Source organism: Moschus berezovskii, chromosome 11 (genome assembly GCF_049115385.1).
Source record: "Moschus berezovskii isolate FMDL1 chromosome 11, NW_MosBer_1.0, whole genome shotgun sequence".
Classification (NCBI taxonomy): domain Eukaryota; kingdom Metazoa; phylum Chordata; class Mammalia; order Artiodactyla; family Moschidae; genus Moschus; species Moschus berezovskii.
The window spans coordinates 40,103,993-40,363,989 of record NC_142470.1 but is presented as its reverse complement, the minus strand read 5'-3'; the positions used below and the strand labels follow the sequence as shown (position 1 = coordinate 40,363,989).

General features: G+C 40.0%; 3 protein-coding genes across 8 annotated transcripts; 2 read left to right on the top strand and 1 right to left on the bottom strand.

The window, feature by feature from the left end:
• Window positions 1–55,517: 55,517 nt before the first annotated feature.
• Window positions 55,518–84,207, top strand: PLEK (pleckstrin). Its single transcript, XM_055400301.2, has 9 exons — window positions 55,518–55,673; window positions 68,622–68,777; window positions 69,019–69,200; window positions 70,936–71,027; window positions 73,084–73,268; window positions 74,923–75,027; window positions 80,200–80,283; window positions 81,093–81,162; window positions 82,504–84,207. The coding sequence occupies exons 1-9, from the start codon at window positions 55,632–55,634 to the stop codon at window positions 82,638–82,640; spliced, it is 1,053 nt and encodes a 350-aa protein (XP_055256276.1). The 5' UTR covers window positions 55,518–55,631; the 3' UTR covers window positions 82,641–84,207.
• Window positions 84,208–148,862: 64,655 nt separating this feature from the next.
• On the bottom strand, window positions 148,863–155,290 carry FBXO48 (F-box protein 48). 5 transcript variants are annotated; one of them, XM_055399186.2, is made up of 4 exons: window positions 155,185–155,290; window positions 154,364–154,505; window positions 151,704–152,045; window positions 148,863–151,132 (listed from the first exon to the last, which is right to left on the bottom strand). In XM_055399186.2, the coding sequence occupies exons 3-4, from the start codon at window positions 152,007–152,009 to the stop codon at window positions 150,971–150,973; spliced, it is 468 nt and encodes a 155-aa protein (XP_055255161.1). In that variant the 5' UTR covers window positions 152,010–152,045; window positions 154,364–154,505; window positions 155,185–155,290; the 3' UTR covers window positions 148,863–150,970. The 5 variants fall into 5 exon arrangements, with proteins under 5 accessions (XP_055255161.1, XP_055255163.1, XP_055255162.1 ...); XM_055399188.2 differs by having other exon boundaries at window positions 155,203–155,261; XM_055399187.2 differs by lacking the exon at window positions 155,185–155,290 and adding an exon at window positions 155,041–155,177.
• Window positions 155,291–155,512: 222 nt separating this feature from the next.
• Window positions 155,513–259,112, top strand: APLF (aprataxin and PNKP like factor). 2 transcript variants are annotated; one of them, XM_055399182.2, is made up of 10 exons: window positions 155,513–155,822; window positions 174,060–174,131; window positions 184,190–184,362; window positions 191,220–191,364; window positions 191,692–191,818; window positions 201,828–202,012; window positions 217,976–218,331; window positions 225,245–225,370; window positions 243,231–243,277; window positions 255,859–259,110. In XM_055399182.2, exons 1-10 carry the CDS (start codon window positions 155,727–155,729, stop codon window positions 256,059–256,061), a joined length of 1,530 nt encoding a protein of 509 aa, XP_055255157.2. In that variant the 5' UTR covers window positions 155,513–155,726; the 3' UTR covers window positions 256,062–259,110. The 2 variants fall into 2 exon arrangements, with proteins under 2 accessions (XP_055255157.2, XP_055255158.2); XM_055399183.2 differs by lacking the exons at window positions 155,513–155,822; window positions 174,060–174,131; window positions 184,190–184,362 and adding an exon at window positions 189,637–189,737 and having other exon boundaries at window positions 255,859–259,112.
• The last annotated feature ends 885 nt before the right edge of the window (window positions 259,113–259,997 follow it).

The window sequence follows — 259,997 nt, the reverse complement described above, 5'->3', positions numbered from 1 at the left end:
TGATATGGTTGTTGTGAGGATCAAATGAAATAATGCACATTCCAGTGCTGAATCTAATATTAACAACTGTTATTAGGTGGAAATGCAAATAGTCACTATTTGGAATTCCTGGGTAGTTCAAACAGTAAAGAATCTGTCTGCAATGCTGGAGACCCTGGTTCAATCCCTGGTTTGGGAAGATCCCCTGAAGAAGAGTATGGCAAACCACTCCAGTATTCTTGCTTGGAGAATTCCATGGACAGATGAGCCTGGTGGGCTACAGTCCTTGGGGTCCCAAAGAATCAGACACAACTGAGCGACTAACACACACACAAGGATTCTCACCATCTCTAGTAGAAGAGTCAGAAGAATGCAGATTGAATCAGTAATATTAAACTATTTGGCCTATCAGTAGGAAAAATTTTTAAAGGCTTTTAAATTCAGTGTTGGTAAAGATGTGGGGAAATCAGGCCTCCTAGCAGTAATCTGATGAATTTATTCCAACTTTATTAAACCATATATGTGTATATTTAGAGTTAGAAATCCTACTTTAAAAAACCTATCCTTCAGAAGAAATAAAGGCATCATTATATTGTATATAATTGGATATATGTAATTGTTGTTGTGTTATGGGTGCTTATTACAGCTCTGATTGTGAAAATCAAAACCAAGCATAAATTGAATGTTAACCAATGAATAAATGGCTGAAAAATCTTCTCATATATCCATACTATAGAATTTATGCCACTGTTAATAAATTGCTTGTTGTATTGGCAAACATATGTTTCTGTTCAGTTCAGTTCAGTTCAGTCACTCAGTCCTGTCTGACTCTTTGCGACCCCATGAATCACAGCATGCCAGGCCTCTCTGTCTGTCACCAACTCCTAGAGTTCACTCAAACCCACCTCCATTGAGTCGGTGATGCCATCCAGCCATCTCATTCTCTGTCGTCCCCTTCTCCTCCTGCCCCCAATCCCTCCCAGCATCATAGTCTTTTCCAGTGAGTCAACTCCTCCCATGAGGTGGCCAAAGTATTGGAGTTTCAGCTTTAGCATCAGTCCTTCCAATGAACACCCAGGACTGATCTCCTTTAGAATGGACTGGTTGGATCTCCTTGCAGTCCAAGGGACTCCCAAGAGTCTTCTCCAACACCACAGTTCAAAAGCGTCAATGCTTCGGCAATCAGCTTTCTTCACAGTCCAACTCTCACATCCATACATTTCCACGGGAAAAACCATAGCCTTGACTAGACGGACCTTTGTTGGCAAAGTAATGTCTCTGCTTTTTAATATGCTATCTAGGTTGGTCATAACTTTCCTTCCAAGGAGTAAGCATCTTTTAATTTCATGGCTGCAATCAGCACCCGCAGTGATTTTGGAGCCCCCCAAAAATAGTCTGACACTGTTTCCACTGTTTCCCCATCTATTTGCCATGAAGTGATGGGACAAGATGCCATGATCTTAGTTTTCTGAATGTGGAGCTTCAGTTTAAAACTATTAATGATAAAGATGGGGCAGCTACACAGTGGCACATTGTGGAAGACTGAGGGCATTCATTTTTATCTAGGGCTTCCCAGGTGGTGCTAGAGGTAAAGAATCCTCCTGCAATGCAGAAGACACAGGAGACACAGGAGATGTAGGTTTGATCCCTGGGTCAGGAAGATCCCCTGGAGAAGGAAATGGCAACCCATTCCAGTATTCTTGCCTGGAAAATCCCTGGTGGGCTACAGTCCATGGGTTTGCAAAGAGTTGGACACAACTGAGTGGCTAAGCTAAGTTCTTTGTTGTATCCCCAGAGTGCACAGAACAGTGCCTGGCACATTGTGGGTACTCTGTAAATATTTGTTGAATTGAATTTCTGTCTTATTTTAAACATGTCCTTATATGTTTTTTCTGTATCTTGAAAAGTAGTTATATCCATATTATTTATGTAGAATAGTAAAAAGAAAAAAATATAATTTCAAATAATATCTATAGTATGATAGTATTTAAAAACACTAAAAAAACCACAAATAAATTTATATGTGCTTTTATTAGCATATTAAAAAATTAGAGGGTATACAGCAAACTTAATGTTAGTTACTTTGGTGGATGGGGCTGGGAAGAAGATGATAACTTTTTGTAATTGTTTGAAAGTCTTTTTAAAATTTCACTTTTTTTCTCAACTTTTTATTCAACAGCCCCACAGTCTCTAGCCAATTTCCACCTAGGTATTGAAGAGGATGCCGAACATGGAGTAAGAGTACTTCAGTTTGAATCCTGGGTCAGTCACTAATTGGTTTCTTTTACTCAAGGCACTTCAGTCTTTGCATTTCATTCTTCATTTTTTGCAAGATGGGAATTAAAACACTTCCCAATGTCATGAAAATTAAATGAGAAAAGGGAAAGCATTTGAAAAAACAAATTACTTTCCAAATATGAGGTGTTACAAATGCTGGGCAACTTGCATTAGGAATAACATTTGTGGAACAATGTTATTCTTCTTAAGATAGAATTAATAAATGTCAAAGTAATAGGAAAATTTCTTGTCATTGATATAAATTTGCAAAGAAGGTGGGAATGTGTTTAATGAATGTGTTTGTATCTCAGTTCTGCTGATTACAAGCTGGCTGACCTTGAACAAATTAAAGTGTTTAGCCTATCAGAACCCCCTTATTTTTAAAAATCATTTGTTCAATGATAGACTCAAGTGAGAATATGTAAAACCCACAAGAGTATCAGTCACGTATAGAAACTCAATAAATTATAGCTATTATTTTTTTGCCTGAAACAAAACTATAGTTTTAAATTAGGTTTTAGAAAAGGCAGAGGAACCAGAGATCAAATTGCCAACATCCGCTGGATCATGGAGAAAGCAAGAGAGTTCCAGAAAAACATCTATTTCTGCTTCATTGACTATGCCAAAGCTTTTGACTGTGTGGATCAGAATAAACTGTGGAACATTCTGAAAGAGATGGGAATACCAGACCACCTGACCTGCCTCTTGAGAAACCTGTATGCAGGTCAGGAAGCAACAGTTAGAACTGGACATGGAACAACAGACTGGTTCCAAATAGGAAAAGGAGTACGTCAAGGTTGTATATTGTCACCTTGCTTATTTAACTTATATGCAGAGTACATCATGAGGAACGCTGGGCTGGAAGAAGCACAAGCTGGAATCAAGATTGCTGGGAGAAATATCAATAACCTCAGATATGCAGATGACACCACCCTTATGGCAGAAAGTGAAGAGGAACTCAAAGGCCTCTTGATGAAAGTGAAAGAGGAGAGTGAAAAGGTTGGCTTGAAGCTCAACATTCAGAAAACAAAGATCATGGCATCTTTTCCCATCAGTTCATGGGAAATAGATGGGGAAACAGTGGCAGCAGTGTCCGACTTTATTTTTTGGGGCTCCAAAATCACTGCAGATGCTGATTGCAGCCATGAAATTAAAAGATGCTTACTCCTTGGAAGGAAAGTTATGACCAACCTAGATAGCATATTAAAAAGCAGAGACATGACTTTGCCAACCAAGGTCTGTCTAGTCAAGGCTATGGTTTTTCCCATGGTCATGTATGAATGTGAGAGTTGGACTGTGAAGAAAGCTGATCACCAAAGAATTGATGCTTTTGAACTGTGGTGCTGGAGAAGACTCTTGAGAGTCCCTTGGACTGCAAGGAGATCCAACCAGTCCATTCTAGAGGAGATCAATCCTGGGTGTTCATTGGAAGGACTGATGCTAAAGCTGAAACTCCAATACTTTGGCCACCTCATGGGAGGAGTTGACTCACTGGAAAAGATTCTGATGCTGGGAGGGATTGGGGGCGGGAGGAGAAGGGGACAACAGAGAATGAGATGGATGGATGGCATCACCAACTCGATGGACATGAGTTTGAGTGAACCCCGGGAGTTGGTGATGGACAGGGAGGCCTGGTGTGCTGTGATTCATGGGGTCACAAAGAGTCGGACACGACTGAGCGACTGAACCGACTGACTGACTGAGTATTATTACCTCAAATTGGTGACCTTAAATGTTGTTTATCAACAAGGCAACCATTATACCATTTTTTTTGGAAACTTATAAACAAGAGCCTGTTGGGGTATATAGTCCATGGGGTCACAAAGAGTCGAACACTACTTAGCGACTAAGCAACAACAATAACTAAACAATAATGAATATAGTTCTGTGGCATTAAACACATTCATGGTTCATGCAACCGTCACCCACATTCACCTCCAGAATGTTTTCATCGTCCCCAGTTCAAACTTTCTTACTCTGTGAATGCACAGAACAATAGCAAAATGTCTAGCTGTAACACAGTATTATAGGTTGTATCTGATTGCTAAGAGGTTTAGTGCTGGGCATATTTTACTTACTAATAGATGTCTTTTAGCATGCAAGTATTATGGCAATTTTAATAATTTTTGTCACAAATATAATACTGTTTTTTCAAATTCACTTTAGCTGAAAACCACATGATGCACCAGCACATAATTATATTTATACACTCCCTTACACAATTCTCTACTTTTTTCTTTTTAATATACCTTGTGTTTCTTATTCTTTTATTTATATCACAACACAGCACCTGAATTAGTTGGGATTCACTTGCAAGTAAAGTAACTCTGTTCTAACCAGTTTAGGGAAAGCTGGGTATATTATGTAACAAAATGAAGAGTGAATGAAGCCATATGTAGCAGAGGGAGAGGCCCAGCTGAACCTCAGGAATCATTGGAACTAGAATTTTTAGAACTGAATGCTTGGAGAGAGAATCATTTCCCCCAATAAACGGTGCTGTTTCCCAAAGAAGGACCAGTGAAGGCTTCTCATTGTAGTGCCTTCTCCTGTTGCAGAGCACAGGCTCTAGGGTGTGACGGCTCAGTAGTTGCCATGCATGGGCTTAACTGCCTCCACCACCCCCCACTCCCTGTGATGTGAGATCTTCCCAGACCTGGGATTGAACCATGTCCCCTGCATTGGCAGATGAATTCTTAACCCTTGAGCCTCCAGGGAAGCCCTTTTAAAGACCTCTTGATGTTTGTTCTGAATTTAGAGTTCTCTGATTAATTAAGAAACATGTCAAACAAGGAAAGTTAGAACAACTGGGTATTTCCTACTTCCCATCCCTTATCTCTTGTTGCCTCCCGCACACACGTGCCCACATGCTCAGGACTAACAAACCCCTTTACAATGAAACAGAATGCACAATCCCAATCACTTTCTAAATGTATAGAAGGTGTTCATGAACATTCCACTGCGCTGAAACCACACAATAAGATGATTTCCTGCTAATGACGACGGGCCTGGCTCCAAGCTTCTGTCAGGATCATGTGATTGACTTGGCAGAGTGAGTATTATTTTCTTGCTTTTCCTGCCTTATGTTTTACAAAATGTCATCTTGAACAATCACAGGACCTTTAATACTGACAAGTAAGAAAGAAGCAATGAACAGTGGAATAGATTGTGCATTATAAAGGAAAATCAGGTGACTGATCGAAAAATAAAGCACAATTCTCAAAGACAAAATTTATTGTGTACAAAGATACTGAAAAGGGTGACTGAGGAGAGCTGGAGATTTATATAGCAGGTTAAAAAGCAGTGACTAAATTTCTTGTTTTTTCTTGAGAGGGAAGGATACTTTAAACCACAAGATTCAGAAAATCTGACCAGTGTTTTATGGAAAATAATGTGTAGGAACATTTCCCTCCTCTTTTACTAGTTCCACATGTAACACACAGACATTCCAAAGGCTGGAGTTAAGGCTTGGTTTCAGGGAGTGTCTTAGTACAGCAAGGTTCGTAGACTGGGCACCCACACGAGCTGTTGGGTTTGAGTCAGAGCAGAGTGTTCTTGAGATCAGCGACATGTGAAGGGTAAGTGTTAGGAACCCAACAGACCTTGGTCGAATATAGGTGCTATATTAATTTATGAATCATAAAAAATTACCCCCAACCTTAGCAGCTACAAAGAATACACAGTTTTTGTTTGTTTGTTTTTTTGGCTGTGCTGGATCTTCATTGCTGTGCGGGCTTTTCTCTAGTTGCGGCAAGTGGGGGCTACTCTCTAGTTGTGGCACAGGGCTTCTCGTTACAGTGGCTTCTCTTGTTGCAGAGCATAGGCTCTAGAGTGCATGGGCTTTAGTGGTTAGGGCTTCTGGGCTCTAGAGCACAGGCTTAGTAGTTGTGGTGCACTGGCTTAGTTGGTCTGCGGCAGGTGGGGTCTTCCCAGACCAGGGATCAAACCCGTATCTCCTGCTTTGGCAGGTGGATTCTTTACCACTGAGCCACCAGGGAAGCCTGATACACAGTTTTACAGTTTCTGTGATGTTAGAATTCTAGGAGAGTTAGTAGGGTGATTTTATTGCAGAATCTCCCATGAGGTTATATGCAAGCTGTTAGCCAAGGCTGCAGTCATCTGAAGGCTCGACTGAAAGAGGAAGATCTGCCTCCAAGCTCATTCTCATGGGTGTTGTCAGGAGGCCACGGTTTATCTCTGAACATTGGGTAGTGGCTTTGGCTCCTTGCCTTGTGGGCTTCACCACACAACATGGCAGAGACCTGAGAGAGAGCATGCACCCAAGACAGAAACGTATAGTCTTTTCTAGACATTATGTAGCATCACTTCTCCCATACACTACTGTGATATGGGAGGGACTACACATAGCCCATGAACTAAGAATGGTTTTACATTTTCAAATGATTGGAAAAAAGTAAAAATGTCATTATATTTAATGACATATGAAAAGAACATGATTCAAATTTTAGTGTCCATCAATACACTTTCCTGGAACACACCTGTACACACTTGTTTAGGTATTGTCTGTGACTGCACTTAACTGAGACAGCAGAGTTGAGTAATTGCAACTGAGATTGTGGTAGTGCATGCATGCTCAGTCATGTCCGACTCTTTGTGACCCCATGGACTGTAGCCCACCAGGCTCCTCTGTCCATGGAATTTCGCAGGCAAGAATGCTGGAGTGGGTTGCCATTTCCTGCTCCAGGGGATCTTCCTGACCCAGGAATGGGAACACACATCTCCTGTGTCTCCTACTTTGGCAGACAGATTCTTAACCACTGAACTACCTGCAACTGAAGCCCTGCAACTGAGACTATATAGCCTGCAAATTCTAAAAGATTTACCATCTGACTCTTTATGTAAAAAATTTGCCAACCCCTCATTTCAAAGGACATTTAAAATAATGTCCTTGTTACTCATAATGGTAAAAGAATATGAAGAACTTTTAAATTGATAATAGAGTATATCTTATGGGTGAGTATTTGTGTAACAACATAGGGATAGTACACTAATCTTATAGATATTCTGATATTGCTATGCTCATTCGGCACATAACCAATTCAGGTATTTAATGGACAGTGTGCTATATTTTAATAGATAATGGGAGACATTATCAAACACTTTTGGTGTTTGATGAGAATAAATTCTCCTTATTTGTTGTATTTAACAGCTATCTTTAGTTTTAAAATAATCTTTAAATTGTCGTATATTTTATATAAATTGTTAACTTTTAAAATATATGTGTTATGTAAAAATCAGAATGTAATATCAAAATTGGAATAAAAAGAAAAGCAAAACAAAGAAAAATGTCTACAGTTTCACTTACCCTGTGGAATGTGATCACTGTATAATTTTAGTGTATATATTTATATATTAGAGAGACAGCAAAGAAATTGTAGAATTTCCTAGAGCTTTTAGTTTGATACAGGGCACTTTGCATATCCAAAAATATAACATAGTATGCAGTGTTTCCCAAATGTAGTTGACTGCCAAAACTCTTTCTTCAAAATTAATATTAATATCACCAAGTGCACTAGCATTCTATAAATGAATGTGCCCATAAGTATTACAAACTACTGCTTTAGATGCACATCCGAGGATATTGCCTTTCATTTCTCATTTGTTGAAGGTGTAGAATAGACTCAGATCACCTAATAATTTTTAAAATAAATAGAATCAACTTTTATTTTGCTTTAATTATGTGTAATATGGGCTTCCCAGGTGGCGCTAGTGGCAAAGAACCTGCCTGCCGATGCAGGAGACATAACAGATGTGGGTTCGATCCCAGGGTCGGGAACATCCCCTGGAGGAGGGCATGGCAACCCACTCCAGACTTCTTGCTTGGAGAATCCCATAGACAGAGGACCAGGTAGGCTACAGTCCACGAGGTCATAAAGAGTTGGACACAACTGAAGTGACTTAGCATGCATATGTGTGATGTACTTACGGGGACTAGGTCCAGTGTGGACTTTCTCTTCTCACTCCTCTCCTCACCCAGTTGTCTTTGGCAGGATAAAGGGTAGGAGGGGCCTGGAGGCAGCAGAAAACCACAGTCCTCAGTCACTGATGTCCGCTCAGGAAACCCACCAGAATGAGAGTCAGCCCAGGGTTTCTTTCTCACAAGCAGTGGTGGTAGGCATGGGGCAACATAAATTCATGAACACTTGGCTGTGACCCCACAGAAAGGAGGAAAAACAGGTGGTTTGAAAACACTCCTTTTTATCCAGTTCACTTTGGTGGTAACAGAAGCACCCCACACTCATTTGCACTGGCTCTTAGTCCCTGCCCGATTCCCCGCAGTCTTAGTGGGATTAACAAACACAGTGCTCCGTGCTGGCTGACAGGCAGTTTGGAGATGAGTCCTAGGGAAACTGTCTGTGATTTCCATTTTCTGAAGACTACCATGGTTCCTGTGCATTCTGAGGCCTGAGTGTTCCACTTGAACTCTGGGCGCTTACCAGATCCTTCTAATAAATACCTTTTATTGTTTAAATAACTGAATGGTAGCAGGATTCAGTTCAGTTCAGTTCAGTTGCTCAGTCGTGTCTGACTCTTTGCGAACCCATGAATCACAGCATGCCAGGCCTCCCTGTCCATCACCAACTCCCGGAATTCACTCAAACCCACCTCCATCGAGTCAGTGATGCCATCCAGTCATCTCATTCTCTGTTGTCCCCTTCTCATGCTGCCCCCAATCCCTCCCAGCATCAGAGTCTTTTCCAGTGAGTCAACTCTTCGCATGAGGTGGCCAAAGTATTGGAGCTTCAGCTTTAGCATCAGTCCTTCCAATGAACACCCAGGACTGATCTCCTTTAGAATGGACTGGTTTGATCTCCCTGCAGTCCAAGGGACTCTCAAGAGTCTTCTCCAACACCACAGTTCAAAAACATCAATTATTTGGCGCTCAGCTTTCTTCACAGTCCAACTCACATCCATACATGACCACGGGAAAAACCATAGCCTTGACTAGACAGACCTTGGTTGGCAAAGTAATGTCTCTGCTTCTTAATATGCTATCTAGGTTGGTCATAACTTTCCTTCCAAGGAGTAAGCGTCTTTTAATTTCATGGCTGCAATCAGCATCCGCAGTGATTTTGGAGCCCAAAAAAACAAAGTCTGACACTGTTTCCACTGTTTCCTCATCTATTTCCCATGAAATGATGGGACCAGATGCCATGATCTTGGTTTTCTGAATGCTGAGCTTCAAGCCAACTTTTTTACTCTCCTCTTTCACTTTCATCAAGAGGCTCTTTAGTTCCTCTTCACTTTCTACCATAAGAGTAGTGTCATCTGCGTATCTGAGATTATTGCTATTTCTCCCAGCAATCTTGATTCCAGCTTGTGCGTCTTCCAGCCCAGTGTTCCTCATGATGTACCCTGCATATAAGTTAAATAAGCAGGGTGACAATATACAGCCTTGACGTACTCCTTTTCCTATTTGGAACCAGTCTGTTGTTCCATGTCCAGTTCTAACTCTTGCTTCCTGACCTGCATACAGGTTTCTCAAGAGGCAGGTTAGGTGGTCTGGTATTCCCATCTCTTTTAGAATTTTCCACAGTTTGTTGTAGCAGGATTAGCCACCCCCAAATATGCCACTTTGGCATAACGATTAACTTGAACTGAAGGCATCTGAGAAGAGCAGATACAAGAAAAGCTCTCTGTCCTCCCCTATTTGCCTAAATGCAGGATGTAAATTTGTAAATATATACCCGACTCCTCTCTATCAGAAGAAGGTCAGAAGTTAATCACCGAGGCCATTATAGAACCTTATCAGCCCAGAGGAGGCACCAAGAGGTACCTCCATAACGAACCTGGCTGAAATGAACTCTCATTTCCCCATCTGTTTGCCTTCCTGTAATCTGTTGCCCCTGGAAAGTAAAAGTCGTTTTATCTTGTCACTTCTCTACAAAATTTGTTCTTTGCTAGGATATTTCATAATCTCACCGGGTTCTCCCAAGTCTGTGATGTACTTGTTAATATGCTTTTGTTTGTTTTCCCTTGTTAACCTATCTTTTGTCAGTCTAATTTGCAGGGTCCCAGCCAGTGAACCTAAGCTGGGTAGAGGAAAAAGAAAAATTCCTTCCCCTGCAGGAGTCCAAGTCAGTTTTTCCTTCTGGCAATCAAATAATAATAATAAAGTTGGGGTGGGAGTAGGGATGGTATAACTGGAGAATCTACAGTAAGGTTTCAAAAGTAACAATTGGTTTTTGTTTTTCATTTTCTGTGTCTGTATTCTCTACAGTGAACAATGAATATGTGTTACTCCTATGATTTAATATGAATCAAGCTACTTTTTACACAAGCAGGATCAGAGACAGAGATGGACCAGGCACCTGGGATACACTGGTTACCACGAGTGAGCTTAGTTTAGATCTGACTGTTTTGGGACTTAAGGAAAATGAGTTGAGACAGGAAACATATGGGTTATTTAGTCTGATAAAAAAGAAGCAAACATATTTTTCTAACAAGGCAAAGTTTTTCCTGGCACTGAATTTGAAGCAAAATTTTGTATGTGTGGGTTCCTGTTTAAGGTACACTGAGTAATTTAATAGATATCTTAAAATGTGTTTTTATAAAAGACAGAATGTTCTTCAAATGAATTTTTATATTAGTATGCTGTAAAAACTGTGAGACTTATATTACATCTTAATATAGTGGAGACATTTCTGCAAGAGACCAAAATAAGAAGATCAAGGTAGGTTTCATTCTCCAGATATGATCAGACGTAGGTAACAGACCCTGACTCTCACTCTCACCTACCTCAGAGCCAAATTCAGAATTTCATTGCTTTTTCCAAAGTTGATACGAATTCACATTATTGTAAAACATAGACGTATTTGTAGTTGGTTTATGAGTCACATCTCGCACCAAACAGCAAAAGCTTAAATCAGACTCATCCCATAAAGTTTGTTTCTCTTTCCAGTTAACCCTTTTTTCTTCTTCTCTTCCCCAAATTACTACAAATCCTCTCTGTTTTCCAGGTTTAGCTTTTTTCCTCAGCTGAGGAAATCCAGCTCTTGTCTATTTTATTTAAAAAAAAAAATTAGCCTAGTTTGGTTAGTCTAATGATTTCCATTTATTGTTCTCAAGCACAACCCTAGTGCCTTATCAACCTATCAAGAAATGAGACCTGAAAGTCTTCTGCCTTTGAAGTGGCAGTGGACCAGATAATCTCTTACAAAACACCTAGAATTTACAGAAAACACAATTTTCTTATATTGCTTGTATCACAGCAAATAGAGAACTTTCCAAAGGAAAAAACAACAACTCAGTGAATCTCATGCCTCTGAGAAGGCAAATGAAATGACAGTATCTGTCCTACAATGCAGAAACTAAGCTGTTAGTTCAGCGACAGGATGGAGGAGGGATAGAAAGGGAGGGATGTCTACGACTCCTGATGCTCCAAATATGGGTTAGAAGTGCTTGCAGGTTTGCAGCAGTCCCCGGCTCCTGGAAGACATGAATGAAAATCATATCTGGTCCCGGCGGCGCAGATGCAGACGCGGGAGACGCCCGGCTTGCACAACCGACCACGTGCAGAATCGTGGCTGAGAGGAGCTGCCCCGCGCCCAGGGTTAGGGCGGTGGCCGAGAGGAGCTGTACCACATTCAGGAGGTGGTGGCTGCTTGGGCACTGGAGGGCCGAGAGGAGCTGATCCACATTCAAAGCAGGAGGGGCGGCCTTGAGGAGATACCCCTCGTCCAAGGTAAGGTACAGCGGCTGCGCCTTGCTGGAGCAGCTGGGAAGAGATACTCCACGACCAAGTGGAATATAAGAATCCAGTGTTCTGGGGAGGAAGGAACAAGATGGCGGAGGGAAAAGTCGGCAAGACCACTTTCTTTCCCACAAATTCATCAAAAGAACATTTGAACGTGGAGTAAAGGCCACAAAACAACTTCTGAATACTGGCAGAGGACATCAGGCTCCCAGAAAAGCAGCCCATTGTCTTCTAAAGGAGAGAGAAGAAATCCAGCTCCACCCACCAGAACACCGACACATGCCTCCCTAACCAGGGAACCCGGACAAGTCACCCGTCCAACCCCACACACAGCGAAGAAACTACTTAATAAAGAGAACTCCACAAACTGCAAGAAGAGGGAAAGGCCACCCCAAGCAAAGCAATATAAGCAAGATGAAGAGGCAGAGAAATACCCGGCAAGTGAAGGAACAAGATAATTGCCCACCAACACAAACAAAAGAAGAAGATATAGGGAATTTACCTGATAAAGAATTTCAATTTTTGATGGTGAAAATGATTCAAAATCTTGAAAGCAAAATGGAGTTACAGATAAATAACCTGGAGAAAAGGATTGAGAAGATGGAAGAAAGATTTAATAAGGACTTAGAAGAAATAAAAAAGAGTCAATATACAATGAATAATGCAATAGATGAGATCAGAAACACTCTGGAGGGAACAAACAGTAGAATAACAGAGGCAGAAGACAGGATAAGCAAACTAGAAGATAGAATTGTAGAAATAAATGAAACAGAGAGGAAAAAAGAAAAATGAATTAAAAGAAATGAGGACAATATTAGAGACCTCTGGGACAATGTTAAACGCTCCCACATTCGAATCATAGGAGTCCCAGAAGAAGAAGACAAAAAGAAAGACCATGAGAGAATACTTGAGGAGATAATAGTTGAAAACTTCCCTAAAATAGGGAAAGAAATAATCACCCAAGTCCAAGAAACCCAGAGAGTCCCCAACAGGATAAACCCAAGGCGAAATACTCCAAGACACATATTAATCAAATTAACAAAGATCAAACACAAAGAAGAAATATTAAAAGCAGCAAGGGAAAAGCAGAAAATAACACATAAGGGGATTCCCATAAGGATAACAGCTGATCTTTCAACAGAAACTCTTCAGGCCAGAAGGGAGTGGCAAGACATACTTAAAGTGATGAAAGAAAATACCCTACAGCCCAGATTACTATACCCAGCAAGGATCTCATTCAAATATGAAGGAGAAATCAAAAGCTTTACAGACAAGCAAAAGCTGAGGGAATTCAGCATCACCAAACCAGCTCTCCAACAAATGCTAAAGGATCTTCTATAGACAGGATACACAGAAAGAGTGTATAAACTTGAACCCAAAGCAATAAAGAAAATGGCTACGGGATCGTACTTATCATAATTACCTTAAACGTAATTGGGTTGAAATTTTCAAAAAGGCTAGGAAACAATTCTCATAGCCATCAATAGTTCAGTGTTGAGTTCATGAATAGTTTTTAAAGTTTGGGACAAACTGTAGTATTTGCTATTTGAAGTACTATTTGTAATTGGCATATTACGATGTAACATTGGTCTTCATTTCCAACTTAAAATGCCTAAAAATGCCTTACAGGTTTTTAGATTTGTGAATTTTAGTTGAAATGTATTTTATGATGTTACTAAACCTGCAAAAATATTGAAATATTTCAGAGAACTTATTCACTGTACATTTAATTTATTTTATTTATAAAAGTTATGAACTGTAGAAAAAAAAAAAAAGAAAATCATATCTGGAGGAAGCATCCTCAACTTGAGCCACAGATTTCAAGCAGATAAGTATCAACCAAATGTCAGCTTACAATCAAACATCATCAAAGCCACATAGATAAATGAAAAAAGAACGAGATTTCACACAAATAATAAACAAGTTTAGACCACCAAGAACTCCAGATTTTAGAATACCAGACAGGAACTATAAAAATAGCTATGGATGAAATGCTTAAAGAAGCAAAAAGATAAAATCACATTGATGTCGAAGGTCAAAAGAGACTGCTACAAAATAGACGGGTGGCTATGGAGAAGAATTTGAAACTCACTGAGACCAAGCAGCAGCAATCCATTGCCAAAAATAAATAAATAAATATTTGAGGAAAGAAATATTCACCAGCAATAGAATGGATGCATTTCAGAGAATAGAATACCATACTTCAATAAAAAATGGAACTGTATGCAGTGATACAAATCCATCTCTCAATGCCAAATCAAAGAAACAAGCTCCTCAAGAATACAAATAATAGGATTCCATACAATTCTAAAACAAGCAAAATTAAACTACAGTAATCAAAACCATGTGGTACTGGCATGAAGACAAACACATAGACAGATGGAAAAGAATAGTGAGCCCAGAAATAAACCTTTGCATATATGCTCAAATGATTTTCAGTGGGGCAAAGAATAGTCTTTTCAACAAATGGTGTTGGGAAAACTGGCTTTCTACATCCAAAAGAAAGAAGCTGGGCTCTTAAGCCATAAAAAATTAACTAAAAATGGATCAAAGATTTAAATGTAAGACTTAAAACTATAGAAATGTTAGAACAAAGCATAAAGGACAATTTCTATGACACTGGATTTGACAATGATTTCTTGACTATAATACCAAAAGCATGGACAATTGAAGTAAAAATAGATTAATTTGACTACATCAAAATTAAAAACTTCCCTGTGTCAAAGGACAATAAAGTGAAAAGGCAACCCATAGAATGGGAGAAAATATTTGTAAATCATATATCTGATATGGTGTTTCTCAAAAAATTAGAATTACCATGTAGCCCCACAATACGGGTATGTATCCAAAGGAACTAAAAGCAGGGTATTGAAGGGATAATTGTACAACCATGTTCATAGTAACATTATTCATGATAACCAGAAGGTGAAAGTGATTCAAATGCCCTGTTAACAGATAATCAGATAAACAAAATGTGGTATAGACGTACAATGGAATATTGTTTGGCCTTATAAAGGTAGAAAATTCTGACATATTGAACATGGATGAACCTTGAAGGTGTTATGGTACGTGAAATAAGCTAGCCACAAAAAGACAAATATTGTATCATTTCACTTATATAAAGTATTTAAAGTGGTCAAATCACAGAAACAACAGTGGTTTACCAAGACTAGGGGGAAGAGAGAATGGGAGTCTTGTTTAACAGATATAAAGTTTCCATTTAGCAAGATGAAACATTCAGGAGCTCTGTTGTACAGTGATGTACACTTAGAAATGGTTAAGATGGAAAATTTTATGTTACATGTGTTTTACCATGTAACAGTGTATTTTACCTGTTTTTTAAAAAATTTTAGGAGACAAGCAAAATTACTGTACTAGTTAGAGATGCACTACTATGTGAATTTATATGTGCATATAAGGAAATACAAAGGAAAACACAATTACTATCAAGCAGTCAAGATAATGATAATCTCTGGGAGGAGGAGATGTATACCATAGGGAGGAGTGTATGCAATTTCTAGGCTGCTGGTGATCTTCTATTTCTAGACTTGAGTGATGATTACATACATACTCACTTTGTAACTTTTCTCTAAACTGTTTATATATTTTACTCATACATATACAAACATTTTAATGTTTTTCTTTAAAATGTGTGTATATATATATATGTGTATATGTACCACAAAGAATGATGAATAATACATATAAACAGTTTAAAGAAAAATTATGAAATGAATGTGTGTGTACATGTATAGGCGTGTACGTATATACATGTATACATATGTGTTTATTGCCTTTTCCTGCTGTAGCCAGCAAAGTTAGTGGCTTTAAACAATATAAATTTATGGTCTTTCACTTTGGAGGTCAAAAGTCTGAAATAAGGTGTTGGCAGGATTGTGTTTCTTCTGATGGCTCTAAGTGATCCATTTCCCTGTCTTTTCCACCTTCTAGAGGCTGCCTGCACTCTTGGCTCATGGACCCAACATCCATCTTTCCAACCAGCAGCCTAGCATCTTCCAGTGTCTCTCTCTGCTTTTGTTGTCACATTGCTCTTTCCTGATTCTGACCCTCTAGCCTCCCTTTTACAAAGACTTCTGTGGTTACACTGGGCCCAACTGAATAATCCAGGATAATCTCCCATCTCAAGATCCTTAATTTAATTATACTTGCAGAGTGTCTCTTGCTGTGCAAGGTAATAGTATCATATTCACAAATTCTAGGGATTAGAATGTGGGCATCTTTGGGAAGCCATTGTTCAGACTACTGCAAAGTGATTAATTTTGGGGGGACAATTTTTGCATTTGTTATTAGGTTTTGAGAGTTCTTCATATGTTTTAGACTTAATACAGAAATGTGCTCTGCAAATATTTTCTCCTGTTATGAGCTTTGTCTTTTCATTTTCTTAACGGTGTTTTTTGAGGAGCAGAGTTGCTAAAAGAATTCCAATCTGTTTTTCTTACAGATCATGATTTGCTGCCATATTTAAGAAATCTTTGCCTAATCTAAGTTCTCAAAATTTTTTTCCCTATTTTTCTTCTGCAAGTTTTTAGTTTTCAGTTCAGTTCAGTTGCTCAGTCGTGTCTGACTGTTTGTGACCCCATGGACTGCAGCATGCCAGGCTTCCCTGTCCATAGGCTTCGCATTTAGAGCTGCTATCTACTTTTAGTTACTTTTTACAAAAGGTGTGAGGGATAGGTCTTAATTTTTTTCAAGATTTAACCATATGGTATCACTTATATGTGGAATCTAAAATATGACACAAATGAATTTATCTGGGAAACAATCAGAGTCACAGACCACAGACTTGTGGTTGCCAAGGGAGGGGGGATGGGGAAGGGACGGAGTGGGATGCGCACTATTACATATAGGATGGAAGGACAAGGCCCTGCTGTATGGTACAGGGAACTATATTCAATATCCTGTGATAAGCCATAGTGGAAAAGAATATGAAAAAGAATATATATATATATATGTATAACTGAATCATTTTGCTGTACAAAAATTAACACAACAAACTCCACTTCAATAAAATAAACTTAAAAAAATAAAACTTTTCTAGATTTAAACCTAGAATGGATGATGCAAAGACTAAAACGTAATGAGAATTCATCCGCTGTACGAGTGGTTGGTGTTGGATGTTCTGTGTTAGCAGCCTCTTGGCCATGGAATTCTTTCTGGAACACCTAGATTTCTTTCTTCGTGTATGACAAGGCAACTATACTGAAGATAAACATTGTATTTGTGTTCAACAAAACATAAAAAATCCACAAGCAAATACTTCCCCAAAATAACATCAACAACAAATACAAATACCTTCTGTAGAAACCAGCTTATGATGATAAATATTCTTTTCTCCACCACTTTTTCAAATGTTTAAATAAAGGATTTATTATAGATACTGAACAACAATAAGACTGACTGACAGTATGCTCTTTGTTTGAGGAGTTATACGAGAAGACCTGAACTGAGCAGTATAATTTTTATTTATCCCAATGATATTTAAATACAGTTCGATGTCTTAGAATATCTTGTTTGGCCAATCCTTTAATGCAACTCTTTGTTTCTGTGTCTCTTCTCAGGTTTCTATGATGGAAAGAGATTTCTCTCTCATTATTATACTCTAATATTTCGTTCTTATATGGCTGAAATTTGGGAGAGCAGGGAAATGAAATATGAGTTCTGAAAACACTCTGGAACTTTAAATGCTTAAGAATTATTTTTATGTCTACTTTTGCCTCTTTTTGTTTTCCACTGTGTATTTTTTTTAATAAGTGGTGACTTATAGGTTTATATGGATAATTTCTAAATGGACAGTCTCAAATGCTAAAGGCTACAGGATCAAGATGGGAGAACGTAAGTCCTGGAACTAGATAGATCTGGGCTTCAGTCCTAGCTTTGGCACCTAATAGCCTTTAGAGAGTTTCTTGGTCTCACTGAGCCTCAGTTTTCCCTTCTGCAAAATGGAGATAATGATAGCTTCCCGGGTACACGGACTAGGCACTTTATAAACCTAGTTATATAAGGGAGGCCTTGGAGGGTTGAAAGGAGGGCAGAATTCTGGGCTGGATCCTCAGGCATGGATGGGATGCTTTCTCTGACTTTTGCTTTTCACCAGCCTTTCTGTCTCTGTAACAAAGTAGTATCCCTTCCCCACTCCCTCGCCTGCTTTTGCTGTTACCATGGTGATCCAGGTTCTATTTAGCCAGAGCTTGTAACAGGACAGATTGGTTTTGTGATTTGTGAAATCTCACTCTCTAAATTAAGGACCAGGCAGTGGCAGCAACAGTAACAACACGGTGTTGGGTAGAGCTTCTGTGAACTCCCAGTCACACATAAAGTGGGGAAGCTATTGTCAGCCTGGCTTAGTGCCAGGTCCTGAATGTCTGGGTTGATCAGGAGGGGCTGTCTTCTGTTTGTTTTTTAAGTTTTTATTGGAGTACAGTTGATTTACAATGTTGTGTTAGTTTCTGCTACAAAGCAAAGTGATTTAGTTATACAAATGTCTACGCTTTTTTAGATATTTTTTTCCCTTATAGGCCATTACAGAGTATTGAGTAGAGTTCCTTGTGCTGTACAGTAGGTTCTTACTATATATCTTTTATATATATATATATATATATAATTTATATATAGATATGTATAGATATATGGAGAAGGAAATGGCAACCCACTCCCTAGCCTAAAGAATCCCGTGGACAGAGGAGCCTGGTGGGCTGCCATCTATGGGGTCTCACAGAGTCGGACATGACTGAAGTGACTTAGCAGCAGCAGCAGCATGTATAGATATATACATATATAGATATGTGTAGATATATGTAGCCTGCCAAGCTCCTTTCCAGGCAAGAATACTGGAGTGGGTAGCTGTCCCCTCCTCCAGGGGATCTTCCCAACCCAGGGATCGAGCCCCGGTCTTCTGCGTTACCGTCAGATTCTTTGCCAGTTAAGTCACCAGGGAAGCCCAAGAGAACTGGAATGGGCAGCCTATCTCTTCTCCAGGAGATCTTCCCGACCCAGGAATTGAACCAAGATCTCCTACATTGCAGGCCGATTCTTTACCAGCTGAGCTCCCAGGGAAGCCCATTTTATATATAGCAGTGTGTATATGCCAGTTCTCAATTTATCCCTCCCTACTCCCTTATCCCCTGGTTACCATAAATTTCTTCTCTACATCTGCAACTCTACTTCTTTTCTGTAGATAAGTTCATTTACACCATTTCAGGAGGGGTTTCTTCTGAACTGGTAAGATATAGCAGTTGAAGACTGCCATTAGCTTGTTTCTTTTTCCTGCAGTTTCTTTTTTCTTACCCCACATTCCTTTGTGTTCTGCCCCTTTCTACCATAAAGGCCTGCCCTCAGCTCATTTGTTCTTACTGAGCTCACATAGTAGAAGTCATGTAGTGGGCCTTAAACACAGAGGTTCTTATAATTGATCTCAGAAAACTTTCTATTATGGAAAATTTCAAACATTAAAAAGTAGACACTACATACTTATCACCCAACTTCAGTAATTATCCATTCATAGTCAGTGTTTACCCCATTGCAATTTCACTTTCACCCATATTTTTGAAACGAATCCCAGAAATTATATATCACTTAGTCAGAAGCCCTAAAAGATAAGAATTGGTGTGTATATGTGTATAAAACATGACCACAATATCATTATATCATTTAAATTGATCTAGTAGATACTCTTGGAAAAGGCAATGGCACCCCACTCCAGTGTTCTTGCCTGGAGAATCCCAGGGATGGGGGGGCCTGGTGGGCTGCCGTCTATGGGGTCGCACAGAGTCGGACACGACTGAAGCAACTTAGCAGCAGCAGCAGTAGATACTCTTGGAGAAATTATGAAGAATAAAATTGACTTGTACTTCCTCTCAAGGAGATTTAGCTGCAACAAGAATTTTCCTCCTATAATGAAAAAAAAGTAGAAAATTAAACAAAATATATGACACTATTTCTAGACAGTGGATTGCAGGTAGCATAGGACTGTGAAATATACACAAGGTAAGCTCAATGGCTGTCCCAGCTTGCTGTCTCTAGCCACTTCCAGGCCATAGAGCTGGAAGGAGAATGGAAAGAGTGCTTAAGTGGCCTCCAGTGGGACTGAGGAGCAGAGATCAGAATCAGTGGAAACTGGCTAGAATTTACAGTACAGAATATCAGTGAGGAGGGGTTTGGGGAGAGAGTGAGAGAGAATACTCTGGATATCTGCAGGGCAGTCCTTGAGAATCTTTGGCTGATGACTGATCTGTGTGGAATGAAATCCCATGAGACCAGGACAGAACCACCAGAAAGCTTAGAAGGCTCAATAATTCCTGGAGCTCAAGGGTGGTGGTGGTGGGGGTGGGGTGTGAGGGTACGGGGGTGCGGGAGTGGTTTGCACTGCTACCAGTCAGATTGGTAGAACCTTGTAATATTTGCTGCTTTTTTTTGTTGGACTTTACCTTTGATTTTGTGGAAGCAAGTAGTTAATGGGCCAAAGTCTATAGAAAACTTGTATAGACAAGCATTGTCTGAATTAGAGCCTGATTAAAGAACTCATCCTATGATAGCCATTTAATAGGAACCTATCAAATAAAATGATCTTTCTGAGTGATATAAAGATAGGCAATGCTCTAAGCCTGTCTTTTAAGTTTATTTCTCAATGATTTTCTCACAACTCTTGGATCTTCTGTTAGTTCTCCTCATCTGTTCCATTTGTTGTGTAGGAAATAGAAAAAAAATCTCTGCTTCAATAGATATACTTTTAGTTGTTAAGAAATAGGAGTGATTTTTGTTCCTTATGATCAGAAAGCTTAATACAAGCTCCTTAAAAGCAATTACTTTTTGTCAGCATCCCTTCCCTCAAAGCTTATTGATTGACATTCAACGATTTCTTAGAGAAGACCGATATGATTAGTTACTTTTGGTATATTACTTTCCATGCTGCTGTCTTGGTGGGGTCACTGTGACTCTATGTTGTTACATATCTACCTGTCTACTGCATCCCACTCCCAGCTTTGTTCAGAGCCTTTTAAAATTTTTCTTACTGTGGCATGTTCATGCCCTCAGAGAACTAGAACACTGTACTTCTGAAAGCAAATCACAGAGCTACCCTAGTAATATCCGCTTTGAGACTTTTCTAGTTCAAAATCATTATTGCTTCTGATACACAACCTTGATTAGTCATTTACATATTTGTATATTTGGAAGCGGAGAAGGCAATGGCAAGCCACTCCAGTACTCTTGCCTAGAAAATCCCATGGACAGAGGAGCCTGGTGGGCTACAGTCCATGGGGTCGCTACTAGTCGGACAAGACTGAGCAACTTCACTTTCACACGTTGTAGAAGAAAATGGCAACCCACTCCAGTGTTCTTGCCTGGAGAATCCCAGGGATGGCGGAGCCTAGTGGGCTGCCGTCCATGGGGTCGCACAGAGTCGGACACGACTGAAGTGACTTAGCAGTAGCATATTTGGAAGAATAGACCAACAACTGTTTTCCAAGAAGAATCTCTGTCCTGACATAAAAAAATTCTGCAACCACCAAATGCAGAAGTTAGCCTGTGTAGATGGGAGCAATATAATTTTTTTGCACAAAGGACAGCATGCAGTGTCACCATTGTGTACCCTGAACTTTTTCACTTGGCGATATATTCATTCATCTATCATTTATTCTTTAAATACTATTTATAGAACTTTAATATGTGCCAGGTGCTGTTCTAGATGCTGGGCACACAGCCTGCTTTTTGGTGCTTTGTCCTTCTACCAGGAGAAGCTCCAGGTTCAGACTGGCAATCCAACTGGCTGGACTCAATGGGACTGAGTCTAGTGTTAAGCTTACTCTGTCCATAAACAGGTCATGGAAAGCATCTTTGGGTTCATCAGTGATCCAACAGGGAGTGCAAATATAGTTTCCATGAACAAGGTCAGGAGATCTGTGATTCATCCTGAAACAGAAACTTTTCTGCTCTAGTTCCCTTCCTGCCTCTCTATATGATTCTGGATATGTCAGTCCAAGGCTTGAGTGCCTGTTTCTCTCTCAATAAACAAGACAGAAAACAAAAACGTAGTATGTAATAGTCCACATTTATGAAAGGAATTAGCACTGTGAGGAAGCAAACCCAGGATCAGTTCCGCAAGCAAGCCTGCTGGTCACCCTTTCTTCACGTGCACACACTTGAGGGGGAGACAGCCAAAACAGATTAGAGTATTGTGAGAACAGTGTTACTAAGTGTTATGATGACCAAGAAAGAGAAAGAAATAGAGAATGATGCAAGGTGCTAGTTTATACTTCAATGAGCAGAGTCCTTGCATACTTCTTATTTGCATACAGGTAAGTATCTCCACCTTATGCGAAGAGTTGACTCACTGGAGAAGACTCTGATGCTGGGAGGGATTGGGGGCAGGAGGAGAAGGGGATGACAGAGGATGAGATGGCTGGATGGCATCACCGACTCGATGGACATGAGTCTGAGTGAACTCCGGGAGTTGGTGATGGACAGGGAGGCCTGGTGTGCTGTGATTCATGGGGTCGCAAAGAGTCGGACACGACTGAGCGACTGAACTGAACTGAACTGAAGTATATCCATAGGATTTTTGCTCAGAAACAGATTTGCTGGGTCAAAGAGTATACGCTTTGGGGAATTTTCATAAATATAGCTGAATTTCCTTCTGTAGAGTTTGCTCTCCACTTCTACCAGCCACGTGCCTATTTCCCTGCACCTTCATCAACACCAGGTGCCGTCTAAGTTTTGACTCTGAGCCATCTGATAGGTAAAGAATAGCATCTCATCTCTTTTTGGTGATTCCTTTTATGGGTTCACACATTTTTCACAAGTTTGGGAAATCATTTGAACTCCCTTTCCTGTTTATGTTCTTGGCCCATTTTCTGTGTTCTCTATATTTTATTTCTTTGTGTGAAGGATATAAGTCTTTTGTCTGCGATGTGTAGTACAATGTTTTTTGACTTGACACATCTTTTTGCTTTGTATGTGATGCTTTTCTCACACATAGTTTTTAAAAACTTTTATGTAATTAAATCCATCAATCTCTATGGCATCACCACTCTAAGATGATAAAAATAATTTTATCTTGTGTTTTCTGATGAGACTTTCTTGATATTTTTAATATTTATATTTTTGATCCATCTGGAATTCATTGGGATGTTAGGTGTGAAATGTAGAATCTAAATGTATCTGTTTTTTTCTGTATGGCTATAGATTTATTATTATTATCTATTATGGCTTTGATTTATTGAATAATACTTATTTCAGAGGATATACATCTGCTCCTAATCGACCAACTAGAATATATACACTAAGTCCTTTGCCAAAGACTAAAATCTCAAATTTTTATCTTAAGCACTTTGATGAAAGATGATTTACATGCACAATTGTTTAAATGATATTCCTCTGAGATTTTATATATGTGTGTGTGCATGTGTGTGTTTTTAAGTGTTATTTCTGGATTATGGCAGAGTTTTATATATAACTCCTACTGTTTTAACACCTTTTTTGAAGGTGAGCATTTCTGTACCTCAGATTTTTTCAGAAATTTTAAGAAATTGCTATCCAGAACATAAGATTGCATTTATTGTAGGGATATTTTATTCAGGGACTTTTATATAAAGAAAGGTGAGTGCCGAAGAATTGATGCTTTTGAACTGTAGTACTGGTTCTCCAATACTCTTGAGAGTCCCTTGGACAGCAAGGAGATCCAACCAGTCCTAAAGGGAATCAGTTCTGAATATTCATTGGAAGGACTGGTGTTGAAACTGAAACTCCAATACTTTGGCCACCTGATGTGAAGAACTGACTCATTGGAAAAGACTCTGATGCTGGGAAAGATTGAAGGTAGAAGGAGAAGGGGACGACAGAGGATGAGATGGTTGGATGGCATCATTGACTCTATGGACATGTGTTTGAGTAGACTCCGGGAGTTGGTGATAGACAGGGAGGCCTAGAGTGCTGCAGTCCATGGGGTCACGAAGAGTTGGATTCGACTGAGTGACTGAACTGAACTGATAGAAAAATACACGGTAAGCATTTTTTAAAAATAAAGAATCAATGAAGTTTTTTTTCTTCTGTTGAAATGGAGGCTCTTTTTAGAGGCTGATGTTAATTTAATGATTGATTTCTCTTGGCTGCCAAGCACCAGAGCTTAAGGTGACTGTATGCCACGTGTTATATGGAGCTTTAGACTCTAGAAAGAGGTAGACCTGGGTCAAATCTTAGCCCATCATTCTTTTTTTTTTTTCCAGCTATTTTTTTTAATTTTCCAATTTAGAAGCAGACTGTTGCCATGGTTTAAGGACATTAGGATGGCACAAGTCTAACAGAGTTTTTGTATAAGCAGAATGAGCTTTTACATGTCTACAAACCCGACAATTGGATTAGTTTCTAAAACTAGCATAGGATCAGGCCTATGGTAGAGAGCATTTGATTTATATGCAGAGGTCTAAGAAGTCAAGAAAACATTATAAATAATCATACGAATCAGGTCCAGCATCTTGGGCAAGCTGTCTACCTCTGATGTCGTTGTCTTCTCATCCTTGTGTAGTGTAGTTTCTTCTGAAAAAAGTCCTTCCATCCAGGTTGGAGACAGTCCCTTAAATTATGTCTTTTTCTAGTCCTGGTTGCAGGTCATGAGGCATCTGATCTTCATCCAAAGATAGATCACTGAGACAAGCTTCAGAAACAAACCTAGGGTGCTCTTCAAGAACTCAACCAAATCCCAGTTCAGAAACTTGTATTTATCCAAAAGTCCTTTTTATAAATCTTCTTCTGTGAGCTCAAAGTCCCACTGGGGCCGGGTCAATGGAAATCCCTCATCAATTAGGTTCGGCTGCAGGGTGGGCCTCCCGTCCACACCCCGGACATGTTTCCGAGCTTCTGATAGAATCTGCTCCCATTCTTCCATGGTGAAGAGCACCTGTAACAGCTACGAAGGGCGTCCACTGCCCACCAGATTCCGGATCGGGAGAGACCTCCTCTCTCCCGCAGAGCCAGCTGCCTTCCAGCGCGAATGCTGGGCCTCGGCCTTATGCCAGCTACGGCGACCAATTCGCCCCTGAACAGACCTTGCAGATCCAGCTGCCTTCCAGCGCGAATGCTGGGCCTCGGCCTTACACCGGCTACGGTGACCAATTCGCCCCTGAACAGACCTTGCAGATCCAGCTGCCTTCCAGCTTGAATGCTGGGCCTCGGCCTTACGCTGGCTACGGCGATCGCCCCTGAACAGACCTTGCACCGGTGCTATAATCAGCCCTCCTCCGGGCTGATGAACCCCTTCTGCCGGGAGAGCGTTATTCTCCCCAGTCAGAGGGATCCCGGACGAGCCCCCAAATGTTATGCCCTGAGTCCGGTCCCCCCATACTGGTAGAATAAGACACTCGCAGCAACGCAAAAGCAAGAATGGGGTTTATTTCTAGCTCGAGCTAGGGCTCATGCCTCCTCCAGCGCAGTGGAGTGGGACAAGAGCCTAGCCCATCATTCTTATGAGCTGAGCTGCCTTGGGCAAACCATGTATTTGTGTATGTATGTATGTATGTATTTTCTGAGTGTTCTCATTTATTTTATGAATAATGTTTGTCCTTCAAGTATTTTTATTGAAGTATATTTGACTTCTAATGCTTCAGGTATACAGCAAAGTGATTCAGTTATATATGTATTTTTTCATTATAGGCTAATACTAGATATTGAATATAGTTCCCTGTGGTCTACACAGGGACCTTGCTGCTTATGTATTTTATATATAATTTTATGTATCTTTTAATCCTGAATTTCTAATTTATCCCTCTCCCTTATTTCCCCTTTGGTAACTGTAAGTTGTTTTCTGTGTCTGTATGTCTATTTCTGTTTTGTAAATAGTCATTTGTATCATTTTTTATATTCTATATATGTGCTTGTGTGTGTGTTAGTCACTCAGTCATGTCCGACTCTTTGCGACCCCATGAACAGCAGCACGACAGGCCTCCCTGTCCATCACCAACTCCCAGAGTGCACCCAAACCCATGTCCATTGAGTTGGTGATGCCATCCAACCTCTGCCACCCTCTGGCATCCCCTTCTCCTCCTGCCCTCAATTTTTCCCAGCATCAGGCTCTTTTCCAATGAGTTAGCTCTTCACATCAGGTGGCCAAAGTATTGGAGTTTCAGCTTCAACATCAGTCCTTCCAATGAAAACCCAGGACTGATATCCTTTAGGATGGACTGGTTGGACCTCCTTGCAGGCCAAGGGACTCTCAAGAGTCTTCTCCAACACCACAGTTCAAAAGGATCAATTCTTCAGTGATCAGCTTTCTTTGCAGTCCAACTCTCACATCCATACATGACCACTGGAAAAACCATAGTCTTGACTGGACGGACCTTTGTTGGTAAAGTAATATCTCTGCTTTTTAATATGCTGTCTAGGTTGGTCATAACTTTCCTTCCAAGGAGTAAGCATCTTCTAATTTCATGGCTGCAGTCACCATCTGCGGTGATTTTGGAGCCCTCCAAAATAAACTCAGCCACTGTTTCCCCATCTATTTGCCATGAAGTGATAGGGCTCCTCTGTCCATGGGATTCTCAAGGCAAGAATACTGAAGTAGATGGCCATTTCCTACTCCAGATAAGATTCTACATATAAGTAATGTCATATTATATTTGTTTTTGTCTGATTTACTTCACTTAATATGATGATCTGTAGGTTCTTGGGCAAGTCATTGTGCTGGCTGACTCATCTGTAAGCCAGGAATAATAATCACATTTGCCTTGTTACATTGGGAGGATTAGACAAGATTAAAATAAATAAAGGTTTTAGTACAAAGCCAAAACATAGTAAGCGTTCACTAAAATTTGGCTTATTATTATTGTTATTGATTCAAGTTGATCAAATGTTTAGAAGTTTGCCATTTAAAAAATGGTTTATAGTGTTTGGAAGATTAATACAAGTCTTAGATGAATTGACTTCTATCCTTCCCAGGAAGAGGTGAATTATTTCTCTTTTGCTATCATCTTTAATAGCAGAAACTGGGGACTTGAAAAAGTTAAACAAAGCAAATGTGAGTGAATCCTATCTATTTCATAGAATTACAGAATCTAGGTGTCAAAAAACAATTTGGATATTATCTGGTCTAGTTTTCCTTCCCAGAGTTATTCACTAAATATTTAAATAAACCTCAATTTTAACTTTTTTCCCTGTGAGACTAAGGCATCTTTTAAAGAAATGAGAAGTCAGTTTGAATCAGAATGAAATATATACTTACTATTTCTAAAGTGTCAAATATTTTCAGGACCCAGTCATGATCTGATATAACATTTGGCTTAAATTCTGTTGGGAAATAGTTTCCTCTATCTTTTATGGAAGATTAGCTGCTAGATGGCCCGTGATCTCACTGTGTTCTTGGCACCCACTGAGCTCTGGTACCCACTGTGGTCCTGTGCAGTCAGGCAGTGATCAGCACTGCCGCAGAGATGTTGTGCTGACCTGGGAATAACAGCTCTGAGCCGATGATGTCAGTAACTTTTAAAATAGCTTATTTAAAAATCTTTTCAGTGACCTCAGCTACACTTAATACCTCTTAGCTCATCTGGACATGGGCAAGAAATGTAAGAAGGATGGGTGACAACTGCAACTCCAAGCAGCTGTGTCTTCAGAAGCCCGTTTTAGGAAAGAACTTGTCTGAACAAGTTGAAGATGGAAGATACCCTTGGTATCCAATGACTGTGATGCAGATATGGAACTTGTATAGTTCCAGCCCCACAAGCCTGGGAGAAATGAAGCTACCCAACAACAGTTGTACGTAGTATTTCTTGAGCTCTGCACATACTTTCAGTGATGTGAGCCCTGGCTCCCTTCCCTGGTCCCCTGCGTATTTTGGAAATTATGCAGTTGATTCACATGGACTTATGGTTACCATGGGTTTCCCCTGTTGGCCCTTCTTGCCATTGTCTCCTGCAGTTCATGCTGCCACTGCGGTGGGTGATGCCTACCTAGGTCTGCTGCATCCATCCAGGCCAGGGATGTGTAATGCCAAGGATGCTGACATCTGCACTGAGAGCACGTTCCCCACTTGCAGAGGGTGCTTAAAATCTGTGCTTGGTCTTCTGGAGCCTTTGGTGTAGCTGAAGCAACCCCAAAGCAGAGGGCATTTTGACATTTGTTAATGCTAATTAAAAGACGCTTACTCCTTGGAAGGAAAGTTATGACCAACCTAGATAGCATATTAAAAAGCAGAGACATTCCTTTGCCAACAAAGGTCCGTCTAGTCAAGGCTACGGTTTTTCCCGTGGTCATGTATGGATGTGAGAGTTGGACTATGAAGAAAGCTGATTGCCGAAGAATTGATGCTTTTGAACTGTGGTGTTGGAGAAGACTCTTGAGAGTCCCTTGGCCTGCAAGGAGATCCAACCAGTCCATTCTAAAGAAGATCAATCCTGGGTGTTCATTGGAAGGACTGATGCTAAAGATGAAACTGCAGTACTTTGGCCACCTCATGCGACGAGTTGACTCACTGGAAAAGACTCTGATGCTGGGAAAGGTTGGGGGCGGGAGGAGAAGGGGACGACAGAGAATGAGATGGCTGGATGGCATCACCGACTCGATGGACATGAGTTTGAGTGTACTCCGGGAGTTGGTGATGGACAGGGAGGCCTGGCGTGCTGTGATTCATGGGGTCGCAAAGAGTCGGACACAACTGAGCGACTGAACTGAACTGAACTGAATGCTATTCATCTATTAATTGGACACCAAAGCTATACCCCCAAATTTCTAGCACTCTATACCTGTTACTAATGAAATTTTTATGGACCATTATTAAATGTGCTCTTATTAAAAATTAAACAGTTGATTCCACAGCACCTAGATCATCACAGAACTCAGCACTTTTCAGCCTAATTAAAGTTCCAATTTTGTTGTGCAAAATTATCACATAAAGTTTTGAACTGGTTTATATCCTGTTTTTTCCACTTATTTATGTTGAATACCTTTATTCAGTCTGTCCAGGTTTCATAATTCATTCGACCAACCTTTTATTCTTGCAAATTTAGATTTTGCCCTAATTTTTCATTCCAGTCGTCCCCTGGTATCCATGGGGATTGGTTCCAGGACCACACCTCAGATACCAAAATTGGCAGAAGCTCAAGTTCATTATATAAAATGGCATAGTATTTGCATACAGCCTATGCATATCTTCCTGAAAACTTTAATCATCTCTAGATTACTTATAATTACTTATTATATTACTTATAATACTTATAAGGGACTGCTGCTGCTAAATCCCTTCAGTTGTGTCCGACTCTGTGCGACCCCATAGACGGCAGCCCACCAGGCTCGACCGTCCCTGGGATTCTCCAGTCAAGAACACAGGAGTGGGTTGCCATTTCCTTCTCCAATGCATGAAAGTGAAAAGTGCAAGTGAATTTGCTCAGTCGTGTCCGACTCTCCGTGACCCCATGAATCACAGCACGCCAGGCCTCCCTGTCCATCACCAACTCCCAGAGTTCACTCAAACTCATGTCCACAGAGTTGGTGATGCCATCCAGCCATCTCATTCTCTATCGTCCCATTCTCCTCCCACCCCCAACCTTTCCCAGCATCAGAGTCTTTTCCAGTGAGTCAACTCGTCGCATGAGGTGCGACCTTCCTCCATCCTAAATTTGCTGGTGCATTAATATGTTATTAATGTGCTGGTCGGTCTCTAATGGGATCCTTGAGTCTGTAGGACACTTGTATCTCCCAATATCCCTTTCTCCTTGTTCTAGACCACATCCTGCCTCCTACTCACTCTTGTCCTTGAAAACAAAAATTGACATGAGTGGGGGTGGTGGCGCTTAAAGATACCATCTGTGTGAAAGGAGATTTCACAGTCTGTATTTTCAGCAGCCTTCAAGAACATTCACCTTGTGGTGGAAGCCAGAGTAGACATGTTAGGATGTGGGATGGAAATCATATGTCAAGGAGATAGAACAACCAGATCAGAGGGGTTCAGATCCTGACACTTCAGAGCTGTATTGTGGCACTGGGTTGTTTAGGTTCATTTCGCTGTATGAGAGAGGAATAAATGTATCTTGTTGAAGCCTCTGTTTTATTTTTTAAGTAGCTACCTTTATGCTAAGAGAGCTAATAAGCATATAAAAATACACTCAATTATATTGATAGAATACAAATAAAACAACAAGATACTGTTTTACATCCACCAGATTGGCAAAAATTTAAAAGTCTGATACTACTGATTGTTGGCAAAAATATGGAAAAACCAAAATTCTACTCATGAGAGAATGAATTGGTCAATTTTGCTAACTTGGTCTTTGTTAAACAATTTGGTGTTATTGTTGAGGATATGTTCTAGCAGCTATAGTCCTTGATATATTCCCAATATAAACAAGTGCACATAGATACCCAGAAGACAAATATCTAGCATTCATAAAATCATTGTTTGTAAAAACCGCAAATTGGAAATAACTCAAATGTCTACTAACAGACGAAATACATACAGATATATGACCTGCCTCTTGAGAAATCTGTATGCAGATTAAGAAACGGACATAGACCAACAGACTGGTTCCAAATAGGAAAAGGAGTACATTAAGCCTGTATATTGTCACCCTGCTTATTTAACTTATATGCAGGGTACATCATGAGAAATACTGGGCTGGAGGAAGCACAAGCTGTAATCAAGATTGCTGGGAGAAATATCAATAACCTCAGATATGCAGATGACACCACCCTTATGGCAGAAAGTGAAGAAGAACTAAAGAGCCTCTTGATGAAAGTGAAAGAGCAGAGTGAAAAAGTTGGCTTAAAGTTCAACATTCAGAAAACTAAGATCATAGCATCCAGTCCCATCACTTCATGGCAACTAGATGGGGAAACATTAGAAATAGTAGCAGACTTTATTTTCTTGGGCTCAAAAATCACTGCAGATGGTGACTGCAGCCGTGAAATTAAAAGATGCTTGCTCCTTGGAAGAAAAGCTGTGACCAACTTAGACAGCATATTAAAAAGCAGAGACATTACGTTGCCAACAAAAGTCCGTCTAGTCAAGCCTATGGTTTTTCCAGTAGTCATATATGGATGTGAGAGTTGGACTGTAAAGAAAGCTGAGCACAGAAGAATTGATGCTTTTGAACTGTGGTGTTGGAGAAGACTCTTGAGAGTCCCTTGGACTGCAAGGAGATCCAACCAGTCCATTCTAAAGGAGATCAGTCCTGAGTGTTCACTGGAAGGACTGATGTTGAAGCTGAAACTCCAATACTTTGGCCACCTCATGGGAAGAGCTGACTCGTTGGAAAAGACCCCGATGCTGGGAAAGATTGAGGGCAGGAGGAGAAGGGGATGACAGAGGATGAGATCATTGGATGGCATCACCAACTCAATGGAGATGAGTTTGGGTAAGCTCCGGAAATTGGTGATGGACAGGGAGGTCTGGTGTGCTGCAGTCCAGTTCAGTTCAGTCCAGTCGCTCAGTTGTGTCCGATTCTGCGTCCCCATGAACCACAGCATGCCAGGCCTCCCTGTCCATCACCAAGTCCCAGAGTCTACCCAAACCCATGTCCATTGTGTCAGTGATGCCATCCAACCATCTCATCCTCTGGCGTCCCCTTCTCCTCCTGCCCTCAATCCCTCCCAGCATCAGAGTCTTTTCCAGTGAGTCAACTTGTCGCATGAGGTGGCCAAAGTATTGGAGTTTCAGCTTTAGCATCAGTCCTTCCAATGAACACCCAGGATTGATCTCCTCTAGAATGGACTGGTTCGATCTCCTTGCAGTCCAAGGGACTCTCAAGAGTCTTCTCCAATACCACAGTTCAAAAGCATCAATTCTTCGGCGATCAGCTTTCTTCACAGTCCAACTCTCACATCCATACATGACCACAGGAAAAACCATAGCCTTGACTAGATGGACCTTTGTTGGCAAAGTAATGTCTCTGCTTCTTAATATGCTATCTAGGTTGGTCATAACTTTCCTTCCAAGGAGTGTCTTTTAATTTCATGGCTGCAATCAGCATCTGCAGTGATTTTGGAGCCCAAAAAATAAAGTCTGACACTGTTTCCACTGTTTCCCCATCTATTTCCCATGAAGTGATAGGACCAGATACCATGATCTTTGTTTTCTGAATGTTGAGCTTCAAGCCAAACTTTTCACTCTCCTCTTTCACTTTCATCAAGAGGCCTTTGAGTTCCTCTCCACTTTCTGCCATAAGGGTGGTGTCACCTGTATATCTGAGGTTATTGATATTTCTCCCGGCAATCTTGATTACAGCTTATGCTTCTTCCAGCCCAGCATTCCTCACGATGTACTCGGCATATAAGTTAAATAAGCAGGGTGACAATATACAACCTTGACGTACTCCTTTTCCTATTTGGAAACAGTCTGTTGTTCCATGTCCAGTTCTAACTCTTGCTTCCTGACCTGCATACAGGTTTCTCAAGAGGCAGGTCAGGTGGTCTGGTATTCCCATCTCTTTCAGAATGTTCCACAGTTTATTGTGATCCACACAGTCAAAGGCTTTGGCATAGTCAATGAAGCAGAAATAGATGTTTTTCTGAAACTCTCTTGCTTTTTCCATGATCCAGCGGATGTTGGCAATTTGATCTCTGGTGCCTCTGCCTTTTGGGGTCACAAAGCGTCAGACACGACTTAGCGACTAAACACATCTTTAGGCAACTGGAGACTTACCACTGCATTAAAATATTGAACTTTACAAAGGTGCATTCTTTTAAAAAGCAGTGTTCTCTACCTTCAAAATGTTTAGAGGGAGAGGAAGAACTGATGAAACAAATTTTCCATTGCAAAAGAATCCTGATTGAATTTAAAGCCTTTCTGAACAGATAGGATGTGAATATAACAATATGAAAATGGTTACATCAGAATCTCTGTCTGCACAGGACAGAAGTTAAGAAGATGAAGATGAATTGGAAATGCTTTCTTTTTTTACTAAATATTGACTATATTTCAGAATAGTTTTAGATTTACAAAAAAATTTATATAGTAGGGAGAGGTACTATATGCCCTCCACTCAGTTTCCTCTATTTTTACATCCAGTCCAATTCAGTTGCTCAGTCATGTCTAACTCTTTGCGACCCCATGGACTGCAGCACACCAGGCTTCCTGTCCATCACGAACTCCTGGAGCTCGCTCAAACTCATGTCCATCTAGTTAGTGATGCCATCTAACCACCTCATCTCCTGTTGTTCCCTTCTTCTCCTGCCTTCAATCTTTCACAGCATCAGAATCTTTTCCAATGAGTCAGTTCTTCCCATCTGGTGGGAAAATACTCCAAAGTATTGGAGTTTCAGCTTCAGCATCAGTCCTTCTCATGAATATTCAGGACTGATCTCCGTTAGGATGGACTGTTTGGATCTCCTTGCAGTCCAAGGGACTTTCAAGAGTCTTCTCCAACATCACAGTTCAAAAGCATCAATTTTTCAGTCTCAACTTTCTTTGTAGTCCAATTCTCATATCCATACATGACTACTGGAAAAACCATAGCTCTGACTAAACGGACATTTGTTGGCAATGTAATGTCTCTGCTTTTTAATATGCTCTCTAGGCTGGTCATAGCTTTTTTCCAAGGAGCAAGCATCTTTTAATTTCAAGGCTGCAGTCACCATCTGCAGTTATTTTGGAGCCCAAGAAAATAAAGTTTGTCACTGTTTCCATTGTTTCCCCATCTATTTGCCATGAAGTGATGGGACCACATGCCATGATCTTAGTTTTTTGAATGCTGAGTTTTAAGCCAGCTTTTTCACTATCCTCTTTCAGTTTCGTCAAGAGGCTCCTCAATTCTTGGTTCCAGTTTGTGTTTCATCCAGCCTGGCATTTCACATGATGTACTCTGCATATAAGTTAAATAAGCAGGGTGACAACATGCAGCCTTGACATACTCCTTTCCCAATGTGCAACCAGTCTGTTGTTCCATGTCCAGTTCTAACTGTTGCTTCTTGACCTGTGTACCGATTTTTACATTAGCATGACCTATTTGCCATTATTAGTTCACTGATATCGATACATTATTATTAACTAAAGTGGATACCTTCTTTAGATATACTTAGATTTCCCTTAATGTCCTTTTTCCTGGATCCCATCCCATGTTACAGTCATCACATCTCCTTAGGCCCCTCTTAGCTGTGGTAGTTTCTCAGAACTTCTTTGTTTTTGATGATTTTGAGTGCCAGTCAAGTATTTGGTAGAATGTTCTTCAGTTGAGACTTGTCTTTTTCTCATGATTAGGCATCAAGAGTACATACTTTCAACCCGAGCTCTCACTGTTGGTATTGACCTTGATCACCAGGCTAAGGTTTGTCAGTATTCTCCACCATAAGCACACTCTTTTTTCCTTCCTATACTGTACTCTTTGAAAGGAAGTTACTACAAACAACCCAAGACTGAGGAGTGGGATTTCTGCTCCATGTTCTTGAGGGTGGAGTATTTACCCAAATTACTTGGAATTCTTGGAATAGATTTGCCTGTTCTCTCATTTATTTAATTATTTAATTCAGTCATTTGTTTATCTATCTTATTCTTTGGACGATAGTCGAGTACTGCTTTATGTACTTTGTAGTTCAAATTGTTCCAGCTCTGGCCATTGGGGTTTCTTTCAGTTGGCTCCTGTGTCTCTTTGACATAACCCATCATTGTGGTTTTACTTATTTTAACAATCTTTAGCCCAGGGACTGGGGAGCCTGGTGGGCTTCCGTCTATGGGGTCACACAGAGTCGGACACGACTGAAGTGACTTAACAGTAGCAGCAGTAGCAGTAGCAGCAGCAGCACTTCCTTACTTTCTGACACTACAACATGCTCCAGGCTCATCTTGTATATTTAGTGTCCTAGTCCTAGAATCATCTCTTTCCCCGTGGATCCCTAATTTCTTTTATTGGAGATAGTACATCAAGATCTGGGCGGTAGGTGTGTGTGTCTTAGTCAGTTTAGGCTGCTATGACAAACTACCAGTGTGTGTGTGTTAGTCACTCAGTTGTGTCCAACTCTTTGCAACCCCATAGACTGTAGCCCGACAAGCTCCTCTGTCCATGGAATTCTCCAGGCAAGAATACTGAAGTGGGTAACCATTCCCTTCTCCAGGGGATCTTCCTGAAACCAGGGTTCAAGCCTGGGTCTCCTGCATTACAGGCTGATTCTTTATTGTCGGAGCTACCAGGGAAGCCCCTGGGAAGGCTGTTGTGACAAACTACCATAGAATGTCTGATAAACAACAGAAATTTATTTCTTACAGTTCTGGAAACTAGACATCCAAGATCAGGGTGCCGGTATAGTTGGGTTCTGTTAAGGGCTTTCTTCTCCACTGCAGACTACTGTCTTCTTGTGGTATCCACATGGAGCAGAAAAGCAGAGAGAGAGAAATCAAGCTCTCTTGTGTCTTTCTATTAGGGCACTAATCCCATTCATGTGGGCTCCACACTCATGGCCACCCTCCACCTTCCAAAGGCTCCATCTTCTAATACCATCACATTGGGGGTTAGAACTTTGACATATGAATTTTGGAGGGACATAAACATAAAGTCCATAGTATTGTGGCTGTTGCTACCAGGGTGTTGTTGCCTTTTGGCCCTCAGCTAACATTGAAGCAAATGGGTATATGCATAGATAAACTTTTATATTTCTTTGATCATTTCCACATGAACTTTATGTCTCTGTGTCTGTTGGGAGGTTCAGTTCAGTTCAGTTGCTCAGTCATGTCCGACTCTTTGCGACCCCACAGACTGCAGTATGCCATGCTTCCCTGTCCATCACCAACTCCTATTGGGAGGAATTGCTGTTTAATATATGTACTTGGTTCATTGGAACCAACTCATTGAAAAGACCCTGATTCTGGGAAAGATTGAAGGCAGGAGGAGAAGGGGACGACAGAGGATAAGATGGTTGAATGGCGTCACCGACTCAATGGACATGAGTTTGAGCAAGCTCCAGGAGTTGGTGATGGTCAGGGAAGCCTGGCGTGCTGCAATCCATGGGGTCACAAAGAGTCAGACACGACTGAGCGACTGAACTGAACTGATGGGTGCTTGGTTACATATTTTGCACTGGAGGCCCACTGGGCAGAGACTCAGTTCAGTTCAGTTGCTCAGTCGTGTCCGACTCTTTGCGACCCTATGAATCACAGCACGCCAGGCCTCCCTGTCCATCACCAACTCCCAGAGTTCACTCAAACTCACCTCCATCGAGTCGGTGATGCCATCCAGCCATCTCATTCTCTGTCGTTCCCTTCTCCTCCTGCCCCCAATCCCCCCCCAGTGAGAAGAGCTGACTCACTGGAAAAGACTCTGATGCTGGGCAGAGACTAGATAGTCTCTAATGGGTTTAAATAAATTGATAATTCAAAGCTTTCCTTTTATTGGGAGATGTTTCTCCATGGATCTCTTGTGTTTCTCTAAAATTTGCAACCAAAGGCACTGTCTTTTCATGGATGTTTGTATAGTGAAAAACAACCTTGGAAGGTAGAAAGAGGATGTCTCTCCAGAGCAAGGGCAGATTTGTTTACTGTCCAATATCATTTCACATGTTATCAAGGTAATGGTCTTATCCTTCAAGCTAGGCTTCAACAGTATGTGAACCAAGAACTTCCAGATGTACAAGCTGGATTTAGAAAACACAGAGGAACCAGAGATCAAATTACCAACATCTACTGGATCATAGAAAAAGTGAAGGAATTCCAGAAAAACATCTGCTTCATTGACAACACTAAAACCTTTGACTGTGTGGATCACAAAAGCTGTGGAAACTTCTTAAAGAGATGGGAACACCAGACCACTTTGCCTGCCTCCTGAGAAAACTGTCTGCAGGTCAAGAAGCAACAGTTAGAACCAAACTTGGAACAACGGACTGGTTCAAAATTGGGAAAGGATTACATCAAGGCTGTATATTGTCATTCTGCTTATTTAGCTTATATAAAGAGTACCTCATGTGAATGCCAGGTTGGATGAAGCACAAGCTGGAATTAAGATTGGTGGGAGAAGTAGCAACAACCCCAGATATGCAGATGATACCATTCTAATGGCAGAAGGCAAAGAGGAACTAAAGAACCTCTTGATAAGGGTGAAAGAAGAGTGTGAGAAAGATGGCTTAAAACTCAACATTCAAAAAATAAAGATCATGGCGTCTGGTCCCATCACTTCATAGCAAGTAGATGGGGGGAAAATGGAAACAGCGACAGGTTTTATTTTCTTGGGCTCCAAAATCACTGTGGATGGTGACTACAGAAATGAAATTAAAAGATGCTGCTCCTTGGAAGAAAAGCTATGACAAATCTAGACAGTGTATTTAAAAAGCAGAGACATCACTTTTCCAACAAAGGTCTGTCTAGTCAAAATTCTTGATTTTCTAGTAGTCATGTATGGATGTGAGAGTTGGCCCATATAGAAGACTGAGCACTGAAGAATTGATGCTTTCAAACTGTGGTGCTGGACAAGACTCTTGAGGGTCCCTTGGACACCAAGGAGATTAAACCAATCAATCCTAAAGGAAATAGACCCTGAATATTCATTGGAAGGACTGATGCTAAAGTGCCAATACTCTGACCACCTGATGTAAAGAACCGACTCATGGAAAAGACCCTGAAGCTGGGAAAGACTGAAGGCAGAGGGAGAAGGGGGCGAGAGAGGTTGAGATCATTGGATGGCATCACCGACTCAATGGACATGAATTTGAGCAAACTCCAGTTGATAGTGAAGGACAGGGAAGCTGTCCATGCTGAAGTTCATGGAGTTGCAAAGAGTCAGACCCCACTTGGAACTGAACAACAACAATAGCAATACTAAAGATAATGTCTCCCTCTGAGGCAATGTTTGGGCATGTCTGCTTGCAGCCTGTGATCAAAGATTTGGGTTCCCTAAGCTTGAGATTTCTCAGCGGTGACACAAACCTCCTGCGTGTGCAGCATCCATTTGGACCACTCCATCTTGCCTCACAGTCCTCGCAGGGGTAAGAAGAACAACACAGACACGAAGCTTATCCTGCCTGCTGTGCTGTGAGTAACAACGTCCTTTGTCCCATCCTAAGGTCTGAAAGTCTGGTATCTGATGTCAGCTTCCATGAAACTATGGAGACAAACTTGTAAACTCGCACGTAGGTGAACCTCAGACTCTTCCCTGGTTTTGACACCTCCATTTAGGTTGAGTACTAGCAGTATTCTGATACTTCTCAGCCACATGTAAGGCTTTTTTTGGAGTTACCCATGCTGAAGAATATGTTTTTAGAAGTTTAAATTAAAAAAATTAAAACATCAAGGTGAAATCATGACTCACATGTAAAAAAGTGAAAACTTTATATTTAGCTCATGAATTAAAGTTGGAACCAGCCAGATATCACAACTAGTTCAAAGAAGAAGTCAGAGACAAATTCATATGGAGGAAAGGAGTGGGAAAGTCAATTTACAAATGAACAGAAAGTTGCTTTTATCCCTGGGGACTGGAGCGGGGTTGCAACTCCATCACCATTCATTTGTATGTTCATAGACAAGAATTGTTTGCATTGCTATCAGTTATCCATAATTTATAGGGTTGGGAAATAATTCAAATACAAGGAAAAGCACAAACGTCATAGAATTAGGGAATCTGCAGTTTTGCCGTGAATGATGCCTAGTTTTCCACTGGAGACACAATAATCTTTTTTGTTTATTCCAAAGTCTTAAAATTTCCTTACACCAATAAAATATACTAGAAGAATTGTTTCCAAGGTACTGATCCAGTGTGGGAGAATTAAAAGGAATATGGTTCACTCATGTCTGACTCTGTGTGACCCTATGGACTGTAGCCTGCCAGGCTCCTCTGTCCTTAGGATTCTCCAGACAAGAATACTGGGGTGGGTTGCTATACCCTCCTCCAGGGGAACTTCCCAACCCAGGGAATGAACCCATATCTCCTGCCCTGCAGGTAGATTTTTTTTTTTTTTACCGCTTTGCGACAGGGGAAGTCCAAGAAGAATACAGAAACAGACTTAAAAGTAAGTCTAGACACGTACACATAAAAAAGACATTAATAGAAAAGGTTCTAATTGTGTGATCTGGGAATGGCATCTACAGAGTAGTGGGCATATGCGTGCTAAGTCACTTCAGTTGTGTCCGACTCTTTGTGACCCCATGGACTGTAGCCTGCCAGGCTCCCCTGTCCATGGAATTCTCTAGGCAAGAGCTACCAGAGTAGAAAGTGAAAGTGAAAGTCGCTCAGTCATGTCCAACTCTTCGTGACCCCATGGACTATACAGTTCATAGAATTCTCCAGGTCAGAAGACCAGAGTAGAAGGTTTGCTAAACATTTGGTAAGAGAAGTCCTAGGATGTCATTGATCCAGACAGTTCACCCTATTGACCACTAGGGGTAGCTAAGCAAGCATAAGGACCCCTGGCAGGAGGAGGAGAAGCCAGGATGGTGGCATCTAAAACACCCCTGGGAAACAATCTGCCTGTAGTGCAGGAGTCCTGGGTTCGATCCCTGGGCTGGGAAGATCCTCTGGAGAAGGAAATGGCAACCCACTCCAGTATTCTTGCCTGGGAAATCTCATGGACAGAAGAGCCAGGTGGGCTGCAGTCCATGGGGTCTCAAAGAGTCGGGCACGACTGGGCAACTGACACTTAATTTTAAGCTAATGAACAAGCTTGGGATGCTCCTTGGTGGCAAGACATTTTTACCTAGTCCAGGACCTGGCACACATGGTAAGCATTCAATACATAGTCCTTTAAAGGAATTACTTGGAGCTCAGGGGATGTTTTTACACTATAGATATTCAAGAGATAGATTTTGGAGAAAGGATTTATTAAGACCTCTGGTGATATTAGGACAAACAGAGAAAACACTATAAATTAGAAATCATGTGGGTTAATTAAGCAAAAATAGATACATTTAGCCATGAAATTCGACTTGGTAAATCTATGATGTGCTGCCTGTACAAACACCTAAGCAGCAAAATACTTGCTTCAATGCAGATGTGGCAAGTCATCCTTTTATTTATTTCTGTTTTGCTTGCTGCTGCTGCTGCTGCTAAGTCGCTTCAGTCGTGTCCGACTCTGTGCGACCCCATAGATGGCAGCCCACCAGACTCCTCCATTCATGGGATTTTCCAGGCAAGAGTACTGGAGTGGGGTGCCATTGCCTTCTCCATCTGTTTTGCTTAGGTGTCATCAAATGCCAGTTCTTTCTCTCCTATCCCCCCAAAAAACCTTTCTACTAAATTTTTTACTAATTTTGGTGCAGTGAGAAACTGATGACAAGTCACCTATAATTTTAGGGAACAGATTAGGGTAAAATAAAAGTGAAAAACTAGAGGAACAATGACTGCTGGTGAGGAGAAGAGGGAATCAGGAAGCCCTTCGGAAACCCCAAGAACAGATGTTCTTCCTGCCCTTGACTTTCCAGGCTCCTCGCATGCCTTCTGTGGACATTTGTCAGATTTGCCTGCCTAAAGGCCCTTCAATCTTCTACTATTAATAGTAGATTAATATTGATTTTACCCTGGGGATGAGTCCCTCTCCCAAGGTAATCTCCTGATGGGGCTGCTCAGATGACTGAAGGGTCAACATCAAGTCAAGCTAGGTCAACCAAGGTCAAGGAGCCCTGGAAACTCTTGCAGAGCCTGAAAACCACAAGTTCTTTCAGTTTAGTGGTTCAAAGAGACTGTCCCATTACCCCGTGCTTCTTAGAATCTCACAGCTGTCCAGTTTTCTATCCTTTCAAAGACTGGAGTCTTTATTTCTTCAAGTCCATGAGCCACCCCACACTCTTCTGCTGCTGCTGAGTCACTTCAGTCATGTCCGACTCTGTGAGACCCCATAGATGGCAGCCCACCAGGCTCTGCCGTCCCTGGGATTCTCCAGGCAAGAACCCTGGAGTGGGTTGCCATTTCCTTCTCCAATGCATGAAAGTGAAAAGTGAAAGTGAAGTTGCTCAGTCGTGTCCGACTCTTAGCGACTCCATGGACTGCAGTCTACCAGGCTCCTCCATCCATGGGATTTTCTAGGCAAGAGTACTGGAATGGGTTGCCATTGCCTTCTCCCACATTCTTCTAGTAAGTTCCTATTTGCCTGTATAAGCCAGAGTTGGTTTCTGTGTGACTGCAGCCAAAGAATGCTAATTGATATAATAGGGAAAGTGAACTAGTAAAAAATTTAGTTCTGTGTTACTTCTATAATCTCAGCTGAATTTATCATTGAAAAGGACTAGACATAAAGAAATGGAGACTCCTTGAAAATGAGGCATTGCTAACATTTATGGGTACCTATTATGTTCCAGACACTTTTCTAATCATTTACAAGTATTCTTATTTAAGAATACTTAGATTAAAAAAAATGCTTACATAAGAATGATCCCATTGAATAAATGTTATTATTCCCATCTTACAAATGAGAAATAGGTGAGGCATAGGTGATTAATCCAATGTGGTCATTTTCACATAGCCATATTAACATTCTCAAAGTTTGTTTTATAGAGTACTAGTTTTCCAAAGTGTATTAGTTTCCTCGGGCTGCTGAAACAAAACACCAGGAACAAGGAGACATATACAAGGGTTAACAGTCAGCTGCCTGTTGCTCTGGCTAAGCCATGAGAAAATCACAGTGGGAAAAGAATAAAAGCAAAATGTAGCAATACAGCACAACCCAAATAAAAGTACACTGGGTTGATCAGTTGAGTCATGCCCTGCTAAGCTAAGGAAAAACATAGTGTAGACCTTGGAATGCCCGGTCAGCGCAAGTTCAGAACACTGCTTGTGCACACACTAAGATGTTTTCCCAAGGCATATGCGGGTCTATGACCTCCAGCTAGGTGATAGCCCTTGTGTAAGAAAATAACAAAGATTAGTTTAAAGTAATCAATAAAATGGGAGACGTGACTGGGGACACAGGAGACTGACTTCATCATAACACAACAGATACTTTCTGCTTGCCAAGACACTAAATAAAAGTGATGTGGTTCCGAGGAACCGGGCTCTTGACCCAAAGGGTCTTGAGTCCCCTGGTCCCATCTTTAAAACTTTAGTTCTGTCTCTAGTTTCTTTTTCCCAAACTGTGCGTTGACCATATTCTGTCTCTACTTGTTATGCTGGCCGCAGCACGTGGCGCCCAAAGTGGGGCTCGAAAGTGAAGGATCTCGGAGAGCGAAACTGAAGTTGAAATATCGGCGCACGACCCTGGGGAAGAGTGGGGTGAGGCCTCTGAAAATCCCCCTTTGCGGTAAATAACACTCTCTCAGGCACTGAAACCGGGGTTGCTGCTGCTGCTAAGTCACTTCAGTCGTGTCCGACTCTGTGTGACCCCATAGACGGCAGCCCACCAGGCTCCCCCGTCCCTGGGATTCTCCAGGCAAGAACACTGGAGTGGGTTGCCATTTCCTTCTCCAATGTGTGAAAGTGAAAAGGGAAAGTGAAGTCGCTCAGTCATGTCTGACTCGTAGCGACCCCATGGACTGCAGCCTACTAGGCTCCTCTGTCCATGGGATTTTCTAGGCAAGAGTACTGGAGTGGCTTGCCATTGCCTTCTCCGGAAACCGGGGTTAAATATGGGAAATTCAGAGAGCTCGAACAATACTGGCCGTATATGCCTCTTAAGGCAGTGAAAGCAGGGGGAACAAAAATAAGCGAGCGCCGGCTATTGGAGCTTTACAAACCGTTGAGAAACATTGCTCATGGTTCCCTTCTCTCGGTACTTTAGATTTAGGAACGTGGGAGAAAGTAGATAACGAATTAGAGAAACTTCTTTACAAGGGAGTGCCCTTGCCTGTATCTAGCTGGTCAATTTGGACATTGATAAAATCTATTTTAGAACCTCTTTAAACCCCAGAAAGCTCAGAAGGAAGGGAGGATGAAGGTGAAACCCCATCAAAGGGAGAACCTGAAAATGCAAAGCTCCAGGGGATAGAACAAAAAACGCAGGAGGCTCTTAAGGCTACAGTTCCTTCTGTACATTTGTTTGGGGAGGACGAATTTCCTTTACCTCCTCTTCCTCCCGCTCCTGTCTTAACCGCTGGAGTGACTCAAGCTTTTCCTTCCTTGCCCCCTTTCTGTCACCCCGCCACAAAGGTATTTGGTGGGCTCGACGTGAGGGTGACTTGGACGCTATGTCTATGGCATCTGTAGTGACAATACATGAACAGGTAGCTCCTGGGAAAGACCCTAATAATCCTAATGGGGTGTATGAGGCTGTACACAAACAGATTCCCTTCAAAATAGTAAAGGAACTTAAGCAAGCTGGTCAAAATTATGGAGTAAATTCTCCTTTCACCTCGGAAATACTGCAGGGGCTAGCTGAGGGTTCCCATTTGATTATGGTGGCTCATGACCAAGCCAGACAGATTCCCATATCTTTTAATCTTCTTTCTTTTTGGTTTTTAAAAATTAATTTATTTTAATTGGAGGCTAACTATTTTACAATATTGTAGTGGCTTTTGCCATACATCGACATGAATCAGCCACGGGTGTACACGTGTCCCCCATCCTGAACCCCCCTCCCACCTCCTTCCCGATCCCATCCTTCAGTGTCGACCCAGTGCACTGTCCCTGAGCTCCCTGTCTCATGACTGAACATGTACTGGTGATCTATTTCACATATGGTAATATACATGTTTCAATGCTATTCTCTCATATCATCCCACCCTCGCCTTCTCCCACAGAGTCCAAAAATCTATTCTTTATCTCTGTGTCTCTTTTGCTGTCTAGCATATAGGGTCATTGTTACCATCTTTCTAAATTCCATGTATATGCTTTAATATACTTTATTGGTGTTTTTCTTTCTGACTTACTTCACTCTATAATAGGTTCCAGTTTTATCCACCTCTTTAGCACTGATTCAAATTCATTCTTTTTAATAGCTGAGTAAAAGACCCTGATGCTGGGAAAGATTGAGGGCAGGAGGAGAAGGGGACAACAGAGGATGAGGATGATTGGATGGCATCACCGACTCAATGGGCATGGGTTTGGGTGGACTTCGGCAGTTGGTGATGGACAGGGAGGCCTGGCGTGCTGCGGTTCATGGGGTTGCAAAGAGTCGGACACGACTGAGCGACTGAACTGAACTGAACTGAATTCCATTGTGTGTATGTACCACAGCTTTCTTATCCATTCGTCTGCTGATGGACACCTAGGTTGCTTCCCTGTCCTGGCTATTGTAAACAGTGATGTCATGAACACTGGGGTACACATGTCTCTTTCAGTTCTGGTTTCCTCGGTGTGTATGCCCAGCAGTGGGATTGCTGGGACGTATAGCAACTCTGTTTCCAGCTTTTAAAGGAATCACCACACTGTTCCCTATAGTGGCTGTACTAGTTTGCATTCCCACCAACAGTGTAAGAGGGTTCCCTTTTCTCCACACCCTCGCCGGCATTTATTGTTTGTAGACTTTTTGATAGCAGTCATTTTGACCAGCGTGAGATGGTACCTCATTGTGGTTTTCATTTGCATTTCTTTGATAATGAGTGATGTTGAACATCTTTTCATGTGTGTGTTAGCCATCTGTATGTCTTCTTTGGAGAAATGTCTGGTTAGTTCTTTGGCCCAATTTTTGACTGGGTCATTTATTTTTCTGGTATTGAGCTGCATGATCTGCTTGTATATTTTTGAGGTTAATTCTTTGTCAGTTGCTTCATTTGCTATTATTTTCTCCCATTCTGAAGGCTGTCTTTTCACCTTGCTTGTAGTTTCCTTTGCTGTGCAAAAGCTTTTAAGTTTAATTAGGTCCCATTTGTTTATTTTTGCTTTTATTTTCATTACTCTGGGAGGTGGTCATAGGGGATCCTGCTGTGATTTATGTCAGAGAGTGCTTTGCCTGTGTTTTCCTCTAGGAATTTTATAGTTTCTGGACTTACATTTAGATCTTTAATCCATTTCAAGTTTATTTTTGTGTATGGTATTAGAAAGTGTTCTAGTTTTATTCTTTCACAAGTGGTTGACCAGTTTTCCCAGAACCACTTGTTAAAGAGATTGTCTTTTCTCCATTGTATATTCTTGCCTCCTTTGTCAAAGATAAGGTGTCCATAGGTGCATGGATTTATCTCTGGGCTTCTGTTTTTTTCCATTGATCTATATTTCTGTTTTTGTGCCAGTACCATACTGTCTTGATGACTGTAGCTTTGTAATATAGTCTGAAGTCAGGCAGATTGATTCCTCCAGTTCTATTCTTTCTCAAGATTGCTTTGGCTATTTGAGGTTTTTTGTATTTCCATACAAATTGTGAAATTATTTGTTCTAGTTCTGTGAAAAAGAACGTTCGTAGCTTGATAGGGATTGCATTGAATCTATAGACTGCATTGGGTAGTATACTCATTTTCACTATAATGATTCTTCTGATCCATGAACATGATATATTTCTCTATTTGTGTCATCTTTGATTTCTTTCACCAATGTTTTATAGTTTTCAGTGAACTAAAATGGACTGGAATGGGTGAATTTAACTCAGATGACCATTATATCTACTACTGTGGGCAGGAATCCCTTAGAAGAAATGGAGTAGCCATCATGGTGAACAAAAGAGTCCGAAATGCAGTACTTGGATGCAATCTTAAAAATGACAGGATGATTTCTGTTCGTTTCCAAGGCAAACCATTCAATATTACAGTAATCCAGGCCTATGCCCCAACCAGTAATGCTGAAGAAGCTGAAGTTAATCGGTTCTATGAAGACCTACAAGACCTTTTAGAACTAACACCCAAAAAAGATGTCCTTTTCATTCTAGGGGACTGGAATGCAAAAGTAGGAAGTCAAGAAACACCTGGAGTAAGCAAATTTGGCCTTGGAGCACGGAATGAAGCAGGGCAAAGGCTAATAGAGTTTTGTCAAGAGAATTCACTGGTCATAGCAAACACCCTCTTCCAACAACACAAGAGAAGACTCTACACATGGACATCACCAGATGGTCAACACCGAAATCAGATTGATTATATTCTTTGCAACCAAAGATGGAGAAGCTGTATACAGTTAGCAAAAACAAGACCAGGAGCTGACTGTGGCTCAGATCATGAACTCCTTATTGCGAAGTTCAGACTTAAATTGAAGAAAGTAGGGAAAACCACGAGACCATTCAGATATGACCTCAATCAAATCCCTTATGATTATACAGTGGAAGTGAGAAATAGATTTAAGGGACTAGATCTGATAGATAGAGTGCCTGATGAACTCTGGATGGAGGTTCGTGACATTGTACAGGAGACAGGGAACAAGACCATCCCCATGGAAAAGAAATGCAAAAGAGCGAAATGGCTGTCTGAGGAGGCCTTAGAAATAGCTGTGAAAAGAAGAGAAGCGAAAAGCAAAGGAGAAAAGGAAAGATATAAGCATCTGAATGCAGAGTTCCAAAGAATAGCAAGGAGAGATAAGAAAGACTTCCTCAGTGATCAATGCAAAGAAATAGAGGAAAACAACAGAATAGGAAAAACAAGAGACCTCTTCAAGAAAATTAGAGATTCCAAGGGAACATTTCATGCAAAGATGGTCTCGATAAAGGACAGAAATGGTATGGACCTAACAGAAGCAGAAGATATTAAGAAGAGGTGGCAAGAATACACAGAAGAACTGTACAAAAAAGATCTTCCCGACCAAGATAGTCACGATAACGTGATCACTGACCTCGAGCCAGACATCTTGGAATGTGAAGTCAAGTGGGCCTTAGAAAGCATCACTACTAACAAAGCTAGTGGAGGTGATGGAATTCCAGTTGAGCTATTACAAGTCTTGAAAGATGATGCTGTGAAAGTGCTGCACTCAATATGCCAGCAGATTTGGAAAACTCAGCAGTGGCCACAGGACTGGAAGAGGTCAGTCTTCATTCCAATCCCAAAGAAAGGCAATGCCAAAGAATGCTCAAACTACCGGACAATTGCCCTCATCTCACACGCTAGCAAAGTCATGCTCAAAATTCTCCAAGCCAGGCTTCAGCAATATGTAAACCGTGAACTCCCAGATGTTCAAGCAGGTTTTAGAAAAGGCAGAGGCACCAGAGATCAAATTGCCAACATCCGCTGGATCATGGAGAAAGCAAGAGAGTTTCAGAAAAACATCTATTTCTGCTTCATTGACTATGCCAAAGCCCTTGACTGTGTGGATCACAATAAACTGTGGAACATTCTGAAAGAGATGGGAATCCCAGACCACCTGACCTGCCTCTTGAGAAACCTGTATGCAGGTCAGGAAGCAACAGTTAGAACTGGACATGGAACAACAGACTGGTTCCAAATAGGAAAAGGTGTACGTCAAGGTTGTATATTGTCACCTTGCTTATTTAACTTATATGCAGAGTGCATCATGAGGAACGCTGGGCTGGAAGAAGCACAAGCTGGAGTCAAGATTGCTGGGAGAAATATCAATAACCTCAGATATGCAGATGACACTACCCTTATGGCAGAAAGTGAAGAGGAACTCAAAAGCCTCTTGATGAAAGTGAAAGAGGAGAGTGAAAAGGTTGGTTTGAAGCTCAACATTCAGAAAACAAAGATCATGGCATCTGGTCCCATCACTTCATGGGAAATAGATGGAAAAACAGTGGAAACAGTGTCAGACTTTGTTTTTTTGGGCTCCAAAATCACTGCAGATGCTGATTGCAGCCATGAAATTAAAAGACGCTTGCTCCTTGGAAGGAAAGTTATGACCAACCTTGATAGTATATTAAAAAGCAGAGACATTACTTTGCCAACCAAGGTCCGTCTAGTCAAGGCAATGGTTTTTCCCGTGGTCATGTATGGTTGTGAGAGTTGGACTGTGAAGAAGGCTGATCGCCGAAGAATCGATGCTTTTGAACTGTGGTGTTGGAGAAGACTCTTGAGAGTCCCTTATACTGCAAGGAGATCCAACCAGTCCATTCTAAAGGAGATCAATCCTGGATGTTCATTGGAGGGACTGATGCTAAAGCTGAAACTGCAATACTTTGGCCACCTCATGCGACGAGTTGACTCACTGGAAAAGACTCTGATGCTGGGAAAGGTTGGGGGCGGGAGGAGAAGGGGACGACGGAGAATGAGATGGCTGGATGGCATCACCGACTCTGTGGACATGAGTTTGAGTGTACTCCGGGAGTTGGTGATGGACAGGGAGGCCTGGCGTGCTGTGATTCATGGGGTCGCGGAGAGTCGGACACGACTGAGCGACTGAACTGAACTGATATATAGGTCTTTTGTTTCTTTAGGTAGATTTGTTCCTAAGTATTTCATTCTTTTCATTGCAATGGTCAATGGAATTATTTCCTTAATTTCTCAGTTTTCTCATTGTTAGTGTATAGGAATGCAAGGGATTTCTATGAGTTAATTTTATATCCTGCAACTTTACTATATTCATTGATTAGCTCCAATAATTTTCTGGTGGTGTCTTTAGGGTTTTCTATGTGGAGGATCATGTCATCTGCAAACAGTGAGAATTTTACTTCTTTTCCAATCTGGATTCCTTTTATTTCTTTTTCTTCTCTGATTGCTGTGGCTGAAACTTCCAAAACTATATTGAATAGTAGTGGTGAGAATGGGCACCTTTGTCTTGTTCCTGACTTTAGGGGAAATGCTTTCAGTTTTTCACCATTGAGGATAATGTTTATTGTGGGTTTATCATATGTGGCTTTTATTATGTTGAGGTATGTTCCTTCTATGCCTGCTTTCTAGAGGGTTTTTATCATAAATGGGTGTTGAATTTTGTCAAAAGCTTTCTCTGCATCTATTGAGATGATCATATGGTTTTTATCTTTCAATTTGTTAATGTGGTGTATCACATTGATTGATTTGCAAATATTGAAGAATCCTTGCATCCCTGGGCTAAAGCCCACTTGTTCATGATGTATAATCTTTTTAATATGTTGTTGAATTCTGTTTGCTCAAATTTTGTTGAGGATTTTTGCATCTATGTTCATCAGTGATATTGGTCTGTAGTTTTCTTATTTTGTGGCATCTTTGTCTGGTTTTGGTATTAGGGTGATGGTGGCCTCATAGAATGAGTTTGGCAGTTTACCTTCCTCTGCAATTTTCTGAAAGAGTTTGAGTAGGATAGGTGTTAGCTCTTCTTTAAAGTTTTGGTAGAATTCAGCTGTGAAGCCATATGGTCCTGGACTTTTATTTGTTGGAAGATTTTTTATTACAATTTCTATTTTTGTGCTTGTGATGGGTCTGTTAAGATTTTCTATTTCTTCCTGGCTCAGTTTTGGAAAATTATACATTTCTAAGAATTCATCCATTTCTTCCAAGTTGTCCATTTTATTGTCATATAGTTGCTGATAGTAGTCTCTTATGATTCTTTGCATTTCTGTGTTGTCTGTTGTGATTTTCCATTTTCATTTCTAATTTTGTTGATTTGATTCTTCTCCCTTTTTCCTTGATGAGTCTGGCTAATGGTTTGTCTGTTTTATTTATCTTCTCAAAGAACCAGCTTTTAGTTTTGTTGATTTTTGCTATCAGTTCGGTTCAGTTCAGTCGCTCAGTCGTGTCCGACTCTTTTCGACCCCATGAATCACAGCACGCCAGGCCTCCCTGTCCATCACCAACTCCCGGAGTTGACTCAAACTCATGTCCATCAAGTCGGTGATGCCATCCAGCCATCTCATTCTCTGTCGTCCCCATCTCCTCCCACCCCTAATCCCTCCCAGCATCAGACTCTTTTCCCGTGAGTCAACTCATCGCATGAGGTGGTCAAAGTATTGGAGTTTCAGCTTTAACATCAGTCCTTCCAATGAACACCCAGGATTGATCTCCTTTAGAATGGACTGGTTGGATCTCCTTGCAGTCCAAGGGACTCTCAAGAGTCTTCTCCAGCACCACAGTTCAAAAGCATCAATTTTTAGGCGATCAGCTACTCTCCTTTGTTTCTTTTTCATTTATTTCTGCCCTAATTTTTATGATTTCTTTCTTTCTACTAACCCTGGGGTTCTTCATTTCTTCTTTTTCTAGTTGCTTTAGGTGTAAAGTTACGTTATTTATTTAATTTTTCTTTTGTTTCTTGAGGTAAGCTTGTGTTGCTAGGAACCTTCCCCTTCAGTTTCAGTTCAGTTCAGTTGCTCAGTCGTGTCCGACTCTTTGCCTTACCACTGCTTTTACTGAATCCCATAGGTTTTGGGTTGTCATGTTTTCATTTTCATTTGTTTCTATGCATATTTTGATTTCTTAAAAATTTTTTTTTTGTGATTTGTTGGTTGTTCAGAAGCGTGTTGCTTAGCCTCCATATGTTTGCATTTTTAATATTTTTTTCCCTGTAGTTGACATCTAATCTTACCTTAGTGTGATCAGAAAAGATGCTTGAAATGATTTCAATTTTTTTGAATTTACCAAGGCTGGATTTATGACCCAGCATGTGATCTATTCTGGAGAATGTTCCACGTGCACTTGAGAAAAAGGTAAAATTCATTGTTTTGGGGTGAAATGTCCTTTAGATATCAATTAGGTCTAAATGGTCCATTGTATCATTTAAAATTTGTATTTCCTTGCTAATCCCCATCTCTTTAGATCAATTGATAGGCAGTGGAAATTGGGGGAAAACTCAAGATCAAGTGCTTATGGAAGATCAGGCTATAGAATAGGTGAGGTGATATTGCATAAGAGCCTAGGAGAAAATAGAGGTTAAAGGACAGGCTTTCTTTACTTTAAGAGAAGACCTAATCTGTCCAGAGAGACAATCTCTGCTGGGACAACTTCTTATCAGTCTGTCCACTCCTGTCATCAGAGCCAATTTGAACATTCTCTGGTGTAATTTTTAACTATGAAACTATGACTACAAAAAGAGAGATGACATTTTTGATACTGAGTGGCCATGATATTCTTTAGACTCCAGAGAAAACTGGTTAAAATGAAGTCTTTTTGAAATTGCAAAAACCAGTTCTTCTTGCACATGTGATTAAAAAAAAAATGTTGACTTGTTAAAATACTTTTTTGGAGCTCCAATTCTGCCTGAGAAACAAAAACAAGCCTAGGAAAAAACCTAAAGTTAAGTCTTATCATGTCCTTGGGATGCACAGCCCACTCTGTCTGGGACTCCAGCCATGAACAAATTGGTAGAACTCAAACCAAGAAAAAGAGAAGGGGCAAAGATACATTTTTAATATCAAGCAGAAAAAAGAGACATTTTAAATATCAAGCAGAAAACTATGAGATCTCTGTCTATATTGCTATCAAAATTTATATGTCTCAGTGTGTGTCTTCGTCCTTGGACAAAACTGCTAAAGGTTGATTGGTCAATGAGCTTTATTTAATTGGCCTAAAGAGAAATAAGTGCTTATGAATCAATTCTAAATTAAAAAAAATTAAACTAAAATGAATTTCAGACGTGTGTAAACTGGGAAATATTCACTATTGAATTGATACCTGGTATTAATGTTTATTTATTGACTTTGTGAAGATACTTTTGCAAATGACATAGCTTTGAGTGGTTTATATTTACCAATCTACAGAATGATGATATAAGGTACAGTTCATGGTTGCTAAAGGAAGGTAAGCTGTGTTTTTAATAAAAAGGTATAAGGAATGGAATTACATTCTATTAAGGAAAAAGGAAGTACATCTGAACTTACAGGTGTCTGTTTTCTGAATGGGCAAATAGAGTGATGAATGCAGAAGTATAAAAAAGATTTGTGGCAAGTGGAAGAGAGTTTTGTGCCTGATACAAGTTTCTTAAGACATTAAACTGCTTTTGAAATCTTTTATTTTTTTGGGTTCCAAAATCACTGCAGATGCTGATTGCAGCCATGAAATTAAAAGACGCTTACTCCTTGGAAGGAAAGTTATGACCAACCTTGATAGTATATTAAAAAGCAGAGACATTACTTTGCCAACCGAGGTCCGTCTAGTCAAGGCTATGGTTTTTCCAGTGGTCATGTATGGATGTGAGAGTTGGACTGTGAAGAAAGCTGATCGCCGAAGAATCGATGCTTTTGAGAAGACTCTTGAGAGTCCCTTGGACTGCAAGGAGATCCAACCAGTCCATTCTAAAGGAGATCAATCCTGGATGTTCATTGGAGGGACTGATGCTAAAGCCGAAACTGCAATACTCTGGCCACCTCATGTGACGAATTGACTCACTGGAAAAGACTCTGATGCTGGGAAAGGTTGGGGGTGGGAGGAGAAGGGGACGACGGAGAATGAGATGGCTGGATGGCATCACCGACTCGATGGACATGAATTTGAGTGAACTCCGGGAGTTGGTGATGGACAGGGAGGCCTGGCGTGCTGTGATTCATGGGGTCGCGGAGAGTCGGACACGACTGAGCGACTGAACTGAAATCTTTTATTGTTACTTTGACTAAATAAATAACTATTGTTTCACAATGAATTTAAACTGGTACCAATCTAGAATTTGATTTTCTTTTCCTATTAAAAAAAACAAAGTATTCTTTGAATATGGATTTTGATAACAGACTATGTAAACTTCTTTGTCTTTAAGTGATTCATATTTGCTTTTAAAATCTTGTGTTACTTTGATAAAATGAATGAGTGTTATTTCACAATGATCTATGGAGACTATGACACACATAGACAAAGCTCATTCTGCTTCTACGAAATTAACCCCTCATCAGGAAACTTAAAATGGATAAACAATGGCTATAAACCAAATAGTCAGAGCTATGGGAAATCCAAGATGACTGCTTGGCTTTTCCCGGCTCCCTGACAAACCTTACTTTTGTTTGATAGGATAAAAGCTTTACTGGCTGTGGGGTTAATAATCTCACAATGGAAAAAAAAAATGGTTAAAATACATTTTCTTCAGTCTCCAGTGATCAGGGCACCCACTTTGCTGGATAGGTCATACAGACACTGGCAAAAATTTCATGAGCTTCTTGGAGACCATCACTTTCACTGATGTCCTTTGTTGTCAGGCAAGGACCACAGAACAAAGGAACTGGTTACATGAAATTAAACAGACTGCTAAATATGAATACAATTTTCTTGACTTTTTGTCTGACACATTACTGGCTTTTAATCTTTGTTTTCAGTTATAAAAAAGCTTTTCTCCTCAGGTCACTGATGGTTTAAAACAATTTAGTGATTTACACTTGTGGGTAAAATTAAAACATTTTTATTTTCTCTCTTTTTCATCCCTCCAGAAATTGAATACACATGAGTTCTGAACAGCCTCATCAAGGTAAAAAAGACTGTCTCCAGACATATACAAAAATCTCAGAATATACTGAGGAGCCCAAACTCATATAGATGAGGAGATTAACAATAGGTTGGTGGATTTAAAAAATGCAATGCTACTCTTAGAAGATGAAGTCCAATGTCTTAAATTATAAATACATTTAAAGTGTGATTGGAACATTACTACTTTCCGTGTAACCCCACAGGAGTATAACCAATCTGAACACTCCTGGGAAAAAGTTAGGTGGCACTTGCAGGGCCATACAGCTGACAACCTTCATCTAGATATTAAAAAGCTACAAGCAAAAATCATTGGCATGCATCATGGTTCTCTTAGACTATCAATAGGTATAGATAAACTTCAAGGAATAGCAGAGAGCCTTAACTCATTGAGTCCTCTTGAGTGGATCAAAGGCATTGGAGGTGGTCTTATTGAGACACTAGCTATGTTTTGCTGTTTGTTGTTTTAGCTATAATCTTCTCTTCAGTCCTCAGATGCAAAAATCCCTCTGAGAACTAATGAAGAAAGAAATTGAGAGAGCAACATATCTTCTGCTACAAAAACAAAAAAGGGTATATGCAGGGGTTAATAGTCAAGCCACGTGTTGTTCTAGCTAAGCCATGAGAAAATCACCATGGGAAAATAATAAAAGCAAAATATAACAGTACAGCATAGCCCAAATAAAAGTACATTGGGTTGATCAGTTGGGGTTGTCATGCCCTTCTAAGCTAAGGAAAAACATAGTGAGGACCTTGAAACATTAGGTCAGCGTAAGTTCAGAACACTGCTTGTGCACACCCTAAGATGTTTTCCCAAGGCATATGCGGGTCTATGTACAAGAAAATAATAAAGATGGTTTAAAGTAATCAATAAAATGGGAGATGTGACCAGGGACACAGGAGACTGATGACTTTATTGTAGCACAACAGATACTTTCTGCTTGCCAAGACACTCAGTAAAAGTGATGTGGCTCTGAGAGGACTCTTGACTGAAGAGGTCTTGAGTCCCCTGGTCCCATCTTTAAAACTTTAATTCCGTCTCTAGTTTCTTTTTCCCAAACTATGCATCAACCACTTTTGATCCCTACCTGCTGTGCTGGCCGCAGCAGACATAAAACATCAGAAATTGATCGTTTCACGATCCTGGAGGTTAGAAGTCTGAAATCAACTGGCAGGGCTGTGTTCTCTATGACTGCTGTAGAAGAGAAATTTGCCTGCCTCTTCCAGCTTCTGGTATTTGCTGACAGTCCTTGACATTCTTTGGCATGTAGAAATATCACTCCAGCTATGCCTTTGCTCTCACATAACTGCTTTCTTTCTGTGTGTCTCACTCCTCTTACTTTCTTTTTTTTTTTTTTTGATGTGGCCATTTTAAGAGTCTTTATTGAGTTTGTAACAATATTCTGTTTTATGTTTTGGTTTTTTGGCCACAAGGCATGTGGGATCTTAGCTTCCTGACCAGAGATCAAACCTGCACCCACTGCATTGGAGTGTGAAGTCTTAATCATTGGGTGACCTGGGAAGTTCCCTTACTCTTCTTATTCAAGGAAACCAGTCATACTGGATTAAGGGCCAACCTACTCCAGTATGACCTCATCCTAACTAATTACATCTTCAATAACACTATTGCCAAATAAGGTCACATTCTAAAGTACTGGGGGTTAGGACTTTTTTTTTTTTTTTTTTTTTTGCGGTTGAGGGTCATTTTTAGATATTCATGTTAAATATGTTTTTGAAGTTTTTTTTTTCAATTCAACTTATAACAAGAATGTTGATAGAAATTGCTCAAAAAAGAATTATGTGGTCAAATGAATTTGAAAAACACATTTTAAACACCATGACAGTAGGATTCTTTGCTGTAGTACTTGCGGGTATGTGTGTGTGTGTGTGTGTGTATCTTTAATTTGTACAGCTTCCCAGACATGTTTGAATACTGGCTTCTTTTTACTGTGGGATTAACGTTCTGTGTGACACATGCATCTCGTGCCAGGTAGGAGACCCAGCACCCTGGTAAGGACCCTCCCTACTCTTCTGTCCCTTACCTGCTGTGTATCCTTAAGACAACTCTTCTTCTCTGAGCACAAGTGTCCTTATGTCGTGAGAGTTTTACAGAAGGAACAGTATACTGTCCCCTATGGATTTCTTGTTACAGCTACATTAAATGAGGTCGGTTGAAACACACCTAGGAGAATACCTGGGACAGACCTTCACTTAATAGTAGTTGCCTTTATGTTCACCAGACAGTTTTTAATTTCTTGGCATTTTTATTAAGCATTTTGAGGCTCTCAGGAATAATTCCTAAGCCAGGACAATTTCCATGAGTAGGGCTTTCTTTTTCACTTTCGCCTTCCTTTCACCATTTTTCTTCCTTTAGGAGAACACTTTCCTTTTTGGTAATAAAAATTGACCCTCAGGTAAATATTCAACCCAACTGTACTTATGGCAAGTCTCCAACATTAGCAAAGAATGGGTTGTTTCAAGCTGCAGTTCCTTATTCTGATCTTCCACCCCAGTGAGGAGAAGAGGATGTGATCACAAGATCGCCCACAGAGGGGAAATTGTGAAAGGGACCTCACTCTAGAAAAGCAGCCCACAACTGCCCCAGCTCTCAGAGGAGGGTGAGCTTCTGAGACGACTCATCTGTGAGGGCACCCAGCTGTCTGTCCATCCAACATGGAACCAAAGCGGATCAGGGAGGGCTATCTTGTGAAGAGGGTAAGTAAAGCGTCACCTGTGATGGTGACCCTGGGCATAGGGTGGGGGAGGATTGGGGTCCAGCTTTGCACTCTCTACCGCTGCAATAGGAGTGTACTGCAGGTTGTGGAAGGTTGTGGGGAGAAGCCAGTATGTATTCCACTGCCTTTGGGTTCTTAAAGGTGGAAGGTTCCACCTCAAGGGTCAGCATAGCTTGATTATGTGGGACTGAGAATTTCAGAATGCAGGGTCTGGAAATCCTTCATGATTTAGAGCATCCTTTTCAAGAGTCATAAATGTGTGTTATGCCAGAAGACTCAAACTCTTCTGCTATAGAGGTTACTAGGAGAAACTACTCATTTCTTAGTTAAATTCTTCCTCCTCCTTTTTATTTTTTTGGAAAAGAAGAAGAAGCGAATAATTAAAGATGAGCTGTTATAGTGATACAGTAATGGTAGCTTATTTATCTTTTTTTTATTGGACTGAAATCTCTTTATTTGCAGTTCTTAGTGAATTTGTATAACATGTTGTTAAGATGGTAGGTAGATACACCATTTTAAAGGTTAGAAAATAGAGACAGGAGTTATTCAAAAAAGCTTAGTTTCACTGGTTAGGCATCAGGAAACTGAATTTCATTAGCACTGCTGGTTTATCTTCTGAGGGTGGGTGTGTGCCGCGTCACTGTGAATCTTCCCAGGAGGGTGAGTTCTCACATAGGCTTTTTGGCATCCTGTGGACAACACCTTTATGAGCAAGTAACTCACACTGACCCAAGTGAGCTCAGGGTGTTAGAAGTGAACCGAATTCAGTACATTCCTTTAGAGGCCCAGTTTTTTAATTGATGAAGTGCGTAGTGGGACTTTGTTTAGGCCATTCATGCTTTAACCTGAATTTTAGCCTGAAGTGTTTTACTAAGAGGGGGTCAAACTGCTCACATTGCTGCCTGATTCTGTTTTGATTTAAATCTAGAAGGGACCTTAGACCATCTGACCTGATTCCCTCATTTCCATAAGTGTAAGCTGAGACCCTCATGCGAAGAGTTGACTCACTGGCAAAGACTCTGATGCTGGGAAAGGTTGGGGGCGGGAGGAGAAGGGGACGACAGAGAATGAGATGGCTGGATGGCATCACCGACTCTGTGGACATGAGTTTGAGTGTACTCCAGGAGTTGGTGATGGACAGGGAGGCCTGGCGTGCTGTGATTCATGGGGTCGCGGAGAGTCGGACACGACTGAGCAACTGAACTGAACTGAACTGAAGCTGAGACCCAGAAGCTGGTGACTGCTCAGAGTCACATGGCTGTGACAGTGTGGGGATCAGAAACTTACTCCCTGTCTCCTGGCACTGAGCCTGTCTCCAGTACACTGGGATTTTCAGAGCAAATTTCAAAGTAAACCCTAAATTAGGGTTTGTCATGTGTCTGTGGTTGTGAGAGTTACAAGTAGGTGCCAGAGAATAAATGAGCCTTCAGCTGGTATTCTGTCTCATTAGCCATATTTTGAAATATCCTTTGGAAAAGATTCACATATATACACAGAGGTGTATGTAGATACTTTGCAGTAGGCTCTAATAATCTCTTTGAGAACAAGTAATAATTAATGCTTCTATTTCTTTCCTGCTCGCTTAGGCTAGTATCCTGACAAGAGCAGGTGAATGGAAACATTTTCTGCAAAGGTTTTCTGTTTGTTTTAAAAGCAATTTAAGCATCTTGTAATTAAAATTGCTCTTATATTGTATACTTGTATTTTTAACTCTATAAATTAGTTTCCAGAGAGAATAAGTGACTTGCCCATATCCAACAACTGATAAGAAGACAACCTGGGATTCAAACCCAGGCTTGCCTAACTGCAAAGCCTACCACCATCTCATTGATCCCAGGCAGCCTTCTGAAAGGCAGGTTTCCCCAGCCAGCTAAAGGAAGGTGAGGTGAACTTTGCAGAGTCAGAGTGGGGCCTGGACAAATCGGACTGTGGGCAAGAGTGTGTGCAGTGACCTCAACCTCTCATTGTCTCTGATTAGGGGGTTACTTCAGACAATAAGCATGAACATATTTTGGAGGTCCTTGAAAGCATACCATTGATTTGGATATGTTTGTAATCATAGCTTAAAAGAAGAGAGAGGAGCAGGTTATGTGCAACCAATAACAGACTCCACCAAGTCACCTCCCAAACTAACCTCATTTCTACACAATTTATGGAACCAACTGTTATTTCTATGACAACCATTCCAGCCATCATGTTGAATGGCAAGACTGATCCAAAGAGTATATTAGAAATTTAGGTGGCCTGTGAGGCTGGGGAAAGCACAGGAATAGGAGTGGTGAGAGAGAGGACAAGGGACTTTTTTAGGAAAGAAAATGGCTGCAAAAGACAGAAGCAGAAGGAGAAAAGCCTGGGGCAAAACAGAGAGCAGGACTCAGTGGTCTCCACCCAGCAATTCTTCCAAACCTTGTCTTCCAGATGCCATGAAATAATCCCCTATGATCTGCACCCATTGAATTATCATTGTCAGAGTAGTCAGCATATGTGGCCCTTACCTTGTAGCAGGACTAGATCTAGCCATTTAATGCACTTTATGTACATATAATGGGTACAACTATTACCTTTACTTTATGGAAGAGGAAAGTAAGATCTGACTTTCATGGACTGTAGCCCGCCACGCTCCTCTGTTCATGAGATTTCCCAGGCAAGAATACTGGAGTGGGCAGCCATTTCCTTCTCCGGGGGAATCTTCCTGATCCAGGAATTGAACCCATGTCTTCTGCATAAATAGGCAGATTCATTACCACTGAACCACCAGAAAGTAAGGTACAGAGAGGTAAAGGGCCTTGCCTAAGGTCACACAGCTATTAAGTGGCAGAACTGGACTAGAACCCAGTAGTGTGATCCCAGTGTCACAGAAAGCCATGCCTAACCATGTTTTATGTGGCCCTCATGGGTTCAGACTACAGTGATTTTCTTTTCCAAGGTGCTGTTGTTGTGATGGGTGGTATCCAGGAGAACCTTAGGCCAGAATGACTTGACAGTATTGCCTACAAAATTGTGTTTTCTTATCTGCCTATATGGTTACCATTTTTTGAGCATCTATTACAAGCTATATGTAAGTTATCAGCGCTTTAAGTGTATTATCTCTTTTAATCTTTGTAGTAATGTGAAATTGGTACTATATTATTTTCATTTTACAAGTAAGGAGACTAAAGTTTGGAAAAAGTGAAGTAACTTGCCTAAGGTCATGTAACCTGGAAGAGATAAAGTTGAAATTTGAACCTAAATCCCTAAGACCCCAGAAACCATGCTGTGAAACATTTGTGTCATCTCTCTATTGCTAACTTAATATATTTTCATTGAGAAATTGTCCAACCTGGAAAAGTTTATTTATATAAAAAAATATATTGCTGAACAAATTGGTTTCCTTGCCTTCAAAGTATTCAAACAGGAACAAAATGACCACTGATCTGGGGATGTTATACCCGTGATGTCAGGGATCAGACTGGATGACTAAATGATGCAATCTATGATGTAGCAGAAATAAGGACTTCATTGACTGTAACACCAAACTTAAAATAACATTTCCCACGAGCATGGGAGAATAGATGATACTGACTCACAGTTCTGCTTTAGTTCAATGCGTAGTTTTGACCATCAAATAGTTTTCCTTTGAATTCTAGCTGTATGTCAGCATAGGAAAAGAGAAGTTTGAGGAAAAGGAGAAGTGAAGGGAGGTGTCTGGGAGGAGGTTCCACACAAAATCAAGCTTCTCCACCTTCAGCAATGAGTCATGACTTCTTTCTGTGAAATTGCCCATGTGTAGGAAGGCCTCTCTCAGTTTGTGCATTATCACACTGACCTGGAGTTGCAGGTCAAGGTCACTCTCTCCCTGGTTAGACTGTGAGCATTTTGAGAGTAAAGATAGCATTTTTTTTTTTTTTTACTGCAATACAAAGGCAAATGTCTGAAATGTGCAGGCTGCTTTATCTACTCAATATGTAGAAAAACTAATTAGCAGGGCAAAGGCTAATAGAGTTTTGCCAAGGGAATACACTGGTCATAGCAAACACCCTCTTCCAACAACACAAGAAAAGACTCTACACATGGACATCCCCAGATGGTCAATACCGAAATCAGATTGATTATATTCTTTGTAGCCAAAGATGGAGAAGTTCTATACAGTCAGCAAAAACAAGACCGGGAGCTGACTGTGGCTCAGATCATCAACTCCTTCTTGCCAAATTCAGACTTAAGGTGAAGAAAGTAGGGAAAACCTCTAGACCATGCAGGTATGACCTAAATCAAATCCCTTACAATTATATACTGGAAGTAACAAATAGATTTAAGGGACTAGATCTGATAGACAAAGTGACTAAAGAACTATGGACGGAGGTTCGTGACATTGTATAGGAGGCAGGGATCAAGACCACGCCCAAGAAAAAGAAATGCAAAAGGCAAAATGGTTGTCTGAGGAGGCCTTACAAATAGCGGTGAATAGAAGAGAAAGTGAAAGTGAAGTCACTCAGTCGTGTCCGACTTTTTGTGACCCCGTGGCAACCCACTCCAGTGTTCTTGCCTGGAGAATCCCAGGGACGGGGGAGCTTGGTGGGCTTCCGTCTATGGGGTCACACAGAGTCGGACACGACTGAAGTGACTTAGCAGCAGCAGCAGCAGCAGCAGACTGTACTAGGCTCCTCCGTCCATGGGATTCTACAGGCAAGAATACTGGAGTGGGTTGCCATTTCCTTCCCTATCCAGGGATCGAACCCAGGTCTCCCGTATTGCATGCAGATGCTTTAACCTCTGAGCCACCAGCTCAAATTGAATAGAAGAGAAGGGAAAGGCAAAGGAGAAAAGGAATGATAAACCCATTTAAATACAGAGTTCCAAAGAATAGCAAGGAGAGATAAGAAAACCTTCCTCAATGATCAATGCAAAAAATAGAGGAAAACAATAGACTGGGAAAGACTAGAGATCTCTTCAAGAAAATTAGAGATACCAAGGGAACATTTCATGCAAAGATGGGCACAATTAAGGACAGAAATTGTATGAACCTAACAGAAGCAGAAGTTATTAAGAGGTGGCAAGAATACACAGAAGAACTATATAAAAAAGATCTTCATGACCCAGATAATTATGTTGGTGTGATCACTCACCTAGAGCCAGACACCCTGGAATGCGAAGTCAAGTGGGCCCTAGGAAGCATCACTATGAACAAAGCAAGTGGAGGTGATGGAATTTCAGTTGAGCTATTTCAAATCCTAAAAGATGATGCTGTGAAAGTATTGCACTCAATATGTCAGCAAATTTGGAAAACTCAGCAGTGGCCACAGGACTGGAAAAGGTCAGTTTTCATTCCAATCCTTAAGAAAGGCAATGCCAAAGAATGCTCAAACTACCGCACAATTGCACTCATCTCACACGCTAGCAAAGTAATGCTCAAAATTCTCCAAGTTAGGCTTCAACAGTACGTGAACCATGAACTTCCAGAAGTTCAAGCTGGATGTAGAAAAGGCAGAGGAACCAGAGATCAGATTGCCAACATCCACCAACATCCAGAGAAAAATATTTGGGACTAAGAACTGGGGCAGAAAGCAAAGAAGAACTAAAGAGCCTCTTGATGAAAGTGAAAGAGGAGAGTGAAAAAACTGGCTTAACATTAAATATTCAGAAAACTAAGATCATGGCATCCTGGCCCATGACTTCATGGCAAATTGATGGGGAAACAATGGAAACAATGAGAGACTTTATTTTTTTGAGCTCCAAAATCACTGCAGATGGTGCCTGCAGCCATGAAATTAAAAGACACTTGCTTCTTGGAAGAAAAACTATGACCAACCTAGACAGCATGTTAAAAAGCAGAGACATTGCTTTGCCAACAAAGGTCAGTCTAGTCAAAGCTATGGTTTTTGCAGTAGTTATGTACGGATGTGAGAGTTGGACTATAAAGAAAACTGAGTGCCGAAGAATTGATGCTTTCGAACTGTGGTGTTGGAGAAGACTCTTGGGAATTCCTTGGACATCAAGGAAATCCAACCAGTCCATCCTAAAGGAAATCAATCCTGAGTATTCACTGGAAGGACTGATGGCTGAAGCTCCAATACTTTGGTCAGCTGATGTGAAGAACTGACTCATTTGAAAAGAGCCTGATGCTGGGAAAGATTGAAGGCAGAAGGGGACAACAGAGGATGAGATGGTTGGATGGCATCACCAACTCAATGGACATGAGTTTGAGTAGGTTCCAGGAGTTGGTGATGGACAGGGAAGGCTGGTATGCTGCAGTCCATGGGGTCACAAAGAATAGGACATGACTAAGTGACTGAACTGAACTAAACTGTAGAGAAACCAAAATGTCAGGGGTTCATATTATAGTAACTTAAAAAATGGAGTCATTTTTAGACATTCATGCTAAGTATGTTTTTGAGGGTTTTGTGGTTTTTTTTTTCCTTGCAGATGAGGCCCAAGGGTTCAGATGAGGATAAGGAATTAGAAGATTAAAGGCACAATAGGGACAACAGGTTTTTGGAACAGATGTGTAGAATCTGAGGATTGAAAGGAATGTGAAGTATTTTGATAAGTATTTAATTGAACTTCTCATCTGTGGCCTGCATTTCTTTTACTAATCTGTTCATAAACATGCTAGAAGACCTCTTGTGCCAGGGAACTCACTAATTTGACTTTCTCCCGTAAGTTATGCAACAAATTGTTGTTTTCTTTTCCTGAAACTTTCACCTGCTGGGGCTTCAAAACAATTCAGTGTTTCACACCTCTGAAGACAACCCTCATCTACTCTGTCTGTCCCCTTTTGAGCCCAAACTTGTGAGTTCCAATAATTCCCCAAGAGAGATGCCATTTTCTCTCTCTTTAAAAAAATTCATTGAAGCATAGAACAGGCTTCACTTGATCTGCAACTTTGAGGTTTCCTGAGCTCAGTTTCATTCTCCAGTTATATCTATATGGTTAGTCAATCAGTCGTGTCCGACTCTTTTGTGACCCCATGGACTGTAGCTCTCCAGGCCCCTCTGTCCATAGGATTTCCTAAGCAAGAATACTATTTCCTTCTCTAGGGGATCTTCCCAACCTAGGGTTCGAACTAGTGTCTCTGGTGTCTACTGCACTGCAGGTGAATTCTTTACCCACTGAGCCATCAGGAAAGCCCTGAGGTATATCTATAAACAGAATTACAGAGAGTAGGTAGGTTGGCATCTGGTCCCATCACTTCATGGCAAATAGATGGGGAAACAGTGGAAACAGTATCAGACTTTATTTTTTTGGGCTCCAAAATCACTGCAGATGTTGATTGCAGCCAGGAAATTAAAAGACGCTTACTCCTTGGAAGGAAAGTTATGACCAACCTAGATAATATAGTAAAAAGCAGAGACATTACTTTGCCAATAAAAGTCCGTCTAGTCAAGGCTATGGTTTTTCCAGTGGTCATGTATGGATATGAGAGTTGGACTGTGAAGAAGGCTGATCACCAAAGAATTGATGCTTTTGAACTGTGGTGTTGGAGAAGACTCTTGAGAGTCCCTTGGACTGCAAGGAGATCCAACCAGTCCATTCTAAAGGAGATCAGTCCTGGGTGTTCGTTGGAAGGACTGATGCCAAAGCTGAAACTCCAATACTTTGGCCACCTCATGCGACGAGTTGACTTGCTGGAAAAGAGTCTGATGCTAGGAAGGATTGGGGGTGGGAGGAGACGGGGACGACAGAGAATGAGATGGCTGGATGGCATCACCAACTCAATGGACATGAGTTTGAGTGAACTCCGGGAGTTGGTGATGGACAGGGAGGCCTGGCGTGCAAAGGGGTTGCAAAGAGTCGGACACGACTGAGCGACTGAACTGAACTGAACTGAACTGAGGTAGGTTTTATTGGGGGCTTATTATGTTCTGGATATTGCCCTTAGCAATTTACATGGATTATTTTAATCTCCCAGTCATCCTAAGAAATATGTAGTAGCATTATTCCCATTTGCCAGATGTAGCAAATGAGGTTTAAACATTCCTCAAGGTCACATTCCTAGCATGAGGCAGAGCTGGGATTTGAGTTTGGGCCACCTATCCCCATGGTCACTACTGGTTAAGTTCCATTTAAAGTTCGAACCTTTCTTACTTTCCTATGCTTCTATTTATATAGCCCACAATTGACTTCAGTCATTTTGACATCCCACATCAAAGTGCTGACTCACAGAGCTTCTTTTTGTCCTCCACATACCAATTTCCCCAAATCTTCATATATAAGTTTTTTAAAAAACATATTAAAGAACAAGATTATATTTTATTTAATTTGCATTTGTTTGAATGCTGTTGAAGCAGTGCATTTTTTCATTTATTGGACCCAGATGTTTCTTCTCTTGAAAATTGCCTGCTTATATCATTTGACAATCTAAAAAAAATTGGTAGGGTCTGTGTATTTCTTATTGATTCTAAAAGGTTAAAAATATATCAAGGATATTAATCTTTAATTATATGATAATTTGTTATAAATATCCACACCTTTTAATTTGTTTTTCAGTTGTTCAGCGTTTTTTGTTGTTATTGTTGCTGTTTGTTCATTTATTACTGTACAAAAATTCAATTCTTTTATATGGTCAAGTATCTTGACCTTTAAGTTTTCTTCTTTTGGTGTCATGCAGTGTCAGACTTTTATGCACGAAATTAGCCACTTCCATGATGATGTACAGTGACTCACTTGGAAACTTTAAGTTTGATTCAGCACCTAAAACCTGCTGATTCTGACACCTAATTGTATAGATTTTGGCCTATAATGGAAGAAAGCAGACATGTGCCACATATATATTTATTTATATGTATGAACCTTATACATGTACAGTATCATAAAACGTATGTTTTATATATTATCATGCTATGATGTGATTTATGGTTTAGATATGTTTTATGATTAATGGAATCACAGTCAGACATGACTGAGTAACTAAGCATGCACACACACATGATTTTACACACACACACACACACACACACACACACACACATGAAGTTATATACGTAGCTGGCTAAGTGGCCTAAAAATTGATTTAGATTCCAATATGACTGAAGTTTATGTGAGAACCAGAATGAAGATGGCATCTAAGAGGAAGTGGAAAGAACATAAAGTTGGGTATCAGGAGACCTGGATTCTAATTTTGGTCTCACTTTAACTGGTTGAGGGTACTAGGCCCAGTTACTTAAACTAGCTTCAACTTTCTTCCTTGTGTGATGAGGGTGATGGTCAGTCAGTCAGTCAGTTCAGTCGCTCAGTCGTGTCCGACTCTTTGCGACCCCATGAATCACAGCACGCCAGGCCTCCCTGTCCATCACCAACTCCCGGAGTTCACTCAAACTCATGTCCATCGAGTTAGTGATGCCATCCAGCCATCTCATTCTCTATCGTCCCTGTCTCCTCCTGCCCCCAGTCCCTCCCAGCATCAGATTCTTTTCCAGTGAGTCAACTCGTTGCATGAGGTGGCCAAAGTATTGGAGTTTCAGCTTTAGCATCAGTCCTTCCAATGAACACCCAGGACTGATCTCCTTTAGAATGGACTGGTTGGATCTCCTTGCAGTCCAAGGGACTCTCAAGAGTCTTCTCCAGGACCACAGTTCAAAAGCATCAATTCTTCGGCAATCAGCTTTCTTCACAGTCCAACTCTCACATCCATACATGACCACTGGAAAAACCATAGCCTTGACTACATGGACCTTTGTTGGCAAAGTAATGTCTCTGATTTTTAATGTACTATTTAGGTTGGTCATAACTTTCCTTCCAAGGAATAAGCGTCTTTTAATTTCCTGGCTGCAATCAGCATCCGCAGTGATTTTGGAGCCCCAAAAAATGAAGTCTGACACTGTTTCCACTGTTTCCCCATCTATTTGCCATGAAGTGATGGGACCAGATGCCATGATCTTAGTTTTTTGAATGTTGAGCTTCAAGCCAACTTTTTCACTCTCCTCTTTCACTTTCATCAAGAGGCTTTTTAGTGCCTCTTCACTTTCTGCCATAAGGGTGGTGTCCTCTGAGGGTGATGGTCAGTTCAGTTCAGTTCAGTTGCTCAGTCGTGTCCGACTCTCTGCGACCCCATGAATCACAGCACGCCAGGCCTCCCTGTCCATCACCAACTCCCGGAGTACACTCAAACTCATGTCCACAGAGTCGGTGATGCCATCCAGCCATCTCATTTCCGTCGTCCCTTCTCCTCCCGCCCCCAAACTTTCCCAGCAACAGAGTCTTTTCCAGTGAGTCAGCTTGTCGCATGAAGTGGCCAAAGTATTGCAGTTTCAGCTTTAGCATCAGTTCCTCCAATGAACATCTAGGATTGATCTCCTTTAATAGATGATACTAAATGTCTTTCTAGCATGGACACTGTGATCACACTTCAGTGTTTGCTCCTGTGTGAGCCCCAAGAGAGTTAAGGACAGAGAAGGGTAAATGCAGGGATCATGGAGGGGAGGTGCTGTCAGGTTATTCCAGGGAGAAGTTGGCAAATGAAGAGGGTGATGACCCAGAATTCCATCATCCTAACCTAACTAACCACTATCAAGCCAGGAAGAAAGTCCCCACTTTATAAGCTTTCCAGATTTCTCTTGTTTTTACCAATATCAGCCTCCTCAATGAACACAATGGCCCTGAATCCCAAATGGCACCCTTCTCTGAGTGAGCAGACAGACCCTGAGGCTACATTTGAGTTAGGAGCATACAAGCTCATTTTGAACAGTTGGCTGCATAGTAGTTTTATTTAAACTGTCTACAGAAGGAATGCAGTGTTGGCTGACTTTTCATTTTATGCCAGTTCCAAAGTCAAAAGCCCTAAGTGACTCTGGCATTTATAAATCTTTGATAGGTATGAAGTAGAATCTAAAATTTGAGCCTTGAAAGACATTTCAGCAATCATCTGGTCCAACTTCTACTCCTAGCTCTGTGAGTAGATCTTTTACTAGTTTCAGATACTTGATTTTTTTAGACTTGTCTGTTTATGTCCCTAAAAGCACATCCCAAATTTTAACATGTGATAGTGTCGTATTGTTAATTTATTTATTACTTTTCCCCAATTATTTGAGAATGACATTGAAACATGTATGTTGTCATATGTGAAACGAATCAGCAGTTCAGGGTCAATGCATGTTACAGGATACTCGGGGCTGGTGTGCGGGGATGACCCAGAGGGAGGATAAAGGGAGGAGGGAGGTGAGAGGGGGGTTCAGGAGGGGGAACTCATGTACACCTGGGGCGAATTCATGTCAATGTATGGCAAAACCAACCAATATAATATTGTAAAATTAAAAAAAAATAAATTAAATAAATAGAAAAAAAAAAGAAAAATTTCAAACTCACAGAGAACTGGAAAAAATAGTGCAATTAGGTATATACTCTTTCCCTAGATTTATTAATTGTTAAATGCATGGCTACATTTGCCTTGTCACTCCATATTCCTATATAAATATATACACATATTTTTTTGCTGAGATATTTGACAATAAGTTTCAGACATCTTGCTCCCTCGTGCCTAAGTGTAACAACATATATATTCTAAGAATTAGAACATTCTCCACAGTTTTCCTAATTGAATGTACCATATTGCTCTCCTGCCAGCCATGTATGGGAGTTCCAGTTACCATCTTTGTGAAGTCTTGCTTTTCTCAATCTTTCAGAATTTTAGCTGCTCTAGTGTGTGTGCAGAGGTATTTCATTGTGGTTTTAATCTGAGTTTCCCTGATGGATTGTGATATTGAACATATTTTCAGAGTTTTTTTGGATATCATCTCTAATGAAATGCCTCTTCCAGTTTTTTGCCCATTAAAAAATAGATAATTTGTATTTTTTCTTATTGATTTGCAGGAGTGTTTTATATTCTGAGTTTCTCTCCAGTAGATGTGAAACAGAAAGACATTTGATTGAAATTATTTCATGTGTTGGCATAGTGTCTGACCTTGCCCACTTTTTTAAAAAAGGGAAATAATTCAGTGTTAGCATGAATAGTTATTCTGTCTGTACAGAAAAGAGATAGTGTGTTTTAATTAGAAACTCTTTTTTTCAGTAACTAAACAAAGGAAACACTTAAACCAGCAAAATGATAGTTCCACAAGTATTTATCTTCATTGCATAGTCTTCCTTTTGGGCAACTGGACTTTTATATAGAGGCTCTTGGTATTTTAAGATAAGCAGAAGGATCTTCTGGGAACTGGTTGATAATTACATTTTTGTGGTAGTCATGACAGGGTGACAATCAGGAGCTCAAAGATGAGAGGCGAAGAACCCTATTCTCTTCTTTTTCCAAAGTCCTTATAAAATACAGACAAGAAAGAGAGACTTGCTAGTCAGAGTGGTTATCCGTTACTAAAGGCACAGTTGGCATCAACCCAAACTGAAAACTTTTAAACTAAGAATTGACATGGTAGCATCATGCTGGCATCAGAGGCCATTCTGAAAGTGATTTTCATCCCTGCTAGCCATGCCTATACACAAGGCTGTGCTCTGAGTCTCTTCTTGACATTCATACCCAGATAAAATCTGATTAGACCAAAGGATGGAAGTGAGGGGAGCTTCCATGTTGCCATTAATGACACATGCTACTGATGGTGACACTTTTTCAGTGAGTCCAGCTTCAAAAACCAGCTACTATGCAGTCTGAGTTGGAACTTGAGGTAGATTCTTTTGCCATCCTTAAGTTGAACTGAAAACAATGGGCAGGGTTAGGAGCAGAAAATACACTGCAGAAAGTCAGTCTGAAATGCACAAGAAGGAGAGTTGAGATCCATACCGTATTCCCTTGGTAATGGCCCAGGGGAGGCTTATGGGCTAATGGTAGATGTGTATACATTTAAAGAAGTTCCAGAAGAATGGCATTCCCTTTCTCCTCTGGTCACACAAATGTGGGTCGCCTGCATCCACACTGGCCAAAGTTAGGCTATTTACTGAGCCCCGTGGCATCTACAGAAGAGCTTTAGAAAACATCCTTACCTGGGTCTTTCTGTTGGCATCACAGGGGAGCATGTTCAACTCTTGGAAACCCATGTGGGTTGTATTGTTAGAAGACGGAATTGAATTCTATAAGAAGAAGAGTGACAACAGCCCCAAAGGAATGATTCCCTTGAAAGGAAGTACTCTGACTAGCCCTTGTCAGGACTTTGGAAAAAGGATGGTGAGTTGATGTCATTAACTGTGATGAACACCTTGTCAGGCGCTGACCTTTGCACAGCCTACTAATGTGAATGGAGCTCCCTGGGCCAGTCCCTCTCCCCACCACTCATCCTGCACCCTGGGCATTTGGGTCTTTCTTGGCTAAGCATTTCCAGAACAGGGTTGGCTCAACTCCTGTGCTTCATAAAAGCCCTCACCCCCTTGAAAAGAGTCATTCCTAATGGAATATGTTTTGATTTCAGTTTGTGTTTAAGATCACTACGACCAAACAGCAGGACCACTTCTTCCAGGCAGCCTTCTTGGAGGAGAGAGATGCCTGGGTTCGGGACATCAAGAAGGCCACTAAATGCATTGAAGGAGGTCAGAAGTTTGCAAGAAAATCCACCAGGAGGTCCATTCGACTGCCGGAAACGATTGACTTAGGGTGACTTTCTATGTTTACTTTCCTTCACTCTTCCTTCCTTCCACCCTACTCCTTGAGGCAAACTCACAGCAGACCCTACTCCAAGGCCTGCAACTTTGAAGGCTGTACACACCCTTACCAGTCCTTAGTACTTGCACTTGATGTACTAAGATGTTTACCTGGCTCTGAAGGAGTGATCATGGCTTCTCCAAAGCCTAACAGCTGAGGAGAGGAGGTATGGGAATTCCCTCATGTCTGCATAATCTTTGCAGAGGGAGGGACATGGAGAAGGCGAGATAGAGAAAAAGAAGGGAGGAGATAAAGAGATAATACATCATTGCCTTTATAAAGTAGCTATAGTAAATTACTCTTAAAAGAAAGCTTCGGGATCTATACACAGGTAGGAAAAGATAGGAGCTATGTGTCCAAGCAGGTAAGGTTTTTCAAGTTCAAGTTCACATATTCAGCAGGAGTGACTATCTCTCCTAGGCAGAAACCATTTGTGCCCCGACCTAGCTTAGTGACCTCTGATGTTGACAGGTGATAGTTGTTGCCTAAAGATTGATATCACTTAAATCCCTTTCTTTAGGAATATCTTTATTTTTTACTGGTTTTTGCTTTTATGTGGCACATACCCTGTAACAGGAGCTCTGCCAGGAAGAATTTCATATTGACTATTTACGGCATCCATCCAGGATTCTGTTTACCAAATGCAGGGAGTCCCTAGGAGGAGAATGGAAAAAGCCCCATGCACACCTAATGCAGGATTTGGCAGGTCATAGGAGTTTGATGAAGTTTGCACATTGAGCTTAGAGAGAATGAGCACTTTCTCTCACCAAGAAAGCTTTCTGGTAAAGACCCAAGAGGAGTTGCCTAGTCCAGCTGTAGCTGCTGGGTGGGTGGTCCAGTGACTGCATTTCTGGCCACAACTGTCAGAGCTAAACGGGAATGATTGTGCTACTTGGAGCCACAAGACACACAGAATTGTTGCTTGCAATTTTTCTGATAAGCCTGTCTTTATTATTCAAGGACAAAAATGAGAACATCTCACTGTTTTGTTTTATCTCTTACAAATTTTACGATAAAGGATAAGTTTAGTCAAAACATTCACTTTCTTGGGACTTCCCTGATTGGTCCAGTGGTTAAGACTTCACCTTCCAATGCCAGGGGTGCGAGTTTGATCCCTGGTTGTGGAGCTAAGATACCACACGCCTTGCAGCCAAAAAAATGAAACATTAGAAAAAGAAGCAATATTGTAACAAATTCAATAAAAACTTTAAAAATGGTCCACATTAAAAAAAAAACAGTTTAACAACTTGTCGCTCCCCGCTACACCCCACCAAAACACATTCCCTTTCATGGAGTCAAATGTCTACACCAGATGGTCTCTTAAAGGGTACAAAGAACTGGGACATGAATATTGAGGCCTGAGAACCTTTAATCTTTGACATCTAACTGGGGACAACTCTCCATTTCAGATAGTAAAAATTAAATCAATAGAATTTAGTGAATGTAAGAGCTATTAAATACCTTCCCAGTACATTTTGCTGAATGCTGTGCAGGTCGCAGAGTTCTAGCAAGTATGAGCTCTGCCTTCTAATGACCTACTTATGATCCAGTGGAGAGATTAGGCTCAGGTTTCACCTGGGGAGGGGGAAGCTGGTGCTCAGGACCAGCCCCTCCAAGCTGGCGAGTCCCAGAGAGGACGGGCTAGACTGAACCACTCCTGCTCATCCGTGTGTTTTCATCTGTGCAGTGCCTTGTATTTGTCCATGAAAGACACTGAAAAAGGAATAAAAGAACTGAACCTAGAGAAGGACAAGAAGATTTTCAATCACTGCTTCACAGGTAAAAGGCCTTGTGGGTCTGATGTGGGGCTTCTGGGGCAGGCAACATGGAAGTCTCGCTTAGCCTTGAGTGTGTGTCGGGGGGATGTGGAGCGGGCTGGGGGGGTTTGGTGTCATGGAACACAGACTGATGGACATGATCATTGGACTTCCCCAGCATGGAAAGAGAAAGAAAGGTAGGCCCATACTTTGTGGTTCAAGGTAAAATCTTAGAAGTTCTAGCTATATCAATCAAAGGGTCATTTTTTGCCAGAAAATGGCAGGATGTTGAAATAGACACAGAGTTGAGCAAGATGATAAGTAAGAATCAAGACACCTAATGTTAGATTTAACTGACAAATTAGGGATGTCTGAGGTTGCCTGGACATGAATTTGGGTAAACTCCGGGAGCTGGTGATGGACAGGGAGGCCTGGCGTGCTGCGATTAATGGGTTCGCAAAGAGTTGGACACGACTGAGTGGCTGAACTGAACTGAACTGAACTGACGCTGCATAGTGTTTTGTTGTTGTTCAGTCACTAAGTTGTGTCTGATTCTCTGTGGCCCCATGGACTGTAACATGCCAGGCTCCCCTGTCCTTCACTATCTCCCAGAGTTTGCTCAAATTCATGTCCATTGAGTCATTCTTAAAAGAGGTCTGTACTTACCTCTCTACCTCTTTTACAGGGTCACTGCAAGGATTAAAAGCAGAAATTCTGTATTAATTAGTTTTTCCTTCCAGAGAAAGAAAACTGGGCAAAGCCTTTTGTATATGAAATTCATGAAAGGTGCTCCTATCAACTAACTGCTTTCACTCTTGTTTCAAAGAGGCTTTGATGACCTGGGGCCTGTTAAGTTGGCTGTTTAGTTGGCTATATTTGTACAGTATATATTGCAGAGCACAGGGAACTATACTCAGTATTTTGTAATAATGTATATTTAATAGCATACATTTATATATAAAATATATATAAATGTTTGAAAGAAATTTATTTATTTACTTTTATTGAAGTATGGTTGATTTACAATACTGTGTTAGTTTTAGGTGTATAGCGCAGTGATTCAGTTATACATACACACACACATATATATATTCTTTTTCAGATTCTTTTCCCTTATATGTTATTATGCTATACAATAGGTCCTTGTTGGTTGTACAAAATATTTTTAATACAGAGCTTCATTGTAGCCTAATAATCCAGTTGGTGGGTCAATTTCTTTTTATTCTCCTCACAGTCCTCTCTTAATTCAGAAGGCTGACTGAATGACTTCTCAAGGTCCCCGCTAGACCCTGCAAAGGTGTGACATTTGATGTAAGGGATGACATCAAATTCCAAATTAGGACATACACATACTAGCACATGTTGTTTTCTGCTTAAAAACTTGCAACAGCTCCTCATTGCCAAATTCTTAATGTCCCATCAAAGCTCTCCCCACCCACCCCGTGTCTTCCTCTCTCTCTTGTCTTCTTTTGTTCTCTTTCCACCAGCCCCTTTCCCACCACCCCCCAGCAGGGATCCCTCATGCCTGTTTGGGTCTGTTCACACTGCTGCTCCCTCAGCTCCTGCTGGATCCTCTGGCCCCTGCCTAAGCAAATGGTTGACAAACATTGTCACTTCCTCTGTGAAACAGTACCCATTGCCTCACCCACTCCTCCACACCTTCCTGCAGATTTGACCCAGCAGCTCCATTGTGCTGACCCCACAGCAAGGTACTTGTTACAACACTTACTCATTACCCAGATCTTCCTTTTAGACTCCCCGGGGGAGCCTCCCCAGTAGCCATTACTGAACTTAGCTCTCAGCAGAAGTTCTGGGTCATTAATGGAAGAAATGAGTGGGTTAGTAAAACGCACGCATGCATTACTCCTTAAGGAGCATGTAGATATTTTTTTAAACTGTTTACATGGTTCCTTTTGTTTCCAGATATCTATCTCACTAATTTCATTTTTCCTTCTTGGAGTAACAGGGGAAATGAAGCAAGTAAGACACCCGGGTGCTCTGCAGCTCTCTAGGGGCAACTGTCAGTGTCTTGTTCTTTGAAAAAGAGGGTTAACCTTCTTTCTCATGGTCCCATCCAGGTAACTGTGTCATTGACTGGCTGGTTTCCAATAAGTCTGTTCGGAACCGCCAGGAGGGCCTCATGATCGCCTCCTCCTTGCTCAATGAAGGCTACCTGCAGCCCGCTGGAGACCTCTCCAAGAACGCAGCGGATGGAACTGCTGAAAACCCTTTCCTGGACAACCCTGATGCCTTCTATTACTTTGTGAGTGAGGGAGCTACCCATCTACTCCGGGCATGGGGGTTGACCTGGGTGGGTTCTAGATTGATTTCAGTTCATATCTGCTGATGTGAAAGAAAGCACCTATCCCTACAGCTTTGGTCTATGTCCTTGACTTGACAGCTGTCCCTCTCCATAATGCCTGTCACATCCAGTGAGTTAGTCTAAAGGAGAATACTGTTTACTTGAATAATTTTCTTTATTTTTGTTTAAAAATTTGCTATATTTATTTCTATTTTAAGCAAGAATTTCTTTTGTAAAAGCTTATTAGGCCCTAGTACATGCCAGATGGGGCTTCCCTGGTGGCTCAGTGGTTAAGAATCTGCCTGCCAACGCAGGAGATGAGTTTTCAATCCGTGGGTCAAGAAGATCCCCTGGAGAAGGAAATGGCAACCCACTCCAGTATTCTTGCCTGGGAAATCCCAAGGACAGAGGAGCCTGGCGAACTACGGTCCATGGGGTCACGAAGAGTTGGATGTGACTTAGGGACTGAGCACATGCCAGGCACCCATTTAGTCAAAGCAGATCCAGTAGTGGAAGGAAAAATAACCAGCAAAATTATGGCCCCCAGGAGTCCAAATATACATTGAAATATGTGACTCAATACAAAGTATATTCATCCTTATTCCTTCCCCCTGTCATCATGGTACCTCCAGTGGCATGCTTCCCACAGACTGGGAAGCACTGATGGTACAACATGGAATTAATCTTGGGTCACACGAGACATCTGGCACAGTGGATTTCTAGGGGAATTCTGGCAATTTTGTTTCTATTTGGGGTCAGAGCACAAAAGTAAGGAAGCTGCTTATAAAAATGAAGTGAATGTACCAAAGAGTTTCATTTCACTTTGGGGAAGTTCCTCTGTCAGAATTGTTTTTTCTTTTCAGAATTTCAACCTGGTTGTTTATAGCTATTTAAATGTAGGACTCTAAAAAAAAAATGTAGGTCTAAAAATACCGAGCACAGTGGCTTGTGTGATTCGTTGGTCTCGTTTAGCTGAGCAAGGCCCAGTTCCTGCCTGAACTCAGAGGATGTGGCTGGACCTGGGCTCTTGGTTTCTTAAAGTGGGGGAGCCGAGTGGCAGGGGGCATATGGAGGTTATGTTGTATGCACAATGTCTTATAAACCAGCCAGCTCGCTTTCAGTGATGTGGCCATGAGGTCCCCAGAAAAGGAAGGCTTTGAAAGGAGAGATGTGCTGAGCTCGACTTTCAATACAGCTTGGGGAACCCAGGAAAATGAAAGTATATTGACAGGATCATACTTGCATGGAGACAAAGGGAGCATCTAGCAACAAGAAATTAACATCTAGATGGGACTTCCCTGGTGGTCCAGTGGTCAAGACGCTGTGCTTCCACTGCAGGGGGTTCTGGTTTGATCCCTTGTTGGGAAACTAAGATCCCACATGCTGCATGGTGCAGCCCAAACAAAACAAAACTAAAAGAAAAAAAAGAAGAAATTAGCATCTAGAAACAAGAAAAGTGGGGAGGGGAAACAAGCTAACCAAGGATAACCTTTAACGTTCAGGTTGGGATGTGAATCACAGGGAGAAGAAGTGACTAGAGGGAAGGGGGAGATGAAGGTGGTATAATTAGCACCTAAGACTGGAAAAATAAACTGATTCTTTGGTTCCCCAACAGCCAGACAGTGGGTTCTTCTGTGAAGAGAATTCCAGTGATGATGATGTGATTTTGAAAGAAGAATTCAGAGGAGTCATTATCAAGCAGGGATGTTTACTGAAGCAGGTGAGTGGTCACTATATTCTACACTAGGCTTTCTCCCTAACCAGGCCCTTTGTATTCGATAGGATCAAATGGTGTTTTGTATTCTATAGGAGCAAATGGTATTTTGTTTGTTTGGTGAATAGTCAACTAGAGAATGAAACTGACCTAGTGAAAGACAGATAAATAGTTAAGTAGATGATCCAAGTGGCATTAGGTCAGGAGGACAGAGGCAGGCAAGGCAGAGCACCTAAAAATAGGGAAATTTCTATCAATGTTTCAGGAAGATGCTGACCTTTTCATTAGTTGGAGGATATCAGTTGGCAAAGAGATGCCATCCAAAAGATAGAGATGTTTCACAATGAAAGTTCTTTCACTGGCCTATCCTTCCTCCCTACAAAGTAACCAGGAAATAGAAACAAGGCTTACCCAGAAGAGGAACGTTATAAACCACTGAGATCAAGGAAGTACCATTCCGGACTGTGGGTAGGTCACAGTAAGACCATACCCAGGCCAGCTCTGCAGGAGCAGCAACAGATGAAGGTCAAATCCGGTCAGGGGGCGTAGACTCAGGCATTATCAGGTATCATCAGGTTCCGGCCACTGTCAGTCCGGGAGAGCTCTGGTCAGTTACCAAGTGCAAAGCCATGGGACACCAAGAGGTAAGAGAACCCAATGGCTGGAGCTGGGTGAGGAAGCCACGGTCAGCACCTGGTAGAGAAGAAGCAATTGGAAAACAGGAATATTCAGAGTGAAACAACTGATGCTGGTATATGTTGTCATAGAAGCCTAAGCTGCTTTATGAGGCCAAGGTATTGCCCCTTGTGGTTGTGCCATGAGCTGTCTCAAAGGCACTGCTCTGTGTATGTTAATAAAAGAGAGAATCTGGCTTCTGCAAGATTTCTGTGCATTGTCTATAGATCTCATGGGACTGAGAGATTTGACTTATGATAGAAGCCTGAACTTCTGGGTGAAGAGGGAAGAACCAAAGTTGAGCACATATTTACATTTAAAAAGGAGAACTTTGGGTTGACTAAGTATAGATAGAGATTTTTGAGTTTCACTAGAAGTAGAGCATTAATGCGGAAAACTTATCTTCACATTATATTTTGAGAGAACAGGGTCCTAAGAAATAAAAAAGCCATAGTTTAGAAAGAATTCCAGACTATTCTAATAACTTGTATGCCCACTGACTATTAAAGAATGAGCAAAGGAGCAGGGTCAACCTTACAGAGGGTAGGTTCTGGAAGTTGCCCATAGGCAGAGTTTGCATATCACCTGCTTCCTCATTGGTTCTGACAAACATTTGTATGTATATGGCTCTGATCATAGGCTGTTAATGCAGGAGTCACTTGGAAAGGAGTTTCATTATTTCTTTATGATATCTTCTATAATTCTATATCAGCCATGAATGACTTTTCTTGAGTTAGTTGATCTGACAAGACTTAGAGTGGAGCCCTGAAGAAACTGAATGTGAAGGTTGAATAGGGATAGGTGAAGTCCAGGTTGGACTGGAGTGAGGTCTGAGCAAAGGATCCAATGGAGATGCTGGATGATCAAAAGTCGGCTGAGGGTTGTGGTGTGAGTGTGTGTTGAAAGTAGTGGGACTTCCATATTTCTTCATATTCTTTACGTGGCCTATGATAGGTACAGGTCAGCCTTCAATAGCTTCAGGTGGTGTACATTTGAATCCTCCAGGGATCTGTTAAAATTGCACCCCAGGCCAGTTAAGTCAGAGTCTCTGTATGTTATAGGTCCCCAAGAGATTCTGGTGTGTGGCCAATGTAAAGAAAGAATTACACAGCTAACCATTTTCTTAAAAGTTAGTTTATCCTATTATCAAAATATCACTGTTTATATAGTCATAAACCTCCTTTTAACATGAAGAAAACAATTTTTTTTTCATTCAGGAATTTTGTTCTTTTTCAATATTCCCCCACCTCTAATTTTTAGGGGAGGGAGAGGGAAGAAAAACCTCTTCTACTTGAATTGATAGTCCCCCTTTAATGTTTCCCATCCCTTATCTCAGTGGTTTATAATCCTTGCTCATAGCAGGATCATCTGAGAGATTTTTGAAAAGCTTTTTAAGTACCAAAAAAACTAATCAACCCTATGTCTTCTGTTGTGAGTTAGCCCGGGTTACCTGGTAGAAGCCTTATCTCAAAAAAGGGCACCTGTGCTCCACACTTCATAGGAGGGAAGTAGATGCATCCACTTGGGGGTCAGTCCCTACCCTCATTCTACCCCCTTCACTGGTTCCAGAGGCATTAATTCTGTTTGGGGTACATAGCCAGTTTGAGGATGAATGATACTGGATTATATTCAGCATAATCCTTTTTATACAATTCATTCTGTGACTATGATGAATAAAATACCTGATTTCTCAACCACATGTAGATTCTTTGATGAGAAAGGACAATGTGTTATACATATTTTTCTTGTATCTGCTGCAGAGTTCAGCATCCTTCTTAGTCTGTAATAGACAACAAACATTTTTAGAGTGAATTAAGTTGAATGTCAGTACACCCGTTCCTCAGTACCCACAGAGGATTGGTTCTCGGACCCGCCATGGATACCGAAATCTATGGATGCTCAAGTCCCTTATATAAAATGGTGTTGCACACAGAAGATGTTGACAGAGCAGGAACAATTCTTGGAAACCCCAGCTGTGCATGCATTCCTTAAAGTGCCTCAGGAAACACTCATTCAGTGAAAGACAACTCTTCAGTGCCTCACATCGTGTGCCAGGGAGGACCTAAGACAATGTAGTAGTCGGCCAGGGCTGGCTGATTTCACATCCTCCTGTACCTTCCTCTTCCACTGACTCCTGAGTACTTGATACTCGCCCAGTGATTCTGTAAGAGAACATGATTTGTGTGCCTATAGACCTGGAGAAAATGGTGTTGGGCAGCACCCTTAGTGTTCTTTGCCTATGGGTAACATCAATTAAGGCAAAGAGCAGGGACTTATAACAAGAATTTTAGAAGTAGATGCTTTACAAAAGCCATATAATATTGCAGATAGAAATATTCTGTTTTCTCCCATATGACTCTGCAGTGTTCTTGGCTCCATCCTTCAGGCAAGTAAAGTGTTCTTTGGCGATGAGCTCCTTGACCAAATGCTCTGCCAAATAACTTAAACACATTCTTGAAAGTGCTCTGACCTGGGATTATGAAGGAGACATCATTTGCTAAAATCACAGACATTCCATTGCTTTCTATACAAACACAGAGAAAAACTTTGGAAGTTTTCTGTATGTGCCTCTTAATACACAGTGCTTCAGAGATAACACATAATATTCTTCATGTTGGCAACATGGAAACTATATATTTTCTAATTTTTTTAACTTCTGGAGTTAAAAGTCACTTGAATTTACTGTAGGAAATCATAGAATCAGGTTTAGCACAACATTTTAAACAACTGCTATCAGCTAATTGAAATAACTGGGTAATTCAAGGCAATTACAAATAGATACGAAGTGGCTCCCACATGCCAGGCGCAGTGCTGGGCATAGGAGGAACAAAGAGAAACAGACACAAATTCTGCCTGAAAACCCACAGTCTAGACAATGTCAGTGTTTGACATTGGAAGAGTCAATGGTTCTCTAGGGAAGGACCAAGTCCTGTTCTTCCTCATCGTGTCTGTCACAACCACTACTGCTTCCAATTTCCGTTGCTGCTCCCTGTTGTTAGTCCCTACTAACTTTATGCTGGGATTGTTGTAATCATTTCTTGACGGTCTTCTTTCTACCTTATTATATTCCCCCTGGCTTTATCTTTAACCCCTAGCTTATCCATCCTGTATGTTGTCACCATATTAATCTTCCTAAAATGTTACAGTAATATTTTTGCTTCCAACTCAAAACCTGTCAGTGACAACAACCCCTGTGTCTTATTTTTACTGTCTCCTTCCACTTTTCCAAACTTGCCTCTGCTGTACCTGCCTTCTAGCCTGATGGTCTTGCTCGTCAGGGTCTGAATATGCCTTAGACATTCCCACCACTGCTTTTTTGTTGTCAACGGTCTTCCCACCCACCTCTTTCTCAACTGTCTAACTCCTGTGTGTCCCACATGGATAAGTGAAGGTTTTTATGAGGCTCTCTTTGATATGCCAAGCCACAATTGTATATCTTTCATTTAAATCCTTTGAAACTAGGACCAGTATACTGAATAGCACAGGGAACTATACTCAATATCTTGTAATAACCTATCATGGAAAAGTATCTAAAAAAGAATAATATACATGTGTGTGTGTATAACTGAATCACTTTTCTGTATACTGGAAACTAACACAACATTGTCAATCAACTATATTTCAATGAAAATTTAAAAAAAAACCCAAATGAAGTTTCCAAATAATAAATAGTAAATTTAAAAAAAGTCCTTTGAATCCATATATGTGGAATCTAGAAAAATGGTACTGAAGAATTTATTTGCAGTCACGTGAAGAGTTGACTCACTGGAAAAGACTCTGATGCTGGGAAAGATTGAGGGTGGGAGGAGAAGGGGATGACAGAGAATGAGATGGCTGGATGGCATCACTGACTCTATGGACATGAGTTTGAGTGAACTCCGGGAGTTGGTGGTGGACAGGGAGGCCTGGCATGCTGTGATTCATGGGGTTGCAAAGAGTTGGACACGACTGAGCGACTGAAATGAACTGAAGTGAATGGAGAAACAGACATAGAGAACAGACTTATGGACGCGGGGAGAGGGGAGGAGAGGGTGAGATGTGTGGAGAGGGTACCATGGAAATTTACATTACCATATGTAAAATAAAATGAAAAATCCTTTGAAAAACTCTTATCTATAGAGATTATTTGACTTGGACATTGGCTATTTTATATTTCCACATAGATTATAAACTCTTTGAAGAGCAGGGCCATGTCTTGAATCTCTTGATAGCCCCGCATTACCTAACACAGTATGTTACACATAGTGCTGTCTTATATGATGCTAAAGCTGTGGGATGATCTTAGAAATAATTTAACCCACAATTAAATAGCATCTAAATTGTTCGTTGGTTCTAGTGCTATCTCTGACAAGGCCTGGGTTGTGGCCTGGATTCTCCTGGAGATAGAATGCCATCTTTACTTTTTCTTCTTTCAATTCGACAAGACTTATCCTGTAGGGACTCTGTGTACTAAGTGAGACCAAACACTCATCCTTGCTTTTTCTATGTTGACCCTGGATATAGGGCCATAGGCGGAAGAACTGGAAAGTGAGGAAGTTCATTCTGAGAGAAGACCCTGCCTATTTGCACTACTACGACCCTGCTGGGGTGAGAACCTGTGCTCCATAAAGCCTCCCCCTAGAAGCGCACGCTGCTCCTAATCCCGGGGCTGCCCAGGCCCTTCCTGCTCTGCTTCCTTCATCTTCACCCTCCCTCTTCTTTTTCCTCACCCTCCTCTACCTTTTCCAACCCCTTCTTATTGCAAAGATCAGAGACTTTAGGCTTTGAGGCCAGTAGAATCTCAGGGGCTGGAAAAAAATATCATTATATGGTCATTTATTTGACCAACACAACATAACTTTTTATTATTTATCCCAAGCTGATATTTTCAGAGGAACTCAACCAACCCAACACTGTGCTCTTTGTTTAATGTGCAAAAAAGTGATAATTCCTCTTCTAGGCCTATTTCGATGAGAGCATCTTTTGAGCCCAACCGTTTAGGCTGTTGACTATTCAGAACAGGACTTTTTCCTTAATAAGTTGAGTCGTGTCTATCTGGGTTGGGTCCTCAGCTTCTGCAGGGCTCTCTCGATTCCCTCCTATGAGGGTTCTACTACTATGTCTGTTGCTTGGGGCCAAAGGACTCTGGAAACACCTGGCCAGTTGATTTGGCCTCCCAACCTCCCCCAGCTGTCACTTTCCTCCAGATGTGAAGCTCAGGTTGACTTCATCCAGCTCCCCACCTCCCTGCTGCGTGAAGTGGGAAGAGGGGTGGAGGATCCAGAATGGGTTCCCTTTAATCTCCTTCCGCTCTTCTCTAAACCACAGTGAGTCTGTGTGGCTTTTGTACCAAGAGGATCAAGTATACGCCTGTATTTTACTTTGGAAACATAATGAAGGACTCCTTCCTCCTTTAGGGGGAAGATCCCTTGGGAGCGATTCACTTGAGAGGCTGTGTGGTGACCTCAGTGGAGAGCAACCCAGATGGTAAGAATGAATTTTGGGGGGAGAGAGGTGTGTCCCTCCGGGCTCCCTTCCGACACCTGTGTACCCTGAACCAACAGCAACCACTCCCTCACTCACTCCCTTGCTCAAGCATGAATGAGTTCACTGTCTGAAAACTTCAGAGAGACCCAAACCTGTTCTCTCTCAACTGCTGCCCTGGCTCTCTGGGTCTTGGGGAGCTGTAGTGGTTTTGTGGATGCCTTGAATAAATCCTAGCACAATGCTGAGAAAAACCCGTCACCTCAGAACCGGCTTGGGTGGGGAGACTTTTTATCTCCTGATGCCTGTGATGGAGCCCAACATTCCTCAAAGTGCATCTTTACAGACCAGGAAATGTCCCACAAGAAGAGGAACATTTGTGCCGGGAGGCAGTGTGGGGAACAGGCAGTGCTCGGGGGTTATGTTAAGTCTAGGTTACTTAGTTAGGGGCACAACTTTGAGTGAGTTGCCTAACTAATGTGGATTTTGGTTCCTTCTCTGAGAAAGAATGATAGAGTCCTACCCAGCTGACCCTTGGGTCCTGATCACAAGTCTATGATTTGGTGATGAAATGACCATCTTCTCAGGTGTAGGAATGGGTGAGTAGTGTCAGCAGGAAGATGCGGTTCAGACCCCCAGACCCTGGTTTCTCTTTGTCATTTTGGGCTAGTGATGCTATAAGGTGGACTGGAAATGCTGCAGCTGCAAATGCCTAGATTTTAACTATTCCTGGATCTGCTCCCTCCCCTCTCCCCTCAAAGTCATCCTTCACTGTCAGGGTAGGGAGTGTGCTCCTTTTTGATCTGAGATGGATGTGTTTTGAGTCTTCTCACAGTATTGGCTAGTTTTCTGTCTTCTGATCTTTCAGTAGAGATGCTCACTGAACAGTTGATAAAAACTAGTTTAGACTACGCTGATGGTCCTGGTGGCACATTTTTTTTTTCTTTTTTAAGAAAACTAATATTGAGGTCCAGTTCTTGGTTTATATTGTTAGTGGAGGAAAGGTACTCACTGGACACTATTACAGGTTACTCATTATACACTGTGTGCAAAAGTGAGAAATTTAGTTTGCTTATAAAAGAAAATGTTTCTCCTTGAGTGTTTTACTTACTTCTTAAACACACAAACACAATCATACTACATACCTATCTGTATAAGTACTATATATATATATTAATCATACATATATAAATCAATAAGCATACAATAATGGTAAGTTTGAAAATCACATTTAATTTCCTCAGAACGCTTGGAAAATGGGGATTTCATTGCTTTCAGAAGGAGGGCGAGCTAGGTGGCCTTTCTGGTGCCCATGCTCACTGTCATCGCTTTCTCTCTCACCAGGCAAGAAGAGTGAAGAAGAGAACCTCTTTGAGATCATCACGGCTGATGAAGTTCACTATTTCCTGCAAGCAGCCACCCCCAAGGAACGCATCGAGTGGATCAAAGCCATCCAGGTGGCCTCCCGGACGGGGAAGTGAAGACACTCCCTCCCAAGGGAACCACATGGATAAGCTCAGTCCAGGGCTTGGCCACTTCTGCAACAGAAGGCCCAGGGGTGGGATATTGTCATCCTCGGGGTCCTGAATGTAACTCACCACATGCCGCGTGATGTTCACCCACACTGACCACATCACTCGCTGAAGCCTCTCTGCCACTCTCTCTGTCCCCCGGGCAGACATGCCAAGCTGTGTAGCCTGGGGACGCTACTTACCCTCTCAGGCCTCAGGTTCCTCTTCTGAAAAATGAAGGAGTTGAACTAGAGGAGTCCTGTCCTCCCTAGCTTCAAAAGCCTGCCAGTCTAATACCCGTGGCAGGGCAGCTGGAGTCCTTCCATGACCAGTTCTTGGCCTTCAGAACCTGAAACAACTGTTCCCTTTAAAGCCATTGCCCATCTGTACTAAGAGCAATAACACAAACCTCTTTTCTTCCCTTTTGCTGCCTTCCCCTGCTCTTGGCACAAATTCATGTAACAACACCAAAGAGAACCCTCTTCTTCCTTCTTTGCCCTCCCCAGAAACTTCCTGACAGCCAGTACTGCAGTGGTGGTTTTTAGCTTGAAGCCTTGTGACTTCAGTCTGGAAAGTTTTGTCTTCTGAGAAAAAGACCCGAGGAAGCCAGGGGTAGCTGAGGGTCCTCACCTCTTCCCGAGGCCTCCCAGAGCAGGCGTGTTGCACTCTACTGGGGGCTGGTCAAACAAGAAGCTATCTTTGCCTCTTTCCAGAGAGCATTTCTAATTAGGAGCAGAAACTCCAAATCTGTGAGATTCTGTTTCATTCAAGTGTTTACACAAAAAAGTGGCCAGAGGGGTTTTCTCTATGGGGTCTCTGCTTGGGTGAGGGGGCTGGACAGCTGCCTGATTGAAACGTCCCCTCTCCCTGCCCGCCCCACCCCAGCTCCAGAGGGTGGAGGGCCTAGATCACAGGCCAACTGATGGGATGATGAGTTTATACAAAGACAGCTCTGAAAGGACTTATGTTTAGCTTGCAAACGGAGGTGGCCGTTACATCACACTGTGCCTTTCAGTTCTCGAGTTGCTGAGATTGTGGTCGCGCCTTAAAGCATGTGCTTTAAGCACAAGCTGTCCCATCTCCTGCTTGGCCAACAAGGGGCCTCATGGCCCCATCATCATTCAGAGGGGTCTGATCTAGATTCAGATGATGTACCTGTTTCCAGTCTTTTTAACCCTGTCTGCCAACTAATGATTCTAAACCAAAATTGAGAAAAAAATTAAATATGTTTGTGAAGGTGTATTTTCCAACTTTAGATTTTTAATTTTAAGGCCCTAGTGAGGAAATAAGAGTAGAAAGTTTTTGATTTTATCAGCTCCTTTTTCCCTCCCCCAATTCCACACAATATCCTTGAAGCTATTCTTACCCCCAGATTGTTTTCTCATTGGCCAAGAGGTAAAAGACTACCTTTTCTGTGATTCTTTAGTAAACTGTATTAGAACATGCACAGTAGTTTTTCTACATTTGGTGTTAGAAGTATTTATTAATGTGGAGTCAATTTTAAGTTTTGAAATAAATGTTACCGTGTTGAGTGTCATCTTGGTGTGATGACTCTGACGTTTTGCCTGTCGCTAGGGACTCTTTTTCTACCTACTTTCCCTTACTGATTTCCACACCATCTGTCACCTATCAAGTCATCCCAATGACTTTAAAATTGTTTTAAAAACAAAGTCAGTGTATTCTCGGGAGCAAGATTATAGGGAAAATAAAGATAAGGCTTAGGAAATAGAAAGATATAAGGACAGCATATCTTTCTGTTCTCTAAACCTTTATCAGTGATTAAAAAAATGAATTCCTTGCATTATACACTTTTTTCTTTTTTTATTTATTTGGCTGCATCAGGTCCTAGTTGTGGCATGTGGGATCTTCATTGCATTAGACAGGCTCTTCCACTGTAGCACTCAGACTCTAGTTGTGGCCTTAACTGCGGCTCAGCATGTAGGATTTTCGTTCCCCAACCAGGGATCGAAAAAATGTCCCCTGCATTGCAAGGCAGATTCTTAACCACAGGACCACTAGCGAAGTTTCAGTAATTTTTAACTTATGAGAACTTGATTATAATGTTTAGGCAAGCAAAAGAGTCCGTACATGGCCATTACCTATTAAGAATGCTGAAAACTATTTACATTAGGGGGAAAGAAGTTTCTCACTGAAAGGCTGCTCAGTATGGTTGAGCAGGGTGTGCACTGCTCAACTTCAGGGGGCCTTATTCATTCTGTAGTCTAGGCGATTGTCATCCCTTGGAATTTGCATTATACAATTTGCATTACATATTTGAATATTGTGGTCTGCAAAGAATTCAAAGCATCATTATGGCTTCCTAATGGGGGCAACTGGAATGAAGGTATCACTTGCCAAAGTAGATATTTAGAGTATAGGTATAGATATTATCCCAGAGTAGGAAATGGCAATCCACTCTAGTATCCTTGACTGGGAAATCCCATGGACAGAGGAGCCTGGTGGGCCTCAGCCCATGGGGTTACAAAGAGTCAGACACAACTGAGTGACTGAGCATGCATAGATATTACGTCTGAATTGCTTTGACTTAGAAATCATCTGTGCGAGCATGCTTAGTGGCTCAGTTGTGTCTGACTCTTTGCAATCCCATGAACTGTAGCCTGCCAGGCTCCTCTGTCTGTGGAACTTTCCAGACAAGAATACTGGAGAGAGTTGCTATTTCCTACTCCAGGGAATCTTCCCGATCCTTGGAGTAGAGACCCAGGGATCCAACCTGAGTCTCTTGCATTGGCAGGCATATTCTTTACTACTAGTAAACAATTGGCCTTTCAGTGCAGAAATAAGCAAACCACACAGGGCAGAGCCCCAGAGTGATGAATATTGCCCTCAGTGATGTGGGTGAAGGAGTGTACTATCTGTCATTCCATTTGAAGAACATAAGAAGCTGGGAAAAGGGCTGCTCAGCATTTATCCAGGATTCCAATTTAGAGTGGGGAGAAAAAAAATTGGAAAAGAATAATTTATAAAAGAAATAGAATATATATAAAGGGGGAAAATGGATTCTTACATATGTAACTGACAGCAAGTCAGAAAAATAAAGCATTAAGTCTGCTAAATCTAACACCCTTCTGGGAAACAAAAAATAGAAGGAGAACTTGTAAGGTGAGGGCTTCCCTGGTGGCTCAGCTGGTAAAGAATTTGCCTGCAATGCAGGAGACCCCAGTTCGATTGCTGGGTCAGGAAGATCCCCTGGAGAAGGGATAGGCTACCCACTCCAGTATTCTTGGGCTTCCTTGGTGGCTCAGATGGTAAAGAATCTGCCAGCAATGCAGGAGACCTGGGTTCAATCCCTGGGCTGGGAAGGTCCCCTGGAGAAGGGAACAGCTTACAGTATTCTTGCCTGGAGAATTCCACGGACAGAGGAGCCTGCCAGGTTACAGTCCATGGGGTCACAAAGAGTCTGACACAACTGAGAGACTTTTAGTTTGTGAGGTGAGAATCTTACATGCAGGTAGAGAACCCAAGACTAATTTAAGGAAAGATGTTAAGTGTCTCTTGCAGACACATAGGCACACATAGAGTGGCTAGAATCCTACCAATGGGAGATGTCTTTCAAAACCAGAATGAGGAACAAGCTTAGATTAAAATAACAACCAGTTTCCCAGTGCTTGCTGGTACACATGTGAGAGAGCTAAACAGCACATCCATATCATTTCCTGTGGATTTCAGGTTAAGTCCCCTATGGACAAACCCCATCCCATCCCCAGCTACCACCCATGTTACCCTTAGGGTAAAAAGAAAACCACAAAAAGAATTATTTAAGGTTTCATGTTCCATTTGTGTCCTGCTCTGAATAAGAAGTTTCATGACTGCATAGGGTGCTTCCCCATGTACACAACAGTATTATTTACAAAAACCAAGATTTGGAAGCAACCTCAGTGCCCACTGATTGATGAATAGATAAGAGGATATGATGTATATGTACAATGAAATGCTGCTGCTGCTGCTGCTAAGTCATTTCAGTCGTGTCCGACTCTGTGTGACCCCATAGACGGAACCCCACCAGGCTCCCCTGTCCCTGGGATTCTCCAGGCAAGAACACTGGAGTGGGTTGCCATTTCCTTCTCCAATGTGTGAAAGTGAAAAGTGAAAGTGAAGTCGCTCAGTCGTGTCCAACCCTTAGCGACCCCACAGACTGCAGCCTACCAGGCTCCTCCATCCATGGGATTTTCTAGGCAAGAGTACTGGAGTGGCTTGCCATTGCCTTCTCCGCAATGAAATGCTCCTCTGTCATAAAAAGGAGTGAAATCTTGTCATTTGCAATAACATGGATAGACATTAAGGGTATTACACTAATTGAAATAAGTCAGAGAAAGACAAATACAGTCTGATTTTTCTCATATGCAGAATCTAAAATAAAAAAAAAAGCAAAATGCAACAAAATCTCTTACATACAGAGATCAGATTAGTGGTCACCACCGGGGAAGTGGGTTATGGGTTGGATAAAATGGGTGAAGAGGTTCCACTGGGTGGTAATGGATGGTAACTAGATTTATGGTGATTATTCTGTAGTGTATATAGATGTTGAACTATAACGGTGTACACCAGAAACTTTACAAAACAAAACTGCATAGAATAGATTAGGAGATGTCACGGAGAAAAGGGTGGAAGAAAAAGAAAGTTGGAGTAAGCTTGATTATAAGAATAAACTCCACTTGAACTGATGGCCCTCAGTGATTTTGGCTCAGCTTCAGGGCAAAGGGAAGGTAAACTCAGATTTCACTGGAGGAGAGAAATGGGGATGTGGGAGAGTGATTATGAAGCCACTTTTGCTACTGGCCTTTGAACTGCACTAAGATACAGGGGAAAGATGTACTGGTGTTTCTGGGGCAATCAGTTGATATAGTACAAAGTACAGTCATTCTGACTCCTGGGACTTGGCTTTGAAAACCCCCACTGTGACTTACAGTCTTCCCTTGTGGCTCAGCTGCTAAAGAATCTGCCTGCCATGGGGGAGACCTGGGTTCCACCCCTGGGTTGGGAAGATCCCCTGGAGAAAGGAATGGCTACCCACTCCAGTATTCTGGCCTGGAGAACTCCATGGACTGTATAGTTCATGGGTTCACAAAGAGTCAGACACGACTGAGCGACTTTCACTTCACTTCTGTGACTTACGCATCTGAGTATTGACTTCTTTCACCCTGAAATGAGAATCAGAAGGTACCCCCTCACTGGACTGTTGTTAGGACTCAAGGGAAAATTATCTATCAGTCCCCTGGCACATGTGGGCGCTCAGCAAATCCTAGTTTTCTTCCTCCTGACCCCTCTGCCAGAGAAGTTGTGACGGTGATCCAAGTTTTTAATGCTTTGTAGCAATGGATTTCAACTTCCAGTTTATATAAGAACAGCCTATGGAATTCTTTCCCTGAGCCTCTATGTCAGGAATTCCGATTTCCTAAGTGTGCAGTGGGATCTATAGGTTTGCATTTCTACTTTTTAACAAAAACAAGACTGGTAATTTTAATCAACATTAAAATTAAAAACTAGCAATAAAGTGCTTGAATCCCCACTGCTTCTAATGTAGCTAGCTTTAAAGACTTTTTAGACTAAAGATTTTTAAAGACTTTTCAAGAGGTGCCCCCCAGTACCTTTCCTAAGTAATTGCTCTTTTGCCCCCAAATCCGGACACCTGCCCTCTCTCTGATCCTGAGAGACCAGCACCACCGTGGGACCCTTGAGGCCCAGAACACTCTCTGCTCCCTGTCTCTTTGGCCCTCTCATTCTTCTTCATCCTTCAGGGTCAGCTGGATGCCTTAGCGCCTCACCCTTCTCTCATATTCCTCTCTCCACAGCTGTGGTCGACCTTACACCTCTGAACTTCTCCATTATCTGCTTGCATCAGGCATTTATGAACCATTGCATACTGTGTTGGCTGAAGTTACCAACTCTGCTTCCTGTTTTATGGTCTGTGTTCTTTGGGATCAGAGAAGTACCTGTGTCTTACAACTCTCTCAATCCTTCCTAACATTTGTGTAGAAGGCGCACTATAAATAGCTGATAGTTAAGTAATGTGAATGAATTAATTACTAGTTACAATCAGGGGGCTCCAGATATACTGTCTTGAACTTAGAGAGATCACTGCAGCTGTAACAGCAAACATTTCCTGTTTGCTACCACCATTCTAAAGACTGCAGACATGAACTCAGCTAATGTTCATAATAAATCTAGGAGGTTTATCTCATATTATTCCCATTTTTATGGATGAGAAAATTGTGCCTGGAATGGTGATGAGATTGTCCAAGGACACATAGCTAGGAATTGTCCAAATTGAAATTCTAGCCAGGTTGGGCTGACCCCAGAGTTCATGCTTTTAACCCCTACTTTAAATTTCCCCTTCGTAAGAGCTGGAGTTTAATTAGTGCTGACTATGAATGCAAGGAACTTGGCTACATACCACCTGAGTTTTCCGGTTAATTTGTACAATTCGTTTTTTCTAAAATTTGGAGATATATTTGAGTCCAGGTTTTTATTTTAATTTGCATCATTTCACTATAGTTAATAGTTTATGGTAGAATGACCACACTTTGAATGAACCCAAGCATGTTGTGACTCCATGTCTGCCTTTTTCTAAGTGAGTGCTATTTTGCATCATCTTTTTCAAATTGATCTGATAAGCTCCCCCCCAAAAATTAGCTTCCTTATACTCAATCTACAAGTAATGGAAGACATTACTTTGATTGGAAAAGAAGAGAGAAGTTGCATGGTCTGGAAGTGTTTCCTGTGGCACAGAGTGGAGGAATGGTTGGAAATGGGTTAGCTATTTATTGGGTTGCATCCCCAGTTTGCAAATGAAGGAAATGAGTTTTGTCATACTGGGGAAGGGCCCCAAGCTGGTCGCCCAAGGAGACTGAAACACAGATCAGCCTGGCTTCTGAATCCCCGTACTTAAGTGCTCTGTTCTGTAGTGTATAGATCTCCCTCTCTCTGCCTTTCCGCTCTTTATCTTGTTGCCAGGGGAACACCTGGCTTACTCCACCCACTCGCCTGCCCTATCAGCTGCAGCCATTTCCTGTCAGGCCTCCGCTACCTTCTAGGCTTTTCTTAAGGAAAACCTCTACAGTTAGATACAGCTATGCAAATAGCTCTCCCTCCTGATACTGATTTTGAGGCTTTTGAGGATTCCATTCTTAATGTTACATGTGGCAAAACATTTCCCGAGTTGATTAGTGTGTATGTGTCTATATATTGACACATATGCGGTATGTATATTTATTTGTATGCTTATGTACTTATTTAAAGTTTTTAAACCTAACTACTGGTATCACTAGGTGAATGCACATGAAAAATTGCTATGTGGTCAAAAGCCATGTTTTGTCAATAATAAGAAACTAAAACATAACTCAGTTGGTAAAAAATCCTCCTACAGTGCAGGAGACGCCAGTTTGATTCCTGGGTCCAGAAGATTCACTGAAGAAGAGATAGGCCGCTCACTTCAGTGTTCTTGGGCTTCCCCCATGGCTCAACTAGTAAAGAATCTGCCTGCAATGTGGGAGACCTGTGTTCGATCCCTGGGTTGGTAAGATCCCCTGGAGAGGGAAAAGGCTACCCACTCCAGTATTCTGGCCTAGAGAATTCCATGGACTGTATAGTCCATGGGGTTGGAAAGAGTTGGACGTGACTTAGTGACTTTCACTTTCAAAACATAATAAAAGGGGGGACATTGTCCTGAAGATGTATGGTTGGCAAATAAGCACATGAAAAGATGCTCAGCATCATTAGGGAAATGCAAATTAAAACTGCAATGAGATGCCAAGGCATTTCTAGTAGAAAGTCCAGAATTACAAAGACTGACCACTCCAAGTGTATGAAAGTGCAGAGGAACCGAAACTCTCGTATGCTGCTGGTGGGATAGTAAAATTATTACAACCACTTTGGAGAACAGTTTGAGAGCTTCTAAAAAAAGTTGAACATACACCAGTCATTCCACTCCTGTATATATTTCAAGAGAAATGAACGCATATGACTATACAAAATTTATATATGAAAGTACAGCTTTACTTGTAATAATTGAAAACTGGAAACAACCCAAATACACAATAAAAGATTAATAGAGAGACAAATTATGTATACTTATACCAGGGAATATTACTCAGCAATAAAAAGAAATGAATATTCAACATGGTGGTGTTGGTTTAGTTGCTAAGTTGTATCTGACTCTTGTCCTCTGTCCATGGGATTATCCAGGCAAGAATATTGGAGTGGGTTGCCATTTCCTTCTCCAAGGGCTCTTCCTGACCCAGGAATTGAACCTGGGTCTCCTGTATTGCAGGCAGATTTTTTACTGACTAAGCTATGAGGGAAGCCATGACATGCAACATGGGGTGAATGTCAAAATAAATTGTGGTGAGTGAAAAAAGCCAGACAAAAAACCTACTGGACTCCTCTGGTGGTCCAGTGGTTAGGAACCCACCTACCAATGCAGGGGACACAGGCTCAACCCCTGTTTTGGGAAGATTCCACATGCTGTGGAGCAACTAAGCCCAGGAGCCATAACTACTGAGCCCTTGTGATGCAACTACTGAAGCCTGCACACTTTAGGGCCCATGAGCTACTACTTCTGAGCTCGCGTGCTACACCTATTGAAGCCTGTGCACTTACAGCCTGTACTCTGTAACAGTGGGAGCCATGCAATGAAAAGCCCGCACACTGCAACTACTAGGAAACTTTCTCTTAAATAGCCTATGCCCCTGCTCCGCACCCAATCTCTCACATTGACCTGCTGTCTTGTGACTTGCTGCTTTATTTTAGACTGGAATATAGAAGAGAGTTCCTGTTATTTTGAAGTTCTGGTCAGTTGGGTTTTTTTCAGTCAAATGTTTCCTGTAATTTCAATAATCAAGTTCCCTTTGAGTGGCAGTTCAGAGGAAATAGATTGTCTGATGTGCACAAATCTTGAAGCTGAACACACTTCCAAGAAAGGCCAGAATGACAGAGAAATGTTGAGTTAGCTGGTTCACATTAAAATTGAAGTGTGTTTGGCTTCATGAGCAGACAAGGAAGCCTGGAGTTCCTCCCAACAACACACGTCTAATAGATCAACCCACTGAATTTGAATAATTTTAAATAAATGTGAATTTTTCTATCCCTACTACGAAAAGGGATTTTACCCATAGTCAGTAGGCAGATCAAATGCCAGACTTCCTTCACCAAATCCTAACCTCTCTGAGCCTTGCATATACATCTGTAATGTGGAGAGGTTGACACGCTGACATTGTACCATTCACATGACAATTAAATAAGATCATGGAAGTGAAATGACTGATGTGGGCGTGAATGGTCAATATACAGTAGTTTAGCAACATGTTAAAATGGGATCCTTTTTTTTCTATTTGGGTGATGCCCTTAAAATGTCCTGGACTGTACTCCCACGTCAGAACAACTCTAGACTTGCAAAAGGTAGACAAAAGCCAGATGTAGGACTCTGTTCTTCTCCCGTCTAAGAGATCTAAATAGGAAGAATTTAGAAATATCATTTGGAAATCAGGAGACTGTTTCTTTGGGGAAAGCACTTGCAGTGCAATGGAATTTTTCCTTTTCACTCCATGAGGGTACTTCCCTTCACCCCAAGTAGACTGTGAAGGGCTTTAAGAAGACTCTCACCTTGACCTGAATCTGCTGGAATCTGTGTAGCCCAGAAGTTGATGGCAGATCACACCTGGAAATAGCCTAAGGCCAGAGGCTGTGACTGGTGTATCCTGGTGGCAGGAGCAAGGAGCAAAGGTTATGCTGGAATTGGGCTCTGCTCCTGGATTGCTGGAGCAATGGCTATTTGAATGAGTGTGTCCCAGTGTGGGCCACAGGCAGGAGAAGGCCATGTGGAGCTTTAAAATATTCTGCCAGAGAGGACTGCCTGAACGGAAAGAACAAGACCTCAACAAATGGAATAGACCATCGGATTCTCATGCGCAAAAGAAGAAATATAGGCAGACAGCCATGGGAACACATATGGCAGGCCTCATGAAAAGTTCATCTTTTTTTTTTTTTAAGGAAATAAGATGTTTATTTATTGTATTTATTTGGAAAACAATACACTAAAGATAAACTTATCAAAAACAAGTCTTATGAACAGGCATTTTAAATGTTTAACATTGGACTAATACAATAACAAAACTGACCTGTGAAATTTTGAACATTGTTGTTGTTCTGGATACAAAAGGTCTAATTTAGTTTAAATAAGATCTGAAACACCTTTATGAAACTTATTTTGCTCAATGGGTATGATATTAAATTTATGTATATATGGAAATGAAGTAAAAGCTACTCAGCTGCTCTTTTTGACCCCATGAACTGTAGCCCACCCGGCTCCTCTATCCATGGGGATTTCCCAAGCAAGAATAGAATACTGGAGTGGGTTGCTGTTTCCTTCTCTGAAAAGTTCATCTTAATGTTGCTGGGGGTGTCTGTGAGAGCAGTGTCTTTGGGAACCCACCAAAACCTCCCTGAAGAGGCAGCTTTGAACTTGTACAAGTTGATAGGAGAGTAACACAAGATAAGATTGGTAACCAAAATACAAAACCTTTCCTTCCCTTGCTTCCCACCTCCCCCAACCCTTTTTACTTCTGGAGGAGCTAGAGGAAGCAGGGGCAGGGGTACAAGTCAAGGAAAGGGAGAGGACTTTACCCACCGTCACCCTTTCTCCTGCAGAGTTCTCAAGCCCCCCAGGACTGATCTGTGAAGGCAGCCTCCTTACCTCTAGATGAGTTTTGGAGTACTGTACGGAACACTGAATTTTAATTACCCAGTTGAGATGGTTTTGTGACTTGAAGTAACTGGAGGATTTTTCATTACCCCAGAGACTGAAATTGAATCTGCCTGATAGTCCATCAAGAGTGGAGAAAGATGTCCCAGAGAACTGATTTAAATGGGTTATGGGAGTAGGGCTTATCATGATCGCCTCCTAGGAGACCAGCTTTCCAACATAATGTTTACGGTAGCTATGGTTATGACAGGAAGACGTCATTCCTGGAAGGCATATGTGGCAGTCCTGAAGGCTATATCGGCTCAACTCTCTCTCTTCCAGAAACCTGGGAGGACTGCACTTCTCAGCCCCTCAGGGTTGGGTGTTGTCATGTGGCAGGTTCTGGGTTAAGCATTTCAGTGTGGTGTAAGCCCTTTGGGGTTCTCTTTTCTCTTATCAGTGTCCAGATCCACCCTGTAGCCACGGTGTAGTCACATGGAGCCCCTGAGCACTCAAAAGTGGCTAGGCCAAACTGAGATGTAAGTGTAAAAGACATATCAGATTTCAAGGACTTAGTACTCCCTAATGCTTGTAAATATTTCACTAATAATTCTTACATTTACTACTTGTTGAGAGGATACTATTTTGAATACAGTGGGTTGAATGAAAACATTCTTAATTTTATCTGTTTCTTTTTACTATTTAAAATATAACTATGAGAAAAATTTAAATGTACATATGACTTGCTTTATGTTTTTTAAAATTTATTTTATTGAAGAATAGTTGATTTACAGTGTTGTGTTAATTTCTGCTGTACAGCAAACTGCATTATTTTTTATTGGATAGTATGTTTCCTACATCAGTCTCGAGGGTTTCTAAAGAGAGGATATCAGAAATGAGAAGATCCTACAGTCAACCTATAATGAAAGTGTCATGTGAGCAAGAAATAAATGTTTGCTGTTTTAAACCATTGGGGTTTGGGGTTGTTTGTTCAGTTCAGTTCAGTCGCTCAGTCATGTCCGACTCTTTGACCCCATGAATCACAGCACGCCAGGCCTCCCTGTCCATCACCAACTCCCAGAGTTCACTCAAACTCATGTCCATCGAGTCGGTGATGCCATCCAGCCATCTTATCCTCTGTTGTCCCCTTCTCCTCCCACCCCCAATCCTTCCTAGCATCAGACTCTTTTCCAGTGAGTCAACTCATCGCATGAGGTGGTCAAAGTATTGGAGTTTCAGCTTTAGCATCAGTCCTTCCAATGAACACCCAGGACTGATCTCCTTTAGAATGGACTGGTTGGATCTCCTTGCAGTCCAAGGGACTCTCAAGAGTCTTCTCCAGCACCACAATTATGGCAGCATTAATAACCTAACTATTCTGATTGGTTCAACATGGAAGAGAAAAAGCAGCAGAAGTGAATTTCCTGTCCTCCCAAATCTCCATGAACGTCTATTTTTCTTCTTTGGACTCCATTTCTCCACGGCCAACAAGCAAAGATGTCAAAATCTTTAAGGATTTTCCTTGTCTTCTGAAAAGAATTTTGTTCTAGTAGCCATTCAGAAGGAGAATAGCAGATCCAGCATCACTGTGGCGGCATTCTTTTTTGGCGGCATCTTGACACACGGGAAGACAACTTTCCAGTTGTCTTTGGGTTAGTAAATGAGTCAACATAAAAATGGAAGACTCAGTGACCCAGTTTGGTTACTTGTTTCCTGCCACAGTGAGTGATCCAGTTGGATACAGTTGCTCTTTCTGTTATGCCTTCCTTCCTGTTCCTCTGGCTCTCTAGGCCTCTCTGTGAATGGTTTGCATTAGCATTTTACAAGCTCATTCTGACCACAGTGTGGGTATTTGGAGCTGACTGAGCATCTTTGGGAGAATAGTGGCAGTAAAGCTCATTATTGTAATCTGGGTGAGAGGTAACAGAATCACAGCCGTCAAGGTGAGGCAGGTGAGAGTCCGTTTCAGTCAACAGTTGAAGAAATATCTACAGAAGATACATCATATGTCTGGATCTGTGCTAGAATGAGAAGTACCTACACCTTACTCTCTGCCCTCAAAGAGCTCGTAAGCTGATGATTTCAATACCCTGTGACTGCTGAGTGTTCTGATGATTAAGAAGGGACAATGGGCTGTTTAGGGTAGACTTCCTGTAGGTGGTGATAACCGAGTGAAACCTTGAAAGGCGGGTAGGATTTACCAAGGCAAAGAGTGTAGGAGACAGATTTGACAGATAATTTTAGGAGAAAGGATCAATCTTTTCATTAAGAAATCTAAGATGATTTCCAGTTTCTGACATAGCAACCTGGAATTCCGATGACCATTTTGTCGATGGGCATAAGAAATACAAAAATCTGCAGTCTAGTTAGTAGAAAGGATAATGCATTTAGATGGAAAAATATTGAATTTAAAGTCCTAGTTAGGAATCTAGGAGTGACTGCTCAGTAGGAATTAGGAATCTACAGGAATGGAGCAAAGAAAAAGAGTCAAAGTGGAGTTTGAGGTTTTGGAGTCGTGAACTTGCCTGTGGGCATTTGAAGCTGTAGTAATGAGAGAGAGCATGAGTCCACGTATTCATTCACTCACATATTCAACATTTACTGCGTGCCCACTGTGTGGTGACCGAAGAACCGTGAGACCAATCTGGGTCAGTGTTTTAATGACAAACAAGAGCGTGGACTCTTCTTTCAAGACTCCTGATAGTGCAGAGAAATAGATGAATAGCTGATAATTAGAGATGGGATAGAAAACCAAGAGAACACTCTTTAAGGGTGAGATAGACTTTATGGAGTTGAAAAGTTGAATATAGCCTACACTTGAATATAGCCTATACCCTCTGGGGCATAGCGTCTGTTTATAAACCCTAACATGAGTGAACTGTATAGATGATCCCTGTGATGAGAACACAGTTGTACTTAATACCATAAAAAGTAAGAAAGACATATCAAGAAAAATCTAGAAAATTGGCTTGTGGCTCTGTTTATACTGAATTAGTAACTAAGTAATTTGAGCTTTCCCTTTTTCTTTGGAGGCAATGGGGAGCCATTTGTTCAAGGGGTCCTGGATGGAGGTAACTTGGGAGAAGGCGACTCATGGACTAGGAAATTAGGTAGTGAACTTTTGTTTATTTTAACTGCTGGTATTAAGAGTGTAGGCAGTAGAAATAAGGATGAAGATAACCATTTCAGAGGGAGAATCCACAGATAGTACAGAGTGAATAAGGTGGTGAGATTTGAGAGGTACTTAGAGAGAACTGTAGTATTTTGATCCTCTGAGAAGAGCAGTTCTTTAGCAGAAAAAGGAAAATCATAGCATGAGGGTGGGTTTGGGACACGAATTTGCTGTAAGGAGAGTGGAGATGTGGGGGTCTACTTAGATGTATAGGCAAAGAAGGGTTGTAGTCCTAGAAGATGTGTTCCCCAGAGGAGAACGTGTAGAATTAAGATATGAACACAGCTTTACGTTGAAGAACTGGGACTACCTATGGATGGAGTTCAGGAGCAGGAAGAGGATCCAGCAAAGGGGTTGGTCAAGATGTGGTCAACAGAAGCAGGCTTTCAGAAGCCTTGGGAGAAGCATGATTCTGCAAGAAAACGGAAGTGGTCAACAGTGTCAAAGGCATGGTGGATGCCTGGTGGGTGAGAAGGCTGAGGCCTCTAGAAGCCAATTGGGTGTGGTCATGAAAGCACACAGTGGTGAAGTTTCAAAAGGATGGTGAGGGGAAAAGTCACAACACAGTGAAAATGGGGTGGGTAGTATTAAAAAAGGGAAGCAGTGGTTGCAGATGATTCATTCTAGAACTTTGTTACATTGCATTATAGAGTAGAGAGTTGGGCTGTAGTTTCCAGAAGTATACTAACTCACAGTAACTCATTCATTATTTGTTCAATGAGCCCAATTAATCAGAGTCTATGAGTGCTCGTTCACTGCTAGGTGAGTAAGGCAGGTAAGATCCCCAGGATTAAGGAGGTTTCATTCTAGTGTAGAGGAATGGTACGTAAACAGTCAAGACAATTTCAGATACTGAAAGTGCTTTTGATGAAAATAAAACAAGGCAAGAAATAAGTACATACTAGTCTGTGGAAAGAGAAAGTCCTTAGATCCAGAGGCAGGATTGAGTGTTGAATGATCAAGGAACAAAAAAGGGCCATTGTATCTGATGCTTGATAAACTAGGGGGAAAGTGATAGGAGAGATCAGAGAGACAAGGAAGGAACTTGGGTTATATTCTCAGTGCAAGAGGACATCATTGATGGGTATTAAGGAAGTGACATGTTGAGATTGACAGCTTTCAAATTCTCATTGGCTTCCTCAAAAATGGACTATGGAAGGAAAGAATTAAATCTTGGGAGCATGGGAAGTTGCTGACTCATTCAGGCAAGGGGTAAGGTTGGTTTATCCAGACTGGTAGCACTGAAAACGGAGAGAAAGATTCAGAATGAGGATATGTTTTGGTGGTAGAATGATCTGCTTAGGATCTGCCAAACAAGTTGGGATAAAGGGAAAAGACAAATGAAGGATGACTCCTAGGTTTTTGACCTGAAGGAGACAAATCGTAGAGCATTTGCTGATATGAGGTGCCTGGAGGAAGTACAGATGTGGGGTGTGGTAGGATGTTAGCATCAGGGGTTTTGTTTTGCTCACAGTGGCCTGTTCTGAGTCACCCAAGTAGAGCTGGGGTCCAAAGGATTGGTCAAAACCAAATGAAAGATTTTTTTTTCTAAGTGGAACACTGAGTCTTTGTAAATTGTAGGCTGAGGGTAGGAATATGTTGGAAAAGATAAGAAAGGATGAAATGAAGAAGGAAGGTTTTGGAGCTGGTGATGAACGGTTGTATCATGAAACCAGACAGAACATTTTCATGGGAAGCAGGAGTGATACCACTAACATGAACAAGGAAATAGAGACAGAGGTAGAAATAGATTTCTTTAGAAGTTAAAAGGAAGAAAGAGGGAAGAGGTTATGCTGATTGCCCTTGACATCTCTCTAAAGCAAGAGAGGAAGTCACTGCAAAGGGGGGTTTGAGTGAGAGGAATTCTTGGGGAGCTTGAGGAGAATGGTTTGGAATAGATGTTTTGGAGACTTGGTTGAGAATAAAGAGCATCCACCTCTATGTAGTACAAGGACGGAGAAAATCATTTTGACCTCTTTCAGAAGTTCTATCACTAAGATCCTAAAGTAAGAATGAGGAATTCAATGGAAATGAACCTGGGCACACAGGTTGGGTGAGTTACTAGCAGGAGATCAAGCACATGTTGGTAGACTAGATGAAGGGCGTGTATGGGATCTAAGCAGGGGGTCTGGAGTAATCAGAAAAGCCATGTGTGCTGAGACGGGCTGAGGAACCGGTTAGGTTCCTGATGTAGGCCAACATGGAGTGAGTTCACTGTGGGACAGAGATGTGAAAGTATGGCTATAAGAGTGGTCCACGGACTGGCAGCCTTAGCACCCCCTGGAAGTCTGTTAGAAATACAGAAGCTGGAGTTCCAGTCCAAATCTCTGAGTCAGAGCATGAGTTTTAACTAGATTCATCGGATGATGTCCTATGCATATTACAATTACAATGAGCTGCTCTAGGGAATGAACTTGCAAAGGTTAAATATCTTTAAAAATAAGACCTGTGTGCTTCTGCTGAAGATCAGAAGATCTCTGTTAGGTTCAGTCATTCAGTCACGTCCAACTCTTTGCGAATCCATGGACTGCAGCACACCAGGATTCCCTGTCCATCACCAACTCTTGGAGCTTACTCAAACTCATGTCCATCGAGTTGGTGATGCCATCCAACCATCTCATCCTCTGTCATCCCCTTCTTCTATGCCTTCAGTCTTTCCCAGCATCAGGGTCTTTTCCAATGAGTCAGTTCTTCCCATCACGTAGCCAAAGTTTCAGCTTCAGCATCAGTTCTTCCAATGAATATTCAGGACTGATTTCCTTTAGGATTGACTGGTTTGAAATGCCTGTAGTCCAAGGGATTTTCAAGAGTCTTCTCCAAAACCACAGTTCAAAAGCATCAATTCTTTGGTGCTCAGCTTTCTTTATAGTCCAACTCTCACATCCATACATGACTACTGGAGAAACCATAACTTTGACTGGACGGATCTTTGTCAGCAAAGTAATGTCTCTGCTTTTTAATATGCTATCTAGGTTGGTCATAGCTTGTCTTCCAAGGAGAAAGCTTCAGTCACCATCTGGAGTGATTTTAGAGCCCAATAAAGTCTCTCACTGTTTCCATTGTTTCCCCATCTACTTGTCATGAAGTGATGGGGCTGGATGCCATGATCTTCGTTTTTTGAATGTTGAGTTTTAAGCCAGTCTTTTCACTCTCCTCTTTCATTTTCATCAAGAGGCTCTTTAGTTCTTTGCTTTCTGCCATAAGGGTGGTATCATTCGTGTATCTGAGGTTATTGATACTTCTCCCAGCAATCTTAATTTCAGCTTGTGTTTCATCCCCCCCAGCATTTCACATGATGTACTCTGCAGAGAAGTTAAATAAGCAGGGTGACAATATACAGCTTTGATGTACTCCTTTCCCGATTTGGAAACAATCTGCTGTTCCATGTCCAGTTCTAATTGTTGCTTCCTGACTTGCATACAGATTTCTCAGGAGGCAGGTAAGGTGGTCTGGTATTCCCATCTCTTGAAGAATTTTCCAGTTTGTTGTGATCCACACGTTAAAGGCTTTGACATAGTCAATAATCAGAAGTAGATGTTTTTCTGGAATTCTCTTGCTTTTTCTATGATCCAACAAATATTGGCAATTTGATCTCTGGTTCTTCTGCCCTTTTTAAAGCCAGGTTGAACATCTGGAAGTTCACGGTTCATGTCCTGCTGAAGCCTAACTCGGAGAATTTTGAGCATTATATTGCTAGAGTGTGAGATGAGTGCAATTGTGCAGTAGTTCGAACATTCTTTGGCATTGCCCTTCTTTGGGCTGGAATGCAAACTGACCTTTTCCAGTCTTGTGTCCACTGCTGAGTTTTCCAAATTTTCTGGCATACTGAGTGCAGCACTTTCACAACATGATCTTAGGATTTGAAATAGCTCAACTGAAATTCCATCACCTCCACTAGCTTTGTTCGTAGTGATGCTTCCTAAGGCCCGCTTGACTTCGCATTCCAAGATGTCTGGCTCTAGGTAAGTGATCACACCATCATGGTTATCTGGGTTGTGAAGATCTTTTTTGTATAGTTCTTTGTATTCTTGCCACCTCTTCTTAATATCTTCTGCTTCTGTTAGGTCCATATCATTTCTATCCTTTATTGTGCCCATCTTTGCATGAAATGTTCCCTTGGTATCTCTAATTTTCTCGAAGAGCTCTCTAGTCTTTCCCATTCTATTGTTTTCCTATATTTCTTTGCATTGATCACTGAGGAAGGCTTTCTTATCTCTCCTTGCTATTCTTTGGAACTCTGCATTCAAATGGGTATATCTTTCCTTTTCTCCTTTGCCTTTCACTTCTCTTCTTTTCACAGCTATTTGTAAGACCTCCTCAGACAGCCATTTTGCCTTTTTGCACTTTTTTTTCTTGGGGATGGTCTTGATCCCTGCCTCCTATGCCATGTCACAAACCTCCGTCCATATTCTTCAGGCACTCTGTATATCAGATCTAGTACCTTGAATCTATTTGTCACTTCCACTGTATAATCTTAAGGGATTTGATTTAGGTCATACCTGTATGATCTAGTGGTTTTCCCTACTTTCTTCAATTTCAGTCTGAATTTGGCAATAAGGAATTCATGATCTGAGCCAAAGTCAGTTTTTGGTCTTGTTTTGCTGACTCTACAGAGCTTCTCCATCTTTAGGTGCAAAGAATATAATCAATCTGATTTTGGTATTGACCATCTGGTGATATCCATGTGTAGAGTCTTTTCTTGTGTTGTTGGAAGAGGGTATTTGCTATGACCAGTGTGTTCTCTTGGAAAAATTGTTAGTCTTTGCCCTGTTTCATTTTGTACTTCAAGGCCAAATTTGCCTGTTACTACATGTATCTCTTGACTTCCTACTTTTGCATTCCAGTCCCCTATAATGAAAGGACATCCTTTTGGGTGTTAGTTCTAAAAGGTCTTGTAGGTCTTCATAGAACCGTTCAACTTTAGCTTCTTCAGGGTATAGACTTAGATTACTGTGATACTGAATGGTTTGTCTTGGAAATGAACAGAGATCATGCTGTCATTTTTGAGATTGCACACAAGTACTGTATTTCAGGCTCTTTTTTTGACTATGAGAGCTACTCCATTTCTTCTAAGGGATTATTTTCCACAGTAGTAGATACAGTAATGATTGTCTGTTAATCTCTTTGAGATTAACATATTTTACTTTTAAATATATCTATGTTTTTTTCTGATTTTAAAAAAGAATGTATACTTGTTTTAGAAGTGGGAAATACAGATGTGTGTGAAGAAAACCATAATTCAATAAGACACATGCACCCTAATGTTCCTTGCAGCGCTGTTTATAAGCCAACTACATGGAAACAGCCCAAATGTCCATCAGCAGATGAATGGATAAAGAAGACGTGGGTCTTCCCAAGTAGTCCTAGTGGTAAAGAACCCACCTGCCAATACAGGAGACAAAGGGACCTGGCTCAATTCCTGGGTTGGGAAGATCCTCTGGAGGAAGGCATGGCAACCCATTCCAGTATTCTTGCCTGGAAAATTTCATGGACAGATGAGCCTGTCCATGGTGTCACAAAGAGTCAAACACGACTGAAGTGACTTAGTCCACACACACACATGATGGAATACTCCTCAGCCATAGGAAAAGAATGCCTGGATTTTGTCAAGACCTCCTAACTGTGTCCCCCCCCCCCACCTCATTATTGGCTCCCTTCAACATATTTTCGGTACAGAGTCAAATATTTTCACTCTATACTCCTATACCTGGGATGTAGGACTCAAGGATTTAATCCCATGTATTTCACAAATCTCAGCCCTCCCCTCTAACCATCCCTTGCTTAAACTCTAATGAACACTTGTAAACTATAGGGAGTCCACCTTAGTCAAACACTGCTGTCGCTGCTGCTGCTAAGTCACTTCAGTCATGTCCGACTCTGTGTGACCCCATAGACGGAAGCCCACCAGGCTCTCCTGTCCCTGGGATTCTCCAGGCAAGAACACCGGAGCAGGCTGCCATTTTCTTCTCCAATATGTGAAAGTAAAAAGTGAAAGTGAAGTCACTCAGTGTATGATTTCAATCACCAAATCCAGAAGGTTCTATTGGATAGAAAACCAATCCAACACAGAAATTTTTACTGAAAAGCAGACTATTTAAAAAAACTATGCCCCTCTCAAACATCCCTCCCACTTAAACTAATACCCATGTCCTCCCATCACATGAGTGTAGTGTTGGTCAGCCACGATGTTGTCTGGGATAAACTTCTGGTAAAAGGGTGAAAAAAATTGCAAGAATTCCAAAGTATGTGGGATTCTAAGAGACTAATAAAAGTGTTTCAATAGCAGCTCCAAGAATATGAAAGCCAGTGATAAAGGTCATCTAGGAAGAAGCAGAAATCAGCAGGATGATATGAGATAGTCACTTCAAAGGAACATGATCTGAAGATCAAAATGTTAAAGGCACAAAGATTTCTACAAAATATCTTAAGTTCACACTGAAAAGAATGATCTTGTGTTATGGAATCATACTATTAAGTCACAAAAATTAGGCCCTTAGAAAAAGAATCTTCTCTGGATTCTTTTCTCATTTGCTCTAAATATTCAAAATGCCTGCCCCTTCCCTTAGGATACAGTCAGGCAAAATGAATGACTATAAAAGTCAGAATATTGATTACTTTAAGGAATGTGGTATATAATATGGGAAATTGCGAGAAGGAAATTTGTAGGAAGCTGGAATGTTCGATAACTAGGGGTTGTATATATTATTATGTGAAAGTGTTAGTCACTCAGTCGTGCCCGACTCTTTGTGATCCAATGGACTATAGCCTGTCAGGCTTCTCTGTCCATGGAATTCTCTAGGCAAAAAAACATTCCCTTCTCCAGGGAGATCTTCCTGGGTCTCCTGCATTTTAGGCAGATTCTTTACCATTCCCGGTGGTTCAGATGGTATTAATATGTGGAAGACAAAATTTTGATGCTTTTTAAATTTAATTGTATGCTGCCTTTCAATAAAAATTTATTATATTAATTTCCTGCTGTTGCTGTAATAAATTACCACAAGTTTAATGAGTTAAAATAGCACACAGTTATTATCCTTTAATTCTGAAAGTTAGAAGTCCAAATGGGCCTTACTGGGCTAAAATCACGGTGATGGCAGGGCAGTGCTCCCCTCTGAAGGCTCTAGCGGGAGAAGTTGTATTTTATTTTGCCTTTATGAGCTTCTAGAGGCTTCCTACATTCTCTAGCTCAGAATCTCTCTTCATTTTCAAAGCCAAAAATGGCCATATGATGCCATCTGCTTGTTTTTGACTCTTCTGCCTCCCACTTCCCCCATTTAATACCCTTGTGATTACACTGGGCCCACCTGAATAATCCAGTAGAGTTTCTCTTTTTAAAAGTTAGTTGGTTAATGGGACTTCCCTGGTAGTCCAGTGACTAAGACTCTGTGTTTCCACTGGGGGCATAGGTTCAGTCCCTCGTGGAGAAACTAAGATCCTGCATGCTCTGTGGTACGAACCCCCTGCCAAAACCCCAAAACAAACAAGCAAGAAAACCTGAAAAACAAAGGCAGTTGATTAACAACTTTCATTCTGTCTTACCAAGTATCCTGATATACTCACATGTTCCAGGGTATAGGATATGAATGTCATTGAGAGGCTTGTTATCCTACCATAATTATTATCCTATTAGGCTTCCTTGTGTTGTTGAAAGAGGGTGTTTGCTTTGACCAGTGTGTTTTCTTGGCAAAACTCTATTAGCCTTTGCCCTGCTTCATTCTGTGCTCCAAGGCCAAATTTGCCTGTTGCTCCAGATATTTCTTGACTTTGTACTTTTGCATTCTAGTCCCCTATTAAAAAATAGACATCTTTTTTTTGGGTGTTAGTTCTAGAAGATCTTGCAGGTCTTCATAGAACCATTCAACTTCAGCTTCTTCAGCATTACTGGTCAGGGCATAGACTTGAATCACCGTGATATTGAATGGTTTGCCTTGGAAATGAACAAAGATAATTCTGTCATTTTTGAGATTGCATCCAAGTATTGCATTTTGGACTCTTCTGTTGACTATGATGGCTACTCCATTTCTTCTAAGGGATTCTTGCCCACAGTAGTAGATATAATGGTCATCTGAGTTAAACTCACCCTTTCCAGTTGATTTTTGTTCACTGATTCCTAAAATGTCAACGTTCAGTCTTGCCATCTCCTATTTGACCACTTCCAATTTGCCTTGATTCATGGACCTAACATTCCAGGTTCCTATGCAATATTGCTCTTTACAGCATCAGACTGTACTTCCATCACCAGTCATATCCACAACTGCATGTTGTTTTTGCTTTGGCTCCATCTCTTCATTCTTTCTGGAGTTATTTCTCCACTGATCTCCAGTAGCATATTGGCCACCTACTGGCCTGGGGAGTTCATCTTTCAGTGTCCTATCTTTTTGCCTTTTCATACTGTTCATGGGGTTCTCAAGGCTTATACTGAAGTGGTTTGCCATTCCCTTCTCCAGTGGAGAAGGACAGTGTGAGAACTCTGACAAAACAAGACCGGGAGCTAACTGTGGCTCAGATCATGAACTCCTTATTGCCAAATTCAGACTAAAATTGAAGAATGTAGGGAACACCATTAGACCATTCAGGTATGACCTAAATCAAATCCCTTAAGATTATACAGTGGAAGTGACAAATAGACTCAGGGACTAGATCTGGTAGACAGAATGCCTGAAGAACTACGGACGAAGGTTCATGACATTGTTTAGGAGGCAGGGATCAAGACCACCCCCAAGAAAAAGAAATGCAAAAAGGGAAAATGGCTGTCTGAGGAGGTCTTACAAATAGCTGAGAAAAGAAAAGAATCTAAAGGCAAAGGAGAAAAGGAAAGATACACCCATTTGAATGCAGAGTTCCAAAGAATAGCAAGGAGAGATAAGAAAGCCTTCCTCAGGGATCAATGCAAAGAAATAGAGGAAAACAACAGAATGGGAAAGACTAGAGAGGTCTTCGAGAAAATTAGAGATACCAAGGGAACATTTCATGCAAAGATGGGCACAATAAAGGATAGAAATGATATGGACCTAACAGAAGCAGAAGATATTAAGAAGAGGTGGCAAGAATACACAGAAGAACTGTACAAAAAAGATCTTCACAACCCAGATAACCATGATGGTGTGTGTGATCACTCACCTAGAGCCAGACATCCTAGAATGTGAAGTCAAGTGGGCCTTAGGAAGCATCACTATGAAAAAAGCTAGTGATGGAATTTCAGTTGAGCTGTTTCAAATCCTAAAAGATGATGTCCTGAGAGTGCTGCATTCAATATGCCAGCAAATTTGGAAACTCAGCAGTGGACACAGAACTGGAAAAGGTCAGCTTTCATTCCACCCCAAAGAAGGGCAATGTCAAAGAATGTTCAAACTACCACACAATTGCGCTCATCTCACACGCTAGCAAAGTAATGCTCAAAATTCTCCAAGTTAGGCTTCAACAAGATGAGAACCGTGAACTTCCAGATGTTCAAGCTGGATTTAGGAAAGGCAGAAGAACCAGAAGTCAAATTGTCAATATCCGTTGGATCATAGAAAAAACAAGAGAATTCCAGAAAAATTCTACTTCTGCTTTATTAACTACGCCAAAGCCATTTACTGTGTGGATCACAACAAACTGTGGAAAATTCTGAAAGAGATGGGAATACCAGACCACCTTACCTGCCTCCTGAGAAATCTGTATGCAGGTCAGGAAGCAACAGTTAGAACTGGACATGGAATAACAGACTGGTTCCAAATCAGGAAAGGAGCACGTTAAGACTGTATTGTTATCCTGCTTACTAAACTTCTCTGCAGAGTACATCATGCGAAATGCTGGGGTGGATGAACCACAAGATGAAATTAAGATTGCCAGGAGAAATATCAATAACTTCAGATATGCAGATGACACCACCCTTATGGCAGAAAGCGAAGAACTAAAGAGCCTCTTGATGAAGGAGAGAGAGGAGAGTGAAAAGTTGACTTAAAACTCAACATTCAGAAAACTAAGATCATGGCATCCTGTCCCATCACTTCATGTCAAATAGATGGGGAAACAATGGGAACAGTGACAGACTTTATTTTGGGGGACTCCAAAATCACTGCAGATGGTGACTGCAGCCATGAAATTAAAAGACACTTACTGCTTGGAAGAAAAGTTATGATCAATGTAGACAGCATATTAAAAAGCAGAGACATTACTTTGCCAACAAAGGTCAGTCTAGTCAAAGCTATGGTTTTTCCAGTAGTTTTGTATGGATGTGAGAGTTGGACTATAAAGAAAGCTGAGTGCCAAAGAATCGATGCTTTTGAACTGTGGTGTTGGAGAAGACTCTTGAGAGTCCCTTGGACTGCAAGGAGATCCAGTCAGTCCATCCTAAAGGAAATCTTCCTGAATATTCATTGGAAGGACTGATGCTGAAGCTGAAACTCCAATACTTTGGCCACCTGATGTGAAGAACTGACTCGTTTGAAAAGACCCTGATGCTGGTAAAGATTGAAGGCAGGAGGTGAAGGGGATGACAGAGGATGAGATGGTGGGATGGCATCAGTGACTCAATGGACATGAGTGTGAGTAAACTCCGGGAGTTGGTGATGGACTGGGAGGCCTGGTGTGGTGCAGTCCATGCGGTCGCAAAGAGTTGAACACGACTGAGTGACTGTACTGATTGAGACTTCCTTACTTTACAATTAAATTTTTCAAGATGAAGTCCTGATCAAAAAAGTTTCCTAACTATTCACTATCATATTTGATCACATTTTCTTTTTTTTTTTTTTTGATCACATTTTCAAGTGGCATCTCCTTAAACAGACATTTCCTAGTACCTGTTACTCTTGGATAAAAGAGTCCTCTGACTCTAGTGCTCCCATGTTGGTAACATGGCTCAGTTCAGTTCAGTTCAGTCGCTCAGTCGTGTCCGACTCTCTGCGACCCCATGAATCACAGCACGCCAGTGTATTCAGGTCAGGAAGTAACAGTCAGAACTGGACATGGAACAACAGACTGGTTCCAAATAAGAAAAGGAGTACGTCAAGGCTGTATATTGTCACCCTGCTTATTTAACTTACATGCAGAGTACATCATGAGAAACACTGGGCTGGAAGAAGCACAGGCTGGAATCAGGATTGCTGGGAGAAATATCAATAACCTCAGATATGCAGATGACACCACCCTTATGGCAGAAAATGAAGAGGAACTCAAAAGCCTCTTGATCAAAGTGAAAGAGGAGAGTGAAAAGGTTGGCTTGAAGCTCAACATTCAGAAAACAAAGATTATGGCATCTGGTCCCATCACTTCATGGGAAATATATGGAAAAACAATGGAAACATGCCTCTTGATGATCCAATTTCTTGTCCTGGCCATTCTTTGAAATATAACAGAAAAATTTTAACTATAAAGAATGAGCTACACAGATTTCTGTGGGGAAATCATGGCAAAATGCGTATCAAGAAAGAAAAAAAAAAATCGGCTGTGACTTCACTCTCAAGGAGCTCGAAAGTCAATTTACCCATCAAGGAGTAGAGGCTGTTTGATCACCTTGACCACTTCCAGAAACCTGGCTCTGTCATTGGTGTTGATTGGGTCTTTGTTTTCTGAGAGTTCTGCACTTTACCTGTTACCCCTGTCTCCTGGAGAGACAGTCTAGCAAATATTCTTCAGTGGTAATGATCCAGGATACATGGAAAGTTTTCCAAAATTTTACATAGTACTTAGAAAAAATATATTTTCTGGGTAAAACAAAGGACAAAAGTAAAGTGATTTGTATGGCATTAATTTTAGACAAGATTGACTGGTGAGTCCTCATTCTCTTAATTACATAAGATCTCTAAATTCCATTGTTGAAGCACTGCAGTTATGATGCTGGAGTGGATGGTGCTAAATTATGTGGCAATTTTGTTTTAATTTTGTTTTTGGCCAGGCCATATAGTTTATGGGATCTTCGTTCTTAGATCAGGGTTTGAACTCTTGCCCCCTGCAGTGGATACATGGAGGTTTAACCACTGGATCGCCAGGGAAGTCCCCTACCTGGTAATTTTGTAATCCTCTGTAATTTCCGGTAATTTTTTAATCCTCTGTAATTTACAGGTAAAAAAACCAACATGAAGTTTCATCACAAATAAGGCAATGGGATGAATGCTGAAAAAATCCTAAGCTTGGATTTGACTTACACTTAAAAAAAAAAAAGAGCTTATGGTATGAAAATGGAAGCTTTTAAACAGAGAGTGTAGTATTGATTTTTCTAAGCCCATCATTGTGAAATTCAAGAACATCAGAGGAACAACAACAAAAAAACTGGGCACACAGATAGAACTGGAAATAAGAATGTTATTGGATTCCTCAACAGCAGCACTGAAACTGTAAGACAATGGATCAATGCCTTCAAAATTCTGAGTGGCGTTTATTTTTGACCTGGAATTCTATATTTGTCTCCCTTAAGGCATTGTACCTTCAATTTCTGAGCCATTCTGGATTTCCACTATGCTTCTCACTCAGATTCTTTCTGGTATTTCCCCCTGCAGGCACTTATGATTACTCCTCCTCTTCCTCTGTTAAACCATTTCACATTCCTCTAGCTACTTTCTGTTCCCATACCATGTCTTTCTTTTTTTTTCCCTTTGAGAAAAACCTTTATTACACATCGTTGAATTAATTTGTTTGAAAAAACAGCACACAAACAAAGATTTATGTTGTGACTGTAGACTTTGGTTAAGGCATACATTTCCCATTTATTTTAAAATTTTGAACATAATTGTTTTCCACAATATTTTTGATATCAGTTATAGAACTTCTCCCCATGAAACCACAGTTCCTGACCCTTGAAATACTACTCTTTTCTATGAGACTGAATGTGCCCCCAAGGAACCTGGTGCATCATGAACTTTTCACAAGGCTGTGGAAATACTAATAAATCAATCCTTGTGGGATCGAATATTCATTTGGTATGCACTTTAATTTTCACAGATATATAGAATACTCTTTCAGCTTTGTCCTTTAATATTAAAGGAAAGGAGAAAACCTATACACAAGTACTAAAAAATCTGATCCCTAAAAATCAAAACAGTATCAAATAACAGTTGTCCTTCAGAACCAAATATGTGACTGTTAGCTGATGATTGTTTTTCCTTTCTTATTCTTTCTTTTGAAAGTGAAATTCACTTACCTGTGTATGACTTGTGCGACCCCGTGGACTGTAGCCTGCCAGGCTCCTCTGTCCATGGAATTTTCCAGGCAAGAATACTGGAGTGGGTTGCCATTTCCTACTCCACCATACCATACCTTAATGCAGTCTTAATGTAGATGCAATTCGTATTGCTGTTTCTTTTACTTCTTCTTGTTTTGGGGTAATCTGCAAGAAAGCCCATAAGTCTTTCCCTTGGTCCCTTAAGATGGAAAGTTCATTTTTTTTTGTATTACATATTCATTCAGTCTTTCAGCAGATACTGATGCTGCTCTCAGCAAGCCTGAGAAAATAAAACAAAGGTAAGCTCCTAATGGCTTTATTACAACCTATTGGCAATTCTAATTCCATCCTGTTCTTCCTGTGCAGGTAGATGACTCAAGGTAGTGCTGAGTCAATCAGTCGTGTCTGACTCTGTGACCTCATGGACTGTAGCCTTCCAGGCTCCTCTGTCCATGGAGCTTTTCCAGGCAAGAATATTGGAGTGGGTTGCCGTTTCCTCCTCCAGGGGATCTTCACCGATCTGTAGACTGAACCTGAGTCTCCTGTGACTCCTGCATTGCTGCTGGATTCTTTATAGCTGAGCCATTGGGGAAGCCCACAGGTAGATGACTAGGTCAGGTTTTAGTTCTCAGGAAGGCAAAAGAATAAAACACATTCAAATAGCGAACACTATCCTGTTTCTTGTACATTTTCACACCCCATCCCACATCCTCTCAATCCTCACTCTTCATTTGCATGTATTTATGAATTTCTTGTCTTTTGTCAAATGAGTCAGCAAAGATGTAAATGTTCCTTTATTTGACTTGTTTCAGTGTGATCCTGAAGCAACAATGCCAGGGATGCTGTACTGAGGTCCACTGTGTCTGTACATATGGCATATGGTGTGCACATATGAAGCACCTATCTATCTTTTCTGCTCCATCTGGACATGCAGCTGTTGCCTTCAAATGTTAATTGGCTGAACGCTTTGTGTACTTTCTTCTACAAAGTTTGAAGGTTTTTCTTTTTTTTAAAAAAAAAGACCCTGAAATTTCTAACATCAATAAAGCTGAAGTTAAAAAGTAAAGCCTCAAAATAAAATATGGCATATGTAGTTTATTAAAAAGCTAACTTGAGAAAATTATTTATAAAGAAACAAACTTCAAAGTAATATATTTGCTGTGCTGTTCAGTTGCTAAGTCATATCCGACTCTTTGTGACCCCATGTACTGTGCCAGGCTCCATGGGGTTCTCCAGACAAGAATACTCCAGGCAAAAAATGGGTTGTCATTTCCTTCTCCAGGGGATTTTCTGACCCTGGGAATCAAACCCTGTCTCCTGCATTGACAGGTGGATTCTTTGCCACTGAGCCACCAGGGAACTGTATAATTCTATTAACTAGTGTGTAAACAAAAGCTTATACAGTATATATTTTTTATTCATTCCAAATTGAATAAAAAAACTTCAGAAACTGTTGTTACTGGAGGGTATTTAGAGAAGAGGAAAGAATCCACATTACAGCTTTGAAGAGAATGCTCCCTGGTAGCCATGTATATCTTATTAGATAAAAACGTGAGGGTGAGGATGTTTGCAAGACATTTGCCTTGTGGATTCTAAAAACATGTACCTTAACCAAAGTTGGGGTTTTCACTCTTCTTGGTGAGTGAATAATTATGCTGCATCTAGTTGCTCTGAAAATATCCTTGCTAGTTGTTTTCCATTCATTTTGTTTATTTAATTAATGTTCACTCAAAATATTTATTGAATAATCAGTGTCAGCCACTGTTTTGACTTCTAATCTCATTGAGTTTATATTCTTGATAAACAAATTATATGATAATTGTTACACAAAAAGATAATAGGAATAAAGCGTTGAAGGTCACTGCCTAGTGGTGCTCTGTTAGTGAAAGGAGTTGGGGAAATCCTCTTCAATAAGATGGCATTGGAGCAGAGACCCAAAGGAAGAGATTGAACCATGTTGCAATCTGGAAGGAGAAGCATTCGAGACAGAAGGAACAGAAAACACAAAGGCCCTGAGGTGGGAGTATGCTTGAGGAACATCAAGGATGTCAGTACAGGAAAGGCAAAGTTTGATTGAAAGGGGGACAAAAAGGTCCTGAAAGTAAGATCAAGCATCTTGGAGTCTAGGTCACATGGGACCACTTAGAAAAGTTCCTTGCGATGTGTCCTATAAATTCTCAGGCATCTTGTCAACTCTTGAGCAGCAATATTCCAATTGAATTTATACATGCAATAAATGGTACCTGCTAATGTTTTGTGCACGTACATGATCTCTACGTTGTTAACCAATGGTCTTATCATCCTATTATTTGACCTACCAGTGGCATCTGCAGTCATTGATTTCTCCTGCCTCCTGAGAGCATTTCTCTTCCTAGTTTTCCCTCTGCCTCATTTCTCAGTCTCCTTTGCTGACTCTTCTTAATCATTTTCATCTCTGAATCACGGGATGTCTCAAGGCTCAGTCCATGGACTTTATCTACTTAATCCTGTGTTATGAAAAGTCTTACACTTTTTAATTTAAGCTGATCAAAATTATTATGCTTCTGCAATGGTTGGTATTAGTACTGGACTTACTGCAAAACTTAAATTCAAAGACAAGTATTTCCCAAGGATTTCATACATACAAGTGTTCATTACAGGGTCACCAAAAATACTGTCTTTAAAATAAAATAGGAGAGACTTCCCTGGTGGTCCAGTGATAAAGAATCCCTCTTGCAATGCAGGGGACATGGTTTCGATCCCTGGTCAGGGAACTAGGATCCCACATGCCACGGAGCAACTAAGCCCAAGTGTTGCTACTACAGAGCCTGTGTGCCACAGTTAAGAACTGACACAGCCAAATAAATAAATATTAGGAAAAAAGTGGTTCCAAAAATTAGAAAAATACAGAAAACACTATGGATGCTTCACTATGAACTAATATGACACCATTGCTTCAGTTCAGTTCATTCACTCAGTCGTGTCCGACTCTTTGTGACCCCATGAACTGCAACATGCCAGGCCCCCCTGTCCATCACCAACTCCTGGAGTTCACCCAAACCGGTGTTCATCGAGTCGGTGATGCCAGTCAACCATCTCATCCTCTGGCATCCCCTTCTCCTCCTGCCCTCAATCTTTCCCAGCATCAGGGTCTTCAAATGAGTCAGCTCTTCACATCAGGTGGCCAAAGTACTGGAGTTTCAGCTTCAACATGAGTCCTTCCAACGAACACCCAGGATTGATCTCCTTTAGGATGGACTGGTTGGTTTTCCTTGCAGTCCAAAGGACTCTCAAGAGTCTTCTCCAACACCACAGTTCAAAAGCATCAATTCTTCAGCGCTCAGCTTTCTTCACAGTCCAACTCTCACATCCATACATGACCACTGGAAAAACCATAGCCTTGACTAGATGGACCTTTGTTGACAATGTAATGTGTCTGCTTTTGAATATGCTATCTAGGTTGGTCATAACTTTCCTTCTAAGGAGTAAGCGTCTTCTAATTTCATGGCTGCAATCACCATCTGCAGTGACTTTGGAGCCCAGAAAAATAAGGTCAGCCACTGTTTCCCCACCTATTTGCCATGAAGTGATGGGACCAGATGCCATGATCTTCGTTTTCTGAATGTTGAGCTTTAAGCCAACTTTTTCACTCTCCTCTTTCACTTTCATTAAGAGGCTCTTTATTTCTTCTTCACTTTCTGCCATAAGGGTGGTGTCATCTGCATATCTGAGGTTATTGATATTTCTTCCAGCAATCTTGATTCCAGCTTGTGCTTCCTCCAGCCCAGCGTTCCTCATGATGTACTCTGCATATAAGTTAAATAATCATGGTGACAATATACAGCATTGATGTACTGCTTTTCCTATTTGGAACCAGTCTGTTGTTCCATGTCCAGTTCTCACTGTTGCTTCCTGACCTGCATATAGGTTTCTCAAGAGGCAGGTCAGGTGATCTGGTATTCCCATCTCTTTCAGAATTTTCCACAGTTTATTATGATCCACACAGTCAAAGGCTTTGGCATAGTCTATAAAGCAGAAATAGATGTTTTTCTGGAATTCTCTTGCTTTTTCGATGATCCAGGGGATGTTGGCAATTTGATCTCTGGTGCCTCTGCCTTTTCTTAAACCTGCTTGAACATCTGGAAGTTCACGGTTCACGTGTTTCTGAAATACCCAAATGATTTTATACTCTTTAATGAATTGGCTGCACAATGTGGCAGCAGCAATTGAATGAATGAGTTCTGCAAAATGTTGAAGAGATTGCTTGAAATGTAAAACAAAACAACCAACTTGTTTCATGTTATTACCAAAGAATCCCTACCTTAGATAACCAGCAAGGCCAGATCAAAGGTTTGTCATTTAGTTCTCATTTCGGCTCATCACACTGAACATCATCTTGCCTGGGCATCCTTAAGTGGTGACATAAATATATTATGTAACCTATTCATTCCTGGAAAAATCTTTCTTGAGGAAACTCAACTGGTGCATAAAAATCTGACCCACTTTTGCTACACTGAAGTCAGTCTCCAAAAATAGAAATTGTCATATGAAGTATGATAGTGAAAACTAAGAACCAAACTTCAAAAAGTTCTCTGATTTAAAACTTTATGAAAATGAGCTAAGATTCTTTTTTACCATCTAACTGAATATTGATAGTATAGAAAATGGCTACAAAGAGAGGCTATGAAATTGCAGTTAAACAAACTCATAAAGAAGAAATAAGGGGATTTCAGAAGGGCAGAATTTTACAAATATCTTGAGAGGTAAGTCAAGATACAAAAACCATGGTGCAAAGATTGCATCCATATTTGGAAATAACTATATTTGCAATCAGTAGATTTTATTATAAATGAAAACAAGTATCACTTTGTTTTAAGGGTTTAAGGTTAAATCCTGCATTGCAAATTGGAGCAAAAGAACAAAAAACATGAAAACCCCACCAACCTGACAGTGGCATCTTACTGAGGAAGGAAATGTGTGAGATTTTAGTTCCAAATTGAAGGAGTAACCACTTTTTAGAAAATTTGATTTAATAGAAGTGATATTTAGAGAAAAGTATCATTGTGCCTTTTCTAGTATACGACTATCTCCCTGGTTGGTTTTGGAGGAGATTTCAATCTATTACAGAAGCTGTGTGAGAGTAAGAACAAGGTAATACTTCTTTTCTGACGTTCTTCGAAATTTCCAGCAAGACAGTAGGCTTAAAATCCAGTTAACAGTGAGAGAGGGGGTTTAAGTTTTTAAGGCCTGAACACTGAGACTATAGAGTTACTGTAAAGAGGGGAGCCAGTGGGGATGGTGAGGCGGTGAGGCTAAGGCACAGGGAGTGCTGGTGATTATGGACACCCCCCTGTCCGTTCTAGTTATGGGGTTATGGGCAAGGGCAGAGAGAAAGAATCAGAAAGGAGAGAAAGAGTGTGTTGTGATTGCCCTCTTGATTCTTGGTGTGGACAGTAGGAAGAGACAGGTAAGTTGAAGGGAGAGTGGCTTTTCCTGCTCTCAGTTTGAGATTCTGTAGGAGACTCCTGTGGAGAGGCTCCATGCCAACATGGGCCAACCAGCACAGCCAAGAGAGTTGTTGGACATGGTCAAGAAGAGAGTAACTCTAGTTTAGACACCGAGTCTCCCTTGGTTCCATGCAGAGGGCTTGTCATCATGTCTGCCATTGGTAGGAGCAGGTTGCCCCACAGCAGGTATTGGAGGAAGACCACGTGGTGGACCTGGAAGAGACTCAGGTCTGCAGCCAAGCGATAGCCAAGGGTAAACTGGAGTAGCACTAGACTGCACAGAAAAGACCACATATCCATCAGATGTAAGTCAGCAGTCGACGTCAGTAGAAAGCCCTTGGACCGTACCAGTCAACCATGCTTCCAGCAGCTGTAAGAGCAGATGATGATAGAGGAATGGATATCATATGACATATTCTGATGTGAAATCACATAAATCCCTCTGTCCCTGGGTGCTTTTTACAATTTTTTGGATGACAGTAGGGTATAAGGCAACAGAGTTCAAGGTAGTGAGCATTTTTCTCAAAAGTTGAATATTTAATAATGCTTTCTGTCATTGAGTTGGTCTAAGGTTTGAAATGAATTCAATAGCAAATCTTGCCCCTTCTGAAACTCAGAGGTCATGAGCTTGCAAGGAGCACAGTTATATCAGCTAAATAAAGGAAAAACACTTTTCTATGTGTATGTAAGTTGTGTATAAAACCTGTGACAGTATTCAGGATAATTATATTTCTATTATTTTTCATTGTTTGGGTGGGGTTTCCCTTTCATCTTCAAAATAAAACTTCTAATATTTTATATATGTATATGAGATTGTGTGCTTAAGCTGTTCAGTTCAGTTCAGTCGCTCAGTCGTGTCCGACTCTCCGCGACCCCATGAATCACAGCATGCCAGGCCTCCCTATCCATCACCAACTCCCGGAGTTCACTCAAACTCATGTCCACAGAGTCGGTGATGCCATCCAGCCATCTCATTCTCGGTCGTCCCCTTCTCCTCCCGCCCCCAACCTTTCCCAGCATCAGAGTCTTTTCCAGTGAGTCAACTCGTCGCATGAGATGGCCAAAGTATTGCAGTTTCAGCTTTAGCATCAGTCCTTCCAATGAACACCCAGGATTGATCTCCCTTAGAAACAAGATAAGTTTAATTATGTCTCTCTTCTGTTGACTTTTCCTACGTTCCGCCTGCTTCATTCCTATATATTGCCGATTTGACTTCTGAAGTTATTTGGGTTTATAATTTTGTATTTAAAGAAATCAAATAACTCTCCAGGAACAGCTTAACCCTGAAAAGAATACAAAGGGTAGAGAGTGAAGAAAACCCATACAGTAAGTAGACTCAGACATTAAAAGATTCTTTAAGAAATGCCCCAACAATGGACACAAATCCAATTAAAATTCACAGAAGTAGGCTTGTAAGGAAAAGGTTTGCCTCATTCCACAAAGGTTTGCGAGGTTATAGCTCCTTATGAAGGTAAGCCTGAGTGTTACATTAAGGGGCCCTTCCTCTTCCTTCTCTCATCCTTCCTTATTCTCTTCCTTCTTTCAACAAATATTGCCAGGCCCAGTGCTGGGCATTGGGGAAATAATGGGGAATAACATGGGTATGTTGGTACTCATGATGTTTAGACATTTAGAAAGAAGACAAAGAGAAAGCAAATAGAGAAATATATAGAGTAAGTGCAAAGTATATGTAGTAAGTCTTCCCCATGAAGGAAAAGAAATAGGATGCTGAAATGAGAACAATGAGTGGTGGTTGAACGGGGAACCCACTGTGGACATCATGGGCTAGGAAACTTTGCTGAGAAACCAAACTTGAAATGAGACTTGAAAGTTAGTGATCTATTTGACCAACTCAGTTTGTCACTTTATTGGTTTTAAAGCTAAAAGTTCTGCATCCCTGGAATCCCTTTAGACCTGTGCAAACCACCCTACCTGAAGGTCAGTTACCCTACCTGAAGGATGAGAAGGAGCCGACTTTACAAAGAGCAGGAAACAAGCCCTCCAGGAAGAAAGAATCGCCAGTATTGATACAAAGGCTCTGGGGTGGGAAAGAGCTTGCCATGTTAGGGAAGGGTCAGTGCAGGGAGGAATTTCAAAGAGCAAGTTGAGGAGGAAGAGACAGGCAGGGACCAGGTCACCACATGGAGATCTAATAAAGAGTTCTGACTTACTTGAAGTACAGTGGGCAGAGAGGCATTGATAGGTTTTACTCGGGGAGTGATATGGTTTGATACATCAAAAAATCACTTTGGCTGTTTTATGTACAGTGGGGTCAGCATTACAAGTCAAGCTGGGATGATAAGGCAGTAGACCAGGTGAGCAGTGAAAGTGAAAACTAGGGGACAAGTATGGGATATACAATGGTGTTGGTGAAGACTCTTGAGAGTCCGTTGGATTGCAAGGAGATCAAACCAGTCAATCCTAAAGGAAATCAGTCCTGAATATTCATTGGAAGGACTGATGCTGAAGCTGAAACTCCAATACTTTGGCCACCTGATGCCAAGAGTCAACTCACTAGAAAAGACCCTGATGCTGGAAAAGATTGAAGGTGGGAGGACCAGGGGACAACAGAGGATGAGATGGTTAGATGGCATCCCCGACTCAATTGACATGAGTTTGAGTAAGCTCTGGAAGTTGGTGATGGACAGGGAAGCCCGTGCTTCAGTCCCTGGGGTCTCAAAGAGTCGGGCACGACTGAGCAACTGAACTGATGGGATATTCAGGGGCAGAATGGATAGGATTTACTGCAGGGTGTCTCCTGGGATTCTAGGTTGAATAGCTGATACCTGATTAGCTGCAAAAGGGAAAATTGGAGGAATAAGTGGTACTATCTATCTAAATCTCTGCCCCTTATATTGACTAGCTATGTGTGTCATTGGAGAAGGCAACGGCAACCCACTCCAGTACTCTTGCCTGGAAAATCCCATGGATGGAGGAGCCTGGTAGGCTGCAATCCATGGGGTCGCTAAGACTCGGACACGACTGAGGGGCTTCACTTTCACTTTTCACTTTCATGCATTGGAGAAGGAAATGGCAACCCACTCCAGCGTTCTTGTCTGGAGAATCCCAGGGACGGGGGAGCCTGGTGGGCTGCCATCTATGGGGTCACACAGAGTTGGACATGACTGAAGTGACTTAGCAGCAGCAGCAGCAGCAACGTGTGTGTCATAGACCATAGATTTTTAGAACATGTAACTCCTTATAAACGGCACTCATTCCAGCACTTGAAATATGCTTTTTTACATAAGTAGGAAGTTTAGAGCCATGTGAAGTTGTTGTCATTCCTGAATTTCTGGTATAACCTAGTTACCATTTATTTTTGGAGGAAAACACTGATTAAGACAGATGATCTGCCAAGCAGAGCCAGAGAGGTAAGCGTGGAGATGGTGAGAAGGAAAAAGGTACTCAACCTTTCTGTTTATGGTGTAGACCTCACCATAGCTGTGCTACTTCTATACCCATAAATCCTGCCTACAATTATAGCTTAGGTTATAAAAAGGATAGAATATACACTGCAAAGTCAACAACAGATATGGTGAAAAGTAAAAATTCTGACCCCAAGATTTAGAAGAGTAAAATCATGACAAAGCTAAAATAAGCTAGAGGATAAATATAGAGTGCAAAAATAAGGAGGTGACAAAAGAAAGAAGTGTACAGAAGCAAAATGTTAAAACTTGCTAAAATTTAACTCCAATTCTCCAAGTCCCCAGACATTTGTGGAATGAAGGTCTGTAAAAATTAGTTCCTGTTACTTAAAAACAGAAAGAAGAAAGCTGACAAGTGACATGAGTTACTCAAAGTGATCTCTGGACTGAAGTAACTCCCACAGGTTGGGAGCTCCAGCAGAGCTTGAGGGCAGAGACAGCCTGAAATGCCAGGGTCTTTGATTCTTCAAGTGCCTTTTTAATGCCAATACAGGTCGACAGCAAGTAATCAGCCTGGAGAGTCACTACCAACTGGTGTTAGTAATATTTCTATTGCCCTAATTGCTTCTATTTTTACTACACAGAAGTGTGCAATACAGAAAAAACCAGAAAGGCAATATTCCTTGAGTATCAACGAATTGTTAACAACTTTGCAACTTCAGCTATAAAAGAGTTATAACAGGTAGAGATTGGTGGGAGAGATAGTCCAATCACTCAATTCTTTTTTTTTTTCCTGGGACACTTTTCTCTCTCCTCTTTATGAAACACTCAGCTAACTAAGGTAATGTTAAAAGCAAACAAATAAGAACAAAACCACACTATCCTCTAGGGACCCAGAATAGCCAAAACAATCCTTAAAAAAGAACAAAACTGGAGGACTCACACTTTCTGATTTCAACACTTAGTATAAAGTTAGAGTAATCAAGATAATGCAGTGTTGGCATAAGGATAGCTAGATCAGTGGAGTAGAATTAAGAGTCTGGAAATGAACCCATACATTTATGGTCATTTGATTTTCAAAAATGTGCTGAGACTATTCAAATAGGGAAGAAACAATTTTTTCAACAAACTGTGCTGGGATGACTGGAGAGCCACATGCAAAAGAATGAAGTTCCTTAATTCACACTATCTAATTGCCTTGATCATGAGAGAGTTAGGGGTGCCCACTCCACAGAGTCCAAAATCCACACCACTGCCTTCTGTATTCCACATCCTTGGGTTTGACCGACTGTGTATCATGCAATTCTGTAGTGAATATTTAGTGAAAAAATTCAAGTATAAGTGGAGTCTTGCAGTTCAAGCCCTTGTTGTTTATGGGTTAGCTGTATAAAGAAATGAACTAAAAATGAAATGTCCAGAATAGGCAAAGCTATAGAGACAGAAAGTAGATTACTGGTGGCTGAGGCAAGGCAGGAGGCGGTATGAGAGATGGGACATGACTGGCAATCCTCATAACAGCTCCGTGAGTTTGAATACTTTTGTAATGTTCATTCTACAGATGAAAAGCAGAGGCAGAGACAACTTACTCACACAGTTAATAAGGAATTGTAGCAGGAATGAAATATCTCCAAGGGTTGTTGGAAAGATGCCTTCTCCATAGCAAGCACTCAGCTTAGGGTAGCTACAAATATCTATATGTTCAACTTGAGTGGTGATTTTTGCCATGCCCTCCTCCAGGGGTCTTCCCAACCCAGGAATCCAACCCGCACCTCTGAGGTCTCCTGCATCTACAGATGGGTTTCTTACCACTAGCGCCACCCGGGAAGCCTAGAGTGGTGATTCTTGTATCACAAATATACTGTGCTTTAGACAAAGTCAGGAAAGTAGTCATATTGAGTCAAAGCTAAGTCATACTGAGACAAAATTCTACATGATACTTGGGCACACTTTGCTTTCCCTTTTGAGATGTGGATATTTCTTACATAACAAAGCGTGTAACTCAGGAGATGAATTTCAAAACTTACATGTGACAGGTGTGCTTTCAAATGAAATGGAATCTTGCATGTGAATCCTTATTACCTTGCTCAATTCCTCAAGTTTCCTGGATCAATCTTTCTGCCTAAATGAGTTTCAAAGGGAAAGAATATGATTCTAGAAGTGTCTGGACCTCTGGTTAAATTCCTTTTATAGTCTTTTCATATATAGGAGTGGAATTTATTCATAATGTTAGTGAAAGGGTAAGAAATTTCTTTACAACTTAAGACTGTTAAACCATAAATGTCTAATTCTAAGCTCTTGGAGCCAACAAACTCAGAACTTGCATTCATTACTTCAGTAGAATATACTCACAATTACAGCTTAATCTTAAAGAGCTACAGAATCAGTGGAGGCATTGAGCTGGCGATTTGGAGAACAAAGTCATGGAAAATGAAATAATACCCCTTTGGAAAAACATCTGAACAGAATAATGACTTGGACTTTTTTTTCCTTGACCAAAAAAAAAAAAAAAAAATCAGATGTTCTTAATCTCCATCCTTGGATCCAACACTTAAATCCAACCCTTGGATGGTCAGGCCAGGACTGGAGGGTGGTGTGGACAGAGGGTGGTGTGGATGAGAATTCTCTTCATTGGAGTATTTTATTTCCTGACATCTTAACTTTCTAGCTGTAGAGTCTGTCATTTTTGGATGGACAAACGTTCTCTTCCAGGAAAGTCTCACTCCACTCTCAGCCCATCCCTCTCACCTGAGATGGGCAACACTAGTTTCAGTTCTGTCATTTGCAACTAAACAGGTCTGGGCAAAGTTTGACATCTGAAAATTTCCAATGAGCAAACACAGTTGATATGAACTCTGCAGTCTCGCTCCTGCTCTGTTTCAATAGGAACATTGCTCCCCCTGCTGGCAGCAGTTAGCTATCACCAGGTCTCAAGGATGGTGTGGCAGAAACAGTTTTGAGTCAGACCTGGGGTCAGGATCTCTGTGTAAAAGCTGTTTGATATTATTCAAGTTACTTTGCTTCTATGAGTCTTAATTTCTGCATCTTTAAAATAGCAATGTCAAAGAAACTACTTTTCATGACTGCTTTATGAGTAGATTGCCACATAAAGGGTACTTAATAAATGAAAGATATTATCATAAGACCCTTTTGGAGAAGACCAGCTTGTTCATCAAGCTTTTCAAAATTGTAACATATGATCTTCAATATTGTTGATATACTGGATTTGAGAAAACATACATGTGTTATGGCAGCCTAGGAAGCTATTCTTACAGAATGTAGAATAGTAACATATTATTTGTAAAGTTCTTAAAAATTGTCAGTGAGAAATTCTTAACTTAAATTAAAGTTGCCAAACAGCCCTTTAATAAAATACAGATGCATTAGATAATAAAATATCCTTCAATAAAATACATATGCATTAGATAAAATATAAATTAATTGCTATTCCCCTAACATGATTATGCACATATATATTATATATAGGATATATTCATATATATATGATAGAGTGAGGGAATGCTATGATGGAGAAATGCTAGAAGCATTCCCACTAGGGTAAGGAACAAAGCAAAAATGTCCACTGTTTAACAACATACTGGATGCATTAGTCAGTATATTCATTCAAGGAAAAAAATATAAATATTGAAAAAAAGAAAAATTCCATTTGCAAGTGATATGATAATACATTTCAAAAACGCAATAGAGTCAGTGATAACACTAATATGAACAAAAAACTTCAGTAAGCTGCTGCTGCTGCTGCTAAGTCGCTTCAGTCGTGTCTGACTCTGTGCAACCCCATACACAACAGCCCACCAGGCTCCCCCATCCCTGGGATTCTCCAGGCAAGAACACTGGAGTGGGTTGCCATTTCCTTCTCCAATGCACGAAAGTGAAAAGTGAAAGTGAAGTCGCTCAGTTGTGTCCAACTCTTAGCAACCCCATGGACTGCAGCCCACCAAGCTCCTCCGTCCATGGGATTTTCCAGGCAAGAGTACTGGAGTGGGGTGCCATTGCCTTCTCTGTCAGTAAGCTAATGGGCTACAAAAGTAACGTAGACAAATTAATAGTGTGTGTGTTTAAAATTGTAACCAATTAGAAGATAAAGGAAGAGAAAATCACATTTACAATAATAGCATAAAAGATACAAATACTTGAAAAATAAAGCAAATGTTCAAAACCCATATGAGGAAAAACATAAAACATTCCTGAAAGATAAAAGTCCTTGATCTTGGATAAGATAACTTGATATCGTAAAGATGCAACTTGTCCCTAATTTAACACTACTTCCATAAAATTCCAATAAGTATTTTTCTTGAAATTAGACGAATTTATTATATTTTTAAAATTTATTTATTTTAGTTGGAGGCTAATTACTTTACAATATTGTAGTGGTTTTTGCCACACATTGACATGAAGTAGCCATGGGTGTAACATGTGTTCCCCATCCTGAACCCCCCTCCCACCTCCCTCTCCATCCCATCCCTCAGGGTCATCCCAGTGCACCAGCCCTGAGCACTCTGTCTCATGCATTGAACCTGGACTGGCGATCTGTTTCACATATGATAATATACATGTTTAAATGCTATTCTCTCAAATCATTCCACCCTCGTCCTCTACCACAGAGTCCAAAAGACTGTTCTATACATCTGTGTCTCTTGCTGTCTTGCATACAGGGTTATCATGGCCATCTTTCTAAATTCCATATATATGTGTTAGTATACTGTATTGGTGTTTTTCTTTCTGACTTACTTCACTCTGTATAATAGGCTCCAGTTTCATCCACCTCATTAGAACTAATTCAAATGCATTATTTTTAATAGCTGAGTAATATTCCATTGTGTATATGTACCACAGCTTTCGTATCCATTCGTCTGCTGATGGCCATCTAGGTTGCTTCCATGTCCTGGCTATTGTAAACAGTGATGCGATGAACATTGGGGTACACGTGTCTCTTTCAATTCTGATTTCCTCAGTGTGTATGCGGAGAAGGCAATGGCAAGCCACTCCAGTACTCTTGCCTAGAAAATCCCATGGATGGAGGAGCCTGGTAGGCTGCAGTCCATGGGGTCGCTAAGGGTCGGACACGACTGAGCGACTTCACTTTCACTTTTCACTTTCACACATTGGAGAAGGAAATGGCAACCCACTCCAGTGTTCTTGCCTGGAGAATCCCAGGGACGGGGGAGCCTGGTGGGCTTCCGTCTAAGGGGTCACACAGAGTCGGACACGACTGAAGTGACTCAGCAGCAGCAGCAGCAGCAGCAGTGTGTATGCCCAGCAGTGGGATTGCTGGGTCGTATGGCAGTTCGCATGGAAAAGTGAACACACATGCATATGTTGGAACCTGGGGGGCGGGGAAGAGTCATTGAGGAGAGATAACCTTATTAAGTGGGTTTCCCAGATGGTACAGTTGGTAAAGAATCCTCCTGCCAATTCAGGAGACACAGGAGCCTTGGGTTTGATCCCTGGGTCGGGAAGATCCCCTGGAGAAGGAAATGGCAACCCACTCTAGTATTCTTGTCTGGAAAATCCCATGGACAGTAGAGCCTAGGGGACTACAGTTCATGGGGTTGCAAAAAGTTGGACACAACTGAGCACACACACACACACACACAAACACAACCTTGTTAAGTACAAATATACTCTAAATCTTCTATAACTAAAACAGTGTGGCATGAATAGATGGGTAGATCTGGAACATAATTGAAAATTCAGAAACAGAACCAAGTTAACTTTACTAATGAGTAAAGTGGCATCTCAAACCACAAGGTTAAAGACAAACTTGTTAAAATATGGTATTAGGACTACTGCACAGCTATTTGAAAAAAAAATTTTCTTTGGATCCATAACATACTTCACATTTCAGGAAAATTTCCAGATGGAAAAATGAGCCAAAAATGTACTAGGGAAAAAAAAACCCAAGTTAATTTATTCATAGTCTTGCTGTGGAGAAAATCTTTTAAAATATGCTCATCATCCAGATGTAATAGTGGAAAACATCAACAAAGTTGACTATGTTAATAAAAAGAAATGTTATGAAAAGTGACTATAAGCAAAATCGGAAGACAAGTGACAAACTGGGAAAAAAGCAATTGTAACATATACTGTAGATAAGAACTAAGTTCCGTATTTACAAAGCACTCAAACACCGAGAAAAGCAAAGATTTATAAGCACCGAAAAATAGAAGCTCCTTTAAACATATGAACTTTATTTATGAGATGAGAAACGCAAATCAAATCTACAGTGAGAAAGTTCTTTCAACCTTGTTGTATCCTTGAAAAAGTTCATAATACATCATTTCAAAAAGCCACATGAAGATATCATTTCTTACTGACAGATTGGCAAGCATTCAAAAGCATGAAATCATACTTTTCAGTAATCAATTGAGTGAAACTTGGAACTGAGCTGGGTATTAGATGATATATTCATGTTTTTCCATAACGTCTTACAGAAAAAACTTATGTTATTGTATGAAAGCTAAATTTCTTGGATGTGATTATGGGGTTATGGTTATGAAGGAGTGTATGTTTACATGTCCTGAGGAAAAAATATTCTCCAGTATTTATGGGTAAGATATGAGGCCTGAAAACCTACTTTCAAATATTTCAGCTCAATGGAAGCGACGTATGCTTTTACTATAGACCAGTTCTGATCCAGGGACATCTGGCAATGATTGGAGACATTTTTTGTGTCACTACTTGGGAACGGGATGCTCTAGGAACCCAATGAGTAGAGAACAGGGATACTGTTAAACAGCATACAAAGTACAGGACAGCCCCGAACAGCCCATGATGCTGTTAAACAGCATACAAAGTACAGGACAGCCCCGAACAGCCCATGATGCTGTTAAACAGCATACAAAGTACAGGACAGCCCCGAACAGCCCATGATGCTGTTAAACAGCATACAAAGTACAGGACAGCCCCGAACAGCCCATGATGTCAATAGTGCCAAGGTTTAGAAACCTGATGCAGATAAAGCAAATGTGGCTAAAGTTAACAATTGGATATTCTAGGTGATTGTATCATTATGCTATTCTTTCAAATTTCTGTATCAGTTCAGTTCAGTTGAGTTCAGTTGCTCAGTTGTGTCCAACTCTTTGTGACCCCATAGATTGCAGCATACCAGGCCTCCCTGTCCATCACCAACTCCCAGAGTTTACTCAAACTCATGTCCGCTGGGTCAGTGATGCCATCCAACCATCTTGCCCTCTGTCGTCCCCTTCTCCTCCTGCCCTCAATCTTTCCCAGCTTCAGGGTCTTTTCAAATGAGTCAGCTCTTTGCATGAGGTAGCCGAAGTATTGGAGTTTCAGCTTCAACATCAGTCCTTCCAATGAACACTCAAGACTGATTTCCTTTAGGATGGACTGGTTGGATCTCCTTGCAGTCCGAGGGACTCCCAAGAGTCTTCTCCAACACCACAGTTCAAAAGCACCAATTCTTCAGTGCTCAGCTTTCTTTATAGTCCAACTCTCACATCCATGCATGACTACTGGAAAAACCATAGCTTTGACTAGATGGACCTTCTTGGCAAAGTAATGTCTCTGCTTTTTAATAAGCTATCTATGTTGCTCATAACTTTTCTTCCAAGGAGCAAGTGTCTTTTAATTTCATGGCTGTAGTCACCATCTACAGTGATTTTGGAGACCAAAAAAATAAAGTGTGACACTGTTTCCACTGTTTCCCCATCTATTTGCCATGAAGTGATGGGACCAGATGCCATGATCTTAGTTTTCTGAATGTTGAGTTTTAAGCCAACTTTTTCCACTCTCCTCTTTCACTTTCATCAAGAGGCTCTTTAGTTCTTCACTTTCTGCCATAAGGGTGGTGTCATCTGCATATCTGAAGTTATTGATATTTCTCCTGGCAAATAAGCAGGGTGACAATAAACAGCCTTGACATATTCCTTTTCCTATTTGGAACCAGTCTGTTGTTCCATGTCCAGTTCTAACTGTTGCTTCCTGGTCTGCATACAAATTTCTCAGGAGGCGGGTCAGGTGGTCTGGTATTCCCATCTCTTTAAGAATTTTCCAGTTGTGATCCACACAAAGGCTTTGGCATAGTCAATAAAGCAGAACTAGATATTTTTCTGGAACTCACTTGCTTTTTTTGATGATCCAACGGATGTTGGCAATTTGATCTCTGATTCCTCTGTCTTTCCTAAATCCAGCTTGAACATCTGGAAGTTCACGGTTCACATACTGTTGACACCTGGCTTAGAGAATTTTGAATATTACTTTACTAGTGTGTGAGATGAGTGCAATTGTGCAGTAGTCTGAGCATTCTTTGGCATTTCCTTCTTCGGGATTGGGATGAAAATTTCTGTATGTTTGAAAATTTTTAAGCAAAACATTTAGGGCAAAGGTAAATTGTGTAATAAAAGAAGTCTAGTAAAGAAAAAAGAAGCTGAATTGCTAAACTGACATTGCTGCCAAAATCTTGGCTTTCTCTGTCCACTGAGGCCGAATAAAAAATATGAGACAGAGTTTGCAGGAAATAGAAAGATGGCTTTAGTCCTCATCCAGGTGAGGGGAGAACACAACAGTCTAGTGCCTTAAAGAACTGTGTCCCCACTGTGGAGAGTCTGAGGGGATCATATAAATGGGGCTCTAAGTCTGGGGCATCCTTGGTCACCCCCTTCTCCTGACTTCAGTCTTTCCCAGCATCAGGGTCTTTTTTAACGAATCGGTTCTTTGCATCAGGTAGCCAAAGTACTGGAGCTTCAGTTTCAGCATCAGGCCTTCCAACGGATATTCAGGATTGATTTCCTTTAGGACTGACAGGTTTGATCACCTTGCAGTCCAAGGGACTCTCAAGGGTCTTCTCCAACACCACAGTTCAAAAGTACCAGTTCTTTGGTGCTCAGCCTTTTTTATGGTCCAACTCTCACATCCATACATGACTACTGGGAAAACCATAGCTTTGACTATACAGACCTTTGTTGGCAAAGTAATGTCTCTGCTTTTTAATATGTTGTCTATATTTGTCATAGCTTTTCTTCCAAGGAGCAAGTGTCTTTTAAGTTGAGAAAAGTATCAAGCATGACTTTCATAAAGTTTCTTTTATAATGTATGTATTTTCTCCCAGGTTTTCACTGATCATCAAGTAGATGATTTTGTCTTTTTAAACCTAAATCGAAATAAGCAAATTGGGAAACCAGCAGTGAAGTTCTTCCTTACTGGGCTCAGAGACCCATAGCTAAAAAATAGACCTTAGAAAACAGTTATTTAAAAATGTTTCCTTGCCAGGTTAATGTTTATGGTAACAGCATAATTGGTGTGGTTTGCAAACCTCTAGTTTTATCTTATTTTATCATCCATTCTGCCCAGATGTCAGGGACTAGGAAGGTGCTGGAAAGTGTGAAATGGGTCTACAAAAAAAGAGGTGTTATTTTTAGTAGAGCTGACTGTAAAAATGCTGAGCTCTAACAAAGAGTCGGACACGACTGAGCGACTGAACTGAACTGAACTGAACCAGATCTGACTTGCACCCTTCATTTATACTTTGACATTCTTCGGACTCATCTCAGTCTCTGCTGTTCTCACTGTTCCTTCTTTTCCTGAATTGTTTTATCATGAAAAGTAACAATAGAATGAGTTGATTTTTTGGTATCACTTCCCACTGTACTTTCCATTTCCAGTAAGTCTTGTTTCTCTGCCTTCTCCACCTGTGAAGGCAGGTGTCCAAGTCTTTGTAGGAAGGATGGAACATATAACTAAGAATAAAGAAGTCAGAGCTGTTTTGAATTTCAAAAGACTAAAAGAAAAAGAAAAAAAAAATCACAGAAGAAATGAAAGTTTTCATAATCCGGCTTTGAATGCAAAGATCCAGGTACTTGAGAAAAGGGTTGTCTGAATTCCAAAAGATTCATTTTAAATAAATCGAAAGCATTGTTTATTAACTGAACTACCATAAAATGGGAAGGATGTAAGATACAACTAAAGATCAGCATTCCCATTCAAAAAGTGATTGAGGTGTTTGCCAGCTGGTGGAAATGTTGCCAGAAGGGGGACTTCTAGGGCCGCAGAGTAATGCTGACCAAGCAAGAGACTTCACTGGGAAGGGGTCCCTGGGGGGAGAGCTGGAGGTCAAGGGAACCAGGAGAACTGCTCTGCCATGTGACTCGCAGTCTCAGGTTTTATGGGGTTAGTGACTCAGGGTCTTCCCTAGCGGTGAGCACATTGCTCAGCCAGGGTGGATTCCAACAAGTAGGATTCTGGGAGGGAGGTAGGTAGGACATATGGACTGGCATCTCCTCTTTGCTTTTGATCATTCCTGAGTCCTTCTGATTGACAGTGGCTTGTTAGTTCCATGTTCCTTACCAAGACCTCCTATCCTAAAACAACTCAGGCAGATGGTTACTATGGTGCTTGACCAGGGTGGGCTGTTTCTGGCTGTGGTTCCCCTAACAGAAGAAAGAAAGTCAGAGAAGTCTAAGGGAAGTCTATAGGGGGTGCCTCTGAACACCCTTCTCCTACTCTCTGGAGAGTAGAAGCCCCCAGACACATTTGAGGGGCTTCATGGTAGAACACTCTATGGGAATGTTCTATGGGAGAAGGACGTCTTATAACATTCTATGGGAGAAGGACTTCTTATAACAGCACAAGGCAGCCACAGCAGAGTGGAAAGGGGCATTCTGAGGGTATTTAGGCCAAGGGGGCCTGAGGAGAGGCTGGGTTACCTTATGGTGTCATATTCAGTCAGCAACAATTTTGTGTTCAGTGAGGGGTGTGGAGTTGGGAGTGGAGATGGGGCACACTATGAGACTCAATCTTGGTATTCTCCAGTCATTTCCTGGTTAATTCAAACTCAGCCCTTTATTCCATCTTTCAGGGTTAGGGTTGCTAGGGAAGAAACATGCCTGGTTAAATTTGGTTTTCAGATTTAAAAAATGAAAAATTTACATTTTAGTATAAGTACACCCTATTTGATATCTGGGATATGCTTATAGTAAAACAATTCTCTATTTATCAAAAATTCAAATTTAACTGGGCAACTTATGTTTTTATTTGTTAAAATTGGCAATTCTATTTGGAGTTCCTCTTTTTCCTTTCTCCTTCCCCTTTCTTGGCAACTGGGCAGAGCAGGAAGATTGAATAACAGCTTTTCTTCATACCATATCCTTTGTCCCTATAATTTGTCTCTTCTGTTGGAACGGTCAGGGCTCAGGGCCTGGGGTCCTACCGCTGCTATCTCTGGCCCACCGCACATCTTACTACAGTAATGTTGCTGTAAGGACTCTGTGGCACCCGCTATTTGGCTTCTGGTTTTGGTTGCCAGTTGAAGGGTTCTGCTCGGGGATTCTTTTGCCTAGTTTTTCAACTGCTTCTATATCATGGGAACCTTATCAGTGGTCTCCTGCATGAGCTGATTACTTTTCTCTCTCCGTCCCTTCTGGAAGTCCTATTATAAACATATTAAGCTTTTGTATTCTGACTCATTGGAGAAGGCAATGGTGAGCCACTCCAGTACTGTTGCCTAGAAAATCCCATGGACAGAGGAGCCTGGTTGGGCTACAGTCTGTGAGGTCACTACTCGTCGGATAAGCCTGAGCGACTTCACTTTCACTTTTCACTTTCACACATTGGAGAAGGAAATGACAACCCACCCCAGTGTTCTTGCCTGGAGAATCCCAGGGATGGCAGAGCCTGGTGGGCTGCCATCTATGGGGTCGCACAGAGTCGGACACTAAGTAGTGACTTAGCAGCAGCAGCAGCAGCAGTATTCTGACTCATAATCTCCAAATCTTTTCTAAAACATTTTTTCTCTCTGAACTTTGGCTCAAATCATTTTTCTATTGTTCTATTTCCCAGTTCACAAATGTCTTTTTCTGCAGTGTTCTAATCTGCCATTAAACCAATGTATTGAGTTTTCATTTCTGTTGTAATTTTCAGTTTTATAATTTCCATTTAGTTCTTTCTTAATTATAGAATTTTCTGGGAAAATTCTTCATTGTTATCTCTTTTCTTCATTTTGTCTCCCGTTTACCTGGATGTCCCTGGTATCTCAGTTGGTAAAGAATCCTTCTGCAATGCAAGAGACCTTGGTTCGATTCCCGGGTTGGGAAGATCCCTTAGAGGAGGGCGAGGTAACCTATTCCAGTATTGTTGCCTGGAGAATCCCCAAGGACAGAGGAGCCTGGCCGGCTACAGTCCATGGAGCCGCAGAGAGTCAGACATGACTGAGCGACTAAGCACATAGTACATATAAACACGGTTACTATATTGTGAGGTTTATGTCGGCCAACTCCAATAACTCCCTTTGACTTGGGTCCTTTTTCTTGAATTTCCATCATTTAGTTCTGTCTTTTAGTATGCTCAGTAGTTATCTATTGGATGCAGACATTGTATCTGGCTGTAGGGACGGGGGAGCCTGGTGGGCTTCCGTCTGTGGGGTCACACAGAGTCGGACACGACTGAAGTGACTTAGCAGCAGCAGCAGCTAGGTGACTTTATCTTCCTCTAGAGAGGAAGTGTTTTCTGCTAGGTCCAGGGGTTTGCTCATCTTAATCAAATTAGAGATTTAGCTGAATTGAGGCTGCAGACTATTTTGTGGGGCCCTCCAGGGGTTTAAATTAAGAACCTAGATGTTCACCTGGGCCCAGGTGGCGCCTCAATTCTAATTACTATCTCATCAGCAGAGTGAGACCATGTGAAAGCTCCACTCTGTTTTTCAGAGGCTCTCTGCCTAGCTTCTTAGCCTCCAATTCTGCAGGGCTTCAGAATTTGGCAAATGTCTTAAAACTTAGCTCTCCACCTTCTTGTTGAGCCTTCAAGTGTCCAGTTTTGTCTCTCCAGCACTCTTGAGACCACCCACAGATTTGTTAGAATCCCTGCCTCCCCTACTAAGGCCCTCTATCTTAACAAAAGCCAGATTCTTAGTTATTTTTTGCATCACACTTGGAATTGCCAAATGTTTTTAGGAAAAAGAAACTAGCAAAATATCAACTTACTCTCCAGGTCCATCCTTCTCCAGAATCTTGGCCGTGTAGCTCTGGTTGCTTTGGCAGCTTTCCATTGCCTTTCTATTGATGTTTTCTGTTTTTTCTACTGATTTGAGGCAGTAGCATTGCTCTTATGTATCCTCATTGCATTTTCTGGGGTCTTATTTTCCCTATCAGTTGCTGACAGAGGTGTGATGAAAATCTCCTACTGTGATTATGGATTTCTCTACTTGTTCTTATAATTTTTTATTTGTATGTTTTCACGCTGTACTATTAAATTCACAAAACATAAAAAATTTAATCTTTTTTATAATTGTGTAGTTTTGTAAAAAATACTCTGGTTATACATTTTTCCTTAAAAAATTTAATTTGTCTGATATAAGTTAGATACATCAACTTTTCTTTTGTTAGTCTTTGCATACCATATAATTTTCCATCCTTTTACTTTAAACTTTTCTGTACCCTTAAGTTTTGATGTATTGTTAGGGTCCGGAGTCGCCCTTCCCTCAAAGGAACAGAGGACACTCACGATAATGCAAGACACACAGCGAGGGTTATTTCCAGCTAGCTGGGGTCCAAGTGTCTGCCCGACGCAGCAGGTTTCAACAAGGACCCCGAGCACTCAGAGCCAAGGGGTTATATAGCATTTTCAAATTATGATATTTCTAAATTACCTAACTCACAGGAATTTTCTTTACACACACACACAGCTGTGCATATCTCTCTCCTGGGGTCTTAAGGGGATAAGTTTATCAGACCTGTTTACCTAATTTTCAGTGTCGAAGCTGCCTGCATTCTTGGTATTTAAGATTAACTTGCCTTCCTGGTACTTAAGATTAACTTGTCTCCCAGGTTTTATCTAGTTCTTCCTCCCTCAAGTCACGTACTCAGTAAAGATGGTTTTTCCGGCCTCTAAGATGGCCGTTCGTATGCTAACCCATTCTTACATTCCCCCCTTTTCTGTTGTTCAAACGGAGGAATCTTCCTCCTTTGCAGGGCAGCTGTAGGGGTCTTCGGAAGTAGGTAACCCTTCATACTGTTGTCTCAAGACCCCGAGTTGGACGGTATTAACACGATCTTTTACAAAGTTAATAAGCTTATGCAGAATGCAAGGGCCAAATGTTATAATAAGCAGAAACAACACAATTGGGCCAACTAAGGTAGAAACTAGGGTGGTGAGCCAGGGAGACTTATTAAACCAAGCTTCAAACCAGTTCTCCTGCGCCTCTCTTTCTTTTTTTCTCTTGGCTCATCCTTCTCTTACCTTAGCCATGGATTCTTTTACTGCTCCCGTGTGGTCAGCATAAAAGCAGCATTCCTCTCCTAGCGCGGCACATAGTCCCCCTTGTTGGAGGAACAACTAATCAAGCCCTCTTCTATTTTGGAGTACTACTTCGGATAGGGAGGTGAGAGATTTTCCTAGATGACTAATAGAGGTCTCTATCCTTTCTAAATCTTCATCTATGGCCGCCCTTAGGGAGGTCATACCTGTATGTTGGGTAGCCAGGGAGGCTATGCCGGTCCCGACTCCAGCCATTCCTAAGCTGAACAGGGTGGCAATGGTTAGTACAGTGATGGCCTTTCTCTTACTTCTCTCACTTGTGCCTTTACTCCAGTGAGAATACATGCTTTCCTCGGGGTGATAAAGGATGCGGGGCATCACAGTTACCAGGACGCAGAATTCTTTAGATGCGTCAAAGACCGAGGTTGAGAGGCACGGGGTGAGGCCAGTCCTGGTACATATCCACCACCCATCACTCTTTGGGATAAGCCACTTTGAGTCACTTTTCCAGCTAGGGGCGCTGTTTATGGAAGCGCATAAACCGTGTTTATTCTGTGGCACTTTTCCTAGACAGGTCCCGCTACCGCTCACCTGCTGCAGAGTAAAGCTGACTTTTCGGTCCCCCCATGAACACTGAGAGGGGTTGGTATCAGGTGACACATTATAGGTGGCATTTAGTCCTATAGCTTCGTAAAATGGAGGCTTGACCTCGTAGCATAGCCAGCAAGAGGCCGTGATGTTAGGACTGGTGGCGTTAAGGATCTCATATACAGTGTGCATCAGCTTCCATAAGGGGTCCTCGGCAGTCTGTGTGGCAGGTGTCGGGGAGGTTACAGAGGTCTCAGTCTGGGGTTTTATGGCCTCTTGTGAGGTGTCCTTGCTACCTGAGCTCTTGGTAGGGGTGGGAGGAGCGGGAGGAGCCAACATCTCATTTGGGCCCACTGGAGCACTGCCTGTCTGGGTTGTCTCAACCTTTAATCTGACAACAATAGTGGATCCCGCATGCCCCCCGTATTTGTAAAACACTATTCCCCACTGTTTTCCTTGTATCCAACCCTGAACCCCCTCCTGCTTTCCTTCGTCAGCAAACCGAGCCCGGATCCTGTCTGAATCTCGAGGGGAACAGGGGCTTCGAGGGAGAGGGACAACTGTCCCTCTAGGCGCCCCTTGGTTAACAAAAGCAAATTTTAGAGAGTCTGGTCGCGAAACCGCCCACCTCCAATCCCCGTCATTAGAAGTGACACAGTCCCAACTCTTACAGAAGGAATACTGGATCCCCCCCACATTGCCAGCCCTTGGAGTGTCCTGGGCAGGCATAAAATCCATAGCTGTGGGCTAAATCGGATGCCGTGGACTTGTAAGCAGGGTTAATGTCTCTGAAACAGAAGGTCAAGTCTGGCCACCATGTAGATAGTGGGGCTACGTGGGAGGTCTCGTAGAGAGGCCTACCAGTTTCTCCATCAGTCAGGATCCACGTCTGTTTGTAAGGTTGATGAGGATTGGTTTCAGCGTAATTCCTTTCCCATTTGTTGAGCAGGGTCAGGATCAGTAGCCATTTCATCATCGGGCCGGGTGGGAGATTCGATGTGTTCCCGGGGTCTGGAGAGCTGTAGCTTCAGGGGGCTATCAGGGTGCGGTCGCACGGTCTACTCCCTGGCTTGTCTCTGCTCCGGCTGGGTGGCTCGGCGTACGTGAGAGTGGTGGACCCAAGGCCCAATGCCATCAACCTTTAGGGCGGTTGGAGTGACCAGAACAACCACATAAGGACCCTTCCATCTTTCTTCTAAGGTTCGGGTTTTGTGTCTCTTTACCCATACCCAATCCCCTGGGACGATGCCATGTTTCGGGTTTGGTGTGTCCTTGGTCTCATACAAAGAGTGCACCAGGGGCCAGATCTCACATTGGACCTCCTGTAGGGCCTTTAGACTGGCCAGATAATTTGGGGCCACATTAGGGTCTCTGTCCGGTAGAGTACGGACAATAATGGGGGGTGGTCTCCCATACATGATTTCAAATGGAGTCAATCCGTGCACATATGGGGAGTTTCGAACCCGGAAGATAGCATAGGGTAGGAGGGTCACCCAGTCCCCGCCAGTCTCGATGGCCAATTTAGATAAGGTCTCCTTCAGGGTCCGATTCATCCTTTCTACCTGCCCTGAGCTCTGGGGATTATATTCACAATGTAGCTTCCAATTGATACCCACCGCTTGGGCCAGTCCCTGTAGGACTTTGCTGATGAAAGCCGGGCCGTTATCGGACCCTAAAACTTCAGGAACACCGTAGCGGGGTATGATTTCTTCTAGTAACACCTTAGCAACAACCTGGGCAGTCTCTCGCTTCGTGGGGAAGGCTTCCACCCAGCCCGAAAAAGTGTCAACCAATACTAGCAAGTACTTATATCCATACCTCCCAGGCTTTACCTCAGTGAAATCTACCTCCCAACTCCATCCCGGTGCCCTCCCCCGTACCCTCGTACCTGTGTGTAGGGGTCCCTTCCTACTGGGTCTCATAGCCTGGCACCCGACACATTGGTCCACGATTTTCTGGGTCTGGGTAGTTTGTCGGGGGAACCTGAGGCGAGCGGACTCAAGAACTGTCAGCAACTTTCCTTTTCCCAAATGGGTGGCCTGGTGCAGGTTAGAAAGGAGGAGCAGTCCTAGTTTTGCTGGCAGTATCAGGCTTCCCTCTAGGTCCTGGCGCCACCCATGCTGATCAGGTTTTGTGCAGTGGTGGTTCTGAATCCATTGTAGATCGTCTGAGGTGTAGTCAGTTTGCGGGGGCAGGTGCGGAAGCTCGGGTGCGGGCAGGGCGAGTGCCAAAGCTGGTGAGGCTACTGCTGCCTTTTTGGCGGCCTCATCCGCTTGTCGGTTTCCCTCAGCCTCCGAGGTTCGGGCAGATTGGTGTCCAGGGATGTGGACAACTGCAACTGCCTGGGGCTTTTGCACGGCCGCCAGCAACCTCTGCACCTCTGGGAGATTGCGTAGTTCCTTTCCTTCCGCCGTGACAAAGCCCCTCTCCCGGTAGATGGCGCCATGCACATGGACAGTACCAAAAGCGTAGCGGCTATCGGTATAGACAGTCACCCGTTTTCCTTCAGCCCGTTCCAGCGCCTCCGCCAGCGCAATCAGTTCAGCCTTTTGGGCTGAGGTCCCTGGGGGAAGCAAGGCACTCCAAACAACATTCCCGCCTTGGTCCACCACCGCCGCGCCCGCCCTTCGTACCCCGTCCATAATAAAGCTGCTTCCGTCAGTGTACCACACCAACCCACTGTTGGGAAGAGTGGCATCCTGGAGGTCGGGGCGTACCTGGGTGATTTCCGCCATGATTTCTTGGCAATCATGCAGGGGGGCTTCTAGATCTGGGGTCGGCTGTAGGGTGGCTGGATTTAGAGCGGCTGGTTCGGCAAAGGTGATCCGGGGTGCATCTAATAGGAGTCCTTGGTAATGGGTCAGGCGGGCATTGGTCATCCACTTACCAGGGGGATGCTTTAGGACCCCCTTGATCGCACGGGGGGGTTACCACCTTCAGATGTTGTCCGAAAGTGAGTTTATCTGCGTCCTTCACCATCAGGGCTACTGCCGCGATGATCCTTAGGCATAGGGGCCATCCTGCTGCAACTGGGTCTAGTCTCTTGGATAAATAGGCAACCGGACGCTTCCATGGCCCCAGGCACTGCATTCGCACCCCTTTTGCTATTCCCCTCCTCTCATCGACAAAGAGGGTGAAGGGCTTCAGGGGGTCTGGCAATGCCAGGGCTGGTGCTTTTAGGAGGGCGGTTTTGAGTTTGTCAAAGGCCCTCTGTTGTTCTGGTCCCCAGGCCCAGGGGGCCTTATCCTTGGTTGCCTCATACAGGGGCCTTGCTATCTCAGCATACCCCAAAATCCATAGCCGGCAATAGCTCGTCGTCCCTAGAAACTCACGGACCTCTCGGGCTGAGGTCGGGACTGGAAGCCTAGGAATAGTCCCTTTCATGGCCTTGGTTAGCCACCTGGTTCCTCCCTTCAGTTCATATCCCAGGTAGGTGACTGTCTGCCTGCATATCTGGGCCTTCTTTGCACTGGCCCGATAGCCCAATTGCCCCAGTTCCTGGAGGAGGTCTCCAGTGGCCTGTCGGCATTCGGCCTCGGTAGGGGCGGCTAGAAGCAAGTCATCTACGTACTGCAGAAGTGTAACTGAGTCATGGTTCCGGCGAAACGAGTCCAGATCCTGATTTAAGGCTTCATTAAACAGGGTAGGAGAGTTTTTGAACCCTTGTGGTAATCTAGTCCAGGTCAACTGTCCAGGGGTTCCAGTGTTGCCACATTGCCACTCGAAGGCAAAAATGTGTTGGCTACTGGGTACCAGGGCTATGCTAAAAAAAGCATCCTTTAGGTCTAGGGTGGTGTACCAAACATGCGAGGGGGGTAAGTGACTTAGTAAGGTATAAGGGTTGGGGACCGTAGGGTGGATGTCCTCGGTCCTTTTATTTACTTCCCTCAAGTCCTGGACTGGCCTGTAATTCTTTCCCCCTGGTTTCTTAATGGGAAGAAGTGGGGTGTTCCAGGTGGAGTGGCAGGATTTCAGTATTCCAGCTTCTAAGAGGCGGTTAATGTGTGGGGCAATCCCTTTCCGCACCTCAGTGGACATGGGGTACTGGCGGACCCGGATTGGCTGGGCTGAGGCCTTAACTTCGACCACTACTGGTGCTCGGTGGGCTGCCAGACCCATGCCCACTACCTCTGCCCATGCCTGAGGGTACGTTTTAAGCCAGTAGTCCATCTCATGGGGCCACTCAGGCGATGAGGAGCCCTGCAGGGCAAATAGGCGATGCTCATCCGCGAGGGACAGGGTCAAGACATGAAGGGGCTGTCCTTGGCCGTCCATCACCTTGATGCCGTCTGGCTCAAAGTGAATACGGGCCCGGACCTTTGTTAGGAGATCACGCCCCAGCAAGGGGGCCAGGCATTCAGGGATAACCAGGAAGGAGTGGGTCACTTGGTGGTGGCCCAAGTCCACCTGGAGCCTACTGGTCCATCGATAAGCCTTGGACCCAGTTGCCCCCTGCACCAGGCTGGTTTTCTGAGATAAGGGCTCCGTAGGTTTGTTCAAAACTGAGTACTGGGCTCCCGTTTCTACCATGAATCCCACTGGCTTCCCCTCCACATACACAGTTACCCAAGACTTGGGGAGGGGACCCGAGTCCCATCCCCCCTAGTCACTGTCCATCCCTGCTGGCAAAACCTGAGCATCTTGTTTGATATGGCCCTGGTGCTTGGGGCAATCCCTCTTCCAATGTCCATATCCTTTGCAGTTTGCACATTGTCCCCTATCTAGCCTGGGCCGCGGTTTCCGAGATCGGGCTGGTCCAGTCGGACCAGGTCTTTCCCGGGCCATGCCTTGCACTCCCATTAGCAGGATCTTGGCCATCTCCTTCTGCTGTCTCCTATTTTCCCTACTCAGATGCTCTCTGTCCTCTTTCCTCATTCTTGCCTGTAACTCCTGAGTTTCCCTTCTGATCCGATCCTCTCTTTCCTCCAGGGTCTCCCGAGTGTTGAAAACTCTCTCTGCCACCTTCATTAGGTCCCAAACGGTCATTTCCCCTAATCCTTCCTGCTTATATAATTTCTTCCTAATATCTGGGGCAGCTTGGTTTATGAAGGACATAATCACAGCTGACTGATTCTCCTCTGCCAGGGGGTCCAGGGGGGTGTACTGTCTATAAGCATCATAGAGGCGATCTAAAAACACGGCCGGGCTTTCATTTTCCCCTTGCATTACAGCCTTTCAGTTCAGTTCAGTTCAGTCGCTCAGTCGTGTCCGACTCTCCGCGACCCCATGAATCACAGCACGCCAGGCCTCCCTGTCCATCACCAACTCCCGGAGTTCACTCAAACTCATGTCCACAGAGTCGGTGATGCCATCCAGCCATCTCATTCTCGGTCGTCCCCTTCTCCTCCCGCCCCCAACCTTTCCCAGCATCAGAGTCTTTTCCAGTGAGTCAACTCGTCGCATGAGGTGGCCAAAGTATTGCAGTTTCAGCTTTAGCATCAGTCCCTCCAATGAACATCCTTTACCTTAGCCAAATTCCTTGGTCTCTGGGCAGCTGCTCGGAGGCCTGCCATAAGAGTCTGGCGGTACACTCGGAGATGCTCCCTACCTTCTGCCCGCTCAAAGTCCCACTGGGGCCGGGTCAATGGAAATCCCTCATCAATTAGGTTTGGCTGCATGGTGGGCCTCCCGTCCACACCAGGGACATGTTTCCGAGCTTCCGATAGAATCCGCTCCCATTCTTCCGTGGTGAAGAGCACCTGTAACAGCTACTGACAGTCACCCCAGGTGGGATTATAGGTGAAAAGGATAGAAACAAAAGGCTTTATCCATGCTGGTGGGTTTTCCACCAGATCTTGCCAGACCAGGATATAGGGTATCTGGTCCGGGTGGCCGGAAGGGCTGGGCGTGAGAACCTTCCCCCAACAGCCCGGATGGTGGGCAGGCTGAAGATTCCCTCCCTCGGCCACCCGACATTAAAAGTGGGCCACTCCGAGGAGCACAGCATCACCAGCTTATTCCTCTTCACTAGCAGAGACAAGTCTCACACCCTAGATTTAAAGTCAGAGAAATGATCCATCATGAGGGAGAGCGGGGTAGAGCTTCCTTGACCCATGACCACAGAAAAGATTACGGGAGAGAAAAGACACAGGAGAGAGACAGAGACAATGCCGGCACACAAGATAACAGGACAAACGGAGGACAGACAAACGTCGGCCGAAAACACACTACTAGGTCTCTGAGACCTCTGAGGCTTCCTGCAGTTTAAAGTAACCTTACCGAAGGGCGTCCACTGCCCACCAGATTCCGGATCGGGAGAGACCTCCTCTCTCCTGCAGAGCCAGCTGCCTTCCAGCACGAATGCTGGGCCTCGGCCTTACGCCGGCTATGGTGATCAATTCGCCCCTGAACAGACCTTGCAGAGCCAGAAAAAGACAAGGGATACAATTCCAGCGAACACACAAATTCGAACCGAGCTTTTCAACACCCACTGGCCGGTCCGCCACACCACATTCACAGGCGCCGTCTCATTCACACAACACTCAGGACCCTTACCTAGGGTTCCAAACGGCGTCCACTGTGGACGTCGTTCAGGCACCCCTTCATCAGGGACGTCTCCCACGACTTCCAGTAATGGAGCCTCCAGGGTCGTAACCGGCTTCTTCCCTTCCACGAGAATTCTCAGTTGGGACCGGGCAGAGACCTGTTTCAGTCCTCCCCTCTAGGAGGTGGCCAAACCTCCTGCTGCAGCTTTTGTGCAAACCTCAGTATTGGAGGTTGTCTGTCTCTTTGAGGAGGGGTCTTGGGATCCCGGACGAGCCCCCAAATGTTAGGGTCCAGAGTCGCCCATCCCTCAAAATGTTAGGGTCTGGAGTCGCCCTTCCCTCAAAGGAACAGAGGACACTCACGATAATGCAAGACACACAGCGAGGGTTATTTCCAGCTAGCTGGGGTCCAAGTGTCTGCCTGACGCAGCGGGTTTCAACAAGGACCCCGAGCACTCAGAGCCAAGGGGTTGTATAGCATTTTCAAATCACGATATTTCTAAATTACCTAACTCACAGGAATTTTCTTTACACACACACACAGCTGTGCATATCTCTCTCCTGGGGTCTTAAGGAGATAAGTTTATCAGACCTGTTTACCTAATTTTCAGTGTCGAAGCTGCCCACATTCTTGGTATTTAAGATTAACTTCCTTCCTGGTACTTAAGATTAACTTGTCTTCCAGGTTTTATCTAGTTCTTCTTCCCTCAAGTCATGTACTCAGTAAAAATGGTTTTTCCGGCCTCTAAGATGGCCGTTCTTATGCTAACCCATTCTTACAGTAGCTCTTCTAAAATGCATATAGCTGAAACCCAGTCCCCCTAAAAGTGAGTTCCTCCGCTGAGTTTGTGATTAACCTCTCCATTCAAAACTTTATCCCCTTTCTTGCCCCACACGTTCCCCTCAAGATTGAGGAGTATCAAAGAAAAGAAAAGGGGGATTGAAACTGAGCAGAACACTTTGGGGCCCTCAAGGGTAAAAAGTCCCTCTGTGCCCCCTGTTTCTTGTTTGTAGCAAAGGAATTTACTCTTCTAGTAAACTCTTTCCTAGTTTACTCTTTTCCCTGAGTTTCAAAGAGCAGGCACACAAGCAGTTACTAATTAGGGAAGTGAGGGAATCCTGAAACAAAGGAAAAGCAGAAGTTAAGAAAAGCAATGACAACAATTCAGCAATAAAACAGAACCTGAATTCCTTCTCAAAGGATATACAGTCTGATGGATATGGATATCTTTAAGTTGTTCTTCAAGAACTAAGACTCCTCTCCATCGCTCAGGTGGAGTTTGGGGACTACATGTTGAGCACAAGCACTAGCCCTGCAGACTGGTTGGACCCAGAAGGTTTGTGATTAAGATTTCTGAAAACCACTCTGTTATCGCACCACCAACCAATCAGACGAAACTCATTCATCTTGCAACCCTCACCCCCAAATATTGTCTTTAAAAATGCTTCCTGGAAAGGTATCAGGGAGGAAAGCCATCAGGGAGTTCTGGTCTCTTGAGCATGAGCTGCTGTACTTCTTGCTTGGTGCCTGCAATTAATGCTCTATATTCCTTCACCACAACTTGGTATCAGTAAATTGGCTTTGCTGTGCATCAGGCAAGCAGACTTAAGTTCAGTTTGATAACATAGTTTAAAAATTCAATCTAACATCTTTGTTTTCCCACTGCAGATTTTATTATTGCCTTAACACTTGGTATTCATTGAGATTTGTCCACACATTTATACTTTTCTTGATTTCTATTCTTTCCTATACGCCAACCAGATGAAATCTGGGAACACATTCCTTTTACTTTTTCAGTGTATGCTTTTAGTTCAAGTCCATTCCTAAAGAACTCTCTCAGTTTTTCTTTTTCCTGAGTGTGTCTTTGCTTCACTTTCCTTTTTTGAAATGTATTTCCTCTGGGAATGTAATTCTGAATTGATATTTTCTTTTGGATCCTTTTTCTTAAGATAACGTTTCTTTGTTCTTGTTAAGAAGAAATCATCCAATTATTGTTCATCCAATGGTAGTTTGTCCTTTTTCTTTGACTGCTTTCATTTTTTTCTGTCTTCATTTTTCAGCAGCTTCAGCTTAGTAAGCATTTCTTTTGTGTAGCATGCTTGCAGATTGCACGGCTTCTTGAATCTGTTACTTAAGATCTTTGATCATTTCTGAGCTGTAATTGTTTCAAAATTATTTTTACCTCATTCTAAACTTCCTTGTCTTTTTGGACATGTATAGAGTTTCTCACTTCATTATAAATGTTTTCCCACTATTCTCTTTTCTGTATTTTTCATCCTTTTTCACTCTTTGCATCATTCTGGATATTTTCTTTGGACTTATCTTCAGATTCATTCATACTTTCTCCTGTCTTCAGCTGTGTTTAATCTTCTGCTAAACCAATCTATTGATTTCTTAACGTGTCATTTTATTTTTTAGCTGTAAAATTCCCACTTTGCTTTTTTTATAATTTTCATTTCTCTGCTGAATTTCTCAACATGCATTTTATGTCATTGATTACCTCAAGCTTTGTTATTTTGGAGACTTCATCTGATAACTACAACTGTGGATCTTTTCTATTGTGTTTTTCAACAATGATATTGGTTTTATTCTTTATAATGTCTCCTCCTGTGTGTGTATACACATCAACATCGATATTTTACAATGCTCTTAGAGATAATATAAAGCCTAAAATGTTGATAATGTTGATATCTTTCTCCAGGAAGAACTTTTCTTTTCTTTGCCAGTGTGTCTCGGGCATTCTTCTTCTGGGATCTTATCATTCCAGTTTCAGAGGCTGAGATGTTTTGAAGGTGTATGGTTTTTCTGTGAGGTCCTATGTACTTCCAGGTCACTGCCTTTCCTAGGGTGCTGTCCTTCTGGGTCCTGAACCATAAGAAAGTAGATTACTAAGGACAGGGGTTATTAGTTCTCCTTTTCTTAGGGAGTTCTAGAGTCCACTCATTGTCCTTGTAGAATTGCAGGCTTTCAAAATCTACTAAATCTTTCAGCTGCCCCTGCAGAAATTGGCAAATGTTTTCACGGCAAGATTAACCTCAATCATTGACTTACCTCTTTGATTTACTTTCTTTCCCCAGAAACTGGTCCAATATCTCTTCTTTATCTTATTACCTCTGGGATGCCTTCAAATAGATTAACCCCCACTCCAATCTGGTTTTCAAATTGTCCTAAGTAGGAAATCTTGTCAGAATTATCCCTTCTGCCATTAGCAGAAATGTAAGTACTATGTATTTAAAATTAATTTCATATAGAACCTCTATATATTTGTAATGGGAGATGTTATTTGTTAGTCTTAGCCTGTCATATTGTCTCAACATAAGAACGAAGTATTGAATTTACAAAAGACACTATATAGGGGTTAAAGGAGAATGAAATGGCAACCCACTCCAGTATTCTTGCCTGGAGATCACACGGACAGAGGAACCTGGCAAGCTACAGTCCATGGGGTCACAAGAGTAGGACATGACATAGTGATTACCACCACCGTAGGGGTTAGAAGCTTGATCTCTGAAGTTGGAGAGATTTGGGTGTAAATAGTAGGTTTACATTTTCTTTTTATGTTTTAGACTGCCTGGAAAATAATTTGGTGATGCTTTCCTATGGTCTTTAAGTCTAATTGTGAAGATGAAGTAAGAAAATGTCATATAAAGCATTTAGCATAGAGTAAGGTGGAAAATACTGAAAGAGATGGGAATACCAGACCACCTGACCTGCCTCTTGAGAAACCTGTATGCAGGTCAGGAAGCAACAGTCAGAAATGTACATGGAACAACAGACTGGTTCCAAACAGGAAAAGGAGTACGTCAAGGCTGTATATTGTCACCTTGCTTATTTAACTTATATGCAGAGTACATCATGAGGAACGCTGGGCTGGAAGAAGCACAAGCTGGAATCAAGATTGCCGGGAGAAATATCCGTAACCTCAGATATGCAGATGACACTACCCTTATGGCAGAAAATGAAGAGGAACTCAAAAGCCTCTTGATGAAAGTGAAAGAGGAGAGTGAAAAGGTTGGCTTGAAGCTCAACATTCAGAAAACAAAGATCATGGCATCTGGTCCCATCACTTCATGGGAAATAGATGGAAAGACAGTGGAAACAGTGTTAGACTTTATTTTTTGGGACTCCAAAATCCCTGCAGATGCTGATTGCAGCCATGAAATTAAAAGACGCTTACTCCTTGGAAGGAAAGTTATGACCAACCTGCTGCTGCTGCTGCTAAGTCACTTCAGTCGTGTCCGACTCTGTGTGACCCCATAGACGGAAGCCCACCAGGCTCCCCCATCCACCTAGATAGTATATTAAAAAGCAGAGATGTTGCTTTGCCAACTGAGGTCCGTCTAGTCAAGGCTATGGTTTTTCCCGTGGTCATGTATGGATGTGAGAGTTGGACTGTGAAGAGAGCTGATCGCCGAAGAATTGATGCTTTTGAATTGTGGTGCTGGAGAAGACTCTTGAGAGTCTCTTGTACTGCAAGGAGATCCAACCAGTCCATTCTAAAGGAGATCAATCCTGGGTGTTCACTGGAAGGACTGATGCTAAAGCTGAAACTGCAATACTTTGGCCACTTCATGCGACGAGTTGACTCACTGGAAAAGACTCTGATGCTGGGAAAGGTTGGGGGCGGGAAGAGAAGGGGACGACCGAGAATGAGATGGCTGGATGGCATCACCGACTCGATGGACATGAGTTTGAGTGAACTCCGGGAGTTGGTGATGGACAGGGAGGCCTGGCATGCTGTGATTCATGGGGTTGCAGAGAGTCGGACACGACTGAGCGACTGAACTGAACTGAAGGCAATAATTTAGAAACAAGCTGTTGATAAAAGAAGTCTTGGCACTATGGAAAAGAAGTCTTAGCTCTATCACTTTAAATAGAGAGATTTGGTGATTATCACCTCAAGCAATTGATCAACTTATCCTCCCATGTAGAGGAACAATTGGGTATCACCTGTTTCTTAATGTGGTACAGTAGGAAGTATATTACATCACCTATGTAGTCTAATTGCTGAATATGTTTCAGCTGAATCAGATTATACAGGGACAATCAGACAAATCAGTTACAGAACATTCTATAAGACAACCAACCTGAATTCTTTAAAAGAATGTCAGTATACTAAAAAACAAAACCAAAGGCATGGATGATGCTTCTAGTTAAAAGAGATTAAAGAAACATAAAAAAATGATATGCATAAACCATATCTGGATTTTTAATTGGAAAAAAATCTATAAAAGATATTTTGGAACTATTGGATAAATTTAAACAGGGATTATAAATTAGATGACTACTGAAATAAAAAGTTTTAGATATGCTAATAAAGTTGTATTAATATTTAGGAGACTACACAGTCTTAGGAGATGCATGCTGAAGTATTTAGGGGTGAAGTATCATGTCTGCAACTTAATTTTCAAATGCTTTGGCAAAAGTAATTAATAAATGTGGAAATGTTAACAAGGAGTAATCTAGGTGAAGGGTATACAAAGGATTTTTGTCATATGTTTTTACTTTTCTGTGGGTTTGAAATTTTTCAAAATAAAAAGTTGAAGGAATATTTTTGGCTCTTTCATTTGACTGACTTGTTTTCAGATTAGTTTTTAATTTGTTCAAAATAAAAATTTAATGAGTGCCTACTATGTATTACATACTCTTATAGGGGCTAGGAAGTGAGGTTGAACTAGATAGGTAAGCCTATTCTCTAATTTTCAGTTCCCTCATGCATAAAATGGATATAGAATAATAGTAACCCCTGCATTAGCACAATGCTTGGAGCAGAGCAAGCATTCAATAAATGTTGGCTATTATAATTAACCAACTTTGCTCACTGTTTACCTAATTTCATCCATTTGATGGTTTTGTTCTTTCAGTTCTACTTTAAATAAAAACGTGTGATCTTCCATTGTTATATATTATTATTTGCAAGCCATTTCCTAGTGTTACTATTCATCTTGTTTTTGTTAATATTATTAGGGCATTTGATGTTGTGGAGAGAAGATATTATGTAAAGCCAAAGCAAAGATGAAATTAAAGTGGTTAGGGGTATATTTTTCAAATTAGGCTTCTATACATGACTATTCTAAGGTATAAAGTTTATATTCCCATAGATTTTATTAATGATTATCCTGCTCTAAGATTGGGTTTGATTCTAAACATGATTTCACCCTCCTCCCTACTGTCTTGCTTGGGTTTCTCTGAGCTTGGACATGGGGTATCTCCTCACAGTCACTCCAGCGCTGTGCAGCCGCAGCTCCAGAGTGCTTGAAGAACTATGGACAGAGGTTTGTGACATTGTACAGGAGGCAGGGATCAAGACCATCCCCAAGAAACAGAAATGCAAAAAGGCAAAATGGTTGTCTGAGGAGGCCTTACAAATAGCTGTGAAAAGAAGAGAAGTGAAAGGCAAAGGAGAAAAGGAAAGATATACCCATTTGAATGCAGAGTTCCAAAGAATAGCAAGGACAGATAAGAAAGCCTTCCTCAGTGATCAGTGCAGAGAAATAGAGGAAAACAATAGAATGGGAAAGAGTAAAGATCTCTTCCCTCATGGCTCAAGTTGGTAAAGAATTAGCCTGCAATGCAGGAGACGCCGGTTTGATCCCTGGGTCGGGAAGATCTGCAGGAGAGGGATAGGCTACCCACTCCAGTATTCTCTTGGGCTTCCCTGGTGACTCAGCTGGTAAAGAATCTGCCTGCAATGCGGGAGACCTGGGTTCGATCCCTGGGTTGGGAAGATCCCCTGGAGATGGGAAAGGCAACCCACTCCAGTATTCTGGCCTAGAGAATTCAGTGGACTGTATAGTCCATGGGGTTGCAAAGAGTTGGCAAGACTGGGAGACTTCAACTCACTCACTCACTCAGAGATCTCTTCAAGAAAATTAGAGGTATCAAGGCAACATTTCATGCAAAGATGGGCTCAATAAAGGACAGAAATGGTATGGACCTAACAGAAGCAGAAGATACTAAGAAGAGGTGGCAAGAATACACAGAAGAACTGTACAAAAAAGATCTTCACGACCCAGATAATCACAGTGGTATGATCACTCACCTAGAGTCAGACATCCTGGAATGTGAAGTCAAGTGGGCCTTAGGAAGCATCATTACAAACAAAGCTAGTGGAGGTGATGGAATTCCAGTTGAGCTATTTCAAATCCTAAAAGATGATGCTGTGAAAGTGCTGCTACTCAATATGCCAGCAAATTTGGAAAACTCAGCAGTGGCCATGTGACTGGAAAAGGTCAGTTTTCATTCCAATCCCAAAGAAAGGGAATGTCAAAGATTGCTCAAATTACTGCACAATTACACTCATCTCACATGCTAACAAAGTAATGTTCAAAATTCTCCAATTCAGGCTTCAACAGTACATGAACAGTGAACTTCCAGATGTTCAAGCTGGACTTAGGAAAGGCAGAGGAACCAGAGATCAAATTGCCAACATCTGTTGGATCATCAAAAAAACAAGTGAGTTCCAGAAAAGCATCTATTTCTGCTTTATTGACTATGGCAAAGCCCTTGACTGTGTGGATCACAACAAACTGTGGAAAATTCTTCAAGAGATGGGACTGCCAGACCACCCAACCTGCCTCCTGAGAAATCTGTATGCAGATCAGGAAGCAACAGTTAGAACTGAACATGGAACAACAGACAGGTTCCAAACAGGAAAAGGAGTATGTCAAGGCTGTATATTGTCACCCTGCTTATTTAACTTATATGCAGAGTATATCATGAGAAACGCTGGGCTGAATGAAGCACAAGCTGGAATCAAGTTTGCCAGGAGAAATATCAATAACATAAGATATGCAGATGACACCACCCTTATGGCAGAAAGTGAAGAAGAACTAAAGAGTCTCTTGATGAAAGTGAAAGAAGAGAGTAAAAAAATTGGCTTAAATCTCAACATTCAGAAAACTAAGATCATAGCATCCCGTCCCATCACTTCATGGCAAATAGATGGGAAAGTAATGGAAACAGTGACCGAGTTTATTTTTTTGGGCTCCAAAACCACTGTAGATGGTGGCTGCAGCCATGAAATTAAAAGATGCTTGCTCCTTGGAAGGAAGGTTATGACCAACCTAGATAGCATATTAAAAAGCAGAGACATTACTTTGGCAACAAAGGTTCATCTAGTCAAAGAGATGGTTTTTCCAGTAGTCACGTACGGATGTGAGAGTTGGACTATAAGGAAAGCTGAGTGCTGAAGAACTGATGCTTTTGAACTGTGGTGTTGGAGAAGACTCTTGAAAGTCCTTTGGACTGCAAGGACATCCAACCAGTCCATCCTAAAGGAGATCAGTCCTGGGTGTTCATTGGAAGGACTGATGCTGAAGCTGAAACTCCAATATTTTGGCCATGTGATGGCGAAGAACTGACTCATTTGAAAAGACCCTGATGCTGGGAAAGACTGAAGGCAGGAGGAGAAGGGGACAACAGTTGAATGGTTGGATGGCATCACTGACCCAATGGACATGAGTTTGAGTCAACTCTGGGAGTTGGTGATGGACAGGGAGGCCTGGTGTGCTGCAGTCTGTGGGGTCGCAAAGAGCTGACATGACTGAATGATTGAACTGAACTGAAGACTGAGTTATAAACTAGAAGCAACTGAAAAAAAGTTTCTAAAAACAACAACAAAAAAAACCTAGATCTTGAACTGATCAAACATTAAGCAACACTGGAAATTCCTTAATACTCTTCCCTAATAAACTTGCCTCTTTACAGATTGTGTATATATAACATGTTGTTTTATCTCTGAGTTAAAGCACTCCTTTTCATTTGAATCCACCCACACACCCTCTCAGATGCTAATGACTCGATCTGATAAATGTACAATTCATTCTAAACCCATTCCATAAATTTATCATTAAGTTCCAAAACTTTCCTTTCAGTGTGGACTGTAATCACAGTAATAATTTATTATACAAAGAATTATTTTAATGGTATAAAATGGTATAAAACAAAAACCAAAGATTATTCATATAACAATATTTAAAACTTACTGGAGTGATCCAATAAGTAAAAATGAATGAAACTTTTGGGTGAAGTATATTTTCAAGTGTTTATTCAAAAAATATTTCTTCTTTCCTATTTTTCTCTTACAGCTTTTAAGAAAACAAGAATAATTCTTCATATATTAGCATTAACATTAAGCATCCCATGTATCTTATGGGTTTGCACATTGCATTTCAATATAATATTATCTACTAAAATATGTTGAATTATTTTTATTTTAAATTCTAGGTAGGATTAAAATAAATAATATAAAAATAATTTAACAACTCTATGAAATATCTACTATGTTCCAGGTTTGGGAACACAAAAATAAATAAATGGTCCCTGCCATTAAGAGGCTCACAATCTAACGTGGGAGATACACAAATCAAACAGACAATTTAATGTAGTATGACAGCTTTGAGAATGGTATGTACAAAGAACTATGGAACCTTAAAAGGGTCACTTAATGCAGAATGGCAGAAGGTAGGAATGGTTTCCAGGTTAGGATGATACACTGTACAAAAGAATTTATGAAGAAAAGAATTAATGGTGAGTGAAAAGAAGAACATTCCTATAGTGGGGATTACTGAATAATCCTAGAGACTGGACTGCCTGATCTTCAAGGTCCCTTCCAACCCCAAGAAGACAGTAGGAGATAACCCTGGCGTGCTGCAGTCCATGGGGTTGCAGAGTCGGACACGACTGAGTGACTGAACTGAACAGAACAGAACTGAACCAGTCATCACCTACTTCATTCAACAAAGGGAATCTGTATAGAGCGGGACATATTCCTCATATTTTTCGACTTGTTAAATATTGAGTTCCTGGACTCTTACTTTTCATGCGATAAAGCATAATTTAAGAAGAAAATCTCATACTAACTAAAATGTTTTGTAGTCACGTTACCTATGGTGCTGATCACAGTTTCAGATTGAACAATCTGGTACCGTGAATAAAATATCATCTGCTGCTGCTAAGTCACTTCAGTCGTCTCCGACTCTGTGCGACCCCATAGACGGCAGCCCACCAGGCTCCCCTGTCCCTGGGATTCTCCAGGCAAAAACACTGGAGTGGGTTGCCATTTCCTTCTCCAATGCAAGAAAGTGAAAAGTGAAAGTGAAGTCACTCAGTCGTGTCTGACCCTCAGCGACCCCATGAACTGCAGCCCTCCAGGCTCCTCCGTCCATGGGACTCTCCAGGCAAGAGTACTGGAGTGGGGTGTCATTGCCTTCTCCGAAAATATCATCTACTTTTAAGTAAAAGAGAACAAAAGTTAAAGGTTCCTACAAAGCTATAAACTCTAACAAATTCAAGTATATAGGTTTCTTGTAAATAATATTTTCCTTTCTTTTAAATGTGGAAAAACAAAAAGGAGCTGGTCCTTTTTCTTCTACAAGTACACTAGATGGTGCTACAAGATGTCAGAAAGAAGATAAGTTTTAGCAAGAAAAACAGTGTGGAGTTTCTGATGGCACTTTCCATACATTTCAGCCCCTGAGAGTATTTCAAGGTTTGTAGGCAAGTAATGGGGAACTTAATCACAATTTTAGTTCTTTGGTTGGACTCATTTAAAATTAAACCATGTGTTTAACACAAAATGCTTTCAGTGTTTGACAATTCAATCTGATTCCACTGAAATGAAAAATTTCAAGTTATTAAAATGTGCATTTATTATACATTTAAACATATTACTATTAATTTCATTTAGGGATTTTTCCCATGAGCCTAACTATGTCTGCTAATTAATAAATCCCTAAGTCAGTTCCTTCACATGATTTCTTGAATTTTCAAATTATCATTAAGCAGAGAACACTAATAAAACTCTCTAATCATTAAAATACTGAAGTACTGCAACAGACCAACACAAATACATGAAATAATACATTTTGAAATCACCCTATCAGTATAGTATTTTTATATAAATAACATTTCATGATTTTTCCACATTACAGTAAAACCAGAAAGATTTAGGTAAAACATTATTTCACCTAAAGTGCAAAATAAAAACAAAGTTTTATTTTTTATATTTTCTACTTAGTTTTCTTTTAAATGTTCAATAGTAAAAAGGCAAACAAAAAAATGGACGGTTAAGCCACACATTTTCATAATCTAAGAGTCATTTAAGTTTTAAACTCTCAAAGTTAGGAGAGTTTTCTGCTTATCTTTCCAATTCTGCTTCTAGAATTTCCCCCCATGTGTCTGCATCCATTGGGTACATGATTTTTTCTGGTAGGCTGATAGAAGAACATATGTTGCTGTATCTGCCACTTAGCCATTCATGTTTCACTTTACTCTTCTGGTAATTCCTCAGTAGTATGACCTGAAAGAAGTAAACCACCAATGTTAATGGCAACCAACTCCAGGATTCTTGCCTGGAGAATTCCTTGGAGAGAGGAGCCTGGCGGGATACAGTTCATGGCAAAGAGTCAGACATGACTGAGCGACTAACACTGTTACTACTACTACTACCACCATTGTTAAAGAAGGTAGTCAGTGGTTGGTGAGTGAGTTTGTTTGAAGCTAGAGAAGCTGACTGAAAGGCTGAAAAGATTAAGTATTTACATTGATACACACATCTATTAATAAATGTGTGTGTGTGTGCACGTACAGAACAGTGTGAGTTACACAGTTTGCTGGGGGTTTTGGATAGGTGGAGTAAAACGTAGCCATTGTGGTTTATGAGGTAAATGCCCCCCAAATTAAAAAGGATAGATGGAAGATATCCTTTTTGCAGGAAAAGAATATAATTGGACTTTAACTCCCAAAGCCAACCCACTCTGTATGTCATTCTGTATATGAAATCCTCCCTCCTTCAAGCCAGAAGGTAGAGTGGGGCTCAAACAGACCACTGGATTGTCAAGAGGACTTCAGATTGCAAAGGTTAAACTTACCCTCCAGGGATAACCACTCTCTAGATCATCATCTATCTCTCTTTGACATACAGCTCTTACAGTCAGGCAGTGAGGTTTCCACAAGGAGTCGCTGAGTCTTATTGCATGATTCCAGCTCCTGCATGTCACTGAAGCCCTGCACAAGCTCCGGATGTCTAGCTGACTGAAAATTTTAAAAGTAACTTCTGGAGGCAGCAGTTCAACAAAATTATTTTGACACTCTTTTTTTTCCTTTTCGGCATCCACGGACTTCGATTCTATGTCAGAAACTCTTGAAGCGTGATTTCTCTTGGAGTTTTTCTTCATAGCTTGGTATTTTAGTGAATTATCCTCATATATAACCTGAAAGGCAAAGGTTAAAAATATTCATTGCCTTTAGATCAGACTGTAGACCCCACTTTGAGCCACTTTCGTGGTTAGATTTAATGAACTTTAACTTTCTTGACTTGAGCACTTCAGTCTGTCGAATGGAGCCAGTGATGCTTCTCTGGTGTGTTGTCTTACAAGGATGAACAGAGATGATAAGTGAAGAATCTAGCCCTACATATGAACTGTACGCAGGAGACACCCAACACATGCTACTCCTTTACTTCTTTTTAGATATTTTTGGTAAATGGGTTTGTTTCTAAACATTTGTTTTTCTACTCCCAAATAAAATTATCTGAAAAAGAGATGTGATTCTTCACATTCAATCTATAATTTATTTTTAGTAATAGAAACAACTATGGTGAGAACACATTCTATTCCAAGTATTGATTGAAAAAACTTTTGAAAATGTATATGTTTCAATTCTACTCAACTCATTGACTACTAGTCTGTGGGAACAAATGCCTTGTCTTTAAGTTTTTCACTTATAATTTGTGACTTAATGACAAACCTGATGAACTTTTAGTAGTTTATATAAGAATTGTTTATCTACTTGCACTTAATGGGTAGGTGCTCACATTTGACACAAATGCTGTCTGAAATGGATAAGAGGTTGAGGTCTGGAATATACTGACAAAACCTCAAATATTCAATTAGTTATAAGAGTTGTGTTTTAGAAATAGCTTCTTGAGGCTATTCCACACGTATAGTTAATTATGAACTAAGATAACTAGTCATTAAGGCCATCAAACAACAGTGACTAACAACTATAAACAATATTTATAACACATCTAGGTAAAGCACATGACTAAAGATTGAAAGTCCAGTTTGAGCTGATTTACCTAAGGTGCATGGTGTAGGCTCCTGATATCAGTTGGAAGCATGGAGGTATTTTGGCATATAAAGACAGTTCATATTTATTAAAATCAGTTTATTCCAGTTTGTACTTCCTTTTATAGTGAGGGGTGTTGCTGCAGGAGGGGTTTCAGATACAGCTAATACTTCATTTATCTTGCTGCTGCTAAGTCACTTCAGTCGTGTCCGACTCTGTGTGACCCCATAGACGGAAGCCCACCAGGCTCCTCCGTCCCTGGGATTCTCCAGGCAAGAACACTGGAGTGGGTTGCCATTTCCTTCTCCAATGTGTGAAAGTGGAAAGTGAAAAGTGAAAGTGAAGTCGCTCAGTCGTGTCCGACCCTTAGCGACCCCACAGACTGCAGCCTACCAGGCTCCTCCATCCATGGGATTTTCTAGGCAATAGTACTGGAGTGGCTTGCCATTGCCTTCTCCGGAGATGTTATTAATAAACTATAAATTCCTTATTTTGATACACAATTCACATAAATATGGCTTCCCTACAGCCAAATGAGCTCTAAAGCTGCCCCGGGGTCCACAGCGTGGGATGGGAGATGAAGAAGTAGGTGGAGCTTTGGGTCCCTTAGTCCTACCTCAACCATGTCACCCACATCAGACCCTCTTCTGGTTATTTAGGGAATTTGACACCAAAGGAAAAAATATCATCCTTACCCTATTTTAGTGTAAATAACTTTACGGTTAATAACAATCCTCACAATAATGAAATAACTGGATTCTAATTCATTCTCCTCCAAAGGCACCAACAAGATTTAATAAAAAAAAGTGTTACTCTTATATTATTCTATCTGAAAAATGAGGGTATATATTAGACCCATTTTTTCAGATGAAGAAGAAAAAAACATTTATTTTCCTTATAATAAGTGAAATTTCTGGGTTAGGATCCAGGTCTCTGACTGATACTAGCCTATTGTTAAGAATAATCAAATTGACCAAACATTTCTATTCTATTTTAGAGTTTATACCCCATATTCAGAGCTTTTATTTCATTTTACCTAACAACAGCCTTGTGAATGTTACATCTCTCTATCATTTCTTCACATCCGAGGTTCAGAAACATTATTGACAAGCACAAGGTCACACATTTTGCAAGATTCAAAGCTAACATCTTTGGGTGCCAAAATTTGTACCCAAAGGCTGCCACTAAATAATAATTATTCCATTCCGTTAAGTAGAAGAAACATACTGGACAAGAGTATAGCTTCTTGCCTCTCTTCCCTTCTCCCTTCCAATTTTAAGCCTCAGGACAACAATAACCTGGACATCCAGCCAGCTTGAAACCCAGTGGGAATAGAACATGAATAAAACAGGGTTTGGGAGAATGGGCCCTGATGAACGAGGTGAATGATCCCACAGTCCAATAAACCTGACCCTGCAGTCTATCACACTGACAAATTCCCCTTCCTAGATGTGCTACTCACCTATATGTTTCTAAACCTGCCAAGACAACAGATGCTCCCGTTCATTTGGTTATGATCCAAGTTGGCCACAGTGGTCAGAATTTTAATGTCTGAGTTCAACAGAGGATTTCCTCTTGAGAGTTTGGGGAAGTAAGAAAGCAAACTGCAAAAAATAAGTTCATAAGTCAAGTTTTTGCCCTTCCACCCTCTAGCCCTCATCAATATAAACTAAAGCCAAACTACTCTATTCTGGAAAAGAATCTCATACTAGGAGAAAGTTACTGTGCATTTAAACGCACATTTGTTATTTTCTCCTAAGATCTCACTGGAGATAAAATACGTCCTCCCGTTACAATTATTCCACACGAGGCAGATGAAAGCATTTGAATTTAACAGATGGGGGTGCCTAAACCCCACTAGGCATTTTTCTTCTTCTAAATCCCATTTTGCCTGGATGTTTAGAAACCTATCCTCTTCTTTCTAAACCAAACTTCGCTAAATTACCTTTCTAGTTAGGTGACAGATCACCCCTCTTCCACACGGAGGGAGGAATCGTAAAGCAGGGCAGACGCCCGGCTCTCGGGGAGCCTCCACCCCAGGCAGACACTGCAGGCCGGAAGGAATGACCCCACGTCCCATCTGAACCACCCTGCTGGCATGCCCCGCGCCGACAGCAGCTGTCGGAGTCCAAAGAGTACCTGGGCACTGACAGGTAAACAATAACAGCTGTCAGCACCGACTGTCACCTCAGCTCCGGTCGGCCAAGCAGAGGTGCGAGCGCCAGGGGCGCGCCCCCGATTACGCCTGCCAGACCTCTGCGTAAAGGGAAGACCCCCTCCTACCTACTGGGCAGCGGCTACCTCTCGATCCGCGATTTAAATTGTCCAGAATGCGAATCCTTCCCCCTAGTCCCTCTCTTCCCACCCACTCTAGCCCCGCCTTGCTGACTCGGATTTCGCACAGGCGCAGAGAGGGGAGCGCATTGCCTTTTGGGATTGGTAGTTTTCCCAGGGCGCCTGAGATCGGCAGTGGAGGAGAAGGGAAGGCGTCATGGACTACAAGGACCGGCGTCCTCCGAGCCGGGTGGGCGGTGAGAAGGGCTGGGGTTGGGGGGGGTTGGGTAACCGGGGCTTTTAAAAAACAGATTGGAGGCGGTGTGAAAGGGGATTCCCTGAGTACGTCACTGGCCCGAGTGGAAGGGCGGGGTTCGGTCCCCCTCGATGGGGCCCCAGCTCCGCGCAGCCGGGGCACGCTCGAGGGCAGTTTTTGCTCTACCTCCCCCTGTGTTTCTTGGGGCCTGCCTGGGCCCCCGCCTGTCGTTGGAAGGCGGAAACGGTTGCAGGGCCTCGCTCCTTGCGAAGGGGTCTGTTTAATCCTCGCCGCCATGTCCGGGGGCTTCGAGCTGCAGCCGCTGGACGGCGGCCCCCGGCTGGCCCTGGCGCCCGGGGAGACGGTCATCGGCCGCGGGCCGCTTCTGGGAGTAAGTGTGGCGGGGGTTCGGCGGCCCCGGAGAACCGCGAGGTCCTGGCGGGCTCCTGAGGCCCTACTCTGGGTCCTGCCCGGGTTCCCCACCGCTCCGGCCAGGCCTTTCTGGATTTTAGAAGTTTGAAGGCAGCACGTTTTTCAGTCAACTTGAACTAACTCGCTGACGTTTTCTTCCGCTGCCTTTAAAAAGCACTGACCTGAATTATCGTCATTAGAGTTTTACCCGGAGGTCGGCAAACTGTGGCCCTGGCTCCAAACCCAGCCTGCAGTTGTTGGGACCCACATACTAAGAATGCTTCTCAGATTTTAAAATGTAAACAAAAAAACCCATGTTAGCCTTTCAGGGAGAATTTCTCTAAGGGTTGGGAATATTGCCTGTTGGCTTGATAAGCCACGATATTTATAGCAGTTTCTGGTCCTTAACAGAAAGTCTGCCAACCTCTGATCTGAGTTTTTCTATAATAATTTCTTTTAAGCTTTGGCCCCTCTGGTGGTACTGCTTGGGCTTTACTTTTATTGTGATAATCATTTTCAGTAACGTCAGTGACTCACCTTTATGTAATGAGTAGAATTCCAGGCATTGATCTAAAGACTACCTGTGCCAGCTTCTTTAAACCTTTCCAAACTTTTTGAGTTAGGTGCTCTTGTCTTCATTGTTCAAATGAGAAAATCGAGCGAATTATTTAAAGGACACGCACACAAGATTTTGGGTAACAGAGTGAAACTGGGTTATGTATTCTTCCTCTGGGGTGTTTAGGAGTTAGAAAACTTGCCTGTAACATTCTGGAAATGTGTAGATCTCTCACAAAATACATATATATTGTTTTCTCGACATTCAACGTGTCTTGTTTACTGGCCACTTTATGCTGTGCGTCTGCAGACCCTAGCACTACGGGGCACACAGAGATAAAATGGGTACTTGCCCTCCAGTTTTCTCTTGGACTGTCTGAGCAAAGCTGTGTCAATGAGCCAAAACCAGGGAGTAAGGAGTCTGGTCACTTACCCTGATTAACCGCCAGTGTCTAAATGGAACCATTGGTATTAGGCTTAGGACCCCTCTCCGAGCAGAAGAAGGAAGGCGGTGATGGGGAAATTAGTTTTAGAGGAGTGTGAGTGTATGTATATGTAGTGGGATTATTGAGAATCAATAAATCAATAATCAAGTTAACTTGCTGGTTTTTTTTTTTTTTTTGACTTAAATGTGTATTACTTTTCTTCATAGTCTATTATATACAGACCTTTGGAGGAACTGCTTGGGAGGTTTTCTCCCTCTCTTTTCCTTCCTTTCTTACTCCCATCCTTCCTTTCCTCTCCTCCTTCCCCCTCTATTCTCTTTCTCTCTCCCTCCCTACTTCTCTCTCTCATTTCATCTCAATTAGAAACAGAGTATCTGCTTCATCTAGAAATCTTGTGTCTGGTTACTAATGAGTTTTAATTTACTTAAGTTGTGTAACTAACGTAGAGTACTATGGATTGGGTTAAATGATGGGTGAATTTTAGGCCTCTGTTTTATAAACTTGGCACCAGGTCACAGACCCTTCATTATTTGTAGCTTGACCTTTGCTAATAGGTTTGCTAATGTGAGACAAGCTTATTTGGCTTCTGTTTTTAAAAATGGTAAGGAATAGAAAGTCAGTTATCTGGTCAGGATTTAGCTTTTCCTTTTTGAATAGTCATTAGATGATGAGATTCTGTTGCCAAGTTTGGTGGGTATTACAAGTGAATGATACTAGATGTGTTGAAGGAAAACTTTGAAGAACAAACAAATCACCTTGTGGTTTTCAAGGTTTTGGAGCTGACAGGTGTTTCTTCTCTACAGTGGTTTAAAACTCCACATGAGGGCTGCAGTTTCAGATGATTGGGCGCGTTCAGGGTGGAGGGCTGCAGTTTCAAACAACAGCAATTCCAGTGAGGGTTTTTTTTTTTTTCATGGTGTATGAGAGAGCGCAGATATAGTTCTAAGTCAGAAAACTGAGGGAGTTTTAATTCATATCTATCAGATGATAATCAGGTTGATTTTTTTACTCTCTTAATTAGTCATGTCTTTTGCAAACAAATTTCACAAACCTTCATGGCCACAACTTGTACGTTTATAATTCCAGTGTGTTAAACATTCTTTGTGGTAAAATAATTTGGCAGTGGGAATGTCTTCATGTTTTTACAGTGGGGGGAAAGCTTAGAACTCTTGTAGATAACAGAACACAGTGAAATTTCATTTTCTTGTGCCCTTTGCTTTAGTGTGAATCCTCAGGGAACCCAAGGTCTTTGTTTACTAAGTTGTAATTCTGGTTCCTGATCACCAAACAAAAGGTTTTGCAGCAGGATGAATCTCCAGGGAATTATCCTGGATGAAAACAGCCAATTCCAAAGGTCACATATTGTATGATTTCACTTACATGATGTTATTGAAATGACAAAATTATAAAAATGGGGACTAACATAGTGGTTGCCAGGGCTTACTGAAGAGGTGAGGGGAGCAAGAAGGGAATCAGGTGTGCCTGTAAAACAGCAACGAGGAATTTGTTCTGTATTTTCACTGTGTCAATATCAATATCTGGTTGTGCTGCTGTACTATAGGTTTGCAAGATGTTACTGCCGGGGGAGATGGTAAGCAGTACAAGAGATCTTTTTGTAATGGTATCTTATCACCATGAACCTACAACTATCTTAAATAAAAAATTAGTTAAAGATTTTACAGCATCTCAGCAGAATACCATTAGACCAAATTATTTGCTTTGTGGTTTTTCTTTAATTAAATCTGATTATACTCTTAATGATTACTACTCTTTCTGGTTTCACATTTTCCTTATTTGATAGCAGGGATTATAGGGCACATTCCTTAATGATCTATTTTCTTTCAAGGAAATAGGACAGCACCAGGTATCTAGGGAGATTTCCTGAAGGCAGATGTAATTGAATCTGTTGCTCTAATTAAAAAGGGAAGGGGCTCCCAGTGAGGGGTGGGAATAGTCCTGGGCTCTAGTGCAGACTCTTCACCAGGCATCAGTTAACTACTGTTGTAAGTGTTCCACAAAGTTTATATTAATACAAAGGAACCACTCCCAAGCCTGTCAACTCTGCCCCGTTCCTGTGTGTGTGTGCTAAGTCACTTCAGTTGTGTGCGACTCTGTGTGACCCTATGGACTGTAGCCCTCCAGGCTCCTCTGTCTGTGGGATTCTCCGAGCAAGAACACTGGAGTGGGTTGTCATGCCCTCCTCCAGGGGATCTTCCTGACCCAGGGATCGAAACCCCATCTCTTATGTCTCCTGCAATGACAGGTGGTTTCTTTACCACTAGTGCCATCTGGGAGCCCCTGCACTGTTCTTCCTTGTTGCCAAACCTCACCCGCTGTCTTGGAATGCTAGTTCTACTTGGTCCAACAAGATTTGTCCCTGGGGATGTGCCAAGCACTCCTAGCTGTGAGGGGTTTTTACCCCTCCCTCAGTTATTGAGCCTAGTATAATTCCTGGCACATAGTAGGCCTTCAACACATGATTTCTTCCTTTTTTGTTTCTCAGACCCACTCTTCCAAACCTCATAAAGAGCCTACTTGCAAGTTAGGTGTGAAAAGGACAGTGTAGAGTTTCGAAGTGGATATAAATATAGTAAAGAGGCAGTGCTGCCAACTGCTAAAGCTTAAGGAGCAACATTCATGATGGATTGTTTACATTTTTCCTATTTTGTTGATTAATTAGCAAACTCAGAAAATAGTTCATGAATATTTATTCTAGTTAGGTGGGAAGAATGAAGGAGAAATAAGCCCTTGCTTTCAGGAAACTTATAGTTAATGGGTACGAGACATACAGAAGCAAGTAACTAGAAAGGGGAGCCCGACAGACACTTCCAGTGAGTGAAGTGGAAGAGAGTAAGGAAAACGACATGGAGACAATGATAGACGACAGCAGTATCATGAATGACACTGCTTTGGGGTTGGGGAGGGCCACAAGGAGAGGGATCTGTAATGTAGCTTGTGCTGCTTGTCCCCATTCCTCGTAATGGAGTAACTGTTGGTACCTGGTAACAGAGTCATTGTTTTTCTCAAAGGTAGTAAGAAATCCAGATTTTTAAGTATAACCTCTGATTTAAAAAAATAATAATTTATTTAAATCGGAGGCTAATTATTTTACGATATTTTGGTTGTTTTTGCCATACATCGACATGAATCAGCCACAGGTGTACATGTGTCCCCCCATCCTGAAGCCCCCCTCATACCTCCCTCCCCATCCCATCCCTCTGGGTTATCCTAAAGCACCAACTTTGAGTGCCCTGCTTCATGCATTGAACTTGCACTATAACCTCTGATTTGTAAAAGGTTACATTGAAAGTTTTTTTCAGTACCTTGAGCCAAACAGAAGACTCCTACACCTAAAGAAAGGTGTAGGAAGGAACCCACAATTTAGATGAGGAGGTCCAAGAAGGCCTTGTGGAATTAGTGATGTATTGAGCTGACTTTGAAGTGATAGAACAGCTAGAGTTTTGGTAGGTGGAGAGTGAATGGTAGGAAGGGACGGGCCCTTCAGGCTAAATGAATGTATGACTTAAGGCTCTGAGTTTGGAGAGTGTGTGGCATATTGGATAATTGGGTAAGAGCGAGTAGACTTGTGGGATGATCACATTACAGCAGTGATTCTGTTTAACTTTTACAAACATTTAACAGTGTGTACTAGTTTTCTTTCTTTTTAAAAATAGTCTCTATTAAGTTCACAGCAGAACTGAGCGGAAAATACAGTTCCCATATACCCTCTGCCCCCATGCATCTTCCCATCTGTCAGCATCCCCTACCATGGTGGTGCATTGATGAACCTATTTAGGCATGTCATTATCACCCAGAGCCCACAGTTTACACTAGAGTTCGCTCTTGGTGTACATTCCAAGGATTTTGACTAATATGTAACAACATGTATCTACCATTGTAGCATTAAAGAATACTGCCCTAAAAATTCTTAATGTTCTGTCTGTTCATCTTTCCTTCCCTCCCCAACCGCTAGCAACTACTGCATAGTTTTACCTTTTGCAGAATATAATATAGCTGGAATCATACAGTATGTATATTTTGACTTTTTTTCAGATTGGCTTTTTTTCATGTATTTTCATGGTTTTTGAATGATGAGTAATATGTTCCACAGTCTGGATGTTTCAGAGTTTATCCATTTGCCCACCAAAGTATATCTAGGTTACTCCCTCATTTTGGCAGTTATGATTAAAGCTGTTATAAACATCCACTTGCAGGTTTTTGTGTGAACACAAGTTTTCAGTTCTTTTGGTTAAATAATAATTAGGAGCACAGTTGCTGGGTAGTATGGTGAGAGAGTGTTTAGTGTTGTAAGAAACTGCCAACTGTCTTCCAAAGTGGCTGCACCATTTTCCGTTCCCACCATCAATGGATGAGAGTTCCTGTTGTTCCTCGTCGTTGTCAGCATTTGGTGGTGTCAGTGGTTTGGATTTTGGCCATTCTAATAGGTGTGTAGTGAATTGCTTTTCATATGTGTTTATTTCTAAGTCAATGTCTTTAAATTATCATCCTCTATGTACTGTTGGATGTGAATATGCTGCCTTCTCACTTGCGTCCAGACCTTAACTTTTCTCTGGTTATTTGATTCTGTAGATAGTTTCTAAGTATCTGTATTTTTAAAAGCTCTGAAGATGATCCTGTTGAGAAACCAGATTTGAAAACTACTTCTAGACACACTAAGTAGAATGCTTTGCACAGAATAGTCTTTAACAGATGTTTTACCCAAGTCCCAAGTGGAGATTTAGACCCTGTTTTATCTTATAAGCTGTGTTTGTGTTTTTATTCACTATGTTGCCTCTATCGTAATACATTAAAGACAATGATAATGTTCTCAAATTTGTATAGCATTCACTGTGTAAGCAGAATTTGAAGCGAAACAGGTTGAGTGAGTTGACATTTCAACAGCAGCAAGTCAGCACAATTCCATTATATTGCCTAACAATTCAGCAACCTTGTATTAGGAGCTCAAAAAGTATTCGATTTTATTTTTAAAAATCTAAATGATCCATATTTCATTAGTATTATGGATTATGCAGGTGTTGTGAGGTAGCCTGATAAATTAACTCTAACTTATACCATTAGTCATAGGAGAAAGTATGTTGACAGGTTTCAAAGGCCACATGCAATATAGTAATAACCCTTTTAAAGAGAGATCATTCATAAACGGGAGTCTGCCTCTGACTAAAATCAAGTCCATTTTCTCAAACTTGTCCGTCCTTTGTATCAGAAGTTGGACTCTGATGCAGCAAGTATAATGATATTAAACATCTTGTATCAACTAGCTTTTGCTCTGTTGAGAAATAAGGTCCGTTTATCATCTAATATTATGGCAGGCTTGGCGTGGATGTGTGAGCTCTGGAGTGTGGGCTGGACCCGATACTGGGAAGCACTCTAGATAAGAGTTTATGGTGTGTCGACTGGTTTATAGTAACCAGTCTGTCTTCAATTTGGCTCTTAATTTTACATTTTACTTAGTTGCTACACAATATAAATTTGGAGAAAGAATTTTATGCCAATTATGCCTAACTAGATCCTGTGCTTCTTTAAAGTTAAAGTGAAGTCGCTCAGTCATGTCTGACTCCGTGCTACCTCATGGACTGTAGCCTACCAGGCTCCTCCGTCCATAGGATTTTCCAGGCAGCAGTACTGCAGTGAGCTGCCTGCCGTTTCCTTCTCCAGGGGATCTTCCTGACCCAGGGATCAAACCCAGGTCCCCCACATTGCAGGCAGACGCTTTACCGTCTGAAGCACCAGGGAATCCATTTTCTCATAATACAGACTCAAATCTTACAGCAGATGATTTCCTGTATTTTTTTACCATGATAGTTTGAATTTGTCTTTTGTTGATAGAACAAACCAGAAAATCTTATGTGAAAGAACTGTAAATTATAAAGCACTGTACAAGAAAATTTTTATTATCTCAGTCCTTGGTTTGCTATGTAGTTTATTCTGAAAAAAACTAATTTTGCCCCTTCTCTATACTTCATTTATAGGAACCAGGCTAAATGGTAACATTGACTTCATGAAATATATTATTCCTGTCTATGATATTCAGAAATTTCTCTAGGAAACATTGTCAGAAAAATGATGTTGATTTTTCAGTAAATACTGTTGTTGTTCACTTGTGTCTGACTCTTTGTGACCCCACGGACTGTAGCATGTCAGTTAATGTTATATATGGACAAAATGAAATGAAAGGTCCAGGATTTTTTCTACTACTTTTGCTTTATTCAGGTTTGTTTTTTATTTTTAGAATTTTGGGAAAAAACAAATAAGTCAGAGTCCTTGGTTCAGAACACTTAAACGTTTCTGCTGGTAGCATAAGGAACTCTTCATTTTGTTTGACTTCAGTAAATGCCAAAAATAAATATTTGGCAAAGAAATCACAAATGGTTCTTTTAAGTTTTCATGTCTTTTTTTCCTCCACAAACACCATGTCTTAAAAATGAAGAAAACTTCATCATAATACATAAATACACAATTCAAAACCAAAAAATCAAAGATAAGGGAGCCACACTGTAAAATACAAAAGTAATAACAAAAGAGAGTCCTGTCCCCATTCAAGACAGGGCATGAAGCATTTAAGCAAAAGGGTTTTTTCTATAGTATCTGAAGAAAAATTACCATCATTTTGGCCGTTGCTAACAAAGGATAGGAGTGATTTCAGTGTAATTCTTCAGCCTGTGTATTCTTCAGAATTTCTTTTCTAAGCTTCTGCTGTGTGCTATGCAGTTCTTTTAATAATAAGATGTACCTGTACTTGAATGCTCAGTTTAGTTAACTTTTCTGTTTTCTCATATTCCTTCTCTGACTGGCTGAGTATAAAGGAATTTACTGTCAGTGTACAGTATCAGTGTAACAGTTGTTAGAGTAGTGTGTGTTAATCATAATTACTTTGGCTACAAGTAACAAATGTGACAAACAGCAGTGTAATCAAATTCAGTTTTCTTCTGTAACAGAATCTCAGGGGCGGTCGGTCCAGGGCTAGTGCAGCTGTTCAGGGAACCGCTCTGCTCCTCCTTGGTCGTGCTTCGCATGTGGCTTTCCTGTCTGTACTCAAAAGACAACTGCTGTACTTCGAGTGTTTACATGTGAGCGGGAAGAAAAGGAGAAAGGCAGAAGGAAAAAGGTGTAGGCCAGTTGAGCCTGTTCCTTTTTACCAGATACACATGAGTCTTCCTAGAAGCTCTACTCTGTTTTGAAATGTAGTTTTGTTGTTTCGTTAGGTATGGTGATAGTTGTCGAGGAAAGAATTACGATTCCGGAGAGAAATAAGGGCACACTGCGCCACACAGGATTGGCGGAGGGCGGAAGGCAGAGCTAGGGGAACTGCAGGAAAGCCTTTCTTGTGGTTTTCTTGGAAATGAATGGGCAAGGCAGGGAAACAGAGTATCATCTAATTTAAATAATTATATGGGACTCTGAGTTATAAGGGCCACCTCTTGTTGTCTGATGCTAGCCAGGGTGGTTAGGACAGTGTAAAAATCAGGTAAAGCCAAGATTGGGGTATGGCTTTGAATGGGTTCATTTGCATATGAAGACTGTACTTGCAGGTAAGTCTTTTGCTGTCTCTTTAGAAGTCTTTCTCTAGTTAGCAAAGTCATAGATACCAAAGCATCAGATATAGAAACTAGAAAACATGGTTAATAAACACTGTTTCCTTTGTGCATGGTTCAAACTAAGTATCTGAGCCATCTACAGTGATAAGGAATTCTCAGCTTTTGAATGTTTTTAACTGGGTATAGTGTTACACTAACCTAGATAGCATATTAAAAAGCAGAGACATTACTTTGCCAACCAGGGTCTAGTCAAGGCTGTGGTTTTTCCCGTGGTCATGTATGGATGTGAGAGTTGGAGTGTGAAGAAAACTGATCGCTGAAGAATTGATGCTTTTGAACTGTGGTGTTGGAGAAGACTCTTGAGAGTCCCTTGGACTGCAAGGAGATCCAACCAGTCCATTCTAAAGGAGATCATTCCTGCGTGTTCATTGGAAGGACTGATGCTGAAGCTGAAACTCCAATACTTTGGCCACCTCATGTGACAAGTTGACTCACTGGAAAAGAGTCTGATGCTGGGAGGGATTGGGGGTGGGAGGAGACGGGGACGACAGAGAATGAGATGGCTGGATGGCATCACCGACTCGATAGACATGAGTTTGAGTGAACTCCGGGAGTTGGTGATGGACAGGGAGGCCTGGCGTGCTGTGATTCATGGGGTCGCAAAGAGTCGGATACGACTGAGTGACTGAACTGAACTGAAACAAAATTTAAGTAAAATTAGTGTTGAAGAAATGAATAGATATTGATTAAGCAACTAGTAGCATCTGGTATTGGAGAAGGCATTTGCACCCCACTCCAGTACTCTTGCCTGGAAAATCCTGTGGATGGAGGGGCCTGGTAGGCTGCAGTCCATGGGACACGCTAAGAGTCAGACACGACTGAGCGACTTCACTTTCATTTTTCACCTTCATGCATTGGAGAAGGAAATGGCAACCCACTCCAGTGTTCTTGCCTGGAGAATCCCAGGGACAGGGGAGCCTGATGGGCTGCAGTTCATGGGGTTGCACAGTTGGACATGACTGACGCAACTTAGCAGCAGCAGCAGCAGCATCTGGTATACATGATATGTGTGAAGAATTAGCATCTAAAAAGTTTGGGTGCAGTTTAAATCATGAGTTACAAATTGAAATGCCTGCAGAGGCCAGGTATGCGGAAGAGTGGAGTGGGCTAAGGGGAAGATTATAGGGAGTGCTAGGGACTCTGAGGAGATGGAGGGTAGGTGTACTCTTCAGAGCACAAATTTTAAAAAGATACTGAGTGATTTCCTGTGTGTTGGCTACCAGTTTGTGGTGCTTAGTCTGAATCAAAGAAGTTGAAGAGAAAAAGTAGATATAACGAATAGAAAGAAGCTTATTAATTTCAGTGGCATAGTGTAAATTAAATCATACTTCAGTTATCATGTCACACTGCTTTTATCATGTTTACTGCTGACTGTGGCTCAGATCATGAACTCCTTATTGCCAAATTCAGACTTAAATTGAAGAAAGTGGGGAAAACCACTAGACCATTCAGATGTGACCTAAATCAAATCCCTTATGATTATCCAGTGGAAGTGACAAATAGATTTAAGGGGCTAGATCTGATAGATAGAGTGCCTGATGAACTATGGACAGAGGTTCGTGACATTGTACAGGAGACAGGGACCAAGACCATCCCCATGGAAAAGAAATGCAAAAAAGCAAAATGGCTGTCTGAGGAGGCCTTACAAATAGCTGTGAAAAGAAGAGAGGTGAAAAGCAAAGGAGAAAAGGAAAGATATAAGCATTTGAATGCAGAGTTCCAAAGAATAGCAAGGAGAGATAACAAAGCCTTCCTCAGCAATCAAAGAAATAGAGGAAAACAACAGAATAGGAAAGACTAGAGATCTCTTCAAGAAAATTAGAGATTCCAAGGGAACATTTCATGCAAAGATGGGCTTGATAAAGGACAGAAATGGTATAGACATAACAGAAGCAGAATTAAGAAGAGGTGGCAAGAATACACAGAAGAACTGTACAATAAAGATCTTCACGACTAAGATAATCACGATAACGTGATCACTGACCTAGAGCCAGACATCTTGGAATGTGAAGTCAAGTGGGCCTTAGAAAGCATCACTATGAACAAAGCTAGTGGAGGTGATGCAATTCCAGTTGAGCTATTTCAAATCTTGAAAGATGATGCTGTGAAAGTGCTGCTACTCAATATGCCAGCAAATTTGAAAAACTCAGCAGTGGCCACAGGACTGGAAAAGGTCAGTCTTCATTCCAATCCCAAAGAAAGGCAGTGCCAAAGAATGCTCAAACTACCGCACGATTGCACTCATCTCACATGCTAGTAAAGTCATGCTCAAAATTCTCCAAGCCAGGCTTCATCAATATGTGACCCATGAACTCCCAGATGTTCAAGCAGGTTTTAGAAAAGGCAGAGGCACCAGAGATCAAATTGCCAACATCCGCTGGATCATGGAGAAAGCCAGATAGTTTCAGAAAAACATCTATTTCTGCTTCATTGACGATGCCAAAGTCTTTGACTGTGTGGATCACAATAAACTGTGGAACATTCTGAAAGAGATGGGAATCCCAGACCACCTGACCTGCCTCTTGAGAAACCTGTATGCAGGTCAGGAAGCAACAGTTAGAACTGTACATGGGACAACAGACTGGTTCCAAATAGGAAAAGGAGTACGTCAAGGTTGTATATTGTCACCTTGCTTATTTAACTTATATGCAGAGTACATCATGAGGAACACTGGGCTGGAAGAAGCACAAGCTGGAATCAAGATTGCTGGGAGAAATATCGATAACCTCAGATATGCAGATGACACCACCCTTATGGCAGAAAGTGAAGAGGATCTCAAAAGCCTCTTGATGAAAGTGGAAGAGGAGAGTGAAAAGGTTGGCTTGAAGCTCAACATTCAGAAAACAAAGATCATGGCATCTGGTCCCATCACTTCATGGGAAATAGATGGAAAGACAGTGGAAACAGTGTCAGACTTTCTTTTTTTGGGCTCCAAAATCACTGTGGATGCTGATTGCAGCCATGAAATTAAAAGACGCTTACTCCTGGTAAGGAAAGTTATGACCAACCTTGATAGTATATTAAAAAGCAGAGACATTACTTTGCCAACCAAGGTCAGTCTAGTCAAGGCTATAGTTTTTCCTGTGGTCATGTATGGATGTGAGAGTTGGACTGTGAAGAAAGCTGATTGCTGAAGAATTGATGCTTTTGAACTGTGGTGCTGGAGATGACTCTTGAGAGTCCCTTGGACTGCAAGGAGATCCAACCAGTCCATCCTAAAGGAGCTCTGTCCTGGGTGTTCATTGGAAGGACTGATGCTAAAGCTGAAACTCCAATACTTTGGCCACCTCATGCGACGAGTTGACTCACTGGAAAAGAGTCTGATGCTGGGAGGGATTGGGGGTGGAAGGAGATGGGGACGACAGAGAATGAGATGGCTGGATGGCATCACTGACTCTGGACATGAGTTTGAGTGAACTCCGGGAGTTGGTGATGGACAGGGAGGCCTGGCGTGCTGTGATTCATGGGGTCGCGGAGAGTCGGACACGACTGAGCGACTGACCTGAACTGAACTGAATGATAATCCTTTTAGTACCAAACAAAAATGTATCAACATTTAAAAAATATTAACTATTTTCCTTTCAACTTTTTATTTTGAAAGATTTCAGGCCTGTTGAAAAGTTGAAAGGCTGGTACAAAAACACCTATGTTGCCTTAACTTAGATTAGTTAATTGTTAATATTTTGCCACATTTACTTTCTCTGTTGCAAATTACTGAGTTAGCAACAGACAAGTTGTAAGTATCTTTTTTTTTTTTAAAAGAAAACCTTTTTATTTTGTATTGAGATATAGCTGATTAACAAACAGTGTTGTAATAATTTCAGGTGAACAGGGAAGGAACAGCGATACATACACATGTATCCATTTTCCCCCAAACTCTACTCCCATCCAGGCTGCCATATACCATTGAGTAGAGTTCCATGTGCTAAATGGTAGGTCCTTGTTGATTTTCCGTTTTAAATATAGCAGTGTGTCCGTGTCCATCCCAAACTCCCTAACTGTTCCTTCCTCCATCCTTCCCTCTGGCAGCTGTAAGTACGTCCTCTACGTTCCTGAGTCTCTTTCTGTTTTGTGAGTTCAGCTGTATCATTTCTTTTTAGATTCCACATATACGGGATGTCATAAGATATTTCTCCTTCCCTGACTTACCTCACTCAATATAACACTGCCTATCCATGTTGCTGCAATTGGCAGTTTTCTATTCTTTTTAATGGCTGACTAACATTCCATTGTATATATGTAACACATCTTCTTTTTCCATTCTCCTGTTGATGGACATTTAAGTTGCTTCCAGGTCCTGGCTATTGTAAACAGTGCTATAATGAACACTGGGGTGTCCTTTCAGATCATGTTTTTCTCTGGATATATACCCAGGAGTGGGATTGCAGGGTCTTAGGGTAGCTCTGTTTTTATTTTTTAAGGAAACTTCCATACTGTTCTCCATAGTAAGCCTTTAGTACCTTTTGAAGGATGTTCCGCCTTTCAGCCTGCTCCCAGTAGCCTCTAACCGGTGGACTTCTTTGAGTCCTTACATGTCTTTGCTTTTCTTTAACCTCTTTCCACTTGCAGACCATCATCATTGTCAATGCACTGCCTACTAAACCCTATGCACTTTATTGTCTGCTGTGAATAGACAACTGGGAATTCACATAACTCGTCTCATTAGATTTGGGTGTGCTCTTAGAATAAACAGGACCATATGAAAGTCTGAAGGCTTCTTGAAGCTTTATTTAGGGCTTGAGTTTTCCCAGAATGTCTACTTGTTTAATAAATAGCCATTCTGTCTTATTTCTAGTTTTTTTAATATATTCTAGTTTAGACAGTTAAGCTGATGTTAAATCATCTTAAAAAGATGTTTTACATAATGATAATGAGGGAAGCAGTATAGCACTAAGAGCGAAGGTATCTTTAAATCACAAATCCTGGCCCCTCTCCTCTGCATATTGGCTCTGTAACCCCTCTGCCGTTCCATTTCTCACCTGTAAAATAAAGACGGTAGTATCTTCCACAGGTTTTGTGATACTGGGAAAAAATATATGTGCTAAATATAGAACAGTGCTGTGGCAATAAATAATTGCCATTACAGTTTGTATGTTAATAAAAATGTGTGGACATTTATTCTGCACAAAAAGCAGTGATTGCTGTTACATAAAGCAGGTCATCAGATCTTTAGGATCTGTTTATGACCTTACTCCTTTAAGCCCCTTACCACCCCATCCTGAAATTAAAATAAGCTTTAAACATCATTTGTTAAACCTTTAAGCTTTCTATTGAAAAAGCATAAATTACTGTTTGGTATCGCCAACTCAATGGACATGAGTTTGAGTAAACTCCAGGAGTTGGTGATGGACAGGGAGGCCTGGCATGCTGCAGTCCATGGGGTCGCAAAGAGTCGGACTGGACTGAGCGACTGAACTGATTGTTTTGTAACTTACTCATTATTTAGAGGTGTGGCATAAGAGGGACAGTTGTAGCTGAATGCCAGAATGATGTTAATTTCAGAGACTCTTTAAAGCACTTTTGTGGGTACGATAGGAATACGCAGCTTGCAGTGAAATTACACTGTTGAAACATGTGTCCACTAGAGGTCATTAAACCTTTATGTTATTGCTTTCTGCAAAAATATGGCTTGAAAATGAAAGAAACGCAAGTTGGACTATTACAGGAACTATAATTATATGTCATGGTTTTATATTTGACAGTTTGTTACTCTGTTGGTTTGAAGATCAATTTGCATAATTGAAGTTAACAATAAGATATTAGTTCCCAAGTTATAAATAGAAACTTCTTACTCCTCGCCTCAGAATAATTTGCAGTTCTTGAAACTATTTCTGAATGATTACGTGTAGGTCTAGAGTAATAATACATGACTTTTTCTTACATATTTATTTTTGTTAACTATGGAATTGGAGTACTAACTGTGTGAAGAGTGACCTACACAAGCAACTAAAATTCTCTGGACTTTCAATTTCCAATATGTAAAATGTGAATAACATTTATGACAGCATTATGGTGTAGTTCAACATTTAGGTGAAAGTTCTATGCAAATGATAAAATCTGTGTGAATGGTGAAGTGGATTATCAGATGACTGCTGTGAAAAGACTCTGATGCTGGGAAGGATTGAGGGTGGGAGGAGAAGGGGACTTCAGAGAATGAGATGGCTGGATGGCATCACCGATTCGATGGACATGAGTTTAAGTGAACTCCGGGAGTTGGTGATGGACAGGGAGGCTTGGCGTGCTGTGATTCATGGGGTCGCAAAGAGTCGGTCATGACTGAGCGACTGAACTGAACTGAACTGAACTGAAGACACATTATGGGAAGAATATATGAGCCTCCAAATTTCTGTCCTCTCTTTTCTGATTGAATAGGCTAATAGTTTATATTTAATTTTCTGAAATAGCCTTTGTAACTAATAATGGGTGTATTTTAAATAGGCTTCCCAGGTGGCTCTGGGAAAAAACCCTCCTGCCAGTGCAGCAGCTGCAGGAGATGTCAGTTTGATCCCTGGGTCCAGAAGATCCCCTGGAGGAGGAAATGGCAACCTACTCCAGTATTCTTGCTGGGATAATCCTATGGGCAGAGGGACCTGGTAGGCTACAGTTCATGGAATTGCAGAGAGTCAGGACTGAGTGAACAAACACACACGCACCTGTAAGATATTTTATTTTAGAAAATGTCCTAAAAATTAACTGTAGCTTTGTGGAAAAGTGCAGACGCGAGAGACGCCGGCTATTTAAGGGTCTAGATCTGATAGATAAGAGTGCCTGATGAACTGTGGACGGAGGTTCGTGACACTGTACAGGAGACAGGGACCAAGACCATCCCCATGGAAAAGAAATGCAAAAAAGCAAAATGGCTGTCTGAGGAGGCCTTACAAATAGCTGTGAAAAGAAGAGAAGCGAAAAGCAAAGGAGGAAAGGAAAGATAATAAGCATCTGAATGCAGAGTTCCAAAGAATAGCAAGGAGAGATAAGAAAGCCTTCCTCAGCGATCAATGCAAAGAAATAGAGGAAAACAACAGAATAGGAAAGACTAGAGATCTTTTCAAGAAAATTAGAGATATCAAGGGAACATTTCATGCAAAGATGGGCTCGATAAAGGACAGAAATGGTATAGACCTAACAGAAGCAGAAGATATTAAGAAGAGGTGGCAAGAATACACAGAAGAACTGTACGAAAAAGATCTTCACGACCAAGATAATCACGATGGCATGATCACTCACCTGGAACCAGACTTCTTGGAATGTGAAGTCAAGTGGGCCTTAAAGAGCATCACGATGAACAAAGCTAGTGGAGGTGATGGAATTCCAATTGAGCTATTTCAAATCCTGAAAGATGATGCTGTGAAAGTGCTGCACTCAATATGCCAGCAAATTTGGAAAACTCAGCAGTGGCCACAGGACTGGAAAAGGTCAGTCTTCATTCCTATCCCAAAGAAAGGGAATGCCAAAGAATGCTCACATGACCGCACAATTGCACTCATCTCACACACTAGTAAAGTTATGCTCAAAATTCTCCAAGCTAGGCTTCAGCAATATGTGAATCGTGAACTTCCAGATGTTCAAGCAGGTTTTAAAAAGGCAGAGGCACCAGAGATCAAATTGCCATGATCTGCTGGATCATGGAGAAAGCAAGAGAGTTCCAGAAAAACATCTATTTCTGCTTCATTGACGATGCCAAAGCCTTTGACTGTGTGGATCACAATAAACTGTGGAACATTCTGAAAGAGATGGGAATCCCAGACCACCTGACCTGCCTCTTGAGAAACCTATATGCAGGTCAGGAAACAACAGAACTGTACATGGAACAACAGACTGGTTGCAGTTAGGAAAAGGAGTACGTCAAGGCTGTATATTGTCACCCTGCTTATTTAACTTCTATGCAGAGTACATCATGAGGAGCGCTGGGCTGGAAGAAGCACAAGCTGGAATCAAGATTGCTGGGAGAAATATCAATAACCTCAGATATGCAGATGACACCACCCTTATGGCAGAAAGTGAAGAGGAACTCGAAAGCCTCTTGATGAAAGTGAAAGAGGAGAGTGAAAAGGTTGGCTTGAAGCTCAACATTCAGAAAACAAAGATCATGGCATCTGGTCCCATCGCTTCATGGGAAATAGATGGAAAAACAGTGGAAACAGTGTCAGACTTTATTTTCTTGGGCTCCAAAATCACTGTGGATGCTGATTGCAGCCATGAAATTAAAAGACGCTTGCTCCTTGGAAGGAAAGTTATGACCAGCCTAGATAGCATATTGAAAAGCAGAGACATTACTTTGCCAACCAAGGTCTGTCTAGTCAAGGCTGTGGTTTTTCCCGTGGTCATGTATGGATGTGAGAGTTGGACTGTGAAGAAAGCTGATCGCCGAAGAATTGATGCTTTTGAACTGTAGTGCTGGAGAAGACTCTTGAGAGTCCCTTGGACTGCAGGGAAATCCAACCAGTCCATTCTAAAGGAGATCAATCCTGGGTGTTCATTGGAAGGACTGATGCTAAAGCTGAAACTCCAATACTTTGGCCACCTCATGTGACGAGTTGACTTACTGGAAAAGACTCTGATGCTAGGAGGGATTGGGGGTAGGAGGAGAAGGGGACGACAGAGAATGAGATGGCTGGATGGCATCACCGACTCGATGGACATGAGTTTGAGTGAACTCCGGGAGTTGGTGATGGACAGGGAAGCCTGGCGTGCTGCCGTCCATGAGGTTGCAGAGTTGGATGCAACTGAACTGAACAGCCATAAGTGTGGAATTGCTCTTTGGTTAAAAAAATGAGTACTGATTCCTGAAAGTTTCATATTTTTGCAAGTTTTTGTAGAACAAGTGGGACTGAACTGAATTGAACTGAGTGGATTTAATTGAATTTAGGCCTTGCTGCAGTCTGTTTTTACTGATAATTTTGGTCCTGATATGGATAAGGTTAGAGATGAAGTGATAAATACTAAGGTAATGAAGAGATAGGCCAAATAATTATGCTATTAAGTAAAGTTGGTGATTGAAATGTTTTCATTACATAAAACTGCAAATCATGAAGATAATCTGTCTTAACTGTTGTGTTAATAGACATGTAGGGAAGGCTTGCTTGGCAATTTCAACACTTATAGTGCAAGCAGTTTTTCAACTTTGGTGCGCAAAAGTGTACACTAAATGTAAAAGTGCACACCTTTTACATTTACCAGACTGCTGCTTGTTAAGACCTTTTGTCATTATAACACGGTATATTTTCTGTATTTGAGATGTTTCCTGATACATATATATTATATAGATTTTTTTCTCATCTTGTGAATTTTATTGATAATCCCTGCTAAAGATATGTCTTAAAACGATCGTGAAAGGTTTTGGGATCTATTAGGTTCCAAGCTTAGTCTGCTTCACTATTTATTTTTCTGTGACTTTGGGGAGTGAGTTGTTTTCGATATGTATTCAGCAAGGACAGTCATTTCAGTATATAGTCATTGAATGAGTAATAGATTTCATATCTAGTCTGCTAATTTCAGAAACATTGCTGTGGGTTTTTTTTTTTGTTGTTATTGTTTTTTGTTGATTGCTTTTTTTAGGAAAGTGGCTGTGTTTGAAATGTTAATTTTTTCCCCCTGTAGATAACAGATAAGAGAGTGTCCAGAAGACATGCCATTCTAGAAGTGGTGGATGGTAAGCTTCGAATCAAACCGGTAAATATGTTAATGATTTATTTTAACTTTTTCTCTCTCACCTTTTTCCAGTTCCTGATTGGAGGGGCTTATTCTTAAAGTTATGAAAATAAGGAATTAATGTTAGAGTGTGTTTATCTTATTGCCAGAAGATAACTGGGAGATAAAGATCTAAACTATTTAAGCTCCTTTTTTTCCCATGGGGCAGTGCTACATTTAAGTAGTTAGAATTTTAATGAAAGGTGACTACCAGTTCATGTATGCATTACGATTTTGTTCATGAGTGGATATTACAAAGAAGATTCTATAAGAAAGCACCTATGGTGTATATGTTAGTTTTGGGGGGATGGGGCAGCAACCAAAGTCACTTAAGTGTTGTAGGCTTGTTTTAATGGATTTCTGTACCTAGAATGTTTTCCAGTTTGGCTTAAAAACGGTGCTTAGTTGGAGTTGTCCATACTTGGATGAAAAGTATTCAGATATATTCTGAACTTCTATGACTATTTAAAAGAGTATTGATAATGTAAAATAAATAAAGGTGATTTTATTAATGGAAAATTTCTTCTCTGAGTTAAACTTGATCCATTATAAAGTGGGTCAGATTTCTCTATGGGAGTTTAATCAATGCTTAATCAAAGAAGACACCTTTTAGAAAACATTCTTCACCTTGCTTGGTCTTTAGTTAGATTGTGCTTATGTAAGTAAACAGTTGGTTTTTGAGCACCAGTTGTGGTAGATAAAAAATTAGAAGTTAGAGCAGATATTTCACATTAGGTTATAGATATCAAACTACGATTTGAAATGATAACATTTATTTACTTAAATTATACCTTTGTTTATCTTTTAAATATTATCAGGTATAATTTTACTGAACTTTTAGTGTGTATATTATATACATGAAAAAAGGTAAATTATTTTATGCTTTTCTTGGTACTGTTGTTTTTGACAGCTTAGAATGTCTAATTCTACATAGTCAGCAAGTTTTTCAGTGGGAATTAGAACTCAGGTTCTTTGAACCCTATGCATTAGGGTTTTTTTTTTTAATCACATTTTCCAAGTCAGTATTTCTTTTTTTTTTTTTTTACCATTTTGTGTTCTTTAAAAAAAAATTCTTGGAGTTAAAACCAATTGTTGATTTATCTTCACAAAATATTTTAGTGCTTTCAATTGAATAGAGGTTTAGAACTGAAAGCAGGAGATAGACTTAAATGAGTTCCTTCCCCCCACCATGTGCAAACAGTCATGTCATCTCCATCAAGCCTCCCAGACTACCAGGCCAAGGTACACCGAGGTTTCAGACTACTGCTCTAACATTCTGGGAAACTAAAATATCAGGTCATGGCAAATGCTTAACTGCCCTTGAAGACACAGAATTCAGAGTTTCCACAGCATCTCAAAGGGTCTCACCTACTGGTATCAGAGAAATGATTATTTGAATTGATTCTTTAAATATCCTACCTTCAGTTCAGTTCAGATACATCTTATATGTGATTCAAACAAAAGCTTTGGATGTGTTTTTATTATAGATTTTTGATCTCTTGTATTAGATAAAGAAATTTATTTTCTATACCTAGTTTGTTAGAGATTTTTTACCACAAATGAGTATTGAAATTTATCAAATGCTTTCTCTGTATCTTTTGAGATGTTTCTCCTATAATCTATAGGTGTTTCTCCTATAATTTATGTGGTAAATTATCTTGGCTATTTTTGGTTCTATTTATTTGTGATGAGCCAAACTTACATTTCTGGGATAAGTATATACTATGCTTTTTTTAAAAATTCATTGTTAAATCTGTCAAAATTTTGTTGTGATTTTTTTTAATCTATGTTTATGAGTGAGACTGACCTATGATTTTTTTCTATACAGAAAAAAAAAAAGAACTGAAAGCAATCTTAGATTCAGGCATATGTATGTGCTCATTTGATTTGGGCCAGAACTGTCATTGCCTATCAGTTTAGAAGAGAATTTCTTATCAGTAAATGGTACTGGCACAGTTTGTTGTTTTTTGGGCGGAAAAAAAAATTAGACCTTGTACCTCAAACCATGCATAATAATCAATTCCAGCTAGATTAAATGTGAAAGTCAAAATTATAAAACTATTAGAAAATATAAGAAAAAACCTTTATGCCCTTAGAGTAGGGAAATATTTTTAAATAAGATATAAAAAGCAGACACTGTAAAAGAAAGATTGGAAAGAAAAAGCCAATTACATGAAAATTAAGAACTTTTGCTGATCAAAATATAATGATAATGAAAAATGCCACAGGAAGAAGATATTTAAAACACATAAAATTGACAAAAGAATGATATCCAAAGTTTACAGCAAATGCTTTTAATCAATAAGAAAAAGATAAACCAGTAGAAAAATGGGCTGAAGACTTGAGTTTCACCTTACAGAAATGAAAATCTGATGGTTAGTAACATGAAAAGCAGGCATACAGTCTTCTTGCTATTTGGGGAAATAAATGAAACCACAATGAGATACCATTGTACACAAAAGAGATTGGCAAAAATGCAAAGTCTAACAATTTCAAGTGTTGGTGAGGATGTAGAACAAGTGGAACAGTGATGAACTGTGGGTGGGAGCTCAAATGGTGCAGCCACTTTGAAAAATAGCTTGGTGTTATTTCTAAAAGTTGAAGGCTTATATTCTCTCCAAGCCAGACCTCACACATACACAGGATATATACAAGAGCCGGAAGAGCAAAATTGTATGATAGCAAAACACCAGAAGCGACAGAAATTTCCACCAACAATAAAATCAATAAATATATCGTGATATATTCATTTAATGAAATACCATACAACAGTGAAGATACTGTGAAAGCTGACAAAATATAGATTAAAATCTGGAACAAAGTATTGAATGATGAAAGCATGCATTGGAAGAATCTTTATATAGTATGGCTCCATTTACATAAGATTAAAAATCCTGCAAAATTAACAGTATATTCTGTGGTCAGACATAGATGGTGAATAGGGAACAGTACGTACAATAGTCAGGGTAGTTATGTCTGAGAGAACTGAGAAGAGAGTGAATAGGGAAAGACAGGGGACATCAAAGGTAATGGTAATATTCTTCTTAAACTGGGTGGTGGGTCTATACATATTATCTTACATTAGTTACCTCTCTGAAAAATTATTATGGAATATTTATAACATGAACAAAGTTACGACTACTACAGCAATTATTTCTGTAATGCCAGACTACCACACATTGGAAGACACCAGAAAAGTTTTTTTAAGGAAATGTGCAGTTCTAGTACTAGAATTTGATTCCTCTTTTAGAATATTTAATTGGGTTTGTGTTTTATTCCCAAAATTATTAAATTCACATTATAGTAGTTGAAGGAAAACTGACTCTTGGATTTAGTGACATATGTCTAGTTTCTTTGCTTTATGTAATGCTTGAATTCTTGTTTATATTAATATAGTGTCAATAAAATAGCTATCCCCTTGAAACAGATTTATTTAATCAGCCTCTTATTGTTGCTGTACCTTCAAGCTGTGCTGTAGAGAAATTTAGAGGAATTCTAATGCAGACTTTGGTAATGAAATTTAAGATCAGTAGTAATGATTGTGAGATGGCCAGATAACTTCTAGTCTTTATCATAATGCTGAATATCACTTATTCTCTGTTCCTAATCAATTACAAATTATTTGATCTACTAAAGCAGATTATATATACACTATAATAAAATGTTGAGAGAAGTTTTAGTTTAAAAAGCTTTGTAAAATTGCATAAATAAATATAGCAAATATTTTGTTATGATGATCCCTTCCATAAGCTATATATTTCAGTTATGTTTAAGTAATTAAATATTGTAATGTTATGTTTAAGTAATTAAATATTTTTTTTGCTTTCCCTCAAATAAAAAAGTATCTTTGCAAGTGATACATGAATGCAATTAGGGCAAGAGCTAATTTAGACTTTTAGATTGGATGAATCTCTTTTTTCCCCTTCTAATATTTCCCTTTAGAAAAGGCTGTAACACTTAGTAGTTCTAGGAAGTAGTGCATGAGGAGATAATATTCACTCATGAGGAGATGATGTGATGATATTAACTCATGAGGAGATGATGTGTGTCATTTTAATCTACAGTCTGGTATCAGCAGGGAGAAAATGCATTATGAAGGCAAAATGACTTCTATAAATGACTGTATCACCAGTGGTTAGTTATATCCTCCGGGTGAATTCATAGCTTTTATTTCGTTTTAATAACAACTCACTTCTTGGATGACTGAAGGAGTAATTCTATAACTTTAAATGGCAAAAGATATTTATCTTTTGCCATTTCATATTGGTTCTCAAAATATATAGCTTTGAGTGATTGTATTTTTTCTATTGCACAGTGTAATTTCTCAGTTGTGATTATTTTTTCCCATGAAATTATGAGTGTACTTGTAAAATAGCTATAAGATACTACAGTAGCTTTTCCACAACTCATTTTGTTTTTTTTAAAAAAACCAATTTTCTAAATTAAAAAATCACACAATATTGAAGAGCTCTATTTTTTTTTGACACGTTAATCTTTCTTTAATATTTAATGATACTCCAAGAGAAAGCTATAGGAAATTGATGTGTATTTTAGTTCCATTCCTTCAGGGTTAATGCATCCTTTGTACCACTTTGAAGAATACAGCATACTCTTTTAAGTTCATATTTATAGTCACATGGATCTGTGAAAGGGCACGTATCTCATGTATACCTCTCATACAGGTAGCTTGTATCTTTTATTTACTGTGGGTTTGGGTTTGCCAGTAATTTCCTTGCCCTTTTCTGCTAGCCTCATTGAAGGAATCAGAGCCTTCCATCTTTTTTTCGTCTCAGAGTTTAAATATAAAAAGAATCTTTAAATACATTTAAGTCTGGTTTGGGGGAAGAATTGGAAAGATTTTTAGTTATTGATTATATTTTTAAAATATAAGTCTAATTCAGTCTCCTTTTCTTTTTTGTTATTAAACACTTTTTAAACAGGCCACACATGCACATAACATACATGCTTTTTTTAAAAAGTCAGTTTAGTGTATATTTAAGATAGTTGTCAGTTTTGGCTGTATTTATAAATATATTGATATTAAAGTATTTATAGTGTTCTATTAATTTTTAAAAGTTTTGTTTGATGAGTACTTACGTCATTGTTTTCATTCCAAATATTCTATATATATTCTCCCGTATTATTAATATCACTAGATTTTTGTCTATTACCTATAAAAAAACTATCTTTTGGATTCCATGTATACATGGCTTTTTAGTTGGAGTGTACATAGTTCGACATAGTTTTTACTTTAGCTTACTGAATGAGTAATATTTATTTAGATGTAAATTATAGGATCAAACATCAGATCTCTCAAGATGTCCCTTTTGTGCTTACTTTTGGGATCTCCTGGTATGGACATTTTTAGGACAAGAAACAGGTAATGATGGACCACACAGATTGGCCCACTTTCTTTGTGGATGGATTTGCTAAATGCTTAGTATTTAACCACCTACATTTAAATATTAAGTACTTTAAGCTGAGGAAAAATTACTCAAGTAGACTTTTGTTTGACTTTGGGTTTTTGATGTCTTTTTAAAGAAATATAATCAGTTTCCTTTCTTAAATATTTAACCTTTTCTTCTCTTAGAATTTTATGCTTTTGTATTTAACATCTTAGCTTTTGTAAACTTAGGGCTGTATCATTATTTAATATTGTTTAGAGATTCATCTGAATCTTTCAAATACTCATGAATAAGAACATCATCTTATCCTAACCTATGAGAAGGAAACCTCAGTTAGAGTTCAGGCAAAAACTGTATATTCTTGTTTTGACTGTTGTCCTTATGGCTACCCAGCATTGCTCACTGGTGACCATGACATATCAAGAAAGGGGAGGCTTCACTTAAAAGGCTGAGGAATATCAGGGAACATTTCCAAGCCCAGCAACGTGCAAAAGTACTCAAAAGCTCTAACCATTTGCCAGAGTGCCACATTGAGAGAGAAACTTGGGGTGGCTGATAACTATGCCAAAGCCTTTGACTGTGTGGATCACAATAAACTGTGGAAAATTCTGAAAGAGATGGGAATACCAGACCACCTGACCTGCCTCTTGAGAAACCTGTATGCAGGTCAGGAAGCAACAGTGAGAACTGGACATGGAACAACAGACTGGTTCCAAATAGGAAAAAGAGTATGTCAAGGCTGTATATTGTCACCCTGCTTATTTAACTTATATACAGAGTACATCATGAGGAATGCTGGGCTGAAAGAAGCACAAGCTGGAATCAAGATTGCCGGGAGAAATATCAATAACCTCAGATATGCAGATGACACCACCCTTATGGCAGAAAGTGAAGAGGAACTCAAAAGCTTCTTGATGAAAATGAAAGAGGAGAATGAAAAAGTTGGCTTAAACCTCAACATTCAGAAAACAAAGATCATGGCATCTGGTCCCATCACTTCATGGGAGATAGATGGGGAAACAGTGGAAACAGTGTCAGACTTTATTTTTTTGGGCTCCAAAATCACTGCGGATGCTGATTGCAGCCATGAAATTAAAAGACACTTACTCCTTGGAAGGAAAGTTATGATCAACCTAGACAGCATATTAAAAAACAGAGACATTACTTTGCCAACCAAGGTCCATCTAGTCAAGGCTATGGTTTCTCCATTGGTCATGTGTGGATGTGAGAATTGGACTGTGAAGAAAGCTGAGCGCCGAAGAATTGATGCTTTTGAACTGTGTTGTTGGAGAAGACTCTTGAGAGTCTCTTGGACTGCAAGGAGATCCAACCAGTCCATCCTAAAGGAAATCAGTCTTGAGTGTTCTTTGGAAGGACTGATGCTAAAGCTGAAACTCCAATACTTTGGCTACCTCATGCTAAGGGTTGACTCACTGGAAAAGACTCTGATGCTGGGAGGAATTGGGGGCAGGAGGAGAAGGGGATGACAGAGGATGAGATGGCTGGATGACATCACCGACTCGATGGACGTGAGTTTGAGTGAACTCTGGCAGTTGATGATGGACAGGGAGGCCTGGCGTGCTGTGATTCATGGGGTCGCAGAGAGTCAAACACGACTGAGGTGACTGAACTGAACTGATAACATAATGAAAGGTTAAGTTTAATTATAACTTAGAAAATATCGAACATTCACAGCTCTTTTTAGGAATATAAATTACACTGCATCTCTGTTCTTATGCCATCTTGTTTGTAAAATTTTATATTATTATAGTTTGTAAAATGATTCTGACCCAGTGAAATAAAGTGAAAGTCCAACTCTTTGCGAACCCATGGAATTCTCCAGGCCAGAATACTGGAATGGGTAGCTGTTCCCTTCTGCAGGGGGATCTTTCCAACCCAGAGATCTAATCCTTGTTTCCCGCATTGAGGAGGATTCTTTACCAGCTGAGTCACAAGGGAAGCCCAGTGAAATAATTACCTACCAAACTTAAGGGCTTCCCCTAGTAGCTCAGAGGAGAAGGGAATGGCAACCCACTCCAGTATTCTTGCCTGTAAAATCCCATGGATGGAGGAGCCTGGTAGGCTACAGTCCATGGGGTTGCTAAGAGCCAGACATGACTGTGCGACTTCACTTTCACTTTTCACTTTCATGCATTGGAGAAGGAAATGGCAACCCACTCTAGTGTTCTTGCCTGGAGAGTCCCAGGGACGGAGGAGCCTGGTGGGCTGCCCTCTGTGGTGTCGCACAGAATGGAACATGACTAAAGCAACTTAGCAGCAGCAGCAGCTAGTAGCTCAGACAGTAAAGCATCTGCCTGCAATGCAGGAGACCTGGGTTTGATCCCTGGGTCAGGAAGATGCCTTGGAGGAGGAAATGGCAACCCACTCCAGTATTCTTGGCCTGGAGAATTCCATGGACAGAGGAGCCTGATGGGCTACAGTCCATGGGGTTGCAAAGAGTCAGACATGACTGAGCAACTAACACATGCACACCAAATTTATATATCCTCTCTTTTTAATTTCTAATTCTATCCTTTCCTCCAAATTTTATTTTACTGCTTTTTTTATATTTTTCAACATAGATAGGAAATAGAAATGTTTCCCCTTTCAGATACACCTGGGAAGGACTTAAGGCTAGATCCTCATGAAATTCAGTTGCTGGAACTAGATAAATTATATTCCTTGTAGCTTTCAGAGTTTTTTCTTTTTTTAAAATTGAGCTTATGGGTAGCAGTGCTTATTTTCCTGGTAGCTTTTACTTTAATACTCCCAATTCTGTAGTAGGTCTGCTCCCTACCCTACCTACCCCTCTACTCCCCTACCCCTTACTCCCCACACTAGCCACAGGCCTGGGTTAAATGTAGTTTGAATGGTTTAGCTTCTAGAATGTAGTCATTTTCTTTGTCAATTTAGCTAAATACTTTCTGATTCCTCTATCCAAATTCTATGGTTCTGTGGTTAATTTAAAAGTATATTATGGTATTTGATCAGATGAAGTCATATGAAGTTACAACTAATGTTACTTGTGTGATTTTCTTGGGATTTTGAAAGCTAGTAAGCTCATGTGCTGAGCTGTAGGCTACCAGGAACTTTTTAGAGGATGAAAGTGGATTCTGTTTAAAATTTAGTTTACCTAATTGTATAGATTATAATTTAAAAAAATCATACAATATGGTATCTTGTAAAAAATGGAATTAACCAATTTTAGGGGTGAATCTATTTCAGTGACTCAACAGGTAGCATTTTTAGTAAGTACATTGGATTTCAAGTCTCACTTCTTAGAGTAAACTATTTGGAACCATTCCTGAAATTATTCATTTAATGACTGACAATTGAAATATCATTGATTCTTTCTGCTACTAGAAACTCCCATAGTCATTTTAATCAGACTGTAAGAACTGTGGTAGATAATTATCTGCGCCCAGGGACCTTAGAGTCTAGTGATGATTAGTCAGATGATTATAGGTAATCTTTGACTGATAGAAACTGGTTCCAATAGTTCAAGCAGAAAGGTGATTGGGATAAGACATTACTGAGGCTGTAGTAAACAATAGAGCATTTTTGAGTAGGTCTTAATGATTGGATCAAAGATTGTATGTATAAGGTGAAGGTGTTGGTGTATGAAGGTGGGAGTTGGGGTTGGAAACCACTGTAGGTTTATGAAGATCCTTCATTTCTATGCTTTTTTATATTGGAGAAGTGTCAGAGGCCTTATGTAGAAAAATGTAAAAAGTAACCTGGGAAGCAGTGAGGTGATAGAAGACTGGGAGACTTGATGTGATGTTAGCACAAGTAAGAAATGCACACAGTGGGTAAGAGCTTGAACTCAGGCCATGACTGCAAATGGTAAAGAGAAATGGACCTGGTATACTTCAGAGGTAAATGATCTGGGACTTGACATTTGAATGGAATGAAAAATGGTTATAGATGTTCATTAAAAGTTTGTGGATATTTTGCTGTGGCTTAATATAGAAACTAAATAAAAATATCTTATATTTGCCCTTTAAATACCCTATTCTTTTTCCGTAGAAATAGACATTTAAAAAAAATAAAAACAAATGAAAATATAATGCAGAGTAATATACCAAAGTTAATAACAGTATTTGCTTCATGTTTATAATAATATTCTAAACTTAATTATATTTTACTTAGTTTGTATTCCATAAATGATTAAGATTTTTTAAAAAAGAAAGTAACTGTATTTAACAAAAATTTTAAACTGAATTTCCCAATGGAAAGAAGATTCTTGAGGGGTAAAAAGAAAAAAAATTCTAATGCATTTCTAGAATTTCAAATACATTTAGAAAGAAGCCTATTATAAGCTTCCTTAATTTTTCTCTAATTAATATTTTTTACAGTAGTTAATTAATAACTACTCTTTTAACCAGTTAATTAATAACTTTGCTTTTTTCTTTGATTCCTAGAGAAATCAGAAGTATAATACACCTATATTTTTGTATGGTTAGATTATAATTATATGGTACCTTGAAGTGCCAAATTTATTAGACTTTTAAATTTAAATTTATACTTAAAATTGTTTTGATACTAAAATTTTGAATCAGTTCATATTTAGTTGTATTTTTGTCATGATTTTGACTTATAACATCACCGTATTCTGTTTTTTAAATTTGTTAGCTACACAGAAATCCATGTTATTATCAGTCTTCTGAGAAGAGCCAGCTCTTACCATTGAAGACAAATATATGGTGCTGGTTGAATCCTGGAGATCGCTTTTCTTTATTAGTTGACAAATACATTTTCTGTGTCTTGTCTACACATTCTGAAATGGAAATGGAGTATACTTTAAGGTAAGATTGCCTGATGAAGTGTGATTAAAGTAATGATATTTGTAATCTAATCCCTCAGTCATCCATAAAAACTACAGTTGAAACCACTCTAGAATTTAAATATGGTGGCGATGTAGGTCTTTCATGGTGTGTGTGTGTGTGTGTGAGTGTGCTTCTAGAAAACGTATGGTTTTGGAAACTTATGCCTCAGTAGTGATTGCTTCTGTATATTGCATCTTTTACAAACATTGTGTTTAGAATACTTTTTCCATCAAACAATAGGATAATTAATATGAAACTGACTATATTTTCTTAATCTTTTCTTTTTTTAACTTTTAAAATTTTCTTAAGGTATTAACCTCTGGTTTAGATTATATTTGTGTAATTCCTCTTTCTTATAAGAATAACAGAAAATATAAAATAGGGAAACTGATGACATGAGGTATTATAATAAATAGCTGATGTAAAGTTATAATTAATGCAGTGAGTTTTATTGAGGCAGTCATTAGCAGATTATTTGCCTTTGTTTAGCTTTTAAATTATAAAATACTTAAAGTGGACCTATAGAAGTAGATGGACAAAGTTATATAGAGTATGTTCTTTGATTGCACTGGTAGTAAATTAAAAATCAATAAAAATGCACTATCTAGGAAGATCTTCAAGTGTTTTGAAATTAAGCAGCACGTACTAAGTAAGCAGCCCATGGGTCCAAAAGAAATCTCAAGGGCAATTAGAAAACATTTTGAACAAAGTAATACTGAAAGCATAACAGAAACATTTATGACAGTAGGCATTTGAGGAAAATTTATATTAAATGCTTTTATTAAGAGAGAAGAAAGCTATAAAATGAATGCTATATGCTTCTACTTTTAGAAGGTAGACAATCAGGAGTAAATTAATCCCAAAAAGGAAATAATAAGAAAAATAAGACTAGAAATCAGTGAAATAGAACATAGATAAATAACAAAGAAAATCAACAAAGCCTAAAGTTAGTTCTTTGAAAAGACTAATAAAATTAAGACCTTAGTAAGGCTTACTAAGGAAAAATAAAGCTGGAAAACAAATTATCAATACCAGAAATGGAACAAGGGATATCACTACTGATCCTGCAGACCTTGAAAGAATAATTAAGAAATTACTATTTAAAATTCTGTGGGAGTAAAATTGATGGCCTAAATGAATACATAACATTTCTTGAAAAACACAATTTACGAAAACTGACACAGGAAGAAATAGAAAATCTGATGAATCCTATATTCATTGAAAAAATTGAGTTCCTAATTTAAGAATTTCCCACAAGGGACTTCACCAGTGAATTCTTTTAACTTACAAAGAATAAATAATACCACTATTATACTTTTTTCTCCAAAATAGAAGAGAGTACACTCACCACTCATTTTATGAAGCTTTTATAATCCTAATAACAAAATCAGATAAGAATATTACAAAAGAAGTAAATATAGACCTAAAGTCCTTATAAGAAAATATTTACAAATCAAAACCAGCAACGTGTAAAAAGGATTTTAATATACTATGACCAAGTGAAATTTGAGAACTGCAAGGTGAGTTTATTATATAAAATCAATCAATAAAATTTACTATAACAGATTAAAGAACTGTCATTTCAGTAGATGCATAAAAGCATTGTGACAAAAATTTAATACATATTCCTGATTAATTTTTAAAAACCTTAGAGAAAACTAGGAAAAGAAGGAAATTTCCATCCTATAAAAATACACTTAATAGTGAGGTATTAGAAAGTTCTCTCCCTACTGTTGGTGGCAAAACAGAGATATCCATTTACTGGAGGTCCTAGCCAATCCAGTAAATCAAGAAAAAGAAAACAAAGGGCATCCTATTGAAAAGAAAGAAGCAAAACTATCTTTATTTGCAGATGACGTCATTGTCATCACTCTAAATTCTTTCTGGTAGGTTCCCTATTTCCTCTCTATGTGTTATGTTTTGTAGTTTTTTACCTTGCTCCTTCATCTGTAACATATATATATATATTTTTTTTTTTGCCTTTTATTTCTTTTTGTTTTTGATGGATGGGATTGTGTTCCTGTCTTATGAGTTCTTTGGCTTGAGGCTTCCAGCAGTAGAGTTTGCAAGCAGTTGGGTGTGAAGATGTGGACCTCTGGGATACCTCACTCCAGTTAATCTCTCTATACTTTTATAATACATGCTGAAATATTTTAAAATTTGAATAAGAATAAAAACCTATGTGCTTTGTTTAAGTTATAAGGATGCTGATTTCATTATAAATTTTTTCTTCCAACCAGCTATGAATTTAAGAAAGAGGTTTGAAGAACAAAATAACAGTGCAAAAGCTTGTCGTTTCTTCAAGTTCTCATTTTACTCATGTCAGCATGCTTTTCATGTAGTATTTAGATTCTGTGTAATAAAGCCCATTCATAACTAACTTAGAGCATGGCCCATCAGGCTTCCCCGTCCCTGGGATTCTCCAGGCACGAACACTGGAGTGGGTTGCCATTTCCTTCTCCAATGTGTAAAAGTGAAAAGTGAAAGTGAAGTCGCTCAGTCGTGTCCGACCCTTAGCGACCCCACGGACTGCAGCCTACCAGGCTCCTCCATCCATGGGATTTTCTAGGCAATAGTACTGGAGTGGTTTGCCATTGCCTTCTCCGATTAAATTATGATGTATTTCATATAGAAGGGCCAACATTAATTTTGCGTTCCTGTTGCCTTTCCAGTAGTGGGTGCTTAGCAGGCATTTTGTTGTTCAGTTGCTCAGTCATGTCCGATTCTTTGTGACCCCGTGGACTGTCCTTCCCTATCTCCCAGAGTTTGCTTAAACTCATGTCCATTGAGTTGATGATGACATCCAACCGTCTCATCTTCTGTTGCCCCCTTTTCCTCCTTGGTTTCTTGAATAAACTAATGAAATACTCTATAATATTTTCCTTATCTGAATCTCATTGCTGATGAACAAGTACAACATTATCTCTCTGGAGTGAATGTTTTCTTTAAAACACTGTTAAGGAAAGGAAAGTAAATTGTTTGTACCAAATTACTTTTTCTTTCAAATTGTTAAAGTGCTTAATACTTAGTTTCCATTTAAATAGATACTTTTAATTACTATTTAATTTTGGACAAAATAATGAAATGTTGATGAAAATGCCATTGTAGTATGAAAACATGCATGTTTATAATTTATTTATAATTATTTTAAACTTTTAGATCTAGCTCATTCATATTAATCTATTTTATATTAAAGACAAAATATAACAGACCAGATTTTTAAAAATAGATTAATTGCCAACACAATATTTATTTTTATTTATATATTTATTTTTGGCTGCTCTGGGTCTCTGTTGCTGTGTGTGGGCTTTCCTAGTTCCGGTGAGTGCAGGCTGCTGTTCGTTGTAGTGCATGGTCTTCTTACTGCGGTGGCTTCTCTTGTTGCGGACCACAGGCTCTAGATGCATAGGCTTCAGTAGTTGCAGCACACAAGTACTGCATATAAAAATAAATCAGAGACCTAACTAAAAGAGCTAAAACTATGAAATCCTTAGGAAAAAACACTTGGATTAGGCAGTGATTTCTTAGATATAACACCAAAAGCACAAGCAAGCAAGCAAGTAGATAAATTGGACTTCATCACAATTAAAAATGTTTGTATTTCTAAGGATGTCATCAAAAATGTAAAAAGATTACCCTCAGAATGAGAGAGAATATTTGCAAGTCATGTATCTGATAAGGGACTTCTATCCAGAATATATAAAGAACCTTTGCAATTCAGTAATAAGAGAACCCAATTTCCAAAATGCTTACTGGACTTGAGTAGACATTTCTTCAAAGGAGATACCCAGCTGGCCAATAAGCACAGGAGAAAAGATGCTCAACATGAAATGTAAATGAAAGCCACAATGAGCTCCCATTTCACATTCATTAGGATAGATACAGTAAGACAGATAGAAAGAAGTGCTGGTGAGGTTGTGGAGAGATTGAAACTCATATATTTTGGTAGTGGGGTTGTGAGTCTTTACTGCCTCTGGAACTCTTTGTGACAGTTCCTCAGAATTTTAAATGTAGTTACTTGTGACCCAGTAATTCTGCTCCTTGGAATATACACAAAAGAACTGAAAACAACTGTATACACAAAAAGTTGTATGATTCTATCTATATGAAGTGTCAGAAAATGTACATGCCTAGAAACAGAAAGTAGATGGCAGTTGCCAGGACTGGAGAAGAGAATAAGTGACTGCTAATGGGGAAACAGTGGAAACAGTGTCAGACTTTATTTTTTGGGCTCCAAAATCACCGTGGATGCTGATTGCAGCCATGAAATTGAAAGACGTTTACTCCTTGGAAGGAAAGTTATGACCAACCTAGATAGCATATTAAAAAGCAGAGACATTACTTTGCCAATCAAGGTCCGTTTAGTCAAGGATGTGGTTTTTCCTGTGGTCATGTATGGATGTGAGAGTTGGACTGTGAAGAAAGCTGATCGCCGAAGAATTGATGCTTTTGAACTGTGGTGCTGGAGAAGACTCTTGAGAGTCCCTTGGACTGCAAGGAGATCCAACCAGTCCATTTAAAGGAGATCAATCCTGGGTGTTCATTGGAAGGACTGATGCTAAAGCTGAAAGTCCAATACTTTGGCCACCTCGTGCGACGAGTTGACTCACTGGAAAAGACTCTGATGCTAGGAGGAATTGGGGGCAGGAGGAGAAGGGGACGACAGAGAATGAGATGGCTGGATGGCATCACCGACTCGATGGACACGGGTTTGAGTGAACTCCGGGAGTTGGTGATGGACAGGGAGGCCTGGCGTGCTGTGATTCATGGGGTCGCAAACAGTCGGAGACGACTGAGCGACTGAACTGAATGCATATAGAATTTCTTTTTGAGACAATACATTCCAAAATTAGATATTGGTGATGATTGTACAACTTTGTGGATATACTGAAAACTACTAAATTTTATACTTTAGAAGCATGAATTTCATGATTATGTAAATTATGTCTCGATAGCTGTTGCCAAAGAAAAGGAGAATTCATTTATCTTTGTTTATTGTATTTAAATTCCAAGTTTTAAATTTTTAACAAATTCTAGTTCACCGTATTATAATTCTGTGATAGTTGATTGCTTGAGGAAGTATTAATATTTGAAGCTAAAAATAAGAAGATGTTCATATTACAGTAGCAATATTTATATTTAAATAAAAGTGTGCTAAAATCATTTGTACTTTGACCTATTTGGAACTAAATGTTAAACAGAATTTTTTTGGGGGATTGGGTTTTTTTGTTGTTATATTTATTCTTGGTAAATACTAAAAATTTCTCTATGGCCATAGGATGTATATTAGTGGATTTATGCCAGAACAGAAAAACTAGAAATGGAATGGATGATGTTGCTCAATTTCTAACACTGTAAGTTGTGAAAAGCCATAGCATTTCTCTAGAGTGTTTCTTAGTATTTTTCAAATAAAATGTTAAGAAAATTTGAGGGAAAAAATTAGAATTTGGAAGCACACCTGTGTGTTGTGAGTAAAATGGATTTGAATATTTTGTGGGAGTGCAGTTTTATGGGTAGAACAGTCATACATTTTCAACTCCCCTATACCTGATTTAGTATCTAACATACACTAGGTATTTTTAAAATATTTATTAAATGAACAAAAACTGTGGTGTTACACAGAAACTTGGTCTAAGTTTTTATTTTGGCTGATTCCTGCCATGAATTCAAGTCTGCCTTTGAGGTAGGTTATTACTAGGAGATAACACAAATAAGATAAGCCACTAATTATTCTCTTCTCAGCTAGACAAATTTTAAAAATATTAAATCTTTAATTTTTAAAATTTCCCTTTTACTGAGAAACATTTTACACATAGTAAAATTTACCCCCTTTAAATGTATAATTCGATGTAGTTTGACTAATTTATATAGTCACGTAAGAATCATCACAATGAGATATAGAACATTTTAATTTCTCCCCAGAATTCCCTCTTGCCTCTTTGTGGTCATTCCTCTCCCCCACCCCAGCTTCTGGTGACTACCCATCTGATTTCTGTCCTTTCAGCTTTACCCCTTCAGAATGCCACATAAATGGATTCATGTGATACATACTTTTGTGTCTGGCTTCTTTCACTTAGCGAACTGCCTTTGAAATTCCCAAGATGTTGTATAATCAGTACATTTTTCCCTTTTTATTTCTGAGTAGTATTTCCATCTACATTTTCACATTGTCAAAAAGATAAGTTTGTTGATTCCTGTCTATGCATACATAAAGAATAATGATTTAGAACTTTGGATAATCTTACCATACTTTGCAGCAAGTAGGAGGCAGTTAGTTCTGCTAGTATGTTCCACATATGACCTTGGATGCTCCTTTGTTAGACTACAAGTTGGGAGATTTCGCAAGTGCCTGTAATGGCCAGGACCCCAGTAGCAGCTGTGTGTGAACTTGACCTCAGGGTTTTGTTTTTTCTTCAAGAGCCTAACTAGTTTAGCTGATGTTCTTACAGTGTGCATTTTCTCTTTGGAAACTTGGAGGTGATCTTAACTTTTGTAGACAATCTGGACTTATTTGCCTGTTTACTAAATAAGTAAATAGCTCTTCATCCTTCATAGACATGGCTACTGCCCATCTTATAAATAGCTGTGGTTTCTAGGCCCATGCTTTGGGAAGATTAATGTGATGGTGATACAGTGGGAAGAACATGAAGAACATATTCTAGTCTATGTATTTTATTCTAATATGCTATCATCTGCTTTCTGTCTTCCTAAGTCTGATGAAAGTAGCATGACTCATTAGTTAGATATACTTGGGAGAATCACAGAATGTCGTGGTAGGCAATAGAAGTGTTTTCAGTTTGAATGATTAATAAGTGAATTTCAATTGTATTTTATAGAAATAGTCAAATGCTTGATGAAGATGATATATTGAATGAAACACCAAACTCTTCCTCAGTTGATTTGCCTGATAAAACACCCAGTGCCCCACAACTGGAAAGAAGCACAGAAACAGCAAAGACCCAGACCACTGCAAATAATGTGGTAAGAAATTTAAGGTCTCATCCGTTTATGACATGTTACTTAAGTTGTATTGAGGAGAGAAAAGACAACTGATATTAGACATATCTTGACAAAATTGCTAGCATTGACTGCTTTTCCTGTTTTTAAGTAAAGCTCTAGAGAAGATCACAGTAGACCAACACTTCAGCTAATAGAAATGTTGAATTTCTTCCTTTGAGAAATTTAACTGATTCAGTCCATAGCTGCAGATGGGTTTTTTAATGGTAGCTTTCTTCAAAGTAAATCATTGTGAAGTCTCATTAAGGATGCAGGATGATTTTTAGCAGTTAATATATAGGTGCCTTTTAGTCTTTCATAGGTGAAAGCAGAGACTTGAGTAAGCAACAGCTGGATCCTTCCGAGAGGAAAAGAATCCTCCCAGCATGGATGTTAACAGAAAATTCAAATGATAAGAACCTTTCTGTCATCAGTGGAGGTAGGTTTTGTTTCAAGAAAATATTTGACAGAATTTGAAAGTTTTTGAACAAGTGAAGATAAAATTGTAGTTGTAAATGTGTGTAACTTAGCCTAATATTTCTTTAGGAGTCTTGATGAAGTTTAATTTAAATCATACATTATTATTTTATGCCATTTATCAAACACCATTCTACTACTTACTATTATTTTTTAATTTTTCATTCTTTTAGAAGCTTAAAACAATACCCATTATTAACTCGCAGTTTTAAAGTCTGGGCAGATCTGACTTAGTTGTCTGTTGAGATTATCACGAGACAAATCCAAGTGTCAGGCTGGGCTCTGACCTGGGCGTCATGGAATATCCACTTACAAGATCATTTCAGTTTTTATGGAGAATTTGCTTCCTTGTAGTCAGAGGACTTGTTTTCCTGCTGACTATTGGCCAGGGCTCACTCTCAGCTACTAGAGGGCATTTTTCAGTTCTTCAAGGCCAGCATGGCACGACAGACCTTTCTCCTGCTTTGCATCTAATTTCTCCTTGGTGACCAACTGAGAAAACTCTGCTTAAAGAATTTGTTGATTAGATCAGGCCCATGTACATTATCTTCCAGTTAATTAACTCAGGATAAACTGATATGTAAATTAAAAATAGGTGCAGCATTTATTTTGCCATATAACCAAACACAATCATGGGCATGATATTGCGTTCACAGTCCTGGGGATTAGGGCAGGAAATCTTGGGTAGTGGTCATTTTAGAATTCTGCAGACCACACTAATGTCTCTCTCTTTGTCCACTCTCCTAATATTAATATATCATAATTTAAGCATTATCTTATTATTTAACTTTTGTCACTGTCCCAAATTATAGTGTCACTAAGTGTGATTAAAAACTGTGAATGTCTTAGAAGTCTACCATTATTTTATTGCTGTGGTATAAATTGTAGAAAGGAAGTTACTTGATCAGAAACTACAAGTATTAAAGGATCATGACATGTTACTAAAATACTCCCTTTGTACTACAGTGAAAAAAAATAACCATTTTGAAAAATTGTTTCCTGTCAACTCTAGGTTTCACCCAAAACAGTATGTGCCATTTATATATGTAAAAGAATAGTAAAAGTAAATGTAGAGGCAATAGTACACCCATTAATGAGAGAATTCACTGGAGCCCAAATGACAGGGATTGAATCCTAGTTCCTCTGCAAATTCTGCTAATTATTATTATTATTATTATTTTATTTTAAATTCTGCTGGTTTTTTGATTTATACTAATTTTAGTTCCAGATGTCATTAAATAGATTTTCAAACAAATCCGTTAGGGTCATGTCTATGATAAAAGACAAGCACAGTAAAAACATTTCGAATTAAATAAAAAAACTATAAGCACACAATGTTATGTGCTGAAAGAGTCAAAGATGATGAGACCAGTGTTCTAGCACAGTTCATAGTCGTGGCAGATACCACAGTGATTTATGTCATCTTCTGGATATTCCCATTGATCAAAGATTATTAAACTTTTTGCTACATTGTATTATTCAGTCAGCATTTCATTTGCAACTTCTTGTCATCTGAGGTTTAATTTCTATTGGCTGCCTGTTTTCCTTTATGTGGGTCACATTTTCCTGTTGTTCTATTGGATGTTGGATGTTATGAATGATACAGTATAGAGACTTTGATTTTTATATCTTTCTGAATAAATATTTTTATTCTAATAGGCAGTTAACTTGGCCTAATAGAAAATAGGAAATTTTCTTCCTGTTTTCTTCCCCCACAAGATTAAGAAAATCTTATGCTTTACTTTTAAAAAAGGTATTTTCAAAATTTCATATGATTTTTCACCTACACAAATTCAGGATATAAAATAATGTGTGATGAAGTCAGTGACAGAAGAGCCAGAGATTCATGTGAGTGAGGATTATTCCTAGCTCATTGCAAGCCTCGATCACAACTTTGCAGCAGCAGAAGTGGAAGGGGCAGCATATAGGCCATGCCACTTCTTTTAGCTCTGTCTACATTGTCCCAGAAAGGAAAGGAGCATCAGAGCTGATGGAAATTTCATTAAGTTTGTCAACCCATTCCTTCCTTTCCTTCTCAGTTAACAGCTCAGGGATCTGTACAGAATATTCCTTACTTAAAATGCTGATTTGGGATCAGAACGATCTTGTGGCAAGAATAGGTTATATTATGTGTTGAGGGAGATGTGATTTAATCTGGAGCATTTTCATATTTAAATCCAAGATTTCCTGGTAAGGGTTTTATTTATTCCAGGACAGTGGTTTTGAATTCCCTACTCCCCCCATCATTACATGTATATCTTTATCAGTAATATTTCTCATTAAGTGTGGGTCCTCTCTGTTTGCTGGAAGGGAGTGGGAATGGGGGATGGTATTGGAGAGGGGCAGACACTTCTTCTCATTAGAACATCTTCTGTAATGTAGAAAGAATAATTATTTAACCAAAAATTGACCAGTGTGAATTTCTTCCTTGCAAGCAAGTTCTTTTCTTTCAGAGTTGTTTTGTACTGTAATTACTTCTGTACTATCATATTACATTAGTTATAATTCTCCAAAATATATTTGCTTCCAATTATGAATATATCCATTTATTTTCACTTGGTAAATGTACCATATGAAACCTGAAGCACTTTTTTGGACACCTCTCCTTGAAAACGCAAATGAGAGTAATTTGGCATTGCTTTAGACAGGAATATTAAATAGCGTGTGTGCACTAAGTTGCTTCAGTCAGGTCCGACTCTTTGTGACCCTATGGACGATACCCTGCCAGGCTCCTCTGTCTATGGGATTCTCCGGACAAGAATGCCATGCCCTCCTCCGGGGGATCTTCCTGACCCAGGGTTGAAACCCCTATCTCTTATGGCTCCTGCATTGGCAGGCAGGCTTTTTTACCACTAGCACCACCTGGGAAGCCCCCATTGTATAGTTCACAAAGCTAAAGCTTCAAAATAAAGTTTTTGCATTTAAGCATTTCTTATAAATTCCTACTTTGGGGAAATATAAGAAAAAAGGTAGGTTACTTAACTTTTTTAAAGACAGAGAGATTTAGAAGGAAATAACAGTTTAGTACTTGAATCCAGCTAATTAAAGTTTGGAGTACTTTGACTTTTTCTCCTCTGTTGTTTTTATTGTTGTTGTTATGTTCCTTTAAGTAGTTTATCATCCAGGTCAATAGACCAATGCTAGTGATTTTTAAGAATCAATTTCCAGGAGGCATTTTAGGCTCATTTAGGTATCAGTTCAGTTCAGTCGCTCAGTCATGTCCGACTCTTTGCGACGCCGTGAATCACAGCACGCCAGGCCTCCCTGTCCATCACCAACTCCCGGAGTTCACTCAAACTCATGTCCATCGAGTTGGTGATGCCATCCAGCCATCTCATTCTCTCTAGTCCCCGTCTCCTCCCACCCCCAATCCCTCCCAGCATCAGAGTCTTTTCCAGTGAGTCAACTCGTCGCATGAGGTGGCCAAAGTATTGGAGTTTCAGCTTTAGCATCAGTCCTTCCAATGAACACCCAGGACTGATCTCCTTTAGAATGGACTGGTTGGATCTCCTTGCAGTCCAAGGGACTCTCAAGAGTCTTCTCTAGCACCACAGCTCAAAAGCGTCAATTCTTCGTCGATCAGCTTTCTTCACGATCCAGCTCTCACATCCATACATGACCACAGGAAAAACCATAGCCTTGACTAGACGGACCTTGGTTGGCAAAGTAATGTCTCTGCTTTTTAATATGCTATCTAGGTTGGTCATAACTTTCCTTCCAAGGAGTAAGTGTCTTTTAATTTCCTGGCTGCAATCAGCATCTGCAGTGATTTTGGAGCCCCCAAAAATAAAGTCTGACACTGTTTCCACTGTTTCTCCATCTATTTCCCATGAAGTGATGGGACCAGATGCCATGATCTTTGTTTTCTGAATGTTGAGCTTCAAGCCAGCCTTTTCACTCTCCTCTTTCACTTTCAAGAGGCTTTTGAGTTCCTCTTCACTTTCTTCCATAGGGTGGTGTCATCTGCATATCTGAGGTTATTGATATTTCTCCCGGCAATCTTGATTCCAGCTTGTGCTTCTTCCAGCCCAGTGTTCCTCATGATGTACTCTGCATATAAGTTAAATAAGCAGGGTGACAAGATACAGCCTTGACGTACTCCTTTTCCTATTTGGAACCAGTCTGTTGTTCCATGTCCAGTTCTGACTGTTGCTTCCTGACCTGCATACAGGTTTCTCAAGAGGCAGGTCAGGTGTTCTGGTACTCCCATCTTTTTCAGAATGTTCCACAGTTTATTATGACCCATCCACACAGTCAAAGGCTTTGGCATAGTCAAGGAAGCAGAAATAGATGTTTTTCTGGAACTCTTGCTTTCTCCATTATCCAGTGGATGTTGGCAATTTGATCTCAGGTTCCTGTGCCTTTTCTAAAACCTGCTTGAACATCTGGGAGTTCACGGTTCACATATTGCTGAAGCCTGGTTTGGAGAATTTTGAGCATGACTTTACTAGCGTGTAAGATGAGTGCAATTTTACTTTAAATCTTTTACAGCTTTAATACTATATTGTGTTCATTGATCTTTATTTAGACTACCTGAAACCATCTTGATATTTTTGAACCATCTGTGTCTTTAAATACAGGACAAATAATAATGTTAATTGATGTTAACTGACTTGATTTACCTAAGATCATAATAAATGGCAGAGATATAATTGAGATGTAGCTCTGCCTGACTGTAAAGCACATGCTCTGAACCATATCACTTTATAGCCGCCTAAATTTACCCTCTGTATGTTTTAGAGGTTTAGTTTTGTTTTTGCTTTTTATTTTATTAATATGCCCTTGCATTCTCTTCTAGGTCTTTTCTCAGTTTAACTGTTTTTGTATATGTACATGAATGTTTGCTGTGATCAGGCTATCCTTTCTGTTTTTCAACTAATATGCTGCTGCTGCTGCTGCTAAGTCACTTCAGTCGTGTCCAACTCGGTGTGACCCCATAGACGGAAGCCCACCAGGCTCCCCCGTCCCTGGGATTCTCCAGGCAAGAACACTGGAGTGGGTTGCCATTTCCTTCTCCAGTGTGTGAAAGTGAGAAGTGAAAGTGAAGTCGCTCAGTTGTGTCCGACCCTTAATGACCCCACGGACTGCAGCCTACCAGGCTCCTCCATCCATGGGATTTTCTAGGCAAGAGTACTGGAGTAGCTTGCCATTGCCTTCTCCGTTCAACTAATATACTTCTAGTTTATTTAGTTTTCTGGGTCCCCAGGTATTATCCCTTGGATGTTATCATGAGTTTCTTAGACCTGCGCTAAAATTTTTTCCATGTCCCTTAGTGATTGGTAAGTGAGTATATTTGGGCAAAGACTATCAGAGCTTCCCCTTCTCTTTGCTTATGTCTTCTTCCTTAGTTCTCTAGGGCCCAGCACAAGGTATAACTCCTAGGATTTGATGTTCCTGGTAGATTAAAAGGAGTTTTTATATTTTCACTGATTTCATGCTACCCTTTAGTACTCTTCTTTCCCCATCTTCTAACTCTCCAACATGAAGTAATGAAAAGTGACAGATGCTGATAAAGGTTGAAGTAGTAAATAGTTTTCAAACCGTTCGGTTTACATTTAATTTTGTACACTGAGTATTTTCTCTGTGACAATACAGATGATAAATATTTAACTGACATTGTTTAGTTGATTATAGTTCAGTGTTTACTTAAAGTACTAGTTATTCTGTTTATCTCAAGCAACATTATTAAGTGGTTTAACTAATTCTGATTGTTTTTTAGCCTCTTGGATTTTCTAGATGTATAGTCATATCTGTAGAATTGTGATAATTTCGGCTCTTCTGATCTATTTATTGCTTTTAAAAGCATTTCTTATTTCATAAGTTAGATCCTATAAGTTTTAAATAAAAATGGATAAAATTGACATCTCTATTCCTGATTTTAACAGGAATTGTTTTAGTATTTCAGCATTTAATGTGATTGGTATTTGATTCTGATAGTCATCTTATCAGACTGATTCAGGTTGATTGAATTCAGGGATAACTTGAATTTTTTGAAAAAATTTTTGGTATAGAAACAGTTCTGCGTTTTATTAATTACTGTACTTATTAATACTTAATGTACTTAATGTACATTAATGTACATCATATATTAATATATATAATGTACACATATAATATACATCATATATTAATGTACTTAATGATGTTGGTAGGGTTCCTGTTGTTACACTATGCTTGTGTTCCTGGGATAAGTTCATTTTATCATGATGGCATATTATTTTATGTTGTTAGATTTATAAATATTTAGGACATTTGCATCTATATTCGTTAAGTGTGGCTAATATTTTTCTCCATATGTGCCTTCCATTGTCAGATTTTGACATTATTGGTATGTCAGCATTGTAGAAAATGAATTAAGCGATTTTTAAAATATATGTTCAAGGACAGAAATATCCTTTTTTTTTTTTAAATAGAACTTTCTTTTATCACAATCTGGGCCTGGTGCCTACTTCTAGTAGTTGATAGTTCTGGCATAGGAGTAGGTTAAGTTGACCAGTAAAAAAGAATGAAACACCTCAAAGCAGATTAGAATAACACACATTTAATGTGTAAGGAATTATCAGTTCAAATTGGTGGAGAAAGGATGCATCATTGTTAAATACTATGTGGGAGAATTAGATTTCCATCTGGAAGAAAATAATAATAGAGCACTCACTGCTCATGTCACATTTATAAATAAGCTTCTATTGAATTAATAACAATGTTAAAAATTGAAAGTAAGGCATTTGAAGAAACTTTGGGGAAACATTTTTTAATTACTTCTGGGAGACTTTCCTAAGATGATGGGAAGCCTAGAATAAGGGAAAATTTGACAGACATATTTTGGTCCAGAAATTCCAATTCTAAATATTTATCCCAGAGAAATAATAGCATGTATACCTTTCGTCCTGTGTGTATTCTTGTATTTGCTTCAATTTAGGAAAAACCTGAGAAGAATATATATAAAATTGTTAATATGGCTGTTAGGAGTGGTTTGTTTGAAGGATAAAATTAGATTTATATGATTTTAATGACATATATAGTTGAGCATTCGTTTAGTATTAGTGTAATTGGCTCATATAAGTAAATGCAGTTAGTAATTGTTCAAAATAAACTGATTTGTACTAATAGCTAATTTCTTTTATATTTTTATCATTTAACTGTACTCATCCTGAATTTAGAAAAATGTATTTTATATACCAGATATAAAGATTGTTATGAGCCACTGGGCTTCCCCTATGGCTCAGCAGTAAAGAATCCACCTGTAATGCAGAAGACGCAGGAGATGCGAGCTTGATCCCTGGGTTGGGAAGATCCCCTGGAGGAGGAAATGGCAACCCACTCCAGTATTCTTGTCAGGATAAGGTTGCAAAGCGTCGGATACGACTGAGCACAGCATAACAGACAGATGAGCCAACTAACTTATTTATCTTATATATGCTTTGTGAAGAGCATTTAAACAATATCAAAATGACTTATTGCTATGCAAAAAGAAAGAGCTCTGGTCCCTAGAAGGAATATTTGTAGTATCTCATTTGGAATTTTAAAGAATTGAATATTATAAATGTGACACATGGAATGTGGTAACTTGCCATTTGTGCAGGAACTGTGTCTTATTTATAGTTTTTAGTTCTTAGCATAATAGACAATATCATAATTGATTACTTCCCTTGGTTTGACAATTCACATCTGTTGTATCACCAAACTATACAGTCAGTTCTCTTTAGCTCTATTTCTGACAGTTTCTAAAATGATAGGAAATGTTTCCTAATTTAGATTTAAAACAAAGGTGTAAGTAACTGAGGCCAAGTTTACTTATTAGTTTATACATATTTCCTTTGATAAATATATTACTTTTATATTGGTTCAGTGGTTTTTCTATTTAATAATATGGATAATATTCTATTAGTCCATATTATCAATTTTTATTATCAATTTCAGGTCATTTCAATATCCTTTAGAACAGCTCTGAGCAAACTATAGCCTATGAGCCAAATTCAGCCCACTGCCTGCTTCTGACACTCTCATCCATGTATGTATTGTCTGTGGCTGCTTTCACACTACAAAGGCAGAGTTGGGTAGTTGTGACAAATATACAGTCCATAGTGCTTAAAATATTTACTCTTTGGCTTTTTACAGAAGTTTGCTAACCCTTGCTTTAGAACATTAGAATAGTGTCTACAGATTGCGTTACATACCTGTATCCAGGCTCTCAAGGGATCTTTGGACAATTTTCTGTTTATGCTCACAATTTAATTACTCATACATATTCACTGAGTGCCAGTATATGCAGAGTACCTCATGAGAAATGCTGGGCTAGAGGAAGCACAGGCTGGAATCAAGATTGCTGGAAGAAATATCAATAACCTCAGATATGCAGATGACACCATCCTTATGGCAGAAAGTGAAGAAGAACTAAAAGGCCTCTTGATGAAAGTGAAAGAGGAGAGTGAAAAAGTTGGCTTAAAGCTCAACATTCAGAAAGCTGAGATCATGGCATCCGGTCCCATCACTTCATGGCAAATAGATGTGGAAACAGTGGCTGACTTTATTTTGGGGGGCTCAAAAATCACTGCAGATGGTGATTGCAGCCATGAAATTAAGACACTTACTCCCTGGAAAGAAAGTTATGACCAACCTAGACAGCATATTAAAAAGCAGAGACATCACTTTGTCAACAAAGGTCCATCTAGTCAAGGCTATGGTTTTTCCAGTAGTCATGTATAGATATGAGAGTTGGACTATAAAGAAAACTGAGTGCTGAATAATTGATGTTTTTGAACTGTGGTGTTGGAGAAGACTCTTGTGAGTCCCTTGGACTTCAGGGAGATCCATCCGTCCATCCTAAAGGAAATCAGTCCTGGGTGGTTCATTGGAAGGACTGATGTTGAAACTGAAACTCCAATACTTTGGCCACCTGATGCAAAGAGCTGACTCATTGGAAAAGACCCTGATGCTGGGAAAATTGAGGGTAGGAGAAGGGGACGACAGAGGATGAGATGGTTGGATGGCATCACCAACTCAATGGAGATGGGTTTGGGTGGATTCCAGGAGTTGGTGATGGACAGGGAGGCCTGGCATGCTGTGGTTGCCAAGAGTCGGACATGACTGAGTAACTGAACTGAACTTTGTGTTAGGCTCATGTTCTAGATACTGGAAGGGAATAGTGAAGAAGGCACAGGAAGCCTCTGCCCTCTTAAATTAGAGAAGAAAGATAACTTAACCATGAAGATTTCCCACTTTAGATCTTTTTTTTTTTTTTCTGATTAGACAGTTCATGAATTTTTTAACAAAATTTGATACTGACTTAAGTTTATCCACTACACTGAACCTTGTATAAGCATTATGACAATGCAGTGTCCATTGTTATTGGAAATTTATTTTCTTTTATTAGTTAAGTTTGTAGAGGTTGCTTTCCCTTTTCAGTTATTTTAGGTTTTTAATCTGTCTTTAAGGTAATTCAAGTTGCATTTCTCACTGTGGGTGGTAGGAGCTCAGTAAGTATGTGTAAAATTCATTGGTTGCTATAGGTCACATTTTCTGTTAGAGAAATTCACTGCTAAAATTAAGAAACTATCCATATGATAACTAATATACATGTGATACTCTGATAATTTATGTATCTTACCTGATTTACTCCTCCTGATAATTCCATGAGTTATTATAATTCCCTTTTTCTAGATGATGAGACCAAAGTTCAGAGAGGTAAAGTTAAACAGCTAAAGGATGGTGCCTGCCCACATTAGCATCTTGGCCTGGATATCTTCAGGGCTGGAGTTCTTGGCCATGGTGTTGCTTAATACTTCTTGAGATTTGGAAATATGCATTTTCAGATTGGCCTTAATATAGATAGAACCTTAGTTTTTGCTCTTTTATCATTTTTATTTTTGCTTTCATTTCTTTTTTTTGGTATGGATTATTGACATTTGAAGGTACAGGAGATAATTTTCTTCTTCTTTTTCCTTGTGTTTATGTGCTTGTATATGATTAAGATAATAATGTAACCCAGGAAAGTGAACAAGAAAGAGTCTACAAAGATAAAACCCAAGTAAACATAACACAGCAAGGAAAAAAGCGATTAATTTCATCAGGAGGTTCAGAAAATACATCAGCAGAGGAAGACACAGGAAAAAAGTGCAAAAATGATGACCAGGAAGAGTCTGTCATTTCATCCAAGGTGATTTTTAAAATATTCATTATTTAGTTGTTTATTTTCTCCACCAATTGTTCCAGTTAGGATAATTATATGCTATATATATATCAATGAAAAACCAAAAATGCTTTTTATGTTTCTCAAGATTTGTTATTTTGTTTGATTTTGTTGTTTGGCTTTTTAATATAGCACTTGCAATGTAGAGAACAAAGCTATTTAGAAATTTTCAAACTGAAAAATAGGTGGAGACCACTTGACTCTGGTCATAATTTGGTACCTCCCTTTTGAAACTGGGTTTTTGGTCATTCTCAGGCTGCCTGTCACTACTTTCCTCTTGGTAAGTATTAAGAGAGGAACAATTAATGAGTAGTTCTTAACAGCCTGTTGCAGAATTACTTCTGGGTGTACTTGCAGTATTTATAAATCTTTTCTATCCTCTTTCAGTTTTTGCTAATTCAATAGAATGGTTTGCTGACTTAAGCATTCTTTGATACTGGGTACTCTAAGAAAATGAGATTATTGGATGAATTTCAATAGAAAGAAGGGGAAAAAAGAGAGAAAGATCTCTAGGACAAAAGATCAGGTATTCTTCCTTTCAGGAGGAGTGGCTTTAAATGATCATTTTCATGATCCTTGTAGTCGTGTGGCTAAGCTCTGTGGGTCTCCATCTGTTTAGTCTCAGGGAGAACCAAAGGAATAGGATTGCTTTTAGAATTGTATGCACTGGATTGATTGAAATTTCAGCCACTATCCCAGAGAATCAGGTCTTTTATAGTTCTCCCCTCACTCCTGCCTCCTCTCTAGTGAGAAACAGGATCCTTTCTTCCAGCTAGAAAGCAGGGTCTAATCACTATAGGCTCAACTCTTCTGCTTACTTATGGAGTCAAGCTTAGTAAATGAAAACAAAATGTATTCTAACTCACATATATTGACCATAAAAACTTACCTATAAATTTTATGTGAATTTTGAGCCCTAATATTCTCTGCTCTACTCTCTAAACATATTATTGACCTAAAGCAAATAGATTTCCAGATATTTCTCCAGCGAAGATGAGTTTATTTGGGATCAGCAGAGAATTGTATTTTGGAGTCTTCAGCCATGGGTGCAAATTCCTGCACAGCAGAGGAAAGAGAATACTTTTATAGCCCATGGTAAACAGATTTCATGGTTTTTCATTGGCTGAGTCTTTGCCATGAAGGAAGAGGACTCTTTCTTCTTCCTGTTGTGCTCTGCTGTCGTCTCAGGGCATGAGAACTGTACTTTCTGATCTCCCAACTCTGTTTAATTTTTTACATTTCCCCATTTTGGTCAAGATTTTTCTCTGAAAGCACTGCTAATCAAGAGTCAGGTTTTCAGTGACTTTATGTCCTTTAGTGCCAGGAGGGACCTTTGCTGGGTGTGGCATCTCACATTGGAGTGAAAGTACACAGATTGGAAACCTATTGAAGTCATATTCAAGTATCAAGGAGAGGTAGGAGGAAGAATTTTCAGGCACTTTTAATCTAAAGTTTGTATGTTATCAAAATCATAGAGATTGGAGGGTATTGAAGTGTTTTGTCATCATCAAAGGTTTGAAGGACAAGCTGCCAACAGGCCTGGTCTGGATATCTTCAGAAATCTGTCTCATCAGATGTCATCTGCTTCAATTCTGGGAAGTCTTTTCTTTCAGGTCATCAGATAATGTGCAGATCTAGTCAGGGTTTGGTGCATTTTTTATATGTATCATGTGAATCCAAGAGTCTCCTTTTTGAGGTTTGGTGGCACAAAGGCTGGTTAGCAGTACGTGAGAGGGACCTTTCCAGTGAGGTTGAAGAGAGTTCTTCTGGAGGTGTTTCTTTCCAATAGATGAAATATCCAGGTTGTCAGGTATATTTTAGGTCATCATCCCCCAAGAGTACACTGTGAAAAGATTTCTGTACCAAAACACAGTTATTTTTAATAGCATTTAGGCTTGTGCTATATTGGAGTATCTCTCCTTTTACCAGTTGTGAGTCAAAAGAAGCAAGAGCATCCCGTGGCTATCTTAAAGTGCGAGAGCTTATGAGTTCTGAAAGGAGTGGATCTGAGATTCAGAATGACCAATGACACTGCTTTTGGCCAAGGCATTTTAGCCAAAATTTTTGGAGGGCCTTTACTAATTTTGTCAACTGAGTAATAATAATGCCATTAGTGCATTCAACTAAACAGGGGTTGAGGGTGGTAAGTACAGTGAAAGTGTTGAAAATTGGCCAAATAGTACAGACTTGTTGAAAGCGAAAGTGAAGTCGCCCAGTTATGTCCGACTCTTTGCAACCCCATGGACTGTAGCCCACCAGTCTCCTCCGTCTATGGGATTCTCCAGGCAGGAACACTGGAGTGGGTTGCCATTTCCTTTTCCAAGGGATCTTCCAAACCCGGGGATCGAACCCAGGTCTCCCACGTTATAGGCAGATGCTTTACCATCTGAGCCACCAGGGAAATCCACTTGTTGAAATACCTGACCAATAAGATGTGTTCCTGGATTGCCATGAAATTTGAGAGGAGTTCCCCTGATAGGGATAATCTTTTCTAAAAGGACTTTAAGCACAGAAGAAGCAGTAGAATGTCTGCAAGGGATGCCTGTCTGTATGTGAAAACACACGACCATTACTAAGACATATTTGTATCCATGAGCCAGAGCAAGTTGTGAGACCTTGAATGGTTCATTGGGCTGTTTAAATTGTCTGAGGGCATTATAAACGAGCTTTCTTGGGTTGTATTTCAGACAAGTGGGACAAGTGAGGTTGATATTTTTGATGGCCTTGTTAATGTTTGCATATCAATATTGATTGATGAATGTTATCATTTTGTCAGTAGACCGGTGGTTTAATGCATGTACAGTGCTGAAGAATGGGGATTTTGGAGTGTCCAGGAGGACTAAACCAGAGCTTCCTCTTTTATCAAACCAACAATTTTTAAATTTCCAATCTTGTTTTTCCTTTCCTGAAGCCAGCTGTTAGGCTTCTTTAGTCTGTTTTTTTAAAGTTATCATTTGGGAAAATTTCTCTTTGGACCAACATCTTGCTATTGGCCCCTTGCTATTGGCAACATTCCCTGCAGAAATGTCATCAAAGTTATTTCCCTTAGTTTCCAGAGTCAAGTGTAGAATGTCCCAGAATACTAGTACTTAAAGTGGCAGATAAAAATATTACATCCAGGAAACATAAGGGTCACTTAAAATTTTATTTCAGCAGGAAGTAAGGAAGTCACATTGCTTCACAGTATTCCAAAATCATTAAAAGCTACTGTATAGTGTATAAATATTATATTTGTGTATAATATTGTAAAAGTGTATACCATCAATATAAATATTGGCAGCTTTGCCCTTGGCTTAAGTACAAGCCCATATGAGAATGTATAATTCTGCCTGTTTGGCCAGAACTGCCTCAATAACATCAAAAGGAGTTGCACAGCATACCTAGCATATTTACCATTGTTACCTTTTAAATAAGAATGTCAGTGAACCTTGAGAAGTCAGTGTTACCAGGAGGTCTTTCCTGTAAATCATTATGAGTCAGGAGATGGTCAGTTGGTGTCCTCTTTGGTTAGGGACTTCTTTGGTGACAGAGGGGAGAAGAGTAGCAGGTACAGAATTAAGGGGTTGTGTGAGGAGAAGTTAATGAAAGGACTTACTTCTTAGGACATAAGGCACCTGACTGAGAAATACTAAGTATGATGAGAATTCAAGAGGGCTTCTACTGCATGATGTACAAAAATGGTTAAAGGGGATCCCATGATTTTCTTGGTGGCCTTAACCAAAAGAGCAGTAGCTGTAATGGCTTCAAGGCAAGCAGGGTATCCCTATACCACAGAGTCCAGTTCTGGCTGTAATGCAGTGTAGGTTGATGGTGGACCCATGGTTTTGGGTGAGTACCCCAAGGGCATTTTCTTCCTTTTCATATATAAAAAGGAAAAAAAAAAAAAGAGAATCTGATAATTGGGTTTCTCAAAGGTGGGTTCATGAAACTCAACTTTAAGGCTTTAAAGGCTGTGCTGTTTGGTTCTTTCCATAAGTTTGAGTCATGGTTGTTATTGTATAATAAAGTATACATAGGTTTGGCCATAAGAGACAAATTTGAAATTCAGCTTTGGAAATAACCAACCAGCCCAAGAAGACTTAGCATATAGTGTGTAGTCTTGGGTTTGGGGAAGCTTAGGATATCATGAAGTATATCTGGATCTCCTTAAAGCTTTTGTGCTGATATCAGATGCCCTAAATATCAAACCTGGGTTCGAGTAAACTGTAATTTTTCTTTGATGACCTTATGTTCCTAAAAGCTTTGGCAAGTGGATACTGTCTTTTTGTGAGGAGGCTTGAGAAGGAGAGCAAAGACGCAAATGAAACACATATTACAACAAAGTAGAACCTGTAGGGAACCTTACATAATCCAGCTCAGCCTTTAGTATGTGTAAGAAATAAGGATTCTCAGCAAAACCCTGAGTCATTACTGTCCGGATGAATTGCTTTTCTTCCTAAGTGAGGGCAGAAAGATATTGGTCAGCTTCATCAGCTGGAATGGATGTTAGTAATTATGGGTATTAGGAACAACAAAGTGTCAAGGGATAACAATGTTGTTTGCTGCTTAGAGATCCTGGAAGAACCTCCACCCTCAGCCCCTAGGTTTTGTTCACCTGGCTGGTGTAAGGGTTAATGAGACCTTGAGCCTTGTAATGTTCTTTTATGGTCTTTATGCCTTTCAGGGCTTTCTTTTCTTATAGAATATTAATTAAGTCTGGTTAAGTGGTTTTTGAGGGATCTGTTTGAATCTTGGGATGTGTGCTGTGAGTTTTGCCAGTATCAACTGGAGATTTTACCCATAAGGGGAGTGGTAACTGATTCACTAGAGAAAGTGATCAATATTTCCAGATCAGTATTAGCTCTAGTACTATCAGAGGCAAACCAAATAAAAGATGTCAAAGGATCATTTCATTCACCTAGTTTGTTACTTTGATAACTGTTGTCAAATTCTAGAATTATTTCCCCTTTTTGGGAAAAAGAAATTCCAGCATGACACTTCTTTAAGAAGTCTCAGCCTAATAAATGAGTTGGGGGCCAAGGAACTAAGGAGAAAGGGGTTTGCATCTCTCAAAGGGCCTAAGTGAAAGGAAATAGGTTCAGAGACAGGAACCTCTTGAGGCTCGTTAGAAGTCCCACTAGTTGAGCTGTGTTCAGACTGCTTTATAGTAGTGGGGTTGAGCACTGAGAATATGACTTCAGGGTCAGTTAGGACTAGAACAGACTTGTCCCCAGTCTGGAGAAATGTTTCTCCAGGTTGACGGAGAGGGGAGACTGGGGAGAGCCCCTGTTGTTTCTCAGAGTCCTGTCATTGAGAATTGAGCAGATGTTGGAAAGGCTGGTTAGAGGATTGAAGGCATCTGAAGTACTTAACAGTACATTTGTAGCAGTCTGTTTTGAATGTTCTGGCTCTTCACAATAATAGCAGGAACTAGGAGGGTTTTGGTTTTGTTTGGAGTCTTTAGTTGGTGGTTTGAAGATAGTAGTCTTCGTTTTGGGTGATCCATCTAGACTTTGAGTGAGCTGGCTTGCCAGATGAGCTAAATATGGAGTGGACATAGTTTCCCATTCTATTCCTGGTCCTTTTTACTAGAAAAGAAAGGACCCAGTTCAGCCCATTAATAAACATTGGGTTAATAGATACCCAGGTGGAATCAACATCTGAAAGAAGAGTAGAATTTTCCTTTAAAACGATCTGAAGTTGATTGTAATAGTCATGAATAGGATCATCAGATTTTTGTGTGCAGGCCTGAATTCTGTTCCAATCAACAGGCTTTGGGAAAGCCATAGAAATCACCTGATGAAATTGCCTCATGATTGCTGAAGTGTGATCATATAATGGGCTTCCCAGGTGGCTCAAGAATAAAGAATCCACCTGCCAATGCAGGAGCCACAGGAAACACAGGTTTGATCCCTGGGCCTGGAAGATCCCCTGGAGTAGGAAATGGCAATCCATTCTAGTATTCCTGCCGGAATAATCCCATGGATGGAGGAGCCTGGCCAGCTATAGTCCATGAAGTCGCAAAGAGTTGGAAAAGACTGAGCATGCACACGTGATCATATAAGTTAGTGGTCCGGTCTCTGAGCTGTAATTCTAGAGACCTTTCAAGATTTTCCCAACTAGATGTTTTTATCCAGTGCTGGGCCTAGTCTTCACTGACAAGTATAAAATTAGTCAGAAACCAGGTTGATAAGTTTGAATAACTATATTAAATTCCTCTGCAAATCAGTGAGGATCTTCTGTTACTTTGGGAAAGTCTTTGACTATGGCTCACAGTTCAGCTTTAGTCCAAGGAATATAAGAAACTAAGAGTTTAACATGTGGATTCTCAGAAGGCTTAATTTTAAAGGGACAGCTTCTGGCAGTTTCAGAGGAAGAGAGTAGGGAGACTTGCAGAGAAAATGGGAAGTTTGGCAGGAAAATGAGTGTGGGGTCATTGAGGGTAGAGAGGAGGTGTCGACAGTGTCAAAGGGAAGAGGAAGATGGTACCAGAGGCTAGGAGCTAAGGGAGAGGCAAGGTGGCACCAGATGTGGAATCTGAGAAAAAGAAGCTAAGGAAGAAGAGCCTGAAGCTTCAAAAACCATTCTGTTTTTCTTTAATCATTTGTTTCTGTTAATCTTAAAATCTTATTTTCTGAGAGGCAATTTTAAACTTCTGATAACATTGGGAAGCTTCAAAATATCAATCAAAATCATCATTCCATTCAGTCCTGGAAACTTTTGAGCTACTGTAATCCATCTTGGCTTTAAGAGAATTAAATTTGGGGATTTCAAAAGTTTCCCACAATGGCCATTGATATTCTAAATTACCTTTGGTTAGGTTGGTCCATTTAGTTGGAAATGCACATAAAGAAGGACTAGTTTTTAAGCATAGAATCAGTTGAAGTATCTATTGTGGGGGGTGAGGTAGCCTCAAAATATTTAGGTAACTGGAATCTTACGTCTCAGAGGTTTTCTTCTATAGTAAAAGAATAATTTTCAAGCAGCTTCAACAATTTACAACTTAAACAGCTCAATTCAAACAGTTTGCAACTCAAACAACTTGCAGGCCTAATAACAGCCAATTCTAAAGAAATAACTTGGTCCTGGAGAAGCCAAGCTAAAGGCTTCTTAGCAAGCTTCAGTTGAAACAGTCTGATCTCAAAGTCAGACCAAAGTGCCAAATGAACACCCTCATGCAGAATAAGGCCTTAACCTGGAAGATTAAAACTCAAAAGAGATTCCAAACAAAGCCGAGATCTTCAAATACAAAGAGGATATGGACTCACGTCCTGGAGAAACATGTACCTTCAAACTTCAGGATCTGTGAGAAAAATCACAGTGCACTTGATTGTTTATGCTGCACCTGTTTGCTCTCCATCCCTGGAGCTGTTGAAGGTCTTCTCTGATCCCTGTACAGGCCACCAAACTGTTGACCTGAAACAAGTGGACTTCCAGATACTTCCAGATATTTATATTTGGGATCAGCATTTGAGGTCTTTAACCTTGGCAAGCCTTTGCTGCAAGCTCCCTCACTGTAAGGGAAGGAGAACTCTTAGAGAGAGGAAAAGGAGGTTGGCAGGACTACAGTCAACTAAGAGGCTATGGCTCTTTTATTGGCTGAATTATTGCCAGGAAAGAAGAGGAGTCGTCTTCTTGTTGGGCTTTGCTATCACCACAACGCATGAAAGCTCCATCTTCTATCTAATTTAATTTTCTTTTTATTGATTTTTTACAATTGGAATATAACTGCCTTTTTTACCCTAAGAAGAGAATTTTTTTTTCCGGAAGAAAATCTGTAGTGTACATGTCTTACTGTATTTAAACCAACACATAAAGTTTGATAATCACAAGTGAAACTTTTAAGAAAGGTCAGTGTTATGCCCTGAGTCCGGTCCCCCCATACTGGTAGAATAAGACACTTGCATTAATGCAAAAGCAAGAATGGGGTTTATTTCTAGGTCGAGCTAGGGCTCATGCCTCCTCCAGTGCAGTGGAGTGCGGACAAGAGCCCTGAGCCCAGGTCACAATGGTTTTTATAGCCTTAGATTACATAAGCACCTATTTTTGTTCAAAAGATCAAGCTGGCAGAAGCTCATTGGCCGGGGTTTTTCTGGGGGATTTCCCTTTTTCCTCTGATTGACCTGATTTTTGGTGCCAGTGGGACTTTTCTAGGGAGGAGTTTCTTAATTTTGGCACCGGCGGATCTTCTTAGGGAGGAGTTTCTGTGAAATTAGCCTTCACCCTGTCTCCAGGAAATAGAAACTTAGGCCTAAGCAAGGTCTCAGGTCTATCCTGGCTACTCAGGTGTTAGGGCTCCTAACAGTCAGGCCTTTTCTGCCAGCTGTAAAGACTGCAATCAAGGTTGTTGAGAAAGAAAAAAATTAAGTTATCAGGAATATCAGAAGATCTAGATGTTCAATAAAATCTTTGAAACATTATCAAAAATAGGTTTTTTATTCCTGAAAGCTGGTAGGGAGGTGATATTTTAAGAGTATCTTCATTTGTCTTCAGTACACTAGATTCTTGCCTTGACTGACCAAAGTAACAGGAGAGGTAAAGACTGTAACTCTTATTTACATAGCTCTCTCTTAATTGAGACTGTGTCCCCAGAGCTCCTAAGTGTTGGTTTACTACATCAAGGAATCTTACATCCTTTGCGCCTGATTGGCTATTTGGGTTGTACCATTTATAGCATGTCTCTGATCAGTCCCACAGAAACATCTATTCATTCATTCATTCAATAAGCATTCATTAAGCAAATAGTACATATTAACAACAACGGCTGAAAAATTACCCACAACCATTTATTGAGCTCAGAGACCATTCTAATACTCATTACACTAAGCAGTCTTTCTGTTATATGTAAGGCAGTATGCTGGAATGTGGGGTCAAATGCATAAAGATGAAGACATAGTTGATAAGGAGCAAATAGTCTTGTGGGGCACATGATTCAAATCCTAAAATAAAGTGACAACACATTGATTTTTATGGCAGTCTTGAGGAGGACTCCATAAACAAGCTTCTAGAGAGGGGTTCCTGAAAGAAGTGACCCTGAGCCAATCCTAAGGGCAGTGGGCATGAACCAGGTGTAGAAATCCATCCCAGGTAGATGAGGCAGCAGATATAAGAGCAGAGAGGGTACAAAGACTATGCTGGGGACAATTGTTCTTAGCGTTCTTGTTACAGAGCTAGGCAGCAGGGCAAGATGAGGATGAAGCCGGTAGTGTGAACAAACTCATTGAGGGAGAACATTGAAATGTTTTCAGCCAGAGATAATCTTATCCGCTCTTCAAAGGAGAGATTGGAAGAGAATAAGATTAAAAACAGGGGGATGAGGTCATTGACAGTGTCGTGAAGAGAATCTGAGGCACTAATATTAAGGATGGTGGGCATGAATTAGAGAAATATTTAAGAAACACACTGCAGCACTTGTTGTTTAGGTCTGGGGAAAGTGAAGAAATGAGATAGTCATCCAAGAAATTTATCCACATCTTCTGGCTAAAACAAGTGGATAGATTATGTTGGCCAAAACTATGGTACAGAATACATAGGGAGGATTTCGAATTTGACATTTTGAGTGTGAGGTGTATAGAATATTGAGGAAGAAATGTCTGGCTGTTGTTATTGTTCAGTCGCTAATGTCACTGTTTCCACTTTTTCCCCACCTATTAGCCATGAAGTGGTGGGACTCAATTCAGTTCAGTCACTCTGTCGTATCCAGCTCTTTGCGATCCCATGGACTGCAGCACGCCATGCCTTCCTGTCCATCACCGGCTCCCAGGGTTTACTCAAACTCATGTCCATTGAGTTGGTGATGCCATCCAACCATCTCATCTTCTGTCATCCCCTTCTTCTCCCGCTTTCAATATTTCCCAGCATCAGGGTCTTTTCCAGTGATTCAGTTCTTTGCATCACGTGGCCTAAATATTGCAGTTTCAGCTTCGACATCAGTCCTTCCAATGAGTGTTCAGGACTGATTTCCTTTAGGATGGACTGGTTGGATCTCCTTGCAGTACAAGGGACTCTCAAGAGTCTCCTCCAACACCACAGTTCAAAAGCATCAATTCTTTGGCACTCAACTTTCTTTACAGTCCAACTCTCACATCCATACATGACCACTGGAAAAACCATCTCTTTGACTAGACGGACCTTTGTTGGCAGAGTAATATCTCTGCTTTCTAATATGCTGTCTAGGTTTGTCATAACTTTCCTTCCAAGGAGCAAGTATCTTTTAATTTCATGGCTGCAGTCACCGTCTGCAGTGATTTTGGAGCCCCCCAAAATAAAGTCAGCTGCTGTTTCCACTGTTTCCCCACCTATTTGCCATGAAGTGATGGGACCAGATGCCATGATTTTAGTTTTTTGAATGTTGAGCTTTAAACCAACTTTTCACTCTCCTCTTTCACTTTCATCAAGAAGCTCTTTAGTTCTTCTTCGCTTTCTGCCATAAGTTGTGGTGTCATCTGCATATCTGAAGTTATTGATATTTCTCCCAGCAGCCTTGATGCCAGCTTGTGCTTCATCCAGCCCAGTGTTTCTCATGATGTACTCTGCAAAGAAGTTAAATAAGCAGGGTGACAATATACAGCCTTGACGTACTCCTTTTCCTATTTGGAACCAGTCTGTTGTTCCATGTCCATTTTAATTGTTGTTTCGTGACCTGCATACAGACTTCTCAGGAGGCAAGTCAAGTGGTCTGGTATGCCCATCTCTTTCAGAATTTTCCACAGTTTATTGTGATCCACACAGTCAAAGGCCTTGGCGTAGTCAATAAAGCAGCAGTAGATAAAAGCAAGGAACTGTCTTTGGTTTTTCAATGATCCAGCGGATGTTGGCAATTTGATCTCTGGTTCCTCTGCTTTTTCTAAATCCAGATTGAACATCTGGAAGTTCACGGTTCATATATGCCATGAATGAGTTTGAAGTTCAAGAGTGGAGTTAAAGCTGGAGTTTAGAACTTTTTAGTCCTTAACATGTGGGAACTAATGGATTGATGCGGGACTTTTAAGACAATATATTAGCACAAACATTCTTTCCAAGGGCAGCTTGGAAACAACAGCAATTTGCTTCATTGAGCTTGTTTTAGGGGAAGATCTTTATTCTCTCCTTTGAAGTATATTAAAACTTCAGATGGGGAATTCTCTTGTGGTCTAGACTCAGTGGTTAAGACTCATTGCTTTCACTGCTGTGCGACCAGGTTCAATCCCTGGTCTGGGAGCTAATATCCCACAAGCTGGAAAAAGAAAAAGAAACCTTCAGAGAGTTGAGGGATAAGGGAGGACTTACTGGGGAACTTAACAGGCTACTTTAATAGCCTCATTGTTAAGTTTGTTGTTCAGTCACTAAGTCGTGTCTCTTTTTTTTTTTTACTTTCACTTTTACTTTATTTTTACTATGTTTTACACAGATGATTATTTTGCAATAGAAAATGGGGGCACATGGAGAAAATAACTTGAGAGGATAATTAACAATCATTTTATATATTTCAATAACTGTTAATGACTTTTCAGTGGATTTATTTTTGTGGGGGCAGGGGGGAACTATTTTTATCTTTTGATCCCTCACTGCTTAGCTAAATTATAATATACTAAACATAAATTCACAGTCACATATATATTATCAAATATTTGATATATGTTTTGAAGACTGTACTAGAGACAGACTATTCTATTTCTTAATATCATATAGCTGCTGCTGCTAAGTCACTTCAGTCATGTCCGACTGTGTGACCCCATAGACGGCAGCCCACCAGGCTCCCTGTCCCTGGGATTTTCCAGGCAAGAACACTGGAGTGGGTTGCCATTTCCTTCACCATCATGTCTGACTCTTTTGTGACCCCTTGTACTGTATCCCTATATGCAGGTCAGGAAGCAACAGTTAGAACTGAACATGGAACAACAGACTGGTTCCAAATAGGAAAAGGAGTACATCAAGGCTATATATTGTCACCCTGCTTATTTAACTTATATGCAGAGTACATCATGAGGAACGCTGAGCTGGAAGAAGCACAAGCTGGAATCAAGATTGCTGGGAGAAATATCAATAACCTCAGATATGCAGATGACACCACCCTTATGGCAGAAAGTGAAGAGGAACTCAAAAGCCTCTTGAAAGTGAAAGAGGAGAGTGAAAAGGCTGGCTTGAAGCTCAACATTCAGAAAACAAAGATCATGGCATCTGGTCCCATCACTTCATGGGAAATAGATGGAGAAGCAGTGGAAACAGTGTCAGACTTTACTTTTTTGGGCTCCAAAATCACTGCAGATGCTGATTGCAGCCAGGAAATTAAAAGATGCTTACTCCTTGGAAGGAAAGTTATGACCAACCTAGATAGCATATTAAAAACAGAGACATTACTTTGCCTACAAAGGTCCATCTAGTCAAGGCTTTGGTTTTTCCAGTGATCATGTATGGATGTGAGAGTTGGACTGTGAAGAAAGCTGATCGCTGAAGAATTAATGCTTTTGAACTGTGGTGTTAGAGAAGACTCTTGAGATTCCCTTGGACTGCAAGGAGATCCAGCCAGTCCATTCTAAAGGAGATCAGTCCTGGGTGTTCATTGGAAGGACTGATGCTGAAGCTGAAACTCCAACATTTTGGCCACCTCATGCAAAGAGTTGACTCACTGGAAAAGACTCTGATGCTGGGAGGGATTGGGGGCAGGAGGAGAAGGGGACGACAGAGGATGAATGGCTGGATGGCATCATCGACTCGATGGACATGAGTTTGAGTGAACTCCGGGAGTTGGTGATGGACAGGGAGGCCTGACGTGCTGTGATTCATGGGATCACAAAGAGTTGGACACGACTGAGTGACTGAACTGAACTGGACTGGACTGTAGCCCGCCAGGCTCCTCTGTCCATGGATTTCCCAGGCAAAATTACTGGAATGAACTGCCATTTCCTTCTTTAGGGGATCTTCTCGACCCAGGAATCGAACCCATGTCTCTTGCATTGGCAGACAGAGTTTTTTTACCCCTGAGCCACCTGGGAAGCCCAAATAGCCTTAATATAATTAATACATTTTAGCCAACTTCAAGCACCAAGGTCACCTTCCACCAGCTCCATGCTCCTCAATTCCTGAGGTCTGTAGCATGTATTTTTATAGAGAGTGTGGGAGATCCGCCTCTTCTGTCATGAATCTCTAGCCTCCTACACTTTATTCTTTACATTTTCATGTCATCTGGGACATAAGCCATGTGGGTCTCAGATATAAATAAAAAATTGAGCTCTCTGCCTTCCTCTTCTTCTTCCAAGTACAGAGCACCCTCCATCTTTCCTCTTCTCTCATTTGCCAGTTGAGTGACTTGCTCTTGCTTTTGCTCATGAGCTTTTTAACTGGCATAGTACAAATTTATGTCTCAGCAAACTTACAAATTACTGCATGTAATGGATTTTTGGGACCATTTATGAATAATTGAAACCACAAATGTTAAATTCTTGAATGCCAAGGGCCTACTAAATAGCAATATTTCATGGATTTCCATAATGAACATTATGAATTCCAGCTTTTATGCCTCTTAAAATATTTGAGAACCCTGATCCATAGTATTGATATCTGTGACTTTATTACTCCTTTCTCTTTTGGAATAAATTAACATGTTAAACATATTCCTTGTGAAGATATTAAAAAAAATAAATCCTTCTTTACATTTCACAGAAGTAGAGAGAGTTGAAATATAATGCTTTATAGTTCATATCTTTTATTGTATTTCTTGGTTTGCTTTTCATTTTTTCAAATGGTAATATAGTAGATGCTTATTGTCAAAAATACATTCAGACATATGTTAAAGTAAAATGAAAATCTTGATTCGCCTTTTCCTTCCATCTCATTGCATACTGATATATTGGTTTACGCACTTCTAAATCTTTTCATTTGGATTTACATAGGTAAGGACTCAAATAGATATGTAGGGAATTTTTTTTTACAACCTAGGTGGAATTATGGCGTGTGTGTGTGTGTGTGTATAATGTATATATATTTTAATTTTAAAAATCCTTAGATATATATAGAGAGACCTACTTCATTCTTTTCAATCTCTGCCCAGTGTTTCATGGTAAGAAAGTATTCTCCTTTATTTAACCCTTTCCTAGCTGTGTCCTTTTTTCCCCTAAAATAAATATGACAGGAGTGGGATATTTTTCCCTGTTGTCCCCGAACTGTTGCTGAGGCCCAGCGCCTGGGGCAGAAGTACTAACTGTAAGCATCTTATATTTGAAAGGAGCCCCCAGCAGTGAGAGCTAGGCTTTTTCCTATGGGACCTTTTGAAAGGGATGAGAAATTCACTGTCCCTCCCCCCAGGCTTTACACTTAGAGAACTGAGACAAAAGAAGATTGTAAGATTTGGGAGAGTGCTATGTTTGGTGGAAGAAGTTATTTTCTCCCTTTCTAAAATCAAGAGAAGAGATGTGATCTGAGAGCGTTTATTGTGGAGTTCTGAGATGCCAACAGGAGCAAGAGACTGACATTTTACTGGCGCTGCTTAGCCAATAAAGATTTGGTCACTTATCCCATTACTGCCTGAACAGAGAAAAGGAAAATTGGTTAGAGTTGAACCAGTCGGGGACTGCAGATAAGGAGGTGGATCATGATTGTTCTGTTTCCACCCTACAGTTACAGGTCCTGACTAGTTGGGGTCCTATAGTAAAGGGAGATGAGATTGGGGTGTACTTGAGCAGATTGGGAGGAAAGAGTGTATATGTGGGCAGGATGTGGTATGAATGCCATCAACTGAGGGCCAGCTCCACCTGGTTATCACTATGCAAGAACCATGATTTGATCTAGTTCTTTTTGCGAAGTCTTTAGTCAGTTTGGATATCATTTGAAAGTTGGATAACATTTGAAAGTTGGCCTACTGTGTTTCTTAAAAAAGAAAAAACTATGGAAACACCTAAGGAATTAGTCTAAAAAAGTCATGTTGGTAATATCTTCAAGAAATTTGAGCTGTTGGATATCAGATAACATTAAAACCAGCTTTTTCCAGAAGACAGCCAGCATACATGAGTTCTTGTTATACGTGGGGGTGAACATTTGTGTGTATCTAATATGTTTTCATCACATCCTTACCATGAGGACTGGAGTTTATTTGAGCAATGTCTCCACTGCACAGGAAGTATAAGTAATTAGGAGGTCATTTTTAATAGGATAAGACTAGGCTTACTCTTTGTACTTGTGGTTGCTGCTGCTGCTGCTAAGTCGCTTCAGTCGTGTCCGACTCTGTGCGACCCCACAGACGGCAGCACATCAGGCTCCCCCATCCCTGGGATTCTCCAGGCAAGAATACTGGAGTGGGTTGCCATTTCCTTCTCCAGTGCATGAAAGTGAAAAGTGAAAGTGTAAGTACATATTAAAAATGTTCTGTAATGCTAATGAGAATACTTACTTGATTCAAATACCTTTAATTCGTTAAACTGAAACTGTTATTCATACCACTTCAAAGGAATCTTATTTTCTAAGTTGGTCATAAGATAGCTTTCATGTGCATTTTTCTGTGAAGGAGGATCAGTTTCATCATTCAGCTGAGGGGGAAAAATCTTGATTCAGAAGGTAGAAATAAAGTAGTACAGTAACTTATAAGAAATTTTAAGAACAGTGCAGAAGAGTGTGGCACATTGTTGAGCAAGAAATTTAAGAGCCAAGTAAGTTTTGGGGGAAAGATTATATTCAAATGAGCAAATGTTGGATTTTCTCATGTTTCATTTGTATTTTTCTGGTTATTTTTCACTGAATGTTTGACATGACTGTAAAGGTTTGACATAGCTGTAAATTCCATTTCTAATAACTAGATTATTTCAAAGTTATAATATATCACTAGAGACATAGTGATATTTTTAATAACTTTAAAATATGGATCTTAAAGTTTTAAAATATACATATTGCATGAATCTTACAGTTTCATGCATTTATGCTTAAATTTACACATTTCCTTTGAAACATGCTTTATTATTTATCTCCTGATTTGTCTTATAGGAAATGCCACAGTCATTTTCTGCAGCCACGTTACATAACACAGAGGTAATTAACACTAAGACTAATTCACAGAGAAGCGAAATCCCAGTAGAGGCACTTGGTAAGGTTTCTGAACATAAAATCATCACTAAGGGAAGTTCAGATGAAGACAGCATGGCAAGAAGTTGTTCTGAGAGTTGTTCCAGTACCCAGCGCAAGTCTTTCTGTGACAAGCCTCAAAAATCTCATCCTGACTCCAGCTCTGATCCGCCCAATCCTGAATGTGTGCAGGCGGAGGCAACCGATTCAGTTCCATGTGGTTCTGAAGAAAACAAGGTCCAGAGAACGTCCTGCATGTATGGGGCAAACTGCTACAGGTAAAGCGAAATTACAGGTAGCATGTAATTCCATTATTTCAATAGCATGTAGCATGGAAACACATGCTATAGTGTGTTAAAGACCAATAAGACCCATTGGCCTGAAGATTAGGAGCTTTATTGCATTTCTGCTGGTCTGTACTTTCTCAGTATGCATTCTAGCAAATCCTTCTAGAGGCTTGTAAAATATAGTGGGGAATTAAATGTTTCATTGTAGATATGCTGACTACTACAAGAATCTGAACTGGGGAAAACAGACTTGAAAACATAATCACTCAGACCTAAATACCTGCTTATTAATGTTTTATTTAGGTGTTAGAAAGATAGCTTCATAAGTATTTTATGTATACGGTATAACTCTCAAGAGAATTCTAAGTTGTGTTTAGGCATCTTATTATGCTTGTGCCTTTTCTTTTATATTTTTCTAAAAATGCTTTTAAATCACCATGAAGCCTTGTAAAACAACTGAATATACATATTTTCTGGATTGATTGGTCACTCCTCTACTTACGTCATTTGATTATATTGTATCATATTTTCTAATTTCATACTTTGTGGATTAGTTTTAGGCTGTATGTTTATACTGTGTTTTCTCTATGTTTCATAGCCCTATTTCAGAAGTTTTTCTTTGCTACTGCAACTTATCAAACTAAATATCTTATGAATACATTCTAGTATAGATTATCTTCTATGCAATAGCATATGTATATCACATATTCTGTTAATTTCTCTTTCATTGTATCTCTTTAAAGTGCAGTGCCATTTTAACATTTGAATAACCAATTTTAACAATTATAATTTATGCATTTATTGACAATTTTGTCTTATTTATGATGGCTTTAGTCCCGCATATGGAACATAATTTATAAACTTGTGAACTGGAAGTATGTTTCTGTTATAAATATAACAGTATAAATTCTGTTATTTTGAATTTTTGAAAAATCCTGTTTGGTATTTGTATCGGTTCAGTAGACCTGCTGTAACTAAATACCACAGATTAGGTGGTTTAAATAGCAGAAATTTATCAGCTCACAGTTCAGGAGGCTAGAAACCTATGATCAAGGTGTTGGCAGGTTGAGTTCTCCTGCAGTCTCTCTTAGTGGCTTACAGATGCTGCCTTCTCATTGTGTCCTCACATGGCCTTTCTCTGTGAATACACATCCCTGGAGTCTCTTCCTCATCTTATAAGGACATCAGTCATTTGGGATTAAAGGGCCTACCCTTACGAATATATTTAATCTGAATTATCTCTTTAAAGGCCCTGCCTCCATATATAGTCACTCTAGGGTTAGGGCTTCAGTATATAAGTTTGAGGGTGGGGGACACAGTTCAGTCCATGACAGTCCTCAGCTGGTATTTGTCTTTTGTGTGCTGTGATTCATGGGGGTGCAAAGAGTTGGACACGACTGAGTGACTGAACTGAACTGAAACATGATTTAATGTTCTGTCAAGATCATAATGAATTCAGTCATACTTGATGATGACACGTTAATCAGTCATAGCTTATGAATATTTTTTTACTTTTTCACTCATTTTGATATACATAATTAATGCCCATGAAATATTTGCAACTGAAATCTTGAAGACAGAATCCTTATATTTGTAATAAAGGGGGAAAAAACCTGCATTGAGTTCTTGTTATATATGTATATCATAGTAGTCAGTTAAATGTATCTTTCTTCCAGCCTCAACGCTACTGCTTCAGTTCATGCCATGATTCCTCTGGAGCTAGTAAATAATCTCCCAAGTCTCCACACTTTCCCTCAGGTTCATATTTCTTCCTCATTCTTACCTGAATGATCTGACTGAAAAAATAAAAACAAAGATAAAAAAGAAGAGGGAAAAAAATCTGACAGTATTACTCTCTTTTACAGAATTCTTCAGTGTCTAAAGGCTGGATTTCTTAGCAGAGTCCAGAAGGCCCTGAACTGCCAGTGATTCTTCAGATGCACCATGCTGTCAGGCTGTTATGCCCTTTGGATGCGCTGTTCCCTTTTCCTCACTTCTGTCCTGCTGAAAGACTCGTTCGGTTCCTTTTTTCATCCTTTTCTGATATGCCTATTCTTCCCTACATTGCTCATCCTCTATCCTCCACAACTTTTTTCCTTGTACAGTTTCTAATGTGTGATATTAGATCTGATATTTAATATAGCTCAGTTGGTAAAGAATCTGCTTGCAATGCAGGAGACTTGGGTTCGATTCCTGGGTCAGGAAGATCCCCTGGAGAAGGAAATGGCAATCCACTCCAGTGTTCTTGCCTGGAAAATCCCATGGACAGAGGAGCCTGGCTGACTGCAGTCCATGGGGTCACAAGAATTGGACACAACTTAGCAACTAAACCACCACCACCACCAATTATTTACATGTTCTGTCATAATAGAAAATTATTACTCAAGAGAAGTCTTATTCAATCCCTTGATGTTATGCGATTAACTCCCAAGTCTCTACCTCCAACAGAGATTTCTGTACTAAATTTTAGATCCAGATAATCACTGTTTATATCACAGGCACATCAAGTTCAGCCTTGTCTAAAGCAGTCACATCTTCTTTCAATCCATTTTGAAACTGAAAACAATACAACAGCATTTAACTTTGTAGAAACTGTTGTTTCCAAAAAACTTGTTTTGAAAGATTTTGCTCTTCTGGGGTCATATAGTTTTTTTGTTTAATAGCATATGGTTCCATTCAGTTCAGTTCAGTTCAGTCCCTCAGTAGTGTCTGACTCTTTGAGACCCCATGAATCACAGCAGCCAGGCCTCCCTGTCCATCACCAACTCCCGGAGTTCACTCAAACTCATGTCCATCGAGTCGGTGATGCCATCCAGCCATCTCATTCTCTGTTGTCCCCTTCTCCTCCCGCCCCCAATCCCTCCCAGCGTCAGAGTCTTTTCCAGTGAGTCAGCTCTTCACATGAAGTGGCCAAAGTATTGGACTTTCAGATTTAGCATCAGTCCTTCCAATGAACACCCAGGACTGATCTTCCTTAGAATGGACTGGTTGGATCTCCTTGCAGTTAAGGGACTCTCAAGAGTCTTCTCCAGCACCACAGTTCAAAGCATCAATTCTTTGGCAATCAGCTTTCTTCACAGTGCAACTCTCACATCCACACATGACCACTGGAAAAACCATAGCCTTGACTAGACGGACCTTGGTTAGCAAAGTAATGTCTCTGCTTTTTAATATGCTATCTAGTTCCATTAGTAAACTGATTTTAAAAATTGGACAGAAATTGAAACATGTTATTAGCATGTAAGAAATTAATACTTTAATTAAAACTTGTAGTTTTATCTGAATAAGATCATAAAAATTATGAGTTAATACTATATAAAATAAGGTTTTTATCTCTAATATATGTGCAGTGTCTCACTGAGGACCAAACCTCCCACTGAGAACAACTAGCAAAGCTGAACACCCATGTTTGAGAACATTAGAGGCAGTCACACTTTAAGGCTTCTTTTTCCCTTGTGATATTTGCCAGATTTTTAATGTTTCATGCTGAGGGCTAAGAGAGCAGGCAGAGCTTTGGGCAGTCTCATAGAGCTGAGGCAACAAGAATGGAGTTTAGTATTTGCCAAATAGGAGGGACCCTGTATGGAAGTTATAGACATTCAGGAGGGAAAAATAGAAGCATAATAAAATTGAATATGGCTATATAAAGCAGTAATAACTTTTGTGTTATGAAACATATTTGTGAGATTAAAATATGTGAAAATAGTACAGAAGTGGTCAGGGATTAAAACAAGTAAATTTTGGCTATAGTTACATTACTTAAGTGGAAGACTACCATATTTGTTATTTCGTGACTGTCTTAACTTTATGTGGGCTTCCCTAATAGCTCAGTTGGTAAAGAATCCACCTGCATTGCAGGAGACCCCAGTTCAATTCCTGGGTTGGGAATGGTTCTTGGTTCATTATTCTTGGGCTTCCCTTGTGGCTCAGCTGGTAAATAATCCACATGCCATGTGGGAGACCTGGGTTCGATCCCTGGGTTGAGAAGATCCCCTGGAGAAGGGAAAGGGTACCCACTCCAGTGTTCTAGCCTAGAGAATTCCATGGACTGTATAGTCCATGGGGTCTCAAAGAGTCAGACACGGACTCTATGAAGGTCCTCAGAGTTTATCTATGTTGTAACATGAGTCAGAATTTCTCTTCTTTTTAAGGCTGAATCATATTCTATTTTATACCTTGTTTTGTTTATCCATTCATCTTTCAATGGACATTTGGGGTGCTTCCATTTCTTGGCTGTTGTGAATAATGCTGCTGTGAACTTTGGTATGAAAATAACTCTTTGAGATCCTACTTTCAATTATTTTTGTGTGTAAATACAGAAGTTGAATTGCTGGATCAATTCTGTTTTTAATTTTGCGGGGTACCATCATACTGTCTTCCATAGCAGATACACAATTTTATATTTCTGCCAGCAGTGCACACAGCATTGCAGTTTCTCCACACTTGTTACATTTTCTGCCATCAGTACTCAAAGTGTTACACTTTCTCACCAACACTTGCTATTTTCTGGTTTTTTGGTGGTGGTCATTTTAATGGGTATGAAGCATGATACATTGTGATTTTGATTTTCATTTCTCTAATGATTACTGATTTTGAGCATCTTTTCTTATTGCTCATTTGTGTATTGAATAGAAATTTCTTTGGATTATAGACATTCCTTTGCTCATTCGTGATTCAAGATTTTTTTTGGTCATTGAGTGGTACGAGTTTTGTATATATTCTGATTATTGACCACTCATTAGGTACATGACTTGTGAATATTTTCTCCCATTCTGTAGGCTGCCTGTTCATTTTATTAATTGCATCCTTAGATGCAAAGAAATTAAATTCTGATGTAGTCCAGTTTGCTTAGTTTTACATTTCTTGCCTTTGCATTTGGCAGGAAATCTTTGACAAATCCAATGTCTTGAAGCTTTCTCCCGTTTTCTTCTAAAAGTTTTATATTAGTAAATTAGGTCATATGTTTATGTCTTGGATACATTTTAAGTTACTTTTGTATATAGTGTGAGGGAAGGGTCCAACTTCATTCTTTTGCATGTGAATATTCTGTTTTCCCAGCACCATTTGTCAAAACAAGTATTCTTTCCTTTTAGAATGGTCTTGGCACCTTTGTTGAATGGACAAAAAATCGTACAATGGAACATTGAACAGTAATGAAAGTATACTGTTGTTACATGAAACAGTATGGAGTAATAATATAAACATAAAAAGTAATTCTCAAAGAAGTACATACTATATGTTTCCATTTTAATTCAAGTACAGATGAAACTAATATACTTTTTTTTTTTGAACTAAGATGTTTTATTTCTTTGTAAAAACAACGTATCAACAGTAGTTTGAATAGTACTTGTCTTATTCTCTTCACATAACTTATATGGAACAAAGATCATTTCTATGCCTGAGTTAATTGGGACTTCCCAGGTGGCTCATTATAAAGAATCTGCCTGCCAAGCAGGAGACTCGGGTTTGATTCCTGGGTTAGAAAGAGCCCCTGGAGGAGGACATGGCAACCCACTCCAGCATTCTTGTCCATGGAAATCCTGTAGACAGAAAAGCCTGGTGTGCTCCAAAAAAAAAAAATTGTTATACACCTTTTGAAGTTTTCCTTAGATTCCAATATTTTATCTTTCGTAGTGAAATATCTCTGATAATTTCTTTAATGTGAAGATTTTTGCTGGTGTTTCTTCCTCTGAGACATCTTCATTCTTTTGTCCCAGCCACTTATCTAATTTATGTTAATAAATTAGCTTCACTAAATCCTGTGCTGTGCTGTGTTTAGTCACTTCAGTCATGTCTGACTCTTTGTGACCCCATAGACTGCAGCCTCCCTGGCTCCTCTGGCCATGGGATTCTCCCGGCAAGAATACTTGAGTGGGTTGCCATACCCTCCTCCAGGGAATATTCCTGACCCAGGGATCAAACCAGATTCTTAACTAACATACTGTTTTATAACATTGCTTCTCAAAGTATGGTCCAGAGGCCCTTTCAGGGCCTGGTCCCCAAGATGCTTTTAGGAAAACTGTTGGGCCAAAACCATTTTCATAATAATGCTTTGTATGTGTATGCCTTTCTACTCTGATTCTCTCACTCACAAGTGTACAGTAGAATTTCCCAGAGGCTTATGATTTGTGTTAATGATTGAATGCAGGAGCAGATAGGAGAATCTAAATGCCCTCCATTAAGCCAGATATTAAAGAAATTTCTGAAGTACAAAACAGTGTCTCCATCAATTTTCTCTGGAAGGTAGGAATTTATGTTAAGATTTGCTTTTTATGATAATGTGTAAAGGGTTTACTGCTATTTTAAAGTGAATATATTTTTTAAAATTTCTCATTTTTAGTTTCTAATAGATTAAATGTTCTCAGTCGCTCAATCATGTCCTACTCTTTGCAGCCCCATGGACTGTAGCCCATCAGGCTCCTGTGTCCCTGGGATTTTCCAGGCAAGAATACTGTAGTGGGTTGCCAATGCTTTCTACAGGGGATCTTCCTGACCCAGGGATTGAACATGGGGCTTCTGCATTGCAGGTGGATTCTTGCATCTGAACCACCAGGAAAGCCCTTAAAAGCTATATGTGCTTATAATATTTTTATTATATATATATATTAGTTTACATAGTCTGTTCTATATATCCTATTTAAAGTACTGTTTGCTATTTGTCTGTTGACAGTCATGGTTTTTCCCATGTCACCAGAAATTAATTTTGCTACTATGAGAGTTCTGCACTGACTAGTTATCATGAGCTTTATTTTTAACAACATAGTGTTAGTTGTTCATGTTCTGGAATAATCTGATGTGTATTGTTTGATTTTCTGCCATATGCTATTATTTTTTCTAGTTTATCTAGAAATCTAGTATATCCTATTAATTATTTTTTCTGACAGTATCTTTGTCACTTTCATAGGAAAAATCCTGTCCATTTTCAACACTTCAGTCACCCTGGTGATAGTGATTATGGAGGTGTAAACATCACGTGTCAAGATGAAGCTGATGACCGCCCTGAATGTCCCTATGGAGCATCTTGTTATAGGTTTGTAAACCAGAAATGTTTGATTACATTGCTTTTCTGTTTAATCTCTGTTAGCTTACTCAGGAGAAACTACAGGCAAACTTCTTCATCTCAAGCCTTTAACTTTTAGTTTTTAAGCTTCCATAGGTAATAGGTTTTCATTTTATTACTAGGGAGGATTATTTTGTTTCTTTTAGATAATTCTAAATTGTTGAAATTATTAACATTAGAAATGCCTGAAATTTTTCCTAACTTTCTAACACTGCAAATCAGATAATTTAAAAACTGTCAATGCTACCCCATTATACGTTCTATCCAGACTCCTTCAGTCCAGTTCAGTTGCTCAGTCATGTCTGACTCTTTGCGACCCCATGAACTGCAGCATGCCAGGCCTCCCTGTCTATCACCAAGTCCCAGGGTCCACCCAAACTCATGTCCATTGAGTCAGCGATGCCATCTAACCATCGCATCCTCTGTCGTCCCCTTCTCCTCCTGCCCTCAGTCTTTCACAGCATCAAGGTGTTTTCAAATGAGTCAGCTTTTTGCATCAGGTGGCCAAAGTATTGGAGTTTCAGCTTCAACATCAGTCCTTCCAATGAACACCCAGGACTGATCTCCTTTAGGATGGACTGGTTGGATCTCCTTGCAGTCCAAAGGACTCTCAAGAGTCTTCTCCAACACCACAGTTCAAAAGCATCAATTCTTCGGTGCTCAGCTTTCTTTATAGTCCAACTCTCACATCCATATGTGACTACTGGAAAAACCATAGCCTTGACTAGATGGACTTTTGTTGACAAACTAATGTCTCTGCTTTTTAATATGCTGTCTAGGTTAGTCATAACTTTCCTTCCAAGGAGTAAGCATCTTTTAATTTCATGACTGCAAGCACCATCTGCAGTGATTTTGGAGCCCCCCAAAATAAAGTCAGCCACTGTTTCCACTGTTTCCCCATCTATTTCCCATGAAGTGATGGGACCGGATGTCATGATCTTAATTTTCTGAATGTTGAGCTTTAAGCCAACTTTTTCACTCTCCTCTTTCACTTTCAAGAGGCTTTTTAGTTCCTTTTCACTTTCTGCCATAAGGGTGGTGTCATCTGCATATTTGAGGTTATTGATATTTCTCCCAGTAATCTTGATTCCAGCTTGTGCTTCTTCCAACTCAGCGTTCCTCATGATGTACTCTGCATATAAGTTAAATAAGCAGGGTGACAATATACAGGCTTGATGTATTCCTTTTCCTATTTGGAACCAGTCTGCTGTTCCATGTCCAGTTCTGACTGTTGCTTCCTGACCTGTATACAGGTTTCTCAAGAGGCAGGTCAGGTGGTCTGGTATTTCCATCTCTTTCAGAATTTTCCACAGTTTATTGTGATTCACACAGTCAAAGGCTTTGGTATAGTCAATAAAGCAGATATAGATGTATTTTTCTGGAACTCTCTTGCTTTTTCGATGATCCAGCGGATGTTGGCAATTTGATCTCTGGTTCCTCTGCCTTTTCTAAAACCTGCTTGAACATCTGGAAGTTCACAGTTCATGTATTGCTGGCTTGGAGAATTTTGAGCATTACTTTACTAGCGACTCCTTCAGTTCAGTTCAGTCACTCAGTCATGTCTGACTCTTTGCGACCTCATGAATCACAGCATGCCAGGCCTGCCTGTCTATCACCAACTCCTGGAGTTTACTCAAACTCACGTCCGTCGAGTCGGTGATGCCATCCAGCCATCTCATTCTCTGTCATCCCCTTCTCCTCCTGCCCGCAATCCCTCCCAGCATCAGAGTCTTTTCCAGTGTGTCAACTCGTTGCATGAGGTGGCCAAAGATTTGGAGTTTCAGCTTTAGCATCAGTCCTTCCAACGAACACCGAGGACTATTCTCCTTTAGAATGGACTGGTTGGATCTCCTTGCAGTCCAAGAGACTCTCAAGAGTCTTCTCCAACACCACAGTTCAAAGGCATCAATTCTTCGGCGCTCAGCTTTCTTCACAGTCCAACTCTCACATCCATACATGACCACTGGAAAAACCATAGCCTTGACAAGACGGACCTTGGGTGGCAAAGTAATGTCTCTGCTTTTCAATATGCTGTCTAGGTTGGTCATGACTCCTTAGTTTGACATAAATCATTTCAGGATGTTATCTCTGCTCCCTCAACTCCTACCACTCCACCATTTTTGTGAACATGTGAAACTCAACCCTCAAAGAAAACAGTACTTCCCCTCCCTCCTTCCATAGCATCTTGTGCTCGTTTGTGTCATGTACGGTAGAATTTATCTCATGAGGCTGTGTTTGGTTCTTTCCTGGATTGGCTTCTCCTCCAGGCCATGTAAGTTCCTTGGCAGTAAGTACTTTTCTTTCTGAAACTTTGTTTAATGAATGAATGAACTTGAAATAAATGAAACCACTAAGGAAAGAAGTAGGATTCCATTCTTGGAGAGCTTTAATTCTAGATAGCTATTTTTCTTAGGTGATTTTCGAATACAGGTAACTGAACCCTCTGGCCTTTTGGAAATTGTTACTATTTCTGTGACTTGATTTTCAATAATAAAGCAGAGTAAGTTTCTGAGGCTGGAAGAAAAATCAAAAAGCCTGTACCTTACCATTTGAAAATTAAGTGTTCCATTCCAGCAGAGCATCCTACAGATAATAATGACTATGTTGTTGTCAACTATGTCAATAAATATGAAAATTTAGGAGAAACGACCAAATTTGTAGAAAATACAACTGAGAAGATACAAGAAAAGAAAGAAAATGGGATAATCCTGTAACATTAGGAAAATTGTATATAAAAATAACAGGCTTCCATTAAAGAAATTTTAAGTCCATATGACTTTAATGGCTAATAGCTAATTCCCTAGGTGCTGAGATGGTAAAAAATCAGCCTACAATGCAGGAGACTTGGGTTTAATCCCTAGATTGGGAAGAACCCCTGCGAAGGGAATGGCGTCCCTCTCCTGTATTCTTTCCTAGAGGATTCCATGGACAGAGACGCCTGGCAGGCTGCAGTCCATGGGGTTGCAAAGAGTTGGACATGAGTGAGCGAGTAACAGTTTCACTTTCACATACACTTAAAAAAGAAATACTCAATTTTTATACAGTGTTAATATTCTAAAAAAAGTAAAAGAGAATATATTCCCCAACTTATGATGCAGAAACCCAGCAAGAATAATATAAGAATGAAAACTTACTTTTGATCTTAGAGGTAAATAAGAAAAAAAAAAGGGTTCATTAAGTGAATTAAATAATTGGTTTTATTCAAGGAATGCTTGCTTTGTTTAATATTAAAGAGTAACATAATTTACTACATATCAGACTAAATAGAATATCATATCAGATTAAGTGTAAAATCATATAATTGTTTCAATAGGTGTTTTAAAAAACTGACCATTCATTTATGATAATTCATTTTAAAGTAGGAACAGAAGGAAATGTCTTTAATGAAAGGTTATCTATTAAAAAGTTTACAGCAAATACCTACTTAGAAGTGAGATATTCAACATTTCTTTCTGATAACAGAAATGAGACAAGAATGTCTTTTCTTACTAATGTTATTCAATGTTTTCCTAGTGATGAAGATAGTATAATGAGCCAAAAAAAGGAAATAGATAAGGATCAGAAAGGAGAAATAAAACTTTGTCGACAAAATGGTTTTAATTATAGAGATAGAAAATGCAAAATAGTCTCTAATGAATTGTAAGTATTAATAAGTTCTTAGCAAGATTGTTCGATATAAATATCAATATACAAGGCCAATTATATTTTTATATTTCAGAGTCAACAATTATGAAAGAAAGCTTGAAAGATATAGTAGCATCAAAAAGTATCAAGTTCCTAGGAATAAATCTAGTAAAAGATGTGAAAGAAAAAATTTGTTAGAAAAGCCTAATATATATAAAGACTGACATTTTCACAATTAGAAGACTCAATATTGTTTCCCCCAAAATTGATTTCTGTGCAAACCCATTCAAAAATCACAAAAGTTTTTGTATAGAAATTTATTATGTGATTCTAAAATTTATATGGATAGGCAGTGGGCCCAAAATTGCCAAGACAATAGTAAATAAGAAAGTTCGCAGGCAGCCCATGTTTGATGCATGAGACAGCGTGCTCAGGGCTGGTGCACTGGGATGACCCTGAGGGATGGGATGGGGAGGGAGGTGGGCATGGGGTTCAGGATGGGGAACACATGTACACCCATGGCTGATTCATGTCAATGTATGGCAGAAACCACTACAATATTGTAAGGTAATTAGCCTCCAATTAAAAAAAAAAGTTGGCAGAACTTGTTATACAGTTACTGTAATTAAGACAGGTCAGTATATGCTCAAAGATAAGGTAAGAAGGCCAGAGCAGAATAGAACCAAAAACAAACCTCTGCATACACAGGTGACATGTTCATGAAAAGAGTCATCACAGGCAGTGAGAAAAGTATGAATTTTTTCAGTTAATTTTATTGGGATACAAGTGTTTAATGAAAAAAAGAAAATTCACACCATAGTCAACACCTGAATTCCAGATGGATCATAAAACTAAATGTGAAAAAAAACGATAAAGTTTTAAAGATACATATAAGTATTTCACAGTCCCAAAGTAGGAGTTGTTTTCTAAGACAAGATATAAAAAGTAGTAGCTAACAACAAAGATTTACTATATAGCACAGGTAACAGCCTGGTAGGCTGCAGTCTGTGGAGTCGCTAAGGGTCGGACACGACTGAGCGACTTCACTTTCACTTTTCACTTTCACACATTGGAGAAGGAAATGGCAACCCACTCCAGTGTTCCTGCCTGGCGAATCCCAGGGACAGGGGAGCCTGGTGAGCTTCCGTCTATGGTCACACAGAGTCGGACACGACTGAAGTCACTTAGCAGCAGCAGCAACTATATTCAATATCTTATAAAAACCTATAATGGAAAAGAATCTTAAAATATATATATATACATGTATAACCGAATCACTTTATTTCAATAAAAAATCAATAATTAAAATGGAAAACAGTTATTTACTCCATTAAAATTAAGGGTTTTTTCCATCAATAGGCACCATTTAGTTCAGTTCAGTTCAGTCGCTCAGTCATATCCAACTCTCCGCCACCCCATGAATCACAGCACACCAGGCCTCCCTGTCCATCACCAACTCCCGGAGTTCACTCAAACTCATGTCCACAGAGTCGGTGATGTCATCCAGCCATCTAATTCTCGGTCGTCCCCTTCTCCTCCCGCCCCCAACCCTTCCCAGCATCAGAGTCTTTTCCAGTGAGTCAACTCGTCGCATGAGGTGGCCAAAGTATTAGAGTGTCAGCTTTAGCATCAGTCCTTCCAATGAACACCCAGGATCAATCTCCCTTAGAATGGACTGGTTGGATCTCCTTGCGGTACAAGGGACTCTCAAGCACCATTAAGAGGGTGAAAATAAGCCACAGAGTGAGAAAAAGATATTTACAGTGACATAATTGACAACAGACTTATATCCTACTGTTCTGTATCCTGAAAGTAGACTGATAAATTGCTATTGTTTTCTCTTAGTGACGTATATAGGCTTTTTGCCCAAAAGAACATCTGAAATGAATAAACTTATGAAAAAGTACTCAGTATCATTACTAATCAGGGAAATTTCACACACTCGCGTACACATGCATACATACAGACACACACACACAACCTTGAAGTAACTAATTTGTTGCTCCTATTTATTCAACAAATATTTTCCAAAGAATCATTAAATATCAAGGACTGATGAAACAATGTTGAGTGAGATTACTTGTAGAACAAATGCATTTATGTCTGTCTATATTTTTGGAACAAAACAGTTTTCACAGCTCATATCATAATTTGTGGCACTATGATAATAATAGACCTTTTCATTTTTAAAAAAACTTTTGTATTGCAGTATTTTATATGTATACACAAGTAGAGGGGGAGTGTAGAATAAGTTCCAATGAAGCTGTAACTCATTTTCAATAATTACCAAGTCATGGCCAGTATTTTTTCATACATATCACATTTCCCTCCATCTTATCCCTACTCCTAGATTATGCTGAAGTCATTGTATCTTTTTCATCCCATTTTATCCGTAGTTGTCTTAGATATTCTGTCAGGTATCCCAGTTTCCTTGTAGTCTCATTTCCCCCCCCGCTTTTGTTTCTCCATATCAGTTAAGGTCCATGTATGACAAAAAGTGGCCATTTTTCTTAAGTTATTTAATCAATAGGTTTCTCTTTTCCTTGCAATGCATTTGTTGAAGAAAGCTGACTTTTGTTTTGAGGAGTATCCCTTAGTCTGGATTTAGCTGATTGCATTACCAGATTGTCACTCATTATATTCCCTTGCATTTCCTAATAATTGTTGGTTATAGACTAGTTATGTGTTTGTTACAGATCTCTTCCTTCTAGTGGTACTTTGTCTCTGAGATACTACCTGGGTTAGAAAATTTACTCTGCATTTTTGAAAATTCAAATTCAGACCTTAAGCCTCTCAGACCTCCTGCTGCTGCTAAGTCACTTCAGTCGTGTCCAACTCTGTGTGACCCCATAGACAAAAGCCCACCAGGCTCCCCCGTCCCTGGGATTCTCCAGGCAAGAACACTGGAGTGGGTTGCCATTTCCTTCTCCAATGTGTGAAAGTGAAAAGTGAAAGTGAAGTTGCTCAGTCGTGTCCGACTCTTAGCGACCCCATGGACTGCAACCTACCAGGTTCCTCCATCCATGGGATTGTCTAGGCAAGAGTACTGGAGTGGCTTGCCATTGCCTTCTCCACTCAGACCTCCTCGGAACTCAGCAAATATTTCTTGGGAAAAATCTGCCTTGTGTTTGAAATTCCCTGAGTTTCTAGACTGTTGTGGTGACAACCCCGTGAGACTATGATAAGTTCTACTAGTTTCTCTTCCTCGAATAGTGTGCCTTCACTTGGTCCAAATCTTATCCTTAGCCTGTGCTAAGAATTGTCGAAGCTCTCTTCGGAAGAGAAGCATGAGGTATTGTCAGTTCCCCTAAGAAGGACTTTTTCTCTTTGGAATTTTAGATAATATAAAATTCTCATTGTTCCCACAGTTCTCTCATAAATAAATTTTTAACAATATATCAGGGTTGTTTTTTTTTCCGCCCTGGTTGTTAAAACAAGAGTATTTGTTGGCCATGATGTCCTACATACACCCTTTTCAGAAGTAGAATGCAGTACGCCTATTATTTGGGAGAATAAAAACAAAATGCAAAGCCTGGCTAAGAATAATGATGTAAAAAAATTGCAACCTTTCTTTCATCACCCTTATTTTATTAATCACTTTAAATGGGGACAGAGTAGGGAGTAATCAAGAGAAATTACTCAGAGGCCAGTGACTCACATGTAATAGCAAAAACTTTCATGTCTGTATCTAAATATATTTATATGTATGTACATTGTGCTTTTCTTCTTCAGCTGTTGAGCTGCTCCGTGTCCTTGTTTCTACTTGAAGATAAAATCTTAAGTTTTTTTCCCTCATTAATTTTAATTACAGTTTAGAGAGACTTGGAGAACATTAGATGTCATCACTTAATCTGACTATTGTTTTACAGATAAGGGAATGGAGACTAAGAAAGGTTTAATTAGTTGCCTAAGACACCAAAGCTAGTCAGCTCAAAACCAAGTCTCTTGTGTCTTCTGGTTCAGCCTTTCTCTGTGGTCTGATTCCACTGTTGCTAGTCATGACTTCTAAAGTATTGCTACTCCTTGTCTTTTTAGCCAAATGGCAAAATAATATTTTGGAGCTGAAAGAAAGAAAAAATTGTGAAATTGAAGAAAATTGAAGAAATTGTGAATTTTTCAAATCAACAAGATACTAGAAACCAGATTGTAGAAGCATGATATATATATTTGTATACCCTTTCTTGTTACATTATAATTTTTAGTTAGGCAGAAAACAGGATCTAGTAGATTCATTTTGTATCATTGCCATAACTAAATTGATACAATATTATGAACAGTTTATTCTTTAACAATCTTGATTTTCAAGAATAAACTATTGGGTTTTATTAGCCTCACACACACATTTCGTGCTGTTAAAAAATGATTTAAAGAATTTGGATGATACAAATAAACTTTATTTAACACTTCATGAAGCAGTCTTCATTTGGAGAAGTGCGAACAGGGCAGAAGACAGGAAGCTGTTAAAGGATGAAGAATAAAGAACAAGGTAGAGAAAAAGAGAAAATATCTGACTGGCTGGGGCTACACAGTCAACCTTGTTGGGGGTGAGAAGGAACAAGGAAATAAGTATAGAGCCCAGAGTTGGTTTGGCCTGTGGGGATTGGCTGATTGGACACACTGTGTCTCTGATCAGGTAGAGCATTTACAGGGACCTGAAAGTTATCTTAACTTTCAGTTTGCTGGCATGGCATCCTAGGCAGAAGCAGCTCCATCTTGGGTCTAGATGTTTATTTCAGCAGTATGAGAATATAAGCCTGTTGTCTCAGAATGAGAAAAATGTTCTAATTTAGCTTGCTTAAAAGAGTTTTTATGTAAATGCATGTCAGATTTTTCCTGTCGCCACCGAAGAAAAATATTGAAGCCTCACTAATCATAAAGCACAAAATCAGCCAGAAATTATTATATTTATAAAAGTAAATATATATCAATATATGTTCTAAAAGTAAAGTTGTGATATGCCTGCACTCCGTGATGGTTGATACATTTGAAAGGTGAAATTCATGAGCTAAAATATCTTTGCTTTTTATCTTTAAAAATTTGCCTTCACAAAACAGGATAAGAATTATTCTCAGGTAAAAAACAAGTATTCCCTCAAGTGAAATATTAGGTTGATTTTTAATTTGTTTGCTTCCCAGTCTTACCTTCTAATCCCTTGAATGAATCCAAGTCAGTTTCTTGTTGGTAAATCTAGGTGATCTCAAATGTTGAATTCTACACTAAATAATCTTAATCTTATACTGTATCAGCTACCTAAATTTATGTGGTATTGCTTTGTATTTGCAAGTATTGTCATCTATGGTCAAAGTTTTTATCACTATAGAGCAAATATGAAAACATAAAACTGTATGTAGATAGATATACTTAATTTTCAGATATTTCATTCAATGAGTAAGACAGATGTGGATGACATGTTAATAAATATGTAGTAAAAAATAAAAATTCCCTTATAATATAGGAAGTTGATGTTGAAAAAACCATCCTTAATTATTAAATTTTATTTTTTTCCTAAAACTATAGGCGTTATTAACATTTTTTCTGATGTTATACTTTTAAAAATATAACAAAATTAAATCAGCTTGAAAATTGATAATTTGAAGGAACTAGTTCATGGTGTCATTTTCAGTATTTTGCCTATTTAACTGATTTTTTTCCCTCTTGTGCTATCCGCTGCAATTTGTCAGAAAACTCGTTCAGTTTAATGCATTTGATTAGCTTAAGGTACTTGAGTAAATTAGACACTTACTGTCCAGGATAACCCAGTGATTGCTGTGCTTGCCACTGACTCACTTCCTCTGGTGCATAATAGGATTTTATGCAATGTATTACTCCTGTTTTTATTTGTTAAATTAAGCACTAAACTTAGAATGTATATACACTAAAATGAGCAGAATCCATCTTCAGCCAGCTTAGTATCAACATGTAAAGTCAAACTTACATATATTGCCTTAAATTTACAAAACCTTAGGAAGGCATGTATTACACGAATGAAAGTGTTGGTTCCTTCATATTTCCCAGAAGCCAAAGCTCCACTTTTTTTTTTTTAATTGTAATACCTTCTAAGAGGGATGACGTAAGGAAGTATATCAGTCACCATATAAGTGCTCTCATTATAATGAATCTGCGACATGATCTGTATGCTGTGAAAGAACACAGTGTTTTTGCCACAGGCATAATTCATTTTAAAATACATATATTTGATGTTAAAATTACTGTCTTTTATTATTTGCTGATCCAGATTTTTAACTATCATATAAGTGAAGGTGAAGGTCACTCAGTCATGTCCGACTCTTTGTGACCCCATGGACTATACAGTCCTTAGAATTCTCCAGGCCAGAATCCTGGAGTGGGTAGCTGTTCCCTTCTCCAGGGGATCTTCCCAACCCAGGGATCAAACCCAGGTCTCCTGCATTGTAGGCAGATTCTTTCCCAGCTGAGCCACCAGGGAAGCCCAACTATCATACAAAATCTTTTGCTATTTTCTCTTTTATTTTCAAAGTTTTCCAAGTTATTGCAGTATTATCTCTTATTCGGTTTTGCAGTATTATCCTAATCATGTATGCAAATGTACACCTTAAACTGCAAAATACTGATTTTTAGAAGCTGCTTAATAAAAATAGAAACGTGTATTTAGTGTAAATTCATACTATATTATTTGAGGCAAAATAAATGGGTTTTTGTAGGGAAACTCTAATTGCCTCATAGTTGAGATTCCCAGAATCAGTCATGTCAGGCTGTCGAGTTAAGTATAATCAAAGCTGATACATTGCCCATTTTTATAGGACCTGCATATAGAGGAAGTAAGCGGCCGTGTTCACAATTCTTTAATCATGTGTAAGAATACAGTCTTAGAAGAAATTATCTTAGAGTAAATGTTAATCACTGGTTACACAGTTTTACCTGGAGACATGGCTGTAATTTTTTTTTAAACTTCATTTAGACGTAGCAGTAAAAGCATCAAAAAAGAAATAGTAGTAACAACATTGCTACTTGATATATAATGTGTCATGTAGCCTTGACAAAATGTGCTGGAGTGTTTTCTGTGGTTTTGTTTTTCTTTCTTCTTTATTTGAATATATATTAATAAATCTGTTTTTCTTTGTTATATTTAGTTAATTGCACACAAACATATATATATACACACATTTTCAGAGATAGTAAATTGTAATGATTCAAAAATAGCAAATTGACTAGTTTTTCTTATGTTGGCTTACTCTTTCAGTAAGATCATATTTAAAATTTTCCTTTTTCTCCTAAATTTGAGACTTAAATATTTGAAAACATAGGATTCATGTTTTTGCTTTAGGTTTTAAAATAAATGTTGAATTTCACCAAAATAAATTATTTTGCAATGAAAACAAAAGCATAGTATGATCGTTTACTCATTGAGTGAATATTGAGCATCAGACATGCTTTTTATAAAAGTATTTTTTTTATAAAAAAGTCTTTCATAAAAGACTTCTATAAAAGTCCATTTTATAAAAGTTGATATGAAATAGTACTTTAGGTTCATTAGAAAATTTTGAGTGGTACGTTTAGTATTAAGCTATCAACTTTTTGGAAGTAAAAATAAAAATTATTATTCTGTTCTTATAGTTGCCTAATTAATCTTTAGGTATCTCTGTGGTGGAGAGATAATGGGTTTTTACATTAGCAGACTTAGGTTCTAGTTATGGTTATGCCAATTGTGTAGCAAAATTTTGCATGCCGTTTGATTTTCCTGGGCCTTAGTTCCTCGTGAAAACAAGACGGTTGAAACATTTGTGCTCTGGGGGCCTCCATTCAATAGTAGGGAAATCTAGAACAGGGAGAAATATAGTCCAGTTCATAAAGTCAGGTCAGTTAACATTCCTGGCTACTCTTCCTCAGCCTTCTTTGCTGTCTCCTTTGTCCTGCTTGTAATTATTGCTGAACCCCAGGGTGTAGTTCTCTGATCCTTTCCCTTTGCTGTTCTGTTCTTACTCCTTGCTGCTGCTACTGCTGCTAAGTCACTTCAGTCGTGTCCGACTCTGTGCTACCCCATGGACGGCAGCCCACTAGGCTCCGCCATCCCTGGGATTCTCCAGGCAAGAACACTGGAGTGGGTTGCCATTTCCTTCTCCAACGTGTGAAAGTGAAGTTGCTCAGTCCTGTCCGACTAGTAGCGACCCCATGGACTGTAGCCCACCAGGCTCCTCTGTCCATGGGATTTTCTAGGCAAGAGTACTGGAGTGGCTTGCCATTGCCTTCTCCGTCTTACTCCTTAGGTAAGCTAATTTAGTGTAATGGCTCCAGACTCATTTGTTTAAGTGCCTCCACTTGGTTGTAAAATAGCTCAGACTTATCATATCCAACACAGAACTGTTGACTTTTGTCATGAAAACAACTCTTTCCCAAGTGTTTTCCACCTTTGTAAATGATTTCACCATTTTCATACCAAGGCCCCAGACCAAGACGCAACCTTGATTCTTCTCTTTTCTTCACATCACTCATCAATAGTTCTTACCGTTTCAGCCATTAAAATATGTTAAGAACCTGAACACTTCTTAATTCCTCTGCCTAGGTCATCTTAGTCATAATCACAGTCATCTCTGATCTGGTGTACATACAATAGTAGCTTCTTAACTGACATCCTTGTTTCTTCTCTTGCCTTTTAATAGTTCATTTTCCACACAGCAATCAGAGCAGTTCTCTAAAAATGTCATATCATGTTGATTTCTTATTCAAAATTGTCCAGTAGCCTCACACAAAACTCTTTACCATGGCTCAAGTTCTTCTCTGACTTAATTTCCTACTCTTTTCCTTCTCCCGCATTCCTGTTGAGTTATACAAGCTTTTTGTATTTGTCCACATACCTTAGCTTGTTCCCATGTCAGGACCTTAGCAAATTTGAAGACGTTTTCTATTTTCTCTTTCTGAATGTTTTTCCTTCAGATATGTATTTGTTATTCATATCATTCATAAGACCAGAAATGCTTTGTAAAATGTGTATTTTAAAATAAAGACCTGATGTAGTTATGAGTGCATATGTCTGTGTCAAAAAACTCAAAGATTAAAAAAAAATGTCAACAGGATTTTGAGGCCTGCTGAGTTACAAAAATGCTATTTGTGAAAAAGGTTGATGTAAATTTTTTATGAATGAACTCTAAGTATTTCCAATCACTATTAGGAAAAAGTCCTGAGTGGAATTTTGCTACATTGTCCTTGAAAGTTATTTCAGATATTCATATGTTCCCAAGGAGCTGTACAGTATTGCCACTTAACTTTAACCCAGGGTAATGTGAAAAAGACTTTCTGCTGTATTATTAATAACTGATATTTTAAAATAGGATACGCATGGGCAAATGTTGTAAAATATTCCATAAATATGTGAAGTACGGTGGGGGAAATATTCAAGGGTAGTAATTGTATTATTGAAGGAAAAATTCAGCTTTTTAATATTAGCTGGCAGTTACTTTTACTGGCCAGCTTTTACATAGAGTTTTCAGACATTGTTGTCTATCTTAAAGTAAAATTGATTTGTTTCTATAAAAATAGTTGACACCTGTAAAATGCTTCAGTTCAGTTCAGTCGCTCAGTCGTGTCCGACTCTCCGTGACCCCATGAATCACAGCACGCCAGGCCTCCCTGTCCATCACCAACTCCCGGAGTACACTCAAACTCATGTCCACAGAGTCGGTGATGCCATCCAGCCATCTCATTCTCTGCCGTCCCCTTCTCCTCCCGCCCCCAACCTTTCCCAGCATCAGAGTCTTTTCCAGTGAGTCAACTCGTCGCATGAGGTGGCCAAAGTATTGCAGTTTCAGCTTTAGCATCAGTCCCTCCAATGAACATCCAGGATTGATCTCCTCTAGAATGGACTGGTTGGATCTCCTTGCAGTATAAGGGACTCTCAAGAGTCTTCTCCAGCACCACAGTTCAAAAGCATCGATTCTTCGGCGATCAGCCTTCTTCACAGTCCAACTCTCACATCCATACATGACCACGGGAAAAACCATTGCCTTGACTAGACGGACCTTGGTTGGCAAAGTAATGTCTCTGCTTTGTAATATACTATCAAGGTTGGTCATAACTTTCCTTCCAAGGAGCAAGCGTCTTTTAATTTCATGGCTGCAATCAGCATCTGCAGTGATTTTGGAGCCCAAAAAAATAAAGTCTGACACTGCTTAATGGTCCACAAATGTCTATGCACATCACTTCATTTAGTACTTCAAACAGCCCTCTGTGAGGTAGGAAGTATTTTCCATGCTTTACAGATCAGGAAATGGAGACTTGTTCACAGGACTGGCCCCAAATCACAAAACCAGTAAACAATGTAGTTTGAATTCAGACTCGGTTCTTCTGATCTCGAAACCTTGAGCCCCTTCTACAGCATAATGCTGATGATTTAAACTTTTAACAAGCCAGATGAGAACAGGTCCAAGTCACTGTGGCATTTGTCTCTAAACCGTATGTGAAGGACTCTGTGTTCCTGTTGACTGGAGTGATTGACTAGAACTAAGTGTCCTGTGATGCTGAGCAATCAGTATCTCAGGAACCTGTTTGCAGTGGAGTTCGCTTAATGTGATTGTCAGATTTTCATTATTTCCTGGGGAGGTAATATGAATTGTTAATGGCAGGAAATTCTAACATATTTTAGTCCTAGATTTGTGTAAAAAGGTTCCATGAGTACTTTGATTATTAACTTTGTAGGTGTGAGCACAGAGCAATTTCAGCACATGAACATTCTTTTCAACATAATGAGAATAGGCTCATATCCAACAGAAAAACTGCCTTTCAAAGGAAATTCTTCGAAAAACATCAGGATCCATAGATTATGATTTACTAGAAAAAGAAAAAAACATAAGAAAACTCATCAGTCTAGAAATGATTGGAACTGTTGTTTGTACCAGCCAATGAGAATTTTAAACTTTGGTTTGTATTGCAAATGATTTTTGCAAATTCAATAATAATTTTGAAATAATAGTAAAGGTAGCAAAGATAGGTGTCTTTTTTTTTCTCTTAAGTAGAAAATATTTCATCATTTTGGAAACTCTTGTAAAAGCTCAATTAAAAAAACTCTTTGAAGGGAAAGAGTTGATTATATTGTAATAGGTAGGTAATTTATGAAAAGTGTAGTTGAATGCCACCTCGTAAAAGGTACTCTTGTAGGAGCTGTAGAAGATATTTATAATGTAAGAAAAAGCTATGACCTCCAGCAGCTCATTTGACAGATGATGAGATAATACATACACATGCACACACACACACACTCTCACATTTGTGTTGAAAATTTAAATGACTGTATAAGAAATTATGTGGTGAGTACTAAATGGTATATACAGACAATATATTCTGGAGATATTATCTAGTAATTATCAGAGTTGTTTTCCTGAGGAAGGTAACCAGGTAAGTAGTATAGAGAAAGAAGAATATTCTTGGCAAAATGGCTGTGAGCAGGTACCTATCAAAGGCAAAAAATCAGAAGATGTTTTCCCAAAAAAGATGAAGGACTGGGCTGCAAGTATAGGTATAGACCGAAATTATGAGGGACCTTGAAAGAGGATAATTTAAGGAATTTAACATTCAAAATACTTAATTTTTTTACATTTAATTAATTTACATTTAATATGTAAATGTCTAAAATTTGTTTTTATTTTGAATATACTTTTGCCTATGATGATACAGTTTTGTTTTGCTTTGGCTTATTTTCTTATTAAAATCTATCCTGTGAGTTTTATCATCAAGAAAGAATAAAGTATATTTGAAAATACCCTAGAACAGGAAACTTTTGAACCTGTCCCAGAAGATTTTTTTTTTCTGTTTTCAATGAAATAACTAGCAGAATATTGATATAAATCTTTTATTTTAAATTGGAAGATTAATTTCTAAGTTAAATGTGGAAAAGCACCAGCACATCTAGTTTCTTCTGGTCTACATTGCAGTCTTACACCTGCCTTTTAATGAAAATAGTATCAAGTTCTCCTACAAAAGGATCGAAACTGTTAAGGTAAACTCAGAGAAACACCCTTTTCCCCTCTAAGGCAGATGAAAATCTGCACGTGGAGCTGAAAATCTTCCTTTTCTGAGCACAAAATTTTATAACACTTATTTCTGTTCTTCTTTTTTGGAGTTTACCAGTGTAACCTTTCCCCCTATTCATTTATTCTGAAAGGGCTTGCCTTTTCCTAAATCGAATGTGAGGTTAGCTTATGTAGATCAGTATGTGAGTACAGCTGTGGATGTGTCCCAAGATAACCACCTTCTGTAACTTTAAGGCTGAACCATTACCCCTGTTCCCACCAGGCTTCATTTGGCCTTTTAAAAAGGATACTCTTCCTTTTAGTCTTTCTAGCCTGAGAACTGATGTCAGCAGTCTTTTAGCTGGTATTTGGTACACAAACTATACTTATCTCCATTAACTCACTTGATTTCATTTCTGTGCTTGTCTTTAGATGCTTGAGAGTTTCTAAAGCAGCTTTTGAAGGAGACTCCAGTAGCAAACAATTAAGATCACATTGAACTTTTCAATAATCCTGCTCTGTTCAGGGCAAAGCAGGAAAAGATAGGACTGCTTTCAGACTGCTTTCTGGAAGCAAACGTATTGAAGGAGAAAAAGCCTTTAAATCGCAAATGACTATGGATAGATAATAACGAGGCATCTGTGTAGAATGTTAACACTTGAAGAATTTCAGTGAGGATATATGGAATTTCTGTGTACCAATCGACTACTTTTCAGTAGTTTGACATTTAAAAAAAAAAAGTTACCAGTATTTTACCACAGTAATAATAACAAAAAGATTTTAAGAATATTACCAAAAATAATCTCAGAGGATCAGTGATTTTTTTCCAGATTATTGATGAAAACTACCTCTGGTATTAATGTCTTTCATTTTTCTTTTCTACCTCTCCTGATATCCAACATTAATTGTGCTTTAATAAAGATTGAATTAAACAAGTTAATGACCTGTGCCAGCGTGTTCAGTAAGGAAAGGTCTTCCCACAAAACATCATGGTAGCTTTGTTCATTTGCAGCTCCCTTCATCACGTTTAAGTTATCCAGTTTATTTCTTTCAGCCTTGAGGTTTCTTTTTCATTAAACGGTCAGATTTGGGTTAATTACCCCAGACACAGAATCTTTTGGTGAATCTTTTCTCCACTTTTCGAAACTGTTGAATTATGACCCTAATTAATTGTGTGGTTGCACTCTTGTACTGTGTTTATGCTCATATTGTAGGAAAACTTACCCCAAAAGAAGAGATATTAGCAATAAGAAATGTCACTGACACCTGACACAGAGCCTCGCATGTAATAAGTGCCCTGTGACTATTTCTTGGACCACTGATGAATGAACAAATGGCCAACATTAATTACTTACCACCTACTAAGCCCTTAAACTTAAGAAATCCTCACAACAGCTTCATATGTTCATCTCAGCATATGACTGTTGTCAGCACTCCCCAACTCTCCTTTGTTCATCCCCTAAGAGAAAGGTAACCACCAGTGGAGCATGATGAACCAGTTAATGCTTTGAAGTTTTGCTGCCTGGGCAATTTTGCATTATTTAGAGAATGTCTTATATGTATACAGTGTACCCAAATATTTGTTTAATAAAATGATAGAGGAGATTGTCTATATATATAATCAAAAGTAGATATTCAAACAGTGGTTTCTGTTTGAGATATGTTGTTATATGTTTCTCAATGCATATTGACTTTCTTACTTTCTCATAACAGTTGATTGGTATCCTTTGGAGAGACATGACTTATATGCTTTTGTTTTTGGATTCTAGAAGAGCCTTAAAAGTATCCTTTTAGATATTACACACACACACAATTTGATACTTTGTGTTATGTATTTTATATACTAATTTACATAATATCTTTATGTGATATATGATATTGACATTTAAAAAATACAGTATATTGTATTTTATTTGTCTCATATTGCCTTTCTGTAGAATGTAAGTCAAGAGGGAAGAACTTTGTCTGGTTCACCACACTTTGCATCTAGCACTATACCTGGCATGGAGTAGGCACTCAGTAAATGTAATTAAAAAGCAGAGGCTTTGTACAGCATGGTGACTGTAGTTAACAGCAATAACAAAGCAAATGTTTTTCAATAAGAGGCTTATTGCTAATTTTATTTGTAGTTCAGTGAGTGCTCTAGTTTAATTTAAATAGTCTTACTCTTTTTAGTGATTGTCAAACCTGACCTTATATTTGCTTTCTTTCGTTTCTTTTTTTTTTAGGAAGAATCCTCAGCACAAGATAGAATATAGACATAGTACATTTCTAGGTAAGTGATTTTACTTCAGGAAACTCAAAATGAAACCTTCAGATGGATTCTCTTGTTAAACCTAGAGACAATTGCCACTATTTTAATGAGTTTTTTAAAATCTCTATTTCTGTGAATTTGTTGAATTATTGATTTTAATGATTTTCTTAGATTTAAAAATGGTAAATTTTTATATAGAAGATTTTTTCTGCAGTCATTGTCTTAGCAGTGTATATATATTTTCCTTTGTATCTGTTAAAATTCTTCTGTTTGCAGGTACCTTAAAACAAAATCTCAAACTGGCCTGAATGATAAAGAGAGCATATTGTCTTCTTTTACTGAAAAGTCCAGAAGTAGGGCTAGATTAGGCAAGATTTGTTGCTTCAGCTCATTAATAATGTCAGTAATGTCACCAATAACCCACTTTCCTTCCATCATACTGTCCTTAGAGGAGTGATTTTAATCCTAAGACTGGCTGCTCTCCCCAGCAAGGAACTCTATGCATTCCTATTAAGCTGGGATGATAAGCATCCATGTTTACACCTAAGGAGAGAGAGAAAACAACTTTGATTCTTGCTATTCCTAGGAAAAATCATGAAACTAACTTGTAAAAAAAAAAAAACTGGTTTAAATCACGTTCTTATTTTTGAATGAATCACTGTGACCACTGATTAGTTTGTTCTACCCTTGGAACCAGAGTAGAGTCTTTTTCTTCAAAACCAGAGATCCTCGATAGAAACTATTGTTTTGGGGGAAGAGAAGTAGGGGATAAACACCAAAGAAACAACTATCGAATGACCATCAGTCCTGCTTACATCAGCCTGTTTTGCCTTCTGTTTCCTTTGCTTCTGAACTCTAATATTTTTTTCCCTTTAATAAATTCTGGCTTCTTTGTATCATTTATATAACGCAATGGCCAATTCAGCATCCATTATTTCTGCCCACAGAGTGAGAGAACAAACTGTATATCCAGTCTATGCCCACATGCATTTGTATATGTATAAACACAGCCAACTTGTAACCAAGCGATAAAAATAATTAATTTCACTACAAGGGAATTCTATTTACTCTTTCTTATTAAAACATGCTTTAGTGTTTTAATACTCCAGACACAAATATGATCACTTTATCTCAGTATGGTATGGAGGTTATATGTTATACTTTCCTTACTGAGGCTGTATCTGAAGCTATAGCATTTATGATTGTTAAGTTAACTTTCAAAAGTTTCAAAAGTTCAAAAGTATTATTTTGAACAATAATATAATAATATTTGATTAAAACTCTGTTTTATTGACAAATTTTAGCATTTTCCCAAGAAAGAGCATTTGACAGATTTGTTTATCTTTGTAGAAGTAGGAACCATTTACCTGAAAACTGTCAATATACATCATATGGCATTGTTAAAAAAGTATCTGAATTTTCTTTGAAAAATCTCTTTGAATTATCATTGAAGTATCTTCTGAATGAAGAACATATTTTTAGAACATTTAACTTTTTTAAAAAATTTTTATTTAATAAATGGTACAAAGCACAATGCCAAAAACATTAACAGTTAAAATTTCACCAAATGAAAAAATACTATAGAATACACAGTTGTAAAAAGCTACATTAAGTTATTTTATAGCTGCCTCAAGCTGCAAAAAGAAAAAAAACCCAATACCATACCTAAGTTATCCCTTTCTCAAAGTAATGCCATTTATGTTATAAACCATGAGCACCCCATCAGAAGACGGGAACTGCTTTTTTTAATTCATATATTAATATATATATGACTGTATCACTTTGCTATACACCTGAAACACAACACTGTAAATAAAATATAGTACAATATAAAATTAGGTAACAAACCTTTGGGGCTTTACACCGAGTTAGAGTTCCTATCAGAGGGATAACATCACCACAGCCGTACTGAATCCACATGAAGGAGGCACATGAATGACTGGATTACAAGAGTTACAGGAATGAGAGCTGCTCACTCATTTTAAGAAAAATTTTTATTTCATTAAAATACTTTAAAAAAAATAAGATATTTTAACATAACAGTTTAGCCTTATATATTTAATGTACTTTCTTTTTTTTTTTTTTCTCTTTTTATTGGAGGCTAATTATTTTACAATATTGGTTGGTTTTGCCATACATTGACATTGATCCGCCCCGGGTGTACATGAGTTCCCCCTCCCGAACCCCCCTTCCACCTCCCTCCTCCCCTTATCCTCCCTCTGGGTCATCCCCGCACACCAGCCCCGAGCATCCTGTAACATGCATTGACTCTGAACTGGCGATTCATTTCACATATGATAATATACATGTTTCAATGCCATTCTCCCAAACCATCCCACCCTCATTTAATGTACTTTCAAGAGTTGTTATGTGGCAGTATAGTCAGGATATCTCTTCCTACTATAAAACCTATAAATTAAACTCTCTGGGGTATTTTAAATTTTATATTATAAGTCTCACTATATTTCTTAGATATATCTGATATAAAATTCTAACATTCGTGTTTTTATTATTTCCCAAATCCTTAAAGTTTAACATTACCCAGATCTTAATCTCATTTATGTAATGATTCATTTACTCATGCATGCATTTATTCATTTATTATATGACTTCCAAGTGAGCAGAACTACAGAGATACATGAAAACCAGCTCTGGATTCACATGTTTGTGGTGAGATGCTCTACAATCTTGGAGAAAAGAGATGGAGTACTTTTTGTTAGGATTAATCAGGGTAACTTAGGGAATTTTAAGTAAAGTTGGTCTTTAAGGTGGTAGGATTTCAATTATCTTTGTTTCTTAGCTTTAGGTAGGTGGGTATAGGACATCCCAGACAAATTGAGTAATAGATTGGTTAAGGACATTGAGGTAGAAAATAATAAGTTGTGTTTGGAATTAGGAGGTGGGTCAGTTTAACTGACAGGGAGAGTCTCTGCAGTTACTGTGAACGAATGATACTCTTGTTGTTTAGTCACTAAGTCATGTCCGACTCTTTGTGACCCCATGGACTGCAGCACATCAGGCTTCCCTGTCCTTTACTGTCTTCCAAAGTTTGCTCAAATTCATGTCCATTGAGTCGGTGATGCTCTCTTAAATATCTCATCCTCTGCCGCCATTTACTCCTTTTGCCTTCAATCTTTCTCAGCATCAGGGTCTTTTCCAATGAGTCGGCTCTTCACATCATGTGGCCAAAGTATTGGAGCTTCAGTCTCAGCATCAGTCCTTCCAGTGAATATTCAGGGTTGATTTCCTTTAGGATTGACTGGTTGGATCTCCTTGCAGTCCAAGGGACTCTGAAGTCTTCCCCAGCACCACAGTTCTAAAGCACCCATTCTTCAATGCTCAGCCTTCTTTGTGGTCCAGCTCTCACATCTGTACATGACTACTAGAAAAACCATAGCTTTGACTAGATGGACCTTTGTCAGCAAAGTGATGTCTCTGTTTTTGAATATGCCATCTAGGTTTGTCATAGTTTTTCTTCCAAGGAGCAAGTGTCTCTTAATTTCGTGGCTACAGTCACTGTCTGCAGTGATTTGGGAGCCCAGGAAAAGAAAATCTGTCACTGTTTCAACTTTTTCCCCATCTGTTTACCATGAAGTAAAGGCACTGGATGCCATGATCTTAGTATTCTGAATGCTGAGTTTTAAGTCGGCTTTTTCACTCTTCTCTTTTACCTTCATCAAGAGGCTTTTTAGTTCCTCTTCACTTTCTGCCATTAGGGTGACATCATCTGCATATCTGAGAGTGTTGATATTTCTCCTGACCATCTTGATTCCTGCTTGTTCTTCATCCAGCCCTGCATTTCTTATGATGTACTCTGCATATAAGTTAAGTAAGCAGGATGACAGTATACAGCCTTGTTATACTCCTTTCCCAATTTTGAACCAGCCTGTTGTTCCATGTCCAGTTCTAATTGTTGCTTCTTGACCTACAAACAGGTTTCTCAGGAGACAGGTAAGGTGGTCTGGTATTCCATCTCTTTAAGACGTTTCCACAGTGTATTGTGATCCACACAGTCAAAGGCTTTTGCATAGTCAGTGAAGCAGAAGTAGATGTTTTTCTGGAAGTGTCTTGCTTTCTCTATGATTTGTCTGTTGACTGTGAATGATACTGGAGGAATGCATTGAGGTCAGATTGTAGAAGCTCTTGAAAGCTAGACCAAAGATGTGGGTGCGGTGACAAATAACTAATGATGAGCTGTCTGAATTAGAGTAGAGGAAGCCTTATGGAGATTAGTTAGGTAGGTGAATGAAGGACCAGAACTAGGCTGCCATGAGAATGGAAAAACAGGATTTGATACAAGTGAGATTCTGAAAGAAGAGTGATGAGGAATTTCCAACTGATTGGCCATGGTATGTGGGATGGGATGAATCAAAGGAAATAGAAATGAATGAAAATTAAAGTACAAATTATCAGGAGCTTAGAGATCAGGAGGAAAAACTAGCTAGTTTGTGGTTTTGGTTTTTTTAAGTTATACATGTTAAATTTGAGGTGGGGTGTCATTAATCCATAATAAAACAGTAAAAGTTATAATAGACACCCATATACTATATACCAACTACTCTCGAATTTTATAATATAACTATATGAAACTATTTTATTATTTAATTTCTGATTTGTAGCTCTTCTAAACCGGAGAAGGCAAGCCACTCCAGTACTCTTGCCTAGAAAATCCCATGGATGGAGGAGCCTGGTTGGCTGTAGTCCGTGGGGTCGCTAAGGGTCGGACACGACTGAGCAACTTCACTTTCACTTTCCACTTTCACACATTGGAGAAGGAAATGGCAACCCACTCCAGTGTTCTTGCCTGGAGAATCCCAGGGACGGGGGAGCCTGGTGGGCTTCCGTCTATGGGGTCGCACAGAGTCGGACACGACTGAAGTGACGCAGCAGCAGCAGCAGCTCTTCTAAAACACTTCAGTATAAAATTTTCCCACACATGTAATAATTTATGCCATATATTTCGATTTTTGTAGGTTTGACTTTAATCATCTGTTAAGCTCTTTGTTTATCTAATTGGTTTAAAGTTTTAACTTTTTCAGAGTGCTGCATACAGTTTTAACACAGCATATTGAATAAAAGAGTAATCAGTGCTAGAAAATTTTTATTTTAAACTTTCTAAGCTACCTTATTTACTGACAACATTTGAAAGAAATTATCATCATTGTTATATCACTTGATTATTGGAGTCATTCTCTCTGACTTTTATTATGTGACAGTCATGATTCGAGGGGATCAGTACTGTTCATGGCTGAAATTCAGAATGTTCTACCGATCTGATAACTACTTCAGTATTTCTCTAGTTCTCCAATCATATCCATACATATGCTTATATAGGCTTTTTTCTTTTCAGAAGTAGAAACTAAAAGATCTAGAAAGTAAGCTATTAAGTAAGGTCAGTGAGGCTAAATGGGATTTTGTAAACTGCTGCTTACTGTGGGAAAAGCTGAGAGATTTTAGAACATGAAAAAGGCAAATGCAGTAGTGTTTTTAAAAAGAAATAAACGTAATGTGTTAATATAATAAAGTAGAAAGACATGCGCAAACTGCTTTTCCAAAGTTAAAATATGAATACCCAACTAATAGCTTGGTTCATTACAAAGATCAGTCTTCCATAGTAAAATTAGGCATTTAAACATCTTTATTCTTGTAGTATGTAGTAAGCTTTCATCTTTAGAGATATTGGGCTAAAATATTTTTTCACTTAAATGAAAATTAATATCCTAACTAATTCTAAGATTTACTGGACACGAAAATAAAACCCGAAGAATTATTGATGTTAAACTATAAGTCTTCTATGAAACATCTGTCTTCTTATTTCCTGTTACCAGAAACTATTTGGAGAAAATCAGCAATTTGGAAAGATTTTTTTCTCCACGTAAACATCTTCCAGCATGCATATAACACACTGTACTCTTTAGTAGCTCTGCAGACTTGGTTCTTTCAGTAGGAACTTGATGGTGAAATTTTCAGTTGTACAGGAAATGTTAGATACAAATTTCGTATAATACAAACATTATAAATACTTCTGCAAAAAAAGAAAAGTCATAAATTACCACATCCTAATAATGCCGAATAGTTAATAGCATGTTCTTTCAAATACGTTAAAGAGCTTGTTACTTTTTCTAGAGTTTGTTATTTTTCATTATTATGGTAGAACAGTATTATCCATCACTTTTTAAAAATAAGTGACAGCTTATTTATCTTGTGCGGCTTTCAAATAGTCAGGCTGTCAGCCTGTCTGTATGTTTCATATTCCTGTAGAGAAAATGAAGATTCTTGCTTTGTTCTTAAAATTAGGACTTTGGGATTGGAAAGGATCTTTGAGGTCATTTAATCAACATCATTTGATTCACAGATAAAAAGATAAACTCCACTAAATGCCTTGTTCATTGTCAAGGGTTTTATGACACAGATCTTTAAACTTCTACCCTCCTAGTATATATCTTTTTCTTAAACCATGTTATTTTTTAGAGACTTCTTACTTTGTGAGGGGATTGGAACATCACAGATAAACAGTCACTAGCAGCTAGAAACTTAAAAGTGACCTAAGTGAAGATAGAGAAAAAAATTACTGCTTCCAAGCTCACCTTGACTTGGAAGAAACATGTTTACTTCTGATTTCTTAGACATGCTCAACAATTAGGTTTCAAATAAACTATTTGTAATATAAGAAAATGCTAAATGTAGTTTCTTATTTTTCCAAAAATGGCATTATACTGTTTAATTCTGTGGAAATCTATTGGAAGTCACAACTACAAAAAATAAAGCCACAAAAATTGTTTTTTGCTATTGCTGGATGTGAGAGTTGGACTGTGAAGAAAGCTGATCGCCGAAGAATTGATGCTTTTGAACTGTGTTGTTGGAGAAGACTCTTGAGAGTCCCTTGTACTGCAAGGAGATCCAACCAGTCCATTCTAAAGGAGATCAATCCTGGGTGTTCATTGGAAGGACTGATACTAAAGCTGAAACTCCAATACTTTGGCCACCTCATGCAACGAGTTGACTCACTGGAAAAGACTCTGATGCTGGGAAAGGTTGGGGGCGGGAGGAGAAGGGGACGACAGAGAATGAGATGGCTGGATGGCATCACCGACTCGATGGACATGAGTTTGAGTGAACTCCAGGAGTTGGTGATGGACAGGGAGGCCTGGCGTGCTGTGATTCATGGAGTCGCGGAGAGTCGGACACGACTGAGCGACTGAACTGAACTGACTGAACTGAAAAATATTTAAGAGCTATTATTCCATCTCACGCTCTCACTGTTGTACTTCAGTAAGCTTTGTACTAACCGTGGTGTTCTGTGTACAGTGTTGGGGTCTTGGTTTGGGATAGTCTATAATGTGACTCCTCATGACTGAGTTCTCTAAGCAACATGCTTTCTTGTCTGAAAGGGTTTCTTTGAATTTTTTGCATAGCAAACAGTGTTATAGCAAGGTTTATATGAACTTTGCTGGCTTCATCACTTTAAATCCAGATACTCAGATACCATTGCTCAGGGAATACATGCATGGGTGTCTATTCCTGCTTTCTGCGAATGCCCCTTTGCATAAAACTTAATTGTTATGGTAAAGACAGACATTTTATTCCTCGGTTATGTGCTGGTCATATTTATTTCAGAACCATGCTTCCTGAGAGTATTCCCATGATTCAGGAAATCATGAAATAATTCAGATCAACAAGTGCGCCAATTCAGCATTTTCTAGTAAATAAAGTTTCATCATCTCTATGGTCCAGTTATACCTTCAGCACTTAAAAAAAAGCCCTTCCATCTCGACGGCATTTGTATTGTAGAATATTTGAAGTCACTACTACAGAATTTGCTACGAGAGGGTGGTCCATTTAATTGGTTCCACAAAAAATGTCAGCATTCAAAATCCTGTCGTGAAATGTGGACCTGGGACCACTAGGAAGGGACATAGAGCTGAGTTCTGGCACTGACTTGCCCTTGTCATGACTTTGCCTTGCTCATGTCCTGCAGTTCTTCAGGTGCTTTCACTTAAAGCATGGAGCGCCGGTTCATATTAAGTAGAGGTGAGGGAATTTGACTACCAGCTACACTGAGTTCTGTTACATACGGTTATTTCAGATTCTCAACCTCTTGCTAAAAGAATGTGAATGTGATGTTATAATTTTATAGATAAAAACAATTTTTTGATGAAATGAGTGGGATTCTTCTGATTAATATGTCATTATTGCTTCAGCAAATGAACCTATCCAGTAAGTTGCTAAAGATTCCCAGGGAGAAGGAAATGGCAACCCACTCCAATATCCTTGCCTGGAAAATCTCATGGACAGAGGAGCCTGGTGGGCTGCAGTCCATGGGGTCGCAAAGAGTCGGACACAACTGAGCGACTAACACATTGAAGCTTAAAGCTCCTTCAGTTTTCAGGATTTAAATAAAAGTCTGTAATATAATTCATTGTGTTGACAGGCAGGCTAGTGATTAAAAGTGTAGGTTATAATAAAGCATTTCTGTAAACTGAAGGTGTTCAGCAGTTGATTTGCAGATGGTTCACTTATTCATTCATATATTTAGCAAATATGAGTCTATTAGTGTCTTTTATGTGTTAGACATTGTTGGAGAAGTTGAGGATACAATAGAGACAGAACCTTGCTCTTGTAGAATTTCACAAAGTTGGACAGTGCACCTGTTAACAATTATGTGATGTCACGTAATGATAACTGCTAAGAAGAAAAATAAAGCTGTGTAGGAGGACAGAAGGAAAGACGCTGTGGGCTTCCCTGGTGGCTCAGACGGTAAAGCGTCTGCCTGCAATCCTGGAAACCCAGGTTCAGTCCCTGGGTCAGGAAGATCCCCTGGAGAAGGAACGTCAGCCCACTCCAGTACTCTTGCCTGGAAAATCCTATGAACAGAGGAGCCTGGTAGGGTAGTGTCCATGGGGTCACGAAGAGTTGGATACAACTGAACGACTTAAGAGGACAGAATGGCAAGGGTGTGTATGGGGGTGGGAGGCAGGTCCCATTTCAAATAGGACAGTAAAAGAAGGACTCTGATAATTTGATATTAGAGCAGAAGGCTGAAGGAGAGCCCTAGCCAGGTGATTCTCTGAGGGATGGGTATGCTAGGCAGTGGGAAGGATGCTTCAGAAGCCCTGGAGATGATCCCGTTGGTTTATTCAAGGAGCAGTAAAGAGAGGGTAGGATTGGAACAAAGTGTAAATGAAGAATGGCAGGTGAGATGAGAAAAGCTAGTGAACGAGTTTTGTAGGGTCCTGGAGGCCAAGAGCTGCAATTGAGGACTTCAGATCTTATTCCGAGTGAGATAAAAAGCTATTGGGAAGTTTTCTGGCTTCTTTGTGAAGCCAGATAAGAGTAGAAGTAGGGAACCCAGCTAGGAGGATATTGGAATAGACCAGGAAGAAGATGGTGGTATTGGACCCAGGGTATTGGAGTGGATGTGAGAAGTGGTGGATATATTTTGATGGTAGAGCCAACAGGAGCTTTTGACATTAAATATTATGGAGGATATTCAAGGGTAACTGCAAGGTTTCTTGCCAAAACAGTTGGAAGGGGCTTCCCTGGTAGCTCAGTGGTAAAGAATCTGCCTGCCAATGCAGGAGATACGTGTTCAATCCCTGATCCAGGAAGATCCCACATGCCTTAGAACAACTTAACCTATGCACCACAACTACTGAGCCTGTACTCCAGAGCCTGGGATTTGCAACCTCTGAACCCACGTGCTACAACTCCTGAAACCCACATACCCTAGAGCTTGTGCTCCGCAATGAGAAAAAGCCACTGCAACGAGAAGCTCTTGTACCGCAACTGGAGAGTAGCCCGCACTCACTGCATCTTGAGAAAGTCTGCGTAGAACAAAGACCCAGCATAGCCAAAATAAAGTAAATAAAATTATTTTTAAAAAAGCAATTGGAAGGTTGGAAGAGTCATATATATGTTCAGATTGATAAGAGAATGACCACATTTGGGTGAAGCACCTCAAGATCTGTGTTCTGGAAGTGTTACATTTCAGATTTCTGCTTGTCACTAAGTAGAGATGGTACACAGGCAATGATATAAATGAGTCTGGAATTTACGCTGTGGTCAGAGCTTAAAATATAAATTTGGGGATTTAGGATATACAACTAGATGGAATTATCTAAGGACTATATTTGGAGAAGGAAATGGCAAACCTGCTCCATTTTTCTTGCCTGGAGAATCCCATGGACAGAGGAGCCTGGCACCACTGGGTGACTGAATACAGCATAAGGAGTATCTTAGAGAAGAGGTCGCAGCCTGAAATTTGGGCACTCCAAAATTTAGAGGTTGAGAAGATGAGGAAGATCCAGCAAAGAAGATGGAGAAGGAACAGCCAATAAAGCAGGAGAACCTGAAGTAGTTTCAGCTTTGTATATATTTACCTTCTTAATCTGCTAAGCTAATTTCTGAATCTAAAATGAGACTCTTAATTGAGATGGCATTATTTATATATATGAGATACTTCTAAGAGCAAAATGGTCAAGAACAGGAACATTGCTGTTTTCTTCCTCACTGCCTTTCCCATCTGCAAACTATCCTCTAAATGGTTTTTTTAAATTGTTTTCTATCATAAAAGTTACCTGAGGAATTGAGGTTAGTTAGACATAAAACATGCCCTCAAGAGGCTTAAAAGAGATAAGAAGTATACACAAATAAATATCATCTCAGACTTCCCTCAAGGAACAGGTATGCTTCTTACGCTAATGAGAATTGTGTACGTTTTTATGTAGCCTTTTTGGCTTTTTGCTACCAAGAAACTTAGGGAGAAATTTGATGCTCAGTCTGTATTGATTATGTTAAAAATTGAGGTTGATATACTTACATTCTGCTTTCTTTGTTTTTAATTTCTACTTTTATTTGTGTTATCTCATGATAATACAGGCTTCCCAGGTGGCGCTAGTGATAAAGAATCTGTCTGCCAATGCAGGAGACCAAGGGATATAGGTTTGATCCCTGGGTTGGGAAGACCCCCTGGAGCAGGAAATGGCAACCCACTCCAGTATTCTTGCCTGGAGAATCCCATGGACAGAGGAGCCTGGGGGGTCAAACACGAGTGAGTGACTAATCACAATAAGCACATGATTATAAGCTGTCTCAAATCCCCTTGGAATGAGTAGTGATATTAAGAAAGAAATAACTGTCTGGGCTATGAAAGTTAAAAAGACAAATTACTTTCTTTGTCATCATTCTGCCATGAAAAATTTTCCTATCAAATTTCTTAACTTTCATTTAAGTTGTATCTGTTACATGTAAATGTTTTAAGAAGAAGCTAGCTGAAGCATATGTGTGTGCTCAGTCACATCCGACCTTTTGCAACCCTTTGGACTATTGCCCACAAGGCTCCTTTTGTCCATGGGATTTTTCAGACAAGAATACTATAGTGGGTTGCCGTTTCCTCCTCCAGGGGATCTTCCCGATCCAGGAATCAAACCTGCATCTCCTTTGTCTTTTGCATTGCAGGCAGATTCTTTATGCGATGAGCCATTGAGGAAACCCACGCTGAAGCATATTCAAAAGTACAAACATTTTTAACCTTTAAATATTCCACATCATCCTAGAGTCTCTCACTGCCTTGTTTTAAACCAACTCTGTTGCTCTCTGTGAAAAGAAAACAGTGGGATGAGGGAAGAAATTAGTTTTCAGACAGAAGAATTTTAGAATTGTAATTCTACTATTATGATATTATTTAGAAACCTGTAAATTCTGATGGTTGTTACCATAGTTATTTTAATCTTAACGAAGTGTGAGCTATAAGATCTATAAAGCTAAATTCTTCAAAGTCTGTAAGCTTATATCTCCTCATTTGGTCACAACTCTGGTGTGTCACCTGGAGAAGGCAATGGCAACCCACTCCAGTATTCTTGCCTGGAGAATCCCATGGACAGAGGAGCCTAGTGGGCTATAGCCCATGGGGTCACAAGAGTCGGACATGACTGGAGCGACTGAGCATACACACACTGGTGTGTCAATCAGATTATGCTAGCTTTGTGGTGATATCAAACAGTCCTCAAATTTCAGTGCCTTATAACAGTAAATAGGTGTATTTCTCCTTCATGTTAATATGCATGTACCTGCATGTTGGCCATTGCCCTGTCTCACATGTGTTTCATCCTGAATCCAGGCTGAAGGATCAGCCTCTATCTGGGGCACACTGTTCTCCTAGCAGAGGGGAAATGGCAATAGCAGAATCACAGAGAAGCCTTTAAGGCTTCTCCATGGAAGCTGCTACTTCCACTTACTTTTCTTTGGCCAAGTCTGATGTCAGTGGGAATGGGTAAATAGAATCACATCTCAAGGAGGGACAGTGAATAACTGGGACAGAAATATATTCTACCATTGTGGAAGGTGGTATAGCTTGATTATGATATTATTAAGGAATCTCAGAGGACATTTTAATCTTGGAAGGTTCATAGTAGGAGAAGTTTGATTTAAGCAAATGTTAAAAAAAAATAATAAAAATAATAGCATTAGCCCCCTTTCTAGAAATTTGTAATTGCTAGCTATGTATTAAGTAAAATCTTCTTGACAAAGATATTTTACAGTTAGAGGTATCTAAACCCAGGTTGAGTGACAATTGACGTGCTATGTACTAAACTGTTTTTCAGTGAGAAGCATTTCAGATGAAGATGACAATGTTGGGCAACCCAATGAGTACAACCTGAATGACAGCTTCATAGATGATGAGGAAGAAGAATACGAGCCAACAGACGAAGATTCTGACTGGGAACCAGAAAAGGAAGACCTAGAGAAGGAAGATATGGAAGGGCTTTTGAAAGAAGCAAAAAAGTTTATGAAAAGAAAAAAGTGACTCCTCTGTAGTAATATATGGCTCATATTTACTGTTTCTTTATGGAAAAATAATTCAGGAAGCACTTAAGGGATAATTGTTTATCTGCTTTTTATGGTTACGACTTTACCATAGACTCTTCACAAATGAAACATTGAAATGTCACCCTTCACTGTAGTGGATGAAATTTGTTTTGTTGCTTTGCTTTTTCTATGTTATTTCAAACATCTGGAAATAATAAGCAGACAGTTAAAAAGAAATAATTGATATTTTTCATGTACTTTATAATAAAAAGAAAACATCATAGGTTGCAAAAAAAATAGGTCTTTTTTTCTTTTTTCCAAAGATTCTGTCTTTATGTAGAATACTATGCAAGTATAACCAGGCAGATTACGTAACTGGTGGGAAAGCATGCTTCTTTCATTCCTATTGAAGTAATTCTTAAAGCGGAGCCAGACTTTAAAAAATACCAGCCATCATATAATGGCTGTTTTTCCTAATGTCCTAGATATGAGCTTTGCAATTTCATTGACTACTTTCATTCTTTGAAACTTGGGGAAATTAGTATAAAATGGATACTGAAAGTAGATTCAACTAGACTATAGAAATGTCCACCATGCAGGGAATGTTATTTTATGTCCCAAGTCTAATTTACTATATGTCTGAGTTTAAAAGTAGAAAACCTGAAAGAATGTGACCATTTCTTTTTAAAATAAGTCCTGCCTGATGCTTTTAACTCTCAATATGCTATTCTTAAAAATACAGAAATTATTTTTAAAAATAATTTTCTCAAATTATATTAGTTCTTTTATCCTCAGATGAGAGTAGCAAGTTGTCTGCCAGCATTCAAGATTCTGGTCTTTTGTTTCCAGAAGAAACCCCTTCTCCAGTTTTATGTAGTATAATATTTCTACATCTCTGTTCTTAAACTCCTTTAGACTATGTAATACTCTTCATTTTACATGACTTAGAATCTTTGAAATATAGTTTAGAATCTTTAATTTGGATTTGTACACACAGCAGTAAATATAGCTTTGAAATGGTAAATCATAAACCAAAAGTTTCCTCATTAAGCACTAATATTTTATATTCTAAGAGGACCTAAAAATGTATGTCTTAAAAGAGCAGGACAGATTTGTAATTGTTTTCTTAGTGTTTTTAAGTTTGTTTTCAACTAATTGCATAATATTAAAATTTACTTATATTACAGCAAGGAAAAGATAAATATTTTTCTATTATCTTTTATTCTAATTTTTCTCTCTGTTGTTATTTAGAAACTAATTTTCTCTTCTAATGTCCCTTTAGTCTTCAGGGCTTGACAAACCTGTGAAAAAATTCTTTGAACTTACTTTTACTTTCACTTTGCAAAACTTAATCCTTAAAATGTTTCTTGATCCATTCATAGATATATCCCAAAGGAATTAAAAACGTGTCCACATGAAAACTTGTACACAATGTCCATAGAAACATCATTTGTAACAGTCAAAAAGTTCAGTTCAGTTCAGTTCCTCAGTCGTGTCCGACTCTTTGTGACCCCGTGAACTGCAGCACGCCAGGCCTCCCTGTCCATCACCAACTCCCAGAGTTCACTCAAACTCATGTCCATCAAGTCAGTGATGCCATCCAGCCATCTCATTCTCTGTCATCCCCTTCTCCTCCTGCCCCCAATCCCTCCTAGCATCAGAGTCTTTTCCAGTGAGTCAGTTCTTCGCATCAGGTGGCCAAAGTACTGGAGTTTCAGCTTAGCATCAGTCCTTCCAATGAACACTCAGGATTGATCTCCTTTAGGATGGACTGGTTGGATCTCCTTGCAGTCCAAGGGACTCTCAAGAGTCTTCTCCAACACCACAGTTCAAAAGCATTAATTCTTCAGCAATCAGCTTTCTTCACAGTTCAACTCTCACATCCATACATGACCACGGGAAAAACCAAAGACGGACGTTTGTTGACAAAGTAATGTCTCTGCTGTTTCATATGCTTTCTAGGTTGGTCATAACTTTCCTTCCAAGGAGTAGGTGTCTTTTAATTTCATGACTGCAGTCAGCATCTGCAGTGATTTTGGAGCCCCAAAAAAGTCTGACACTGTTTCCACTGTTTTCCCATCTATTTCCCATGAAGTGATGGGACCAGATGCCATGATCTTAGTTTTCTGAATGTTGAGCTTCAAGTCAACTTTTTCACTCTCCTTTCACTTTCATCAAGAGGCTCTTTAGTTCTTCTTCACTTTCTGCCATAAGGGTGGTGTCATCTGCATATCTGAGGTTATTGATATTTCTCCCGGCAATCTTGATTCCAGCTTGTGCTTCTTCCAGCCAGTGTTCCTCATGATATACTCTGCATATAAGTTAAATAAGCAGGGTGACAATATACAACCTTGACGTACTCCAAATTGCCAAATTGTTGGCAATTTGATCTCTGGTTCCGCTTTTTTAAATCCAGCTTGTACATCTGGAAAATCTTGGTTCACATATTCTTGAAGCCTAGCTTGAACGCTTATGAGCATAACCTTGCTAGTGTGTGAAATGAACACAACTGTGTGGTCATTTGAGCATTCTTTGGCATTGCCTTTCTTTGGGATTGGAATGAAAACTGACCTTTTCCAGTCCTGTGGCCACTGCTGAGTTTTTTTTTTTTTCACATTTGCTGGCATATTGAGTGCAGCACTTTCACAGCATCATCTTTCAGGATTTGAAATAGGTCAACTGGAATTCCATCATCTCCACTAGCTTTGTTCGTAGTGGAAACACCTAAATGTCTTATCAGCTGATATGTGGATAAGCAAAATGTAGTCTGTCTTTACAACCAAATATTTTTTGGCCAGAAAAATGAAATGAAGGATTGAAACATGCTACAGCGTGGAAAAACCTTGGAAACATTATGGTAAGTGAAAGAAGTCAAACACAAAAGGCCACAAATTGTATAAGCTCAATTATATGAAATATCCAGAATAGGCAAATCCATAGAGATGGAAAGTGAATTGGTAGCTGCCAGGGTCTAGAGAGAAGAAGAGTATCTTTCTGAATTGATAAAAATGTTCTAAAATTAGTGGTGATGGAGACGCGAGAGACGCCCGGCTCCCGGCGGCGCAGACGCGAGAGACGCCCGGCTCCCGGCGGCGCAGACGTGAGAGACGCCCGGCTCCCGGCGGCGCAGACGCGAGAGACGCCCGGCTCCCGGCGGCGCAGACGCGAGAGATGCCCGGCTCCGGCGCAACCGACCACGTGCAGAATCGTGGCTGAGAGGAGCTGCCCCGCGCCCAGAGTTAGGGCGGTGGCCGAGAGGAGCTGTACCACGTCCAGGAGGCGGTGGCTGCCTGGGCACCGGAGGGCCGAGAGGAGCTGATCCACATTCAAAGCAGGAGGGGCAGCCTTGAGTAGATACCCCTCGTCCAAGGTAAGGTACAGCGGCTGCACCTTGCTGGAGAAGCTGGGAAGAGATACTCCACGACCAAGTGGAATATAAGAATCCAGTGTTCTGGGGAGGAAGGAACAAGATGGCGGAGGGATAAGACGGCAAGACCACTTTCTCCTCCACAAATTCATCGAAAGAACATTTGAACGTGGAGTAAAGGCCATAAAACAACTTCTGAATACTGGCAGAGGACATCAGGCTCCCAGAAAAGCAGCCCATTGTCTTCTAAAGGAGAGAGAAGAAATCCAGCTCCACCCACCAGAACACCGACACATGCTTCCCTAACCAGGGAACCCGGACAAGTCACCCGTCCAACCCCACACACAGCGAAGAAACTACATAATAAAGAGAACTCCACAAACTGCAAGAAGAGGGAAAGGCCACCCCAAGCAAAGTAATATAAGCAAGATGAAGAGGCAGAGAAATACCCGGCAAGTAAAGGAACAAGATAATTGCCCACCAACACAAACAAAAGAAGAAGATATAGGGAATTTACCTGATAAAGAATTTCAAATTTTGATGGTGAAAATGATTCAAAATCTTGAA

What these genes read in the sequence shown, in the direction of transcription:
- PLEK (XM_055400301.2), top strand. Translation starts at nt 55,632, where the DNA reads ATGGAACCAAAGCGGATCAGGGAGGGCTATCTTGTGAAGAGG. An exon ending in AGGGCTATCTTGTGAAGAGG is followed by an intron (nt 55,674 to 68,621) that starts GTAAGTAAAGCG and finishes TTGGCATCACAG; the next exon opens with GGGAGCATGTTCAACTCTTG. An exon ending in AGGGATGTTTACTGAAGCAG is followed by an intron (nt 75,028 to 80,199) that starts GTGAGTGGTCAC and finishes CCCTGGATATAG; the next exon opens with GGCCATAGGCGGAAGAACTG.
- FBXO48 (XM_055399186.2), bottom strand. Translation starts at nt 152,009, where the DNA reads ATGAAGAAAAACTCCAAGAGAAATCACGCTTCAAGAGTTTCTGACATA. An exon ending in AGAGTGGTTATCCCTGGAGG is followed by an intron (nt 151,133 to 151,703) that starts GTAAGTTTAACC and finishes TACTTCTTTCAG; the next exon opens with GTCATACTACTGAGGAATTA.
- APLF (XM_055399182.2), top strand. Translation starts at nt 155,727, where the DNA reads ATGTCCGGGGGCTTCGAGCTGCAGCCGCTGGACGGCGGCCCCCGGCTG. An exon ending in GAAATGGAGTATACTTTAAG is followed by an intron (nt 184,363 to 191,219) that starts GTAAGATTGCCT and finishes TGTATTTTATAG; the next exon opens with AAATAGTCAAATGCTTGATG. An exon ending in AGACCACTGCAAATAATGTG is followed by an intron (nt 191,365 to 191,691) that starts GTAAGAAATTTA and finishes GGTGCCTTTTAG; the next exon opens with TCTTTCATAGGTGAAAGCAG.